Here is a 253,079-nt window from a genome sequence, read left to right as displayed (position 1 = left end):
AACTTTCACATCCACATATGACCACTGGAAAAACAATAGCTTTGACTAGATGGACCTTTATTGGCAAAGTAATGTCTCTGCTTTTTTTTTTTTTCATTTATTTTTATATGTCTCTGCTTTTTAATGTGCTCTCTAGGTTTGTCATAACTTTTCTTCCAAGGAGCAAGCATCTTTTAATTTCATGGCTGCAGTTACCATCTGGAGTGATTTTGGAGCCCCCCCAAAATAAAGTCTGTCACTGTTTCCATTGTTTCCCCATCTATTTGCCATGAAGTGATGGGACAAGATGCCATGTTCTTAGTTTTTTGAATGCTGAGTTTTAAGCCAGCTTTTTCTCTCTCCACTTTCACCTTCATCAAGAGGCTCTTTAGTTCTTCTTCACTTTCTACCATGAGGGTGGTGTCATCTGAACATCTGAGGTTATTGATATTTCTCCCGGCAATCTTGATTCCAGCTTGTGCTTCATCCAGCCCAGTGTTTCTCGTGATGTTATCTGCATATAAGTGAAATAAGCAGGGTGACAGTACACAGCCTTGATGTATTCCTTCCCAGTTTTTTATGTCTTTTTGTATAATTTTGAATAACTGTGTATTTTAAATGTGCCTAAAATAATTTTGAATGAGTTGGTGTAAGCTGTAACCTTCATGTCTACATTCGTTTCATGTCATATGATTTCCAATTAATTGTTGCTTAAATATTTTTGGAGAAATTATGGGATATAATCTCCATTTCAGTGAATGCCTAAAGTTAAATGGGTTCAGCAGTTCTGCCAGCAAGGGGTGCTTTTTCACTCTCCTCTTTCACCCTCATCAAGAGGCTCTTTAGTTCCTCTGTGCTTTCTCTCATAAGGGTGATGTCATCTGCATAGCCGAGGTTTCTCGTATTTCTCCCGGCAATCTTGATTCCAGCTTATGAGTCATCCAGCCCCGAGTTTCGCATGATGTACTCTGCATATAAGTTAAATAAGCAGGGTGACAGTACACAGCCTTGACGTACTCCTTTCCCAATTTTAAACCAGCCTGTTGTTAGAAGTCCAGTCCTAACTATTGCTTCTTGTCCTACATACAGGTTTCTCAGGAGGCAGGAAAGATGGTCTGGTATTCCCATCTCTTTAAGAATTTCCCACAGTTTGTTGTGATCCACACAGTCAGTGGCTTTAGTGTAGTCAATGAAACAGAAGTAGATTTTTTTAAATTCCCTTTCTTTCTCTATGATCCATCATTGAATGTTGGCCATTTGATCTCTGGTTCCTCTGCCTTTTCTCAATCCAGCTTCTACATCTGGAAGTTCTCAGTTCATGTACCGTTGAAGCCTAGCTTGGAAGGTTTTGAATATACCTTGCTAGCATGTGAAATGAATGCCATTGTGCGGTATTTTGAACATTCTTTGGCATTGTTCTTCTTTAAGGTTGAAATGAAAAACTGACCTTTTCCAGTCCTGTGGCCACTGCTGAGTTTTCCAAATTTCCTGACATAATGAGCACAGCACCTTAACAGAATCATCTTCTAGTATTTGAAATAGCTCAGCTGGAATTCTATCATCTCCACTATCTTTGTTCATAGTGATGCTTCCTAATGCCCACTTGACTTCACACTCCAGGATGTCTGGCTCTAGATGAGTGATCACACCATCATGGTTATCTAGGTCATTAAGACCTTTTTTGCATAGTTCTTCTGTGTATTCTTGCTATCTCTTTTTAATCTCTTCTGAGTCTGTTAGGTCCTTACCATTTCTGTCCTTTATCATGCCCATCCTGGCATGAAATGTTTCCTTGATAGCTCCGATTTTCTTGAAGTGGTCTCTAGTCTTTCTCATTCTATTGTTTTCCCCCTTTTCTTGGCATTCTTAACTAAGAATGCTTTTTTAAAAAAATCTTTCCTTGCTATTCTCTGGAACTCTGCATTCAGCTGGGTGTATCTTTCCTTCCTTTCTCCCTTGCCTTTCACTTCTCTTCTTGTCTCAGCTATTTGTGAAGCCTCCTGAGACAACCACTTCGCTGTCTTGCATTTCTTTTTCTTTCAGATGGTTTTGGTCACCACATCCTGTACTATGTTCTGAACCTCTCTGTTAATAGTTCTTCAGCACTCTGTCCACCAGATCTAATCCTTTGAATCTATCCATCACCTCCAGTGTATAATCATAAGGGATTTTATTTAGGTCCTACTTGAATGGCCTAGTGGTTTTCCCTGCTTTCTTCAATTTAAGCCTGAATTTTGCAATAAGGAGCTCACAATCTGAGCCACAATCAGATCCAGGTCTTGTTTTTGTTGACTCTATAGAGCTTCTCCATCTTCGGCTGCAAAGAATATACTCAATCTGATTTCGGTATTGACCATCTGGTGATGTTCATGTGTAGAGTCGTCTCTTGTGCTGTTGGAAGCTATGTCCAGTGTGTTCTCTTGGCAAAACTCTGTTAGCCTTTGCCCTGCTTCATTTTGTACTCCAAGGCCACACTTGCCTGTTACTTTAGATATTTCTTGACTTCCTACTTTTGCATTCCAGTCCCCAAGATGAAAAGGACATCAGTTTTTAGTGTTAGGTCCAGAAGATATTTTAGGTTTTTATAGAACCATTCAATTTCAGCTTCTTCAGCATTAGTGGTTGGGATATAGACTTGGATTGCTGTGATGTTGAATGGCCTGCCCTAGAAATGAACTGAAATCATTCTGTCATTTTTGAGATTGCACCTAAGTACTGCATTTCGGACTCTCTTGTTGACTATGAGGGCTACTGCATTTCTGCTCAGGGAATTCTGGCCCACACTAGGTGATATAATAGTCATCTGAATTAAATTAGCTCATTCCTATCCATTCTAGTTCCTAAGACGTTGATGTTCACTCTAGCCATCTCCTCCTTGATCACATCCGATTTATCTTGATTCATGAACCTAACTTTCCAGGTTCCTATGCAATATTGTTCCTTATAGCATCGGACTTTACTTTTGCCACAAGACATAGCCACAACTGAGTGGCATTTCCACCTTGACCCAGCCTCTTCATTCTTTCTGCAGCTGTTTCTCTGCTCTTTTCCAGTAGCATATTGGACATCTTCTGATCTGGTGGGTTCATCTTCTGGTGTCATAACTTTTTGTCTTCTCATACTGTTCATGGGTTTCTCGGGCAAGAATATTGGAGTGGTTTGCCATTCCCTCCACCAGTGGACCATGTTTTGTCAGAACTCTCCACTATGACCTATCTGTCTTGCGTGGCCTTGCATGGATTGGCTTGTAGCTTCATTGACTTATGCAAGGCCCTTCACCATGACAAGGCGGTGATCCATGGAGGAGAAGGACTATAGAGAGAAGAGCAAATTAAATTCAGAGTAAGTAAAACAAAGAAAATAACAAACATTTGAATGAAAAATAAATGAAATATAAACTAAAAAGAAAATGAAATTAAAAGTTACATTTTTGGAAAAGATAATAAAAATAGGGCAAAACTTTAGGTAGACTCATCAAGACAGAGGACTCAAAATAAATAAAATAGAAAATGGGAGACACTATACCTGATACCACACATATAAAAAAGATCATAAGAGACTACTATCAAAATAACTCACCAACAGAGTTGGCCTAAGCCAACTAAAATTGATTCATAATGAAATAAAAAGTCTGAAAAGAACAATAATGAGTGAGGACATTAAATCAGTGATCAAAAACCTTAAAACAAACTTTTATGACTAGATGACTCCATTAATGAATTCTACCCATTAGTTTAAAAAGAATTTATACCAGTCTTTCACCAACTCTAACAAAAACTAGGAGAGGGAATGATTTTCACTGGTTTTATGAGATCAGCATTATTCTGATACCAAAAACACAAGGACACTACTTGAGAAAAAAAAAGAGTACAGATCAATAAAGTGGATGAATATGGATGCTTGAATCCTCAGCAAACCAAATTCACCAAGGCATTGTGTTGCAGAAACCAGTACTCGAGAAAACAAACACCACACTCAGAGAGTTGGAGAACTCAGGTTTATTATGCAGGCCCAGAGGAGTGCCCTCCAAGCTCTGAGTCCCAAACAAAGGGGTTACAGAGTTTTTATAAACAGACTATAGTGGGCAATACTCGTTACTAACAGGCTGGTTTAAACTAAGAGGTTTCATGTGCGTGGGGGCATTGGTCAAGATGGGGAGGGGGATGCCTGACCTTTACACAGATAGGCATGATTAAGCAGATTTGCAGGGACTGGGCGCTTGCAAAAAGCAGGACAAGGGTGAGTGAGATAAGCTTCAGTTCCTAGTATTGTAAATCCCCACTTTCTGAGACTATGTGACCTATGTGATCCAGATTTTGCAAGGAGCAAACTGAATTACAGAGGCAGGAGGAGGAGGTAAAATATTAACTTTCCTCTTCATTCCTCCCTCTTGAGCTTCTATCACTCATTGTAGAAAGCATTATCTCATGTTTTGGTAGGACATTCAGAGTTCCCTACTGTTTAGGGGGCTATATTGAGCTCTTAACATTTGTAACTTTATGGATTCGATCTGAGAGGTTATGAACTGGGTAATTGCATTGAGAATACAAGGGCCTAACAAGAGTGCTACAAAGATCATGAAGAGAGGACCCGTTAAAGGGAGAAGCCATGATGCCCAACTCCAGATATTGTTCCAGTTACCCAGGGATTTGCTAGGTCCTCTCTCCTTTTTATGATTCATTCCTTTAGCTATTGGGCCATATTGCTGACTATTCCTGATTGGTTTACATAAAAGCAACATTCTTCTTTTAAGAAGAGGCAGAGTCCTCCCTTTTCAGCTGTCAATAGGTCTAACACTCTCCTATTCTGTAAAACCTCCCCAACCAGGGAGTCTAGTTGGTCCTGTAAGGCCACTAAAGATTTGGCCACTCTCTCAATGTTGTCTGTGAAGTCTTTGGATAGTGTATGGTAAAAGATGGCTGATGAAGCAATTCCTCCTATTCCCATACCTATCCCAGGCGTGGGATCCCTATTCTAGACCAACTAGTAAGGGTATAAACTGGATGGTTCTTTTTGACCACATATGTACTGCCAAAGGTATGGTAAGAGTCTGGTTGTTAGGGACAATATTCATCTGGGGAGTGAGGAAAGCTAAGGTGCAGATACCCATCCAATTGATTGGTAGACATAAGTAAGCATCTGTCCCACAAACAAAGAAAAGGCCTTGATGCGGGCAGCACCATATTGTATTTGTGGGAGGATGAGTGGGCCACTCACCTTTTAAAATTTGATTACATTGGTCCCTGGCTAAATTGCCAACAGGTTCAGTTCCTCCATCATTTGTAAAGCATTCTGGAGCCTTTTGCGTTAAGTCAATTGTCCTTAAGACTGGTCCTTGTAAGGGTGGGTCTATAGGAGTTCCCACGGCTGTTGCATTATTTAATGGTATTGGTGTAGCTAAATACCGTGGAGCTCCTAAGGATAAGCAAAGCTGGCAATCCCTGGCTAGCTGGTGGCTGGTGTCATTAAGTAGGCGATGAGTTGCATTGAGAACCTAGTACAGACGAGGGTCTAAGGGGGACTTAACTCTGTAACCTGGATTATACTGCCAACAGGCAGAGCCTGATTTTTTCAGGGCAAAGTTGGTCTATGATTTCGTTTGTCTGCATTATTGTCCCTGTCCAGTAGGTTTTTCCATTTATTTGACAGACAGACACCTGTTCTGAGTTGTAACATCTGCGTGACATTTGGGGGTAGATGGAGGCACAGGGGCATGACAGCAGTGCTATGGTGTTGAGATACCACCCGGGGTTTGGATCCTCTGGTGGGGGAAAGGTAGCGGCAGCTGGGGGCATAACTGGAAAACATTTTTGGCATCCAGTCCCCTGGATATATAGCGCATGGTTATGAAGGCAGTAGGTGATCGGCCTATAGGATTGACTATCTATACATTGCTCTAGCAGTGATTAAGTAAGTGATTTTCCAAGGGTTGACTGTAATGTTGACAGGTGCATGATGGATAAGGAACGGCACCATCTGTTACAGCAAGGGACACCAAAAGGCTGCTAAGCAGCCTGCACATAACGGATAACTGAGCACTAGCAAAAGGTTTTCTCCCGATCTTTGGGTTGTCACAGCTATTGCAACTGAGCCTAACATGAAGGGGGGTCAGATATACTGCGGAGCAATCTAATTAGTAAGGAGAATTGATCATAAGGGACATCTAATAAGAATGAGGCTTCCCACTACAGTGAGATAACAGCTAACTGCAGCTTCTGACCCAAATCCCAGTCCTGGGGTGTGACTGAAGCTAGTCCTGTAGCAAAGAGCATAGCAATAACACCAATCAGGCATAGAGTCCAGGACAATGAAAATCCACTGATGTTTTGATAGCTGGATTCTTAAGCTTCCGCTGTGAGTTGACCAGCCAGCTGCCGGAGTGTGGCTGGAGCAAGGCTGAAGAATCCTCAAGCTTCCGCCATGTGTTGACTAGTCAGCTCCGGGAGCGACTAGAGCAGGGCTCAGCGTCCTTCATGGGTGAGGGTCATTGATTTTGGAACCAGACCTCGAGGGGGTTTCTGGGGTCCCCCTCAAGGGGACCCTGGATCTGTTTTCCACGTGTCCTCATTACAGGAAGCCACTGCCTTCTTGATTCTGGTGTGGTAGATCCAAAGGATGATGCCTGTAACTTTAACAGCAGTAGGAGTTGCCAGGATGACTGTGTGAGGGCCTGTCCACAGTGAGGTTCCTTTTTCCAGTACTTAACCCATACCTCATCTCCTGGCTGATATGGATGAACCCAATTGCCCAAAGGAATGGGTGTCCTTTCTAAGGTTTCTCGAGCGATATGATGGAAGACTTTTCCCAGGGCCTGGAGGTGTCAGGATATCTCTAGGTCAGCTAGTTGTTGGGGATCTCCCTTGAGTTTTCCTGTCACTGGGGGTGTTCTCCCATATAAGATCTCAAAGGGAGAATAGCCTGAGGACATTGGGTTGTATTGGGCTCAGAGTAAAGCTAGGGGTAACATGTCAACCCAAGATAACTGAGTCTCCTGACAGAGATTAGCTAATGTGGTCTTGGGGGTCCGAGTCATGCGTTCAACTTTCCCTGAGTTCTGTGGCCTGTAAGCAGTGTGAAACTTCTGTTTGATTCCCAGTGACCTGGATACAGTTTGGATTATCTCAGACACAAAAGGTGGCTCGTTGCCAGACCCTATGGAGAGAGGCAGCCCATATCTCAGGATTATGTCTCTTAGCAAGGGTTTGGCTACTTCTCATAGACATGAGTGCGTGTGGGGTAGGTTTCAGCCCATTCCGAGTAGGCGCAGACCACAAGTAAATACTTACCGTTCCTATAGGGCTTGACTTCAGTAAAGTCCACTTCTAGACCTTCAAAGGGCAGTGTCCCAACTGTCTGCACCACTGGGTTGGGTCTTGGTCCTTGACTGGCGTTGTTTTGTGCACAAGTCACACATCTAGCACTGATCTGGGCACACAGGGTTGGGAGCTTAGGAATGAAACAGTAGTGGCTCAATAAACTCTCCAGCGCAGTTTTTCCTAAATGAGTTATCTCATTATGTTGTTTTACCAGCTGGATTGTTATATTGCTGGGGACAGAGTCTTTGGTCTGGGAGCTTCCACCAGCTCTCCTTTTATTTTATTCCTCCCTCATTTAGAGCCCATTGATCTTCTTCCTTGGTGTAACTTGGGGACAGAGGCAATTCTGGTGCTAAGAGGACCTTAAAGATTGACTCAGGTCCACTGTGAGGCTCGGTTGTATCACCGCCTCCTTGGCTGCCTGGTCAGCCAACCAATTTCCTTCACTGATTGGATAAGTTCCTCACTGATGGCCTTTACAATGGATGACTGCCACTTGGGGAGGCTTCCAGACTGCGTCTAACAGCTGAAAGATTCCTTTTTTGTTTTTAATCTCCTCCCCCACTCCCCCACCCGCTTCTGTCAATAGTCCCCTTTATAAATGGCTCCATGTACATGTAAAGTAGCAAAGGCATAGCTTGAATCAGTATAGATGTTGACTTGTTTCACTTTGGTGTGCCTTAGCTCCTGGGCGAGTGCCCATAGCTTAGCTTGTTGTGCTGACCACCCTGGCGGCAAGGCCTCTGCCTTCACTATCATGTCAGTTGTTGTTATGGCATAGCCTGCTCTGCACTGCCCGTCTTGGATGAAACTGCTTCTGTTAGTGAACAGTTCCAGTTCTGGGCTCTGGAGGGGAAGGTCTGTCAGCTCTGGCCTGCTCGAGTAAATTTCATCTATGACTTCCTCACAGTTAGGTCGGGGGTTTCCGCTTCCATAGGTCAAAATGTGGTGGGGTTCAGCGTCTGCACAGTCTCGAGTTGGACCTGTGGGTTTTCACAAAGCAGTCCTTAATAGTGAGTCATCCTGGAGTTGGTCAGCCACGTATGCCCCTGGCTACTCATCAGGGCAGTAATAGCATGGAGAACATTTACATTTATGTTTTGTCCTAGAGTAAGCTTATCTGCTTCTCTGACCAAAACCACAGTGGCAGCTAATGCCCGGAGGCGTGGCGGCCATCTCACGGCCACTAGATCCAGTCATTTGGGCAGGTATGTGCCCGGGAGCTGCCATGGCCCAACTGTTTGTGTGAGAGTGCAGTGTGATTTTCCTCATGTACAAAGAGGTTAAAGTTCCGTGTCACATCAGGCAGCCCTAATGCTGGAGAGCTGCTCAAGAGTCTCTTTATCTCCTCGAAGGCCTTTACCTGTTCAGGTCCCCACTCTAGGGAGTCCTTACCAGACCCTGCTATGGCTTTAAACAAAGGCTTGGCAATTTCAGAGAAACCTGGCATCCAGATCCGGCAGAATCCGGCCGCTCCAAGGAACTCACGGACTTCTTTCTTGGTGTTCAGCCAAGAAAGAGGTATTGAACAGATGGCTTGCTTCCTCTCATGTCCAAGCACTCGATGCCCTTTTGAGATGACAAACCCCAGGTACTTGACCTCCCGTCTGCAGATTTGAGCCGTTTTCTATGACACCCCCTACCCTGTGGTGGACAGTAGAGCCAACAGGGCTTTGGTGTCTTTCCAGCAGTCCCCTGGGATGGGACTGACTAGCAGCAAGTCATCCACGTACTGGAGTAGGGTGCAGTTGAAAGTTTCTCCGGGAAAGGCAGCAAGGTCTGCAGCCAGGGATTCACCAAACAGGGTAGGTGAGTTTTTGAAGCCTTGTGGCAGTCGAGTCCAAGTCAGCTTTGTCTTTCTCTCGGTGTGTGGGTCTTCCCATTCAAAGGCAGACAAGGGCTGGCTGGCTGGTGATAGCCAGAGACAGAACAATGCGTCCTTGAGATGGAGAGAGGGGAACTAGCTTGCCTGAGCCAGTAAGAGACTCAGGAGAGTGTAGGGATTTGGGACCACTGGATGGATCACTGCACTGTTGATGGCGCGGAGATCCTGGACAGGGCGGTAGTCATTCCCTCCAGACTTTTTGACTGGTAAGAGTGGAGCGCTTCAGGGAGACTGACGTTCGATTAGGATCTCGGCATCTCATAGGTGCTGGATATGGTCCCAAATTCTCAGGCATGCCTCCCATGGTACTGGATATTGTTTCTGTCTAACAGGAGTGGCTCCTGGCCTCAGGTCCACTACAATGGGGGCATGGTTTTTGGTCAAACCTGGGGGTCCCTTCTCTGCCCAGACACCAGGGAATTCTTTTAGCATACTGGGGGGATTTATTTGTTCCCTCCCTGAGGAATAGAGACACCATTCATCTTCCCTGGGCATGGTCATGGCCATCATCAGAATCAATTGGCTCCCCAAGGCGAGGCTCGCAGGCTTTCTGGGGACAAAGGTGATTTGTGCCCCCAGTTTTGTCGGTAAGTCTCTACCCAGCAGGGGAATGGGGCATTCTGGTAAGTACAGAAATTCATGAGTCACCAGATGGCCCCCTAGCTGACACGAATGGGCCTTGCAAAATGAGCAGTTGCCATGTCCCCTGTGGCCCCAACAATAGTTGCTGTTCAGCCTGTGAAGGGAGCCACAGTTTTGGTTAACAGAGTGTTCGGCTCCGGTATCCACCATAAAAGTCATTGATTGGCCCCCTACTTTTATCATGACCTTGGGCTCCCGGGGGCCCAGGATCAGGGAGCCCGGTCTTCCATAGTCTGATTCTGCTCCGGCCAGGCCAATAAGGTTTTGGACAGCTGGCTCAGGCTGGTACCTTTCTTTGTTGGGTTGACTGAACTTCTTCAACCCTTTAGATGTCCCTCTGCAATGGGGGCATTCATTACTCCAATGTCCAGTCCCTTTGCAATGGGCGCACTGGTCATAGCGTAGTGGGTGGTCTCTTCTTAGTTTCCCCTTTCCATGAGGGAACAGTCTGTTTCACTGGATCTGAGCTCCTCAATGCTGCTGCTAGCAGGGCTGCTTTCTGTTTCATTTTTTTATCTGCTTCTCGTTGGGCCTCACGGTCTCAGTTCACAAATATTTTATTTACTACCTCCAGGAGCTGTGTGGCATTCATCCCAGTGAAGCTTTCCAGCTTTTGGAGTTTTCATTGGATGTCTGCACGGGACTGAGCCACAAAGGCAGCGTTAATCATCTATTGATTCTCGACTGTCTCAGGGTTGAACAGGTTGTATATCCAAAATGCTTTCATAGAAATCGGTGGGGGTCTCCTCTGCTGTTTGGATTATCATTGTAATTTTGGACATATTGGTGGGCTTTTTGGCTCCCACTCTAGGTCCATGTAGAAGGGCATCATGGTGTCAACCCAGGGTTTCTTGTCCTTCTCTGGTATTGAAATCCCAATTAGGTCTCATCTCTGGCATTGCTTCTCGTTCCCATCCTTCTACATTTAAGACCTCTGTGGGGGCTTGTCCTCAGAGCCATTTTTGGGCTTCTGTTGAGATGCGTAGCTTTTCCTCAGTGGTGAAGAGAGACATAAGGAACTGGCGACAGCAGTTCCATGTAGGCTGATGGGTGTGGAAAATGGACTCTAGGAGGTCAATCATAGTCAGAGTACGCTGGGTTATGGTGTTTCCAGTTTAGGAGACCAGCAGTGCTGAAGGGCTGGTAATAGAGCATGGAGTGACCAGACTGGACTGAGCTGTCCTCCTTTACTTGTTGAGGACCTTGAGTTTTTTGCAGTAGCATCTGACGGGCTGTGGCCTGATGGTTAGATTGTTTGGCTGAGCAGAGCTGCTTCCCTACTGGCTTGGGGCTGGAGTCTTGCTCATGAGTTGGTTCAGGGAACATGGAGCGGGGTGGACTGTCTGGCAATGGGTTCAGAGCTGACTGTGCTGGGGCTTGTGGAGTCAGGGGAACAAATGGCAGGGGCAGTAGTGGGTCCTCCACTGGATCTCCCTGGAATGTATGTTTTTCCTCTTCTTTTTTCTTTTTTCTGAGTGGTTGGGCCACAAATACCCTACTCTGTTCCTGTGTGTTTGTGCAAAATCTTGCCCTTGGGGGCAGGGTCTGTACTATTAGAAGACAGGAGTCTATGTATGGAAACTGATCTGGATGTCCCAGAGTCCCAGTGACGACCTGGTGTACTGCTTGGACAGTGGGCAGGTCAGAGTGCCCTCTGGCAGCCATCCAACATCAAAGGATGGCCAATTGAGCTCGCAGTAGTTACGAAGCTTCCTGGGAGTCATCTTGACTCTGTAATCTCCTACGACGCCCTTCTTAAAGATTTTATCATGCAATCTAAAACTGTTGGCTTAGAGGAACTTCCCCCCATGTTGACAAATGTAATCTACCTGGCAGGGTTTTGAGGAAAACCTAATCTCTTAGATGTCGACTCAAGGAGTCAGTCGACAGAATAACCACGAACCAATAATTTCTCCCTCCCTGTGTATCCTGCCCTGAGTTGCTGGCACGAAGACAAACAAGGGTGTGTGCCCCCTCAAAAGAGACCATTCAGGTGCCTGCTTGGCCGCATCCCTGGGGGGAACTTAGGTGTCTCTTAGCATTGGCGATCAGTATAAACCCCTGATACGGATATGTCTTAAACAGAGGGACTGTGTTCCCCAGAGGCAGACACTGCCTTGAGCCGTATGAGGTCACCATGGAACCGCAAGTTAGGGCCCGCTAGGACTCCATAGCTGCAAAGGCCGTGAAGCCACACAGTCGAGTCTAAAGTGCAAGGGAATCAGACCATACACGTTCGCATTCATCTTTCGTCCCCATGGCCACTCTCCTGAGGGAGATTTAAGACACCTCTTAGCATTGGCAGGTCAGTATAAAATCCTGACCCGGATCAACCTCGCAGGGAGGGATCAAATCCCCCAGAGACTGGCGCTGCATTTTAGCCTTATGAGGTCGTCACAGAACCGCAGGTTTTGGACCCTCTCAGGCTCTGTAGTCCGAGGACTGTGGAGCTCATTTTCACTTCCTTCAGTTAGCAATCATGCATACACAATCAGTGGCTCAGAGGTTATCACAATACCTCCCTTCTTCCCGAGTCCCCAGGTCTCCCTGTCTGATGATCCCTTTCTGGGAGCCCAAGGAGTTATCAGTCTCCTCTTCTATCCACTGGGTTAGGTCCTGACTGGGGACTGGCCCCAGGGCCTTACCTTATCCTGGGGCCGTTCCTGGTGAGTTGGTCCATCCCTCCAATGAGTCTGGTCAGGGCTTGGTCGCCCAGAGGGTCAGAAAGCTGGTCCGAAAGGGAACCCGGGATACTGTCAGCTGGCATGCCTCGTCGTTCGTCTTGGGGCTCCTCCACTCCAACCCAACCAAATCACCAATATGGCGGCTCAAGAGGCTGGAGTGGTTGGAATCTTGCTGGGGCCTCCAGGAATGTTGCAGAAACCTGTATTTGAGAAACCAAACCAAGCACCACACTCAGAGAGTTGGAGAACTCAGGTTTATTACTGCCAGTGGGCCCAGAGGAGTTAACACTCCCAGCTCTGAGCCCCAAACAAAGGGGTTACAGAGTTTTTATAGACAGACTACAGTGGGCAACACTAGCTACTAATAGGCTAGTTTAAACTAAGGGATTTCACACGCGTGGGAGCATTGGTCAAGATGGGGAGGGGGATGCCTTACCTTTACACAGACAAGCATGATTAAGCAGGTTTGCAGGGACTGGGCGATTGCAAAGAGCAGGACAAGGGTGAGTGAGATAAGCTCCAGTTCCTAGTATTGTAAATCCCCACTTTCTGAGACTACGTGACCTACGTGATCCACACTTTGCAAGGAGCAAGCTGAGTTACAGAGGCAGAAGGAGAGGGAGGTAAAATTTTAACTTTTCCTTTTTAATTGCATGGACCATCTACCATGATCAAGTGATGGGGATTCCACCTGATCATCTCAACAGATTCAGCAACAGCGTTTGACAAAATTCCACATGCACTCAAGGTAAACTCTTTTCAAAATGAGTACAGAGAGGGAGTTTCCTGGTGGCCTAGTGGTTAGGATTCCTGGTTTTCACTGCTGGGCCCTAGGTTTAGGGAATTGAGATCCTACAAGCTGTGCAGCATCCCCCCTTCACCCCTGTCACACACACACGAAAAAGGTGGGGGGTGCACCGAGGGAATATTTCACATCATAATCAAGGCACATTTTATAAGCTGAAAGGTAATGTCATACTCCATAGTGAAAAGGTAAAAGCGTGTCTTCTAATATGAGGGGCAATGCAAGGATGTTATGCAATATGTCAACTGGTGTTTTAGCCAGAGCAATTAGGCAAGGAAAATAAACAAAATATATCCAAATCATAAAGGAAGAAGAAGGACTTCCTTGGTGGTCCAGGGGCTGAGACACCATGCTCCCAATGCAGGGGGCCTGGGTTCCAGTCCTGTCAGGGAACTAGATCCCACAAGCCACAGCTAAAGATCTCAGTGCTGCAGCTAAAGATTCCCAGTGCTGCAACTACTCAGGCACAGCCTGAGTAAATACAGACTTTTTTTTCAAAAAAGGAGGAAAAAAGACTGTCTCCATTAAAAAATTGTGAAAATTAATGAACAATTTCAAGGAACTTGCAGAATACAAATTTAAAATACAAATACCAATTGTACTTTCATACATTTACAACCAATTTTTACAACTAGAAATTAAGAAAGTCATGCTTTTGTATATGTGCTGCTAAAGTGAGCACAAGAAAACCATGCTTTTGGACTTCCTTGGTGGCCCAGTGGTAATACCTGCTAATGGAGGGGACATGGGCTCAGTCCCTGGTACGGGAAGATCCCACATGCTGCGGGGCAACAAAGCCCATGTGCCGCAACAACTGAGCCTTGCCCTAGAGCTCGCACTCCAAAACAAGAGAAGCCCCTGCAATGAGAAACTTCCACACTGCCATAAGGAGTAGCCCCTGCCTCGCGCAACTACAGAGAAAGCCTGCGCACAGCAACCAATAAATAAATAAATAGCATAGCCAATAAATAAATAAACATTTAAAGATAATTTTAAGAGCCATGGTCATGTTACAATGTATGTATGCATGCAATCACCCTTTTGTACACCAACACTTATATAATATATATTATATATATATATATATATTAATTTTATCTCGATAATATTTAGATTTAAATAAATTTTAAATAAAAGGAGGTTCCAGGGAAGAAAAAAACACCGTCCAAGCCTAGTGTTCTGTAATCTGCTTAGTGAAAGTCACTCAGTCGTGTCCGACTCTTTGTGACATTTTGTGACTCTTTGTGGCTGTGTAGTCCATGGATTTCTCCAGGCTAGAATATTGGAGTGGGTAGCCTTTCCCTTCTTCAGGGGATTGAATCCAGGTCTCCCTCATTGCAGGCAGGTTCTTTATCAACTGAGCTAATGAGAGGGTAACGGGCAGGAAGGCTAGGGATTTCCAAACATAGCAAACAGGCTGCAAGTGTCAGACATCTTTTATCTCTCTGTTAAGTGGCAGGAGGAAACAAGCAAGTGTTAGATTTTCCCCTTCTCTATATAAATTTAAAGGAGGTTTCTCTTAAAAATTTAACAACATAAAATTCTTAAAATGTCGTTGCCATGATGACACCTGGCTCCACCTGAACTTTTCTCAAACCTTGAGCTAACCAATGCGTTTTTCCTATGGAAATGTTTTCCTTAAGCTATGTAATGAACTATGTATTTACCCTAGACTGTCTTTCTTCAAGTCTGTTCGCTTAAAGTTCAGAACTGATAAGGTCTCAACAAACCTGTATGTTTTACTCATACATCCTTCTCCTAATCTATGATAATGAAACTATGTATTTACTTGGAAACCTGCTTTTCTTCAAGATTCATGTCAATCGTTTTATGGCCTGGGATGATTCATCTGGGGCCAATGTTATCTCAAAATGCATGTTGAGGATGAGGGGCCTGGTGCCACTCTGAGTTTTGAGACATCTCCTTTCTATAATTAACAGCCTGCTAGTGGCTATATAACATCCGGCTAAAGATTAGCAGGGGTGGGGGGCACGCTTTCTGCCCCCTTCTTGTGTCTATAGCTTTCTCTATCTCTTTCATATTTTGGTGGTCGTTTAGTCGCTAAGTCGTGTCTAACTCTTGCGATCCCGTGGACTGTAGCCTGTCAGGCTCCTCTGTCCATGGGATTCTCCTTGCAAGAATATTGGAGTGGGTTGCCATTTCCTTCTCCATTTTTATACTTTATAAAACTTTTATTGCACAAAAGCTCTGAGTGATTAAGCCTCGTCACTGGCCCGGGATTGAATTCTTCTCCTCTGGAGGCCAAGAATCTCAGGGTCCTCCGTGGTTCAGCAACAAATTTTCACTCTCAGGGAAGCCCAAGTCTACTTAAAGATTAGGTCAAACACTGAACTGTACTGGTTCCTGAGGAGCAACGGCCCAGATTCTCATTGCAATCCCTGGAAGACTGTCCTGTAAATCAGAGAAAACCACAAACAGAGCAGCCCTCACACACCTGGACCCCAACCTGAAGTATTAATAGCTCAGTCCCTAATTGGAACAAGGTGATCTATGTGTGTGCTGAGTTCTATGGGGGATGGGTTTGGGGGTGGTGGAGGTTCTTTTTGGGGGAAAGTCACATGACTCAGAAGCTCCATCAGTTTTCAGACACATCTCTGGACTTCAATCAGAATGCAGTAGCCAAATCATGAGACGTGATGTGAGGACCAACAGTCAGAAAGAGAAGAAAAGGAGACAATGGCAAGAGTTCAAAGGCAATCAGGACTTGGTGTCCTGAGTCCAACATTGAGCTTGAATGCAAGTGAGCCTCAGGGAGAGGGGAGGTGATGCCCGGTAGGGAGACCCCCCTGACAAGCCACGTAGGGGAGGTCTGCTCCTTGAGCTTCAGAAAGAAGAGGGGTAAAAGGCGGGCATAGGGTGGTCCAGCATCAACCACCCCATTAACATCTACGGTGTGGAAGCAAGTGAGTATTGAATTCATCTCACCTCTCAATTCTCCTTAATGTTCACCAGTAGAAGAATGGAATGCACTGAGAGGGGCACAGCATTGGAAGACTCCAGTGCAGACTGAATGTTGGAAATTGGAAGGAGATTCAAAGACAGGCCATCAAGATGCATTTGGAGATGAGAGGGTAGTGTGTGTAGAAGCAGGATAGCTGTAACTGTGTGCATTGAGGAAAACCCAACATGGACACGAGGTTTCGACTACAAGCAGTTTTTTGTGGTCTATGTGGGAAGTGTAACTCCCTAGGCTTGTGAGAGATTGTGTCTTTTTAATCCTATGCAGTGTACCTGTATTGCATGGGGAAAAGTTAATAATTTGAAGTGTTGATTTATAATAAAATGCTTCATTTCACTTACACATTATATTTTATTAATTTTACACCATATTTTAAATAATATATTTTATTAATTTTACATCATATTTTAAATAATATTTAGTTCCTTGAACACTGTTCACATATAGGAGACTGGTTCTCCTCTCCCACAGGGGTGTTCTATACACTCCTGTTATTCACCAGACATTAGTTGATTTACATCCCCTGAGTGCCCTGAAGTATAGATGCAAGAAAGAAAAGAAGGGCTTCCCTGGTGGCTCAGTGGTAAAGAATCCAGCGGCCAGTGTGGGAAACACTTGTTCTATCTGTGATTGGGAAGATCCCACATGTCACGGAACAACTAAACCCATGCACCACAGCTAGTGAGCCCGTCCTCCACCAAAAGGGAAACCACCTGCGCACTGCAGCTAGAGAGTAGTCGTGCTCACCGCAAATGCAAAAAGCCCTTGCCTAGCAACCAAGACCCAGCGCAGCCAAAAGTAAATAAATAAATTTCAAGTTGTTTTAAAAGGAAGGAAGGCAGGGATTCACACCCACGGGACTCCCTGTGATGGCCGAGGTCACTGATGGGCACTGCAGCCTCATGTTCAGATGGGATTTCCATAAATGCTACTACGTTCAGCCTCCTGTCTTGGTGTCCACTTGGGGAAATAACACTGTCCAGAGAGTCATAGTTTATGCTGGCTGAAAACTGAGCCTGCACTGCTCTCACCCCATAGACTGCAGCCACCCCAAAAGGACACACATCTCGCTGGTTGGGAGGAGCCCTCTGTTACCCTGAACCCACTTTGGATTTAGATAAGGAGAGATTAAAGAGATGGAGAGAAAAACCCCAGGGCTGGAGAAATGTCATGAATCTGCCCCTTGAAGAAGCCCATAAAAACTTTTGTTGGTACTGGGACCAGTGAACATAGGTCGAGACCCAGCTGCTGATTCAGGTCTCAATCCTGGCCAAACTGTCCAGCTGTTTGCTCTCTTAGAGTTTACAAATATTACAGGACACCAACAAGTGGTTTTTCAAGATTTATTTGCGAGTGCAGTTCCAAGAGACCTGATGTGAAAATGTCAATGCCTCCTGATGGCCCGAGATTTTGAAACTGCCCCGTCATTGCCTGCAGACTTCTAGAACATGAAATTCACCTTTGTTGTCTTATTGCTGTTCTCATCACGTGTGCTGATATGACTCCTATATTTCCATTGGTTGTACGGGGATTGGGAGGCTGGTTCATAATTTAAGCAACCTTTACTGTCACTTCCCTAACTGTGGAGGTCTGGATACTTTTAACATTGGTGGCTACACCAAAGAGGAGTGCAGCTATGAACGCATAAATGCAACCAAAGATTAGCTGCAAGTACTGGAGTGGTTTTTGACTTGTTTTTATGGAGCCAATTTGTCCAAAACCAGTTGAAGCAGGTCCATTCGGGATGCTCCCTCCAGGACCTCTGCTTCGGCACATTGGAGGTTTCCAGCCTATGTGGCAAAAGCACTCTCTGTAGTTGTTGCAAAGTCTTCTAAAATTGCATTTATTGGGGGGACAGTCATTTGAGACTAGTATTGCAGCAGGTGTTAATACAGATCTTCTCAGGAGCGCACTATTTCTCACCTGACCAACATCAACTATTACATCAAGTCTATAGTGATTGGATAGTCCCCAACACCAGACCCCTGAGATCTTTGGCTGATGGAATGAAACCTCTTCCTGCAATGGGGGAAGTTGAGTGATATTGCTACACTGGAGCCTTTCATACTTTACATCTTCCTTTTTACAACCATTAAATTTCAAGACCCTGTGCATAGTAGTACAGTGTCCAAATCGATTGGTTCCTCTATTTATTGCATAGCAGTCATCATGCCCCTGAAAAGAGTCTCTTCCAAAAATTTCTCTGCAGTGTACACTGCGGTCAGTGCAGGTCCCATTATAGCAATAACCCTCTTCAGAACAGGGTGTTCCATACTGCATATAAAGATCATCCAGAGGCATATAGAGACTGTTCCATGACTGTGTTCTGGAAGATCACATATATTCTGGATTGGTCTGCAGAGTGTTCCTCTCTTAGACCAGGTACAGTTTGTACAGCAGTCTCCTATATGACACTCAGCCTGTACCTTGAACTTACAATTAAATTTACAACATGGGTTGTTATAACACTGCTTGAAGGAGCCAGTCACAGTCCTCCAAATCCTCTACCTCAGAATTTCCACAATGTTCTTTTATCAAACTTTCATTAAAAAAGCATTTAGGTTTCGCAAATGTACAACTGCCCCCAAAATCCTGCTATGCTCTGCCAATGAAGAGTGGAACAGTTACTGAAGGAATCTGTCAAGGTTGGGAATGTTCCCATAATGCAGCTACTCCTCTTCAGGCAAAAGCAGGTATCCTCATCATAATACAGACCAATTTGTCTCCCACTGAATCGGGCTGTTAAAATGCCTGACGAGATTACATGTCTCCCTAGATGACCAACTAGATTAGACTAAAAGGACTGTTGCACAATACATAAAGTTCTGATTCAAACTGAGTTAAATTGGGTCCATTATGACTAAATATGAAGGATGTACTGGGATCTACATATGGTAGAAATGTTGCTGCATGGTAACAAGCATATGGACCATATGGTACATTATAATCATTCATTCTGGTAGGATCTTGTACGTCATATATTAGCACTGCAATGAGCCAGAAATTCAACACAAGACCCTTATAAAAGGAGTCCACCATATTACTGATCTGTAACAAGAATTTTACACACATAGTGACATTGTTGTATACATGATACATTGAATTAGAAAACTGACCCAATCCTGACATAACTGAAGGATAGGTTGCAAACATTCTGGAAGTAACTCTGGGGGCTACACTGACATCCACTTCAGGGTGCAATGGCTGTCTATCCTTCTTGTGATCCGGTCTAAATGCAGGTCCTGTTCCACTGGCATCTGCCACAATCTGAGAAACTATGTGTTCAAACCTTTCAGAATACATAAGGGGCTTGATTTCATAGGTAAGGTCATCCAGTTTCATGATACCTTCGAGACCCCCATAGCAAGTGTCAGGTGACCATGGACAGAGGAATCTCCTCCAGGTAACCGAGGTAGTAACAGTCTGAAGGGACGAAGGGGTAGTCTGTCTGGAGGGCTCCTTGGTCATCCTGAGTCATCAGCGGCAGGTGTCTGGGCGAAAATAATTTCTTGCACCGCATGTGGATAACATGCCTCTGCCCCTCAAAACGCAGGCTATAGGAGAGCCAGCCCAGCGTCTGGACGCTCTTGTCTCGGTGCAGCTCCTTCCTGGGAGTCACCACCTCCGAAGAGCTGCAGCACCATGAGGGACATCCTGGAGAACCCTGGACAGGAGCCAGCACTGCCCAGAGCCCGAGGAGCAAGAGGGCTGCCCGCAAGGTGACCGGGCCCTCTGTCAGCCTGGTGGCCCGGCTCAGGGACACCTGCCAACGAGAATAGTTCAAAGCAGGATCCCAGAGTACTCAAGTCTATGCCATCTTCTGTGGCCACTTCTTACCAAGGAGATACTGACAAACAAAATGGGGTCGCTGGGTGGGTCTCCTAATGGGATTAGGTGAGAGTCGCAGGGCTGGGCAGAGGGTGGGTCTGGCTGTGAACTCAGCCAGGGCTGAGGTGAGAGACTGGGAGGGCTGTGTCTGAGAGTGCTACCGGGGAACTGAGGGCTTACTGGGCCAGCATCTAGAGTAGGATCAGTATTTCCCTAGTGTGCCCTGAAACCCTTCAGAGTCCTCCATCTGATGTTCCCTTCCCCTGATTACCAGACTGTGTTCCTTTCCCCACGGGTGAGGAGAGAGGCTGCCCCTGACCCTGAAGAGCCCCTGAGGGCATTCCCTCTAGTCCTTGTTTGAGTTTCCCTCCTGGACGGTAGTGTGTTCCTCCCCCCTACCCCCACCCCCGCCTCAGGGGACTGTCTCTTGGTGCCCAATGTGAGACAACAAATATTTCACTCGTGAAAACTCTGTACTTGTTCTCAGGGGAGGAAAAAAATCTAGTAGCAGATCATGACCAGAAGAAAAAATGTCACGGTTCTCCAGACTACGAATATTTCCCTTTGAATTTTTGAACATACTTCCGCCATTTAAACTGTTGGGGGATGAACTTCCAAGGCGGGACATTTACTCCTGGCCTTGGTCTGGCAGGACTCCTTATCCCCATTCCCATCTTCCCCACCCCCACCCCCATTCTACCTGGGCCTGCTCTCCCCTGGTGGATCTAACCTGTTGACTTATTTTCCCCTTTGATAGCCCCAGACTTAGATGCTCTTTCACTTCCACATTAGGGTTTTCACAAAGCACAGAAGACAACTGAGCCATAGACATCTAATGATGTTTCCCTTTCCCCTTTGCTCTGTGCTCTTCCAGGCTTTAGTGTTTAAGTGCCCGCAGTTCTGCTCTCTCATGAGAATTTCCATTGACCTTTCAAATGTTAATTCTACACTTTTAATTTATGCCCTGTACAAGGCAATGTACTTTTGTCCTTCTGTTCAGCATTTAATCATGCCTACACACATGGCTTTTACTGGTTCGCTTCTTGTTTCCTTCTTCTCCATCTTCTCTCTGGGCCTGTTTTCTATTTACTCTAAACTTATGCCTCACAGTCTCCTTTGCTGCCTGTCAGCTGACAATAGACTCTGACTCATGTTCTCATACTCTCTTCCATTGAAGTATTTTCCTCAGCATGAAACACTTTTGAAGGCCCAGTGTCAAAGGTCCAGTACTGCAGACTTGCACTGCTTCCCTGCCCCCATCAGGGGGCCACACTCATTCTGTCCACCCACACATCATGATGTGGAGTCCGACTTCACTGAGGGTCTCCAAATCTATTATCATACACTGAGGGGTATGATATTACCTTTTAGCTTATCAAATGTGCCTCGGTTATGTTGTGAAATACTCCTTTTTTGGGGTGCCAGGGTAGGGGGCTGGGCCACACAGCTTGTGGGATCTAGTTCCCTAAACCCAGGCCCCAGCAGTGAAAGCCGGGAGTCCTACCCACTAGGCTACCAGGGAACTCCCTCTCTGTACCTATTTTGAAAAGAGAGTTTACCATGAGTGGACGTGGAATTTTGTCAAATGTTGTTGTTGCATCTGTTGAGATGATCATGTGGAATCCCCATCACTTGATTATCCAGAAGGAATATCCTTTTCCTTTTCCTTCATTCCTTCCCTTCTTTCTTCCTTCCATACTTCCACAGATATGCAGAAATCTGTATCTCTAGGAGATAATCCACAGTAATTATCTATCTTCCTTCTTCATATGTACAGAAAAGTTTACCTGAGATAGACAATTCACAAGGACCTGTGGCTCAGCAAACTGCTCATTCTTCTATGGCAAAATCCAAAAAACAATAGAGATATTCCACAGATAACGTAATACCTGAATCAGGTGACTGTATGCTGACAACAATTGCAAATTTGCATATTGAATATAATGCACTGTAGCATTGGCAAGATGTTAAAGAAAGGAAAGAAAAGCAGCTCCTACTCTAGTATGTCTGACCTCCCTGACATGGGATGCTATCCCATCCCTGGAGGCTGAGCAATCTTTGGTCCCATTGATGGAGTGGGAGTGTTTCAGGAAAGAGGACCCCTTCCAGGGTCTGAAAGTAGACTCTTGTCTAACACTGGGAAATGAATTGTCCGAGGAGACACGTGTGCTGACAAAGCAAGAGATTTTATTGGGAAAGGGCAGCTGGGTGGATAGCAGGAGGGTAAGGGAACCCGGGAGAACTGCTCTGCCCATGGCTCGCAGTCTCCGAGTTTTATGGTGATGGGATTAGTTTCCGGGTGGTCTTTAGCCAATCATTCTGACTCAGTCCTTCCTGGTGGCACAGGCATTACTCAGCCAAGATGGATGCCAGCGAGGATTCTGGGAGGTGGTCAGACATATGGTGTCTCCATTTGATTTTTTCCCAACTCTTCCCATTGGTGGTGGCTGATTAGTCTCATGTTCCTTACCAGGACCTCCTGTCATAAAACAACTCATGCAAATGGTTACTATGGTGCCTGGCCAGGGTGGGCGGTTTCAGTCAGTGTGCTTCCCCTAACAACTGCCCCCTGAGAGAATTCAAACTCAAGGTACTTCTGTGCATGGGTGTAGGCCTGCCTTGCAGAGCAGAAGTCTTTCTCTACCCGATCTAAGTTGAGGTACTCTTCATCTGCAACCAGCATTCACCCTTGTAATAACAGCAATTTAACTTGAAACTGTTGGCTCCTCTCAGAGATGAAATAGACAGGGGTCAAACAGGAGACCTAACAGGATGGTCTTCACTGGTCCCCAGAAACAGAAGGCAACATTTGGGGTGAGGGCTTGAGGGTGTATGACTTTTTCCTGATTGGTTGGTGGTGAGGCAGCCACCACCAGAGTGGTGCTCCAGGAATCTTGTGTTCAGCCTGAAGCTACCATCCTCCACCTGGTTGGTGGCTCCAGTTCTATAGAAGAACTCAAAAACATTGTTATACATATTTATTTGGGTAGGGACCAGGATCCTGTCTCAAGGCTGTACCACCATTTGATTGTTCCTCCTCTGTTTCTGTATCCCCCCTTCCCTGATTAGCAACTGTTTGAATCTACACTTTGGAACTCAGGGAAGGTCAAGGAGGCTGAATGAAGACTGGGCAACTATGACTGTGATAACTTCTTGTTTAAATGGGACATAGGACTGCCTCAGCTTGGACAATAGACACTGAATTGGAAGCATTCCTGAGTTCCAAGTCCTAGATCTGAGTCTTGTATGATTAAAATCTCAATCCCTTGGTCTGCCATTTTGGTGTAACATCTCAATTAGAAGTAGTTGGAGGAGTGACAACTGGAATTTTAATAGACAAAATAAATCTCATTTCTTTTTAGAAAAATAGCCCGAAACCCAGTCTAGACCTGGCACTTCGGGGAGACTTGTAGGCAGTTGCCTGGCTCTATAAAAAGTAAGGTTGCAGTTACTAGTTTCCAGCAGACATTGTTTTGAGAATGGTGGCATCCAAGCCTGACAAGGTCTAGTCTGAAATTACACCCGTAGAATTACATAGATATTTCCTTGGATGTCTGAAGCATAGCTACTCTATTTTGACTTTTAGTTATAAAATTCTCCTTACTTTTTGATAGGGCCCACATGGGGTCTCATTGATAAGCTGGCTCATTATGTCAACCTTGCTGATGAAGAATAAAATCACAGTGATCTGTGAGACTGACCAAATTGCCCAAATGGCATCCTGTTATCTCACTGGCACTTATCTTCTCAAAGCTGCAAGACCACCAGATTCCAGATGGCTACGTGGCCATCCCTTCAGAGAATTTTTCGTTGGTGGGGTATAAGAAGGACTCTGTCAGAAAGGGAAAATGCTGGTTCTCCTTAAGAGCCAGTTACCCTCTCCTTTCCCTCTAACAAATTTCCTTTTCTTGCCTGACTGCCCAGCTCGCTCTCTTTTTCTCTGCACTTGCCTTACACTTTTCTTTAAGCCAGTTAAATAGAGCTCATTTACAAATTAATCTCAAAAATATTATCCAGAGACAAAGACAGACATATAGAGGCATATTTAGACAGACACAAAGCAAGATCTAGCTTCATTTTCTGAGCTTAGTCATGAATTAGATACTACAATATAAAATTTGCTAGTTTATAAATACCTGTTGGAATAAATAAAATTTCTAAAGGCTTTTCCCCGTTTTTTCCTCAGTCTCAGGAGTTAGAGATGGTCCAGATAATTGTTTCTGAAAGCCTTGGTCTCAAGGCACAGGGAAAGAAAATCAAGTTCTGACAAAATGGTGGCAGACCATTTCCTTCCGCATGAGATCTTCCTGACCCAGGGATTGTACCCATGTTTCCTGTGTTGGCAGGCAGATTCTTTACCACTGAGCCACCAAGGAAGTCTCATATATATATGTATGTATTTGCCATCTGTGTAAGTATATATACATATATATACTAATATATATTTCTGTATGTGTATATTTACCATCTATATATATGCCTGGCGTGTTGTAGTCCATGGAGTCACAAAGAGATGGACACAACTGAGTGACTGAACTGAACTGATATGTATGCATGCTAGTATCTATCATCTATCTGCATGTATCTTCTCATTTTTTATCTACCTATGTATGTATGTGGGCTTCCCTGGTGACTCAGAGGTTAAAGCGTCTGCCTGGAATGCCGGACACCCAGGTTCAGTCCCTGAGTTGGGAAGATCCCCTGGAGAAGGAAATGGCAACCCACTCCAGTACTCTTGTCTGGAGAATCCCATGGAGGGAGGAGCCTGGTAGGCTACAGTCCATGGGGTCGCAAAGAGCTGGACACGACTGAGCGATTTCACTTTTTTTCTTTCATATGTATGTATGTATGTATGTATGTATGTAACATCTGTATATTTGTAGCTGTGTGTGCATATATGCATGTATTTAATTATCTAGCTACGTTGGTTCTAGTTCTCTGGAGACCCCTGAATAATGTATCAACAGTTGCACAAGCTTGTCCTTACTGGGCAGGCAGTATATCTGGGGGACTACAACTTTGCAGTACAGAAACTAAACAATTAGGTATAATTGGAAGTTTTTCAATGTTCTGATACTGATGTTGAACTTTTTTTCTGTTACCATAGAGATATTTAGGACCACCTGTTCTAAATTGTAATCTCTCAGACTTGGGAATAAATTTCTAAATCCTGGGGATATCTTGAAGTGGTGCTACAGAGGTTGGCATTTATGGAGTTGTCTTGTCTGAGACGTTCACATGACACCACATTTTGAGGAAGAAGCTCAAGTTTATAACTGGCTGGCATTCGAGGTGGGATACTGGAGGACAGAGGGAGCTCATTATCCAACCCCACATTGTCCTGACCATTGAGGTGGGAAGGCTTTACACTCCTTGTCTCCACATAAGGCTAAAATACCACTGTGTTCACAGACAAGATCAGAGTAAAAATGGAAATCCCCTAGGTCTGGGGCAATTCAGCCCTTTGTCACTGGTCATACTGACACCTGCACACCTCCACTCCCGTGTGCTCCTGCCAGCCTGGAAGGGCAGAACAGGCTGGGCATTTCTGAAATAGAAGGCCTGCAGGTTAGCTCTGGCATCTCTCTTTCTCTCTCACACACATTTTCTGTCTCTTTTCATCCTCTGTCTCTCTCTCTCAAAGAAAATGATGACTCTTTTTTTTTCCCCCCTTTACTATTGGGTCTGGAGTTCAGTCTTAATTTACTGTTATCTATATAATTGGTTTGGTAATACCTAAAAAATATTTATCCCCAAACTAGATTATGACATAAGTGGACATTAGCATTTATGTGCTTACCATGGGCGTTTGCATGTATTGGCTCATTCAGTCCATCCTCAAAACTGTAAGTTATATATCACTGTTTCCATTTTATAACAGAAGAAACTTAACATCACAGGGGTAATTAACTCACCAAAAGAAAAACAGTAAATATGGTGCTTAGAGTGCAAATAAAAATTAAAATCTGTGCTTCTGTGCCTCTAGAACTCATGTATTTTCTACCAAAATGTAAAAAAAATTTAAAAAGGGAGAGGGGAGGGAGGGTGGGGTGAAACAGAGAGAAGGAAAAAAAGGAGAGAGAAAGAGAAAAACAAAATGGGTGTGTTGCAGGAAAGCGGACCACTTCCAGGACTGGAAAGTGGTCTCTTGTCTAACACTCGGAAATAAATGTCTGAGGAGACATACATGCTGACAAAGCAAGAGCTTTTACTGGGAAGGGGCACCCAGGCAGAGAGCAGGAGGGTAAGGGAACCCAGGAGAACTGCTCTGCCACATGGCTATCAGTCTCGAGTTTTATGGTGATGGGATTAGTTTCCAGGTTGTCTTTGGCAGATCACTCTGATTCAGAGTCCTTCCTGGTGGTGCATGCGTTGCTCAGCCAAGATGGATGCCAGCGAGAAGGATTCTAGAAGGTGGTTGGACATGTGATGTCATCTTTTGACCTTTCCCGAACTCTTCCCCGTTGGTGGTGGCTTATTAGTTTCATGTGCCTTACCAGGACCTCCTGCTGCAAAACAACTCATGCAAATGGTGATGCAAAAACAACTATGGGGCCTGGCCGGGTGGATGGTTTCAGTCAGTGTGCTTCCCCTAACAACTTCCCACTGAGAGACTTCATACTCAAGATACTTCTTGGGAATTGGGACAGAGGTCTCTTTCTTCTGCAATTTCCTCCTGCTGTGCATGGGCATGGGCCTGCCTAGGAGAGCAGAAGTCTCTCTCTACCTGATCTTGTCAGTCAGTTTACTCACTCAGTCAAGTCCAACTCTTTGCCACCCCATGGACTGCAGCACTCCAGGCTTCCCTGTCCATCACCAACTCCCAGAGCATGTTCAAACTCATATCTATCGAGTCGGTGATACCATCCAACCAACTCATCCTCTGTCATCCCCTTCTCCTCCTGCCCTCAGTCTTTCCCAGCATCAGGGTCTTTTCCAATGTCAACTCTTCGCTTCAGGTGGCCAAAGTATTAGAACTTCAGCTTCAACATCAGTCCTTCCAATGAATATTCAGGGTTGATTTCCCTTAGGATAGACTGATTTGATCTCCTTGCAATCCAAGGGACTCTCAAGAGTCTTCTCCAACACCACAGTTCAAAAGCATCAATTCTTTGGCGCTCAGCCTTCTTTATGGTCCAATTCTCACATCCATACATGACTACTGGAAAAACCATAGCTTTGACTAGATGGACCTTTGTCAGCAAAGTAATGTCTCTGCTTTTTAATATGCTGTCTAGGTTGATCATAGCTTTCCTTCCAAGGAGCAAGCGTCTTTTAATTTCATGCAGCAGTCATCATCTGCAGTGATTTTGGAACTCAAGAAAATAAAGCCTGCCACTGTTTCCATTATTTTCCCATCTATTTGCCATGAAGTGATGGGATTGGATGCCATGATCTTAGTTTTTTGAATGTTGAGTTTTAAACCAGCTTTTTCACTTTCCTCTCTCATCTTCCTCAAGAGGCTCTTTCCTCAAGAGGTGCTTTCTGGCATAAGGGTGGTGTCATCATCATATCTCAGGTTATTGATATTTCTCCTGCCAATGTTGATTTCAGCTCATGCTTCATCCAACCCAGAATTTCACATGATGTACTCTGCATATAAGTTAAATAAGCAGGGTGACAATATACAGCCTTGACTTACTCCTTTCCCAATTTGGAACCAGTCTGTTGTTTCATGTCCCGGTCTGACTGTTGCTTTTTAACCTGCATACAGATTTCTCAGGATCTAAGCCAAGATATTTTGTGCCTGAAACCAGCATTTGCCCTTGTAAGAACACCAATTTAGCTTGAAATTGTTGGTCCCTGTCAGATATGAAAGAGACAGGGGCAAATAGGAGGCCCAATAGGATGGTCATCACTGGGCCCCAGAAACAGAAGGCAACATTTAGCGTGAGGGTTTGAGGGTGCGTGACTTTCTTCTGATTGGTTGGTGGTAAGGCAAGAGAGTGGTACTCCAGGAATCTTGTACTCAGCCTGAAGTTACCATCCTTCACCTGGGTGAGGGCCCCAGTTCTGCAGAAGAACTCAAGGACATTGTTATGCATGCTTCCTGAGTAGGAACCAGGACCCTGCCTCAAGGTTGTACCATCATTTGGTTGCTCCTTCTGTTTCTGTATCCCCACCCTTCTCTGATTAGCAACTGTTTGAATCTGCCCTTTGGGACTCAGGGAAGGTCAAGGAGGCTGAATGAAGTCCATATCCTACAGACAAGAAATGGAGAACACAGAACAGATCTGTACTCCAGAGCCCCACGGAGTCCTACTCAGTTTTAATTCAGGGAACTGGGCAATTATGACTGTGATAACTTCCTGTCTAAATGGGGCATAGAACTGGTTAGTTTGGAGAATAGACACTGAATTGGAAGCATTCCTGAGTTCCAAGTCCTAGATCTGAGTCTTGTATGATTAAAATCTCAATCCCTTGGCCTGCCAATTAGAAGTAGTTGGAGGACTGACAACTGGAATTTCAATAGACAAAATAAATCTCATTTCTTTTCAAAAGAATAGGCCTGAAACCCAGTCTGGACCTGGCACTTCTGGGAGACTGGTAGCCAGGTAGCCAGTTGCCTAGCTCTATAAAAAGTAAGTTTGCAGTTACTAGCTTCCAGCAGACATTGTTTTGAGAGTGTCTGGTGGCATCCAGGCATGATACAACTCAGAAAATTCAAGTGTATAGCAATACAGGTCTAGTCTGAAATTACACCCATAGTATCACCTAGGTATTACCTTGGATGTCTGAACCATAGCTGCTCTATTTTGACTTTTTTTTAAATTTAACATTTTATTTAGCCAAACTTAAATTATAACTACACAGTAGTTCCTAGGACAAAGAATAAGTTGTTCTTTGGTGACAATTTTCTGACAAAATGAATAGACACAAAGTGATGCGTCTTCCCATTTGACTTTCAAGGCACAACCATAAAAAGAGGATAATTGCTGACTCATCTTGACTTAGATCACAAGGCTCTTGGGCTCCATGGATGGGGCAGTGTGGTGCTCTCAGAGACAAGTCCATAGGCACAGCTGACAGTCCAGAGAGGAGCACCCACTCAGGAGGATGCCTAGGATCTTCCAGAGGGTAAGGCTCGGGCTCTGTTGGGCGCCAAGCTAGATGGGGGTCTGGGGAGGTCGCAGTCATGTGCTGTGAAGAGCTGATTTGAGAGGATGAAACTGACAAGTTAGAGGAAAACACCCGTCCTGACATGATAGCAGGCGAGTGTCTAAGTCCAAATGTTTGAGACACCCTCTTCAGTATAGCTACCTAGGCCTGTAAATTCCTCTTTTCCTACATCAGTTTAGGCTGTCCTTTGTAAACAACAGTCTGAAAGAGCATTGTTGAAATAAAAGGTGTAGAAGACTTGGGATAGTCATGAGAGGAGACAGTGGGCAGAGCTAGTCCCAAGGAAGAAGCCCAGCTCTAGTAGCAACTGTCTAGCCCCGAGAAGACTGAAGGTGGCCTCATTTGAGTGGCAAACAGTCATGTTTAAATTTCAAAAATTATTTATCCTGCTTCTTAATATTACTTAAACCACATAGTTCCATGAAGCAGGGTAAACTTGAAATCAATGAAATAATAATGATCTTTCAAAACTGAGCAGCTGAACTATGTATCAACAAGACAGGCTAGATTAAATCAAACTTAATAAAGAGCATTTTATGACACTAGTGTCCATACTCACCTTTAACATGAGTTGGCTTTTCAAAAGGGGGACGATGTAAGGGATGTCAAAAACCATGTGAGACCAGATTTGCTTTCATCTCATTCTGTTCATTTTCCATAATGGGAGGATGGATCCACTATCATTTCTTCACCAGTTTTCTTTGTTACTGGCATCGCGCACCTTCTGTCCTCCCTGCCGAGGAAGGAACACTTTGCTGGGTGGCACTGCTCTATCTGCTACCAGAGACACTAGGCTTGAGTTGTATATTGATAAAATCTGGCGAATATCTTCTGGAATTGTAGTAACCTCTGGAGGTGTAGGTGTTTTGAGCAGATTCTCTTAAGAAGAAATCATAGGAGAAGAGGGATCTGCAAAATTCTCAAAGCACTCATCTGAATTTGTACTTTCTTTCATTGCCAAATCATTCGATGAGCTGTTTGCTTTTGATAATGGATAATTTGTGGATACCAGAGCTGTGCTGCTCTTTGTAGAAAGAACTTTCAAACCAGGAGTGCAGAATGTAGATGCCAAGGGAAAATCTGTGTGCTCTGCACCATTTTTTCCCAACAGCTGGATTATGAGTCCAGGAATAGCAAAGACATTATCACTGGGCATTGGTTCTGTTTCCATGGCCTCACTGTTAGTCTTTACATTTTTAAGTCCAACTGTGTAATCATCATTTAAACACATAGTGTATTCAGAGATACCAACTCAAAATCATCCATCTTTAGTGCACATTTTGGAGTTTTTACTAGTGACTCTTTGGAAAATGGAGTTAAAATTTTTGGCTCTTCTTTCTCATCGTTTACTGCTTGCGGAGGGTTTGGCAGAACTTGGGATACGATGTACTGCTCAAGTCCAAAATCAGAAAGTCGTGGACTATGCGGTGACTTCACAGAAGTGCTTGGAGCAGCAGAATCCAATAAATCATCTTTCACGTCAGGCTTCTTAGGACATTCATTCACTGGACTCTGGTTTAGAGTCAATGACTTCTTGCTCATCCACTGAATTTTTCTTGGCACATGGAGTATATCCATACTTCTGGAAAAACTCTTTTATTTTCATGATATCCATTGAATTCTTTTCCATCAATATTTTTGTTGCCTTTATGAAATCAATGCTTTCTTGACTTTCCAAGCTTGCTTTATCAAGAAGAATATTGACATCATCCTTTAGAGTCCGTACTTCTGAGTGAAGGTCATGTAAAAAGGTCTCTAGACTGGGGGGCTAGAAAAAGAAAGGGTAGGAAAGGGAGGGTTAAGGAGAGGAAAGAGAGAAGGAAGGAGAGAGAGATCTCTTGTTCCTTACCCTGTCTGGGCACTCTGACCAGTTGTCCGCACCAGGAGGAGACCAGGGACCAAAGGGTCCCAGTTGCAGAAGCTGGGTTTGATCCATCTGTGGGCAAGCTGGTCCCTGAGTACCCCGAGTGGTCAGGATGTCAGGTGCAGCGAAGAGGAGTCCCCGCCAGAGTCACCATTTGTTGCAGGAAGAGAGACCCCTTCCAGGGCCTGAAAGAGGGCTCTTGTCTAACACTCAGAAATGAATGTCTTAGGAGACACATGTGCTGAGAAAGCAAGAGATTTTATTGGTAAGGGGCACCCAGGCAGAGAGCAGGAGGGTAAGGGAACCCAGGGGAACTGCTCTGCCACGTGGCTTGCAGTCTGAGGTTTTATGGTGATGGGATTAGTTTCCAGGTTGTCTTTGGCCAATCATTCTGATTCAGAGTCCTTCCTGGTGGCACACACGTTGCTCAGCCAAGATGGATGGCAGTGAGAAGGATTCTGGGAGGTAGTTGTGAGAATGATCAAAGCCCCCAATTAAAGTGACAGTCTTTTGCTTTCCCTTCCCTTATCTTGTTTTTAAACAGCTGCTGCTCATCAATCACCACTTTCGCTCCTGTGATCTTGCTTGCTCCTTACATCCATGGGAATTAGGGCTGCTAGGGAGGAGAGGGATCTGAGCTGTTTGAGCGGGACATCCCTTATACGGTGTATAAAAGATACCCAGAACAAAGCCAGGGCACCCAGCCTTTGGAGGTGACACCGCTGGGCCTGCACCAGTGCTGAATAAACCCTGCTGTTCTGTATCTCTGAGTGACACTTGTGTCTTTCAGACACCACGGTTTCTATAATATTTTCTGGTGCTTTGGCCAGGAAGCTGACAACTGAACTGGCCCCTTGCGCCACCGTTGTCAGGGAACCAGAGAAAGCTGTGGCCGCCGACCCGGTGACAGATGGATAGGCACCACCCAGCCATTTGCTGGATCCCGATTCTCACTCAAGTTGTGCTGGCCTTGGCCCATGCCGCATCCCCAACAGACTCAGGAGAGCAGAAGCAGATTTCAGTACAGGACTTCAGATGGGTGAGTGCCCTGGAGACATCTGCCTGAGTCAGGACCCACCATACGGCAGAAGGAGCGCCTGATCACCTCCCAATGACCAGAGAGTCACTCAGAATAGGGTATGTTCCCTCGGGTGGTCTGTCAATTCTGGTGTGTGTGAGAGAATGATTAAGCGAGTGAAAGCCAGCGTTCCACCGTCTTTGGACTATGGAGCCTGAGAGGGTCCTAACCCGTCCATGATGAGCTCATTCAATTCAGGGCAGTGCCAGCCTCTGGGGGATTTAATCTGTCCTTGTGAGGCTGGTCCGAGTTAGGGGTTTATATTGACCTGCCAATGCTAAGAGATGTCTAAATTTCCGTAAGGGGAGCGGCCAGATGGATGAGAGCGTCTCCCTTTGTTTTGTTGTGGGACACTGCCTCAGGGTGGGAACTTTCACATAATGGGCAACTTGACTTCTAAACTCACTATCTTAGAGTGTATGGTTAAGAATTTTAAGAAAGGATTTTTCTGGGGATCAGGCTTCCCTCATAGCTCAGTTGGAAAAGAATCTGCTTGCAATGCAGGAGACCCGGGTTCATATCCCTGGGTTGGGAAGAGCTCCTGGAGAAAGGAAAGCTACCCACTCCAGTAATCTGGCATAGAGAATTCCACGGACTGTATAGTCCATTGGGGGTCGCAAAGAATCAGACACGACTGAGCGACTTTCACTTTTTCTGGAGATTATGGTGTAAAATTGGGTCCTGAAAAACTACACAGTCTTTGTACCATGGAGTGGCCCTCCTTTGGGGTCGGTGGCCCCCAGAAGGGACCTTAGATATGCCCACTGTCCGAGTAGAGTCATAGCGAGAGACTCCAGCCACCTGGACCAATTCCTATATATCAATTAATGGTTTGAAATTGCCCAGTTAGGGCCCCCTTGGGTTCGATTCTGTGCCGCAGGTCAGGGGTAGTGTAAGGTCCTAGTAGTTCAATCAAAGAAAAGGATCTCGTGCCAAGAGAAGGAATGACCTGTCCTCCAGGGAGAGGCTGAAGAGCTGCCTCCAATGTCCCCACCTTACGTCCCCACGGCTCTTGCTCCCAGAGCAGCAGATCCCCATTTACCAGACAGCCCACCGCCTTCCCTTCCTCCTCCTCCTCCCGATGCTCCTGAAGCTGTTGTGCCCCCTTGGCCAGCCACCCCAGAACCAATGGGTAGGTGCCTCGGGTCAGCTCAGGGAGCAGCTGACTCAGCAGTACTAACGCCCTTACGAGAGACTCAAGGGCTGCAGCACTTTGCTGCTGATGGGATCCTGCATGAGAAGGGGCCCGTTTTTTTACTATCAGCCTTTTTCCATGACTGATTCCCTTAACTGGAAACATCATACCACCTCTACTCTGAAAAGCCCCAAGTCCTGGTCAGTCTCTCAGAATCTACCTTCCAAATCCACCACCCTACCTGGGGAAACTGCCAACAGCTTCTCCTCACCCTATTCAATACAGAGGAGCGCAGAAGAGTCATGACAGAGGCTTGGAAATGGCTCCAAGCCAAAGCCCCAGGGAGTCAATTAGGACTGGGCTCAGGAGAATTTCCAGGAGGAAGAGCCTCGCTGGGACCTCAATACCAAGTGGGGGAAGAAACCAGTTGGAGAGGTATCGACAGGCCCTCCTACAGGGGGTAAGAGCCAGGGTTAAGAAGCCTGCTAACATGGCTAAGACCACTGAGGTGCTACAAAATCCAGATGAAAGCCTGGCCGATTTCTATAAAAGGCTATGTGAAGCCTTTTGGGTCTTCACCCCTTTTGATCCTGAAGCCCCTGAAAATCAATGGTTGATAAATGCAGGCTTTGTGGAACAGGCCCAATCTGACATCCAGAAAAAATTTACAGAAGTTAGAAGGGTTTGCAGGTAAAAATGCCACAGAACTGCTAGAAATAGCTAATAAAGTCTTTGTCAATCGCAACCAAACAGCATGCCAAGAAGCAGAAAAGAGGATGAAGCAAAAAGCCACACTCTTGGCAGCTGCCCTGTCAAAGCCTTCCCCCACCCCAGTGGGACCACCCCATAAGGTAAGGGGCCCAGATCTGAAAGGGAGATTTCCCCTCAGCCGTGATCTGTGTGCCTATTGCCAGGAAGAGGGACACTGGAAAAATGAGTGCCCTAGCGCCCTGAGAAGAAAACCAAAGCCGCAGGCTCACTGAGCTGATATCAAACCGAGCCACCCAGCGCTAATCTGATTGGGCTAGCTGGAGCAGAGTCCGACTAGGGCGGGACCAGGCTCTCTCCAACCGTGCCACCGAGAGCCCATGGTCAGAATTCAAGTAGGGGGCCATCCAATGGACTTTATGGTGGACACAGGTGATGAGCATTCAGTGGTCACCCAGCAGACAGCCCCCTCTCTGGAAAAGAAACTACCATCATCGGGGCTACAGGTGCCCAGACCCGCAGGCTGTTTTGCAGTCACTGACAGAGCTGACTAGGAGACCATGTGGTAATGCACAATTCCTCTACCTGCTCGACTGCCCTGTTACCTCGATGGCAAGAGACCTGTTTGCTGAGATGAGGGCCCAGATTTCCTTTTCTGCTGATGGATCTGTTCGGCTAAAGCTAGCCTGACAGCCCTCCTCCTCGATTATGACTCTGGCTATAAGGAGAGGAGAATGGTACCTGTATTCCTCCCCTCCAGGAGAAGGGACCATTCCTCCTGAATTGGAGACTGAGTACCCACTAGTTTGGGCAGAGGAAAATCCTCCAGGTCTGGCAAAACACCATGTTCCCAGCCTGGTTGATCTGAAACTGGGAGCTCAGCCTGTAAAACTACAATAGTATCTGATTCCCCGGGAGGCCCGACTGGGAATCCAGGCTTATTCAGACAGACTACTTCAACACAGACTTCTGATGAAATGCCAGTCACCCTGGAACACCCCATGACTAACCGTAAAGAAGTCAGGGACTCACGACTACCATCTGGTTCACCACTTAAGAGCTCTGAACAAGGCAGCATTTACTCTGCATCCGGCAGTGCTTAATCTGTACACCCTACTAGGACTGATCCCTTCCACAGCCGAATGGTTTACTTGCTTGGACCTGAAAGATGCCTTCTTCTGCCTCTGGGTTGCACCTGTCAGCCAACTGCTATTTGCCTTTGAATGGGAAAACCCACACACAGGAGACGAGGAACAGCTCACTTAGATGAGGCTTCCTCAGGGGTTCAAGAACTCCTCTGTCTTCAGCAGAGCTTTGGCTGCCAACTTGGCTAACTTTTCTGGACAGGAGTTAGACTGTGTCCTGCTGCAATACGTCAATGACCTCCTGCTGGCCAGGACAACACAGACTTGCTGCCTAGAAGGAACAAAAGCCCTCTTCTCCTTGTTAATAGAAGTTGGGTACCAGGTATCAAAAGAAAAAGGCACTCCTGAAAGACATTGTCCCCAGAGGTGGAATGCCTCTGACCATAGGGTCAGACAATGGACAGGCACTTGTAGCCGAGACAGTATAATAGGTGGCAAGGGTTTTGAAGATTCAGTGGAAATTGCATACTGCCTACCTGCCCCAGAGCTCAGGGAAAGTGGAACACAAGACTCGAACCCTCAAACAAACCCTAGCAAAACTATGTCAGGGGAACAGCTTACCTTGGGTAGGCATGTTATCCATGGCCCTCTTGAAGGTGAGGTGTCCACCCTGGGCAGGGATAGGGTTTTCACCATTAGAAATCCTGTATGGATGGCCACCCCAGCTAGTCAACCTAAGGGGAGACACCAGAGAACTGGGGAACTTGAACTTACATAGGCAGCTGCAAGGGTTATGACACACAATCTCTCAAATACATACATGGACAGTTGATAGAATACCCATATCCTTAGGCATAACAGCACATCCCCACCAACCAGGGGACCAAGCATGGGTAAAGGATTGGAAAAAAGAGCCTTTAAAACCCATGTGGAATGGGGCCTATTCTGTAATCTTAACTACCCGCACTGCTCTCAGAGTGGCAGGAATAGACGCTTGGATCCATTACTCCAGAGTCAAGCCTACAAGTGTGACCAATAGCTGAGGGGAGTGGGAAGCATTCTCAGTCTGGAGGAGCTCCTGGGCTTGATCTTGTGAAGGAGGAAACAGCCACCCCGAAGCCCTACTCGGACCACACTGGAAGCTGGTCAGTCAACACATGGCTGAAGCTTGAGGAACCAACTGGACTGACAAAAGGCAGATATATTGGCTATTAATTGGACTGGGTCTCACCCTATTCATTATGCAGAATAAAGCTTTATTATTTCTCTCCCAAAAGAGAGAAAGCTCTCCCTCTGCTTTGTCTGCTTCTTCATAGTTCTTGATTTTTGGAGTTTTCTCCTACTGTGATCAGCTTAAATATGAAAATGACGTATTTTTGCCTTATAGTTCTGTTAAGTTGTAAAATCCCCTCCTCATCTGAGAGTCAGGATGATTGTTCTGAATGTATAGAATCTTTCTATTATGAGAAGGGGTGGGTCTGCCGTGCCTTTGCTTACTATTTGCACCAGTCAGTCGCATGTTATAGTTCAGTCTCTACACTCACTAGAGAAGGGAAACATTATTGGAAGGGAGAAATTAAAGCCCAAAATATAGATGGCAAAAGATGTTATGGGTTTCCAGGACAAGCAACTTGTTGAAAACTAGGTGAAGAGAAAACAAAAATTCAGATCGACCTAGGAAAATGGCCTATTGAGTATATCTGGCTGGATCCTGACCCCTTAGTAGCCACCCCTGGCCCACTGACATTAAGCCCTGGGCCAGGATTCAAGGGACTATACGATCAACTCCAAGGTTCCCTAAAAGATGAACTAAAAGTGCCTACTGTTGAAAATAATCTCTTTGTCCATTTAGCCGAGCAGGTTACCCGAGAATTGGGTATCGCTAACTGCTGGGTTTGCGGAGGAGCCCTGATGAGTGAAACATGGCCCTGGAAAGGCACCGGACTGGACGCCTTTCTGCTACTGCAATGGGATTGAACAATTAGTAGGCAGGCAGGAGGTCCTATTTGGAGTTGGCCCTGTCCTCAGAGACGATAGGCGAAAAATGTTTGAGCCGAGAAGAGATAAGTTATACCTGGGTCAGAAAAACAAAATGCAGAAGAACCTTGGGCTATAGTGACACCAGTAAGAGCCTTTTGTGGTGACCAGGGGCCCCAAGCTGGTATTGGGCTCCCCAAAAAGGAAGGAATAGAAATCACACTTGCATTCCCTTCAACTCCACCACCAGGATTCTAGTGCAAAACTGTACAGGAAACCAACCTGATATTAATCCCTTTCTTGCAGTTCCAGGCATTAGCCCATATTGGAAGCACCTTAAATCCACAAACCCAGACTTATGGCAGGCCCCAGAGGGTCTTTTTTGGATTTGTGGGAGAAGGGCCTATTCATGACTCCCATCCAGATGGGGAGGGGAGGAACCTGTACCATAGGAATGATTCAGTCAGATTTTTTCCTCCTACCTGGCTCACAAGGAGACACGCTTGGCATCCCAATCTATGATGACTTAAAATGTTGAGAAAGGCGGTCTCCAGAGACAGGAGGCCATCACCCCGAATTAATACTCAATATTATGGTCCAGGCACAAGGGCGTAAGATGGGAGTTGGGGATACAGGACACCCATTTACATGCTAAATCAAATAATCTGACTACAAGTGATGCTAGAAATCATAATCAATGAAACCGCCGCTGCCTTGGAACTGCTGGCACAGCAACAATCCCAGATGAGACTTGCCATCACTCAAAATTGTTTGGCACTAGACTACCTCCTGGCAGAGGAAGGAGTCATCCGTGGGAAATTCAGTCAAACTGACTGTTGCCTCCAAACAGATGATAATGGAAAAGATGTGATAGACATAGCTAAACATATCAGGAAAATTGCCCATGTTCCAGTTCAGACCTGGAAGGGATGGGATACAGATGGCCTCTTTGGAGGATGGTTCTCTTGGCTAGGGGGTTTAAAACAATGATTGGGATGGTCATGGTCAAACTTGCTTATTCCCTGCCTCATATCCCTCCTAATCAGAGTTGTAACAGGGTTCATAGAGGCAGTTGTCCCATGGAGGATTGCCACCCAGTTGCTGCTTTTAAAGGAATACCAGCAAGTGCCAGAGGATGATGTTATGTGACAGCTACAGACGCACTCTAAGTATCAAGGCGGGGGATGAGGTAGGAACGAGATCAAAGCTCCCAATTAAAGTAGCAGTCTTTTGCTTTCCCTTCCCTTATCTTGTTTTTAAACAGTTGCTGCTCATCAATCACCACTTTTGCTTCTGTGATCTTGCTTGCTCCTTACATCTGCGGGAACTAGGGCTACCTGGGGAGGGGAGGAATCTGAGTTCTTTGACTGGGAAGTTTATGGTGTATAAAAGATACCCCCCCAAAAAAAAAGATACCCAGAACAAAGCCAGGGTGCCCAGCCGTTGGAGGTGACTCCACTGGGCCTGCACCAGTGCTGAATTAACCCCGCTGTTCTTCATCTTCTTCATCTTTGAGTGCTGCTTTGAGTGCCGCCATGGTTTCTATAACAGTTGGACATGTGGTGTCACCTTTTGACCTTTCCTGAAGTCTTCTGGTTGGTGGTGACTTATTAGTTCCATGTCCCTTACCAGGACCTCCTGTCGTAAAACAACTCATGCACATGGTAACTATGGTGCCTGGCCAGGGTGGGCGGTTTCCATCAGCGTGCTTCCCCTAACAGGTCCCTGATAAGCTAATTGATCATGAAATTTTTAAATTCTTCTAGACTGCAGGATTAGCATATGCTTTCAGCATAATTAAAGACGAAGGCTGAAGTGTTTTTATTTAGCAGTAGAGACATTTAAGAATCGCAAAACTCACATTTTGAAATCCTACCTCCCCCTTTTTTTAACAGTATCCCCATTTGGACCTGACAAATAAAATAATAAATATGGTTTATATGACAATTTGTTTGGAACTGAGAGTGTTAACAGCCTCGGTAGGGAGACCAGAGGTCCCCAAGCGTCAGGAGGAAATAAACTGCAAGTGGCATACTTTTTTCCTTTCTCCGTTGGCACCTGGTTCCACCTGAACTTTTCTCAGACCTTGAGCTAACCAATGTGTTTTTCTTATGGAAGTGTTTTTCTTAAGCTAAGTTAAAGAAGCCATGTATTTGCTTTGGAATCTACCTTTCTTCAAATCACCTAAGACTAATTTTTTTTTTCTTTTCTCAAACCTTGAGCTGATTTTTGCTCAGCAAACCAGTATTCACGTCAATTGCTTTATGGGGTGAGGCGATGGCAGGGTTGGGGGTGGGGAGTTGATGACACACATTGGGCCATTTTATCTCAAAAATGCATATTGTGGGAGAAGGGCCTGATGAAATTCCCTCAGCCTTAGGTTGTTTCTCTTCATCTGATTAGCAGCTTGCTAACACAAAATGCCTTGCTGAAAACTAGCAAGCTGGCACTTTCTGTCCCCTTCTGATGTCTATGTCAGAAGCTTTCCCTATCTCTATTATACTTTAATAAAATTTTGCTACACAAAAAGCTCTGAGTTGTCAATCCTCGTCTCTGGCCCCCGATTGAAATCCTCTCCTCCAGAGGTCACAAATCCCAGCATAGCACATGGCTTGCAATGGCAGCCTTTCAGAACCATACTGAGAAACAGCTTATATGACAGAATTAAAAACAAGCCTCTCCAAAGTTGCCTGGTGGTCCAGTGTTTAAGACTCCAGGCTTCTACCATAGGTGGCTGGAATTTGATGTCTGGTTAGGGAACTAAGATTCCCCTGCCATGCAGCAGTGTGACCAAAAAAAAAAAAAAAGTCTTTCTCCTTTAAAAAAAAAATCTATTTGTTCATTCATTATTTTGCCTGCACTGGGTCTTAGTTGTAGCATGTGGGATTCTGGTTACAGCATGCAAACTCTTAGTTGTAGCATGTGGGATCTAGTTTTCTGACCAAGGACTAAACCCAGGCCTCCTGCCTTGGAAGCACAGTCTTAACCACTAGATCACCAGAGATGTCTTTTGCTCATTCCAGTTGCTCTGTGAGCCTGCTGACTGGATCCCTGGGCAGCCTCCTCCCTTCCACTCTCCTGCCAGGCATCTTTGTGAGTGTTTCATGTCTTTACGATTCTGGACCAAGTATTGCCGCAAACACCTCGGTGAACACATTCTGGTGCTCACCACATTCTTGGGTTTGTATTTAAGAGGGTTGACCAGTTTCTGTTAGTTTCCTGAAAAGTCCCACTGTTCTGCACTCTCATCAGCAAAAAGGAAATTTTCTTGTGGATCTAGAGCCCCACATATGGTATATTGTCCGTTGTTTCAGTCATGCTGTTTTTGAACAGTGCAGAGTATCTTCTTATGTCACCTTTTTTTTTTTTTTTTTTTGGCTGCACTGCACAGATTGTTAGATCTTAGCTCCCTGACCAGGGATCAAACCAGGGTCTGTGGCAGTCAAAGTACCAAGTCCTAACCACTGAACAGCCAGGGAAGTCACTGTTTCATTCATTTTGACTTGCAACCCCAGCCACCTCATCTCTGTCAATTGGCCTATGCAGTTTGCTCTTATGTGAAAGACTGTTCATGAATGCACCAGTTTTCTGCTGGCACCCTACTCCAGTACTCTGGCCTGGAAAATCCCATGGATGGAGGAGCCTGGTAGGCTGCAGTCCCTGGGGTCGCTAAGAGTCCGACACGACTGAACAACTTGACTTTCACTTTTCACTTTCATGCACTGCAGAAGGAAATGGCAACCCACTTCAGTGTTCTTGCCTTGAGAATCCCAGGGACGGGGGAGCCTGGGGGGCTGGCGTCTATGGGGCCGCACAGAGTTGGACACGACTGAAGCGACTTAGCAGCAGCAGTTATTGGGACATAGATGTTTATTGGGTTATTTTATATGTGTGTGTGTATGTAGATCAAGTTAATTTGAAGAAATGCACAATATCATATATCCACCATTACAGTATCATTCCGAGTATTTCACTGCCCTAAAAATCCCCTGTGATCTCTCTGTTCAACGTACCCAGCCCCTGGCAACACTGTCCTCTTACGGTCTACATAATCTGCCCTCCCCGACACATCTAGTTGGGCTCACACCAGACAGAGCATCTCAGACTAGATTTCTGATCTTTGTTTTCTGTTTGAAGCTGTCTTTTCACCCCATATCACTCAGAGAATGTTATTCCAATGTGATAGACTTTGTTGCATAAAAGCCTTGTTGATCACCCAACATTCCCATGCTTAGAAGTACCTAAGATATTTTTTTACTATGATCATAAAGTTCTAAGGGTTACATTTATTTCTGAATTATCAATACATTTATGAGTCATTCAAACTCATTAAATTAGTATATATATGGTTGCACATTTTAAAAATTATTAAAAATAAATCTGTTTGAAATACATTTTTAATAGAGTGAATACTTTTTCCTTTTTTTGTTTTTTTGCATGTATCCAAAGATGACCATGACTGGAAGAGAAATGATTTAATAAATAGATCTATTGCTAGTTTGTATTTCTTAGATATTAGCACAGATACTTTGCTCAGATGAGAATCACTTATTCATTCAATTCCTTCCCAATTACATAACCAAGTATCACAAGAAAGGTTGGGTAACCTATTAGCTGACAACTTGATTAGTGTTTCCTTCAATCCTGTTGAAAGTACACATTGGGAAGCTTTCAAGAAGGTTTTTGAGAATCCTTTTTCAGTGTCTGGGAAGCAGGACAAAAGCATCCCCAGGCTCAGTAACTGAGGTTTCTCTTTCACTGACCAGCTTCTGACCAACTTCTTACCTGACCAGTTTCTCTTTCACTGAGAAAGTCTTGCTTAACCTGATGTTCTTGACAGGCTCGGGAAATATGCAACACTGTCCATCTTATTCTGCCTTCGTGTATGTGATATTCTTTTTCAATAAAGAGTTCTTACTATAGGATGTTCTTGAAGTGCATTTTCTTTAAATCTGTATATTAGCTTATGGAATATAATTGCTTGTGGAATATAATTGGCATCTTCATCCCTCCCTGCCTGGCCCACCAGCCTGGTTGGATTCTCTGACAGTCGAGATTCATTTCAATGTTCACTGTAAGAAAAACAGGTGTTTGTGTTGAGAGGAGGCTCACCAAACTGCAGGTTGCATCCCATAAGTAGCCTCACCAAGATCAGAATAAGATGGAGCTGGGGTGAACGCAGTTGCTATATAAGTCCAAAAAAGGGGAAGGACTTCCCTGACTGTCCAGTGGTTTAAGACTCCGCAATTCCACTGCAGGGAGCATGGGTTTGATCCCTGGTCATGGAACTAAGATTTCACATGCCGGGGGGCACAGCCAAAAAAAAGGTGGGGGGAGATCAAAATGCAGCTTCTCATTGAGTCACTGAATGTGCAATGATGCATTATTATCTAGAACTCCAGGATATTTTAACAGCTTTATTGAGGTGTAATCAATGTATGGCAGATGCACAAGTTTAAAGTGTCCAATTTGATATGGTTGGAAACACGTGTGCCCCATCAAGATAATGAATGTATCGTCAATGAGAAATAACTCAATGGTCAATCTAAGTAGGGGGCTTCTGTGGTGGCTCAGATGGTTAAGAATCTGCCTGCAATGTGGGAGATCTGGGTTCAGTCCCTGGGTTGGGAAGATCCCTTGGAGAAGGAAATGGGAACCCACTCCGGTAATCCTGCCTGGAGAATTCCATGGACAGAGGAGACTGGCTGGCTACAGTCCATGGGATCACAAAGAACTGGACACAACTGAGTGATTAACACACACCCAATCTAAGCCGGAAGTGGAAAATCTGAGTCAACTTGAGGATTATAGCCCAAGAGACAGGTTCTCAAATCTCTGAGGACTGTTCTGAAGAGGTGAGGGAAGAGAATTGGTATGATTTTGATGAAGGGTTATTTGCTCACGGCTATTCAGGAGGAACAGATGCCTTAAAGGTTTTAGTGTTTTCCTAAGTGTGTGAAGAGGTGAGAGTCCAGGTTCACAAAACATTTCTCCTGAAAATATTTAACTGAGGGCCAGTTCTGCCAGATTTCCCAGAGCGCAAAAGTGCCTCATCCTGCTGGTTGTCTGAATTCCTTTCAGGGTGTCCTGTAGTTCAGTGACTGAAGTGTTAATATATCATTCCTGTAGAGCTGGGTGGCAGGAAATTTTCTTTATGTTACAATCCTTCCCTTTGGTCTTAATTTTGACCAAGGTTTGGGAGGCATTTGGTGAGCAATTTGTCCTAAGTTCCTAGGAATGCTCATTCCCACGTTGGGCGAGGATTTCATTGATGGGCCACTCACCAGACTAGCCCTGTTAACAGTAGCCCAAAGCCTTGGCCTGCGAGTCCTACTGGTCAGTGATGGTCCAGGAAATGGTTCCTTCCATGGCTTTTCCCCATACTTAGAATTACACTGTTACAATCACTGATCTTATAGACTTATGTATTTGATTAATTGTTTCGGGTCTCCTGTTCATTATTTTTATGGGAGGCTCAGTCACACATTCGGTAATGCAAGAAACAATAGTCTTGGAAAACAGGCGGAATACAAGTAATAGAGCTAGTGACATAATAAGGTCACAAGTAAGTACTTAAGCTGAGAACTTCCTTTCGGTGCAGCCCTGTGGTTGTCTGACCAGACTGTTCTGCACCACCCACTATCTTTTTTTTTTTAATATTTGCTTATGACTGCACTGGTTCTTTGTTGCTTTCCATTGGCTTTTCTCTAGTTGTGGGGAGCAGAGGCTACTCTTCTTTGTGGTGCCTGGACTTCTTACTGTGGTGGCTTCTCTTGTTGCAGAGCATGGACTCTAGGGCATGAGAGCTGCAATAGTTGTGGCACAGGGGCTTAGTTGTTCCTTGGCATGCGGGATCTTCCCAGACCAGGGATTGAACCCATATCCTCTGGATTGGCAGGTAGATTCCTACCCACTGCACCACCAGGAAAGTCTGCCATCACTGTCTTTGAGGGAAACGACATGGCCTTGTCCTTAACACTCACCAAAGACAGCTGCACGTGCAAGGTAAGTGGTGGTCATCATGACCCCTTACAGGGTTGAGAAATGAATGTTATTTTCCAAGGAGTTACCCTAACCCTAACCTCCATGACAGAGCATTTCATTCCCACTAAGGTGCTAGAATTGAAAAGACAGACAATGATAAGGGGGAAAGTTGGAATATTCAAACACGGCTAGTGGGAATGTGAAATGATGCCACCATTTTGGAAGTCAGTTTGGCAGTTTCTCAAAATGTCAAACATGGAGTCACCACATGACTCAGTACTTCCACTCCCACATGTAAACCCGAGAAAGGAAAACATGTCCATGGAAATACTTGTACTTGAATGTTCATAGCAGCACAATTCATAACAACTGAAAGATAGAAATCACCCAGATGACCATCCACAGGTGAATAGAGAACAGATACACATAATGTGGTCCATCCACACAATGGAATATTACTCAGCCATGAAAAGGAGTGGAGCAGTGACACTCACTGCAGCGTGGTCTCACTCAACCTTGAACACACTCATCTTGGCACTCACCTTGAACACACGATGCTCAGTGAGAGAAGCCAGGCACCGAAGGATGCCGTCTTGGAATGCTTGGGCTGCCATAGCAAAATAGCAGGATGGGGGCCTCAGCAACAAAATTGTATTTCCTACAGTTCTGGACACCAGAAATCTGAGATGAGGGTGTCAGGATGGTCAGGCTCTGGTGAAGCCCTGTTCTCGGTGGGGGACTGTGTCTTCATTGTGTCCTCACATGTAGGAAGGGCTGAGGGAGCTCTCTGGGAGTCTTTTTTAAATAAGAACACAATTGCATTCATGGGGGCTCCTCTTTCATTACCTCATCACCGCCTCAAGTCTCCACCTCCTCATACTATCACCTTGGGGGTTAGGATTTCAACATGTGAATTTCAGGGGGACACAAACACCCAGCCCAGAATAACCACAAATTGTATGATTCTATTTACAGGAAACATCCAGAATAGGCAAATCTAGAGACAGAAAGTGGGTTAGTGGTGTCAAATACCGGGGGAGGGGAAGGGTAACAGGAAGTAACTGCTCATGGAGATTCATCTGGGGTCTCCTTTGGGATGAGAATGTTCTGAAACAAGTTTGTGACTTGTCTTTTGTCTTTCACAGAGTAGAAATCTTTAATTTTATTAAGTCCAGGGAATCCTTTGCTTTTCTTTGTGAATTGCCTTTTTGTGCTGTGTGTTAATACTCCAAAGCTCACGATGTGCACGGCCAAACCCAAACTCATGTCACTTTTCTCCTATAAATTGAATAGTTTGTATCTAAAATTTTCCTGTGAATAACTGAGTGAATTTGGTGTGAGTTGTGAAGTTTACATCTACATTCATTTCATTCCTTATGGTTTCCAATTAATTGTTCCTTAACTATTTTTAAAAAGTAAAGACATCAATTTGCTATATGAACAAAGGTCCATATAGTCAAAACTATGGTCTTTCCAGTAGTCAAGTGTAGATGTGAGAGCTGGACCATAAAGAAGGCTGAATGCTGAAGAATTTATGCTTTTGAACTGTGATGCTATAGAGCCTCTTGATGCAGGTGGAAGAGGAGAGTGAAAAAGCTGGCTTCAGACTCAACATTCAAAAAAATAAGATCATGGCATCTTGTCCCATTACTGTATGGTGTATCGATGGGGAAACAATAGAAACAGTGAAAGACTTTGTTTTCTTTAGCTACAAAGTCACTGAGGACAGTGACTGCTGCCATGAAATTAAAAGATGCTTGCTCTTTGGAAGAAAAACTGTGACAAAACTAGACAGCATATTAAAAAGCAGAGACATTACTCTGCCAACAAAGTTCTGTATAGTCAGAGCTATGGTTTTTCCAGCAGTCGTGTATGGATGTGAGAGTTGGACCATGAAGAAGGCTGAGTGCTGAAGAATAAATGCTTTTGAACTGTGGTGTTGGAGAAGACTCTTGAGAGACCTTGGCCAGCAAGGAAATCAAACCAGTCAATCCTAAATCAGGAAATCAACCCTGAATATTCATTGGAAGGACTGATGCTGAAGCTGAAGCTCCAATCCTTTGGCCACCTGATTTGAAGAACCAACTCATTGGAAAAGACCCTGAGGCTGGGAAAGATTGAGGGCAGGAGAAGAAGGGGATGACAGAGGATGAGATGGTTGGATAGCACCACTGACACAAGGGATGTGAACTTAGGCAAACTCCGGGAGATGGTGAGGGACAATGAGGCCTGGCAGGCTGCAGTCCATGGAGTTGCAAAGCACTGGACGTGACTTAGGTGGGTCTCTGGGTCTCTGACTCTGCAGTTGGGGTTGGAAGTGGTAGGGGATCTTGGGGCCCTGGAATCTGAGGGGTCCTCTACTGGAGAGGGGTAGGAGATCCCAGGTGGTAGTTAGCTGAGTCCAAGGCTCTCCTGGGTATGAGGCGTCCTAGACCCCATTCATCACCAAGAGGCCAGCTCCCTCCTCCCCTCAGCTCCCAGACCTAGTGCCTGCTTCTGAGAAATTCCCTAGGGAGGGATCCTGGTGCTGGAGGTGCCTCCATGCTGTGGCTCCTGAGTTTCCAGGGAGGATAGAGGAGTGAGGGGAGGCTTGTCCACAGAAAGGGAGCTTCTTCAGAATAAAGCCTGGGGCTGCTGCACCCCCACACCATCTCTGGGCAGGACCGTGAAGGTGAGGCTCCTTCCCCTCCCAAAACACGTAGGACACATGGGGCACTGGTCACTGGACCCACACACAATACTGAAACCCCCCCCCACAGGCCCACCGGGTGAGAGACACCATTTAAAGACTATTAATGGAGGGGGGGAGAGGGGGAGGTGAACATGGGGTGGGAAGAGTTGGAAAATCATCCAAGGACCATCTCCCTGCGGTGACCCGCCCCCCCTGCCCCGCCCAGGGAGAGGTTTAAGTCAGAGCCCTCACAGCTCAGACACCCACATTCTGGGCCTTGGGAGGACAAATACTTGAGCACTCTCAGAACTTGCCTACACCTGCTGCATTAAGGCCTGCCCTATCTTCTTCACAGCCGAGTTCTCACCCCTCCCATCAGGGCTCGTGGGGGCTTAATGGGATGAGGGTGTCTATGGCAAGACTGGAGGCCATGTGGCAGGCAGGAGGGCTCCCACTGACCTTGCAGGTCCACACGTCATGGTTGTAGGCCTGCACACAGTGAACCAGGCTGTCTATGAAGAAGGTGCAGTGGTCCAGGGACCAATCCAGCCCCTGAAGGTGTCTGACCACAGAGCAGTCAGTGTAGACTATGCAGAGGGAGCCCAGGGATGCTTCCACACTCCTGGGGGGACACTTGAGCCTGGGCCCTGGAATGACCAGGAGATCAGATAGCAGGGCCCCTTACCTAACCTAAGTTCCTACAAGAAACCAAAGACCCCTCTGCAGAAAAACAGGATGTCACCAGCCTGACTGCTGTCCTGAGGAGCTTGGCTGGTGTTTGGGTGCTATCCTGAGGATTCTGGCTGGTATCTGACTGCTGTCCTGAGGAGCTTGGCTGGTGTCTGGGTGCTATCCTGAGGAATCTGGCTAGTGTCTGACTGCTGTCCTGAGGAGTTTGGCTGGAACTTGGCTGGTGTCAGGGTGCTGTCCTGAGGAGTTTGGCTGGTGTCTGATTGCTGTCCTGAGGAGCCTGGCTGGTGTCTGATTGCTGTCCTGAGGAGCCTGGCTGGTGTCTGACTGCTGTCCTGAGGAGCCTGGGTGGTGTCTGGGTGCTGTCCTGGATTGAATGTGGGCCCCCCTAAAATTAAGTCCCCATCATGACCCCAGAATCTGAGAATGGAACCTTATTTGTAAGTAGGTCTTTGCAGGTATAATTAGTTACGGATCTGGGGGTGAGGTCATCCTGGATCAGAGTGGACCTAAATCAATCTCAGTGTTCTTCAGAGAGACAAGAGGAGAGAGGCAGACACGGAGGAGACACCAGGTGAAGACAGAGGGAGAGATGGGAGGGAGGAGGCCATGAGCCCAGGGACACCTGGAGCCCCTAGAAGTCAGAAGAGGCAGGAAGCACCTTTTGCTGGAGCCTCTGGAGGGAGTGTGGTGCTGGGACACCTTGATTTCAGACATCTGGTCTCCAGGACTGAGATGGGCCCCGCTTCTGTTGTTTGGAACCTCCATGTGTGGTTAGTTGTCACCACTGCCCCAGCAATCTCAGCAGGTAGTGGGCAGCTCCTTGCCCTGTTCTAAACCCTCTCTCCCTTGCACAGGTGAGGTTGTCCTACAGACCCTGCCCTTTCCTTCACGTCCAGTAGAGCTGATCTGGGAGTGGTTCTGGGGTTTTGCAGGCTGAGCCCCTGTTGCTGTGCCCCCGCTTCCCCACAAGAGCATCCAGAATAAGCTGTCTGCCCTCTTGCCTGAATCCCCCTCTCCCACCCAGTATCCTCAGGAAAGGTCAGGGGTTCTATAGCAATGTCTGTAGGCAGTCTGCATATGGACCCATGTTCACATCTTCCCTGTAAGCAGTGAGAACCTCCCCTGACCTCACACTCCCTGCTGACTGCCTCCACATCTGGCCACAGGCCCAGTGTAGATGTCAGACTGACTGCCCTCTCAGCCTTCTTATCGTGTGGTCAGAGCTGCTCCAGGCCCTTGCTGAAAACCCGTGAACCCACCTTTAATAGGGGTGTCCTTGCTCACAACCCTCCAACCCCTACCTTTAGCAGGATTTAACAGAAGTCTTTAAGTCAAAGGATCCAGAGAGAAGAAAGCAAGCTACAAAGAAAGAAAACCAGATGGTGCCAGCTGAGACCAAGCTGGCAATAAATCTGACCTCCAATAGACCTTGAGTCTCATTGTATGTTGATTTTACTATATTATCATATTAAGTGACACGTCTACTGATGGCCATGACCAGACAGCAAGAACCAAAAAACGATAAAAAGGCAGTGGCACCCCTCTCCTTCGGGAAAAAGCCCTGTCTCTTCCCCCAGTGCACAGGCCTCCCCAGCATTAGCCTCACTACTCCTCCTTTGTCTTTACTCTGGAGAATTAAAGCCCTCTCTCCAGGTGGGCGAGAAGCTGATCTGTGAACTTAATTCCCGCTTCTCCATTCTTTGGCCTCTGAATAAAGCCTGTGCTGTGTTGGTCTCAGCTTTGGTTTCATAATCACCTACTTGAACCTGAATGGAGAAAGGAAACCTTTCCTGTTGGGGCAGAGAGCCTCGGCCAGGCTAGGGCCCAAGTAGGGTCCATACAACTTGGTAACAGTCTGTAAGGGGACAGTGGTCTCTGGCTGCAGCATGGGTGGAGGGCACACTTAAGCTACAGCCCTGGCTCTATGGACAGCACAGCCCCTCAAGGGCCTGGACTGTATGCTCTCATCCCCCCATAACCTCACAGTCCTGACTCGGTGACACTGGCTGCTGGGTGTCCAGTCAGGAGAGACCCAGAGGCAGTGCCTAGAGCCAGATCAGAAGTGCCTTTTTATGGACAGAGCACATAGTAGATATTACGACTCTGCTTTATACTTAGAAACAAACAGAGCTGCTCAAAGCTGATGTGCGCTGTGGACATGAAATCCACATGCAGGACAAGAGTTCCCACTGGACCCTGGCTCGGAAGCTTCTGCACAGGTAATGGCCACAGTTGCACTTCCTTGCCGAGTCCTCCAGGCCTCCTTGGTGGACACAGCTGGACCCACACCCCACGGGCTCCCCAACCCAGAGCCTGAAGGGCTAATGCTGGCAGGGCCTGGGGACGAGAGCAGTCATTCCACCAACCACCAAAATTGAGCCCATCCCAGGCCCTGCTACAAGTCTGCTTGCATTTGCTCTCCGGATTCTGAAGACAGACCTGCAGGAAACAGGGCCCATGAGTCCCATATTGATGGTGTTCTGTGGAATTTCCATGAGAACACTTTTTGCCATGTTCTGAGCAAATGACTAGTCAGTTGGTGCTTACCATCACCCCAGAAGCAGGCTGAGAGGCTTAAGCTCTGAGAAGCCAAGTAACCCATCCAGAGGGACAGATGTGCAGCCATGGAGTGGGGTCTGTGCCCGCCGCCTGCCCAGGGTGACTGCCCATTCACAGCAGGTTCACACCTGTTCCCTTTACCCCCTCCCAGGACCATCTCACAGAGCCTCCTCTTAGGGGGATTCACTCATCTTTTACCAGGATAAAGATTCACTTTATCTTTTACCATCATTCACTCATCTTGTCTCACAGTCCTGTCTCTGGGATCATCCAGAAGGCTTGTCACTCTGAAGCGGATTTTGTCTCACGTTACCAGGGCCACTTTCCTGGATCACACTCACCACCTGCTTGTCCACTCCCAGCTCAGAGAAGAAAGGCCCCCGAGGGTCCCGAGCCCCGTGGCTCTGCCTGGGCGCTCACTCCCCTCTGGCCCGGTCCTTCCCTCTCACATCCCCTGCAGGGTCACCAGGAGCTCTCACCACCCAGGGCGGGCTGTCTACTCTGTCCTGGGGAGGCCTCCGTAGTAACGGGTATAAGAAACAATAGGTTCCTGTGGGGCCTCCCACACACAGCACAGTGGCCTGCACCCACTTACTGACCTCTTCACTCTGGATGGGCCCAGGGTGGGTTAAGGGGCCCCACTGCATGTCCTGGTTCTCATCTCATCCCAGCGCTGCCCACGGGGGAGTCACTAAGCTACTCTGTGCCTGCCGCACAGGGAGGGCGCTCGTTCACATGATCCTCCCAGGAGCACAGGGTTCTGGTGGGTGGGCTCCTCCAAGGGTACGGGGCTCACCTGGGCAGGTACCCCGCAGGGCTCAGCACCAGGAACTGTGTACAGAGCCCTCGTTGCAGAGCGCCCCCAGCCCCTGTTGGTTGGTCTGACCCTGAGCCCCTCAGAGCAGGGCCTGAACTAACAATTGCTCCTGGACAGGTCAGTGACCCTGGGCTTCACATGCAGCCTCCCTTCACCAAGTCTTCCAGAGACTTCCACTGAACCTGGGCACTGGGCCCTTGTCTCCACATGCCACCCCTCCTCTCCCTGACTCCTGGCTTCCTCTCATTAGGAGAGGGTTTTCTTGAAATTACCTCCCACTTGTGGGCCAGATAAAATGATTAGAAAACAATCCAGAGCTCCAGCCCCATGTCCATCTTGACCCTCAGGAGCCACACCTGTTCGTAGCACGTGGAAGGCACAACAAGGCCCATTTTCTGCAACTGTGAGCCCCTAAGCAGGGAGGATTGGCTGACCTGACCCAGCCGGCCAGCCCTTCCCACGTGTGCCTGGCTTGAGGTCTGTAGAAATGGGTGTAAGAGCCCCTGCAGCTGCATTCTACACCATACTTTGTGGGGTGAGTGGGCTGGAGAGAGGACCTTGCGGGTTGCTGTTTGTCATCAGGTCTTTCTAGACCAGGTAAGGAAGAGGTGTGTCACCCATACCTGCTGTTGGCCATCTCCTCAGGCGGGGGTGAGGAAGTAAGGGAAAAGGCAGTGGGAGCAGGATAGGAGGGGTAACTCAGGTAGGGAAATGGAAAGCTTCCAGAAGAGCCTCCTGGGTCAGGGCCATCCTGCCTGGCCTGCACGAGCCAACTCGGCAAGCATGCTGTTGCTAGGGTGGCTCCAAGCCCTCTCCTCACGCCTGTGAGCTCTTTGCTCGTATTCGAGTGTTTTATCTGGGAAGGGTGGAGGAGGCTCAGGAGCAGCTAGCATGGGGCTCAGCCAAGGTTTACTTAGAGATGCCTCTGTGTGGTCCCCCAGTTTCCCACTGAGGATACTCCTGGGGGGTGGGGGGTGGAGGAGGTAGAACAGCTGTTGGCTGCATCTTAAGTCCCCACTCCTGACCATCTTCAGAACTGCTCATCAATGCAGCAAGTGTCCTAACTGGGCTTCCATCTGTGTAACTGGTGGGTTCTTAATGAAGTGGACAGTGACATTAAAGGTCCTCAGTCAGGACTGAGATACTTACCACACCACGTGCAAAGGCGTAAGAACCTGGGAAGCTATGTGCCGCTGGTACCCTAGTGATGGGCTTCAGGCTTGACCCCTCCACATTCTGGGATCCAGCCACTGCTTTAGCATTTCTGAGGACCCAGTGCTGACTCTAAGGGTTCCATAATCCAGCCTCCAACCGCCTTTAGTGAGACCCACACTTCTAGGATCCTACAAAGCAAGGCTTGTGTGGCTGTTCTATGGCTTCTTTAACAAATGACCACAAGCTGGGTGGTTTAAAACAACAGTTCATGTCATTTTTTGATCCTTTTTAATCAAGCTGGTTTTAGTAAAGGCAGAGGAACCAGAGATCAAATTGCCAACATCCTCTGGATCATCAAAAAAGCAAGAAAGTTCCAGAAAAACATCTATTTCTGCTTTATTGACTATGCCAAGCCTTTGACTGTGTGGATCACAATAAACTGTGGGAAATTCTGAAAGAGATGGGAATACCAGACCACCTGACCTGCCTCTTGAGAAACCTGTGTGCAGGTCAGGAAGCAATAGTTAGAACTGGACATGGAACAACAGACTGGTTCCAAATAGGAAAAGGAGTATGTCAAGGCTGTATATTGTCACCCTGCTTATTTAACTCATATTCAGAATACATCATGAGAAACACTGGGCTGGAAGAAGCACAAGCTGGAATCAAGATTGCCAGGAGAAATATCAATAACCTCAGATATGCAGATAACACCACCCTTATGGCAGAAAGTGAAGAAGAACTAAAGAGCCTCTTGATGAAAGTGAAAGAGAAGAGTGAAAAAGTTGGTTTAAAGCGCAACATTCAGAAAACTAAGATCATGGCATATGGTCCCATCACTTAGCGGCAAATAGATGGGGAAACAGTGGAAACAGTGGCTGATTTTATTTTGGGGGGCTCCAAAATCACTGCAGATGATGATTGCAGCCATGAAATTAAAGACGCTTACTCCTTGGAAGGAAAGTTATGACCAACCTAGATAGCATATTAAAAAGCAGAGACATTAAAAAAAAAAAAGCAGAGACATTACTTTGCCAATAAAGGTCCATCTAGTCAAGGTTATGGTTTTTCCAGTAGTCATGTATGGATGTGAGAGTTGGTCTATAAAGAAAGCTGAGTGCTGAAGAATTGATGCTTTTGAACTGTGGTGTTGGAGAAGACTCTTGAGAGTCACTTGGACTGCAAGGAGATCCAACCAGTCCATCCTAAAGGAGATTAGTCCTGTGTGTTCACTGGAAGGACTGATGTGAAGCTGAAACTCCAATATTTTGGCCACCTGATGCAAAGAGCTGACTCATTTGAAAAGACCCTGATGCTGGGAAAGATTGAGGGCAGGAGGAGAAGGGGATGACAGAGGATGAGCTGGTTGGATGATATCACCGACTAAATGGATGTGAGTTTGGGTAAACTCCAGGAGTTGGTGACAGGCAGGGAGGCCTGGCGTGTTGCATTTCATGGGGTCGCAAAGAGTCAGACACAACTGAGCAACTGAACTGAACTGAATGGCTGAATAATATTAAGTCTAGGTACCCCATCTTCTTTATCTATTCATCTGTGATCTCCCCTTAGATTGCCGCTGTGTCTGTCCTGTTTATGGTCCTAGTGCACCTGTGATCATAGGGCTGCAGGTGTCTTTTCAAATTTTGGTTTTCTCCGTATCTACACCCAGGTATGGGATTGCTGGATCCTATGGTACGTCTATGTTTAGTTTTTTAGAAGAACCTTCATACTCTTTGCCTAATGGGTGTACCAATTTACATTCCCATCAAGAGTGCCGGGGAGTTCCCTTCTCTCTGAATCCTTTGCAACATGTATTGTTGGAGCTTCTCTGAGATGGCCATTGTGATGGGGGTGAGGTGATAGTTCACTGGACTTTTGATTTGCCTTCCTCTAATCATTAGTCGGCAGCACAAGCATGCTGGCTGCGACAGACCTCGCAGAAGTGTGGCTGTGAGGAGCTACCCCTCACCCAAGGTCAGGGGCAGCGACCGAGAGTGTCAAGCTGTGACAGCGCAGGAGCGGCGGCTGAGAGGAGCTTCCCCATGTCTGAGGTCAAGGGCGGCGGCCAAGAGGAGCTACCCCATGCCCAAGGTCAGGGGCAGCAGCTGAGAGGAGCAACCCGACCTCCAAGAAGCGGCTGCTGCGCGGATGCAGGAGGGCTGAGAGGAGCTACTCCACGTTCAAGGTCAGGAGGGGCGGCCGTAAGAAGATAGGCCTTGTCCAAGGAAAGGAGCAGCGGCTGCGATTTGCTGGAGCAGCTGTGAAGAGATACCCCACGTCTAAGGTAAGACGGTAGGTGTTGCGAGAAGGCATCAGAGGGCAGACACACTAAAACCATAATCACAGAAAACTAGCCAATCTGATCACAGGACCACAGTCTTGTCTAACTCAATGAAACTAAGCCATGCCGTGTGGGGCCACCCAAGATGGGGGTCGGGTCATGGTGGAGAGGTCTGACAGAATGTAGTTCACTGGAGAAGGGAATGGCAAACCACTTCAGTATTCTTGCCTTGAGAACCCCATCAACAGTATGAGAAGGCAAAATGATAGGATACTGAAAGAGGAACTCCCCAGGTCGGTAGGTGCTCAATATGTTACTGGAGATCAGTGGAGAAATAACTCCAGAAAGAATGAAGGGATGGAGCCAAAGCAAAAACAGTACCCAGTTGTAGATGTGACTGGTGATAGAAGCAAGGTCTGATGCTGTAAAGAGCAATATTGCATAGGAACTTGGAATGTTAGGTCCATGAATCAAGGCAAATGGGAAGTGGTCAAACAGGAGATGGTAAGAGTAAATGTCGACATTCTAGGAATCAGCAAGCTAAAATGGACTGGAATGGGTGAATTTAACTCAAATGACCATTATATCTACTACTGTGGGCAAGAATCCCTTAGAAGAAATGGAGTAGCCATCATAGTCAACAAAAGAGTTCGAAATGCAGTATTTGGATGCAGTCGCAAAATGCATGAATGACAGAATGATCTGTTTTTTTCCAAGGCAACCCATTCAATATCACGGTAATCCAAGCCTATGCCCCAACCAGTAACGCTGAAGAAGTTGAAGTTGAACGGTTCTATGAAGACCTATAAGACCTTTTAGAACTAACACCCCAAAAAGATGTCCTTTTCATTACAGGGGACTGGAATACAAAAGTAGGAGGTCAAGAAACACCTGGAGTAACAGGCAAATTTGGCCTTGGAGTACAAAATGAAGCAGGGCAAAGGCTAATAGAGTTTTGCCAAGAGAACGCAATGGTCATAGCAAACACCCTCTTCCAACAACACAAGAGAAGACTCTACACATGGACATCATTAGATGGTCAACACCGAAATCAGATTGATTATATTCTTTGCAGCCAAAGATGGAGAAGCTCTATACAGTCAGCAAAAACAAGACCGGGAGCTGACCGTGGCTCAGATCATGAACTCCTTATTGCCAAATTCACACTTAAACTGAAGAAAGTAGGGAAAACCACTAGACCATTCAGATATGACCTAAATCAAATCCCTTATGACTATACAGTGGAAGTGAGAAATAGATTTCACGGACTAGATCTGATAGAGAGCCTGATGAACTATGAACGGAGGTTTGTGACATTGTACAGGAGACAGGGATCAAGACCATCCCCATGGAAAAGAAATGCAAAAAGGCAAAATGGTTGTCTGAGGAGGCCTTACAAATAGCTGTGAAAAGAAGAGAAGTAAAAAGCAAAGGAGAAAAGGAAAGATATTCCCATTTGAATGCAGAGTTCCAAAGAATAGCCAGGAGAGATTAGAAAGCCTTCCTCAGCGATCAATGCAAAGAAATAGAGGAAAACAACAGAATGGGAAAGATTAGAGATCTCCTCAAGAAAATTAGAGATATCAAGGGAACACTTCGTGTAAAGATGGGTTTGATAAAGGACAGAAATGGTATGGACCTAACAGAAGCAGAAGATATAAAGAAGAGGTGGCAAGAATACAGAAGAACTGTACAAAAAAGATCTTCATGACCCAGATAATCACAATGGTGTGATCACTCACCTAGAGCCAGACATCCTAGAATGTGAAGTCAAGTGGGCCTTAGAAAGCATCACTGAGAACAAAGCTAGTGGATGTGATGGAATTCCAGTTGAGCTATTTCCAATCCTGAAAGATGATGCTGTGAAAGTGCTGCACTCAATATGCCAGCAAATTTGGAAAACTCAGCAGTGGCCATAGGACTGGAAAAGGTCAGTTTTCATTCCAATTCCTAAGAAAGGCAATCCCAAAGAATGCTCAAACTACTGTACAATTGCACTCATCTCACACGCTAGTAAAGTAATACTCAAAATTTTCCAAGCCAGGTTTCAGGAATATGTGAACTGTGAACTTCCAGATGTTCAAGCTGGTTTTAGAAAAGGCAGAGGAACCAGAGATCAAATTGCCAACATCCTCTGGATCATCAAAAAAGCAAGAGAGTTCCAGAAAACCATCTATTTCTGCTTTATTGAGTATGCCAAAGCCTTTGACTGTGTGGATCACAATAAACTATGGAAGATTCTGAAAGAGATGGGAATACCAGAACACCTGACCTGCCTCTTGAGAAACCTATATGCAGGTCAGGAAGCAACAGTTAGAACTGGACATGGAACAACAGACTGGTTCCAAATAGGAAAAGGAGTATGTCAAGGCTGTATGTTGTCACCCTGCTTATTTAAGGATGTCATACTACTACTACTACTAAGTCGCTTCAGTCGTGTCCGACTTGTGGGACCACTTAAACGGCAGCCCACCAGGCTCTGCCGTCCCTGGGATTCTCCAGGCAAGAACACTGGAATGGGTTGCCATTTCCTTCTCCAATGCATGAAAGTGAAAAGTGAAAGTGAAGTCGCGCAATCGCATCCGACTCTTTGCGACCCCGTGGAATGCAGCCTACCACGCTCCTCTGCCCATGGGGTTTTCCAGGCAAGAGTACTGGAGTGGGTTGCCATTGCCTTCTCCGTAAGGATGTCATAGTCATCAGCAATTGCAGCCCTCCAGGGTGAGCTGGTGAGACCTCAGGGAACTCAGGAATGAGAAGAGTATCTGCTCTCTGGCAGTCATCAGACTACAGCCACTCCCTAAGGTGAGCCCTGAGGATAGGACACTCAGGATGCGAAAACAGGACACTGACCCCAGACAGGTGAGGTGCAATATGAAACGAATGATTTCAGTGAGCCCTGACTCATACATCTTCCCATGCACAGAAAAGCACTAAATTCCTTAACTCAGGATATCTCATTTTCTTAACAATAATCTTATGATATTCAGACTACCTGCCCTTTCTTACAAAATTCTGTGTAACCTGACTCCTACCCTCACCTCCTCAAAGCAGGTCTTATTTGAGACGGTGTCACCTGGGCTTGAAGTCCTGAAAATTCCTGCTGAATAAAACATAATTTTCATCTTTTAGGTTGTGAATATTTTTTAAGTCAACAGGAGTATTGTAATTTCATTCCCATTTTCAATGCTTAAGGAACCTCTACACTGTCTCCATGGGCTTCCCAGGTGGCGCAAATGGTAAAGAACATGCCTGCCAACACAGCAAACTTAAGAGACGGGGGCTTGACCCCTGGGTGTGGAAGATCGCCTGGAGGGCATGGCAACCCAACCAGTATTCTCGCCTGGAGAATCCCATGGACAGAGGAGCCTGGCAGGTTACAGTCCACAGGGTCGAACAGAGTCAGAAACGACTGAAGTGACTTCGCATGCAGGCACAGTTTCCTCAGTGGCTGTTCCTAATTGACATTCCAGCATCGATGGAGGAGGGTCCTCACTTCTCCACACCCTCTCCAGCCTTGGTTCTTTGTAGAGTGTTTGACAACGGCCATTCTGATCGATGTGAGGTGATGCCTCACTGTAGTTTTGATCTGGATTTCTCTAATAGTTAGCAAGGTTGGCATCATTTCCTGTGATTTTTTTCTAAAAGGGTATGAGTGAAGCATCTTGCAGTTGACTCTTGAATGTCTGCTCCATGCTTTGATGAACACTCACAATCCCGCGGGCCTTCTGAATATTAAGTGCCCATCAGCACAGTTTTTGATGTTGTGGAAAACAGCCACAAGGCAGCAGAGTTTCTTGATGACCCTTTCTGTTTTCTTTTCTTTCTGTGCAATTTCATTTTGATCTTACATTGAAATAGAGTTGGTTTCTAATGTCATGTTTGTATAAGGTGTACAGGAACTTAATTCAGTCATGCATAAATGTATACCTATTCTTTTTCAGGTTCTTTTAGTGGTTTACAGAAGATCCCAAAAAGTACCGATAAGCAAGAGTTGAAGAAGAGAATAAAAATGCAGCAAGAGGCGGTGGAGGTGTTGGAAAGTAATGCAAAATCCAAGAAATGCAACCCTGTATAAGCAGGGCTCTACAAACTGAAAGCATGGAGACTGAATTCCAGAATTCTTTATGGTGGGCCGATTTTGCCTGAGAAACCGCCAGAGAAGCCACTCACCATGCCTATTGGCTTTGAATTTGAAACAGAAAAGAATCAAACAGCAAAAAGCAAACAAGTTATTGGGGGATAAACACTTTATATTTACGTGATGCCTTGCCCTTATTGTATTTTGTTAGGTGTTGTGGGTGTTCCTGAAAAGAAGGAAACTCCATTCACTGTTCCCTAGACTCCTGCCTTTGTGTGGAAGAAGAGAACCCAAAACCCACCCAAGAGGATGAGGAGGAGCAGCAGCTGGGAGTGATGAGCTCAAAAACTGCCCCATGACGGGGTACCTTTTAAGCCCAAAATCCCGGTGAGGAGAACTGTGGAAATATGCCCTTTCTCTTTCGATTCAAAAAAGTCCCTTAGAGGAGAAGAAAATAAAACTGTTGCAGGAAGGGGGACCCTTTCCAGGGCCCGAGACTGGGCTCTTGTCTAACACTTGGAAATGAATTGTCCAAGGAGACACATGTGCTGACAAAGCAAGAGAGTTTTATTGGGAAAGGGCCCCCAGGTGGAGAGCAGGAGGGCAAGGGAACCCAGGAGAACAGCTCTGTCACATGGCTTGCAGTCTTGGGTTTTATGGTGATGGGGTTATTTTCCGGGTTGTCTTTAGCCAATCATTCTGACTCTGAGTCCTTCCTGGTGGTGCATGCCTTGTTCGGCCAAGATGGATGCCAGAGAGAAGGATTCTCGGATGTGGGCAGACATGTGGTGTCTCCTTTTGACCTTTCCTTAACTCTTCTGGTTGGTGGAGGCTTATTAGTTCTGTGTTCCTTAGCAGGACCTCTGGTCCTAAAACAACTCATGCAAATGGTTACTATGGTGCCTGGCCAGGGTGGGCAGTTCCAGTCAGTGTGCTTCCCCTAACAAAACCACCTCAGAAACGGGAGGGGCCCAAGTTCTAGGTGCTTCCTTCACCTCATTTTACTACCATTAACCTGCAGGGGAACATGAAGAACACAACTCAGGCTGAGCCTTCTGCTTGGAGCCTGGCAGAAGACGTGCCTGAAGGCAGACTTGGGTTCTCTCTGTGCCCCTGTGACAAAGAAGGCTCCTTCTGGTGTGATGGAAAGAGCAGCCCTGGTTCCCGGACGGTATCTGATGCCAAGTCTAGCGGTGGGGTCGGCTGGAGCTCTTGGGTGGTACCCACACACTCAACGGCTGCTCACTTACAGTAATTTGTTTACATCCTCCTCCTCTTTTAAGTCAGAATAGTTGATTAATTTGTAATTTATTTAAAGTATAATTTTTTTTTTTACTGCTTTTATCTTCTGCTTTTTAACATTTAAAAATAAAGATACATGATTTAGTTTATAGTTTATGTCTGATACTTTCTTCTTCTCTGTGCGAAATGAATTTAGAATGAAAGAGCCCTTCGCCATGAGGGGGCAGCCTTGTTAACCACCTGATGAGGAAGAGACTTGACTGACGGGCCCCTCACCAAGGCTGTCTGCTGGCTTCGGGAGGAGCTGCTGTTCAGGCACCTTCTTCCCTTGTTGGTGCTGACGATGAAGGAACACTGACCAGGACGTGTTTTAGGTCCTCCACAGACCTGGGCTGGAATCAATGTTGGTCTTACTTACAAAAGGCAACCTCTCAACCGTGAGTCTTAGCATTTACCTGTCATCAGTCCTGCCAGCGTTCCTTTCCTCCATGTCTTCTCTCCCATTTACCTTTGTAGACTGAGAATGGCCTTTCAAACAGGTGTAGAGTGTTCCCTCATTGTGGTTTTGATTTGCACGTCTCTAACAATTTGTGATGTATAGCACGTTGTCACAGGCATTGATTTTAACTAGTGTGTGTGGAATTGATTGTGGAAATTTTCTTCTTCACAGTCTGCTCAGTTTTTAATTATTTTCAATTAGTTACCCATGGAAATTTTTAAAGTGCCAGTATCATTTAGAGCCCAGCAATCTTTGTGAATATGAAGTGCTCCTAAGAGCTGCAGTGAAATAAAGTTTTCTTTCTCTTTTGCCTTTGAGTCCTAATCTATTTTAACTGTTTCTGATCTACTTTGCCAAGAAAGATTCGTCTAGTCAAAGCTATGGTTTTTCCAATAGTCATGTATGGATGTGAGAGTTGGACTATAAAGAAAGCTGAGTGCCAAAGAATTGATGCTTTTGAACTGTGGTGTTGGAGAAGAGTCTTGAGAGTCCCTTGGACTGCAAGGAGATCAAACCAGTCAATCCTAAAGGAAATCAGTCCTGATTATTCACTGGAAGGACTGATGAAACTGAAATTCCAATACTTTGGCCACCTGATGCGAAGAACTGACTCACTGGAAAAGACCCTGATGCTGGGAAAGACTAAAGGCAGGAGAACGGGACAAGGGGATGAAATGGTTGGATGCCATCACCAACTCAATGGACATGAGTTTGAGCAAGCTACAGGAGTTGGTAAAGGACAGGGAAACCTGGCATGCTGCAGTCCATGGGGTCGCAAAGAGTCGGACACGACCAAGTGACTGAACTGAACTGACTGAACCTGGGAAAGGGAGAAATACTAATCAGGGTTAACTGTGAAATATGAGACTATCTACCTATGTTATTTTTGGCTACAGACACGTGTGTTCAATGTCTCAGGTTCAGTCTTAAAAGAAATGCACCCAAATTTGTGTGTGTGTATGTGTGTGTGTAGGTAGGCAGAGAAGGAAGAAGCACACACACTTAGTTTCAAACAAAAGTTACTGTGAGTTTATTAAAACATTCCTAGTAACTTAAGAAAAGCACATCTGACTCAATATATCATTATCTATATATTATCACACATTCTGGAAAGTCTCTGAGATTTCAGGATGGGTTTTTCTTGTGGCTCAACTGGATCTGAGGAAAGAACAGAAGAAATTATATACTTGATTTATAGCCACTGGTCATCAACAAACAACACGCACTGGCAGTGTTATTTGAAGAGGCAAGATAACTGGACTGCTTTCTCCTCCTGGTTAGTGTTCTGCTCAAAATTCTGCTACCTTCAAAAATTCTTTCCCCTAATTAAGTCTATATGCACTTCCAGGGTGGCTCAGATGGTCTGTCTACAATGTGGGAGACCCGGGTTTGATCCCTGGGTCGGGAAGATCCCCTGGAAAAGGAAAGCTTCAGAGTTTCTCCTCAACATTTATGAATCTCAGAGAAGATCAAATTACTCAACTGTGATGAACAGGTCAACTTCGAAGTTCAACGTCAGAATGACCACCATATCTCAGGTGAAAATCAAGCCATGGGAAGAAAATAATGTTCTACTGTTTTAAATATCAAGCAGCAATTGGAGGAAGGCAAAAACCTTGTATCTTGAAGTCAAAAAGTACAAATTTGGAGGTATAAAATAAATATGTACTAGGGATGTGATATACAATATGATAAATACAATAAACACTGCCATACATCATATATGAAAGTTGTTAAGAGAGAAAACCCTAGGACTTCTTCACCAAAAAGAAAAGAGTTTTTATCTATTTCTTTCATTTTGTATCTATATGAGATGATGGATGCTCATTCAAGTTACTGTAGTAATCATTTCATGATATATGTATATCAAATCATTATGCAGTACATCTGAAACTTACAGTGCTATATGCCAATTATATCTCAATAAAAGTGGAAGAAAAAGAATATATACACCATATGTATATGTATTTCTTTTTCTTTATGCTGTATACTATATATATATGGTATATATGTATATATACATCCATGTGTCAAATACATATAGTACATACGGTAGCAAAACTAACGGCCAACCATTCACCAGCTATAAGGCAAGCCACTTATAAACTCTCAAGAAATATACAAAATAAAAGGGCTTGAGCTTATGGGAACTATAATTATATAGGAAGATACTTACCTCTCTCAGTTAAGTCTCTTTTGCTTTGCAGATTATATATTCAGTAATTATAATTTTGATGACTATTATGGACATAATATTAAAAATCTTCCCTCAGAAGAACAGAGCCAGATTGTTGTGATTTGGGAGAAGAAATTCCCAAGGAAAAGTTCAAGTCCAACTTCCTGATCTATATCCTTCCCACTCCCTTAACTGAAGATACAGCAACTCAGAGGCAAAGAAACAAATATCAGCTAATATGGTCCCTCTGCCAACTGACAGTAATGGGTACAACCTTAAAACTCTGTAGAATGAAAAAAAAAAAAAAAAAGCTTTTCTTACTTTGAATAATCTTTTTAAAAGTCTGAGTAATGATGCAACCTGAAAAAAGTAAAAGACAAATCATCAAAACAATTGTTGATTACCCTGGGTACTGTCAATCAGATCACAGCATGGCACTTAGGAAAACTTTAGGTGTGGAAATGCAATCACAATCACTCTCACTAGGCAGCTATGTTAAGACTCCTCAAGTTGATATTCTGAAGGATCCTAATGCTAATACCTCAGACTTTAGATAAAAGCCATCAGCTTGCTACAAAGCATTAAAGCAGAATCCGTGAAATACCTAATCAGCCACTTCCAGCAGAAATGCTGTCACTGCAAACCACATGCTAGAAGCACTCTCACTAGAGATCAATGCGCTGGTGAAAATTCTAATGGGCTTACGGGTTTAAGAAAAGAAAAATTCCTATATTATAATAAATTACAGCTTTGGAAGAGAATTTCAAAGCACAGTAAATATCTTGCACCCTTTTATAAAATCCAAACTGAAAGAATCACTCCAAAAATGACCTGTAATGAGAATGATGAATTTATCAATTTTCCTAGCACCATCCACCCAATTTTCTTCCAAAGTAAGTAAAACTATAAGCATATTATTGTTTGTTACATTCTCTTTTCACAACTATCTCCTCAAAACCAATCTGTACTCCTCCTCTTCTTCACCACAGATTTCAGTTTCTTTGAAAGCAGGCTTTCCCTGAAGCATACAAACATGAACACAGGGTTCTACACGACATTCATTGCCAGCACATGGGAGGAAGGAAAGGGGGCTACGACTTCAGTCAGTTTCTTCCCCCATGAGTCACCTTGTCACCAGCATCTTCTTCTAGAAACAATGTAGTTAGATTTTATTTGTTCTTGCTTTATAGCCAAGTAAATTGAGTGCAGAAAAGAACCTGGACAAAGCATAAACTTTTGATATTTTTGTAGTTAATATCCATATTTACAGCTTACAGCTGCCAGAAAAGAAATAAACACCTCTTTGAAAAATATCACTTAAATCCAGTGGAATAAACAGAGCCTTGTCAAGTCAACAAAGGCTAATCTAAAAACGTAAGGCACAGAGAAAGTAGCAGTATTATTAAAGGGGCAACTTTTCCTCAATTTGACACTTTCAAAACACAGCATCACCCCCCCTCCTCCAAAAACTCCCCCAAGTAAATTTTTTGCTAGTGACATTTCATGGTAGAAAAATGTATATTTTGTTAGATGTGAAGATAATAACACCTACCTATACATCAGGGCCTTCCCCTTTTCATTCCCCAAGGCAAAATACCCACTTCTGGGAGAAAAATCCATGGTATGAACAAGAGAAATATTCTTCTTTTTAACAACTGGGAAGTTTGAAAATACTGTAAAGGAAGGAAGATGGACCTGCAGGAAACAATAAAAAGCTTTTAAACTAAAACAACTGGGAGCTCATCTTAAATTTTAGTCTTCATTCTATCATTTTGCTAGAACAAAAGTTCATTTTGATTGTAACACACATCAAGTACAGTTCTCTTAATACAGCAAAGTGTTCCAAAATTAAAATTTGATTTTCAATATGCTATTAACTGAGAAGGGATGGAAAAGAAAAAAGTGCTTTCTTGATGCTTCATTATTAATAAACTGCAGCATCTAGCATGGTGCCTAGGAGGATCAAACAAATAAGTGAATGAACAAAGTGAAAAGTCAGCGGTGGTGGTTTACTCATTAAGTCATGTCTGACTCTTGCGACCCCATGGGTTGTAGCTTGCCAGGCTCCTCTGTCCATGGGGTTCTCCAGGCAAAATACTGAAGTGGGTTGCCATTTCCTTCTCCAGAGGATCTTTCAGACCCAGGAATTGAACCTGGGTCTCCTGCACTGCAGGCAGTTTCATTACTGACTGAGCTACCAGGGAAGCCTGAAAAGTCAGTAGTAGAACCCATTAATGTTCTAACATAACAACTACAATAAAGAATATTAAAATCTGATTACAAGGAACAGAATATTATGAAGAATCTGAAGTCAAGACAAAATCATACCAAATTTTCCAGTATCATACAACTGCCTACTTTCACTTTTATTTCTCAACAATGTGCTGTTGAGAATCTCTCCTCAAGGACAGGCTAAGCCATGAAAACCTGGTTCAAGTGAAACTGTTCTGATTGAGAAACAGTCCAAAGCTCACCTCAAGGCCAGGTCTCTCTCTCCAGAAAAGCTCTGCTCAGGGGGAAATGGGCCCAAATCCAAGCTAGGCAAGACAAGTCCTCATCTAATTTGTGGATAAATAAAATCCAAGCAAGGAAGCCATTATCTTAAGCAGACTAGGATTTTTAACAACTCTCGCACATTCTCTAGCTCTTCCAAGAAACATAGCACCTTCATCCTCACAGAATTCTCATTCAGCTATTACTCATGGCAGTCTATCATCCTTCACTTTTAGGTCAGACTTTAAACCACCCAATAAAGGGGACTTTCACAGACAAGTACCAGGTAAAACTGTTAGATACATCTGTCTATTACACAGGTTTCATTCAGTCACTAGGCCTTACTACCCTGGTAAATGCCTACTGACCATTAAGTCAAGAAAGTAAAGTTTACAGTGACTGTCCAGACCATTTTCAATTATTCTCCTCCGGGAAGCAGATTCTGCCTGCACAGCCTGTCATCAATGCAAAGGCTAATGAGAAGTGCTCTCTGACACATTAAAGCAAAGACAAATAATTATTGAAAAAAAAGTTCCCCAGAGATTACACTGAATTAGTACATCTTCCCTCAGACCAATGATCCCCACCTGGTTAGATCTCAGCTGTTCTCTAATATCTCTTTATGACCCTTGTATTAAAAGCTGTAATTGAACTAATAAGAAGTCCCATAAAAACCCAATGTCTTAAAAAAAAACAAAAAACACACAAACCCAATGTCTTTAATTCATAAAGTTACCTTTATCTCCAACATAATCTCATTTACATTTAAGGGTCCAGTTATCAAAATTCAACAAATAAAAGCTCTCTCATCCTTACTTTAATAACTTACTTTAATACTTACTACAGCTCCTACAACATCCAAGATTGAAGATGTAGTAACAATTTAACTTCTGAGTTTCATAATGGTGCTATGACTTAGATTTATATTCACTGCTGGAATAACAGAACTGTTTGGATCATTATAGGAGACTTCATCTAATAATACTGACACTGTTTCACAGAGGCATTCTAAAGCTGCTATACCTGGCTTTTTTCCATTAGACATTATGTTTGAAAGTGTTAGAAAGTGTTAGTCACTCAGTCATCTCCGACTCTGCAACTCTATGTATTGCAGCCCACCAGGCTCCTCTGTCCATGGAATTCTCTAGGCAAGAATACTGGAGTGTGTAGACATTCTCTTCTCCAGGGGATTTTCCTGACCCAGGGATTGAACCTGGGTCTCCTGCATTGCAGGCAGACTCTTTACTATCTGAGCCATCAGGGAAGCTGCTTGATATTATAGTTGACTACCATTTAAAAAATGGGAGGTGGCTGACACTAATGAATTCCTTATGTGATTTTACTACAATAAAAAAACATAAATGCTGCCATGATCACTGAAGCAAACTAGACAGCAAACTAGACTATAAGGCGTTTTGCAGAATATATTAAGAAAAATAGATCCTATGGTTTTTTAACACTAAATGATAAAACACTAAATGTTTTATCACTAAAAAAATGATAAATTTTTTAACACTAAAATGATAAAAAATTGATTTGTGCTAGTCTACCACTTCCATTACAGGAGTGGGGGTTTTAAAGCTGACTTGAATTAGAACCCTCTTATTTATCAAATGATTCATTCAACAGAGGCAATAAAACCCAATGATATGTTTTCCACACTTTTCCAGCAGAACTTTCTTCCCTTAAAGAAAATCTTAATGCAGAATGCTAATATATATATATCACAAGTAATACTAAAGCTGCTCTGTATACTACAGGGAGGAGCTTAGCCTCCTACTTGCCAACTGAAGTCCTGTACACATTCTAGGGCTCTGAAAAAATTTATTTAGAAAACTAAAAGCTAGAAAGAATACAGAATCTACCATCACAGCTCACTGGCCTTTTGTAGCTGCTGACTTTGGATAAGCTAATCCTCTGAGGACTATCACCTGGCTCAAAATTTTTTGTAAAATTCTTTATAAATCTTTGTAAACTATACACTCTTAAAGCTGATGAAGTACGCAAGGTTTGTTTGCTGAGTATTAAGTAAGATAAAAATAAGAATCTCTGTAAAGTGTTTACAATCTGATAGTATACATATAAAAGTAGCACAATGCAAAGCTGCTATTCAAGGTTCTACGTGTACCTGGGCATCTCTATACCTACTCACAGCAAGAAACTGCTTCTGCCTGAAGCGCAGGAAACTTCACGAGGTGGAACGACATTTAAGCTGAGCTCTGATGCTGGGCCAAAAAAAAAAAAAGAAGAGCCAACACTGGCCTGAGGCTGTTATCCTTAGAAAGGCCCGCTTACAAGTGGCCCTTAGATGCTGTCCGGGAACTTGACTGGCATACAGGTCCCTACATAGATGGGACACTTTTCCTAAATGATAAGGATGGCTCATAAGTCCAGTTCAATTGCCTCAGTTATGTCCAACGCTATGTGAATCCATGGACTGTGCCCACCAGGATCCTCTGTCCTTGTCCAGGCAAGAATACTGGAGTGGGTTGTCATTTCCTACTCCAGGGGATCTCCACTGTGGTTTATGTTGAACACTTGACTTGGCTTCTGGGAACCTTTATTTTAGGTACCTCCTAGGTAGAGGGTACCTACATGATCAACCCCCAATAAAAACCTTGGGCACTGAGTCTATGATGAGCTTCTCTGGTAGAAAACATTTAACACATGTTGCACAACTTGTTACTTGAGAAATTAAACATGTCCTATGTGATCTGCCTTAAGAGAGGACTTCTGGAAGCCTGTGCCTGGTTTCCTCCAGGCCTACCCCATACACCTTTTCCTTATCCTTTGTATCTTTTCTCTGTAATAATTCTTAGCTATGAGTCTGACCAAATTCTGAGTCCTGTGAGTCCTTGTATTTACTATTCTATTCCATGTGGTGCCATGGTAAAAGAATCCACCTTCCAGGGCAGGAGAAACAAGCAATGCAGGTTTGATCCCTGGGTTGGGAAGATCCCTGGAGTAGGAAATGGCAACCCACTCCAGTATGCCTGCCTGGAGAATTCAATGGACAGAGGAGTCTGGTGGGCTTCAGCCCATGGGATTGCAAAGAGTCGGACATAACTGAGTGACTGAATGCTCAGCATTCACCAAACCTATGAGAGTTCCTGGGAACCCCTGGCACAGAGCTATCTTCACAACGACTATCCAGCTATTTAAACTGCAATCTTTTTACATGATTAATGTCCAAGCTCAATTTATTTTCAAAATTTAAGAACTGCCTCCACTCTATTATGACACTAGGTCTTATAAAGGTAAATTAAGAAAACTAGAGAGGGATGAAATATTTGTTTACATATTCCTTCATATACATACTGAAAGAAACTTCTGAAAATGAAGCCAACCCTTTAAGAAATTTTAGGAAGGGACAGCACAGCTTTCCCAAAAGAACTGAAATAATACAAGTTTGGTGGCTACTGTATATCATTTCAATAATCACACCCAAAAGCTACAATACTAGCAATTTTTACAACAAAAGAGGCTACTCTTTTTACAATAATTCAACTCTTTCCTTATTATCTTTCCATGTTTTCAACTTAAAACTTTAAATTCATCAAAGCTAAAAGGAAAGGGTAAAGAAACATTACCAGTCTGACTGCTTCTTTCATGCTTTCTGAAGCAATTGCCAAGATTTCTGTAGTAGGATTGAAGGTCAGAGAAGTAACACCTGTAACCAAGTTCATTATCGCTTTTATTGGCTTTGGGTTTGTTTCTTGGAGACAAGAATCTTGATTGTATATGTTTACCACTCCACAATTAGAACTGCAAAGAGAAAAATGAATAAAGATTAAAAAGAAGCAAAAGGATTTTCACAATCCAAGTGAATTAAGATATAACACCCCACTCCCAAAAAGCTGATATTTATAGGAACTGTATCATGTTACACAGGGACTATGGGCTGGAGTCTTCATCCCAGGGCAAAAACCACAGTCTATCAGTTTTACTGTAGTCTTACTGAAATCCTGTTAACGCTGGGAGCTTTTAAATTACTAATGTAGCTAGAAAATCCAAGGAAGCCTAGAATCTTCATTATTCATTCCTTCAATAAATATTTACTGAATTTCAGCTTTATGACAGGCACTGTTTAAATGCCTGGGATGCAAAGACAAACAAAAGAGGCTAAGAGGGCCACTCTCGTGGCATTTTTGGACAACCCTAACATTCTAATATGCGAATGAGCACCATCTTTCCCCTGTTTAGATATCCTCCTTTCTTTTTTTATTCTATTCTATTTATGAGAACATCCAAAACAGTGCTGCACAACAGCGAATAGCAAGTACCTTAGATTTTTGGTCTATAATACCATAGTCAAGAGTTACAGAAGCGATCATCCACTCCAAGTTTACTGAAACACTTACGAACAATGAATCATATATACCCAATATTCATAAAATGTAAATCTTAATGACTAACAGAATCATTCACAGACAAGAAGTTTCAGTAAACATTTTTGACCTAAATCTTCAGACCACCTAATGTTACAGGCATCATTTACAAGGAGTAAGAATAAGGTAGTTGTCTTCACAGATACTTAATTAGCAAATGCAATATGAAGCTGAAAGTTGCAAGAAATTAATACTCAAACTAACAAGGGTGACACATTAAGTGTTCTCATTCCTACACTCAACATTCTCACTTGCTCACTTAGTACTTACTGTCTACAGTGAAACAGGCACAATGCATAAACAAGACAAATTTAGTTCACACACAAGATTCCACAGTTTGAAATTATAGCCAACACACAAATAGTATGTTAGATTTAGTGTTTTAAAGTCTTCAAACTGCTTATATTTAGTTTCTGATGTATATTTCATATACATTAATTAAAAAGTCCTTAATTTAAGTACAGCTAACTCTTAGGTAGTCCTTATTAACCACTCAGGAGAAACAATATATATCCTGGGTTTAGAAAATTTTGCTGTGAACTGAACATTTGTGTCCCACTAGAATGGTTTTTCCAGGAGTCATGTATGGATGTGAAAGTTGGACTATAAAGAAAGCTGAACACCAAAGAATTGATGCTTTTGAACTGTGGTGCTGGAGAAGACTCTTGAGAGTCCCCTGGACTGCAAGGAGATCTAACAAGTCCACCCTAAAGGAAATCAGTTCTGAATATTCATTGGACGGACTGATGCTGAAGTTGAAACTCCAATACTTTGGCCACCTGATGTGAAGAACTGACTCACTGGAAAAGACCCTGACGCTGGGAAAGAGTGAAGGTGGGAGGAGAAGGGGATGACAGAGGACGAGATGGTTGGATGGCATCACCAACACAATGGACATGAGTAAACTCCAGGGGTTGTTGATGGACAGGGAAGCCTGGAATGCTGCAGTCCAAGGGGTCGCAGAGTGGAACACGACTGAGCGATGAACTGAAAATTCCTATGTCGTAGTCTTAATCCAAAAGGTAACAGCATGAGGAGGTCACCCTTTAGGAGGTGACTAGGTCATAAGGATGGTGCCCTCACGAATGGGGCTAGGGACTTTATAAAAGTGAGCCCAGAGGTTCACTCATTCTGGAGGTCACAGCAAGAAGCCAGCCTTCTGGAACCTGGGAAGAAGGCCCTCACCAGGACCCAAGAATGCTGGCAATCTGATCTCAGACTTTCAGTCTCCAGAAATATGGGAAATAAGCTTTTACTGACTATAATCCACCTCATCTATGGCATTTTGTTACAACTATCCAAACTAAGACAAAAATGATCTTTTTCTTATATATTTTTATTTGGATCAAAATATCTATTCAATACTAAACCTCTTTTATTGCTGAAAGCTAATTTACGCCAAAATCCATCTTAATTAAAGACAAAGGACTTCCCTGGTGGTCCAGCAGCTAAGAATCCTTGCTCCCAATGTAGAGGGCCCAGGTTCAATCCCTGGTCAGGGAACTAAATCCCACAGGCTGTAACTAAGAGCTTACATGCCGCAACTAAAGATCCCACATGCCCCAAACTAAGACGCAAATAAATAAATAAAACAAATCTTAAAAGAAGACAGCAAGCTATAACCCATATAGCTCCCTTGTAAATATCAATTTTAGATCAAATCTAACCATCATGAACATTAGAGTACCCTTAAATATAGCCTACAAATTCTTTTTTTTAAATTAATTTTAATTGGAGGCTAATTACTTTACAATATTGTGGTGGTTTTTGCCACACATTGGCATGAATCAGCCACAGGTGTACATGTGTCCCCCATCCCTAAACCCCCTCCCATCTCCCTCCCCATCCCATCCCTCTGAGTTGTCCCACTGCACCAGCTTTGAGTGCCCTGTTTCATGCATCAAACTTGGACTGCTCATCTATTTCACATATGGTAATATACATCTTTCAATGCTATTCTCTCAAATCATCCCGTACTCACCTTCTCCCACAGAGTCCAAAACTCTGTTCTTTATATCTGTGTCTCTTTTGCTGTCTCATGTATAAGGTTGTCATTACCATCCTTCTAAATTCTATATATATGTGTTAATGTATTGGTTTTTCTTTCTGACTTACTTCACTCTGTATAATAGGCTCCAGTTTCACCCACCTCATCAGAACTGATTCAAGTGTGTTCTTTTTAATAGCTGAGTAATATTCCATTGTGTATATGTACCACAACTTTCTTATCCACTCATCTGCCAATGGACATCTAGGTTGCTTTCGCGTCCTAGCTATTATAGAAGTGCTGCGATGAACACAGGGGTACACGAGTCTCTTTCAGTTCTGGTTTCCTCAGTGTGTATGCCCAGCAGTGGGATTGCTGGGTCGCATGGCACACTGCTTGGAGGGAAAGTTATGACCACCCTGGACAGCACATTAGAAAGCAGAGACATTGCTTTGCCAAAAATGGTCCGTCTAGTCAAGGCCATAGTTTTTCCAGTAGTCATGTGTGGGTGTGAGAGTTGGACTATAAAGAAAGCTGAGTGCCGAAGAATTGATGCTTTTGAACTGTGGTGTTGGAGAAGACTCTTGAGAGTGCCTCGGACTGCAAGGAGATCCAACCAGTCCATCCTAAAAGAGATCGGTCCTGAGGGTTCATTGGAAGGAGTGATGTTGAAGCAGAAATTCCAATACTTTGACCACCCGATGCGAAGAGTTGACTCATTTGAAAAGACCCTGATGCCGGGAAAGATTGAAGGCAGAAGGAGAAGTGGACATCAGAGGATGAGATGGTTGGATGGCATCACTGACTCAGTGGACATGAGTTTGGGTAAACTCTGGGACTTGGTGATGGACAGGGGGGCCTGGCATGCTGCGGTCCATTGGGTTGCAGAGTCGGACACGACTGAGTGATTGAACTGAATGGCAGTTCTATTTTCAGTTTTTTAAGGAATCTCCATACTGTTCTCCATAGTGGTTGTACTAGTTTGCATTCCCACCAACAGTGTAACAGGGTTCCCTTTTCTCCACACTTTCCAGCATTTATTGTTTGTAGACTTTTTGATAGCAGCCATTCTGACCAGCATGAGATGGTACCTCATTGTGGTTTTGATTTGCATTTCTCTAATAAGTGAGGTTGAGCATTTTTTCATGTGTTTGTTAGCCATCTGTATGTCTTCTTCGGAGAAATGTCTGTTTAGTTCTTTGGTCCATTTCTTGATTAGGTCGTTTATTTTTGTGGTATTGAGCTGCACGAGCTGTTTGTATATTTTTGAGATTGTCAGTTGCTTCCTTTGTTACTTTTTCCTACTCTGAAAGCTGTCTTTTTACCTTGCTTATAGTTTCTTTTGTTGTGCAAAAGTTTTTAACTTTAATTAGGTTCCATTTGTTTATTTTTGTTTTTATTTCCTTTACTCTGGGAGGTGGGTCATAGAGGATCTTGCTGTGATTTATGTGTTTTGCCTATGTTTTCCTCTTGCAATTTTATAGTTTCTGGTCTTAAATTTAGATCTTTAATCCATTTTGAGTTTATTTTTGTGTATGGTTTTAGAAAGTGTTCTAGTTTCATTCTTTTAGAGGTGCTTGACCAGTTTTCCCAGCACCACCTGCTAAAGAGATTGTCTTTTCTCTATTGTATATTCTTGCCTCCTTTGTCAAAGATAAGGTGTCCATAAGTGTGTGGATTTATCCCTGGGCTTTCTATTTTGTTCCATTGATATATATTTCTGTCTTTGTGCCAGTACCATACTGTCTTGATGACTGAAGCTTCGTAGTATAGTCTGAAGTCAGACAGATTGATTCCTCCAGTTCCTTTCTTCTTTCTCAAGATTGCTTTGGCTATTTGAGGTTTTCTGTATTTCCTTACAAATTGTGAAATTATTTGTTCTAGTTCTGTGAAAAATACCATTGGTAGCTTGATAGGGATTGCACTGAATCTACAGATTGGTTTGGATAGTGTACTCATTTTCACTATATTGATTCTTCCGATCCAGGAACATGGTATATTTCTCCATTACGTGTGTCATCTTTGATTACACTCATCAGTGTTTTACAGTTTTCTATTTAGGTCTTTTGTTTCTTTAGGTAGATTTATTCCTAAATATTTTATTCTTTTCATCATAATGGTGAATGATTATTTCCTTAATTTCTGTTTTCCAATTGTTATAGGAATGCAAAGGATTTCTGTGTATTAATTTTATATCCTGCAACTTTACTATATTCACTGATTAGCTCTAGTAATTTTCTGGTAGAGTCTTTAGGGTTTTCTATGTAGAGGATGATGTCATCTGCAAACAGTGAGTGTTTTACTTCTTCTTTTCCAATATGGATTCCTTTTATTTCTTTTTCTTCTCTGACTGCTGTGGCTAAAACTTCCAAAACTATGTTGAATAGTAGTGGTGAGAGTGGTTTTGTTCCCGACTTTAGGGGAAATGCTTTCAATTATTTGCCACTGAGGATAATGTTTGCTGTGAGTTTATCATATATGGTTTTTATTATGTTGAGTTATGTTCCTTCAATGCCTGCTTTCTGGAGAGTTTTTTTTATCATAAATGGGTGTTGAATTCTGTCAAAGGCTTTCTCTGCATCTATTGAGATAATCATATGGTTTTTATCCTTCAATTTGCTAATGTGGTGTATCACATTGATTGATTTGCGAATACTGAAGGATCCTTGCATCCTTGGGATAAAGCCCACTTGGTCATGATGTATCTTTTTAATATGTTGTTGGATTCTGTTTGCTAGAATTTTGTTGAGGATTTTTGCAACTATGTTCATCAGTGATATTAGCCTGTCATTTTCTTTTTTTGTGGCATCTTTGTCTGGTTTTGATATTAGGGTGATGATGGTGGCTTCACAGAATGAGCTTGGGAGTTTACCTTCCTCTGCAATTTTCTGGTAGAGTTTGAGTAGTATAAGTGTTAGCTCTTCTCTAAATTTTTGGTTGAATTCACCTGTGAAGTCATCTGTTCCTGGGCTTTTGTTTGTTGGAAGATTTTTTATTACAGCTTCTATATCTGTGCTTGTGATGGGGTCTCTTAAGATTTTCTATTTCTTCCTGGTTCAGTTTTGGAAGGTTATAATTTTCTAAGAATTTGTTCATTTCTTCCAAGTTGTCCATTTTATTGGTATATAGTTGCTGAGAGTAGTCTCTTATGATCCTTTGTTGTCTGTTGTCGTGTGTTGTCTGTTGTGATTTCTCCATTTTCATTTCTAATTTTGTTGATTTGATTCTTCTCCCTTTTTTTTTTGATGAGTCTGGCTAACGGTCTGTTTGTTTTATTGATCTTCTCAGAGAACCAGCTTTTAGTTTTGCTGATTTTTGGTACAGTCTCCTTTGTTTCTTTTTCATTTACTTCTGCTCTTTTATGATTTCTTTCCTTCTACTAACCCTGGGGTTCTTCATTTCTTTTTTTTCTAGTTGCTTTAGCTGTAAAGTTAGGTTATTTGATTTTCCTCATTTCTTAAGGTAAGCTTATAACACTATGAACCTTACCCTTAGCACTGCTTTTACTGAATCCCATAGGTTTTGGGTTGTTGTGCTTTCATTTTCATTTGTTTCTATGCATGTTTTAATTTCCTTTTTGATTTCTTCCATGATTTGTTGGTTATAAAGAAGCATGTTATTTAGCCTCCATATGTCTGTGTTTTTAATAGCTTTTTTCCTGTAGTTGACATCTAATCTTACTGCATTGTGATCAGGAAAGATGCTTGAAATGATTTCAATTTTTTTGAATTTACTAAGGCTAGATTTACAGCCCAGGATGAGATCTATCCTGGAGAATGTCCCGTGGGCACTTGAGAAAAATGTGAAATTCACTGTTTTGGAGTGAAATGTCCTAGAGATATCAATTAGGTCTAACTGGTCCATTGTATCATTTAAAGTTTGTGTTTCCTTGCTAATTTGCTGTTTGGTTGATCTATCCATAGGTGTGAGTGGAGTATTAAAGTTTCCCACTATTATTCTATTACTGTTAATTTCCCCTTGCATACTTGTTAGCATTTGCCTTACGTCTTGATGCACATGTTATAATTGTTATATCTTCTTCTTGGGTTGATCCTTTGATCATTATGTGGTGTCCCTGTCTCTATTTATGGCCTTTATTTCAAAGTCTATTTTATCTGATATGAGTATTGCTACTCCTGTTTTCTTTCAGTCTCTATTTGCATGAAATATCTTTTGCCAGCCCTTCACTTTCAGTCTGCATGTGTCCCTTGGTTTGAGGTGGGTCACTTGTAGACAGCACATACAGAAGTCTTGTTTTTGTATTCATTCAGCCAGTCTTTGTCTTTTAGTTGGGGCATTCAACCTATTTACATTTAAGATAATTATTGATAAGTATGATCCTGCGGCCAATTACTTTGTTGTTTTGGATTCGAGTTTATAAACCTTTTTCTGTGTTTCCTGGGTAGAGAAGATCCTTTAGCATTTGTTGAAGAGCTGGTCTGGTGGTGCTGAATTCTCTCAGCTTTTGCTTGTCTGTAAAGCTTTTGATTTCTCCTTCGTATTTGAATGAGATCTGCACTGGGTATAGTAATCTGGGTTGTAGGGTTTTTCTCTTTCATCACTGTATGTCTTACCATTCCCTACTGGCCTGAAGAGTTTCTACTGAAAGATCAGCTGTTATCCTTATGGGGGTACCCTTTTGTGTTATTTGTTGCTTTTCCCTCGCTGCTTTTAATATTTGCTCTTTGTGTTTAACCTTCGTTAGTTTGATTGATATATGTTTTGGGGTGTTTCGCGTTGGGTTTATCCTGTTTGGGACTCTCTGGGTTTCTTGGACTTGGGTGGCTATTTCCTTCCCCATTTTAGGGAAGTTTTCAACTATTATCTCCTCAAGTGTTTTCTCATGCCCCTTCTTTTTGTCTTCTTCTTCTGGGACTGCTATTATTTGAATGTTGGGGTGTTTAACATTGTTCTAGGGGTCTCTGAGGTTGTCCTCATTTAATTCTTATTTCTTTTTTCCTCTCTGCTTCATTTATTTCCACCATTCTATCTTCCACCTCACTTATCCTATCTTCTGCTTCAGTTATTCTACTATTGTTTCCCTCCAGAGTGCTTTCAATCTCAGTTATTACATTATTCATTACTGATTGACTCTTTATTTCTTCTAGGTCCTTGTTAAACATTTCTTGCATCTTCTCAATCCTTGTCTCTAATCTATTTACTTGTAACCTCCATTTTGTTTTCAAGAGTTTGGATCATCTTTACTATCATTATTCTGATGAATTCTTTTTAAAAATACATATATATTTATTTTTGGCTGTGCTGGGTCTTCCCTCCTGCAAAGGCTTTTCTTTAGTTGTGGGGGGCAGGGGCTACCTGCCAACTGCTGTGTGCGAGTTTCTCATTGTGCTGGCTTTCTCCTGTTGCAGAGCATGGGCTCCAGGATGTGAGCTTCAGTAGTTGCAGCTTATAGTCGCAGGCTCAGCTTATAGTTGCAGGCTCACGATAGGCTGTTGCTATCATGAAACATGAGAAATGAAAGACACTGTGAGCCATGAAAGACACTGTGATTCTTGGCCTCTGGAGGAGAGGAATTCAATCTGGGGCCAGCGACAAGGCTTGATCACTCACAAACATTTTATGTAATAAAGTTTTACTAAAGTATAAAAGAGACAGAGAAAGCCTCTGACATAGACATCAGAAGTGGGTAGAAAGAGTGCCCCCCTGCTAGTCTTTAGCCAGATGTTATATACCTATCTTTAGGCAGATATTATATACCTATAATTTGCTGGTGGCTCAGATGGTAAAGCATCTGCCTACAATGCAGCAAACCTGGGTTTGATCCCTGGGTCGGGAAGATCCCCTGGAGAAGGAAATGGCAACCCACTCCAGTACTCTTGCCTGGAAAATCCCATGGACAGAGGAGCCTGGTAGGCTATAGTCCATTGGGGCGCAGAGTTGGACACAACTGAGCAACTTCACTTTCACTATATACATATCAGCAAGCTGTTAATTAGAGAAAGGAGATGTCTCAAAATTCAGAGTGGCAACAGGCCCCTCACCCCCAATATGCATTTTGAGATAACACTGGCACCAGGTGAGTCATCCCGAGCCATAAAATGATTGACATTTATCTTGAAGAAAAGCAGGTGTCCAAATAAATATATAGTTTCATTAACATAGATTAGGAGAACAATGCATGAGTAAAACATACAGGTTTGTTGAGCCTTGGTTCTGAGTCTCAAGCAGAACTGACTTGAGGAAAGACAAGAGTCTAGGATAAATACACAGTTCATTAACACAGCTTAAGAAAAACATTTCCATAAGAAAAACTCAATGGTTAGCTCAAGGTTTGAGAAAAGTTAAGTTCAGGTGGAGCCAGGTGTTGTCACGGCAACAAAGAATTTTAAGAGAAACCTCCTTTTAAATTTGTATAGAGAAGGGGAAAAAATCTAACACTTGTCTGCTTCCTCCTGCCGCTTGAGAGAGATATAAAAAATGTCTGACACTTGCAGCCTATTTCCTCTGTTTGGAGACCCCTGGCCTTCCTGTCTGTAAACCTCTCACTCAATAGTTGTAGCACACAGACTTGGTTGCCCCGTGGTATGTGGGGTCTTCCCAGAACAGGGATTGAACCCTAGTCTCGTCACAAGTGGATTCTTTAATGCTGAGCCACCAGGGAAGCCCCTACCCCAAGAATTCTTATGTGATTATTGCTTAGATGTGTGGAACAAAACTGGCACAAGTTAATCATCTTAATATATGGAAACTTACAGTGGTATTTGTGCTACAATATAACTGATTCTAATATGCTACTAAGAATACTGAATGATATCCATATAACCAGCAGTATGAAAACTGAACAGAGAACTTCCTGATGTCCAAGCTGGGTTTCGAAGAAGCAGAAGAACCAGAGATAAAATTTCCAACATTCATTGGATCATGAAGAAAGTAAGGGAGTTTCAGAAAAAATCTACTTTTGCTTGATTGACTACACTTAAGCCTCTGACTGTGTGGATCAAAACATGGGGACAATTCTTAAAGAGATGGGAATACCAAACCACATTACTTGTCTCCTGACAAGTATGTGGGTCAAGAAACAACAGTTAGAACTGGACATGGAACAAGGGACTGGTTCAAAACTGGGAAAGGAGTATGTCGAACCTATTCTCACTCTGCTTATTTAACTTATATGCATGCAAAATGCTGGGCAGAATGAATCACAAGTTGGAATCAAGATTGACAGGAAAAATATCAACAACCTCAGATATGCATATGATACTATTCTAAAGGCAGAAAGTAAAGAGGAACTAAAGAGTCTCTTGATGAAGGTAAAGGAGGAAAGTGAAAAGTGTGGCTTGAAATTCAACATTCAAAAAACTAAGATCATGGCATCCAATCCCCTTCAGTTCAGTCGCTCAGTTGTGTCCAACTCTTTGTGACCCCATGAATCGCAGCACGCCAGGCCTGCCTGTCCATCACCAACTCCTGGAGTTTACTCAAACCCATGTCCATCGAGTCGGTGAAGCCATCCAGCCATCTCATCCTCTGCCGTCCCCTTCTTCTCCTGCCCCTAGTCCCTCCCAGCAATAGGGTCTTTTCCAATGAGTTAACTCTTCGCATGACGTGGCCAAAGTATTGGAGTTTCAGCTTCAGCATCAGTCCTTCTAGTGAATACCCAGGACTGATCTCCTTTAGGATAGACTAGTTGGATCTCCTTGCAGTCCAAGGGACTCTCAAGAGTCTTATCCAACACCATAGTTCCCCTTACTTCATCGTAAATAGAAGGGGGAAAAGTGGAAGCAGTGACAGATTTTATTTCCTTGGGCTCCAAAATCACTGTGGGCAGTTACTGCAGCCATGAAATTAAAAGACGTTTGCTCCTTGGAAAGAAAGTTATGACAAACCTAGACAGTGTTATTAAAAAGCAGACATCACTGTGCCAACAAAGGTTCATATGGTCAAAGCTAAGGTTTTTCCAGTAGTCATGTATGGATATTGAGAGCTGGATCATAAGGAAGGCTGAGAACCGAAAAACTGAAACTTTTGAATTGTGATGCTGGAGAAGACTCTTGTGAGTCCCATGGATTGCAAAGAGATCAAATCAGTCAATCCTAAAAGAAATCAACCCTGAATATTCATTGGAAGGACTGATGCTGAAGCTGATGCTCCAATACTGTGTGGCCACCTGATGCAACGATTCACTGGAAAAGATTCTTGCAAAGATCCACTGGAAAAGACCTTGATGCTAGGAAAGACTGAAAGCAAAAGGAGAAGGGAGTGGCAGAGGATGAGATGGTTAGATAGCATCACACTGAATCAAGGGACATGAATTTGAGCAAACTCCAGGAAACAGTGGAGGACAGAGGAGACTGGCATGCTACAGGTCATGGTGTCACAAAGAGTTGGACATGACTTAGCAACAACAATGCAAACTGTCACAAGAATATACAACAGCAGAAAGAATTTAATCCCGGGGCAGGGTGGCAAAGACTGTTAAGAAATACTCAGAAATATAAGAGAACATAAGCTAAACTCTCTATATGTGATCTAGAACCTCAAAGAAAGGAAAAATCAGTATGAACTGAAGTTGCTCCAGTGATGCTTTGTGGAAAAGGTAAGTGAGACAAGAGCTGGGGAAGGGAGATAGTAGGTTAAAAACAAACAAACAATAGTAACAATGACAAGGAAAAAAAAGTAAAAACCAGGGCATCATAAGTGGAAAAACAAGAACAAAGAAAAGGGAGCTCTCATCCCTGATCTCCTAACTAAAAAAATAGACATGGCTGTCATCCTTCCACCCCTCAATCACAGCTGACTGGACTGGAAGTAGGTTCCTGAATCAAGAACAGCCTATCCATTAGCAGATCAGCAACCACAAATGTCCTAGTACAGAAAACTCTTCCCCAACAACAATGATGGCGATTAGCCAGATCAACCTAGCTCTAGTGTCTCTCTCATCTCATTTCCTCCCATGGACCATCAAACGATTGCCTTTAATCTAACTCCACTCACTGCTAACTGCCTATAAACACTGCCCTGTGAACCTATCTCTGACATGCCTCCCTCCCGCATCCACTCTCATTCTATGGACAACTCTACTCTTCTGTCTTGGCCTGGAGCCTTAGAATGTCACTCGTCTCTCATCCCAATTTTCTAATTTACCTATCTACCTATTCCCATTCCCATCCTTATTACTCAATGCCTGATCACTGCAATGACCTCAAGGCTCATTCACCTGCACCTCTATTCCCCTTCTAAAGTCTAAGAATTATCTATTTCAAACCCTAAATTTCAATTATCATCATGATTCTCTGCTTAAAAATCTTTAATGGTTTCTCTTTTCATTTAATATAATGTCCACATTATTCAGCACAGCATAAAAGACTTCTCTGCCTGCCGCTTCTCTACCTTTGTAGCTTACCCCCCCACCCCACTTAAGAGTGACCCCATCCATACTCCTCTCAGAACACAAACCTGAATTCTCTCCACCATCTGCAATACCTTTCTCTGAATTCCAACTGGACCTCAAAATGCCCAGCTCAAGTGCCAATATCCCACAAAACCCTTTTCAGACATTCCAAATAACAGCCTTCACCATTCCAAACACTTTTAAAATTGAAACACCGTATCTAAACTGCAGCCCTTGTGATGATTTGATGGCTCGCCTTGTGAATACAGACACATGTATTATGTCCCCACATAAGATCATCAACTATGAAAAGGTGAAAATATATTGTTCTATCTCACAATCCCCAGCTCAAGGCCCAATAAATGTTTTATGAATGAGGAAACTGAAGCAAAAGCATTATCACTGAATAAAACAGGCTTTTCTTGCATTATAAAGCACACATGTCTTAAAGAATCTCTAGATGAAGCAAAATGAAACCCATTTTATATGGGTTCATGAGAACACTGAAATAAAGAACTATTAATTCTAGGCCCTAAATCATAACAAATTTTGTAGTTTTCTACAGTCCTGAATTTTCAGTAGTCTTTTAAAATAAAATCAAAATACTTAGGGGGTGGCAGTGTGGAAAAAACACAGAACTGGAAACGAAACAACATGAGTTGTAGCAATCCTTACATTAACCAAATCCATTTAAAAAAAAGGCACTATAAAATAAAAGACCTCTATATATAATATTCTGAGTTTCCTATGTCCCCATCAGAGCAAAGCTGTAAATCAAAAGCATCCACTTTAAGCCAGGACACTGAGAAGAGTTAACAGACACTATCATACAAATTTTGAGATCAAGAGAGGAAGAGAGGGAGATGGGAGGAAGGGAAGGAGCAGACAGTCAACCAGCTAAGTGAGTTGTTTCTCCTACCTTCTGCTCTGACTGTACCACCAAAAACTCTTTCCCCTACATGAGAAACTCCTCTAAGAAGGGCTAAGGCCTTTTTTTACAGGTTTAACAATAAAAACCTAGGAATGTTCTTTGACCAAGCACATCAGAATTCAATTACATTGACAAGCAATTAAAATCAAATGAGTTTAAATGGCTAATATTAGATTCTTTCCTCTCTGGGCCTGTCAAAGAGGATTAATAAAAAGTAATACAAAAAGAAGGCAAAGACCAGAAAAAGATTAACTTCACAAAATCTGCGTGACAGTTATGTTTGTGCCGTTTACAAAGGTAAAGCAGGTCTGCTTAAAATTACTTATAATTTTACTACCAATCTACATTTTAAAGGGAACTTCAAAAGATTTGCTAGTCACACACTGCTATGCTCTAGCAAACGCTGGGCTCAGGCTGTCCCCCTGCCTGTCAGACTCACATGGTGTTAGCCTGGCCTCCGAGCACCACAGCCTGGTTCTACTCTCCCTTCTTCCCAGGCTACAAGGTAGCTGCTGACCAATATCCAAATGGTGGTGGAGATATTTATAGGCAGTTTCCCCAATTTTAGCCGTTGAAGGAGGTGGTGAAGAAAAAGTGGTGAGTAAGCTATGCTTCTGGACCCACTGGACAGCCCAACAAGGGAGAATCTGAATGAAAACTCTTTATGGATCAACTGTGCTTAATCTAATAGTCATAAAGATCGACTTCTGGAAGTTCTAAAATTACAGTTGCTGAGTAGTGATTTGGTGGTAAAATCATTTAGAATTACAGGTAAGTATCCCAACACCTCCTTCTCCTACCCTCCATCTTTAAAATCAAATAGGACAATAAAGCCATCTTTTCCCCAGTGTAATAACCATTTTTCTCAACAATGACACAATAACATGTTCTAGGTAATACTTTCAAGATCTCTATAATACTAACAACAGTATCCCCAAAAACATGTTACTGGTTTATACCACATAGCTAGATGAAGGAACATACACTTTTAAGTAACTACTCAAGGCACCATCTAGTATATTCAATTCTGTAATATTTTTTCATTAGCAAAAGGTGATTAAAGGTTACCAAAACCTCTGTTTACTTACCCACAAGCCACATACTGTCCATTCCTAGATGTGGCAATGCTTAATCCATATAAACTGCCTTCATCAACAAATCTGTTAAGGCACTTTCTAGAGTTCACATCCCAAACATAAACTTCCCCGTCCCCTGAAAGAACCAAAAAAAAAAAAGGGGGGGGGGGTGTTAGTTAACTTTGTTTTAAACCTGAAAGGCAACCGAATTCACTCTTAGTTCCTCTTTAATAGTACAAGTTATTAAAAAGACCTGTAAATGTCCTAGGTCTAGAAAACCGGCCTAAAAAAACATTTCTTGTATACATTTTCATATATATAAAACTACATCCTGTTAGTCACTAACAAATAGTATCTTTAGGTTTAGAGTGAAAAATCACAAACTCTTGGCTTGAGTTGAGCTTTTAGAAAAGTTCCTACGTTTCACTCAGATAAATAACTGGAGCAAAATTTGAAAAAAACAAAATATCCACCAGCACAGGTTTTCCAAAATTTATCAATAGGTATTAGATTACCTAATATGTAAGGCTAGGTGATTTAGATACCAAACTGATGATGATACTGATGATGTCAAGAGTAGGAGGAAGAAGTGAAGGAAGAATTGGTCTAGACTAAAAGGATATAATTCAGGAAGTATGTACAATTCTAAAGAGGTATGCTTTTGAACTGTGGTGTTGGAGAAGACTCTTGTGAGTCTCTTGGACTGCAAGGACATCAAACCAGTCAATCCTAAAGGAAATCAGTACTGAATGTTCCTAGGAAGGACTGATGTTGAAGCTCCAATACTTTGGCCACCTGAAGCGAAGAAATGGCTCCTTGGAAAAGACCCTGATGCTGGGAAAGAGGGAAGGCAGAAGAAGAAGGGGACGACCAGAAGGTGAGATGGTTGGATGGCATCACCAATTCGACGGACATGAGTTTAAGCAGGCTCCAGGAGTTGTCGATGGACAGGGAAGCCTGGAGTGCTGCAGTCCGTGGAGTCACAGAGTCAGACATGACTGAGCGACTGAACTGAACTGAACTTTTTACAATTCTGGGTAATAAGCACAAATAGTTTAGAGAAGGGAGAATGAGGGGATAATAAATCTGATGAGAACACATTTTCATGACAGAAACAGCCATCTAACAACCAAAATCTGTCCTTATTCTTTCTTCTCTCTCCTATATACTCCATATTGATGATCACCCTCTTCCTCAGACCCATTATAGATCTGTATCATCACCCTATGTGCGTCTCAAAAGTAGCCTCTCACTCATCTATGTTCTCTATTGTGATTATTGCTCTAATGTTCACTATTCTATACTACTATTCTTTGAAAAGATAAAAAGGTGAACTCTTCAACAATCCTATCAAAATATTCTTCATATATATAAAACAAGGTAATATGAACAACACGATGCTAATCACATAAATCACTTCTTATACAAGGAGGAAAGGAGAAAAAAGGGAAGGAGGAGAACACTAATCAAAATACAGGTAATGCCCTAACATACCAAGGCTCAACTTTTGATTACTCCTTCTCTAATTTAAGGGACTTTCCTATGGCAAATTAGACCATCATACTGTGTAAATATTTAATATCTATATCCAATTCATATAACCAAATCCTAGTACCTCTGCTGACCCTTCAACTCTTCTCCCAAACTCTGACTCTCCCAGGATACAAGGACAATTTTATTAGGAACATTACTACTCTGTACCAATATTTATTCCTTACTCATCAAAAAACCTAGCATATTAATTAATTAATAGGGAAAATAGATGCTGACTGGGCTTCCCTGGTGGCTGAGTGGTAAAGAATCTGCCTACAATGTGGGAGTGGCAACGTTCAATTCCTGGGTTGGGAAGATGATAGGGCCATAAATTCTGCACCAGAGGGAGTCTGTGTCCCTGCACACTTGGCACCGCCAGGGTCCCCACAAGCCAAGAAACTGCATCACCTGCATGCTCAACTCTCACTGGGGCAGAGCTGCCACAGACAAAAAAAGTATTTCATCCATGCACTCAGGGTCACTTCAATCATGTCTGACTCTGTGACCCTGTAGACTGCGGCCTGCCAGGCTTCTCTGTCAGGGGGATTCTCCAGGCAAGGATACTGAAGTGTATCAGCCAATACTGGCTGCCATACCCTTCTAGAGCACTGTATTTCCTGCTGCCCTAGCTGCCAACTCCCCTGAGTACCTGGTGCTGCCAGAACTCCTGCAACCCAAGCAGTTGCACAACCTTCACACCTGGCTCTCACAGAGGCAGACCTAAGTCCTCAAGGGAAGCCTCAGGAGCAAACACCAGTAGACGACCCACATGAGAGGTGGTAATAAAACCACAATTGAAACTCCTGGGCAGTACGGCAGGAAGAATGAAAACCTTCCCACCAGCTGTACAGGCTGCAGATTAAATCCACAATATCAACTAGGCAGACTCTATGTCTATGGAATACATAAAAGGACATTGAGAGCTCCTACAAAAGAAAACACACTAGTTCTGATAGCTGTGGATATTGGAGGCAAGAACACATAGGAGTAGGACCAGATTAGAATCTCAGCTGCCCCCACAGCAGGTCCAGTGCTGGAGGGCATCCTAGGGAGGTAAGGTGGACTGTGACTCCCAGCGAGAGAAAGGACTCTGACAGCAGTGGCTCACGAAAACCACTGATTATTTTTATGCTTGGACTTGTTCTACAGATTCTTTTTGGATTTTTTTTCTTTCCTTCCATTTCCACCCCTCACCTTGGTTGGAGTTGTCGATTTTATTGGCACTATAAAATCTAATTAAACTTTTGATTCTCTTTCTCAGTCACATTTGTTATTGCTGTTACAAACCTCTGCCTCTATGTTGGGCTTTTACATTTCTGTCGAGTTTTCCTTTTTTTTTGTTTTCTTTTCTCAATTTTAACTTTTAAAAATCTCTTATTATTATTTTTTCTACATTTATTCTTTTGCCTTTCCTACTGTTCTTTTCCCCTTGCAGTTAATCTTTAATATATATAAATCCTCTTTATCTACCTCTATTTAACTTTGCGTATCTCTTCTTTCTTTTCATTCTTATCTTTCCTCTAAACATAAATTTTATTTCCTTTTTTTATGCCCCACTTGGCACCATGCTTTAGTTTTGTTTTCCAGTTTGTGTTTTAGTTAGTCTTCTTAACTGGTAGATACCATTCTTGATATCCTTTGTCCACCAGGTCAATCTACTGTACTTTATTTTTGTTGACTGTTTTGACTGTGCTTATGGGTGTATATACTTATGGGTGTATATGCATATTTCATTATTTCAATGATTATTTGCCTGATTTTTTTAACTACCATCTGTCTGGGGTCCCTGCGGCTCAGCTGGTAAAGAATCCGCCTGCAATGCAAGAGACCCCAGTTCAATTTCTGGGTCGGGAAGATCTGCTGGAGAAGGGATAGGCTACCCACTCTAGTATTCTCGGGTTTCCCTTTTGGCTTGGCTGGTAAAAAAATCTGCCTGCAATGTGGGAGACCTGGGTTCGATCCTTGGGTTGGGAAGATCCCCTGGCGAAGGGAAAGGCTACGCATTCCAGTGTTCTGGCCTAAAAATTTCATAAAGTCCATGGGGTTGCAAAGAGTCAGACACAACTGAGCAACTTTTCCTTTCATCTTTGGTTCCTCGGTTTGGGATATATATTTTAATCTCACAATGCCATAACAAACCACTTGTGGAATCTTTGTTCCTGACCAGAGATAAAGCCTTGAGTCTTTTTTTTTTTTCCCCTTGGCTTTTAAATTAATTAATTATTTATTTATTTTTATTAGTTGGAGGCCAATTACTGTACAATATTGCAGTGGGTCTTGTCATACATTGACATGAATCAGCCATGGAGTTACATGTATTCCCCATCCCAATCCCCCATCCCACCTCCCTCTCCACCCAATTCCTCTGGGTCTTCCCAGTGCACCAGGCCCGAGCACTTGTCTCACGCATCCCACCTGGGCTGGTGATCTGTTTCACTATAGATAATATACATGTTTTGATGCTGTTCTCTCGAAACATCCCACCCTTGCCTTCTCCCACAGAGTCCAAATTTCTGTTCTGTACATCTGTGTCTCTTTTCCTGTTTTGCATATAGGGTTATCATTACCATCTTTCTAAATTCCATATATATGTGTTAGTATGCTGTAATGTTCTTTATCGTTCTGGCTTACTTCACTCTGTATAATGGGCTCCAGTTTCATCCATCTCATTAGAAAAATATGGAACACTTCACGAATTTGTGTATCATCCTTGCGCAGGGGCCATGCTAATCTCTGTATTGTTTCAATTTTAGTATATGTGCTGCCGAAGCGAGCACAGCCTTGAGCTTTTGGAGTGGAAGTACTGACTCCAACCTTAGACTATCAGAGAACTAACCCTCAGTTCAGTTCAGTTCTGTCACTCAGTCATGTCCGACTCGTTGCGACCCCATGAATTGCAGCACACCAGGCCTCCCTGTCCATCATCAACTGCCAGAGCTTACTCAAACTCATTTCCATTGAGTCAGTGATGCCATCCAGCCATCTCATCCTTTGTCGTCCCCTTTTCCTCCTGCCCCCAATCCGTCCCAGCATTAGGGTCTTTTCCAATGAGTTAACTCTTCGAATCAGGTGGCCAAAGTATGGAGTCTCAGCTTCAGCATCAGTCCTTCCAATGAACACCCAGGACTGATCTCCTTTAGGATGGACTGGTTGGATCTCCTTGCAGTCCAAGGGACTCTCAAGAGTCTTCTCCAACACCACAGTTCAAATGCATCAATTTTTCGGTGTTCAGCTTTCTTCACAGTCCAACTCTCACATCCATACATGACCACTGGAAAAACCATAGCCTTGACCAGACGAACCTTTGTTGGCAAAGTAATGTCTCTGCTTTTTAATATGCTATCTAGTTTGGTCATAACTTTCCTTCCAAGGAGTAAGCGTCTTTTAACTTCATGACTGCAGTCACCATCTGCAGTGATTTTGGAGCCCCAAAAATAAAGTCAGTCACTGTGTCCACTGTTTCCCCATCTATTTGCCATGAAGTGATGGGACCAGATGCCATGATCTTAGTTTTCTGAATGTTTAGCTTTAAGCCAACGTTTTCACTCTCCTCTTTCACTTTCATCAAGAGGCTCTTTAGTTCCTCTTCACTTTCTGCCATAAGGGTGGTGTCATCTGCATCTCTGAGGTTATTGGTATTTCTCCCAGCAATCTTGATTCCAGCTTGTGATTCTTCCAGCCCAACGTTTCTCATGACGTACTCTGCATATAAGTTAAATAAGCAGGGTGACAACATACAGCCTTGACGTACTCCTTTTCCTATTTGGAACCAGTCTGTTGTTCCATGTCCAGTTCTAACTGTTGCTTCCTGACCTGCATACAGGTTTCTCAAGAGGCAGGTCAGGTGGTCTGGTATTCCCATCTCTTTCAGAATTTTCCACAGTTTATTGTGATCCACACAGTCAAAGGCTTTGACATACTCAATAAAGCAGAAATAGATGGTTTTCTGGAAATCTCTTGCTTTTTTGATGATCCAGCGGATGTTGGTAATTTGATCTCTGGTTCCTCTGTCTTTTCTAAAACCAGCTTGAACATCTGAAAGTTTACATTTCATGTATTGCTGAAGCCTGGCTTGGAAAATTTTGAGCATTACTTTACTAGCGTGTGAGATGATTGCAATTGTGCGGTAGTTTGAGCATTCTTTGGGATTGGAATGAAAACTGACCTTTTCCAGTCCTATGGCCACTGCTGAGTTTTCCAAATTTGCTGGCATATTGAGTGAAGCACTTTCACAGCATCATCTTTTAGGATTTGAAATAGCTCAACTGGAATTCCATCACCTCTACTAGCTTTGTTCGCAGTGATGCTTTCTAAGGTCCACTTGACTTTGCATTCCAGAAATGTCTGGCTCTAGGTGAGTGATCACATCGTCATGATTATCTGTGTATTCTTGCCACCTCTTCTTAATATCTTCGGCTTCTGTTAGGTCCATACCATTTCTGTCCTTTATCGAACCATCTTTGCATGAAGTGTTCCCTTGGTATCTCTAATTTTCTTGAAGAGATGTCTAGTCTTTCCCATTCTGTTGCTTTCCTCTATTTCTTTGCACTGATCGCTGAGGAAGGCTTTCTAATCTCTCCTGGCTATTCTTTGGAACTCTACATTCAAATGGGAATATGTTTCCTTTTCTCCTTTGCTTTTCCCTTATCTTCTTTTCACAGCTATTTGTAAGGCCTCCTCAGACAGCCATTTTTCTTTTTTGCACTTCTTTTCCATGGGGATGGTCTTAATCCCTGTCTCCTGTACAATGTCATGAACCTTCGTCCATGGTTAATCAGGCACTCTGTCTATCAGATCTGGTCCCTTAAATCTATTTCTCACTTCCACTGTAAAATCATAAGGGATTTGATTTAGGTCATACCTGAATGGTCTGGTGGTTTTTCCTATTATTTTCACTTTAAGTGTGAATTTGGCAGTAAGGAGTTCATGATCTGAGCGACGGTCAGCTCCTGGTCTTGTTTTTGCTGACTATATAGAGCTTCTCCATCTTTGGCTGCAAAGAATATAATCAATCTGATTTCAGTGTTGACCATCTGGTGATGTCCATGTGTAGAGTCTTCTCTTGTGTTGTTGGAAGAGGGTGTTTGCTATGAGCAGTGCGTTCTCTTGGCAAAAAACTCTATTAGCCTTTGCCCTGCTTCATTTTGTACTCCAAGGCCAAATTTGCCTGTTACTCCAGGTGTTTCTTGACTTTCTACTTTTCCCTGGTGGCTCAGACAGTAAAGCGTCTGCTTACAATGTGGGAGACCCAGGTTCAATCCCTGAGTCAGGAAGATCTCCTGGAGAGAGGAACGGCAATCCACTCCAGTATTCTTGCCCAACCCCCCCCCCCCAAAAAGGGGGCTCAAAGAACTAACCCTAGGGAATATCAAATAGTGAGGACTCCCACAAAGGAAACTGCTTGAATACAAGACCTGTACAGGACAACTAATCTAAACAACAAACAAGACAAAAATATAAACACAATCATCAGCAGACAGGATTACCACCTCACTCAGTCTTGGCCATCAGAGGAAAAACAGAGAAACAAACAAAAACTCAGCACAAATTTCACCCTATAGGAAGCTTACACAAATGAGTGAACCAGCCCTAGAGGGCAGAAACCAAAAGGAAGAAAGAATTCAACCTTGAAGCTTGGGAAAAGGAGACCATAAACACAATAAATTAAAAAGTAATAATAATGAAAAGGCAGAGAAATACTACACAAATGAAGGAACAAACTAAAATACAAAAGTCCAAATAAATGAAGAGGAAATAGGCAAACTACCTGAAAAAGAATTCAGAATAATGATAGTAAAGATGATTGAAAAGCTTGAAAATGAAATGGAGAAAATGCAAGAATCAATTAACAAAGACCTAGAAGAATTAAAGAATAAGCATAAAGAGAAAAACAACACAATTACTGAAATTACAAATACTCTAGAAGAAATCAATAGCAGAAGATCTGAAGCAGAAGAACAAATCAGTGAGTTGGAAGATAAAATGGTGGAAATAACTACTGAAGAGCAGAACAGAGTAAAAAGAATGAAAAGAACAGAGACCTCTGGGACAATATCAAACGCAGCAACATCGAATTATAGGGGTCCCAGAAGAAGAGAAAAAGAAAAGGTATGCAAAAAATTTTGAAGAGATTATAGTTGAACATTTCCCCAACATCAAAAAGGAAATAGTCAATCAAGTCCAAAAGGCACAAAGAGTCCCATAAAGGATAAACTCAAGGAGAAACACGCGAAGACACATACTAATCAAATTAACAAAGACTAAACACAAAGAAATAATATTAAAGGCAGCAAGGGAGAAGCAACAAGTAACATACGGGGAAACCCCAAACAGCAGATCTTTCAGCAAAAACTGCAGGTCCAGAAGGGAAGGGCAGGATGCATTTAAAGTACTGAAAGGGAAAAATCTACAACCAAGATTACTGTACTTGGCAAGGATTTCATTCAGAATTGATAGGAGAAATAAAAAGCTTTTCTGAGAAGCAAAAGTTAAGAGAATTCAGTACCACCAAACCAGCTTTACAACAAATGTTAAAGGGACTTATAAGAAAAAAGATCTACAAAATCAACCCCAAACAATTGAGAAAATGACAATAGGGACATATATATCAATACTTATTTTAAATGTAAATGGATTAAATGCTACAACCAAAAGACAGAGACTGGCTGAATGGATATAAAAACAAGACCCATATATATGCTTTCTACAAGAAACCCAATTCAGACCTAAAGACACACAGAGACTGAAAGTGAGAGGATGGAAAAATATATTCCATGCAAAGGGGAAGCAAAAGAAGACTGGAGTAGCAATCTTCGTATCAGATAAAACAGACCTTAAAATAAAGAAGTTGACAAGAGATAAGGAAGGACACTATATAATGATCAAGGGATCAATTCAAGAGGAAGACATAAAAATTTTAAATATCTATGCACCTGAGAGGAGCACCTCAATACATAAACACTAACACACATAAAAGGAGAAACTGACAGTAACACAGTAATAGTAGCACACTAAAACACCCCACTCACACGAATGGACAGATCATCAAAACAGAAAATCAATAAGGAAACACAAATCTTAAATGATACATTAGATGAGATGGATCTCATTGATATCTTCAGGATATTCCATCCAAATGAAGAATACACCTTCTTCTCAAGTGCACATGAAACATTTTCCAGGATAGACCACATCTTGGGTCACAAATCAAACCTCAGTAAATTTAAGAAAATTGAAATACCAAGCATCTTCTCTGACTGCAATGCTATGAGACTAGATATCAAGTACAAGAAAAAAACTGTAAGAAACACAAACATATGGAGAGCAAACAATATGTTTTGAAATAACCAATAGGTTACAGAAGAAATCAAAAGGGAAATAAAAAAACTTCTAGAAATAAATGACAATGAAAGCATGACACCTCAAAACCTATGGTATGCAGCAAAAGCAGTTCTAAGAGGGAAGTTTACAGCAATACAATCCTACCTTAAGAAACAAGAAAAACATCAAATAGACAACCCAGCTTTACACCTAAAATAACTGGAAAAAGAACCAAAAATCCCCAAAGGAAAGAAATCATAAAGATCAGAGCAGAAATGAATGAAAAAGCAATCAAACAAATAATAGTAAAGATTAATAAAACTAAAAGCTGGTTCTTTGAGAAGATAAACAAAATTGACACACCTTTAACCAGACTCATAAGAAAAAAGAGAAGAATCAAATCAACAAAATTAGAAATTGAAAAGAAGAGGTTATAAAAGACAATGCGGAAATACAAAGGAAGGATTATAAGAGACTATTATGAACAACTGTATGGCAATAAAATGGATAACCTGGAAGAAAGGGATAGATTCTTAGAAAAGTTGAATCTTCCAAGACTGAACTAGGAAGAAATAGAAATTATGAACAACCCAATTACAAGCTGTGAAATTGAAGCTGTGATCAAAAATCTCCCAAAAAACAAAAGCCCAGGACCAGATGGCTTCACAGGAGAATTCTATCAAACATTTAGGGAAGAGCCAATGCCTATCTTTCTAAAACTCTTTCAAAAAATTGCAGTGGAAAAAACACTTCCAAACTCATTCTATGAGGCCACCATCACCCTGATATAAAAACCAGACAAAGACAACACAAAATAAGAAAACTACAAGCCAGTACCACTGATGAACATAGACGCAAAAATTCTCAACAAAATTTTAGCAAACAGAATTCAGTAACACATCAAAAAGCTCATACACCATGATCAAGTTGGGTTTATTCCAGGGAAGCAAGGATACTTCAATGTATGCAAATCAATCAATGTGATCCACCATATTAACGAATTGAAAGAAACCATATGATAATCTCAATAGATGCAGAAAAAGCCTTTGACAAAATTCAGCACCCATTTATGATTAAAACTTCAAAAGGTGGGCATAGAAGGAACCTACCTCAACATATGGTAAGTCTACAGCAAACATTATTCTCAATGGTGAAAAACTGAAAGCATTCCCCTTAATATCAGGAACAAGACAAGGGTGTCCACTTTCACCACTATTATTCAACATAGTTCTAGAAGTCTAGCTACAGCAATCAGAGAAGAAAAAGAAATAAAAGGAATCCAGATTGGAAAAGAAGTAAAGCTCTGTTTGTAGATGAGATGATACTATATATAGAACACCCTAAAGACAGTATCAGAAAATTACTAGAGCTAATTAGTGAATTTAGCAAAGTCGCAGGATACAAAATCAATACACAGAAATCACTTGCATTTCTACATACTAACAATGAAATATCAGAAAGAGAAATTAAGAAATCAATCCCATTCATCACTGCAACAAAAAAACAATTAAGTATCTAGGAATAAACTAAGGAGACAAAAGAACTGTACACAGTAAATTACTGGACAATGATTAATCAAAGATGACATAAACAGATGGAGAGATATTTCATGTTCCTGGGTAGGAAAAATCAATATTGTGAAAATGACTATACTACCAAATGCAATTTACAGATTCAGTGTGATCACTATCAAATTACCAATGACATTTTTCACAGAACTAGAATGAAAAATTTCACAATTCATATGGAAACACAAAAGACCCAGAACAGCTGAAGCAGTCTTGAGAAAGAAGAATGAAGCTGGAGGAATAAACCTTCCTGACTTCAGATTATACTACAAAGCTACAGTCATCAAGACAGTATGGCACTGGCACAAAAACAGAAATATAAACCAATCAAACAAGATAGAAAGCCCAGAAATAAACCCATGCACCTATGGGTACCTTATTTCTTACAAAGGAGGCAAAAATATACAATGGGGCAAAGAGAGCCTCTTCAATAAATGGTTCTGGGAAAACTGGACAGCTACACATAAAAGAATAAAATTAGAACACTTCCTAACACCATACACAAAGATAAACTCAAAGTGGATTAAAGACCTAAATGTAAGACCAGAAGCTATAAAACTCTTAGAGGAAAACAAAGGCAGAACACTTGAATAATAGCAAATGAAATGACAAAGGATCAATTTCCAAAATATACCTGCAGCTCATACAAATAATTCAATACCAGAAAAACAAATGACCCAATCAAAAACTGGAAAAAAGACTTAAAAAGACATTTCTCCAAAGAAGACATACAGATAGCTAACAAACACATGAAAAGATGCTCAACATCACTCATTATTAGAGAAATGTAAAGCAAAACTATAATGAGATTTCTTGCACACTGTGGGAATGTAAATTGATACAACCACTATGAAAGATGTTACAGGGATTCCTTTAAAAACTAGGAATAAAACCACCATATGACCCAGCAATCCAACTCCTAGGCATATACCCTGAGGAAACCAAACTTGAAAGAGACACATGTATCCCATTGTTCACTGCAGCACTATTTACAATAGTTAGAACATGGAAGCAACCTAGATGTCCACTGACAGATGAATGGATAAAGAAATTGCTACATACACACAATGGAACATTACTCAGACACTAAAAGGAACACATTTGAGTCAGCTCTAACAAGGTGGATGAACCTAGAAAAGAACCTATTATACAGAGTGAAGAAAGTCAGAAAAAGAAAGATAAATATTATATTCTAATGCACATATACGGAATCCAGAAAAATGGTACTGAAGAATTTATTTACAGGGCAGCAAAGCAGAAACAGACATAGAGAACAGACTTATGGATATGGTGAGAGGTGAGGAGAGGGTGAAATAGATGTATGGAAAGAATAACATGGAAACTTACATTACCAAATGTAAAATAGATAGCTAACAGGAATTTGTGGTATGGCTCAGGAAACTCAAATGGGCTCTATCAACCGAGAGGAGTGGGATGGGGCAGGAGATGGGAGGGAGGTTCAAAAGGGAAGGGATATATATATACCTATGGCTGATTTATGTTGAGGTTTGACAGAAAACAACAGAATTCTGTAAAGCAATTATCCTTCAATAAAAAAAAAATTTAAAAAAATAGCACTACAGCAATATCAAGATCAGAACTGTTTTCAGTCAGTAGTTAAGAAAATTCCAGACAGCATCCAAGTGAAAGCAGGCTAAAAGAAAACAAATAATGATTCTAAGCAACTTTTATAAAGAAAATAAGGAAGTTTCAGAATGGGGCGTCCCTGGTGGTTCCGTGGTTAACAGACTGCTTTGCAATACAGGGGACACCAGTTTGATCCCTACGCGGCAGGGCAACTAAACCTGTGCACATCCACTTAGCCCACACGCAGCAACAACTGCAGCCGGCTCACCACAGAGCCCACTCTCTGCAGTAAGAGAAGCCACTGCATTGAGAAGCCTGCACACCACAACCAGAGTGGCACCCAGGCACCACAACTAAAGAAAGCCAGCACACCGCAACAAAGACCCAGAAGAGTCAAAAATAACGAAATACTTATTTTAAAACTATTTTAAAAAGAGGGTGGACCCTAAATGCAATTCTTTAAAAAAAAAAGTCTCAGAATGAATTATCTTTCAAATGTCAATCTTCTTCCCATCTTTTCCCCAAATAGTACACATTAAGTGGTTAACCTTTCACCATTACTAGTTAGTTAGTAAATGAGAAGGCAACCAGCAATGAAAAATGAATTTTAAAAATAAAAATGATTTTCTTACTAACACAGAAGTCTAAAATCAAACTCAGTTTTGATTAAATTTTATATTTAAACACATCTTGTTAACTTACCTGAAGATGCATATACTTTCTTACTATCTGAAGAGAATGTGGATGCTGCAATCCTCCCATTAATTTTCATACTACCAATTAGCTCTTTCGTCTGAAAGAATAAGAAATATTACTTATCACATTGTTAGGAGCTGTAAAGAAGAATCACAATGTGTAGCATAAAAATGATCTGCCTCTCTTGTTTTGTAGCACCTACTTAAACTTTATTCTTCCCTATACTTAAAAAAAAAAAAAAATTCTTCCCCTATTGCCCACAACTTCTCTCCAAGCCCCACTGTGTTCTTCCACTTGGGATGCTGATTTAAGGACACCATGAGTTATGGTTCAAGGCTATTCCTATTTGGACTAATGTCTTATCCTAGAAAAAGCAACAGCTAATAATGGTTCACCTTCATAGACAGTAAATGAAAATATCCAGCAACACCATTTATAAGCAGGAAGGACCCATCTGGGGAAACTTCAAAGCTCCTCACTATCTTCTCTTTCAAACCTAAGAAAGGAAATGAATCAATAAGGATTAATAGCATGAAATTACTGACTGACAATTGAGAGTCTCTTACTTTTTAAGTGCCTTACTTAAATAAAATGTAGGCTCAGACACTGAATAAGTCTGACTCCATGAGAGTATAACCCAAATATAAAGTGAAAGTGAAACTGACGTCGCTCAGTCATGTCGGACTCTTTGTGACCCTATGGATTGTAGCCTACCAGGCTTCTCCATCCATGGTATTTTCCAGGCAAGAAGACTGCCATAAATGCTTAGCAAACTTCTGTTCTTTCTCTTGGTTAACATTCACCATTTTAATTGCAGGCCAGAGACTCAGCACTCCAAATAGTAAAGTTATTGATTAATTTTCTAAATGTAAACAGTAATACCCATAAATAAACTGAAAGAATAAATTATACTTCTTTGTCACAACATTCATCACCAAAGGGAAATACACTGCTATTAGAGATAGATAAAACTTAGTAACATGTAGAAACTAGTTGCTATCCACCTACTAAACATCCCATGATATATGGAAGTCTATTTCTTAACTTTGTGGATCCAAAAGAAAAAAGCAAAATCACATGTCAGTAATGTATTTAAGAGTTATTTAGCTTCTCAAGACTCATGTAACCAAATCACATGAGCTAAATATATAGACCAGAGAGTCAATTTACTTATTTATAATGGCACATGTTTCTTTTCCATGCCTTAAAGGCTGATACTATACAGCAGATTCTTTCTGATATTAAATTGCTTTAAGACCAAAAATACTCATTAAAGAGTTGCCTAACAGAAAGGATACATAATAAGTGTAACTGGCTATACTTTCAGTGAAGGGAAGCAAATGGTCAGGGTGACAAGAGTAGAAGAGAATTTTCACTAGCTATTCATTTGTACATTTTGGATTTTTGCACCACGTGAATGTATTACTTAGTCAAAAAAGTTATTTAAAAAAACTTAATGGGCTAACTTGTATTAACCAGGAAAAAGAAACTAGAAAAATCCAGTGAAGAGTTCCTGTTTTGCCACAGGAAAATGATGGTTAAAGGTCCCACAAACCATCTCTGGGCTATTAACATTCTTTGTCTAGCTGTTTTCTAATACTACAAAACTGGGCCTCCCACTCTAGACCTCCACCAAAAGACTACACCCTAACTTCCTTGACTGGAATCAATCCAGATACCTGTTTCCAATTACTAGGGTTACTTCGGCTAGGGATTACCAATCTTCTTCACAATGATTCTAGACTCTAGTCTTATAAGGGTAATATTCATCCCAAATTTTGGGCAAACATTATATACTGACTACAGAATCAAAAAAGACAGCTCCAAACACAGGGAAAATACCATTACATGAAGAATCAGGAAAGGGAGATGAAGTCTACCACAGTGTGAGGCTACAGCTGGAAACCCCTCCAGACACAATCCAAAGGGCACAGTATCAGGCAAGGGGAACACAAGAGACAACACAAAGTATTCACCATGGAGCCTACAGCTGGGCACCGCCACAGTCCTGTAGGATCGCAGACTGCACAGGTATCACAAGTAAACAGACTTCCCTCAAACTGTGCGGGACCAGGGTGAACACAAACCAAGGACGGCAACAGTAGAGACAAAGTGCCAGAAGACTCTGATACACAGTTTCTCTGCCCACAATGAAAGACCTTACTTTTTCGTTCTGAATAAGCCTGTTGTTTGGGGGTAATTAAGGAGCGGAGGTTGTCTTCAAGAAGGAAATATCAGACATCCAATAAATAAAATTGCCTTATCAATTAACTGGAAAAATAAGACAGAGAGTGATATTTTTATCCAAAGCTTATGATAGGGACAGAATGAAGAGACAAAATATGTCATTAAATAGTTAATCCCACTAGGAGATTTTAAGTAAAAAAAATATGGGAGCCCCCTGTGAGTTAATGATTACTCCAGAAAGCAGGTCTGCTTAACCACAAAACCAAACAGGCTTGCTTAGCAAAACTATGCAACATAAGCACAGCACACGCCCCAAAACAAAACAACGGTGGCAAGAGACCCATATCCTGCCAGTGAGTTCAGTTAATTTAATGATCCATAGGACATGCTCTTTGCACACATATAAAACAATCGCACACATATAAAACAATCGCACACATATAAAACAATCTGTGGACATAGCTTGACCACATAGGGACAAAAACACTCCCCTGCTCAACCTGGAGGAGAAGCTGATGATGAAAACACGATGTCTACTCAAAACACAAGCTCTTCTCTCCCTCCCTACTTTTCCTTTGATTTTATAAAACTGTAGCCCACTAAGTTCTGTTCTGTTCTGTTCAGTTGCTCAGTTGTGTCCGACTCTTTGCGACCCCATGACTGCAGCATGCCAAGCTTCCCTGTCCATCACCAACTCCCGGAGCTTGCTCAAACTCATAGCCATTGTGTTGGTGATGCCATCCAACCTTCTTATCCTCTGTCGTCCCCTTCTCCTCCTGCCTTCAATCTTTCCAACATCAGGGTCTTTTGCAATGAGTCAGTTCTTCGTAACAGGTGGTCCAAGTACTGAAGTTTCAGCTTCAGCATCAGTCCTTCCAGTGAATAAGTTCTTGGAGCATGGCATTTCTCACCCACTTGCTTACATGCCTCACAAGCGTCCTATTCTAATAAATCACTTAGCTACCACTTTGCTCTCACTGAATTGTTCTCTGCACTGAGACATGAAGGACTGTGGTACTGGAGCTCTTCAGAGCCCTCCTGAAATGACATCAATCAGTTTCAGCTGGTAACTGCGGCAGGCCCGTGGCAAGAAAAGAAGGTCTAGGGTCAGGTCCTAGCAGAGCCACGGGATGCCATGGGCCAAGAGTTCCAGGGAGGGCGCTCCTCTGATGACAGCCTGTTGCAGTCGGGCCGATCAACCCTGAATGCTTTGGAGCTCTGATCAGGTACCTAAGTATAGGCCAGGGGATTGATGATATAAATGTTTAAAGAGAAGGAACTGAAAGAACAATGGTAATCAGCATGGATTGCCACAGAAAGGTGGCAGGAGATGTGGAAGAGATCTTTTTGCTGGTGCAGAAGACAAGGGAAATGGTTTATGAAAAGGAAGAATTTCACTCTCTGGAGGCTTTGACAAGGTTCGAGTCGTGGCTGCACAGAAACATAAAAAGAATATAAAGGCTATGCTTGTGCACATTCAACAGCTAGCCTGGGATAAAGCCAGCCACTAAATGATGTTACAGGATTTAATAATCTCTTTCACTCTGAGGTTTTCCTTCTATGCTCTACATCTGTTTCCATTCTATTTCTTTCCTTTTTAACTCCAAAAGACTTTTTACTACATTCACTACAGCAATTCATTCTTCTCTTCTATCTCAGTTTATTTGGCAAGAAACCACCTTAATTCTGAGACTTTTCTTCTAACCCTGATTAAAACTCAAGACTGTTTCTCATAATGCCTCTTATTTACCTTTTGAGATGGCGCACAACTCTGAATTGTGCTTCTCTCTAAATAAATACCCATCACTTTGTCTCTCCTGAATTCTGTGATGAGACATCAAAAATCTGAACTTCATAAAGTCCTAAAACCAGGTGTGTAATCGCAACTAAAAGTGCTCGGGTTCAAGTTCCAATATGGGTTTTGGCTAGGCTGGAGTCCCAACTACGTGGATTCAAGTTCTAAACTGGTTTATAAGATTTCAGTCCTAAATTTTAAAAACTAAGCTGTAAATTAAATAATCAGGGCTATGGGAAATCCAAGACAGCTGCCTGACTCTTCCCAGCTCCCTGACAAACCCCATTTTTTATTTAGTGGGTTAAAGCTTTTCTTGGTTACAAAACTAATGCCCTCATCAAAAAAAGAAAAGGGGGAGGGGTGATAAAAATGTGTTTTTCACTTGGGGTATCCTTTTTCTTTATTGGACAAAACATACAAGCCTATATGATCAGTTAACCAGACTTCTTATTTTACAAACAAATCTATCTTAATTTGGCTATGTTTGGTAAAAGTAAGTGTAATTTTGGGGAAAATTGTATTTTTATAAATATTAAATTTTAGTTCTGCTACTTGAGGCTTAGTCAACTCAGTCGTGTCCAAACTCTTTTCGACCCCATGGACAGAGGAGCCTGGAGGGCTGCAGTCCATGGGATTTTCCAGGCAAGAATACTGGAGTGGGTTGCCATGCCCTCCACCAGATCTTCCCAACCCAGGGATCAAACCCAGGTCTCCTGAATTTACCATATGGGCCACCACGGAAGGGGACTCTGCCTCAGCAAACTCTGAAAATCATCAGGACAGGGAACATATCTACTGTTTAAAACTTACTTTTGAAATAGCCTTGGTTGTTATTTTATATTATTGTAAAACTTAACTGAGTTACTAAGAAGGTATTCTAAGCTTGTTTCTGAAGCTGATCACTGTAATTTATCTTTGAAAAAAGACCAAATGCTTATAATCTATAATCAGAGGATATATGGTTTTAAAAAAATAAACATTTAATGAACTGCGTCCCACTAGATAAAAAAACCTCTTATCAGGTATTCTTAAGTACACCATGCCCCCTCCCCTCACCCCCCAAAAACCTGAAGGGAATCAACTTTTTTGGTGAGTGGGGAGGGGGGCAGGATTTGAGGTACTTTCCCCCAATTACTAAAAGTGCCCAACAGAAGATGACTTCTTGAGCCTTAATGTCAGTCTTTCCCTCCCTCCGACCCTTAAAAACGCTGATCTTTTATTCCAGTTTGCAGTCAGACCAGTTCACTGGGGACTTTTTCTGTACTATTCCTTTGTGGCAAGTTCTTAGACATTAACACCTGGTTGGGGGACTACTGTAGAAGGGATAACATCTAAAGTTGTTAGGTACAAATCTTAATTAAATTATATGGTGGATTTTTTAACATGTGAAGGAAACTCTTATATAGCTAACTATTGCCTCGGTGAAAGCTACTTTATTCATGGAAATGACTGCTCCAACAAGGGCTGTCTCACAGGCGGGAGCCAAGACTCCAAGCCCATGCTAACCAGATGGCAACCCAGGAAAGCCGTACAGTACACCAGGCAGGGAACAACACTGTCCCCCGAGGCAGACTCACAATGGAATCATCAGGCAAATTTTATTGATAAGGCTAGATGGGACCATATGATTAACTGTTTAACAAGTGGTATAAAATAGTTTACAGAGAACCCTGTTATTTTAAAAAAAAAAAAAAACAGGGACAGGATGAAAATACTACAGTTTTTCAAGGGTGATTAATAAAAGCTTTTATAAAGTACACACACACAAAAGAAACAAAAATAAAAAAATAAAAAGTACACAAATATGGACTTTTCCTCCCCCAAAGAACAAGCCCAGTCCGCCCCAAACATCAGGCACAAAATTAAAAAAAAAAAACTGCTGGTCCTCAGACCATCTATGAGTGATTTACTTCAACTGGCTTATCTGGTTTTCAATAACTGGGATATGGACAAAAACACTTAAGGCCCCCAAAGAGAAAAAGAAAAGGCTCAGATGACTGCGATGGCTTTGTCTACTCAGGGACCGCCAAAGCAGAGGCCAGACTTTCTGGGCCAAACTGGACATGGGAGACACAAGGCCATGGGCACTGGGCACCTAGACAAAGTAAGTGTGCCCTGTGTGGACAGAAGGGACACTAGAACAAACAGTGTGACCCATGTGCCCTTGCAAACAGCCAGGGCACTGGCAGAGTCAAGGCCCCAGATGCCAACAAGTGACGGGCGCCTCTCAGAACCATAGATGGTGTCACGATCCAAAGGCTGACAGGGCCCAAGGCTAGAAGCAGCCCTGCCCAGAGATGGCACATATACAACTAACCCTGAGCCTCAGGTGGTCACTGGAATGGCAGGCCACTTGACAGAATTTCTCCTGAACACTGCTGCATCTTCTTGGTCTTAACCCAAAGGACTGAAAACCTTATCAACTATAAGAAATATGTAATGGGAATGTCAGGAAAGAGATAGGGGCCCACTTTCCTGGGACCCCTTTTCTGTAACATCAAAAACCGGCTGCTTCTACACCGCCTTCTCTTTATGCCTAATTACCCTATTTCTTTAATAAAAGGGACTTATTAACTAAATTAGGAACCATTCTATCTCTCGAGGGACAAAAAGTCACCCTCATCACCAAATGATAGTAACAGAAAAAAAGGAACAGATTAAATCTCTAACAGATAAAAGACAAACAGACCCTAAAATATAAAACACTGAGACTCCGGGCTTAATTAAAACAGACAGATTGAGGCCTCAAGTTGACCCCCTTCTGGATTTGGAAACCACTGGGGAAAAAATGGTTCAGATCTTTAAAATTATGGTGATAATCTCTTTTAATGACTTTTCTGATGCATACTGTTGTATTTTTTTTTAGATTCCTAAACTTTTTTTTAAATTCCTCAATGCTTAACATCTAAGAGAACTAAAAAGATAATGCTAACCAGAGTGACACTGACTTGCAGTTCTCCAAATAGAAAAGCGATAACATATATTTGTGTAGGATATAAGATTAATATACTATAAACAGAAATCTATTACATTTAAATTATTAATGACATCATTCAAGATGGTTCTGTTCTTATTTTTCCTGCACTTGATAAAATATTCTCAGAGAAATGTATGTGTCACTATGATTATTTTTTCTTTTCCCTTATATTTGTCCTGATTTTTGCTTTATGTATCCATGTTTCTTTGTTCCTAGGTGTCTGGTGGTTTATGATTTCTATCTTTGTGATTTATACCTTTTATCATTACAAATATTCACCTGTTTCATTTAAAAATAAATTTAAAAAAAGGGACAGTCAGTCAGGTGTTTATTCCTTCCCCTGACAGGCCTATGCCCATTCTCAGCTGAAAGTAGCTACTGACTGAAAGAACTTCACCCCTTACCCCCTTTTTAACAATAAAAGGGTAAACACCTGGAGGGGGGAATGATATAAGGACAGAATGAAGGGACACGATAGGTGATTAAACAGTTAATCCCATTAGGGATTAGAAATAGAAAATAGAAAAATACGGGAGACCTCTGTAAGTTAATTATTATTCAAGAAAGCAGGTTTGCTTAACCACAAAACCAAACAGGCTTGCTTAGCAACAAAGGCACAGGACAAGCTCCCAAACAATAAACCGATGGTGGCATGAGACACATATCTTGCCCAGTGAGCTAAGTAAGTTAATGATCCCTAGGATAAGTTCTCTACACACATGAAAAACAAATTTGTGGACCTAGCTTGATCACACAGGGACAAGAAAACTCCTGTGCCCAATCTGGAGGAGTTGATGACGAAAACATGACATCTATTCAAGAAAGACAAAGAAACCTTCTCCCCCTCCTCACTTTTCCTTTGATTATGAAACTGTAGCCCACTAAGTTCTCAGAGCACGGCATTTCTCACCCGGCCGCTTGGAGGCCTCACAGGTGTGCCATTCTAATAGATCACTTCTTATCTACCACTGTGCTCTTGGTGAATTCCTCTCTGCACTGAGCCATAAAGGACTATGGTACCAGCGATCTTCAGAGCCTCCATGAAATGACACTAATCGGTTTCATTTACACTGTGTAATGCCAGTTACGTGTACACAGCATTTTGCTTTTAACATCACACAAAATATAGTAATAATAAATACCAATATCAATATTACAACTGTTTTACAAAAGCTGGAGTTTTCAAAATAGAAGCCAGATAAAATTCATAATATGGCCTTGAGAAAAAAAGATACATAACTTAATAATGTCAGATTATAAATGTTGCTACTGCTTAGAGAATGAGTTTTCGGGTCAACTGCTGAGCAACTGATAAGAAAAAGAATGTCCAAGTTAATCAGAACAGAGCCAAATTCCACAGCATGGGAAGTGGTCTGATTGTGATTAGATTGATTATATGCTGTTCTTAACAGTGGCAGTAGTTATCAATGAGCATTCACAAAGTGGTAGGTGCTGAGTTCAGCTCATTTCAGTTCAGTCGCTCAGTCATGTCCAACTCTCTGCGACCCCATGGCCTGCAGCAGGCCAGGCTTCCCTGTCCATCACTAACTCCCAGAGCTTGCTCAAACTCATGTCCACCGAGTTGGTGATGCCATCCAACCAACCTCATCCTGTGTTGTCCGCTTCTCTTCCTGCCTTTAATCTTTCGCAGCATCAGTCTTTTCCAACGAGTTAGTTCTTCGCATCAGGTGGCCAAAGTATTGGAGTTTCAGCTTCAGCATCAGTCCTTCCAATGAATATTCAGGACTGATTTTCTTGAGCAATGACTGGCTTGATTTCCTTGCAGTCCAAGGGACTCTCAAGAGTCTTCTCCAACACGATTCAAAACCACAAATTCTTTGGCATTCATCTTTCTTTATAGTCCAACTCTCAAATCCATACATTGACGACTACGAAAACCATAGCTTTGACTAGATGGACCTTTGTTGGCAAAGTAATCCCTCTGCTTTTTAATATGCTATCTAATTTGGTCATAACTCTCCTCCCAAGGAGTAAGCGTCTTTTAATTTCATGGCTGTAGTCACCATCTGCAGCGATTTTGGAGTCCCCAAAAATAAAGCCTATCACTGTTTCCATTGTTTCCCCATCTACTCGCCATGAAGTGATGGGACCAGATGCCATGATCTTAGTTTTCTGAATGTTAAGTCTTAAACCAGCTTTCTCACTCTCCTCTTTCACTTTCATCAAGAGGCTCTTTTGGTCTTCACTTTCTGCCTTAAGGGTGGTGTCATCTGCATGTCTGAGGTTATTGATATTTCTCCTGGCAATCTGGATTTCAGCTTGTGCTTCTTCCAGCCCAGCATTTCACATCATGTACTCTGCATATAAGTTAAATAAACAGGGTGACAACATGTAGCTTTGATGTACTCCTTTTCCAATTTGGAACCAGTCAGTTGTTCCATGTCTGGTTCTAGCTGTTGCTTCTTGACCTGCATACAGACTTCTCAGGAGGCAGGTCAGGGGGTCTACTATTCTCATCTCTTTAAGAAATTTCCAGTTTGTTGTGATCCACATAGTCAAAGGCTTTGGCGTAGTCAATAAAGCAGATGTTTTTCTGGAATCCTCTTGCTTTTTCTATGATCCAACAGATGTGGGCAAGTTGATCTGATTCCTCTGCCTTTTCTAAATCCAGAGTGTACATCTGGAAGTTCTTGGTTCATGTACTGCTTAAGCCTCACTTGGACAATTTTGAGCATTACCTTGTTAGCGTGTGATATGAGTGTAATTGTGTGGTAGTGTGAACATTCTTTGGCATTGCCATTCTTTGGAACTGGAATGAAACTGACCTTTTCCAGTCCTGTGGCCACTGCTGAATTTTCCAAATTTGCTGGCATACTGAGTACAGCACTTTAACAGCATCATCTTTTAGGATTTGAAATAGCTCAACTGGAATTCCATCACCTCCACTAGCTTTGTTTGTTGTGTTGCTTCGTAAGGCCCACTTGACTTTGCATTCCAGGATATCTGGCTCTAGGGGAGTGATCATACCATTGTGGTTATCTGAGTCATTAAGATTTTTTTTGTATAGTTCTTCCGTGTATATTTGCCACCTCTTCTTAGTATCTTCTGCTTCTGTTAGGTCCATACTGTTTCAAGGTGCTCAGTTACAAGCTTCTAAAAAATTCTTTAATGTTTTAGAATTCTTGGGTTTACAGAAAGAAAACTGAGGCTCAGCAATGACCACATCAAAATGCCTATAAATTAAAATGGCTGCCTGACAAACTAATTCCCAAACAGTTAAAACCTTTACCGAGAATAAGATAGTTCTCTTAAGAACTGTCCATCTAAATAATGCAACAGAAATTGCACCTGGAGTTTGAACTAGTAATCTGTGGTTCTCAACCTTTGTATGTGCCAGTCTAGTGAAATGTATGATACTCTTCTAAAAATAATGATTGTTTAAAATTTTCATAACTAAAAGAAACGCTAAATTTCAGTTAGAGTTTAGTAAAAATAAAGATGCAATGCTTTCCTATCCAATTTCACAGACTACTGAATTTTTAGAGTCCATGGACCCCACTTTACAAGCTCTGACAGGTTAGTGGAAGGAACCATCAATGTGGAATTCTTGAGAATGCATCAATTCTGAATTCTTCATTTTTCAGACTTGCATTTACAACAATCAAGAGCTCACATACACAAAAGGCTCGCATATACTAACTTGTCAGTAATTTTCACCCTTTTTCTACTGTCTTTAATTAATTTCTTGACTTATTAAGTTTTATAATGATGAGATTAAGAGTTATATTCAATAATATAACACCACAAAAAGAAATACATTTGATTTACCATTACTGTTATTATCATTATTATGAAGTTATGCTTATTGAGGGAAGAGAAGAAAATATGTTAAAAGCCAAAGATAAATAACCATGTCTTAAAAGAAGCCAGTGATCAGATACATACTCTTGCATACCAGCAGATCCACAGTACACATCACCAGCTACTAGGTCTCAGTCACCACTGGTTTGCTTCTCCCAAGAGGATACAAGGCAAAGGGACGTGAGCACATTCCTTTCGATTAGTGGAATGATCATTTAAAAATAACAACTACTATATGTTGTTTCCTATTTCAATATACGGACACAGTTTAAGGTTTTCCAACTCAAAGGAAGTCCACAGACCAGCAGCATCTGAGAATTTGTTAGAAATGCAGAAATCAGAGCCTGCACTTTAATATAATCCCCAGGTGATTCACATGCATGTTAATATTTGGGAAGCACTGATTTAAGGCATAAATAGATAAATTAAGAACCCCCTTGGAAAGGATCATAGAAAGTGTCAGTAACACATAAAAGAGAAACTTGGAAACACTGAAAAAACATACATAAGTTTTTCTAAAGTTGGCATTACTTACTTTTAAACACTAGCAGAAAAAAGGTTCTACAGTGCAACCCATCCTTTATAGCCCCACATATGTGCAATTTAACAGAAAGAGAGCCAGAATCTGTAGCATACGCCAGGTGCACCTCCCTAGATTTATAATGTTAACCCAACCAATTTCATCACAAAGTCTTTGGTTCCCAAAGGATTCATGAAGGTGTCACTGTATTTTTGTGGTAACGGGGGTAGGAGAATGCCAAAGAATAGATAAGGCAGAGGAAAAACAAATTTTTATCTGATGATACATCTTCTAAGTGGTTCATTTTTCAAAGTACAACTTCCAAAAGCAGTGCTTTATTTCCTTTAAATGTAAATCAAAACTGTATTAAAACAAACACGAGAAGAACTGGAAGGTATCCAAATTTCAGAACAAAGAAGTGAAATAATTTGTCCAAAGAAGTAGAACCCAGGTGTTCTAGCTCCCAGGCTCATATTCTTTCTGCTGCAACAGTTTTATAGCCAAATATGTGCAACTGCCTTTCTAGTCTAAGGGAATACAGATTTACAAACTATGACTTTTTTCCCCACATGTGCTTTATTTCCCCCAATAAAGTCAGCTCACTTTTTTCATTCAAACACATTATCTCAACAACACATTCTCCACACACCAAAACCAAAGAAACTCCATTTTTAAGAATTTTATCGTAAGAAAAAGAAAAGTGGTTGTAAATACTGTTCAACAAGCTCAGCTGTGGGCTGCGCGTGTCAATATATTCAATAGAAACCTTACCTCTTACTTGATGCACAGGAATTAGCTTTCCAGCCAGCATATCATAGACATAAAGAACCTTGCTGTGAGTGCTCGTGGCTAAAACCTCTTCTCCATTAGCACTGAAACAAGCCTTAAAGATTGGAAACTTCTCCAAATAGATGCTCTGAATTTTAGGATTTGTTTTTCCATCGACCTATAAGGAATTATAAAATATTCCTCTTGATTATTTCAAAGACATGTATGCTGGTTATAAACACTTTTCACTACAAGTCTCCACATACCTGAAACAGGGATACAGCATTATCTAGTCCAGCGACCATCACGACCTGTGCACGAGGATGGAACTGCACAGATGAGATCCGAGCAGTAGTAGGACGTTCAGCATTAGCATGTTGGCAGTTCTTCATCTGTGGAAAAATAAAGTTGAAATTTTATCAATTCAAATGGGTTAACATTATTTTCTTTAAAGCATGAAGAAAAGACATTATAGTTTACAATGCAAAAGAAACTGCACCGGAAAGAAAACCAGAAGACCACAGCTCTGTGACCAACTAGTATGTTAGTAGAGTGTTTTACTATTCAAGAATCCATTTTTACAATCTTTCAAAGAAGGAGATAAAATCGTTAAGGCTTAGAACTCAAGTACACAATCATTTCCCTATGATAAATCCATTTGAGTTAAGAGATTTTTACTTCCATGGAAATTATACTTAAAACTCCTACTCTGGCATCGCTGTAGTCATGGTACAAAATAAGAGGCAATAAGTGGTCATTTCCAAGGTTCTATGGCTGGCATGTCCACTTGAGCAAACTCCAGGACAGTGACGGATAGGAAAACCCAGTGTGCTGCAGTTCGTGGGGTCACAAAGTCAGACATGACTTAGCAACTGAACAATAATGGTTGGTATGGATTGGTAACGTTTTTCTCTCAGGATATATAGTTGTTAGTTTAAAGTAATGATGATCTCATGTGTCATTTGGACTATTTTCACGCTTTTGTTTTGTTTTTACAGGCTTTTCCCTCTGCATTAAAAATGAAATTATATAAAACATCATAGTATCATGTGATGCTCTGTTTATGACTACATTTTCAATAGAGGTGAATTCACTCTATGAGGAGTGAATTTAGCTCACTCTATGAGTAGCTAAATGAATTACCTTCAGAGTAAGGATAGACAGAATCACTCTAATCATTTACCATGATAACATCCCCTTTTCTCATATAATTCACATGCTACCATTTTAAAATGGGGAAAATTATGTCAAAGAGAGAACAGTTCATTTGACAGATATCTGAAGTAAGTGCTGGGTAGGCACTTGGTTACAACAATGAACAAGTGGTAATGAACAGGCTGTACAGGAACAGGAGTAAATTAGAAGGTAACTAGAGTAAGCTACTTTTTAAAAAACAGATTTAAAAAATATTTATTTGGCTGTATTAAGTCTTAGTTGCAGCATATGGGGAATCTTTATTGCAACATGCAGTACTTTTTGTTGCAGCAGTCTCTCTAGTTGCAATGGATGGGTGTGGTTGCTCTGTGGTTCATGGGATCTTAGTTCCCTGATAAGGATCAAACCCAAGTCCTCCACACTGGAAGGCAGATTCTTAACCACTGGACCACTAGGGAAGTCTCGAGTAAGCCACTTTAGCAGGCAAAGTGGAAAGACATTTCTAGGGCATTATGTGAGCAGAAAGGTAAGAATGAGTTTGCCACTGGCTGTGCTTAAAAAACAGACAGAAGATTGAGCAAGAACAAAGGTTCAGAGGCAGGAAAGGACTTAGCATGTGCGAGAAACAGAAACAAGGTCTCCGCGGACTAAATAAGGAATAAGAGAAAAAGGGATGAGATGAAGTTGAAGACATAAGCATTAAGTCAGATCCCAGAAGAGGGTAGTATAGACTATGATAAGAAAGCTTACAAAGAGCAATGAAAAGTGACAGGACACGACGCTTTATTTTTAAAAGACCCTTCAGGCTACTGTAGGAAGAATGGATGAGGAAGAAGTGGAAGTGGAGAGTCTAGCAATGAAACTGTTGCCATGCAGCAGAAACCAGGCTGCTGTGAATAGAAAGGATGAGAAATGCAAAAGGAGGAATCAAGCAAGAATCACAGAAGATTCCTGGGAAGGTAATTTAATGTTACCATTTTTGCAAAAGGAAAAAAAAAAAACCTTACACAAATATTTATCAAGGTAAAAAGACAGGGAGCACATTTAATCCCAGAGATAACAGAAAGCCATAGGTCTGAAAGTAGAAGTACATTGGATTTGAGGTAATTAGCTGGTTTGGTCCAATTTTACTGATTCTCACCTTTAAGATTCCTTTAGGAAGAGATGTAGATGTGGATATGAAATTCCCAGTCCTTTGCAACAAATCATCTTCATCCTCTTCACTTTCATCTAAGTCAAACAAACCCGTAAGTTTATCTTTAGCATCAATGAGATAGCCATCACCTACCCCCAAACACCTGTATTTCAAACTTCAACTCCCCTCCCATTCTCCCAACCTCAATCATTTTATTTAAGCTACAACTGGTAAAAGTAAAACAGCAAAATAAATTTGAAAGAGAAAAAATGACAAATATATCAATGTATATGTTTAAAAGCCTGACTCTGGAATGAAAGGCACACATTCACTACAGTTGACTAAAACAACATGAAATAAAGATAAATTGAGTCAACATTTAAAAAGAGAAACTCATAATTGTGGCAAAACTGGCAACAGGATGAACAGCAGATCTAGCTTAATAATTCACAAAAAAAGAACTAGAACTTTTAGTTGACTGGAAGATCACTGGTAGCAAACCATGTGTCAGAACTTCCAAGAGAGGTAACAGGCCTGCTTTTCCTCTGGAGATGACTGATGATTCTAAGAAAGAAAGCTGAAAAGCTAAGCAGAGTGTTTAAGGTTAAGGGGGCAAAACCTAGCACCAGAAGCCCCCTAGGGTGCCTAAGGGATCCGGTAAACTACCAGGCTCTGAAATTGTTGCCACAAAAGGTAACACATAAAATTAAAGGTGAAATAAAAGAATCATAAGAAAATCTCCCAGGAACTGAAACCCAGCTTTAAAACCTCATACTGTCTCATTAGAATAAAATGTTTTAGGATTGCTAGTACCCCTTGCCCAGCCACTTACCCAAAATCAACTCTAAAAATTCTCTAGAGAAATATATCATTGTCCTAGACCTCTAGTTAATCAACACTACTTTTCTTTAATTGGAGTATAACTGCTTTACCATACTGTGGTAGTTTCTGCCATACAACATCAAGCAGCTATATATATTCCCACTTTGGGAGTCTCCCTCCCATCCCACCCCCATACCATCTCTCCAGGTCATTACAGAGTGCCAAACTGAGCTCCTTGTACTATACAGAAGGTTCCCACTAGTTATCTATTTTACACATGTGTTAGTCACTCAGCTGTGTCCGACTCTTTGTAACCCCATGGACTGTAGCACACGGCTTCTCTGTCCATGGAATTCTCCAGCCAAGAATACTGGAGTGAGTAGCTACGCCCTTCTCCAGGGGATCTTCCAGACCCAGGGATCGAACCTGTGTCTCCTCCATTGCAGGTAGATTCTTTACCACCTGAGCCACCAGGGCAGCCCCATTTCACACACAGTAATGTATACAAGTCAATGCTACTCTCTCAATTCATCCCATCTTCCCTTCCGCACATGTCCAAAAGTCTGTTCTCTACATCCGTGTCTTCTATTCCTGCCCTGCAAATAGGTGCAGTACCATTTTTCTATTTGATAACTATTTTTCATGTACAATGCCCACCACTCAATGAAACAGAACCAGGTCAGTAATGACAAGGTGAATATAATCTAACTGAAAACCTAAGGAAAAACAAACAATCCTCACAGGAGATCTAGATAATGGAGTTATCAGACAAAAAAAAATTAAATATTGTGTTTAAAACTTAAAGAAAGAGAGATCAGGTCTGTGGTTTCCAGAGACTGGTGAGAGGAACATGAGAGGAAATTGGATGAAGGCAGGCAAAAAGGTACAAGTTTTCAGTTAGAAGATCAGTAAGTACTAGGGATATAATATACAACATGATAAATATAACTCTGCTATATGCTATATATCAAAGTTGTTAAGATATAAATCCTAAGACATCTCATCACAAAGAAAAATATTTCTTTTCTATGTCTATAACTTTTTATCTATATGAGATGATGGATGTTCACATACACTAAACTTATTTTGGTGATCATTTCATGATGTATGTAAGTCAAATCATTACACTGTACACCTTAAACTTATGCAGTGTTGTATGTCAATTATCTCAATAAGACTGAAAGGAAAAGAAAAATTTTAAAAATTAAAACTTCATTTTTAACATTTAAAAGACATATTTTACACATTTGAAAAACAAGACTCAGAAGTAAGTCAGAAAACTAGATGACTAAAAAAAAGAACCAGGCACTTCTCTGGCAGTTAAGACTTTGCCTTCCAATGCAGGGGGTAAGAGTTTGATCCTTGGTTAGGGGGCAAAGATCCCACATGCCTCTAGGCCAAAAAACCAAAACACAAAACAGAAGCAATACTGTAACAAACTCAATACAGACTTAAAAAACAAAACAAAATCTCAGACTATCATAAAAAAAAAATGGAAATTCTAGAACTGAAAAATACAGTAATAAAAATTTAACACCCCAGTGGGTGGTTTTAACAGGTATCAAAATTACATGAAGAGAGAATTAGTGGTCTAGAAAAAGGATCAGAAAAAATTATCCAGACTAAAGCACAGAACGCAAAAAGAAAATACAGAAAAGAATAGTCTACAGCCATGCCACCCTCAATGCATCCAATCATCAGAAAAGAATACACAAAGAATGTTTGTTTTAAAAACATTTTAACATAAATGTAATTGATATCCCAGAAAGAAAGAAAGAATGGAACAAAAACAATTTGAAGAGATAACAGGCAAGAGAAAAGATATCCAGCCAGATTCAAGAGTACTTGTGAAGATCAAGAATACAAAGCAATCTAAAAAGACTGGGGGGAGGGGTAGATAAATTGACAAAACAGCAACAATAAAACAACCACAATATTAATGAATTATTACTGATTACTGCAAGCATATCAGTTTAGCTCAGTTGCGTCCGGCTCTTTGCGAACTGCTGTGGACTGCAGCACGCCAGGCTTCCCTGTCCATCACCAACTCCCAGAGCTTGCTCAAATTCATGTCCATCGAGTCAGTGATGTCATCCAACCATCTCATCCTCTGACGTCCCCTTCTCCTCCTGCCTTCAATCTTTCCCAGCATTAGGGTCTTTTCCAATGAGTCAGTTCTTCGAATCAGGTGGCCAAAGTATTGGAGCTTCAGCATCAGTCTTTCCAATGAATATTCAGGACTGATTTCCTTTAGGATGGACTGGTTGGATCTCCTGCAACCAGAGTTGGACTGGTTGCAGTTCAAGGAACTCTCAAGTGTCTTCTCCAACACCACAGATCAAAACCATCAATTACTTCAGCACTCAACTTTCTTTATCGTCCAACTCTCATATTCATACATGATGACTGGAAAAACCATAGCTTTGACTAGACAGACCTTTGTCAGCAAAGTAATGTCTCTGCTTTTTACCAGGCCATCTAGGTTCTTGCCTGGAGAATCCCAGGGACGGCGGAGCCTGGTGGGTGCCATCCATGTGGTCGAACAGAGTCGGACATGATTGAAGCGACTTAGCAGCAGCAGCAGGTTTGTCGTAGCTGTTCTTCCAAGGAGCAAGCATCTTTTAATTTTATGGCTGCAGTCACCATATGCAGTGATTTTGGAGCCCCCCAAAATAAAGCCTGTCACTGTTTCCATTGCTTCCCCATCTATTTGCCATGAAGTGATGGGACCAGATGCCATGATCTTAGTTTTCTGAATGCTGAGTTTTAAGACAGCTTTTTCACTCTCCTCTTTCACTTTCATCAAGAGGCTCTTTAGTTCCTCTTCACTTTCTGCCATAAGGATGGTATCCTCTGCACATCTGAGGTTATTGATATTTCTCCTAGCAATCTTGATTCCAGCTTGTGCTTCATTGAGTCCATGAAGTACTCTGCATATAAGTTAAATAAGCAAGATGACAATATACAGCCTTGATGTACTCCTTTCCCAATTTGGAACCAGTCTGTTGTTCCATATCTGGTTCTAACTGCAGCTTTTTGATCTGCATACAGATTTCACAGGAGGCAGGTAAGGTGGTCTGATATTTCCATCTGTTTAAGAATTTTCCACAGTTTGCTGTGACCCACATAGTCAAAGACTTTAGTGCAGTCGACAAAGCAGATGTTTTTCTGGAATTCTCTTGCTTTTTCTATGATCCAACGGATCCTAACAGCATTACAATTATGTTTAAGGGGGGGAGGGCAGTATTTCTCTTTTAATCTAGAAACTTCCCTGGCAGTCCAGGAGTTAAGATTCCACACGTTCACTGCAGGGTGCACAGGTCTAATCCCCGGTCAGGGAATTTACATAACAGTGAGCTAACCCACTCCAGTGTTCTTGCCTGGACAATCCCAGGGATGGAGGAGCCTGGTAGGCTGCCTCTATGGGGTCACACAGAGTTGGACACGACTGAAGCGACTTAGCAGCAGCAGCGCCAACAAAGTAATTCAGAAAAAACAAACAATAACCTTAAAAAAACAATAATCTAGTATTTATAGATAAAATCACAAATGGTGGGACTTCTCTGGTGGTCTAGTAGTTAAGAATCTGCCTTAAGGGGACATAGTTAAGTGGTTAAGAATCTCAAGGGACATGAGTTCTATCCTTGGTCTGGGAAGACCCCACATGCCAGGGAGCAACTAAACCCATGTGGTGAACTACTGAGCCCACACCGCAACTACTGAAGCCCACACACTCTAGGGTCTGCACACTGCAATGAAGACTAGCCCCCACTCACTGCAACTAGAGAAAAGCCCACATGCAGCAATGAAGACCTAGCGCAGCCAAAAATTAACTAATTAATTTTTTAAAATAACTGTGAGATTAAAACTGTAAAGCCAGGTTATTATAGTTACCACTCCGCCAATAAGTGTACTTTGGACAAATCACTTCTGTCTTTTTGAACCTTACTCCTGTCATCTGTACAATAAAGGTATTACATTTCAATAACCCAGGTAGTAACAGACTGGCTAACTGTTGACCTAATTCATTTCCCTTTTCTCCTTGGCACAAAGACAAACTCTATTTCCTGGTATTCCATGCAGTTAAGTGTGGCCTCGTGACTGAGTTCTGGCAAAAAAAAAATGTGGGTGAAAGTATCATGTACCACTTCCAGGACAGGTTTTATTAACCTCCCTTGGTGACCTTCTCTCACTTCTCCTATAAGTCAATTGGTAGTCATCAATAGCTTTGGCAACTTTGGAAGACCCAGAATGAAGATGGCAGAATCTCTAAGAATTTGGGCCCCTGAAGTAGAACATGACCTCACCACCCTAATTGTACACACAGAGAAAAAAATTCTACCTGATTAAGCCACTGGGATCTGGGAGAGTTTCTGCTTCAGTGCTATCGTAAAACCTTATCTATAATTACATGGATCTAAAATAGAGCATTCGATGAATGCAGTATTCTAAAATGGATAATAAAATTATATTTCATACAGGAAGATAAACTGGTGATCAAAGTTTGTAATTATGTCATGTAAAAAAAAGTGATGACAAGATGATTAACATACAAAAAAAAAAAAACACCTTGGAAAAATATTTCTCAAATAACAGAGTTTCATATGAAAGAGAGGTAAGATCATATCACTTCAAAATGTAGGACTAGAGAGTAGGAAGATTAAATTTCAAAATAGTTAAAAATTACAACAATTAGTTCTTAAAGAGGAAAAGAGTAAGAAACAGCCAAATAAAGAGCACAACATTATTTGAAATATTTAAGCAGAGGCTAAGTTATCATCTAGCAGCTGTTGTGGAAATGCTTCTTGCAGTGGATAAAGCCAGGTTACATCACTAAGAGTCCCTCAACCTCTAAACGTATCTAGTTGGAAACCAGAAGGTAAGTTTCTACTTATTAACTGATTGAGTTTTCTATAAGAACTGTATAAAACTGGTTCCTTGTAAGGGCTCCCTATACTTGAATACCAGGACTGACATGGGTTGGGGGAAGGGAGGGAGAGGTGATGACAATAATCAAATAGAAATTCATCAGCTATCAAAGATGCTAAAAAAGAAGCTTCTGTATTACAATGAAAGGATATACTGCAGAATCCCTCAAGGATTTCAAAGGTCAATTCCAAGTCTAAAATTTTTAACTCCAAAAACTCATATCAGGTCTTGGCCAAACCATAACATCTAAACTCAAAGATCTTAACAGTAGAAAACAGGTTTAGTACAAGTTAAACTTAAAATCCGGAGTTGAAAAATAGGTTTTTAGAAAGTATGTAATCATCTAGGCCTGACCTGACAGGTGCTCCTTAGCAAAACATTCCATCTCCTAGTGGGCAGTGAGATCAGTTGCTCATGTCTTTGGAAGGGGCTCTGAATCAAGAAATAACACTACTACTTATTTTTTTTTTTACTTAATCCTATGCCATAATGTAACATAGTTCTGTTGAGGAAAAACATAATAAAATTTATCCATTATTGCCTTTACAAGTAAAGAATATGCTACTGAGTCTTAGATTATTGTAAAAGAGTTTCCCTCAGAGAAATGGTAGACTTCAAAACCAGGTATTAAAAAAAAAAAAAAAGACATTTCAAACATTAATGAGTCTCATGAGAAACCTCAAATAAAAACAGAACAAGAATAGGAATCTATTTACCAATTTAAACAGAGGTGTCAACACTCACCATCTGAAGGTGTTTTCCACTTATTGGCCTCTGCCCAGGCAGGTACTCCCCCCATAGCATGCTGAAATCTAAGCAAAAACATAAAATTTTGCAGGGACCAATTTATACTTTGGTACATTCAAAGAATATAGGTCAGAACACAAACAGAATCTCTTCCAAAGTAGTTCTTATCTTGAAGGACAGAAGGGTTAGTCACACAGGATATTCCCAACCTACCTAAATTGATAACCATCTAAACTAGTCCTGGATACAGGACACCTGGATACATATTTGTTGTTACTAATTAAATTTGCTGTTGCCTTATTTGCACATATAAACATGCCAGATTTGGTGATTAAGTAAAGAAATGGAAGTTTCTTTGTGGTTATAAATCAATGCTATCGTACACAGAGTACACAATAGTAGAACACGTCTAAAAGAAAATGATCAGATTGGTAAAATAAACAAAACTTCATTGTATATCCTTTGACTAAAATGGGAGCACTTCGCCCTGGGAAAATAAGCTCCAGGAGAAGCATGCTAATTATATTCTGGTATGTAGAAGGCTGCAAAAATCATTCTAATTGTTTAAAACAGAATCATAGACAAGTCCACCAAACTAAGCCCACTGTACAAAATGTATGAAACTATTTTCAAAAGCTGGACAAAAGGCAACATAAGACTGTGATCCCTAAGGGAAGAGAAATAACAAGGGGAGCCACACCATTACTGGGATTTTCCCCTCAAGGCATTTTTATAAGACCCTGACACAGAGGCAAGGGGAAAAAGATCAGACTTGAAAGAAGCTGAGACAACAGGAATTGGAGGGGCAATCAACTATAGAAGAGGAAGAGAAAGAGCTCCAGAAATTTGCACAGGGGATCCACAGACACTTCTGAATACTAAGCTACACACTCATAGAATAAAATTCCATGAGGTCAAGCAAGGAACTATTAGAGGGATCTAAGTTGCACAGAACCAAAGTTCAGACATTTGAGTTCAACTGGTCAGAGGAAGGGTCCTTATGGAACACTCAGGGCATTCAGCAGAGATCCCAGGAAGGTCACATCACCAGCCTAGAATAAATGCTACTCTAATAGAAGAAATCGCTAAAAAAAAGTCTTGAAAGGATCAAAGTGATTTCCATGTCATTTAACTGCCTGCCAAGACAAAGTTAAACACACATTAAAAACAAAAAACACACACACACAAAAAATAAATATATAAAAACAAAAAACAAAATCCAGGCACTGAACAACATTCACACTGCCCAGAATACAATCAAAATTATTAGATTTACAAAGAAGCAGAAAAATATGAACCATAACCAGACAAAAAAGCAGTCAACAGAAACAGAAATGAAAGACCTGACAGAATTAGCACTCAAGGACTTGGAAGTAACTAATACACATAAAAAGAAATGAAACTGTGCCATTTGCAGAAATGTGGATGAGTCTAGAGACTGTCACAAAGTGAAGTGTGTCAGAAAGAGAAAAACAAACACCATGTCATATTGCTTATATGTGAAATCTAGAAAAATGATACAGATGAACTTATCAGCAAAGCAGACAGACACACAGATATAGAGAACAAGAGTATGGTATGGATGGGGGCGGAGGGGTGGGGAGGATGAACTGGGGGATTGGGATTGACATATATACACTATGCACAAAATAGATAACTAATGAGAACCTAATGCATAGCACAGGACAGTCTACTCAATGCTCTGTGGTACCTAAATGAGAAGGAAATCCAAAAAGAGAGGGGATAGAGGTATACATATAGCTGATTCACTTTGCTATACAGCAGAAACACAACATTGTAGAGCAACTATACTCCAATAAAAATTAATAAAAAATAAAACAGCTAATACAAATATATTCAAGTATTTAAAGGATGTATGAACACAATAAAAGGAAAAATATCAACTAATCATAACAAAACAAAAGGTCTAGTTGAAACGATCTTCTCAAGCTGGAAAATATCTGACATAACAAATTCACTAAATGGGTTTAACAGACTGAAAAAGCTACATACTGTATTATTGTATTTATATGACATTCTGGAAAAAGCAAATCTATAAAGACAAAAAATGGATCAACGCTTGTCAGGGGCCAACAGAGTTAGAAGATGAAAAGAGAATGCTGACTATCATGGGGTATAAAAGAACATTCTGAGTGAAAGCAATGTTCTCTTTCTTGATTCCATATATTAATTGTCATGGGTTTACCTGACTGTACCTGCTAAACAAAATTTACAGAATGATACTTTAAAAGGGTGAATTTCAATATATGTAAATTATACTGCAATAAATCTGTCAAAATATAGTGATAATGTAATAAATCTCTAGGAATATAAAAAAAATGTTCAGTACAAAAAAATAAAAATATCTTAAAATACTTTTAAAGGTACACAAGTTTGAATTAAAAAAATGTTTCAGTATAAAATCATTATTTTAAAATATGTATTTCCCAGTTCTGTTCAACTGAAAGAGCCAGAAGTTGTGGGAAAGAGATGACTTACCACATACCAACCAGCAAGTGAACGGCACCACTGAGCACACTGGACAGTGGGACGCCAAGGTTTTTGTACTTGTGTTCTCTCTACGCTCCCTCATAATAGAGTGTAATCATTTCCCAAGGACAATTCTTTTATGATTCAAAATGGAAATCTGACTACCCAAGAAGCTGTTACAGCCAAAGGTTGAACAAGTCAAAATAAAATACACTTACTCTTCTTTAAGTCTCTTTTGAAGCTCATCTTTCGAAAGTTGATTTTCATTGGCATTTTTCATCATATCTTTCCGAAAACGATTGTTCATCATGTCAACCCTACAAAAAAAGTAGAACAGTATGCTTTAGATAACTTAAAGAATTAACATTAACAGTTGTTGCCGTTAGTATTTGGAGCAAACACAGGCCAAAATTTTAAGATGTGGAACATCTCAAATAAACATTTTTCATTCTTCCTAAAAGGAGATCTCTAATATTTCATGTCACCTAATTCACCCTCTGGTGAGCTATTTCAAATTCATGACTTCTCTAGACACAGCTTACAGCCATTCACCAAAATTAATTCCAGGTAAATCAGAATTAAATACAAAAAACCCAAACCTTAAAATACTATGAAGGAAAAATATAGGTAAATATTTTTCTCTCTGATGCAGAACTTTTTACTATTAAAATCAGCAAAAAGAAAAAAAAAGATTTCACTACATATATACTTGAATATTCTGTGCCAAACAATATTAAAACAAACTTAAAAGCAAACAAAAAGCGAAAAGATGAGCTTCTCTGGTGGCTCACTGGTAAGCAATCTACCTGCAGGAGACTCAGGTTGGATCCCTGATCTGGGAAGATCCCACATACTGTGGGCACCACAACTACTGAGCCTGAGCTTTAGAGCCTGGGAACTACTTTAGAGCCTGCAACGACTGAGACCATGAGCCACAGCTACAGAAGCCCACATGCCCTAGAGAAGCCACCACAATGAGAAGTTCACACACTGCACTAGAGAATAGTCCTCACTCTCCACAACTAGAGAAAAGCCCAAGCAACATCAAAGACACGGCACAGTCAAAAATAAATAAATAAAATTATACAGTTTTTAAAGCTAGAAGATAATGTGTGATAAATTTGACATTAAAAGGTATGAAATTCTCAATTATGTAAGGAACTAATATACTAAAATCATTAATAAACAGTCTCATCCTGCCATATGCAACAAGATGGATGAACACTATGTGAAACAAAACAGACATGGAAGAAAAATACTGCATGATCTCACTTGTGTGTGGACTGTGAAGAGTAGAACAGACAGAAGCAAAGAGTGGAATGATGATTACCAGGGGTGAGCAGGTAGACGAAACAGGGAGATGTTGATCAAAGAGTACAAAGCTGCAGTTATGTAGGATAGAGAGCTAATGCAAAGCATGACTACAGTTAGTATCACACACTGGAATTTGCAAAGTGAGGAGACTTCAAATGCTCTCACTACAAATAAAAATGGTAACTCTTTGAAGAGGTGGAAATGCAATTAATTCACATGACTGCAGTAATAACTTCACTATGTATAGCCAATTATGTTGTCCACTTTAAACACATACTTTTACTTGAAAAGTACACAAAAAGAAAGTGTTTAGTAGACAAACAAGCAAAGACACGAGAGACTACTTTTAAGAAATACCAATGACTAACAAAAACTGAATTTCTCAACAAAAATTAAGTAGGTATTTCCCACCCATTAAACTGACAAGGTCTGAAAACAGAGAAATTACGGCTTTTAAAAAGGAGTAAAACAGATACTTTTCAATTGAAAAGTAAACTGGTAGAACTTCAGTCAGCCTGGTAGTAATTGTCAACAACCTTACAAATGTCTACTCTTTGATGATTCTACCTCTGAAAGACTGGAGCCACATCCTCTGCTTCCTTTTCACACCTACCCTCTTTCCTCACTGCATCCTCATCCTCACCCCCAACTCCATCATCACTGCACTCCTTCAAGGGGGCAGCAATGGAATATCTGGCATCCAGTTCTAATATGTGGTGGCAGGGTTCAATAAAGAAGCTCCTTGGCCCCAGTGATGCTGCACATTTATCTGTCTGTGGCTTCAACTTCTGGCCTTAGATTTCATAAATTCATTTTCTAATTTAAAAGAAAAAAGAATCTACCTTAAATAATTTTAAAAGAGAAAGGTTTATGCATAAACATGCCCATCTCAACATCAATTTATTTAAAAAAATAACTTACCCAACAACAGCTATGTAATTATAGTTAAATCATACAATAGATTATAATATATCCATTTTAAAGTGTTTATAAAGTTTTTTTTTTTTTAATTAGGGAGAAATGCTTGTAATACAGTACATTCTCCCTATGTGTGCGTGCTTGCTATGTTGTTTCAGTCGTGTCCAACTCTTTGCAACCCTATGGAGTTGGCGCCCGCCAGGCTCTTCTGCCCATGGAATTCTCTAAGCAAGAATACTGGAGTGGGTTGCCATGCCCTTCTCCAGGAGATCTTTCCAACCCAGGGAAAGATTCCAAATCCGTGTCTCTTACATCTCTTGCATTGGTAGGCGAGTTCTTTACCACTAGCACCACCAGGGAAGCCCATGTAAAGTATGGTTAAATCATATAATGGATAATGTATCCATTTTAAAGTGTTCATAAAGGTATTTTTAAACTGGGGAGACATGCTTGCAATACAATACATTCTCATCAATTAAAGTACATACTGTGCATGGTGGCTAATTGTTTTTAGTCTTTTCTCTATTTCAGGCATGTGTTAAGAGCTCTACACACATTATTTAATCTCAGGAGCCTTCTGATATAGTTACTATCTCCATTTTACAAAGCAGAAAAAATATGTTCCAAACTGGCCTGTAGTCAGTTAGGAACTGGCCAAATTGGGAAGCAAACTCAGGTCTGACCTCCAAACACTGTGCTCTCTTAGCTTTTCTATAGAGCACAGAAGAGAGGAGAGATGCATGCCAACATGTTAATGGTGGTTCTCCCTCAGTGATGGGATTATGAATGATCTTTGCCATATACTTTCCAGTACTTTTAAAATCTTCACATAATCACATATTCAGATAGAGAACTTTCTTAAAACCTTGAAAAACAACTTCTGAAGCATCCAGAGGGATTCCAGAAAAAAATTAGGCAACCTACATCTCCTCATCTTCATCTTCTTCATCCAGCCAAACTGGTTTCTTTTGAGGTAGAAAATTATCTTTTGCTTCCTTCTCCACTTCTGAGTCATCTGAGTCTTCCTGTACTTGAACCTAGAGAAGACAAAATACCCACAAGCACTGAATCTTCCATATCTCACGGTGGCAGCCTTTGTAGTTACATTGTTTGTAGAATGCTTTGTTTCTATGGCCCTCTGATCAAATTATGGGAGAGAACGCTACCACAGCAAATACTGGAGGCAGAACAGAAAACCAGATTAGAGAAATGCACCACCCACTGGACAGGTAAGGTAAGATAGATTAGTCTAGGAGAAAAAGTCAACTTGCTGAGAAAACCTCTGAGTAAAAGGTAAGTTAGATAAAAGAGCAGGGAAAATCACAGAACTACACAGATCACAGGTTCAGAGGCAGACTGACACCAAAGATAAAATAACATGATTGAACATCATGACTAAACCATATTTCATATTCTTAGACACAGTTCTCTATTTTTCTTAACTGTTCTTGATCCCCTACCTACTCAAAAAACTTTATACTACACAATCAAATCTAAATCTAGACCACAGAATTTCCCCTGAAGTGAGCTTGAACTTTCCCAAAACCACATGATAGGAATATTCAAATGATTTATACCTGCTCTATTACTAGCCTATGATCCTTCAAAGCCCAACAAATCCCACTTCACAGTTTCTTTTCCTGACTGGGAAACTATCACATAGTTCAGCATTTTCCCAGTAGTATTTCTCTATCTCCTAGCTAGATTCTGCAACTTCTCCTGTAAGCACCCAAAGGAGGTTCTGACAATCAACTGATACTTGCTAGGTCTGTGTTCCTTTATCAAACTGAATAATTCAGGAAGGCTTTGCTTCACTACCCTATGTATTATTTTATAGGCTCCCTCTACACAAATTTAATCTTCCTTTCTTGAATGTCTTTTCTTTTCTTCAGCATTTCACTGACATAGCTGAGTTTTATCTTCTGCCTCTGCCACTAGTATCTGACTCCAAAAGGGCAGGGATGTTTGCCAGTTTTTGTTCATTGCTGTTTCTCTTCCAGTGCCTAGAAATTGCCTAGGACTTCCTATCTTGGAAGATAAGCCAGATAAAGGATTTTTTTTTTAAAAGCGTGCAAAAAAAATATAATCAATCAATCCTGCTATTTTAACTTATATGCAGAGTACATCATGAGAAATGCTGGGCTAAAGGAAGCACAAGCTGGAATCAAGATTGCTGGGAGAAATATCAATAAACTCAGATATGCAGATGACACCACCCTTATGGCAGAAAGTGAAGAAGAACTAAAGAGCCTCTTGATGAAAGTTAAAGAGGAGAGTGAAAAAGTTGGCTAAAAGCTCAACATTCAGAAAACTAAGATCATGGCATCCGGTCCCATCACTTCAAGGCAAATAGATGGGGAAACAGTGGCAACAGTGGCTGACTTCATTTGGGGGGGCTCCAAAATCACTGCAGATGGTGACTGCAGCCATGAAATGAAAAGACGCTTACTCCTTGGAAGGAAAGTTATGACTAACCTATACAGCATATTTAAAAGCAGAGACATTACTTTGTCAACAAAGGTCCGTCTAGTCAAGGTTATGGTTTTTCCAGTAGTCATGTGTGGATGTCAGAGTTGGGACTATAAAGAAAGTTGAGGGCCAAAGAATCGATGCTTCTGAACTGTGGTGTTGGAGAAGACTCTTGAGAGTCCCTTGGACGGCAAGGAGATCCAACCAGTCCATCCTAAAGGATGGGTGTTCATTGGAAGGACTGATGTTGAAGGTGAAGCTCCAGTACTTTGGCCACCTGATGTGAAGAGCTGACTCATTGGAAAAAACCCTGATGTTGGGAAAGATTGAGGGCAGAAGGGGACGGCAGAGAATGAGATGGTTGGATGACATCACCGACTCAATGGACATGGGTTTGGGTACACTCCAGCAGTTGGTGGTGGACACGGAGGCCTGGCGTGCTGCGGTTCATGGGGTCGTAGAGTCGGACACGACTGAGCGACTGAACCGAACTAAATCATGCGGGGTTTTCACCACCAGGAAAAGAATCTGCCGCCAAATTGGCTCACAAATATTTAAAAGACGAATACAAAAGCTGGCCAGGCAATCACTTGGTATGATTGTTAAAACATCAGACAGAGCCCCAGGCCTGCGCGCAGGAATTCTAATTCCACAAACAGACTGGCAGTCCTGTGCCCAGGAATTCTGATTTCGCAAACGACGCGGAACTCCTGAATCACTGCATAGTATTGAGGCAGGTGATGCAACGACTAAGGGGGAGAAGATAGTGGGGATGAGCCACGAAAGATGCTCACGATTAAAACAGTCTAAACGAGTATGCGGGTTTCCCAGGTGGCTCTAGTAGTAAAGAACCCGCCTGCCAATGCAGGAGACTTAAAAGACGCGAGTTCGATCCCTGGATCCGGAAGATCCCCGGGAGAAGGCATGACAATCCACTCCAATAATCTTGCCTAGAGAATCCCATGGACAGAGGAGCCTGGTGGGCTACAATCCACAGTGCTGCAGAGTCGGACAGGACTGAAACGACTGTAAGCGCGCGCACGCAAACGAGTATGTATTGAGCGCCTACTGGATACCTGGCGCAACGGCCGGCGAAGAAAGGCGCGGTCTCCGCCCTCCCAGGGCTTTAAGGCTGGCACCCCAGGGCGCCCGTGTTCCCGGCTCCCTACCACCTGAGCGCTTCCATGCACCGCAGGCTCCGCTCCCCAGCGCCCAGGCTCCGCCCTCGGGGGCTCGCAGCCCACCCCGGGCCCAAGCCGCTCGAGGCGGCGTCCCTCACCCGCGGGCACCGCAGACGCCGCAGCAGCGCGTCCTCGTCGTCCTCCACGTCGCCGAAGACCAGCTCCTCCAGGCACCGCTCTACTGCCGGCTTGTCCTTCTCCAGCGTCAGACGGTTCCGCAGTCGGAGCCGTTTCTCCTCCTCCGAGGCAACTGAGATTGCAGCGGCCGCCGCGCGCGGCCAGGCCAGCGACTTTCGCTGGCATGAGGGGGCAGCTTTTCGGGGCGGCCCGCCCCATCGCGCTCCGGCTCTCCCGTCTGGCCTCGCTTGGGTCTTACGGTCCTGTCTCACTCGGCGCCTTCTTTCTGGCGGCATCTTTGGGTTTGAGAAGAAACGCAGGCGCTCACGTGGAACCTCACTGCGCATGAGCAGAGGCCGCAGGTGGCCGGAAGAAGGTTGCACCGCCTTTGAGCACGTGACCAACACTGTGCTCTTGTGTAACGCCCACTCCCCTCGCGAGCCCCTCCCCGTGTGGGAGTTCCTCCGGGAGGACCAATCTTCCGGGTGGAGGGGGAAGAGGCGTGACTGGAGTGGAAATTTTTTTCCAACATAACTTCGCAGCTGTAACTGATTGAAAGGATAGAAAGAAAGACAGAGATGACAGGCTGAAACTTTTACTCTTTCTCCTGCCTTTTTAACCACTCGACTTACACGAGCCCCATTCGCCTTTTCCACCCCTTCGTGTTGGTACGACCCTTGGAGTACGGAGCCTGCAGAGGGTCCCACGCTGGAAGACAGAGAGGAGGGTATGTAGGGAAGCGGGCCAATCGGGGCGCGGGTCACGGCGCAGGCGCGCTGGGGAGGGAGGGCTATGCTAATGTTGTTGATATCCTGGGGCCACCCGAGTTAAAGGGGGGAAATCCGGGGGTTGCCGTAGCCACCACCAGTCTGGGCCCAGCCGGGGCTCCCCTGTAGTCGCCGTAGTCCCGGGGAGAGGCGCCTGCCCCCAGCTCGGGAGGGGGCGCCGCGGGCCCGGGGAGCACGGACAACCCCTACCCATGAGGCCCTGATGGAAAACACAAAGGATCTGGTGAGAGCCGAGCGCGGCAGCTGCTTTGTGTGCCAGGTGGGGGGGACGCCCGCAGCTCCCTGACCCCAGGAACCCGTGCAGCCCCCTGACCCTGCTCCCAGGCCTGCTTCTCTTATCCCACGCCCCCTCCACCTCCGGAGCCCCCCTCCCCCTGCCGGCCGTTAAACGATTGGGGGGTGTCCCCTCCCCCCACTCCCTTCAGCCCTGGACTCTTCAGGGTTCTCCGTATCCCCTTCACTATCTGGAAAACAAATTTTAGAAGAAAGTTCTTCTCTTCATTCCACCCCACCCCACCCCCCTTAGCTCTGGCTGGGGGAGAAAGACTGGATTTGAGACTTCCTTTTTTGGCCGCCCAGGGTCGGGGAGAGGAGTCCTCACGTCTCCCGCGGGGCAGACTTTGGGTGCTTTGCGTGGGAAGGCGCCTCAAGGCTGTGGGGCAGGCGCCGCGAGGCGTTTCGCACGTGGAGGTGGAAAAATTGAAAAGGGGCGGAGTGGGCACGTGTGGGAGGGAGAGGTGGGAGTGGTGTTTGGGAAGTAGTCGCCTTTTAAAAGAGTTCTAAGTTAGTGGGCTTTTATGACCATTGTATTCTCTTTTGTGAAATAAGAATCCTAACATTTCAGAGTCGGAAGAGACATTAGAGGTCACCCAAAGCCGCCGTCCCCTGTGCAGCCTCCCTGACAAGTGGTAGGTAGCCTGGCCTCTGCCTAAACCCCTCCAAACCCTGAGCGCTCGCTGCTGCCCAGGAAAGCCCTTTCTGTTCAGTTGTTATGATTGTTGTTTGCTTATCCTTATTAGACTCTTCAGCCTCATTCATGCCTTTGTTAAGTGGATTCCCCTTTTACTTCTCAAATTTTCTCTCACATCCTCCTCACCCACCCCACTGCTCATTGGCCTATATTTTGTGTGTCAGGAAAGAACGGCCAGGAAGTGGGGGAAGGAGGGCTTACGAGATAGATAGGGCTGGCTGAAAACTTGGCTAGGTCAGTTCAGATGTGCTGGCTTACATGTCTGAGAATGGATGTTGTTTTTCTGCAGGAAGCTTGGAAAAATAGGATCTATGGATTTCATGGCTGTTTTCTCTCATTGGTGCTTTTTCTTTTTTTTTTTAAAGTTAGAAATTTCAGGATCCCAAAGCACATTTCTCTATGTCTAAGTGACGTTTCCTAAGGATGCCTAAAATCGCCTCTTGGAAATAGTACCAAAGCCTGTAGGAAGCAGCTCTTGGTAGAGGGATAATCAGAAGAACTGCACTCCTCCCCCCGCCTTTGGGACTATGTTTTTCTTTCAAGCTGGGCTTCCTTCTCAGGGCCCCTCCTTCACAATACTTTCTCTATTTTTTTTCCCCCAATTTTTAATGAGATTTGAAACTTTTGCAATATTTTATAATCTTTGCATAGTGTTTGCAATATTTTTCATGCTCCTTACATTGGTATGCACCAGTAATCACAGTGGTTGAGATAGTTCAGTTCTACTACAGTCACTTAGCATTTTTCTAATATTCTCCTTCATTTGATGAGCTCTGCTGCTTCCAAAAATTGTTTTATTGGCACAGGAATCTTGGGGGCACACGTTTTCCTCTTCCTAATGTGGTGAAGTGGTAGTCAAGACATAACAAATAAAATGTAAAAGTTATGAATCTGGTGGGCGTCTCTGGTGGCTCCATGGTAGAGAATCTGCCTGCCGGTGCAGGAGATGTAAGTTCAATCCCTGGGTGGGGAAGAGCCCTAAAAATGGAAATGGCAACCCATTGCAGTATTCTTGCTTGGGAAATACCATGGACAGAGGAGCCTGGCGGGCTACAGCCCATGGGGTCCCAAAAGAGTCACACACATGACTTAGCAACTGAACACCGCCACCAATGAATCTAGTATAAAAGTCAGAGAATAAATTTCGCTTTAAACTCCCAGCCACCTCTTTAAAATATTAGAGCACAGAAATTTTTTCTCTCCCTTTCTTACAATTTGGAGAATGTTGCTCTCCAAGTATTTTAATGTGCTTACACTGTATTTTTTTTGTTTACCTCAACACCGATGAGTGGTTAGAAAGAAAATAGCTGTCTTTTTTTGTACCACCTCTTTCTCTGAATAACAAGTAACTTCTATTTATATAGAACACCATATTCTGGGCTTCTGGGTGCTTTGCAAATTATGGCAAAAACTCTTGAGTAAAGATCTGTTCATAAGTATCTTATGTTTAGGACAGTTTTTTAACTGTCCAACTTTTTACTTTTATACACAATTTTTTATACACACTTTGACACATATTTTCACTAAATTTAGTGACTAAAAGTTAACAAGGGAGTGAATACTAGATAAGTGATAAAAGTTAATGGAGCTGTATAATTCTGTCTTGAAAATTTCCATTAATATGGAGTTCCCAAGTTCCTATTCCCTTTAAACGTGAATTGTCATGACTTACATTGACTGACTTTGGAGATATTTGCATGGTAAACATACTAGACAGGAACAACTGGTTTTATTTTTAAAGAAGATACTACTCTCTCTATTTATGACTGATTATATGTTAATTAGTGTATAAACCATAGGTGTTCAGAGACTTCAAACCCTGTTACATTGGAAATTAAAACAGTTTAAATTGTTTTAAATGTAACATAGTAGTCAAAGGAAGGTAAAACTATAGCTTAGAAGTGAAAACAGCATACTAGTTTTGTAAATAATAAACTACTAGATTACTAAAAGCCAAGCATTCTCAGTGGTTTGAGTGACCACATCCTAAAATTAGAGGTCACTGTTTTTTGGTTGCTCCTTTGTTTCTCAATTTTTCATCTTTAAAATGGAATGTTTGCTAAAGAAGATTTAACTTTTTCACATTTATAATGTTAAGCCAGTTAAAATATATGATTTAATTTCAGATTCAAAAGAGAGAAAAACATCAAGATGGTAGAAGAGGGAGGACTTAACAACAGTTAGACTAAGATATAACTCCTAACACTAGGATATTCTTACCTGTCCAAGGCTACTTTTAATTTTGTATAAAAATTACAAAATAGTTTGATTTAATCATGAATTTTAAATACTTGGTTTTTTTTTAGAAGTTTTCTTCCCACAAATTTAGAATTTCTCTTCTTTCTTTACTGCCACTCACAAGGGAGGGTAGAAAGAAAATAATTCCCATTTGAATAAACCCTGAATTTGGGGGGATGAAGTGATAGAGCATGAGGGGCACTGGCAAACTAGGTTAGCATTTCAGTTCTGCCTCTAAGTAACTTCATAGCCCTTGCCGGACAAGATTCTGTGCCTCAGTTTTCTCATCCTTAGAGTAGAAGGGTTGGTCTAGAATTAACATTATCCAATAGAACTTTCTGCAGTGATGAAACTGTCCTTTATCTGTGCCAGCTGTATGGTGGCCACTAGCCACAGATCTCTCTTGAGCTCTTAAAAAGGTAACTAGGGGGACCAAGGAACCCAGTTTCCAATCTGATTTAATCAAGTGTAAATGTAAGTAGCTACATGTCTGCTACATTGGACGTACAGATAGAGGACAGTGTTCTCCAAGCTCATCACCAGAATCACTTGTTGGAAATCTTGTGAAAAAATAAACCTCTCTCTCACAGGTTAACATTCAATAGGTCTGCAGTGGAGCCTAGAAATGCATGCTTCAGGAAAGTTTTTATCAGACCGGTTAGAGAAACACTGTACGAGAAAATTTCTGAGGCGCTTTCTAATTCAGACGTTAGGATTGATAACTTAAAATGTAGCATAGTGAAAATGAGCTGTGGATAACGTTGTCAGACTGGCCCGGCTCTTGCTCTGCCACCTCCTCACCTGTGATCTGTCAAGCTTCGTTTTCCTCATCTACATAAGGGCCAGACATCAGTCCTGCCTTCCTCCCAAGGTTTCTATAAGCCTGCCGTCAGATGTGATGACCACTATATAATAAAGTGTGAGGTGCTATAAGCTGTAAAATGTTAAGATATCTTTCCAGAATGTCTTTTCTTTTTTCCCTTTTCACTGTATTATCTAATTCATACTTAGAGAACTAGTTGTATACAATACTCATTAATTTAGTAATTTCTTGACCTCCTAACTATTTGGCCATAGTTTATAGTCTAATGTTAGGACATGCCTATGAAGTTTAACACTTCTTTGCATTTCTGGTACTCAGCATGATTTTTGTGTATAGTGTTCAGTACATATTAGATAATAGCATTTATTCACTTTACTATTAGACTTCAAAGCTTTAATTAGTTTCAGATTATTTTATGTATCAGAGAAATAACTCACTTGAGTGTGTTTCAACTGTTCCATTATCAATACCGTATGGTTATTATTGTTAGTGGTTGTACATATTTTGAGCAACCAGCTCCAAATATATTTTTGAAAGATAAACACCAAGAGAATGTCATCATTTTACATCAGTATTTTTAGGTATATCAAATTAACATGATAATGAATAACCTATTTAACCTATTTTTGTTACATTAAGATTAATAAAAGCTCTTGTTTGATTATTTAAAGTACATTTACACTTTAGCCTAGCCTTAGTATGAATTCTGTTATTTGGATGGAATTGATACCTAATAATGAATGATCTTAAAGACCATCTAGGTTAGTGCATTTCAGACTTAATTTTGATGAGGTTATTTTATTTTTAATTAGCTTTTCAAAAGGTTCATACTTAAGGATTAATAACTGTCTTCAGAAGAACTGAAGGCCCATTCATACAAATTTTCTTTTTTTCAGACATCTTCCTGTGTGGTAAGTGGTGTTTTCCTTATTTCGAAGAGAGGGAAATTGAGACCCAAATAATTGTTACATCCAAAGTCCTAAGTAATAAAGTACCAGAACTTGAACTCAAAGAGATAGAAATTTGTATTTTTATATATCAAAGATAACTTCCTTTTGCTCACTGTAGCTTTACATTTTAGAATATTGTTACGTAGAATATTGTCCTATCCTTCTCTGGGTACTTTTCAGTTTCTCTGGGTGGGGTAATTGCTTTCAGTTTTAATGATTATATCATTGGGATAGATATGTTCTCTCACATTGAACTTGTGGGAAACAAAACCCAACAATCCCAAATCTTTACCATTTATTTTTGTCCTAATAATAAGCTTAAGAAGCATGAAGGCACTTCTGTTTTAGCCCAGTAAATTGTATTTTGACAGGGGAATGAGGAAGAGAACAGCAAGAACTGAGTAGCTCCATAGCTTCTCTACGTCATTACAGGGTATATGTTAATTCTTATTTTGAACTTCATCGGTTTACACATACAACTTTCAAACTTATGATTCTGGAAAACTTACATTCAATGATTAAATATAAAACTGACAATTATATGGGCCACTGTACCCTATTCGTATGGATAATGGAGAATGGGTTTAACTTTTGATTAGTTTATTCATACTGAAATTATATTATTAATTTGTTGTTATTTAGTTGCTAAGTTGTGTCTGACTCTCTTGTGACCCCATGGAGTGTAGCCCATCAGGGTCCTCTGTCCATGGGATTTGCTAGGCAAGAATACTGGAGTTGGTTGCCATTTCCTTCTCCAGGGGATCTTCTCGACCCAGAGATCAAACCTGCACCTCCTGTATCGGCAGGTGGATTCTTTATCACTGAGCCACCGGGGAAGCCCTATACTATTATTTATATGTGCTTGCATTTAGAGTCTCAAATATTTTCTGTAAAATTTCTCCTGGAGAGGTTTACACTTTTATTGGAACCTGTGGGTGATTATATGAATAAGTTAATGGTTATACCTTTTAATTCCTTTGTAGATTGTATAAGGAGGAAGTTTCTTCAGGGAGACCATCACGGTAGGAAATGAAATTCTACTACAATTTGTGACTTCTTCCTGTATTTCATCACTATAAAAACCTCTTTTTTGTTTTATTTTTCATTATAGAAGTGTTACATGTTTGCTATTAAAAAAAAAAGAATGAAAAATATGGAAAAGTTAAAATTACCTTCCTATCCCATTCTCACCCTGTTAGTAGTTTAGCTATTCCTTCCAGAATCTTTCTAAATATATACATAAACATATATATATATCAGTCTCTGGTGTATACCAGCACACATTATTTCTTTTAATAAAGAAATGAGTCATATTAATCATATTTGGCAGTTTATTTTTTTTCAATCAGTATTTTACCTGTTGTTAATCATCTACCTACTAATGGTTAGATTGCCTTCATTTTTTTGCTATTTCATTATTACTATAAGAAATAGCCTTCTACATGGATTCTTAAGTCCTATGAGTGTTTCTGAAGGATGGGTTCCTTAAAGTGGAATTCCCTGGGTCAACAGACATACTCATAAGTAATACAAATTACTTTCCAAAAAGATGGCATACTTTTGCCTTTCTATGTGAATATATATGAGTACCTTTTCTCTCATACATAAATTTGCCAATGCCAGATATCATCAGTCTCTCTATTTTTACCAGTTTACTAAATTTTTTAGAGGTAGTTAATACAAATTTAGTTTTATAAAATAAAAGATCCCTTGCAGCAATCTTTTCCCAGTTCGGCTTTCATGAGACAGTTATTTTTAATTCTTTTATTTTTTTATTTAGTATCTATTGCCATAATTCTAAATAGTAAACTTCCATTACCTGGTGTATGAGTTTCAGATACCTTCTTTTGACATCCTCTGTGCTGGATGAGCAGTTACCATATATGCCCTGATATTAGGCAAGGTTTCCCCATCACCTTATAAGTCATCTCGCCATCTTATATTTCAAGTCTTGAGTGACTGTATGAGTACCTAATGTGATTTCTCAGTTTTATTTTGAAGAACAAAGTGTTCAAAATGTCATATTATCTGAAACAGTTTTATTTGGCCTTTGTTTTCTGTGCCTGTAGAAGTTAGAACCATAGTTAAGAAAGAGAAAAGAGGTTAAAATTGAACATAAATTTAAGATTATTCCCTTGATTCATTGCTAGCATTCATTTTGGCTGTATGACCTTGAGCAAATCACTTAATCTGTTTGAACCTCTGCTTCCTCATCTGTAGGAAGGAAGTAATAATATTTGTAAGGATTAAATGCTTACAATATAAATTGTAAATATAAATGCTTACAAAATAAATTACTTCATATTAACTGTTTAGAAAGTCCTTACCACATACTAAGCATCATATAAGTATTAGTTGTATTATTAATCATACACACTACCCTTGCCTTCAGCATTATGAAACAAATTAGCATAACCTTCAAATTACCTTAAAGTAGAGAAATCCAATTCCAAGAGATCCAGCCGTGTGAAGAGGGGGAAACGGAAGTATTAACAGGTTTATTGATAGAGTTTAGGGTCATGGAAGGCTTAAATGAAGTACAAAAATATCACTCCCAAAAGAGAAAGTCAGCACTTAAGTTCCAAAGTACTGAACACAGGCTTACCATGCTGCGTCCAGGCCTCAGTCCCTTTCATACCTTTATTCCTTTCTTTTTTTTAACCAAAAAGTTTTTCGTATAAATTTTGGGCAAACATCAAAAAAAAAAAAAAAATGAACACAGGTTTGAAATCTGATAGTTCACAGTTCTAACCACAGAGAAGAGCTAAAAAGCAAGCAGTACCAGTATTGGTAACCTGAAATGATCGGTACTTCATAGGGAAGAAATGAAGACATAGAACTTAAGAGTCATGGATAAAAAGAAGGAGGAAGAGGAAAAAAAGAATCTTTCAGAAAAAGAAAGAGGGTGTTCTTGAACTGGGAACTCTGACCATGAAGTGAATAGAAATAGAAAAGAGTAAGTCACATCCATTCAGAACTTCCGTAAGAAGAAACAAACAATGTGAATCAGAGTGTATGGAGCTGATGAATATCTCTCCTTATCCCCAGAAAAAGAAAAATGTGAGGCAGAAGAAAATTGACACAGTGATACTCAAGATGAAATAAAACATCTTAAAACCAGTATTTGGAGATAAAAAGTGAGGAAAAGCACCTTCACTCAAATAGAAAACAGAACAGAAAGGGACAGAAGACAGAAAAAAATAAAGTCAGATTAAACTGAGAAAAGAGAGGAAAAAATTGTAACAGAAATGAGGATTAAGTTACAAATTGCCAACACACAAGAAAGTAAAATGCAAATATGATAAAATGCAGACCAAGAGAATGACAATGACAATTTCAATGAAAGATGGGTCCAGAAAGTCTCATGTAATTGGTGTCTCTCAAGAAGGCAAAAGAATAAAAGCATAATATTTAAAGCCATAATCCAAGAAAACTTTCTGAATTTTGAATACATCAAAATTTCATGCCAGAAGATAAACTCCAAGATAGTAAACGTATGCAACTTTAAAGATTCTGAAAAATTCTCAGGGCCTCCAGGCAAAAAGATGAAGTGACTTACAGGGGCCAGAGAATTAGAATGGTTTTGGATTTTTCAAAAGCAGCATACACAGCAAGAAATAGTGGAGTGTCACCAACTAAAAATATTGTCAAATTGAATCAGAAAATTAAAACCCATGTTATAATAGACAAAAAGCCCTTGAAACAGCTAAAAACGGAAGAACAGACAAAGATATACTAGGCAAACAGAAATTAAGACAGCAGGATTAACAATGCTGATAACAGACATCAAACCAAAAAGCCTTGAACAAGACAAAGGAAGACAGTTTATAATGCTAAAACCACAATTCACAACAGAGATATGATAGTTATATATGAACCTAATGACACCAACAATCTGTGTAAATCAGAAACTATAAAAAAATGGTAGTAGTGAAAAGCACTAAAATTTCAAGACTTTAATACTTTAACACTAGATAGTTGTAGACAAAATATAAGAATATGAAAGATCCAACAACAAAATAAGGCAGAGATCTTCAGGTATGTCCACCACTACATCCTAATAGAGACTATATTTCAAACACTGAGTATTCACAAAAATCGTTGCTAAATGAGGAAAACATCACTAGGTTCCATTCAAGAACACAAATGCAAACCAAAAAACAAAAGGGCACTTCCATCTTTAACTTTAGTAACCTTCTATTATATGTTATAAAGTATTGGCAAGAATGTTCGTAGCAGTTTTATTCATAGTAGTCAAGTCTGGGTGGAGAATGGATAGACTAATATATTGAGAAAGTTGAGTATCACTCAGCTGTAAGAAGCAATGAACCATTGTACATGTAATAACATGGATAAATCTCAAAAATATTGTGCTGAGTGAAATAAATACCAAAAATGTCCATACAGTTTTATTCCATTTATATAAAATCTTAAATATATGCAAAATTAACCAATGGTGCTAAAACTGCAGGGAGGAGAAAAACAGACTGGAAAAGGACATGAGAGAGCTTTCTAAAGTAATATAGAAGTTTTGTATCTTGATAGGCGTTCAAAATTATGCCTCAGTTTAAAAATATTAACTCTTGGGTAAAAGGGGAATGCAAACAAAGTACAGAGTTTATAAAAATAACAATAATGAAAATACTACATATGTATCAGAATCTGTGGAATACACTTAAAGCTGTGAGCAGAGGAAAACGCATACTCCTAAATTATCAGTCAATTGTTAAAGGAAAACGCGAATATAACTTTAAAAGGTTTTTTGGGCTTTATCAGCAGTTGATACATTAGACAGCATCCAGTCTAGCAGTTAGAAAGGAGCTCTGAAAAGCTGCACAAGGCCTAGAGATTTTGATAGACCAAAGTGAGCAAGAGGAAGAAAGAAGTTTTACTAGACATTTACTGATTGGTTAAAATGGTGTTACTTGCCTTAATGGAGAAAAGGAGGTCTAAAGGAGTTCTTGGAGCCGCGTCAAGTCATTTGTGCTGATTTGTGCCTAGGTTGACCTAGGCCTGTCTCTTCTGGAAGAGCTGAGTGTAGAAACATAACCATTAAATTTTGGTTTTCTGACTTGGGGCTCAACATGAGAAGCTCCATCTTGGGCCTCATCTGGTTACTTTGTTGTTATTCAGTCACACAGTGGTCTCTGACTGCAACCTATGGTTGCAACTTTTAATTTCATGGACTGCAGCATGCCAGGTTTCCCTGTCCCTCACCATCTCCTGAGGTTTGCCCAAGTTCTTGTTCATTGCATCAGTGATCCCATCCAGCCATCTTATCTTCTGACACCCTCTTCTCCTTCTGCCCTCAATCTTTCCCAGCATCAGGCACTTTTCCAAAGAGTCATCTGTTTGTATCAGATGACCAAAATAACTGGCGCTTTAGCATCAGTCCTTCCAGTGAATATTCAGGGTTGATCTCCCTTAAGATTGACTGGTTTGATCTCCTTGCTATCCAAGGGACTTTCCGGAGTCATCTCCAGCACCACATTTCGAAGGCATCAATTCTTTGGCATTCTGCCTTCTTTATGGTCCAGCTCTGATAACCGTTTGTGACCATTGGGAAGACCATAGCCTTGATTATATGGATCTTTGTCGGCAGAATAATGTCTCTGCTTTTCAACACACTGTCTAGGTTTGTCATAGCTTTTCTTCCAAGGAGCAAGTGTCCTTTAATTTCATGGCTGCAGTCATCGTCCATAGTGATTTTGGAGCCCAAGGAGAGGAAATCTGTCACTAATTCTACCTTTTCCCTTTTTTTTGCCATGCAGTAATGAGGCCACATGCCATTATCTTAGTTTTTTTAATATTTAGTCTTAAACCAGCTCATTCACTCTCCTCCTTCACCCTCATCAAGAGGCTGTTAAGTTCCTCTTTGCTTTCTGCTGTTAGAGTGGTATCATGCACATAGCTGAGGTTGTTGATGTTTCTCCCACCTATCTGAATTCCAACTTGTAACTCATCCAGCCCAGCATTTCTCATGATGTGCTCAGCGTATAGGTTAAACAGGGTGACAGCAGATGGCCCTGTTGTATTCCTTTCGGTATCTTGAACCAATTAGTTGTTCCATACAGGGTTCTAACTGTTTCTTCTTGACCCACATATAGGTTTCTCAGGAGATAGGTAAGATGATCTGGTATTCCCATTTCTCTAAGAGCTTTCCACAGTTTGTAATGATCCACACAGTCAGAGGCTTTAGCCTAGTTGGTGAAACAGAGATAGTTGTTTTTTCTGAAATTCCCTTGCTTTCTTTATAATCTAGTAAAGGTTGGCAGTTTAATCTCCAGTTCCTCTTCCTATCTAGAAGTTCTTAGTTCGCATAATGCTGAAGCCTAGCATGCAGGATTTTAAGCATGACCTTACTAGCATGGGAGATGAGTGCAATTGTCCAATGGTTAGCACATTCTTTGGTACCACCCTTTTTTGGAATTAGGATGAGGATTGACCTTTTCCAGTTCTGTGGCCACTGCTGGGTCTTCCAGATTTGCTGACATAATGAATGCAAAACCCTGATGGCCTCATCCTTTAGGGATTTTGAATAGTCTTGCTGGAATTTCATCACATCCACCAGCTTTATTAACAGCAGTGCTGCTTAAGGCCTGCTTGACTTCACAATCCAGAATGTCTGGCTCTGGATGACTAACCACATCATTATAGTCATTTGATTCATCAAGATCTTTTTTATACAGTTCTTCTGTGTATTCTCTTTTCTTGATCTCTTCAACATCTACTAGGTCTCTACCATTTTTATCTTTTGTTGTGCCCATCTTTGGGTGGAATGGCCCCTTGACATTTCCAGTTTTCCTGAAGAGATCTCTAATCTTGCCTGTTTTGTTGTTTTCTTCTATTATTTAGCCCTGTTCATTGAAGAAGTCCTTCTTGTCTCTCCCAGCTATTCTTTGGAATTCTTTATTTAATTGGATGTACCTTTCCCCTCTCCCTTGCTTTTCGCTTCTCTTTGTTCTTCGGCTATTTATAAAGCCTCCTCAGATAACATCACTTTGCCTTCTTGGTTACTTGAGCATAGTAAAACTAAAAGATTGAAAATAAATAATTCCCAACTCAGAAATGAAAAAGAACAGCAGAGTAAGTCAAAGCAAAACACAGGAACCGAAAGAAGTAACAGGTAAATGCAGAAGTTAACTTGTTAAAAAGTTATACATAAAAACTATACGTAAAATTGATGGGTCAATCCTGGACCTTTGTATTGAAAGTCACAAAATAAGTAAACCATTAGCTAGTTTAATCAAGGGGGAGAGGAGGATGCACAGACATACAGAATGCATAACAAGAGGATAATAATTTTATGCAAAAGATATTGAGAAAATCATAAACAACTATTTTGCATACACTATGCAAATAAATTTGAAAGCCTAGATGAAATGGATTATTAGGAAAATACAGTTTCAGAAAACTGATCTCACCAGAGATTTTTTTTAAAAAATACTTGAACACTTTCCATAGAAGAGATGGAGAAATTTATCAAGTAGCTATCCTACAAACAGCTTGCCTGGTGGCTGAACCGGTAAAGAATCGGACTGCAGTGCAAGGGACCTGGGTTCTACCCCTGGGTCCAGAAGATCCCCTGGAGAAGGGAATGGCAACTCACTCCAGTATTTTTGCCTGGAGGAGCCCTACAGCTACAGTCCATGGGATCGCAGAGTAAGACATGACTGAGCAACTTAACACCTATTCCACAAAACAAAAGACCCAAATTATTTCACATAGGATTCTGTGAAACGTTTAGAGACCAATGCTACATGAATCATTTCAGACCATAGAAAGTGAAAGAAAACTATCTAATTATTTTTATGAAGCAAGACTAATCACCAATTTTTGGACCTGATAAAAATAATGCAAAGAAATGAAAATTAGACATTTGTGAATATCAATGCAAAATCCTCAATGTTGTGCAATCTCTAACACTATATGCAAATATATTGTGATAAAGTAAGGTTTGCAGTAGGAATACAAGAATGATTCAGTATTTGGAATTCTACTGATGTATAGTTTACCATATTAATACCTCTAAGGAAAACAGTCATATTTTCTTTTTAGCTGCTGGGTAAGTCTGTGACAGTAGGAAAGATCTATTCCTTATAGAAATTTTTAAGAAAACAGGAATGGATGGATTCTTCCTTAAAGTGATTTTCATAAATATACATGCACCATATACATACATACACACACCTTAATCCTAAAACTAGCATCTTAGTAGGGAAACACTAAGATCAGAAAGAAAGGGTGCCCCTTGTCTGCCCTGTTTAACATTGTACTAGAAGGATGAACCAATTCACTTGGGAAAAAGAAAACAATTATAAGCATAGTGGGAAAGAAAAGTTTCTTTGCAGGTGACATGATAGTTTATCTGGAAAGTCCTAGAAAATTAATGACAAAACTTTCAAAATAACTTAGCAAGATTGCAGGATATAAAATGAAACACCTTAGTGTACTCTAGATGAAGGTGAAAGAGCAGAGTAAAAAGCTGGCTTAAGACTCAACAATCAAAAGTTAATATCATGGCATCCAGTCACATCACTTCATGGCAAATAGATGGGGGGAAAACAGAAACAATGACAGACTTTATTTTCTTGGTCTCCAAAATCAATGTGAATGGTGATTGCACAAATTAAAAGATGCTTGCTCCTTTGAAGAAAATCTATGACAAACCTAAACACTATTAAAAAAAGGCAGAGACGTCACTTTGCCAACAAAGTTCCGTATAGTCAGAGCTATGGTTTTTCAAATAGTCATGTACGGATGTGAGAGTTGGACCCTAAAGAAGGCTGAGTGCTGAAGAAATTAACACTATTGAACTGTGGTGTTGGAGAAGACTCTTTGAGAGTCCCTTGGATAGCAAGGAAATCTAACCAATCAATCCTAAAGGAAATTATCCCTGAATATTCATTGGAAGGACTGATACTGAAGCTCCAGTATTTTTGCCGCCTATTGTAAAGGGCCTGCTCACTGGAAAAGACTGTGATGCTGGGAAGGATTGAGGGCATGAGGAGAAAGGAGCAGCAGAGGTTGAGATGGATGGATGGCGTCATTGACTCAATGGACATGAGTTTGAGCTTACTCCAGGAGATAGTGAAGGACAGGAAAGCCTGGTGTGCTGCAGTTGGTAGGGTCACAAAGAGTTGAACATGACTGAGCAACTGAACAATAATGTGCTATTCAACAATATACTTAAATTCCTAAGATGATGCAGACTATAAAAAGCATTTCATATTCTTACTTAAGACATCTAAATATTATGAAGATGTCACTTCTTCCTAAGTTAGTAAATCTAATGAGACACTAATAATACCCAGCAATTTTTTGATACAGGGCTAAACTAGTTAGTGCTGAAGTTCATTTGGAAAAATAAAACATGCAAGAGTTTTGAAACATTAAAGGGAAAATACATGAAATAATGTAAAGTTTAGATATGGAGGCAACTACATATAGAAACCTGATACATAAAGTGGTGTTTCAGAGCACTGTGACAAAATAGACATTTTAGTAAAACGTGTTACAACTAGATAGTTGGGGAAAGATAATGTTAGGTCTATTCTTCACCTTGTATTTTTGTGTGCTCAGTTGTGTTGGGCTCTGCGACCCCATGGACTTGTAGCCCACAAGGCTCCTCTACCCGTGGAATTTTCCAGGCAAGGATACTGGAGTGGGGTGGCATTTCCTACTCCAGGGGATCTTCTGATGCAGGAATCAAACCCACATCTCTTGTGTCTTCTGCATTGGCATGCAGATTCTTTACCACTGGCACCACCTAGAAAGCCCCTCTTCACACCATACATAAGAATAAGCTCTGGATCAGTGATACAAATATCAAAAACTACACAAATAATGTATATGGGTGAATTTGGAAATTTTTCTGTGACTCAATATCAAGGTACATTGAAAGAAAATACTGATAAATTTTACTACATTAAAAAATTTTAATTTCATGACAGAAAACTATAAGCAAAATCAAAATTTGCCATATATAACACACAAGGGGAAATTTAGGGTAAATTCCTAAATACAAAGTTTTATAAACATTTGAAAAATTAAAAACACTGAAGAAAAAAGGATAAAAGATAACACAAGTCCACACACATATACAAGAATAATAAAAAATGGCTTAATATAGAACTGTACTGGTTTTTAATACCAGTCCCCACTAAAAAGGATGAGAGCTCCTTGGAGAAATGGTTGATTTCAGAGCTGGAGCAGTGTAGGTTTAAAATAATACTCGATTATCTTGATATCCCAGAAAGTAAGGCATTGTCCAGAATGGATGTGGGCATGTCAGAATGACGTGGAGTTAGTTCAGGGTGATAACTAGTAGCCAAATCTGGGGTGATTTGAACCCCCAAATAATTAAGGACAATAGTGAATTATAAACCACTGGGGGAAAAAGAGTTAGTGAGCTCATACCGATAATGAGTACGTAGGTAGATACATAAAGGGGATGATGAGAGAGTTTCCTACTGACTGGTAAGAGAATACTAGAATTAGAAAATCATTTTGTGACATCATAATGTTTGCTTCTGCAGGAGCTTTTGGATGCCTAATTTAGGGAAGAGAAGGGTGGAATTTCAATGAGAGACAGTATTTGTTTTAAATGTGTCCCCAGGATTGCTTATTAATTTCAGGGAGAAGTATGTAAGGTAAGTATACTGGAAAATGTAGACAGCACCAGGAGGGGAGGAGGCCTATATTCTCCAAAAGCAATCTTCTAGATTAAAGAAAACTAAGGATACAAATATAACAGGTGATCCTGGACTGGAGGGAAGAAATTTTATAAAGGATGTTATTGGGTCCATTGAACTACAGATGGTAAGTTAGGGCAAAGTGTTTTATGTTAAATTTCCTGAAACTGAATAATTGTGCTGTAGTTATGAGAGAATGTTTATATTCTCAGGAAATGCACACTGAAGCAGTTTGGAATAAAAAGACATGTATGGGACTTCCTGGTGGTCCAGTGGTTAAGGTTCTGCAGTGGAAACTTCAGGGTGTGTGAGTTTGATCTCTGGCTGGGGAACTCTGATCCTTCATGCTGGTGGGGTGCAATAAAAAAAAAAAAAGATTAACGCAAATGGTTCAGAAAAATACTTATATATTTCAACAGAAGAATTAAACAAATGGAGCAATTTTTTATCAATTAGTGAATCTGGGTAGAATACACAGGATTTCATTGTACTATTTTTCCAACTTTTCTGAAAATTCGTAGTTATTTCCAAGTAAAAAGTTAAAACAGCAGAAGAGACTGCACTGACATACCGTTTTCAGCCAGCATGTGAATCAGCATATTGGCAAAAAAACACTCTTTACTTCACTATTGCCGGAGTAAATTCAAAATGGTGAAATCTCCATGCAGGAGAATTTGACAGTAGCTAACAAAATTACTACATTCACCATTCTAACCAGCAGTCACACTTCTGGGAATATATGCTCAAGGTTTACTGCAAATAATTCATATACATGTATATATTCATGGCAGCAACATTAGTCATTTGTCATATGACAAAAATTTGTCATATTTTTCATTGTAAAGCACTGAAAACTATTAAATGTCCAAGTGAGAATAGTTTGATAAACACACACACAATTAAGAACTGTTCAGCTTAAAAAGAAATGAGGAAAATATCTATGCTTTGAAACAAAGTGTTTTCCAAGGTAATTTTCTAAATAAAAGCAAAGGACAGAGGAATTTAGTATGTGGCCTTTTGTGTAAGAAAGAAGAGAAAATAAGGAAGCATAAATATACCTGTTTAACTTTTTAAAACATAGACACAATAAGAGATGAATCAGAAAGCAATAAAGTTGGTTACCCACCTTACAAGAGTCAGTGATAGGGTAAGGCAAGGAAATGATAGTTCTGCAATTTACACCTCCTTGTATAGCTCTTGTGATTTTTTTGATAGTCCCTGAAACTGAAACTAATTCACTAAGGATGTCAAGGGAGATGCAAACCAAAAACCAACTTATTTCAAGTTAGTAACGTAACCACAACTGAAGGAGAGAGAAATAACGAATCCAAGTAATTCTTGAACTTGATATTCTATTCCTTGGTTTGGAGAGAAGAGATTACAAAGAAATTCTGAATATAAAAGTTCATTTTTATAGCAGTATAGATGTTATGCTTCTGAAACTATTTAAATATAGAAAAGTATGAAGCATATAAATGTTAATTTTGTTGGAGGCCAGGGTTTTCAGTAGAAGAAGAGAGAGAGAAATATGACTGTGGGAAGGTAAGGAAAAGCCCTGTAGGGATGGGAGAGGTAAGTGTGAACTCATATGATTTTCTGAAATACACTGTATATATATAAGACAAATGTCATATTTTTGTGTGCATATTTATTCCAGCTCACTTGCACTGAAGGGCTCCAGAATCAAAGAGATACCCTTGTAGCAATGAGCACATGGACCACCTAGGTCTTTATTTCTAACATTCCCAATAAAAGAAACCAAGGCTCTTTGGAGAAATGGTTGATTCCAGATTTGAGACAGAAAGTGAGTATAAGATAAGCCTGGACTGTCTTATGATGCCAGAAAGTAAAGAAATGCTAAAAAATGATAGGGCCATGTCAGAATTACACAGGAGTCTTCCTGAATGGGTTCCAGCTGGCTGAATCTGTCATGGTTTGAACCCCCAAATAACAAAGGACAATAGGGAATTATAAACCACTGAAACATAGGAATCCAGAAGTTAAAAGCCATAAGAAAGAGGGCTCTTCTTTACAGAAGAAGGGTGGGTATGGGAGGGTTTCTGGGATTGGAAAATCACAGTAAAAGATTGGGCAAAAATCATCATTGAATGCTAAATCTGGAGTGAGATTTTGATGAACAGTTTATTCACATGGTCTTCAAGTGTCCTCTGTAGTAGTTGTTTAATTGCTCAGTCGTGTGTCCAACTGTTTGGAACACCATGAACTGTAGCCCACCAGGCTTCTCTGTCCATGAGATTTTCCAGGCCAGATTTCTGGAGTGGGTTGCCATTTTCTCCTCCAAGGGATCTTCCTGACCCAGGGATCGAACCCATGCCTCTGTGTCTCCTGCATCAAAGGCACATTCTTTACTGCTGAGCCACAGGGGAAGCCCCATCGTCCTATAGACTGCTTATTTAAATAAGAAAAATAGTAAGACTTTAGTGAAAGGACCAGACGACAATGAGACCAAGTCTTCAAATTTATCATCACCTGTAAGGGGCAGATAGACACCATGTAATCTGAATTTGCTTCCCTGAGAAAAGTATCATCAGTATCATATTTCAACTGAGAATATACAGTCTGAATCTAATGATAAGAAAACCTCAAATCCAAAAAGAAGGAATTTTTATCTTAGTAAAGTAGAGGAAATCTGTGTGAATTCCAAATAATTTCTGTTGATAGTCCACCCTTATGGAGGGGGTGCTTAATTCCTAACTCCTTAAGCATGGACTTCCAATAGGTCCTTCCAAAGAGTACAATATGGAGGAGGGGAGAGTAGTAATTTTAGAGTAGAGAAAACTGACATATTTCTCTGGCAAGTAATCAAGGTCAGCATCAACAGGGATAAACTATGTTGAAGGATATATCCTTCATGTAGCAAAGGACACTTGACATCTGTGATCTTCTTCCCAAAAGTAGAAACCCACTCTAATCATAAGGACATTGCACAGGAGGCAGTGATCAAGACCACCCCCAAGAAAAAGAAAGGCAAAATGGTTGCCTGAGGAAGCCTTACAAATAGCTGAGAAAAGAAGAGAGGCTAAAGGAAAAGGAAAGATGTACCCTTTGAATGCAGAGTTCCAAAGAAGAGCAAGGAGAGAGGAAGAAGGCTTCCTCAGTGGTCAGTGCAAAGAAATAGAGGAAAATAATAGAATGGGAAAGACTAAAGATCTCTTCTAGAAAATTAGAGATACCAAGAGAACATTTCATGCCAAGAAGGGCACAATAAAGGACAGGAGTAGTATGGGCCTAACAGAAGCAGAAGATATTAAGAAAAGGGGGCAAGAATACACAGAAGAACTATACAGAAAAAATCTTCATGTCCCAGATAACCACAATGGCGTGATCACCTAGAGCCAGGCATCTTGGAATGCGAAATTGAGTGAAGCATCACTACAAACAAAGCTGGTGGAGGCGATGAAATTCCAGTTGAGCTATTTCAAATCCTAAAAGGTGATGCTGTGAAAGTGCTGCACTCAATATGCCAGCAAGTTTAGAAGGCTCAGCAGTGGCCATGGGGCTGGAAAAGGTCAGTTTTCATTCCAATCCCAAAGGATGTTCACACTACCTCACAATTGCACTAATTTCACGTGCTAGCAAATTAATGCTCAAAATTCTCCAAGCCATCGTTCAACAGCACATGAACCGTGAACTTCCAGATGTTTAAGCTGAATTTAGAAAAAGCAGAGGAACGAGAGATCAAATTGCCAAAATCTGTTGGATCATGGAAAAAGCAGGAGAGTTCCAGAAAAACATCTGCTACTGCTTTATTGAGTACGCCAAAGCCTTTGTGTGGATCGCAACAAACTGGAAAATCCTTAAAGAGATGGGAATACCAGACCACTTGACCTGCCTCCAGATAAATCATATTGCAGGTCAAGAAGCAGCAGTTAGAACTGTACATGAAACTACAGATTGGTTCCAAATCTGGAAAGGAGTATGTCAAGGCCGTATATTGTCACCCTGTTTATTTAACTTATATGCAGAGTACATCATGCGAAAAGCACAAGCTGGAATCAAGATTGCTGGGAGAAATAGCAATAACCTCAGATATCCAGATGACACCACCCTTATGGCAGAAAGTGAAGAACTAAAGAGCCTCTTGATGAAAGTGGAAGAGAAGAATGAAAAAGTTTGCTTAAAACTCAGTATTCAGAAAACTAAGATCATGGCATCCAGTCCCATCACTTCATGACAAGTAGATGGGGAAACAATGGAAACAGTGAGAGACTTTATTTTCTTGGACTTCAAAATCACTGCAGATTGTGACTGCAGCCATGAAATTAAAAAGACACTTGATCCTTGGAAGAAAAGCTATGACCAACCTAGACAACATATTAAAAAGCAGAGACATTACTTTGCCAACAAAGTCCATCTAGTCAAGGCTATGGTTTTTCCAGTAGTCGTGTATGGATGTGAGTTGGACTATAAAGAAAGCTGAGCGCCGAAGAATTGATGCTTTTGAATTGCAGTGTTGGAGAAGACTCTTGAGAGTCCCTTGACTGCAAGGAGGTACACCAGTCCATCCTAAAGGAAATCAGTCGTGAATATTCACTGGAAGGACTGATGCTGAAGCTGAAACTCCAGTACTTTGGCCACCTAATATGAAGAACTGACTCATTTGAAAAGACCCTGATGCTGGGAAGGATTGAAGGCGGGAGGAAAAGGGGACGACAGAGGTTGAGATGGTTGGATGGCATCACCAACTCAATGGACATGAGTTTGAGTAAGCTCTGGGAGTTGGTGATGGACAGGGAAGCCTGGCGTGCTGCAGTCCATGGGGTCGCAAAGAGTCGGAAACGACTGAGCAACTGAACTGAATAAATACATTTTGATATGTCCACACAATAATTTGATCTTGCTACTTTGTGATAAAAATAAATGAATTACTGATACTCACAACAGGAACAAATTTCATAATAATATGCTGAGTGAAAACCATACCCCCTCCCCCCCAAAAAAGTTGTATGATTTCATTTATAGTTAAAACTTTGAAAAAACTAATGTACAGTGACAGAAAAGAGATCAGTAAGCTACTTGGGGAGAAGGCAATGGCAACCCACTCCAGTACTTTTGCCTGGGAAATCCCATGGACGGAGGAGCCTGGTGGGCTATAGTCCATGGGGTTGTGAAGAGTCAGACATGACTGAGCAACTTCACTTTCACTTTTCACTTTCATGCACTTGAGGAGGAAATGGCAGCCCACTCCAATATTCTTGCCTAGAAAATCCCAGGGACAGAGGAGTCTGGTGGGCTGCTGTCTATGGGGTCACACAGAGTTGGACACGACTGACGTGACTTAGCAGCAGCAGCAGAGGCAAACTACTTGGGGAACAGGTGGGGCCAAGGGAGGGAAAGAATCTACAAAGCAGCGTGAGGAAACTTAACGGTGATTCTGGACAGGTTCTTTATCTTGACTGTGGTGATAGTTTAATGAGTGCTGTGTTTGTCAAAACTTGCCAAGACAGTGGTTAAAGGGATATCCTTGGGTTGACAGCTGTACAGGAGGCCTAGAAAGCAGCCATGCTATATTGGAGGAGGACGGACGAAGGTGGCTCCAGGATAAAAGTGAACCTTTGACAGTTGAAGGATTTAGGAAAAGGCAATAGATACTTTGAATAGTGATTAAATGAAAAAGAATGAGACAATTGCTAACTCCAGGAAAAGTTACACCAAAATGGAATACAAAGAGTTTCCTGGTGGCCTAGTGGTTAGGATTCCAGACTTTCACTGCTGTGGCCCAGGTTCAATCCAGTGACTGGGCTGAGGAGCAGTAAATATAATCACATAAACACTGGTTATATTCCCCTTGTGTTACTTGGATGACATATTCTGTGTTTGCAGGGTGAATGGAAGAGATTAGAGTATATGTATAGAACAGTAGTCCTTAAGATGCTTTGGAAAGGGCTGCATACTGTATATTCCTCTTAAATTATTGTAATGTTCACAGTGTGTTAAGGGTTCGAAGAGGGCTTTGAAGTAAGGAAAATTTCCTAAATATGTTTGATCATAATCTTTTTTTGAAAAATGTTAACAGCCTATAGTTATTAAAACTAAAATGTTTGACTCTCTGAAATTTTAGGTTTATATTCTCTTAACAAGTTGAGTCAGGATAGGATACTCTCTATTGACTCTAAAAGGTCAGTAAATGTTAGCTGCTAACCAAGCTGACTATAAAGTGGACGACAAGTTTATATGAAAACTCTGGGTGTAAAAGATAATCTCTGCATGGAGTTAGGGTGTATGAATTTATTACAACTTAGAATTGTAGCCAGTTTTTACTAAATGTATATTCCAGGCATTGTGGAAAATGTTTCATAGTGTCTTTTATGTTGCCCTCAGGAAAAAAAGAAAAATATGTCAAACTTTTACTCTGGCCTTCAAGGGCTCTGGTAATCTGACTGTAGCATCCTCCTCTAACCCCATCTCCTACTAGGTACCAGCTACCCTGACCTTTCAATGTATCAATACATGCCAGTCCTAAAGCCTTTGTCTTGCCTTTTCCTTTGCCTAGAATATTCCGCACCAGACATTCGGTGCAGTTCAGTTTAGTTGCTCAATCGTGTCCAACTCTTTGCGACACCATGGACTGCAGCACACGAGGCCTCCCTATCCATCACCAACTCCCAGAGTCCACACAAACTCATGTCCACTGAGTTGGTGATGCCATCCAACCATCTCATCTTCTGTTGTCCCCTTCCCCACCTGCCCTCAATCTTTCCCAGCATCAGGGTCTTTTCAAATGAGTCAGCTCTTTGCATCAGGTGGCCAAAGTATTGGAGTTTCAGCTTCAACATCAGTTCTTCAAATGAACACCCAGGACTCATGTCCTTTAGGATGGACTGGTTGGATCTCCTCGCAGTCCAAAGGACTCTCAAGAGTCTTCTCCAACACCACAGTTCAAAAGCATCAATTCTTTGGTGCTCAGATTTCTTTATAGTTCAACTCTCACATCCATACATGACTACTGGAAAAACCACAGCCTTGACTAGACGGACCTTTGTTGGCAAAATAATATCTCTGCTTTTTAATATGCTGTCTAGGTTGGTCATAGCTTTCCTTCCAAGGAGTAAGTGTCTTTTAATTTCATGGCTGTAGTCACCATGTACAATGATTTTGGAGCCCCAAAAAGTAGTCTGCCACTGTTGCCACTGTTTCCTCATCTATTTGCCATGAAGTGATCTTAGTTTTCTGATTGTTGAGCTTTAAGCCAACTCTCCTCTTTCACTTTCATCAGGAGGCTCTTTAGTTTTTCTTCACTTTCTGCCATAAGGGTAGTGTCATCTGGATATCTGAGGTTTTTATTTCTCACTGCAGTCTGGATTCCAGCTTGTGCTTCATCCAGCCCAGCATTTCTCATGAGGTACTCTGCATATAAGTTAAATAAGCAGGGTGACAATATACAGCCTTGATGTACTCCTTTCCCTATCTGGAACCTATCTGGACATGTTCTTCCATGTCCAGTTCTAACTGTTGCTTCTTGACCTATATACAGATTTCTCAAGAGGCAGGTCAGGTGGTCTGGTATTCCCATCCAGAATTTTCCACAGTTTATTGTGATCCACACAGTCAAAGGCTTTGGCATAGTCAATAAAGCAGAAATAAATGTTTTTCTGGAACTCACTTGCTTTTTTGATGATCCAGCGGATGTTGGCAATTTGATCTCTGGTTCCTCTGCCTTTTCTAAAACCAGCTTGAACATCTGGAAGTTCACGGTTCACGTATTGCTGAAGTCTGGCTTGGAGAATTTTGAACATTTCTTTGCTAGCGTGTGAGATGAGTGTAATTGAGTGGTAGTTTGAGCATTCTTTGGCATTGCCTTTCTTTGGGATTGGAATGAAAACTGACCTTTACCAGTCCCATGGCCACTGCTGAGCTTTCTAAATTTGCTGGCATATTGAGTGCAGCACTTTCACAATATCATCTTTTAGGATTTGAAATAGCTCAACTGGAATTCCATCACCTCTACTAGCTTTGTTTATAGTGATGCTCCCTAAGGCCCACTTGACTTCGCATTGCAGAATGTCTGGCTCTAGGTGAGTGATCACACCATCTTGATTATCTGGGTCGTGAAGATCTTTTTTGTATAGTTCTTCTGTATTCTTGCCCCCTCTTCTTAATATCTTCTGCTTCCATACCATTTTTGTTCTTTATTGAGCCCATCTTTGCATGAAATATTCCCTTGATATCTCTGATTTTCTAGAAGAGATCTCTAGTCTTTCCCATTCTATTATTTTCCTTTATTTCTTGGCACTAATCACTGAGGAAGGCTTTCTTATCTCTTCTTGCTATTCCTTAGAACTCTGCATTCAGATGGGTATATCTTATCTCCTTTGCTTTTCACTTTTCTTCTTTTCACAGCTATTTGTAAGGCCTTCTCAGACAGCCATTTTGCTTTTTTACATTTCTTTTTCTTGAGAATGGTCTCGATCCCTGCCTCCTGAACAATGTCACTAACCTCTGTCCATAGTTCATCAAGCACTCTATCAGATCTAGTCCTTTAAATCTATTTCTCACTTCTACTGTATAATCATAAGGGATTTGATTTAGGTCATACCTGAATGAACTAGTGGTTTTCCCCACTTTCTTCAATTTAAGTCTGAATTTTGCAATAAAGAGTTCATGATCTGAGCCACGGTCAGCTCCCGGTCTTGTTTTTGCTGACTGTATAGAGCTTCTCCATCTTTGGCTGCAAAGAATGTAATCAGTCTGATTTCGGTGTTGGCCATCTGGTGATGTCCATGTCTAGAGTCTTGTCTTTTGTTGTTGGAAGAGGGTGTTTGCTATGAGCAGTGCGTTCTCTTGGCAAAACTCTATTAGCCTTTGCCCTGCTTCATTCCATACTCTAAGACCAAATTTGCCTGTTACTCCAGGTGTTTCTTGACTTCCTACTTTTGCATTCCAGTCCCCTGTAATGAAAAGGACATCTTTTTGGGGTGTTAGTTCTAAAAGGTCATGTAGGTCTTCATAGAACTGTGCAACTTCAGCTTCTTCAGTGTTACTGGTCGGGGTATAGACTTAGATTACCGTGATATTGAATGGTTTGCCTTGGAAACCAACAGAGATCATTCTGTCCGTTTTTCAGATTGCATCCAAGTACTGCATTTTGGACTCCCTTGTTGACAGTGATGGCTACTCCATTTCTTCTAAGGGATTCCTGTCCACAGTAGTAGATGTAATGGTCATCTGAGTTAAATTTTCAAGCAAGATATTCAAGTGGCTGCCTTTTTTGTGCTCAGGATCCTTCCTCAATCTCATTTGACTACTCTTGCCTTGTCCTTTTCACATGACTTGTATTGTTACATGGCCTTGCTTGAATCTTTCCCAACTGTGGATTCGTCTACTGTAAACTTTATGAGAACCATTGGTCTCTCTTTAGCCTCTCTGAGAAACAAATGCTTGCTGAATGCTGAACGAATAAGAGAAAGAAATTCATCACTTGCCCAGGTTCATAGTTCGTAGATGGCAAAGCTGAATCTCAAACCTGGGTCTGTCATAATTCTGTGTTGTTAGCCCCACACTTGATACAAACAAGGATTATCCTATTCCCTACCAGCTTATCAGTATTACCTATATTGTTAGACTTTTCCTTTTGAATTGCCTTCAGAGTCTTATTTTTTTTTTTTTTTTAATCTTCTGGTGGTAGCAGATTTTGATTCTTTGAAGATACATGTGATTTATAGAAATAACTAAAAACTTTTCAGAACCAAATCTGCTGAATAATCAGGCTAGGGAAAACAATAGTGGGAGATTAGGAGAATAATTTCTAAAGTGGCTACAAACAGTCAGCTTTTCTTTTTTAAATTGGGTCTAAAAGAGAGTTCTGAAAGATGAATAGTTTTTTTTTTTTTTAACGTGGCAGTATTTGTAGAACATTTGTAGAGCATCCCAAGGGGATGACTTCTTAAGATTGTATTCATTTCAGTGTATAATATTTCCATTTTATGGATTGAAAAACTACTTCTTTTGCTTTCATAGTTACACATAATACAAGTGGAAAATCAGTTCCCCTCCTCAGTGAAAATGTCTAATACTAGCATATCTGAAAATGATAGTTTGTTTAGTAAAACTAAGAGATGCATTTCCATGGTTTTATCTTGTCAAGCTTTGGAAATAAATTTCAGCTTTGTTACTGGTCACATTAAAGTTTTAAACTAGCCAGAAAAGAAATTGTGCATAAAGTGTAAGATGATACCAAGAAACTTATAACTGGGCAAAAGAATAAGATAGGTACCAGACTCTAAAGATTTTTTGGTTGACAATTTTCACTCTACTGTAACTCAATGTATGTTTATTGATGGTTTGGTTTTTTTTCTTTTTTTTTCTTTCAAATATTCCTTTTTTTTTTTCTCTTTGTTATTTCCTGCTTTGTTAACTTTCTTATCACTGAATTTGAAGTTTTGGAATTGATTTCAGGAACAATTGGGGTGGTGGTAGGTATTAGTTTGGGGATTTTTTGGTGGCTTGAGTAAGGGAATATCTTTTGGAGGAACATATGAGTAGCATTTGCCGAATGTGATACATAGTATCTTTGTGGTTGTGTTTTTAAAAAGGCATAGTGTTTAGATGGAGATAATTGGGTTATGTCTAACCATTTATGTTAAAGAAAAAATGAAATAGTGTTACATGTGGAAATGCTGTCTTCTATAGTTTTTGAAATAGCTAATATCTAAAAATTGTCTCCCCAAAATTTAAAAGTTCCAATCTCTGCAGAACTCCTAGTGGTTTTTAAAAGCATCTATTTCCTGGATGCTGTAAATTAAAATAAAAAATTTTAATTTTAGAGATAAAAGGCAAATTAAGAAGCCATCTATTTGTTATGAGTGTTTCACTAAAGTTTAAAAAAATCATCTGATCACATTTTTGTAGAGAAATAATTTATCTAGTTTATGGCAGAACTTAAGTTACATCTTCTGACTCCCATTCAGTGTTTGTTCCATCATTGTTATTCCTTTTAGCTAACATGATAGTTAATAGGTTTATGCCTCATGGAAATGAAGGGCTCCATTTTGACACAGACATTTAGATTTTCATTTTGCAAACCTCATTTATCACAATTTGAACTAAGGTCTTTTGGGTGGTGTACATGAGTGCTATATCACAGTTACTGATTTCTTCTGCTTTGAAGACTGAACCTTCTTCACGATCTGAAAGGAGCAGAAGAGACTCATTCGGGATGTTTGACGGTTATGACAGCTGCAGTGAGGACACAAGTAGCAGCTCCAGCTCTGAGGAGAGTGAAGAGGAAGTTGCTCCTTTACCTTCTAATCTCCCCATTATCAAAAACAATGGCCAAGTCTACACATACCCAGACGGTAAATCTGGCATGGGTGAGTATACAGCGTATACTTCAGCTCAGGTGAACTGCCTTCACCTTTATCATACCTTTATATTTGAGGGTATGTTTTGATTCCATTTCTCCTATCATTTCCCTTAGAATTTTTAAAGAACAGTAAAGAAACAGAATCTGAAACTTACAGTTCTAGATAAGATCACTGGATTTGTGTTAGATCTCTTTATTAACAAGTAGAATAAAATGAAAACAAAAAGCTGTTGAGAAACTTGATGAGACTTAAATTCTGTAATTAAATAATAAATCTCTATGTAATTCGAAGTGTGTGAGATAATAGACTTCCAGAATTGAGAGAAACTTTCAAGGTAAGTCTTCCTTCTCTGTAACAATTCCTTTTAAGTTTTCTGTTTTAACACTTCAGTGATAATGTATCTCTAATTACCAGAATATTCTTTATATTGAACCAAGATTACCCTTACTCTGACTTTTGTCCTTTTTCCCTTCACACAAAAACATTTATTTTTAGTGTCTCTCTTGGGCATACTGAGTAAACCTAGTTGCTTCAAGCATTTCTCACAGCATCACGGTGTTTTAATTCATTAGTATCCTGCTCACTTTCTTCTGGAGATGTTTCAGATTGTGTGGTAGTAGGGCGGCAACTTGTCCTGATTTGCCTGATACCCTCCTGGTTTTAGGATTATCCTGGAAAAGACCTCAGGCAAATAGTTGTGTGATTAGATCAGAGGTTGTTCAACTTTTATCTCTTTTCTTCAGGACACTGTGTTTCCATTTAAGCATATTCCTAATTTGGTCATCTAATGTTGAATGCAGTGTCTTCTGATTGTCATTTGCAGATTTGATGATTATGCCTTCTAGATTATATTCTAATATTTTGATTAAAAGTTAAGCATCGAAGGGCCTGGTACACAGTCATTCATACCATATCAAAGAACTTAACTTCATTTATCAGGACCCAGTAGGTGTGGTCATCCAACCAGTTAATAGCTACCTAGATCTTTTCTACTTTAGCTTGAATTTCTCAATCCTTAATTGACAGAGCTACATGAGAGATTTTATCAAATGTGTTAACTCCTATTAATATACATCTTGCCATGGTTTAGTTATAACATACTAATGTGGTAATCTGTCACAAGAGGGAGCTTTGTATGTGCCAGATTCTGTTTTAAAGATACAGATAGGAATAATATAGAATAAAGTCCCTGGTGGAGCTTACATCCTAGTCATGGGAGTTCTAGTTTGACATGTTCAATTCTTGGCAACGACATACTATCCCCTTGGGATTGCATTTTTTTTAACCTACGTGATCCCGCAAACCTTTTAATCTGTTCTAGAATTTTTACAACAGAAAATCCTTCAGGCTTTTTTCCCCATTAGACCCCCTTTATCTCTCATCCTCTGGTACCTTATATTTTCCCATGATTTCTTATAATTTATAAGTACTGGTTAAACTGTAAGTCCCTCCAGTTGTAGCTGTTTAGGTGGAGATTTAAACCCATTGAAGTAGTTGTTTGCTATGTTATCTTTTCCCCCCCAACTTTATTGAGGAATAATTGAGAAATACAGTTGTATATGTTTAAATGTATAAATGTGATTTGATATCCATGTACCTAGTGGAATGATTACCAAGATCAAGATAATTAACACATCCATCACCTCACAAAGTTAACTTTTTATTTATTCAACTGTGCTGTGTCTTAGTTGTGGCATGCGGACTCTTAATTCCCTGACCAGGGATCAAACCCAGGCTCCCTGCATTGTGAATGTGAAGTCTTAACCACTGGACTACCAGGGAAGTCCCCAAAAGTTAATTCTGTGTGTGTGTCATGTGAGCACAAGATCTACTCAGCAAGTTTCAAGTATATAACAGTAGTAGTATTAACTACAGTCACCATGCTATATATTAGATCATCACAACTTTTTCTTTTTATAACTGAAAATTATAACTGAAAATTTGTACCCTTTGGCCTTCATCTCGCCATTTCTCCCTCTTCTCAACCCTTGGCAACCACCATTCTATGAAATAGGCTTTTTTTTTTTTTAATTCCATGTAAGTAATACTATACACTATTTGTCTTTCTCATTTTGGCTTATTTCACTTAGCATAATCCCCTCCAGTTTTGTTCTTATCAGAAATGACAATATTTCCTTCTTTATATGGCTGAATAATACTCTATTATAATGGATAGTATCTACTTTACATACACATATGCATTTACATATACATTTATGTATAACTTGTTTTTTTATCCTCTCATTCATCAGAAGGCATCTAATACGTTTCTCTAACTTGGTTATTGTTAACAACGCTACAGTGAATATGGGAGGTCAGATACCTTTCTGATACACTGGGCTGCAGACTAATTTCTGATAAGGGCACCAAGAACACGTGACAGGGAAAGGACAGTTTTCAGTGAATGGTGTTGGGAAGTTAGATATCCACATGTAGAAGAAAAGCTGGACCTATCTTATACCACATAGAAAAATTAACTTGAAATGGTGTAACAATAAACACCTGAAACAATAAAATCCCTAGAAGAAAACATAGGGAAAAAGCTCCTTGACTTTCATCTTGACATTGATTTATTGGGTAAGACACTAGAAGCACAGCTAATAAAAGCTAAAATACACAGTGAGATTACAACAAATTAAAAAGGTTCTGCTCAGCAAAGGAAATAATATATTGAAAAGACAGCCTACAAGATGGGAGAAAATAAGTAAACTATCTGATAAGGCGTTAATATCCAAAATACACGAAGAACTTATACAACTCAATAGTGTAGAAAAAGCAAATAATGTAATTTAAAAATGGGCAAAGCACCTGAATAGATTTTTTTTTCCAAAGAAGACCTACAGATGGCCAATAAATACATGAAAAGGTGCTCAGCGTCACTAATCATCAGGGAAATGAAGATGAAAACCACATTGAGATATCACCTCATACCTGTTAGGATGGCTCGTGTCAAAAAGGCAAGAGATACCAAATGTTGAGGAGGATGTGGAGAAAGGAAAACTCATATACTCTTGGTGGTAATGTAAACTGGTACAGCCACTATTGAAGATAGTATGGTGATTCCTCACAAATTTGAGAATAGGACTACTGTATAATTCAGCAGTCCCACAACTTGTATATCTTTTGAGATTCACTTTTTGTTACCCTTATGTTTCAGTCTTCACAATATTTTAAAGACTTGTGCTGTGCTTTGTATTACTCTTCACTTGTACTGCAATTACTTTTCATCTTTTGTTTATAATCCTTTCAAACATTAGATCTTGTAATGTCTGGCACAAGGTGAGCACCAGTGAAATGTTGTGTCTTTTGATCCTTTTTAAAGCCTTTCCAGACTTTATTGTCAGTTCTTCTGGAGCCTATAGCCATGGCATCATTCTAATCTTTCCCCTACCTTTTATTTGGATTTTTCTAAAGTAACAGAAGAAATTTTCTGTCTGCCTGAAGGAATGTTTTAAAAATTAAGACTTTCAGGTAATTGGAGGAATTATTAAACTGTTAGATGAAAATCAGTTTTATGATCATAACACCAGTGTTTTTATTTGTTAATTAGCTACCTGTGAAATGTGTGGAATGGTTGGTGTGCGAGATGCTTTTTACTCTAAAACAAAGCGTTTCTGCAGTGTTTCATGTTCAAGAAGTTACTCGTCAAACTCCAAGAAGGCAAGCATTTTGGCCAGACTTCAGGTAACGGTACAGAAACCTTCATGTTCTTATATCTGTTATTTCTATGGCTTTCACTGTTTGTCTGTTATTTGATTGTGATTCACTACACTCCACCTTTATCTAATTAGCCTGTTAGTATTTTATACCCCACATTTTTAAGAAATATGTGAGCTTATCCATTCTATAAAATTTGAGCAGCTGTTATAAATAGAGAAGGCATACTATCCAAAATAAACTATGAATTATGTGTCTTTTTTCTAAATAAGTATGTATGTAATAAATATCTTTGTTTTATATATATGTATATATATATACATACACACACACATAAATAAATTGAAGCCATTTTCCCCCCTAGTTTTCTTTGTAATTAGTATCAAGGTAGAAACTTTCAGTGTTGGGGGCAGGGAATGATTTACCCTTCGGTGTTATTTTTCCATTATTTTTGGTTTGTACTTTTCATTGCAACCCCTTTGATACCTTGACCAAGGGTATTTGGTTAATCCAACTAACCTTTTTGGAAACAATCATAATACTAAAAGAAAATTGTCTTCCTATAAATGTATATCAGTGCCTACAAATGACTGGAATGCCTACAAAACGGCTGGAATGCCTACAGAATGACCGTTTAAGTTATTACTATTGTAGCATATAAACAACTTTATAAAGGCATCACATAGCTGATTTTTGTAATATATTTTATTTGAATGATCACATTTGTCTTCTTCTTCATCTTATTGTAATAAGGTAGCACATAGCACTGAAAGGATTATTTAAGTTCCCCAAATTAAGGAAATACATCACTTAGATGTATTTCTGTATTTCAGATAGACAGTCCCTAAAGATCCTGAGCAATGGTCTGTACCCAAATGGATGGCAGTTTGTCACACTGTGAATTTGGCCCATGATCATTTTGTCATTGATCTTTTGCATTAGCGCTAAAGGTATAAACCTCAGTCACTTGCTGTTTAAACATTGAATTATTTTTTTCTTATATAAATAGTAATGCTTAGCAACCTGCATGAGTGAATAACCACTGGATTTATCTAGTACAAGATGGAATCTGTTATCCACCACAGCCTATAGTTTAACATTTTATGGGATAAAGTTTTTTATTAATATATTAATTTGCATATTATTATTTAAGTCTGTGCCAGCTGTGCTACCCATTTTAGATATCTACATTGTAGCAGAATTCCAGAAAACATTTCTCATGTGAATTTTCTGTATGTTTCCTCTGCTTTAATAATTTTCTAAACCCTCAATGTTTCCTTAAAATGAGTAGTATGCAATCAAGTTAGTTTTCACATTTGGGGGTGGGGAATGATAAAGAATCCTATTTACTTAACTTTTCTTGTTTTAGGGTAAGCCTCCAACAAAGAAAGCAAAAGTTCTTCAGAAACAACCTTTAGTTGCTAAACTAGCTGCATATGCTCAGTATCAAGCTACCTTACAAAATCAAGCAAAGACTAAATCAGGTAATATGGGTGAATGCAAGAGGTAAAATATTTGATACTAATTCATCTAGTTTTAATTAATAACATTTTAATTTTGGATTCTATTAACTAAGCTATTTCTGTTCCCTGTTTGCACATAATGACACTAGGCTTCTTTCATTTCAGTAAATTATCCTAGAAAAGTATAGTGTTTACAAGTTATGGTGCTTGTGACAGTCTCCTTAATAATACTCTTTTTTATTTTGTTTATTATTTATTTTTTATGCATTGATTCTCTGGCTGTGGACAGTGGGAAACGTTGTGGTGATAAGGCAAAGAAATATGACATTTATTAGGCTTCAAAGGGATTGGGGAGAAGAGAGTAACAAGAGAAGGAGATTGAGGAAAGGATCTTTTCTAACAGAAAGATTCTTAACAGGAGTGCAAAAGCAAGGCAGTAAGTAGGGAGTCAGACAGTAAAGAATGATAGTGGAAGTATTAGGTGGTAGATACTGGATAGAAATTTCAGTGAAGTGTGCAGTTAGAGCTACATGGGAATAAAACACAGGAGCAATCAGAACAGTGTTTGTTATCCTGAACATATCTTCTTTCAGTTGTTCTTTGTTTCTTATAATTGGAGAGCTCTTGCCTCACTTCCCAAGGAGCATATCTTGTGTGTAGAAAAGTTAAACTGTTTGTTTGCAAATATGATATATGCCAAAGTTCATATTTATTTACAGAAGTTTTGTCTTTGTAGGAAAAAATTTAGAGTTGATAAATATGTGTCATTTCAATTATAAAGTAATAACCTTCTTACAAATAAAAGATCTGAGAACTCCAATATATCTAAACTTATTTTATTTCAGCAGCAGTCTCCACAGAAGGTTTCAGCTGGGGTAACTACATCAATAGCAATAGCTTTATAGCAGCTCCAGTTACCTGCTTTAAACATGTGAGTATGGAATTTTCTGTTTGTGTTGAAATGCTTAATCATCATTTAAATCTGAAGGCACAGTAACATTTTTTAAACATCTTATCCTTAGAAGGTCTTTATTTTATACATCATAATGGAAATGTTTCTTTTTTGTTAATTATTGTACTTACTAATAGTTACATAACCTTAAGTTTTATAAATAAAGGTTTCCTTTAAAGACATTGCAAGTTGAAATTATTTTAAATGAGAAGGTGTGAGTCTCATCCAATTTGCATATTAAGTTGAACCATACAAAATTACTTGTTTTGTGTATCAAAAATAGTTGGATATTAGCAAAATCATGTGGTTCAACCTCATAGAAAACCATCCATTGTATGTTACCTAAGTTTTTGTGATTTGACTTAATAATTGAGAAGACGAAAGATCTAGTTTTGTTTGGTCACGAGTATAAAATCACAAAAACAAAGAAGGAACTATTAGCAGTGTAGTATTGTGGACTGAAATTATTTTTTGCAAGATGTTCTTTTTAACAAGTAGATTGTCACAGACATTTGAAGTAATTGAGAGTTATGTTTAAAATGTATCTAATGATAAATTCTTTCCTTTTGATTTAATTCCTTTTGATTCAATTATTTGTGCTTAATTCTCTTCAATACTTTTTTAACCTATAAGTTTTAATTTATATTTAAAGGTTCTATCTGCTACTGACCATGTATAAGAAGAAAAGAATTTAGAAAGTTAATGAGTGAAGTTTTGTGTACACTTAACATATTGTTAACTTAGGACTTTCCTGTTAAATAATAGCATGTCAACAAAACTGAGCTTGAGTTCTTACTGTGGAAATCAAAATTTTAATTCATTTGTGGCCAATAAAGGATCTTGATCAAGGCCAAGCCTATTAATTCAGTGGTAGAAATATAAATTAAAGCTAAATTCATTCGTTTGCTAACTTTTCTTTCTTGAAAGTACAGGTGTTAAGCCCTTAGTCAGTGGCCTGCTATCTGAACCAGCCTAAGTGGAATCTTGGACACTTCAATATACTGTAGCTGATAAATTTTATTGAAATGTTGGTAGTAGTGTCATACTTGTGAGAGATGTTAAATATATGGCCCCAGTAGCTTTCATGAGAACTGCAAAACAGATCTTTAACTCTCCTCTCTTGAGATGGTTCTTTTCTGATACAAAGAATATCAGAATTAGATTAAGTCCTCATTTATAATAACTCTTCCATTGTAGCCTTCTGGAACATTTGTTTGTTGTTTCCTTCTGAGTAGCCTTTATCTCTTTTCCTATCTTTAGTATTTTGGTTTTCTAGGTTTAATACCATAACCCATGTCCAGCTATTTTATATAAGTAGTCAGAATATTTTAAAAATAGTATTTCAAAGTCCCAAGATATAATATTTTCTTTCATGTCAATATCTTTGAATAGTAATACTGTGCTAAAGCTCTTTGCAAGAAAATCTCTATTATAATGAAATTGGTTTTTTGTTTTATAAAAAACAAATTGAAATTTGTTTTTCACAATTGATAAAAGAGCAACTAGCTTTAGTTAGCTGTATAGTTAATAAGGATACTATGGGATCTCTTTTCTCATTTACAAGCAAAGTGTCTGTCACCCAGTGCCTTCCTGCTCCACTCATCTTCCTTTATTCTTTTCCTTATTAACTAGGAAACATTTTCTATTTTTAATGTCTTAGTGTTTTTCAGTGTAAAATGAGTTTGCTTTGCTGCCTTAACCAGCATTTTTATTTGAAGTCATTTGATTTAGAAGGTGAGACTATTGTACTTGATTTTGTCCTTTAGAGTTGATTCTTCATGGTTCTCCCCCTTGCACAGTTTTTGCATTCTCCAAGGAAAATTACTAGCTTTTAGATTTATTGTTGCTAGGAGGAGCTGCAAGCACAGGGTCCTGCCTTGACTCATCAGTTTTCCAGTCTTCTAACACTTGATGCCTGCTCTAACACTTGTTCATCAGTAAAGGCCCCTTCCTCCACACTCTACACCTGCATTGTCTCCAACTTGAGCATAGGTTAAGAGCCTTTCCCTACTCTTTAGAGGATTCTTTTTTCAAGCATAATTTTTAAAAATATTCAATCTGTGAGAATTCCCTGTTACTCCAGAGATTAGGACTCTGTGCTTTAACTGATGGGTCCCAGGCTCCATTCCTGATTAGGAAACTAAAATCCTGCAAGCCAGGCAGCACTGAAAAAAAAAAAAAGTCTAAAAACATGGAAACAGAACTGTTCTGGTTGAACCAGGACTTGAGTGTAGGGTGGTGTCACAACTTTGACTGCCTGCTTCTTTAGCATAACTCAACCTTTTATGCAGTAAGGACCCCAGGTAAATACTTTATATATTGCAATACTTAAAAATGATTATGATTAGTTCTAAAAGCATAGAATTTCAGTGGAATTCCTCTTTACCATGGTCTGTCTTTAAATTTCTGGAAAGTTTCTGCAAAATATGTCATAGGACAATACTCTCTGTGAATATTGCTGTAATTATGCTTAATGGTTTATATAGTCAATCACTCAATTACTTTTGACATTCTTTATAAGTATCAGTGTAAATGGAATCAAGTTTTTATTAAATATATCTACTTAGAAATCTGCGTATTATTGCTGTATATGTGATGCAACTTTTTATCTAGGTGATAGTTTTCAGACTTTTTTTTTAAGCACTACAATTCCTCTTTTTTCTAACAAACATAGCTAGGATAAAGGAAATTTATACCAGCTGGTCTGGAAAGAGTATAATGAATTGACTGAAGCCTTGGCACCTGACTCTTGGCTTTCCCTTGTTTGGCATTGTCTGTGGTTGGAAACCACTAAATTTAATAATATCATTTTTTTAAAAAAATTTTATTGGAGTATAGTTGTTTACAGTATTTTGTTGGTTTCACGTGTTAGGTAATATCATATCATTTTTAATTATTCCTGAATCATAGGGTCACAAAGCTGTAAATTATCTTAAAAATCATCTAGTTCATCTACTCCATCTCTTATTATAAACTAAGGAGCTCTTGCTACCTTTTTCAGTAGCTGGATTGAAAATTTCAACTTTGGGCTTTAACCTGCAGTTTTTTGTGTGTGTGTTTTGTTTTGTTTTTTTTAATTCTATTTATTTATTTATTTATTTATGGCTGTGCTGGGTCATCGTTGCTGTGCATGCTTTTCTCTAGTTGCAGAGAGAAACTCTAGTTTCAGTGCAGAGGCTTCTCAGTCGTGGCTTCTCCTGTTGCAGAGCATGGGCTCTAGGACTCATGGGCTTCAATAGTTGGAGCAAATGAACTCAGTAGTTGTGGCTCCCAGGCTTTAGAACGGGCTCTAGTAGTTGTAATGCATAGGCTTAGTTGCTCCACGGCATATGGGATCTTCCTAGACCAGAGATTGAACCCCGGTCTCTTGCATTGGCAGGTGGATTATTAACTACTGAGCCACCAGGGAAGCCCTTGTTTTTGTTTTGTTTTAATGGTTTTGAATTAAGCCACTATAGGAAAAACCTTTCTGTGTTTCATGTTAACACAACTACCAATACCATACTTCTGATACCAGATGAGTGGGTTTTCTGCCCCATCAAATATTTCTCTGACACCAGCTGAGTATCCTACAATTTAGTTTAATTCTGACACTGTCTATCTGGAATTATCATCAGATCCCACACTTACAGGCTCAGTCCCACAAGACTGCCGCCACTCCAAACACCAGTTGCAAGTCCCACATTGTCATCTCTGCTTTTGATTAGCTATAAATCAGGGTTCCCATGACCGCTTCTTTGGGTTTGATAATTTGCTAGAAAGGCTCACAGAATTCAGAGAAGTGGTTTACTATCTTATCATCAAGGATATAATAGAAGAGATGAACAACCAGATGAAGAGATGTGTAGCACAGGATATATGAGAAGGAGCACAGTTTCCATGCTCTCTCAAGTACACCACTCTCCTAGCACCTTTACTCATCCACCAGCCCAATCCTATGTATTGGGATTTTTATGTAGGCTTCATCACATAGGCATAATGGGTCATTAACTCAGTCTACAACTCCTTTCCCCTTCCTGGAAGATGGATGATGGGGCTGAAAATTCCGAGAAGCTTTTAATCAGAGTTTGATCTGTATGGTGACCAGCTCCTATCCTGAAGCTATCTAGGGGCCCATAAAGAGATGCCTCATTAGAACAAAAGACACTGCTGTCATCCAAGAAATTGCAAAGGATTTAGGAGCTCTGTGTCTGGAATCAAGGTCAAAGATGAAATATTAGAACAAAAGATATGTCTAGTGCTCTTATCCCTTAGGAAATTACGACAGCTGTGAAACGTCTATACCAGGAACAGGGCCAGAAATTAATCTATTTTTTTATTTCACAGCTTCTAAAAGCAGTAACCTTATCTTTACTAACTGTGGAAAAATCTTCAAAATACTTCTGTGGTACTGCATTCCAGTTAGGTACCCTGTGTTAATGAAATTCACAAACTGTTTTCTCCTACTGGCATTTATGTTTGAACCCAAGAGAGTTGTTCTGTATGTATGAAGAATATGTAGCCTTAAAGCATTCTTGACTTTTCTAATATCATAGTCTTTTAAGTAGATACACTCTTCCCCATTATTTCCTTATAAAATCAAGTACAGAAAGTTCCCTGGTACCTAGTGATTAGAGTTTCATGCTTTGACCACCATGGCCCAGATTCAGTCCTTGGTAGGGGCACTAAGATCCTCCAAGCCATGCAGCATGGCCAAAATAAAAAAAAAATCAAGTAGAATATTTCTTTCAAGATTGCAGGGAGAAATAACATCCTCAGATATGCAGATGACACCACCCTTATGGCAGAAAGTGAAGAGGAACTAAAGAGCCTCTTGATGAAAGTGAAAGAGAGTGAAAAAGCTGACTACATTCAGAAAACTAAGATCATGGCATCTAGTCCCATCACTTCATGGCAAATAGATGGGGAAACAGTGAAAGACGTAATTTTGGGGGACTCCAAAATCACTGCAGATGGTGACTGCAGCCATGAAATTAAAAGACATTTGTTCCTTGGAAGAAAAGCTATGACCAGCCTACACAGCATATTAAAAAGTAGAAACATCACTTTCCTGACAAAAGCTATGGTTTTTCCAGTAGTCGTGTATGGATGTGAGATTTGGACGATAAAGAAAGCTGAGCACCGAAAAGTTGATGCTTTTGAACTGTGGTGTTGGAGAAGACTCTTGATAGTCCTTTGGACTGCAAGTAGATCAAACCAGTCAATCCTCAAGAAAATCAGTCCTGAATATTCATTGAAGGGACTGATACTAAAGCTTCAGTACTTTGACCACCTGATGTGAAGAGCTGACTAATTGGAGAAGACCCTGATACTGGGAAAGATTGAAGGCAGGAGAAGGGGATGTCAGAGGGTGAGATGGTTGGATGGCATCACTGACTCGATGGACATGAGCAAGCTCCAGGAGTTGGTGATGGACGGGGAAGCCTGATACAGGGTCACAAAGAGTCGGACATGACTGAGCAACTGAACTGAAGCATTACAGCACAGGCCAAAATGTTTCAATACCAAATGTATATGAATCTTAAAAAGCTAAAATCATATGCCTTTAATTACGAATTTACAGACTTCAAATTTCTTTTGTTTGGTACCTGAACTATATATTCTGATGTCAGTTTATTGATACGGTCCTTGCTAAAAGCAGAAATGTAATCATCCTACTTTTTTTTCTCCCTTGAAAATAGTTGTATTTATGTAATTTTTAAAAAGGTCCTAAAAAAAAAGGTCCTTTGCCTCCACAAATAGCACATTGTATTGCTTACATGATGTTTTCTAATCCTCTCTTTTGGTCCAGCTATTTTGAAAGGGATAAAGTTATAAATATTTCTTTGCAACAGGCATTAAAAATGTTTTTTGAATATATAAATTGAATATGTATATTAAGGAGAAAAACGGCTTTTTGTTTGTTTATGTGTGGTAACAATGATTTATTAGTAAAACTTGGGTCTGTGTTTATTAGTAAAATAGTCTCTTTCAAATAAAACTTTTCTTTGTTTTTTTCCCCTAGCTTTAACCATGCATACATAACTCCACTGAAAATAAATATGACTTCACATCCTTTTTAACTGAAGGCAGTTTTCAGTATATCATCCTAGATTGCAGAGTTTCTTTCTAATGGAAGTAGAACTTTTTAGTTTCTGGTACTTGTTAGTACTCTAATTTAGCTATTGTGTTGCCACAAAATAAATTCTCTGCAGGAAAGGAGTGGCTTCTGGTAGTATATAATATATAATAAAATATGATAAAAATCATCTGTTTCAAGGAAGGCCTAAGTAACCTAGATTATTTTCATTTAATATTTTTTAAAAATTATGAACTACTTTATGCTTTTCAAATTAGTAACCACTGCTTCCTTTCTCTTTTTACGTACACTAGCATTCCATCGGTTTTTTTTAGCTCTATTTATTTATTTATTTATTTTTGGCTATGCTGGGTCTTCATTGCTACATGCCGCCTTCTCTAGTCTCAGCTAACAGGGCCTTCTCTCCAGTTGCAGCCTGCAGGCTTCTCATTACAGTGACTTCTCTTGTTGAAGAGCAACTAGGCTCAAGAGTGCACTAGCTTCAGTAGTTATGGCATGTGCCTGCTTAGTTATCCCACAGCTAGGGTTCCCAGACCAAGGTTTGAACCCACGTCCCCTGAACTGGCAGGTGGATTTTTAACCATTGGACCATGAGGGAAGTCCAACATTCCCTCATTCTTAATCTGATTTTCACCCCAAGCATCCCATTTTCTCTTTGTACTTTCCTTGTACTCCCACCCCCCTTCTATTGTGCGTGCGTGCTAAGTCGCCTCAGTTGTGTCCAACTCTGTGACCCCATGGACGGTAGCCCTCCAGGCTCCTCTGTCCATGGGATTCTCCAGGCAAGAGTACTGGAGTGGGTTGCCATGCCCTTCTCCAGGGGATCTTCCCCACTCAGGGATTGAACCCCCGTCTCCTATGTCTCCTGCATTAGCAGGTCAATTCTTTACCACTAGCACCACTTGGGAAGCCCTGCTGCTATGACCCAACCCCAAAAGTAGGTCTTATTATCAAATCAAAAGGTGAGTGGACTTTCTGGACAAAGAGGGAACTGTTTTATTCTTCTGTTCCTACTTTCTGTCAATTCCAGCAAATGACATTTAGGACTTCTAATTCTTTTCTAGTCAATTTCCTATATTGTTTTTTCCCCTTTTGGCCATATAATGCTTATCTTTCTCTCCTAGTTGAACTTTAGTCACCATATGCCTCTTAGTCAAAGTATTTTAATGGTGGCTTTTTGTATATTTGGCATATCATTATTAGGATCAATAATAGCTACCAGTGTACAACTTCAGGGCTGACTTCTGCCCGGTTGAATTCTATTACTACTGAAGATTCTGATTATCAAAAGTTACAAGTTTTCAGCTCTGTGGAGGGAAATCTGTATTTCTCCCACAAAGCATCATGTATAATGTGTCAGCCTTCTGAGAGTCTAAATACTAGCCATCTGGGCTATTGGACTATCTGGAAATGTTCTTAAAGTACAGAAAAAGTAAGAATCCCATCCAGTTACTTTCTTATGGACAGTCAGGTGGAGGTTATCATACATCTGTGTTGGGGAGCCCTCAGCATTTGGATTTGGCCATGACCTGCAGGACCTGATGACAGCTTACCTTGCAGGGAAGGAGAGTCGCTCCCAGATAGCCCTCACGAGTGGCCCTGGAGCAGGAAGTGATGAAGCAGATCTTCCTGGTTTGGGAGGAACCTGAGGTGGACCTCTCGTCCTGAGTCTGGAAGGTAAATTTGTTGTTACCTGTAAATGATGGTTCTGCTAGTCCATGCTATGCCAATCCAGACTTTCAGAGGTATCCCTCCTGCCAGCAAGAGAAGACAGATGACTTGGCTGAAGATGGCTCTCGAGCCCTGGGTCATTTAGTCTTCCACACTTAAGATTATCCATTTTAAACAAAAGGGCAGCTGTATCTTTAAAATTCCTTTATTATTTCAACACATTGAGCACATACTACGCAGTGATGATTGTGCTCTTTTTTGTTATTATTTTTGTTCGTTTTTTTTCTTAGAGTGAACCATATGGATTGGTTTAAGAGGGCCTAGCAGAACCACAACCTTACAGGCAAGAACAAATGTCACTTTCTGCTACTTTCTCCTATACCAATCCAGACTGTAGGGACGAAAACATAACATCCCCCAACTATAGTGAGCATTAACTTTATTTTCTAAGTGAGCAAGCATATTAACCCTCATTTTTTTAATAAAATGTGAGTAAAAGTTATTTTCTCCAAACAATTGTTAAAAGACTTTAAAAAAAAGTCAGTATGACATTGCCACATCTAACTCAAAAGGGAGTCCTATATACCAAATTCTTTTAGCAGTGTGCTCATCTTTACACACAGCTTGTCAGCATAAACATGCGTCTTCCTTCTTAATGAAAGATAAAGCCCATTTCATAAGATTTGGCAGCCAAACAAAGAGGAATGGATATCCTACCTTAATTTAATGCATACATTCCACTACATCTGTCTGGTGTAATTGGTTTATCCTCACAGAAATTAATACATGGTCTTTGTGTTAATATATGGTAGCTTAATCTGTTACCTGTCTTCCTTCCAGCCTCTCCTTTTCTGATCGTATCTGCTGGCAATAGGGATGGCCCTACAGTCTAGAATGATATAGGGGGAGATAGCAGAACCTGAAGAGTCCATTCTTTCGATTTAAAAATAGCAGAAAGAGGTAGTCATAATGGATGTATAATTTTTTGTACAGCTCAGGAAGATAGATATGTGTATCCTTCCAGAATTAGAAATAGTTGAGATACGCCACTTGTATCCAAGTGCTTGAAGTATATTCTTTGCTTGCTACTTAAAGAAATAGCCATAAGTTGATTCTGTGTTTGATTTCTTGACTTATCTTAGTTCAGTATTATTTGACATTTTCTTCCTGTCCTTCAGAAATTCCTTCAGCTATTGAGAGCATACAGGTTGAGTACTGTTTTAAGCTAACCCCGTTTTGGTTTAGCGACCACCCAAGATGAGCAGCCTTGCATGGAAGACATTTGCCCAGTGTTCAGATGGACTAGTTTGCGTGACTCTTGGCTATCTTTGTGTTTAGCCATCTTTCAGCTTTGAAGCTATTTTGTCTTTTCCTGATTTGTTCATGTTATCAAGTCTTTTACATCTTTACCTAATACTTCTTGTGATCAGGGTTCTGAATTGTATTTAATGAGGAGCTGATTATCAAGGGCCACAGAGACTGTTTGGTATTATCAGCATTTAAACTCCTAAATTCACTTTGGTTTAATTAGCCATTGCTAAATTCCAAATAATGGTAAACTGCCTCAAATTTAAGGATTAAAATATAATGGAAATCGTAATTTGGAAACACCTTAAATGTTGGCAAATCCCTTCATGATATTCATTTAGTTTTCTGAGTCCCCATCTTAACCATTTGTGTGGAGGCTGATTACTACCAGATCTAACATTGAAAGTTTTCTTTGTTTATTGTAATTCCTGTGTGAGAAATTTTGAAATAATAAATCATTTAACAATTTACCATGTACGATTCTCCAAAATCTCTTTAACTTCACCGTTTTAACAACTTATCTGGTCCTTTTGCCACAAGTCTGTTGTAACAGACTATATTTATATTCTGCGAACTTAACTGAAGTTGAAAATACAGATAACTAAGTTTTGTTTCTCTGTGTTATTGGAAACCACATTGCTGATTGGAATTCTTTCTTTCTACTCTTTAGCCAGATCTTTTAAAATTAGAGGTTAAGGTAAAGTACATTCATTCAGTTCATGATAAAATAATGAATTTTTAAGTCAACTTTTTCCTGTGAAACCTAATATCAAGTTTGTAATTTGGCATTTATAAAAATTGCTCTCAAGTCTTATATTTGGGCACTATTGAGTTTTGAACTGGATATGGATCAGTTGTAGTATATGTGAATTCTCTTCGTCTTGAACTTGTCCCTGACACTGGCTTTTTCTAGATAGAATTCTGTGATGCAAGGAATAACAATTATATTTTTAGAAAAAAAGAATCAATTAAATGGTATTTTTAGTTTAATGTTACCATGATTGAATAGTAGTGCTTAATTTTGAACCATGTGTTTTAGACTTGATTTCATAAGATGATAATTTAATGATTTTTATATGACAGGCACCTATGGGGACCTGCTGGGGTGATATCTCAGAAAATGTGAGAGTAGAAGTTCCCAACACAGACTGCAGCCTACCTACCAAAGTCTTCTGGATCGCTGGAGTAGTAAAATTAGCAGGTGAAAACCGTGCATAATAATTCACTTTAAAAACCACTTCTTTGTAATTTGTAAGAAAGCATATTTGTAAATTTTCAAGTATTGCCAAATAAGTATGATAAAGGGCAGAGGTTAGCAAATTTTTTTTCTGTAAGAAGAAAAAAAGACAGTAAATATTTTCAGCTTTATGAGCAAAGCAATCTCTGTCACAACCATTTAACTCTACTATCATAGCATAGGAGCAGCCAAAGCGATGCATAAATGAATAGGCATGGCTGTGTTCTACTAAAACTTTTTTTATGGGCACTAAAATTTGAATTTCATATAATTGTTACATATCATATTACTTTACCTCGAATTGTTTTTCAACCATTTAAAAATGTAAAAATTATTCTGGATGACAGTAGGCCAAATCTGTGGGCCCTATAGTTTCCTCAGCCTCTACAGGGAAATACTTTGGAAGGTAACGAAAAGTACTAAAAAAAGCAATATGGTCCATAATATCAGAAGTAAACTAATGATGAAAATTTCATCTATTTTAGGTACTACATTTTCTTCAGTCCCACTTCTTCCATGTGTCCCAGCCCTTTTTACATTGTTGCCCATGAAGTAAATGTGTTCGATATCTACTGTGTTAGACCCTGTGGGCAGGTGATATGCAGACTTAAAAGATTTCTTTTTTTGGTGAACTTACATCTGCTAAATATTGAATACATTTTATGACAAGGTGCTTAGTAAGTGGTATGGTAGGATACTGTGATACTTCAGAGGAGGAGCAGCCACTCAGATAATAAAAGGTATCCTGAGATTACTGGAAGAGGTATCTTACTCATCCTACTCTTTCTAGTCTTATCTCCAGCCATCTTCCCAAAAATGCCCTTCCAGTTCCACCCTGTGTACTGCTGATAGACTTAATTTACCTAAAAATGATCTCAATTCCATTTTTCTGTCTTTAGTGGCTTCTTTGTCCTTAAAGAATCAGGATGGTCAGCATTTACAGCTATTGTTAAGTTTCACTGTCTACCACTGAACAGATTTTTTATTGTTCCCCTGCATAAATGATCCGTTCTGCTGAGATTAGTTTTCCTTCTCATACAGCATGTTCTGTGTCACCTTCATTCCTTTACTCACTCTCACTCTCTCACTTACTGTATTGAACCCAGTACAGTTCCTGCCTTTTCCATGAAATATTTCCCCAGCTTATGTAAGTGAAAAAGTGAAAGTGTTAGTTGCTCAGTCAGGTCTGACTCTTTGGAACTCCGTGGACTGTAGCCTGCCAGGCTCCTCTGTCTGTGGAATTCTCCAGGCAAGAATAGTGGAGTGGGTAGCCATTCCCTTCTCCAGGGGATCTTACCGACCCAGGGATCAAATCTTGCATTGCGGTCAGATTCTTTACCATCTACACCACCAGGGAAGCCCCCAGCTGTACAGACGTTCTCTTAATCCCTGTATTATTCCCTGTACCTTGTTTAAAACAGCAATATGTGTTTTTTGCTTGATGTTTAAATTTTTGCATATAAATGGCTCTGAAGATCAATGCATTTAATACTCAAGACTTATTCCTATCTTCTATCTCTGGTTTTATATTCCTGTTATTTATTTCTAATTGCAATATATATTTCATTTTAAGCCACTTTAATGACGTTTTAGAAGTGAACCTGTTGTTGATCATGAACCCAGAAATTACAAACAGTTAGCAAGTCATGAATTGTTCTGTGAATTACTGAATTTTAAAACTAAAAGTTTAATGCTATAAATTTTCAAAACCTAAGTATTAACACATGAAAATGCTAACTAAACTTAGCTTCCAACCTGAAATACAAGTTTATTGGGCATTTTTATTCCACTAAAGACCTTAATGTTTTAATCTGTTATCAAGATAAGGTTTATTAAAAGGAATAAACAATAAAAATACTTTCTCATGTAACTTATTTCACTGAGAGAAAAATATTTTAAATAAGCAAAGAAACAAACACTGTTTGTCAAAGACAAGCTTAAAGAGATGACAAAGCTGGTTATGGGTGACTGTTACATACATCAGAGGGTTTCTTTGAGGAAGTGATATTTTATACTCTTATTTTCTTTACTGTTGTATGTATTTAATAAAAGTTTGTTTAAATATTTAAAAGATAAGGTTTATTAAATTATAAACAGTATATATCATATACTATTTGTTCTTTCCAGGAAATAAGTCTTCCCATTTGTTTAGTGCATGCGTGCTTAGTCACTCAGCCATGTCTAACTCTTTGTGGCCCCATGGACTGTAACCTACCCAAGCTTCTCTGTCCATGGAATTTTCCAGGAGAGAGTAGTGGAGAGGATTACCATTTCCTACTCCAGGGGATCTTCTTGACCCAGGATCAAGTCTCCTACATCTCCTGCCTTGGCAGGCAGATTCTTTACTGCTGCACCACTTGGGAAGACCCTGTTTGTTTAGTACATGTAGATTTTAAGTGATTTCACATATCTTTATTTGTGTTCATTGAACTTTTTTGCCTGGTGTTTTTAAATCTTATTTCCAAATCAACAAGACAGGAAAATTTAAACTCTTAAAGTAGCCACATGCAAATTATCTGAAAATAATTTGGTCACCTGATCACTTGGATAAAGCAGTGTCTTTGAAATGTACTTTAACTGGATTTCTGTGACTTAACAAGGTTTTATTAACTTACCACAATATTCTTTATTTCCAAAACTATGCATCCTAGTAGAACTTTCTCACTTTTTTAGAATTTAAGAAACTATGGGTAAAATTGAAATATATTCAGAGAAATAGTCTGTGCACTGAAAACAGTTAAACTAATTCCAATGTTCAAATCGTTCTCAAAGTTTCATCCATATAGCACTAGTGTCATCACTTCTGGGAACTTCTTAGAAATACAGTTTCTAAGACTCACCCAAGATCTGCTAAATGATTTCTGGGATGTGGGGCCCAGCCTTCTGTCTATTCACAAGCTCTGCACCTGTTGCAGATGCTCAATGACATTTGATATTCACTACCAGCAGCTATATTCTGTTTTATTTCATTTGATTTTCTTTTTATGTGGTGACTGCTTTGTTGGTTTCAGGTTACAATGCCCTTTTAAGATATGAAGGATTTGAAAATGACTCTGGTCTGGACTTCTGGTGTAGTATATGTGGTTCTGATATCCATCCAGTTGGTTGGTGTGCTGCAAGTGGAAAACCTCTTGTCCCTCCTAGAAGTGAGTAGTTTCATTACCCAAACTGTAATTGAAGTATCTGAACTTTAATGCAGTTTTGCAATTAATAACATTACAGTGACAAGTGACATAAAAATTAAAATAATATTTTTTTCTTTCAGGTAACTTATTTGCTAGCAAGACATACTTCTTTTCCCTATTTTTGATACTCTTCTTCAGAATTTTAACTGCAGGGAAATTTGTTAGTTGTTTTTTTTTAAAGCAAATAACTTTTGAAGCAGTTCTATTGTTTGCTGAAGTATAACTGGTTATTTCTTTTTTTTAGCTATTCAGCATAAGTATACAAACTGGAAAGCTTTTCTAGTGAAACGACTTACTGGTGCCAAAACTCTTCCTCCCGATTTCTCACAAAAGGTAATGACAAGATCTTAGAAAGGACTCAAGTGGCAAATGAGAGCTCTAAAAAATGGAGTAACTTCAAAACTTTTTAAGGAATTGTTTAAATCAATGAATCAAATGACCTATGTTATCTATTGAGTGCACTAGATATTTTTATAGTAGAATACTAAAATTATTTGTAGACCTTTGTCATGAATTCTCAAAAGTTCTGCTTTTCTTTCAAGGTTTCAGAGAGCATGCAGTATCCTTTCAAACCTTGCATGAGAGTAGAGGTGGTTGACAAGAGGCATTTGTGTCGAACACGAGTGGCAGTGGTGGAAAGTGTAATTGGAGGAAGATTAAGACTAGTATATGAAGAGAGTGAAGATAGAACAGATGACTTCTGGTGCCATATGCACAGCCCATTAATCCATCATATTGGTTGGTCTCGAAGCATAGGCCATCGATTCAAAAGATCTGGTAAGCACCTGTCACAAGGATTCCTGTTGAAAATAACATTGAGGCTAAATTGTACTACTTCGGTATTTTTCTCCACAGAATAGCAAATATCAAAATCAGTTGCCTTGGGCTGCTTATTCTACCTTAATTAGGGAAGGTTCACACCAGAAAATTAAATGTCCTAACCAATTCCTTTATATTCCTTCCACTTATGCTCAAGTAAAAAATAAAGCCCTTTCAAGTGAAAAATAAACTACATTTGTTTTCTTACACGTTTTTAATCCAGCCCATTTGAAAGAAAATAGCCTTTCCCTTTCCATTCAGTGTTAGTAGAAATACTAAAATTAAATGTGGTAAGACTTAAAATACTAAACACTTTAAAACATACTTCTAAAACTGTCATTCCCTAACTAGGGAATTCCCAGCATTCTGATTGGCTGAATGTATTTAATAGCACATGTACTCTAAAGAGATAGAGACTTTTAAAGAATATTATTCACCGTAAATGTAGAAGGCACGTATTTTTGCCATGTTTTAGAGTATACATACCTTGTGAGTTTGAAACCTTCAAAAAAACGTGGTTTTTGGTCTTCTCACAAATGCTGACAGATTAGTATGTAACTTTTCCTTGTAGATATTACAAAGAAACAGGATGGACATTTTGATACACCACCACATTTATTTGCTAAGGTAAGAAGTTTTTATAAGAACCCTCATTTGTAAATTATGTTTGAAAGAGGGTTGTGGGTTTTTTCCTAATATTATGGAAATCACAATTACATATATTCACCTAAAAGGATTAAGACCTTGTAATCCATATGTGTCACAACTATTGATTATAATTATTCTTAAATTCTATTTGCCTGAATTCTCTCTATTCCGTAATGGAAGTTTGAGTTATAATATTAGGTAGGTAGGAGAAGGTACTTGGTATTTTCATCTTGTAAACTTTTTCAAATCGGTATTATTTTAATTATTAAACTGGTAACACCTGTAACAATAGATGTGCTTTCGTGTAATTCTTTAGGTAAAAGAAGTAGACCAGAGTGGGGAATGGTTCAAGGAAGGAATGAAATTGGAAGCTATAGACCCATTAAATCTTTCCACAATATGTGTTGCGACCATTAGAAAGGTAAGAGAATAGGTTTTAAAATATAGAAATGAAGTTATAGGAACTAGTTTTAAAGTAATGGACTTCCCTGGTGGCTAACTGGTAAAGAATCCACCTGCCAGTGCAGGAGACATGGATTCTATCCCTAGGTTGGGAAGATCCCCTGGAGAGGGAAATGGCAACCCACTCCAGTTTTCTTGCCTGGGAAATCCCATGGACAGAGGACGCTGGTGGGCTACAATACATGGGGTTGCAAAAGAGTAAGACAGGGCTTAGCAACTAAACAACAGCAAATAGGAGGAGGCCCCTAACATTCATTTTGACCTAAAATGTGTGTATCTGTGTCTTCACTGAAGAGAATGTCAGTAGTAATTGCAAGATAAATTTGAATTATCATACCAGAAGTTTTCCTTGTATATATCTTATTATCAAGATTGTTATCTTGAGTTTGCTACTTTTATTTTATGGAAGTATATCCTAAGTTAAAGGAAGAATATTTATTTAAGTTATTTCCTAGTCAAAACTTGTCCAATACAAAATTGTAACAATGCTAGTTTATCCTCAGTTTCCTGTGTTTCCTTTTTGTGCTTTTTTCCCTCCATTGGTAGTACTTTATTGCTTCTTTTCTCTTTTTCCTCTCTTCTGAAACTGTTTATACAAAAAGATGTAGAAGAGTGGTTCTCAGTTGTCAGTAGGCATTGAAATCTCCTGGAGAACTTTAAAATATATATATATATATATATAAAATTGACTAAGCCTCTTCTCCAACCCCGCACTCCCATTCTCATTTAGTCAATCTTGCACTGGCATTTTTTTTAAGGTCCCCAGGTGATTCTGAAGTACAATCAGGGTTAAGAACCACTGATACAGAATACACTTACATAAAGGTGTAATTAAGTTGTGACTTGCATTTCAACACAGTTTTAGCCTTAAAGTGAAAGTGAAAGTCGCTCATCATATCTTTGCAACCCCACGGACTACAGAGTCCATGGAATTCTCCAGGCCAGAATACTGGAGTGGGTAGCCTTTCCGTTCTCCAGGAGTTCTTCCCAACTGAGGGACTGAACCCAGGTCTCCTGGATTGCAGGCAGATTTTCTAACAGCTGAACCACAAGGGAAGTCCTTTAAGCCTTAAGCCAAAAGAATTAAAAAGTTATGATGGCTGCCATGTCCTGTACACTTGTGTTCAAGGTCACACAGCTAAACCAGACTGACTCTAAACCCTTATTCCTCCTTTTCACCTGACTAGCGATCCAGACTCCCTGGTGCTATTTAAACCATAGATTTCCATGACCTACTATAGACCTGCTCAATCAGAATCATAAGAAGGACTACCCAGATATTTGTATTTGTTTAAAAAAATAATAATTAAAAAGTTCTCAAGGTGTAACTCTTGACAGTCAGCCAGCTTTGGGAATCAGCACCATTCTGTCATGCTCTGTGTGAAAGAAAAATAAGCGTCCAATGAGTAGAATATTAAGCTTCACTCAGAAAATACTTAAAATGAATTCTTGCAGTGCTAGGTTGGTTTGGACTCTGAAAGGCTTACAGTCTTGTAGAACAAAATAAGATGTAGGAAAATGTGTTTAGCATACAAGATCAACTATGATTCAAAAATGGTACAAGTACTGTTGGAATTCAGATAAAGAAGAGCATCTTCTCAGAGGAATCGGGAAAAGCTTTGTGGAAGAGAGGACATTTGAAAACTTCATTTTGAAGGATGGGAAAAACTGGGCCAAGAAGAGATTCAGAAGGAAACTGTGCCAGGGAATGAGAATATGCACAAAAGCATCAAGAGTGAAAGGTACAGACCACATTTAGGAAATGGTGAAAGGTTCACACACAGTACGCATCAGACAAGTTGCTTTGAATATTCTGGGCCAGGCTTTTTGTTTATAAGGAACAGAAACCCCCTCGACTGGGCTTTAGAAAAGTCATTCTGAGGATTCAGTGGGCACGTTCACAGACATAGAAGGACCCAGGGATGAAACCTGGAAAGGCATGAACTTGGTGCTGTCCTCCACCTCTTAGGGGCCTCTTTGTTCCACCTCTGCTCTGTGTCTGTGCCGCTCTTCACTCTCTCTCCGTGCTGGTGTCCTGCTTACTCAAGTCTCCATATGGTAGCCTCTCATCCTTCTGTTGGGCTTCCCCAGTACCTCAAACGGTAAAGAATCTCCTTGCAATTGTGGGATACCTAGGTTCGGTCCTTAGTCTGGGAAGATCCCCTGGAGAAGGGCATGGTAACCCACTCCAGTATTCTTGCCTGGAGAATCCCATGGATGGAGGAGCTTGGAGGGCTACAGTCTATAGTGTCACAAAGAGTCGGACACGACTGAGCAACTTTCACTTCATTCACCCTTCTGTATCACAGCCTTTCAGTGCCAGCTCCAACCCATGGCTTGACTGCTCTCTCTCTGTAAGTTAATTCTAATTACGGAGAAAGAAGCTGAACAACCGAGCCCAGCTTTTTGCGTGGTCCTCTGAAAGTGGGATACGAGCCCCTGATCCACTAAGCTGTGTTCAGAAAGGGAAAAAAGAATCCCATATGAGTGGAGGTAGTCCTTTCTAGAGGTCTTAGAGCTGTTAAGATTAAAGAGAAAATCAGCATATGTATATATCCAATATAGTAGAAATAACTAGGAGAATGGTACATGCAAGTAGACAGAAAGATGATGTGAAATTAATCTGTGCAGTCTTTAATGCTTGATCAGGTTGAGTTTTCATTAGTGATAAGTTGGTAAAGCTTTCTGGCATGAACAGTTCAGTTCAGTTCAGTTCAGTTGCTCAGTTGTGTCTGACTCTTTGTGACCCCATGAATCGCAGCACGCCAGGCCTCCCTGTCCATCACTAACTCCCGGAGTTTACTCAAACTCAAGTCCATCGAGTCGGTGATGCCATCCAGCCATCTCATCCTCTGTCGTCCCCTTCTCCTCCTGCCCCAAATCTCTCCCAGCATCAGGGTCTTTTCCAGTGAGTCAACTCTTCACGTGAGGTGGGTAAAGTATTGAGAGTTTTAGCTTCAGCATCAGTCCTTCCAATGAACACCCAGGACTGATCTCCTTTAGGATGGACTGGTTGGATCTCCTTGCAGTCCAAGGGATTCTCAAGAGTCTTCTCCAACACATTTCAAAAGCATTAATTTTTCAGTGCTCAGCTTTCTTCACGGTCCAACTCTCAGATCCATACATGACCACTGGAAAAACCATAGCCTTGACTAGATGGACCTTTGTTGGCAAAGTAATGTCTCTGCTTTTTAATATGCTGTCTAGGTTGGTCACAACTCTCCTTCCAAGTAGTAAGCATCTTTTAATTTCATGACTGTGATCACCATCTGCAGTGATTTTGGAGCCCAAAAAAATAAAGTCTGACACTGTTTCCACTCTTTCCCCATTTATTTGCCATGAAGTGACGGGACCGGATGCCATGATCTTAGTTTTCTGAATGAATGTTGAGCTTTAAGCCAACTTTTTCACTCTCTCCTTTCACTTTCATCAAGAGGCTCTTTAGTTCCTCTTCACTTTCTGCCATAAGGGTGGTGTCATCTGCATATCTGAGGTTATTGATATTTCTCCCGGCAATCTTGATTCCAGCTTGTGCTTCTTCCAGCCCAGCGTTTCTCATGATGTACTCTGCATATAAGTTAAATAAGCAGGGTGACAATATACAGCCTTGACATACTCCTTTTCCTGTTTGGAACCAGTCTGTTGTTCCATGTCCAGTTCTAACTGTCACTTCCTGACCTGCATATAGGTTTCTCAAGAGGCAGGTCCGGTGGTCTGGTATTCCCATCTCTTTCAGAATTTTCCACTGTTTGTTGTGATCCACACAGTCAAAGCCTTTGGCATAGTCAGTAAAGCAGAAACAGATGTTTTTCTGGAACAGAGTATATAGCAAAGGAAAGTTTTAACTGTAAGAGAGGAAATGTACATAGGGAAGGCTGAAAACAATGATATTAAGCAACATAGTGGAGATAGAGTTAATGACTAGGATAAAGGACTGAATGTTTAGGGGGAGTTGTGGGGACCCAGCAATTGATTGCCTTTGCAAGGAGCTGGAGAAAGAGTTGTTGGTTTGATGCCCTGTACTAACTCTCAGAGAATATGTTCAGCATGCAGGTAAAATGCAGGCCTGAGATACTGGGAGGGTGAAAAACTCATGATAAAACTTGAGAAATTTTGGCATAAAAGTCAACCATTGAAGAGTGAATGCCATCATGAAAACAAAAGAAAAGGGCTAAAGTCAAAAACAAGAGTTGAAGGGGAAAGGATGGTTGCCAAAAAAATGTGAAGCAATGAACACAGAGGTGAGAAGATGGATCAGCAGACCATAATGTAATGAGAATCTGGGAATAAATGTTTCCAAAAATTGAGTAGTCAGCTGGTATGGGGTATTGTAAAGGAGGCTGAAGTGTTGGGGAAAAGGCACTGGATTTGACAAACTAGAAGATCATTGCTTCCCGGATAGCTCAGCTGGTAAAGAATTCGCCTACAATGTAGGAAACCCTGGTTCGATTCCTGGGCAGGAAGTTCCCCTGGAGAAGCGATAAGCTACCCACTCTAATATTCTTGGGCTTCCCTGGTGGCTCAGATGGTAAAGAATCCTCCTGCAGTGTGGGAGACATGGGTTCAATCCCTGGGTTGGGAAGATCCCCTGGAGGGGGGCATGGCAACCAACTCCAGTATTCTTGTCTGGATGATTCCCATGGACAGAGGAGCTTAGCAGGCTACAGTCCATGGGGTCGCAAAAAGTCAGACACGACTGAGTGATATAACTTGAATTGGGTCTCTGGGTGAAGAGTATTTAGGAATTTGTACTCTATATACCTTTTTTTAAGTGTGAACTGTTTCAAATAAAATACTTTTGGTGTAACGGGAATTGGGAGACATGGAGAGGTTTGTCTTGAGAGGCAAAGGAAGGACTACTACTTAGATCAGTCTGACATGCAAAGGATGGACTGTGAGGTCCCTCACATAGTTTCTATCATGGAGGAGCACAGTTACCCAGAGCATGAACGAGGTAAAGTTGGAGCTTGAGGAAGATGGAAAAAGTTTAGAAAAACTCCACTATGTGATAAATCAGAAGGATATAAGTGAGAGCTCCTACTGAATAAGATTTAAAGCTTAGCCGAGACTAGATAGTTAAATTGTAAAAGAGCACTCAGCCCTGTTTCATGCCACAGAAGAAACAGCCTTGGCCATTGTCAGGAGCATCTTTCCCTAGACCTCTAAAATTACCTCTGTATAACCATGCTTTTATTTCTGGCACACACTGGAATTTATACAGATTTTTTTTTCATTATGATTTCAGTTATTTAAGAGAATTCAATAAACATTTCTCCCTTTTACGAGGTTTTTATGTAATAGATTTTGCTTTCTTTTTAGAATGTCACTTAAAGGATCATTTTTATAATAGTGGTACCTAATTTTAAATACTTGGAATTCTCTTAATTTAAAAGGTGCTGGCTGATGGATTCCTGATGATTGGGATCGATGGCTCAGAAGCAGCAGATGGATCTGACTGGTTCTGTTATCATGCAACCTCCCCTTCTATTTTCCCTGTTGGTTTCTGTGAAATTAATATGATTGAACTCACTCCACCCAGAGGTACTTTTTTCTAATATCTACACTGGGTATTCGTCCTTGTTTTCTTTTTACATGGTACCTGTCTACACCATTTACCACAGCCCTAGATTTCTTTTTATTTTTAGCCCTAGATTACTTGCTATATGAAAATATAATATGTATATATAAACATGTGTGTTACATATGTATATGTTTATATGAAGAGCTGTGGGGTAAAAAAAAAAAAAGCTGTGGGGTGTCTGAAAACATAAAGACCTGTAACCTAGCTAACTTTAATAAATTAAATTGGTATAGAATTTTTCCTGAGCATTTGTACATTTTATAATAAGAATTGGTATTCTCAAGCCCTGTTGAGATGATGATGTAGGCTCACAGGGCTATCACATACATAAACTTTTTTTAAAAAATAGACTTTAACCTTTGAGAGAAAGCAAGTTTTCATCTTTAGATTACTGTATGAGGAAGCTCCCTGGCATTCCAGTTGTTAGGACTTGGAACTTTCACTGTCAGGGCCCTGGGTTCAGTCCCTGGTTAGGAAATTAAGATCTCACAAGGCAGGTGGTATTACCAAAAAAAAAAAAATTACCAAATGACTTTTTAAAAAATGACACCTTTAAATAGTTCATATGGCTTAACCAGTGGTTTTCCTAATTTCAATATCTGAGCCTTGGATTTTTCTCTTAAGAAGAGAAAAGCCAAAACAGAAGACTATAAAAACAGTATTGCCCAGTCACTGTTCTTTCTTACAAAGAAAGAAAAATATTACTGAAAAATATTAAATATTAGACTATTCTAAGCCTAGTATTGAAAAGCAAAAGTCTAGTTCTTGTAGGATACATGGGTGCACCTGTTTCTATCTAGAAAAACAGGAAGAGCCATATAACAGGGAGTAATTATTGTACTCTACAGCATTAGCTCATGAGATTGTAATGTGTACTGAATTATTTTATATCTGCATTTTTATATTACACTAATTTTAAATGAACTTCTAGTTAAACTAGTTGTGTTTTCCAGGTTACACAAAGCTTCCTTTTAAATGGTTTGACTACCTCAGGGAAACTGGCTCCATTGCAGCACCAGTAAAACTGTTTAATAAGGTAAATTTAAATAAACACATACATATTAGTTAAACAGTGTAGGTATTTCCTTTACATAGGAGCTGAAATTTGTTTCCAAACTTTGTTTCATTATTAGGAATGAATGCATTTCCTAACTAGTTCTTACATGCTTCACCTTCCTGTTTCAGTAAGGGGTTTTTTTGGTCTAAATTGTTAATTGGTTATGTTACTTCTCTTTTTTTCACTTTCTTAGTGATGATGGAGTCACACATTCTTCTTTTCACCAGTGTTAATGTTTTGCTTCTCCATGTTAGGATGTTCCAAATCATGGATTTCGTGTTGGAATGAAATTAGAAGCAGTAGATCTAATGGAGCCACGATTAATATGTGTAGCCACAGTAACTCGAATTATTCATCGTCTCTTGAGGATACATTTTGATGGATGGGAAGAAGAATATGATCAGTGGGTAGACTGTGAGTCCCCTGACCTCTATCCTGTAGGGTGGTGTCAGTTAACTGGATATCAACTGCAGCCTCCAGCATCACAGTGTAAGTTGGTATACAGAAAAGGTGTCCTTTTGTAAAAATCAGCAATTCTCCAAGGACTGTCTCACTTAAATCATCTTGTGAGCTCACGCAACAAGAATATACCTGTCTGATTGGTTGCCAGGTAAGATCTTACCTGATAAGACTCAACCATGATATCACAGAATCAGACCATGTGTGCCATGGCAGTGTGAACTCAATAGTTGCTTAATGACTATAGAAACACAACATTAAAAACACCCACTGAATTAAACTAGACTTCCTTTAGTGAGTTTAAAGTTACAGGCTAAAATTTGTTAATATGTAAGAGGTGATTATTGAATAAATAATGGAATCTGTCTGGTATTGAGGTTCATGGTTTTGCAGAAACAAGTACCCTTATTTTCGAAGCATTGTGTACTTTTATAAACATCATGGTCTTGGTAAAGTTAGTTCATCTGAGTTGTATCTAGAGTTGTAAGACATCATCTGATATCAGTTTTCTTTATTTTTCAGCATCAAGAGAAAGCCAGTCAGGTTCATCAAAACAGAAGAAAAAGACTAAGTCCCAGCAATACAAAGGACATAAGAAAAGTGGGTCACCACATGGTGTTTATATACATTTCCTAACTTGTTAACCAACTGGGGTCTTGGTATCCTTGCATAGAAATGGTATCCCTTGTGAGACCTGATAACTGTGCATTCTGTATTATGCTTAAAGGTGCAGTATGCCATAAAAGGCAGACTTTTTCAAAATGAGAAGCACTTGTCTTTGATTGGCAGGAGAAATTATTACCATAATAATTAATAGATGGTAAAGAGTAGAGTCTATGAATGATTTTTGAAGTAATATGTAAACTTGAAAATTAGTCCTTTTAAAAATTCTTTTTTTAAAAAATAAAAACAGTTGCTTGGTGCTTACAATAGACTTGGAGACTAAAAACCTATCCTTCTAAACCAAAAAAATCTTTCTAAAATGATACTTAAAAGAAATTCAAGTTAAAAAAAATAAAAGAAAAATGAAATTCAAATTGATAGTTAATGAAATCAAGCTTAAGAAAATATTACTATGCTTTCTGACAGCACTTTATCTTACAATGAATGATAACTGGCATTAATAGCCAAAATAATATAAAATATATTGATAGCTCTGATTCTTTTAAAATCTTTCCCCTCCCATCATAGAAAGCTATATATAGGTTTTTTCTCTTGGTGAAACTTGTCGTGGACTGTTTGATCTTAAGATAAAGTGACTTGGTTGTTGTTTTGGTTGGGGGCTTAGAGCATCCGCTGCAGTGGCGCTTGGTTTCTGCCCTGCATGAAACCCAGAGCAGTCTCAACAGTGATAACCGTCAAGACCTATCTCTTACCCTCTTTTATTTTGTAGACGTAAGCCTCCCATAGACCCAGAATTATTGCTTACTGGCTGCTTACCATGGTTGATATTTACCTAAAAGAACTCCAGAGAACATTGCCAGACCAGGCAGATTAAAATGATTTCCAGTTTATCAGGAACTGATTAGCAAGGAGTCATGTGGTAACTTCATGTCAGTGGACTAACCACAGCAGGTGTGATCACTGAGCTTTCTCTCAGACTGAATGAGTACAGGCTGCTTTGGCCTGTCTTTACATTTAATTGGACAAGAATTTGAGATTTCAGAATTTTCTTTGCAATGTGTTGAATTTAAGGATGTTTTTTACTACTCAGTGACTTTATGACATCTTTTAGAAGAGATTTCTGAGCATTGTATACACAGTTCACATACCTCTCTCAGTGTGACTCTTCCTGGGTTTGTTACGGTTTATGGGGTTTAATCATTTTGAATTAATAGCCTAGGGACATGGGAAGAAATATGAAATTAATGAAGTGATAATATCAGTGTCCCAGTTTTTAGTGACATTTAATAATGTGTGTCACTAAATGTCCCATTTAGTGACATTATCAGATTTCTAGATTAGCTGAAAAAATGAATTTAAAATTAGAACATATTATTTAATATTTCAATAGCTCTTAATATTGTGACATCATCTCTAATACCTTTAAATTGTCTTTTGGACATAGAAAAGATAAAACTATGGACTCACAGTCCCTTATTAGAAATCCTAGAGATCAAATGCACTTTGGACTTTAGAATTCTGGGTTTTTTTGTAAAAGAAGTACAGTGTGTGTAGCATATATTATGTAACACCCCTTGCAGACTCTGCCGCACTTTGAAGCAGAATATATATAAATAGTAACATTTAATGGGTCAAATAAAGATTATTATAAATAGTATCACCAAGTGAGGTCTGATTTTGTTGCCCAAAAAAACTTTGAATTTCAGAATTCAGGATAAGGACTTGCAGTCATGTGTGAATGAAAAGCATTCTTCATTTTAAGATACTATCTATTCCTTTTATTTTTTCACATTACTCAGCAAATAGTTTATTAGAAATTTCAAAATAAGAACCTGGAATCCAGGAACCTTGAGTCATCCATTGCATGAAGATTTTTGTCAGTCAGATAGACCACAAAACCTTTTTTTTTTTTAAGTTTGTCTGCAGATTATTATATCCTGGCTCTGTTGTTTCATCTTATGACTCTGGTCTTTCTACAACCTAAAGTCATCTAGTGGTATGTTCTTTGGTAGGGCTTATTTTTTACAAAAATAATTGATTGACTTCATTGTTCTAGCCTGATTTTTAATTAGCTGTGTTCATGCTGTAAAGGGATAACTATTAACTAGTGCTTTTGAACAATAAGAGTCTTCTGTCAAGAGGATCATATCGACTGTTGTATAGACACGATCTGTCCAATCTGAAAAGTTTTTTTTCTCAAAGTTTAATAATTCTAGAGCAGGAAACCAGCACTCAATTCTGTACCATCTCCAAGGACTGTTGCAAATAGTAGAGAATTGAAGATTCTCCTTGCATTTTTACCTCCCAAGTGTGTAGTACATTAGACTTTTTCATCTAAATGAATGCTACAGGTGATTTTGATTTGAGAATTGAATGTGTACTCATAGGAACTTGGTTTCCAGATGATTTTACATATTAATACTGTCTGACTTAGATTTGTCTTTTAGTTCTGATTTTGCAAAGCAAATTTCTGATTGCTCTTTCCTGAGTTATTTGTTAACTCTGGAATAAAACAGATATAACTTATAGTCACAAAGATCTGTAAGTATCCTTCAATTTTTAACCAGATAAATGGGGTATGCTTGATTGTTCAGTCTTTGCAAAGCTTAGAGTATTTTTTTGTTGGTGGTGAAAGTATTGTAAAAGTCTTTGAAGTGTATGTGTGCCAATGAAACTATAACCAAAGGCTGTTTCAAAAGAAATTAGATTGCTTAAGATCTTGCAGGCCCCAAGTCTTTAAATTTCAGAACTGCTTTTCAGAGTAAGAATTTTTTTCTAAAAGAGTGAGTTATAAACCAAAAGTTAGGGAAACATATTTCATACCAGTGAAATTCTGCCTCTTGTATAATTCATTAATAAGCTGTTTGATTTCTCCCTGAAGGACAGTGTTTGGGCTTATATGGGCACAGTGAAATACCTACAAGCAGGGCTTTAAAATTCTCTCTACCCTTGGATTTTAAGTCCCCCTCAAACTAAAATTTTACTTCAAGGTAGTTAGCCAGCTAGCTGTTCTCCACACTCAATGCTCTCTGTCATTCATTTTCCTTTGTTTTGTTTTAAACTGATTACAGAGTCAAGAACCAGAATTACTAGACTCAGAGAGACTAGAAATAATCTCCCTATCATCCACTCCCCAACAGGCAGACACATACACACACACATCCTTGTTTCACACACACACACATCCTTGTTTCACACACACACACATCCTTGTTTTCAGAAATACGAACCTTGCATAGTTGATTCTCTTTTCACAGTATCCTCTGCAATATGACCTTTCCTAGTTATGATACACTTTTCTTCCCACGCATGTAAGTAGAAGCTTACTTTAGTTTAACTTGATATTTAGAGAGGAAGATGCCAGTTGGGAAGAAGCCTGTCAGTTTGTCAAGCCTGCCCATGACAGGTGGGGTGCGGAGGAGCTTCTCTGGTGACGAAGAGTTGACTCCTCCTCCATATCGAACCCTTCCAGCACAGACAGCCCCGGAGGCCTTCCCACCTCCCCGCACTAGCCAAGAGTTCAGTCCCAGCCTCAAAACAGGTAATGAGTCACATCAACACTTCAGGTACTGCAGAGGGTCAAAGTCTGGGTGAGGGCGGTGGGAGACAAAGCGTGGTCTCGCATGACAGATGCTGACTCATCAAATTTTTCTTTTTCTTTCAACTAAAAAATTCATTTTCACTAGTCCTTGGTAGTTACTTCACTAAAATGAATAATCAGGAAAGGATTTTTATTTTGTTATAAGCCACTTTGCGCTTCAAATTCAGGTAAAGCTGTAATTTCAGCTTACGGAATTTGTGAGATAACTTGTACTATTTCATGGTTTTGTTAAAATGGTTGAACATTTTGCATTGCAGAATTCTGTGTGACTTGACTTCAGGGAGAAATATGCTATAAGGGATCAATATGATTAATCAGATCCAAAAATGAGGCTTTCTTCATAGCATTCCATTAGCATCTCATTCAATAAACAGATGTGTTTTGTATTCCTGTGTAATTTTGGTTCTGGTAGTAACATTTACCACAGTCTTAGTTGAATAACATGAATTTGGAAATAAAATACCTGTATAATTTTGGTATTGAATTTGAGTGAAATTTATTTCTGTATGAACATGAAATATGTACAGTGATTAATGTTTAATTCAAGTTGAATTGGTTAGGATAAGCTGGTAGAGTAAGGAAGGCTGCCCTTTGTCATTGCTAAGAATAAACATGTTACTGTAGAATGTCAGAGAATCTTCACTTGCATATGATGAATCTTAGACTCAGTACAGATCAAATAGCATCAAGGTTGTATCTAATTTGGCATATATTCTGCCATGTGTCCTACCTATTGCTTGTAAACTAAATTTTTTCATCTAATTTTCGTTCTTTAAAAAGCCTTGCGTTCTTTCAAATCCCTGTTGAAAACCCTGATGAGACTTAGTGTCTAGCTCTGTTTTCTTCTCATTGCTCTATTTGCACCTGAAGTTGTCATCAGCCTTTTTTTTTTCTTTTCTTTTTTTTCTTTTAAGGATGTGTTCTTTAGCTTTTGCCTTCTTAAACAGTATATTAGGTGATCTTTATCCTTCCCAGTCTGTTTCTCTGAAGATCACTCTCATATCTTTATATCTAGAAAAAATTGCAGTACCTCTTTTGTGTAAGAAATGGACTAGGACTACAAATCCAAGTTTATCTGCTGTTTAATACTTTCAAATATCAAAAGAGCATTTCAGCTCCTTATTTGTCTTTTTAGCTTTTTTTTCCTTTTGTATTTGTTATTATGAAGTCTTCTATAACTTAATTAACTGTGAACTCTGGATATATTTGATTTTTACTGCATTTTAGATGTTTTGTTTTATTTTATGCATTAGACTGATTTTGAAGGTGTGTATCACATTTTGTGAGAGAACTTGACTTTAGGATTGGTAAAACTGAGAAACTTGGAGTAGACATACAGGATAGAGCCCACAAGGCCTCCTGATGACTTCCCTTTCCACTAGACTTTATCATGTGTGTCTTCTGAGCTGGGGGCACATTTATGGGACTTGGTGTGATTTTACTCTGGTGACACTGTGTAGGGACTGTGTTGCTGGCCTAACTATAGTTTGTTTTGCTTTTGGAAGAGTTTACTATTTATGGACTTCTAACTAGAAAAGTGTGATTTCTGTTTAACTCCTGAAATGTTAGTGATTAGAGTCAGCAAAGTAACTTCCTTTTATAAACATAGCCAAGAAAATGCATTTGTGTAGAAAGTGACATCAGCCACAGGGTCTATTTTATTTCATCCATCATTCATTGACAATAAGGCCTGTAAAGAAGAAGTGACGAGTGTGAAGATACCAGACAGGCTTTATTTTAGGTTCCATGAAAACTCTGAAACTTTAGATAAAACATGCCACATCTCAGTAAATGTTTCATGTTTATCTTGAGTTACGTTTTTTAGAATATTGTTTCCATATATTAACATGAGTAGAAGCATAATCCATAACTTTGTTGTTAATAATAAATGCAGATAGTTTCAGGATGTGCTTTATAATCTCAACTTAATTTTCTTACATTTAAAAAAAAAAGGAAAAAAATCCATTTGAATGGAACATATTTGGTCTTGAAGCACAGTAATTATTTTCTCATTCATTTAGCCATCTGATCATCATATAACAAGATATTGTTTTATCAACCTTTTATTGTGGGTACTGCACCTTTAATGAAATTTGTTTTTTTTTCCTTTTCCATGTGTTTATTTTCATTTCCAAATGTCTTTAATGATTAATGCATGTTGGTTTGATTTGAAGGATACTGTTATGTGTTTGATATCCTCCATAAAAGCATTTTTTTCATATTAAATAATTTTTAAAGGATTTTTTAAAGAAAGCAAGCAGTCAGTCGTGTTTGCTTTACCTTTTGAACAGTCTGATTGGTGTGTGTTTTGCTATTATTATAGAAATAGTGTATTCACTTTTCTGTCTCTGGACTTGAATTTTTTCACACCATTACCAAAGCAAAATAAAATGAATTAGCATGTCTCAGAAGATTATGCTTGTTTTTACTCTCTTCCTTATTTTTTAAGGACTATTTATTTATTCTTGGCTGTGCGGTATCTTCACTGCTGTGCAGGCTTTTCTCTAGCTGTGGCGGACAGGGGCTACTCTCTTGCGGTGCACAGACTTACTGTGGCGGCTTCTCTTGTTGCAGAGCACAAGCTTCAGGGAGCACTAACTTCAGGAATTGCAGCACATGGGCTCAGTAGCTGTGTCTCCTGGGCTCTAGAGCACGTGCTCAGTAGTTTCGGCACACAGGCTTAGTTGCCCACAGCATATGGAATTTTCCCAGACCAGGGATCAAACCTGTGTCTTCTGCATTGGCAGGTGGATTTTTACCACTGTGCCACGAGGGAAATGCAGAAGATTATTCTTTAAATTACCAAATAAGATGTCAAAGACCCTTGTTTTTGAAACTAATCTTTTATAACCGAAATCAAGACACAAAGTGTTTTTCTATCATTATTTTGACTTTAAAAGTAGCCCTTTTAGGGAATTCCCTGGTGTACAGTGGATAAGAACCCCTTGCGAAAGTAGGGAATGTGGATTTGATCCCTGATCCTGGAAGATTCCACATGCCACAGAGCAACTAAGCCCATGTACCACAGCTACTGAAGCCTGCACATGTTCCATGCTCTGCAACAGAAGCCACCACAATGAGAAGCCCATGCACTGCAACAAAGACTAGCCCCCGCAAGCCAAAACCGGAGGAAGCCCACGTGCAGCAATGAAGACCCAGTGCAATCCAAACAAATTAATTTTTTTTAAAGTAAGAAAGTAATTTTTTCTTCACAGAGTTCTAATAGGAAGTAAAGGGTGGCCTTTAGGGCAATCTGAAGTTACTGGCAATCTGAAGTCAAATTGTGTTGAGGTAACTTAAGAGATGTTTATAAAAGAAGATACGAAAATCTGAGAATTAAACTGCCTAAACTTTTGCCTAAGACCAGTGCTGGGACCAGCAAGAAAAAAGTTTCTCTTTCTCTTCTTGCTTGTCCATGCGTTAGAGGGAGCCCTTCTGTCACTAAAAATGCTGACTAGCATGACTTCAGTGGCTACCAAGAAACCTAAACCCCACTGAAAATACTGGAAACTGGAAAACATTTGTCTATAAAAATAAAGACCTATTGGAACATGACCTGTTCATAAATTGAAGACTGGCTATACTGTTGTTTCTTTTCATTTAAAAAAAAAAAAAAAAAGGTCTTCAGATAAAAATTTGGACAGGCAGTAAGTACTACTATTAAGTGATCCCATTGGTAATGTTAGCCGTTTTGTTTCTGGTTTCTTTTTTAGCTGCACTGGAAGGCTTGCAGGATCTTAGTTACCCAACAAGGGATTGAACCCATGCCTTCAGCATTGAAAGCAGAATCCTAACCCCTGGACGCCAGGGAATTCCAAGTGTTAGCTGTTTTATACCAGTGACTTTCACACTGCTGATGTCAATCAATTTCTATTTTACCTGAAATGATTACTTAAGTTTTTCTTGATTTTAGTTTTAATACAGATGTCTTTACTATTGGGTTTATTTATTTGTATAAATACAGAAATTATATGTAGATCATATATTTTATGTTATTTTTAATACTATTTTAAAATTAGATTTTATCTTTTTTTATGAAGAGTCTTTAACAAAGGTACTCCTTGGAGATCACATATTAAAGTCATATTTATTGTGTTACTTACTATAGTTCAGAACTATCCAAAAAATACATCATTTATATAGGCATTGACATAAAAGTGAATACTTAATCATGAGAAAAATTCTAATCAAATTAGTGATCACTATCACCTTCAACATTTCATTGACAGTGTTCATTTGTGCAGTGTCCAGTTTGTAGTGTTCTTTTTTGAAGCTTTTCTCAACTACAAATACACTTTGAAAATTAAAAGTAATTAAATGCTCCTCCTTCAGGGGTAGTTAGTTTTAAAATTATTGAAGACATGAGGAAGCCTCTTACTAACTATAAAGCTGGTGGAACATGAAGATTAAAAGCAATCTGAATATTCCAGAAGGACTTAATAACATCTTGTATGTTTATCTCTTTCTTACAGTGACTACATTGCAGCTGAAAGAGGAGTTGATAGATGGAGAGGATTATAGTTTCCTCCAAGGAGCATCTGATCAGGAAAGCAATGGCTCTGCCAACTTTTACATCAAACAAGAGCCTTGAGGTTGCTCAGAAACTGAGGGTGGGAGGGAAAGAATTTTACACAGGACTGATTTTATAATCAATCCAGCTGTACAGCGGGGCTATTCTACTGGGACATTTTGCTAAACATAGAAAATTTCAGTTCCAGATTTTTCAAGTGGGTAGGGAAACTATTTTAGCCTTGGGGGGAAATTTTTCAATTTATAAAGATGGACAATTTTTGTGTTGTATTTGAAGCTTTTGAAAGAATTTTGTAATATTTTCCAAGTTTGGATTTATGTGCATTGTTAACAAGAATTGAAATTCTAACTTTTTTGGTAAGATTAAAGTTTAGGTAGCAGGATTGAAGGAAATGACTTAAGAAAGATACTGTTGTAAATGCAAACGAACTGTCATTACTAATGAACCTTCTTGGTACCTGTTGGGAGATTTTGGGATTTTAAAAGTTAGGCCAGTCACATCTCCAGCTTCCTCTGCTGCAGAATATGCAACTGAATCCCCCCTGTGGAGAGCTCATCACCACATAAATCATGGAAGGGTAGTTAATTCTGCTTGTTGGCATTTTATTGCAGTCCATTTTAAATATTTGTACAGAAGTGTTTCATTCTGTGAAAATTTATTTGGAGTTCTGTATGAAACTGGAAGAACTCTGGATACTTTTATATGTTCTCTTTTAATTAAAAATGAGTAAAATTATCCTAACACTAAAGTGTTAAACTGGAATAGTTGACAAGATATACAAGATCTCGGTCTACATGTTGAGGGATTGGGGAAAATGCAATATTGTCCTAAGTCCCACAAAAGGAATTCTCATTAGTTCTCTGCCATTTCTCTCCATCTGTGAGAGAATACTTGTATAACTACACCCCAAAACTTATGTGTTCTGTACTACCAGGAGAATCAAAATTATTTTAACAGTTGTTTAAAGCCAAGATAAGTCTAGATTTCAAAATCATTCCTGCTCTGCTTTTGACTATCCTGGATTTGTTAGAAAACTAATTTGAAAGAGAATTTAATTTTCTTAAAATTCCATATATATATATATATGTATGAATTGTCTTTAACTGTATTCAGATTTAATTTTAACAGTAATACCTGATTTGGACCATTTCAAACATTCCCTATTTTTAAATTCACATGGCTTCGTTTAAAAAAGGATATAAGGGTAAATTGGTGAAAGGTTTGCTCTCTGCATTTTTCTGACTGAGTTGTGACTGAATGAGAGAGCTTTAGCATTTACCAGTGAGGTTCATAAACTAAACTCTCAGGAATTAATTGCATCTGTTGTAGAAGTGCTTCTGGGTATTAGCCTGGCCTCTTCAGAGTGGTAATATTAACCATCTCCTCTGGAATATAGGTAGGGCTAATTAGAAATTAATCAAAATGATTAACCTCTACAGTCCTTCAGCCTATGGAATGCTTTAAAAAATGTTAATGGAAAGCCCCAGGAGACCATATTAGGTAAGATTTTTTTTTGTTTGAATTTTAAAATGCATAGAACATTAAAAACCAGCAATTTATTTTCTAAAATATTGCTCTACTTTTGGGAATAATAGCATTGGTAATATGCACAGGTTTACCTCATTCTATGCAAGAGGGGTTAATATCATAAGGTTTTGTAGTTGCTACTGGAAGTAAAATTTGTTACTTTATAGTGTAAGAATGTATGGAATTGCATGTCAACATTTCTTAATACTGTCTCTTTAGGGGCATAAATGCAAGTCATATCAATGCCAGGTTGATTCTTATGTGTCAAATATATGTGAATTCAGCTGTTAAATTACTGGATATTTATCTTAAACATTACTGAGAGGGACCTACTGTAAATGTGACATAAACTTCCCAGATCTTCAACTTTTAAGAATCTTCCCATGAACTTACAGCCTGGAAGACTTCTAAAGCAAAGGTTACAACAGTCTTTATTCTCAGGCTCAGTGAATTTAAACCCAGGACTCCGATTGCATGTTATGGGCACAAGAAGCCAGTTGTAGTGTGTGCTTTAACAGTACCCTGAGCTTAATATCTCTATGGGGAACCGAATAAACCAGGAGGGATTTAATTTGGAGCCTGGTAATTAGTTCTGTGAAATGCTCATTTGTAGCCAGATTTTATAAGCTTCTAATTTTACAGCAAAGCCAGGCTGTTCTCAAATTTGCCACGTGTTAATATTTATGAAGTGTTTTCTTGTCTTAATCCCATGACCAACATGGTCATGGTAAGGACTCTGTACCAGATATACTCAATCTGAAGCCCTCTTCACTGTTCAGGCTCTTAACTCCTACTGCCGAAAGAACAGAAAATGACTTGGTGGCAGAGGAAGTTTGTCTTAGCCACAACTCCAAGTGTACAACTCAGTAGCCCCGTTCTCTTACGGTTCAAATATACTGCTGACCTTGGGTTTGTTGTTTTTTTTTTTTTTCCCTGTTAGGATTATTTGAGGATTTTTGGTAGTTTAAACTCTTTAACTTTTTCCTTGCTGTGTATGAGGAAAGCTAAAGCTGTTATCAACTTCTTATTCTATGGATACTAACACGGGTTTTCAGTGTTTGTTTGTTTTTATTATTATTCATTTTGTGTGATGTGAATACCCTCTCCCATCACTATTTGTATTATGGTGCTATATATTTGGTAATGATCCTTTACTATTGGGAAGGGATTTTAAAAATACTGTGATTAAACTGGGTTTCTTCCTTTGATTTTCATATTTTAAATAAAGCCACAGTCATTTATACAAAAGAAAAGCATCTGTCCCGGGCAAATCTTTTGAGGACAGAGGTCAAAGTAAACTGCATAAGGTTTTTACATCATTTCTGTATGTATTTGATATATAGATCAATATCTGTACAAATTTAATCTTTTATTTTCTTGGTAACTTGTGATCATTGAGAAAGTGTTTGAAACTTTCTCATGAAGTGTATATAATGGCGTGAAAAATTCCTTTGGAAAAATTTATGTTCCTTTCATTTTTACCAAATTGAAAATTTTCAGCATGGATGTGTTAAAAGCATTAAAATTATAACTTTGTGTACAAGATGAAAATAATTCACTAAATTTGCCCTTTTTTACACAAAATAAAACGTTAAAGTTAAGTTGCACATGAGCAGTTCTTTAATATGCTTGGTATTTGAGGGATTTCCTTTTTCATTCAAAATACTGAATGCCTTTAATTTTTCTTTGTAATTGTTTTTTTGGCCGCACCTGGCGGCAGGAGGGAATCCTAGTTTCTGGACCGGGGTTTGAACCTGCGCTCCCTGCAGTGGAACTGCAGTCTTAACCACTGGACAGCCAGGGAAGTCCCTTGAGTGCCTTCTGTAAGCAGTCAAAGGCCCCAGGGAAAGTTGGATCAGTTCCTCCCTCACAGAACCTGTATTCTCATAAGGTAAGACAGCAGAAGTGAGGAAGAGTTCTGAACATGTAACAAAAAAATTCCTAGAACAACCCTGGCACAAAATAAGCCTGTGCGTAGCTGCTGCTGCTAATTACAAGTAGCTCAGCCAGGGTGCATGGGGATCAGGGATGGGTACCTCCACATTAAAATGCAGATCCCAGGTCTGCCACAGGATCTACTAACTGTAGTGAAATTGCTACTAAATGTAGTGAAAGCATGCAGCATATATAAACATGAGATTCATTTGAAACTAAAAAATGACTTAGAAAATGTTACATTTCTTGTCAGTTCTTAATTTGAAATTAGAATCCTGACATTTTTTATACCGCGCTATTGATGCATTTTAAAGAATACAAAGAATAGCAAAGAGAGATAAAAAAGCCTTCCTCAGTGATCAGTGCAAAGAAATAGAGGAAAACAATAGAATGGGAAAGACTAGAGATCTCTTCAAGAAAATTAGAGATGCCAAGGGAACATTTCATACAGAGATGGGCACAATAAAGGACAGAAATGGTATGGACCAAACAGAAGCAGAAGATATTAAGAAGAGGGGGCAAGAATACACAGAAGAAGTATATAAAAAAGATCTTCATGACCGAGATAATCACGATGGTATGATCACTCACCTAGAGCCAGACATTTCTGGAATGCAAAGTCAAGTGGGCCTTAGGAAGCATCACTACGAACAAAGCTAGTGGAGGTGATGGAATTCCAGTTGAGCTATTTCAAATCCTAAAAGATAATGCTGTGAAAGTGCTGCACTCAATATGCCAGCAAATTTGGAAAACTCAACAGTGGCCACAGGACTGGAAAAGGTCAGTTTTCATTCCAGTCCCAAAGAAAGGCAATGCTAAAGAGTGCTCAAACTGCTGCACAATTGCACTCATCTCACATGCTAGTAAAGTAATTAATGCTCAAAATTCTCCAAGCCAGGCTTTCAACAGTACATGAACCATGAACTTCCAGATATTCAAGCTGGTTTTAGAAAAGGCAGAGGGGGAAAAAAAAGGCAGAGGAACCAGAAATCAAATTGCCAATATCTGGTGGATTATCAAAAAAGCCAGAGTTCCAGAAAAACATCTATTTCTGCTTTATTGACTACACCAAAGTCTTAACTGGAAGATTTTGAAGAGATGGGGATACCAGACCACCTGACCTGCCTCTTGAGAAATCTGTATGCAGGTCAGGAAGCAACAATTAGAACTGGACATGGAACAGACTGATTCAATAGGGAAAGGAGTACGTCAAGGCTGTATATTGTCACCCTGCTTATTTAACTTATATGCAGAGTACATCATGAGAAATGCTGGGCTGGATGAAGCACAAGCTGGAATAAAGATTGTCGGGAGAAATATCAATAACCTCAGATATGCAGAGGACACCACACTTATGGAACTAAAGAGCCTCTTGATGAAAGTGAAAGAGGAGAGTGAAAAAGTTGGCTTAAAGCTCCACATTCAGAAAACTAAGATCATGGCATCAGGTCCCATTTCATGGCAAATAGATGGAGAAACAGTGGAAACAGTGAAACTTTTAATTTTTTGAGCTCCAGAATCACTGCAGATGGTGATTGCAGCCATGAAATTAAAAGATGCTTACTCCTTGGAAGAAAAGTTATGACCAACCTAGACAGCATATTAAAAAGCAGACATTACTTTGCCAGTCTTGAATATTCATTGACTGATGTTGAAGCTGAAACTCCAATACTTTGGCCACCTGATGCAAAGAGCTGACTCATTTGAAAAGACCCTGATGTTGGGAAAGATTGAAGGCAGGAGGAGAAGGGGACAACAGAGGATTTCTAGATGGTTGGATGGCATCACTGACTCAACGGACATGAGTTTAAGTAAACTCCAGAAGTTGGTAAAGGTCAGGGAGGCCTGGCATGCTGTGGTCCATAGGGTCGCAAAGAGTCAGACACAACTGAGCAACTGAACTGAACTGATTGATGTATTTGTCATTGTCTTATACTATAGCATTGTGTGCAAAAAACAATGTTGAGAGAATTCCTTGGTGGCATAGTGGTTAACATTCTGGGCTTTCATTGTAGTGGCCTGGGTTCAATACCTGATTGGGGAACTGAGAATCCCGTGGCAAAAGAAACAAACCACATAATGTTAAGTCTTTTATGTGGAAGTGACATATAAGCTGTCCCTGGTTTCCAAAAACAGCTATTCATAAACCCACATATTTCTATAATCTCATTTTTAAGGCAAAATCCAGATGATAATGATAGGTACTGTTTGGTATCATTTTACAACTGTGCCAGTCCAGTAAAACTAACCTTAAAAACAGACAATATGGATTTTGTAACCACTTAACTACTTTAGCCCAGGGAATAACCTTAAATATCCCATTCTAGGGTAGAGAGTAAGAAGGGAGGTAGGATTGCAAGGAATATTTCTGTACCAGCCATGGGCCAGGCACTAGGTCAAACAGCTTTACATACATTATTTCATTTAACCCTGCATTGCTATGGTATCATCCTCATCTTACTGATATCCTTAGGTTTCCATTTTCCACTTCTTCAACTTGCCCAATTTGCAGTCAACAAGAGTGTAAATCTGGACAACTTGACTAGTCTGTTTATCCTACAAAGTTGCAACAGAATTTTTGTACAGAAATGTGCAGTTCTACATCCGCTGGATGGTTGAAATCTTAGTGTTCATTATTTCTTCAGATACGCAACCAGTGCCGCACTTGTCCTCTTCAGCCTCACTGCTTTCCTTTTAGTCTGGGAGTATACTAGATGCTGAGAAGGATCAGATGAGTTTTCCATAACAAGCAGAATTAATTCATTCTGGATAACACTACAACAGCCAGGGGACCAAGTCACTTCTTCCAGCTTAATAACGAGTAATCACGGGAAGCTGTATGCAGTTTTTAAAGGTTTTATTGGTAAATATGCTTTAGGAAAGAAACATCCATCCTGCTGCTTCCATATCAGTGGAATGAAGAGCTGTGCCCAGGAACACAGGAAGTGGTGCCTGAAGGGACTGATGCTCTGACCATCTCTTATTCATATATCCAGTCAACAGCACAAGACTTGTATTCAATCAGTTCTTCAGGCTTAAACCACAAGCTGATTTCTTTCTCAGCACTTTTTACTGAATCACTGCCATGAATGATGTTCCTAAGAAGAAAAATTACTAGTTACCACATTTTAAAGTACAAGAAAGTCTGTTTAATGGATGAAACAAAGGAGAGTCACTAAAGACTTTTTCAGCCAGATGCCCCTTGAAGCAGCTGATGACCCCAAATTATTTCCTCTTAAAAGCAACTGTAAAACTATAAAGATACTGAACTCAAAGGCATTCCTTGGTTCAACTTTATTATGTTTCTAAGTTTTCGAAACAGTCCTTATACCCAGAATTGCCATGCCACAAAACATTCCTTCTCAAATTTTGAAAAATATAGGACTATCTAGGCCAAACCCCAAACGAGATATAACACTATTAACAGCCATTTCTGCTGTATTTGTTACAACATTAATTTGCAAAGCCCAACCCAAACATTCACACCTACTGAGACTCCCTTTATTTCATTTGAATCTCCTAACTTTGTAAAATTTTTGTAACATTTTGTGTAAGTGAGGGAAGCAAAAAGGCTAAAAGTGACACACCCTTGGACACAGCACCCCAAGGCAGAACCAACACTAAAAACATTTCTTGCCCCACTCTTTTCACTTTCTGTTGTCACAAAGGACCTAATGGCACTGCAATTGTGCAGTGTCTTGGGTTAAAATTTAAGTAGCCTAGAAAAGTATCTATTTAAGAAAGCATTCCTCCAGTGATAATTATCATCTAATTTAAACATTCAAGTTTTTCTAAAATTGTAACATGCTGAAAATATGTTTTAAACCCAAAGTAAGTGGCTTTAAGGAAAAGTGATTAACGCCCCTTAGAACTTACCTGCCAACTTGAATGCAGAAGTCACCACGAATGGTGCCTGGCTTAGAATCTGCTGGGTTGGTCTCCCCAAGCATCACTCGTCCTGTCTTCACTACATTCAGGCCCTCCCAGACCTTGACAGTAGGAAAAAAGAAGTACATCAGTTCTGCCATCAGGACCACTGAAAACATTTACCTCTACCTAATAGCACACACTGATCATCTCAAACACCCTTTTCCAACAACGCAAGATACAATTCTATCTGTGGACATCACCAGATGGTCAATACCACAATCAGATTCTTTGCAGCCGAAGATGGAGCAGCTCTATATAGTTAGCAAAAACAAGACCTGGAGCTGACTGTGGCTCAGACCATGAGCTCCTTATGGCAAAATTCAAGCTTAAATTGAAGAAAGTAGGGAAAACCACTAGGCCATTCAGATACTACCTAAATCAAATGCCTTACGATTATATAGTGGAGATGACAAATAGAATCAAGAGGTTAGATCTGGTAGGGAAAGTGCCTGAAGAACTATGATCAGAGGTTTGTAACACTGTACAGGAGGCAGTGGCCAAAACCATCCCAATGAAAAAGAAATACAAGATGGCAAACAACCAGCCTGAGGAAGCCTTACAAATAGCTGAGAAAAGAAGCAAAAGGAAAGATACACCCAACTGAAAGTAGAGTTCTACAGAATAGCAAGGAGAGATAAGAAGGTCTTCTTAGGGGAAAAATATAATGGGAAAGACAAGACATTTCTTCAAGGAAATTGGAGATACCAATTTTTCATGCAAGGACAAGCATGATAAAGGACAGAAATGGTAAGGACCTAATGGAAGACGAAAGTAAGAAGTGGCGAGAATACACAGAAGAACTACACAAAAAAGGTCTTAATGACCCAGATATCCACCATGGTGTCATCACTCACCTACAGCCAGACTTCCTGAAGTGTGAAGTCTTAGTGGGCCTTAGTGCTAGTGCTAAGTCACTTCAGTCGTGTCTGACTCTTTGCGACCCCTCGGACTGTAGCCCACCAGGCTCCTCTATTCATGGGATTCTCCAGGCAAAAATACTGGAGTGGGTTGCCATTTCCTTCTCCAGGGGATCTTCCCAAACCAGGGATTGAACCCGTGTCTCTTTTGTCTCCCGCATTGGCAGGCAGGTTCTTTACCACTAGCGCCACCTGGGAAGCCCTTAGTGGGCCTTAGGAAGCATTATTATGAGCAAAGCTAGTGGAGGTGATGGAATTCCAGCTGAGCTATTTAAAATCTTAAAAGATGGGGCTTCCCTTGTGACTAGTGGTAAAGAATCCACCTGCCAATGCAGAAGACACAGGTTCAATCCCTGATCTGGGAAGATTCCACATGCCACAGGCAGCTAAGCCTGTATGCCAAAACCACTGAGCCTGTGCTCTAGAGTGTAGGAGCAGCAGCTATTGAGCTCATGGGACCCAACTGCTGCAGCCCAAGCACTGTAGAGCCCATGGTCTGCAACAAGAGACACCACCTCAGTGAGAAGCCTGAGCACCACAACTAGAGTAGCCCCTGCTTGCTGCAACTATAGAAAAGCCCTCGCAGCAACAGAGACCTAGCACAACCAAAAATAAACTATTATTAAAAAAAATCCTAAAAGTTGATGCTGTTATAAGTGCTACACTCTATATGCCAGCAAATTTGGAAAACTCAGCAATGGCCACAGGACTGGAAAAGGTCAGTTTTCATTCCTATCCCAAAGAAGGGCAATGCCAAAGAATGTTCAAACCTACTATACAGTTAAGCTCACTTCACATACTAGCAAGGTAATGCTCAAAAATTCTTCAAGTTACGCTTCAACTGTACGTGAACTGAGAACTTCCAATTGCACAAGCTAGATTTAGAAAAGGCAGAGGAACCAGAGATCAAATTGCCAACATTTGCTGGATCATAGAGAAAGCAAGGGAATTCCAGAAAACATCTACTTCTGCTTCATTGACTACACTAAAGCCTTTGACTGTGTGGATCACAACAAAGTGTGGGAAATTCTTAGAGACAGGAGGGAATACCAGACCACTTTACCTGCCTCCTGAGAAACCTGTATGCAAGTCAAGAAGCAATAGTTAGAACCAGACATGGAACAACTGACTGGTTCCAAATTGGGTAAGGTAAACCACAAGGAGGCCATATATTATCACCCTGCTTATTTAACTTATATGTACAGTCTATCATGTGAAATGCCAGGCTGGATGAATCACAAGCTGCAATCAAAATTGCCAGAAGGGGAAAAAAAGAAAAAGACTGACAGGAGATCAACCTCAGATATGCAGATGATATCACTCTGATGGCAGAAAGTGAAGAGGAAACAGAGTCTCTTGATGAGGGTGAAAGAGAGTGGATTGAAACTCAACATTAAAAAAACTTAACATCATGGCATCCAGTCCCATCACTTCATGGCAAATAGAAGGGGGAAAAGTGGAAGCAGTGACAGATTTTATTTTCTTGAGCTCCAAAATCACTGCGAATGGTGACTGCAGCCATGAAATTAAAAGACACTTGCTCCTTGGAAGGAAAGCTATGACAAACCTAGTTCAGTTCAGTCACTCAGTGTCGTGTGTGACAGCCTATTAAGAAGCAGAGACATCACTTTGCCAGTGAAGGTCCATCTAGTCAAAGCTATGGTTTTTCCAGTAGTCATGTACAAATTGTGTGCTGGACCATGAAGAAGACTGAGTGCCAAAGAATTGATGCTTCGAATTGTGATGCCAGAGAAGGCTCTTGAGAGTCCCTTGGACAGCAAAGAAATCAAACCAGTCAATCCTAATGGAAATCAACCCTGAATATTCACTGGAAGGACATGCTAAAGCTCCAATACTTCTACCAATACTTGGTGCAAAGAGCCAATTCATTGAAAAAGACCCTGATTCTGGGAAAGACTGAGAGCAGGAGAAGGGGCTGACAGAGGATGAGATAGTTGGATGGCATCCCCGACTCACTGGACATTTTGCACAAACCCCATGAGACAGTGAAGGACAGGGAAGCCTGGTGTGCTTCGTTCCACGGGGTTGCAGAGAGTTGAATGCAACTTCAACGGAACAACAGCACACATCAATCAGACCAATCAGTGACCTGATTATCAATCAACCCCAGAAGTAATAGGGGCTGATATAAAATACTCCATACTCCATCCCAAGTGTATTGCTAGGATACAGAGAAAAGGTCTGCCCAACTTGACTTCCTAGTCTGACTGAAAGAGATTAACAAGACTGAAGAATTCTTGTGCGGTCACAAACTCTAAAAAAGTAATGATGAAAGGGTAAAGAAAAGTGACCAGACTAGAATGGGATCAGTGGGAAGGGCATCACAGAAGACTGGTAGAGCAAGACATGGCAAAAACTGACATGAAAGGGGAAAGTGTATTCCAGGGAAAAGCAGAAAGAAGAAAAGGTTACTGTCAGGGAACAGGAAGTAGGTCTTCTTTCTCAACAATTTTATACCCCCTGCTTCTATTCACTTCATTTCCAGTTGGACGTTAATGCCACAGGAAGAAACAGACCACTTCATTTCTAGCACAGGATTAAAAGAACTTTTTGTTATGTCTGATTCTCGCTTCCTTTTTCCTCCCAAGCTCCCAGTTGCTTTGTAAATTAACCAAAAGCAGGCTGCATTTCTAAAACAAAGAATTTGGGGTATCTGGAGATGATGTCTAAAAAAGACATGAAGACATTGAGCAAACCCAGTTACCTATCAGCTGTTATTCTTACACTTGGTTCCACCTCCTCCACCACAAGAAACTTACCATGGCCACAACTGGCCCTGAGTTCATGTACTTCACCAGCCCTGGAAAGAATGGGCGGTCTTTCAGGTCAATGTAATGCTGCTTCAGGAGTTCCTCAGAGGCCTTGGCATTGAAGAGAAAGTACTAATTAGGAATTAAACTCCTCAGATCTCCTCCCTGCCCCAGTAACTTGGTAGGTTCTCTAAAAGTCTGGTTATGTTTAAGTTCACATTCATAAGATGTGTTTTTTTAAAAATCCCATTCAAACCATGAAACTGACGGTTTATTAACAGAAAGATTCTTCTGATCGTGAACATACACTATCATGTCAATGACCTTGTAATACAGATGTTATAATCCTTAAAAGAAGGTGGTTATGGAGTTAAGTGTTGGCTGCAATCAAAGGAACTATTCCAAACAGAGGTCATATCAAATCCACTGGCCCTTTCATAATGCCCTTTTAAACATTTCTGATGTTAACTGAAAGATCTCTTCACTGAGGAGCTTGGTTTAAAATTCAGTTCTTACATATGTATCCCCTGAGGTCCAGATTTGTGCCCCAAATTTAATGTGGAAAATAAAAAGTTGTCCTATGCCAAAGGGAGCCTGCAGGGAAAGGGCAGAGGAACGGAGCCCCATCTAAAACCTCAATCATCTCAGAGTTGCAAAACTGAAGCACAAAAGGATTGCAGCCTCCATCCTGTGCCTGGGTGGACCCGCGTGGGCCCAGGACACAGGCCTTCTCCACTCCCTGCTGCCCTCCTGCGGCCCACAGCCCCATCGCAACCTGAGTCACTTTACCTCCGTTTAACCTTCCAAGGGTGCCCGCCCACAGCCCGCCCCCGGGGCCTGGGGAAGGGTCAGCGGGCCCCAGGCGCCCTGGGGAGGGAGGGGAAAGGAAGTTCTCGCGGGCCCTAGATCAGCCAGATTTTCCCACTCGGAAAAGGACGCGGATCGGCGCTGCGGGGAAGGAAAACCACCCGTGACTACGCCGCAGCCGGGGGAAAGGGAGCGGGGCGCATCACCTGAAGGAACTTCATGGCCACAAGGCGGAATCCCTTCTGCTCGAAGCGCTTGATGATCTCGCCCACCAGGCCGCGCTGCACGCCGTCGGGCTTGATAGCAATAAAGGTGCGCTCCGCGTGGGCCATGGTCCTGTGGGCGGCAGGTGTAATCAAGACCCGGTGTCCGCGCCCACACAGCCCTCGAGGGGGCTTAGACGCTGGCCGGGAGGCCACGTGGCGCCAGCGCCTGCCCGCCCCAGCCCGCAGCCTCCCGCCGCCGCCCGCCGCTACGTGACCTTTTGGAAGCCAAGCCCTACCCGCACCCAGCCGCCGCCCCTCGGCCGTCCAGAGCTGCCGCGGAGGACACGCGGCCAAATCCTGGGATAAAGCCAGGCCTGCGGGACCCAGGGGACGCCTGCGGGACCCAGGGGACGCCTGCGGCCCGGGACCCGCTTGACGCGGCACGAGCGGGGAGGGGCCCCAGAGCGAGAAAGGGAGCGGAGCCGCAACCTTACCGGTAAGGGGGTGAGCGCGGGTGCGGGTAGCGATGAGGGCCAGAGCCTAGACCTGAGCCGAGAGCTGAGCAACTGACTTGGCTGCGAGCCCGCGGAGGAGGGGCCGGCGGTAGCCACACCCCGGACGACCCGCCGCCCAACCCGCGAGGCCGGACGCGTTCGGAAGACTCTGACCAGCCCCGAGCTTAAGGAAGAAGCTGGCTAGGGCTTCAGGGGCAGGAAGGGATTTTTTTCCCCTACCTGGATGATCCCCTAGTAGAACTGCACGCGTCCAATCCAACTCCTGTCTTCAGTATCTCCTAGCACGCAAATATCTCCAGGTCTTGCTGCTGCTGCTGCTGCAAAGTCGCTTCAGTCGTGTCCGACTCTGTGCGAGTCAGTACCATCTTTTCCGCCCATCCGCCGAGTACCCAGAGCTGCTTTCTCTCCTCCCCGTCTAGCACAAGCCCTTATCCTACGTGTGAAGTCGTTTCCCCTTCCCTCCTTTCAACAAGTTGAGCCCTGCTTCAAGCCCTCCACTTCCCTCATCTTAACCAGCAGCCTCCCAACGCGCCTCAACCTCACTACTCCCCGCAAGGAGCCTCCGTCAGCATCCTCTTCAAACACCATCTGACCCTCCGCCTTGCTTTGATTATTGCCTCTGCCTGGAGGATGGCATCCAAGGCTAATTTAACAAAATGCCCTATACCCTGCTCCTTCCTGCCTGTCTCTCCACCAACCTTCCCAGCCCAGTGTAGCTGCCCTTTCCTGTTATGGAGTCCAAGCCTGCTCTGCTCGCCACACAACAGGCCGAGAGAGGAGGTGTTGAGGCAGGAAAAACAGCTTTATTCGAAAGCAGCTGACAGAGACGATGGCAGATTAGCGCTTCAAAATAACCATCTTATGGACGCCAGGTTCTTTTACAGATCAGAGAGAAAAAAGCAGTGAGGAACTAAAATCAAAAAACAGACTAGAGAGGGAGAGGCGGTGGGGAAGTAAAGTGAAAGGGTCTTCAGTCTTGCAAAACATCTCCAAGGGAATGGTCAGCCTTTGGATGGGGTGTGTTAATCCCTATTCACAGGTGGGCAGGAACAAACTGTCTCTCCAAGAGCTAAACAAAGGCACTTTCCTGTCAAGCAGAGGGGCAGGGTCCTCCAGGGAGGCCATTAAGTATGATTACAATAATAAAGCAATGAAAAGTCAAAGAAACAATTTCCAACATGGAGTCCGAATTGGCTTCCTCCCTGCAACATTCCCACCGTGAGATGACGGTCTCTTCTGCCCCGGCATTATTATGTGGCCAGGTTATACAGTTCAGTCTGAGACACACCCTTGATAAGATTCTAGATCCTCTCACAGAAATCAGGCCCGACATATATTTGCAGACAATCTCTATCTCCTCTCTTGTCTGGCAAACTACTAGCTTTGGTGGTGACCAGCTTCCCCCACCTCCATCTCTCCAGCAGTGCTTACAGCCTGAGATGGGCAAACATACTCTCTGCTCAGGGCAGTGAGCTCACCACAGGAATTGCGTGTTACCACCCTGGTAGTCCTGGCACTGCACTGATAACCTGTGTTAGATGACTTGACACTCCAGGCCTCTATTACACTTTGCTGACTTTCCAAACCTCTAGCTGCAGAGCATTAAACCACAGTACACTAGCAGTCTTCATTCTGGAGCAGGAACACCTAGTGTTCCCTCGGGCCCCAATCTGCAGCACACTTTTATTTGGGTTTTCTTTCCAGAGTTATCAAATGTCAATTGTGGGAAAGAGTGGGAATTTCATGAATATTTCTCTGCAAAGCTGTTTGCCTCTTGGTCTGGTCACTAATAGCACCTTGTGGTTATAGTCAATAGCAGCCCTCTGCCTTTCACCTCTCCTTTTCTTGCTGAGAAGACTGGAAAAGGTATAAACAAAAAGAGAAGGGGGCAGGGCACAATCCTTAAAAGATAACACAGCCTTGAAAAAAACTGGATACAACAAAAACTAGTTAGAACTGACTAGGCCCAAAATGGTGGAAGATTCAGCTCCAGTAGACCTCGAGCCTCATTATACTCATTGTAATGCACTAGCATGCTATATGACACAAACACAGGTATCATGACAGTTCCAAGGCCAAGACTGAAAGGCCAAAAAGTGGGCAGTGGCCCAAATCATGGAAATCCCCACCCCTTCTCCAAGGTGATTAGAATATTCCTTCTACTCTTTAGCCTATGGAAATACCCAGCCCATAAAAACTAATCACCCCACATCTCAGGGCTGCTTTGCCTCCTGAGACAGACTACTTATGGAATTGTAACCAACTAGTCCAACCAGTCCATCCTAAAGATCAGTCCTGGGTGTTCATTGGAAGGACTGATGCTGAAGCTGAAACCCCAATACTTTGGCCACCTCATGTGAAGAGCTGACTCGTTGGAAAAGACCCTGATGCTGGGAGGGATTGGGGGCAGGAGGAGAAGGGGACGACAGAGAATAAGATGGTTGGATGGCATCACCGACTCGATGGACATGAGTTTGAGTAAACTCTGGGAGTTGGTGATGGACAGGGAGGCCTGGCGTGCTGTGATTCATGGGGTCGCAAAGAGTCAGACACGACTGAGCGACTGAACTGAACTGAGGCCCCCATGGGGCCTTCTGACACAGCCACTTCCCCCAGTATCCTCTGCTTTAGCTCCTCTCTGAAGTACTGAGATAATAGTACCTGATGCACATTTCCTGAGTAGTTCTACACATGTGAAAGCCCCCACTAAATGGAAGATATTTAACTATTTGATGACCAAGGACACCTAGCCCCCAGGTCTCCTAGAGCCTAAGGATTATGTTAACCCCAGTGACATCACCCTATTACCTCACAGTCAACCAATTAGAGAATTGTACACAAGCTGATCACACACCCTACAACCCCACTCCCTCACCTGACCTTTTAAAAATGCTTTGCTGAAACCTTTTGGGAAATGTGGCCGGGGGTGGGGAAGGGGAAGGGGTTCAGGGGCATGAGCCACCCATCTCCTTGCATGGCTCTGCAGTTAAGTCTTTCTCTGCTCCAAACTCTAATGTTTAGGTATTGTTTGGCCTAATTGTGCATCAGGCACATGAACACAAGTTCAGTAACAGAATGTGTATCTCCCAGTAAAACTGCTTTCACTTTACTATGGCTTGCTCTTAAATTCTTTCCTGAATTTAAGGACCTTCACTTGGTGGCCCATCCCAAGACCTAGAACAAGACCATCCTCTTGTGCCCCATTTTCCTGCAACATATTTGAAAGAAGAGGAAGAAAGTGGTCTTCTTGTAGCCACGCATTCCGGGAAACAAACTCACCCAGAATGACAATGCAGATAGTGGAGTTTATTACACTGGCGGGCCTAAGGCAGAGTCTCTTCTTAGCCAAGGACCCTGACCAGTTTTTGTGAAAACCTTATATACCCTAAGTATACGTGCCCAAATCCAACTCCCCAAATTTCCTGAAACTAGTCTGAACAAAGGAAAAGAAAGATACAATCAAAGTTAACCCGTGATTCATATGCCTTAAGCCTAGGTAGTTAACATTGGACAATTATCAATAGGCCTGTGGTCATACCCCAATAAGCATAATAGAATTTATGATTCTATTTGGTTACACAGATAATTAGGGTATTTTAGGCGAGGGAGAGTCTAGGTAGGAGTCCTGGGGCTCTTCTATCCAGGGGTTCTGGTTTTCCAGTTGGTATGTCATTTCCATAGATACTGGGCATAAAGCTCCAAGTCCACAGTCCGGCCCAAGATGGAGTCCTGCTTTCGAGATGGAGCCTGTCCTATTTCCTCCTTCATTCTCTACCTCCCCACTTTTCCTTTGATATAAAAAAAAACCCACTTAGTTATCAGGGAAGAGCCCTCTTGCCTGCCCACTGGTACCCTTCACAAGCATCCCATATTAATAAATCTATTGCTTACCTTTGTCTCTTGCTGAATTCCTTCTGTGCTGAGATATAAAGAACCTGAGCTTCATTAAGTCCTGAGATGAGGCATGCAATTTCACAACCCTCCTGTCTCACTACACACATATCATCCCCCCAAAGTCCTGGTACACTATCTCTCGTCCCCCACCCCACCATTCTTTGTATGAAGTAGAAATACATCTAGTCCTCAGTTGCTCCAAAAGAAGGTGGCCCCCAATGGAATAAATCCTTTCACAATGTATACTGTTTGTATAGTTATATCAAATCATGTTGTACACTTTAAATATCTTACAGTTTTGTCAATTACACCTCAGTAAAACTGATGGGGCGGGGGGCGGGGTGGGGGGAGTATTGGAATCCAGGCAGGTATGGTACATAGAAGTGAGGCTCTAATGGTACATAGCGTAAGGCTCTAATCCTTGAGGTGGTCCAGGGATTCAGTTCCCTCCATCTAATCAAAGATAGATGTTACCACCCCTATATCCAGCTTCCAGCAAGTTGGGAAGTAGGATTACCTCTTCTTTTTCAAGGTACAACCTTAAATTTACCATCTTCACTTTTTCACATCTCTTTGGCCAGAACTTGGTCCTGTGGCTCTATCTACCTGCAAGCTAAAAATAAAATCAAGCTAATTAATATAACCATAGCTTCCCATAGTTACCATTTTCTTCCTCCCTCCCTCCCTCTCTCTTTCCTGTGGTGAGAACACAGATCTACCCAATCTAGCAAATTTGAAGCATACAGTACAGTACTGTTAACTGCAATCACAGTGATCAACATTAGATTTCCAGTTTGAACTTATAAATAGATAAATACATTTCCATCTTTTCTCTGTTAAAGCAACCAAATCAATATCCTAACAAATCAAAACTCTTTACAAGAGAACGCCTGCATCTTTTAAGGTTATCTCAGAACTCCAGGCCCACTATCCACATAGCTTTTCTGTTTTGGAGTAGTTACAACTTCTCACACTCACTCAAACACTGAATCCCTGAGAGCTTCTCAAGAGCAAGAAAGATATTAATATCTTTTATTTCCAGTGAATCCTTGATGTATATAGTACAGTTTGGGCAACCTAGCAGATCCCTGGCAAATAGCTGTTGACTGGCTTAGTGCCAAGAATGGACAGAATGCAGGGGCAAAGAGGGACAGGCAAAAAATGTGCATGTATGTATGATCTCTCAGGTTAATATAAATAATTTATATTGTATTTACACTCTGTTAGATTAGCCAAGTACCTAAAATAAAAAAGAAAGAATACAAAGCAATACAACAAAAGTAACTCAATGACTCTTTCCTTGAGATGAAACATTTTAATCTGATGATAGCATGTAACACTGTACATGGAGCACCCACAACTCCAAGAGTTTCCCTCCAAGTGAAAAGCAAGTTCTCAGAAATAACCAGGTTTGCAATGGCCTGGTCCTTGCCTGTGGGAGGGAGGGTAACTAGCATGGGATGAGCATTGTGGTCTGCTTCCAAGTCACTCGTAGATCCAGTTCTGAGCACAGCTCTTGTAATTTACCAGTTCCTCAGGGTGAAACCACAAGGCAATCTCCTTCTCTGCACTCTCCACGGAATCACTGCCATGAATAATGTTCCTGGATGGGGAAAGAGGTGGTCAAAACCAGGATTAAACTGCCCAGAAGCTCCCCACATTTCCATTGCCAGAAAGCCTACAGCCATAAGAGCAGGATAAAAAAACAAAGCTCTGTGTACATTATTCCTTGTCAAAAGAAGAAACCTATAATTGCCATCAAAGTAAGGACAAAGAATTCCCTCCACACATCCAGCCCTCTGATGTTCAGCCCATCTGAACATTAATGCAAGCAGTGGGAGCCTTCAGGAAGACTCTGGCCAGGTTCTACTCTCACAGCAGAGGCACAACCAGAGTGATGATGATGACCAAAGGCAGAGGGCCTGCAAAGCCAAACTAAGAAAAGCCAAATTAAGAAAGAGGGAAACAATAAACTCTGACTATAAATTGATCTGTATATGGCATCATATCTACCCTCAGCTGCAGAAAACCAAATTCTTACTGCACCTAACGTGGATTTTAGAAAATAGTAAAATGCAACAACCCCTACCTGCCAACTTGGATGCAAAAGTCCCCACGGATGGTCCCAGGCTTGGAGTCTGCAGGGTTGGTCTCCCCAAGCATCACTCGACCTGTCTTCACAACGTTCAGTCCCTCCCAGACCTCCAAGGACAAAAGAAGATATGGTTAAGGAAAAAAATCAATCTCGGCAGAAAATCTGAAAACTATTAATTCAAAAAGAAAATAAGAGGCTCCCATAAAATGACATTCATTCATTGAACAAGTATTTATGCGGCATCTAAGTGTTCCAGCACGGGGAATACTGGTCTTCCTGCACTCCTCTTGCTTTTCTACTATTCATGACACAGCAGCCAGAGTGACCTTTTTAAAACACCAAGTGTAAAAAACTCCTACAGCCTCCCAGCAGTCATGAAGTACAGGGCCAAGACAGCCCCACATAATCTGGCCTCTGCCTCTGCCACTGAATTAATCTCACCCAACCTTCCCTTTCACCCACCAGGTTTCATCTATTCCAAACGTCCTTCGTACTTCAAAAAGTTCCCCACCTCAGGTCCTTTGCACATGCTATTTTCTTGGTTGAGAATGCTCTTTGCTGTAAATTTGTGCATAGCCGGCTCCTTCTCATGCAGATCTCAGTTTGAAAATCATGTTTCTTGACCACTCAATCTAATGTGGTCACTTCCTATTATGTCATCTTATTTCATTTCTGTGCATCACTAATCATTAGCTGATATGTATGATTTTTGGTTTCTTTATTATCTGCCCATCCTCCCTTTTCAGGATATGTAGGCAAGGAAAGCTTTGAAAACAGTTACCTATTTTTGTCTCATTCATGATTATATCCCCAGTGTCTAAAAAACAGCCTGGCACAAAGATGACAACCAATACCTACTCAGAGAAGAATTACTACAATAAATAAGACACAGTCTCTGTACCCTCCAGGAGCTTTCAATCAGGCATATCTCTCCTGATGTCTCCCAGATGTGAGTCTTCAGCTCACCAAGCAAATATATTTTGCCTTTGGTGAGTCAGAAAACTCATACCCTAATTGTCCAATGCCCCAGGCTCAGCATCCTTGCATCAGTGAAGACCTGGCATTAGGAGCAGGAATCACAATATTCACTCTTTGCTCCCAACTGAGCCATTTGTGTCAACATCCCAAACATGTACACTCACCATGGCAACCACTGGCCCTGAGTGCATGTATTTCACCAGGCCGGCAAAGAATGGACGGTCCTTCAGGTCAATATAGTGCTCCTTGAGAAGGTCTTCAGAAGCCTAGCTCATGAGACAGGGAAAGAAGTTTCATTCCCAAACTATTTAAGAACCAGCAATTTAGTTATTTCCCACTCACCCATCCTGCTATTTAAAACATGAGCTCTCAGCTCACTTGTTCTATTATAATCTAATACACTCAACTTACCAAAGGGAAGAAGAGACAGGGACTATAAGTGCTTCCGCTTAGTACCAATTTTCCCCTATTGTCCTTGTTTGATCGGCATGAAATTACAGAACATTAGAGCTGAATCCAGCCATGGTATTTTAGACAGGAAAACTAACAATACAATGAATTTCCATTCCCAAACAATCTTCAACTAAAATCTTAGAGGCAGGTGCTCTCAGCATTGGATGAAAAGCAAATTGAACCAGGCCATTTCTCATCACATTTAAAAAATAACAAAGGCCCACTGCAGTGACCATGCAATTTCCACAGGTATTGCAAACCACCCAAAAGCGCATGCCATCTAACAATAAGTCATTTTACTAAAGAATAAATCTTTCACGTTGCAAGGCTGGTATCTGGGAACAAATCAGACTAGTTATAGAGAGCAAACCATCTGCTTAGCAATGCCAACTCGACTCACCTGTGTTTCCTCTTTGCTACCACTTACATGCTCGTTAAGGGTCTAATGACAGCCCTTGGCTTTCCCAGTTCTGCGGTACTGCTTCGCACAGAATGCTGCACACTTCAGTGATACACACAAATGTGGGGACTTGCTGCCAAAAAGCACATCCTGAACATGCTATCGTTCAGCCCCGTTGATCGTCTCTTGCCAAAGTAAAATTACACAGCCACATCATCACCCTGTTAGTATTCATCCTGACCTATCCCTTCAATCCAAATGGGAAACTTGCAGTGATTGTCTCCTGATGACTTTCCCTTACCAACATTCTTTTAATTCTATTAATTGGTGCTGGCTTTTTTGGGGGGTGGGGGGGGCAGGTGGGAGGGAACTCAAGTTTTCCTTCACTTTCCTCCACATCAGATTTAAATAACCCTGTAGGCTCACAGCAGCTATCCCTCCTCCCATTCTTCACCAAGTCCAAGCCCTTGATAGGAAACACTGTAAAGGACAAAATGTATGCACTTACGGGTCAGAGAGCCCTGAGTTAACATCCTAGCTGCATCACCGACTGGGTAACCACACATTACTTAAACTCTCCAAGCCTCAGTTAGCTTCCTTATTGTTAACAACCATGGGAATAGAAATAAGTACCTCTCTGGGTTGTCATGAGAGCTAGTGAGAAAACACATGTGCCCAACACATGGTAAATATCTGATCAATAATACTTTGATTTCACTTTACCTTCAAAACCTAATTCAGTATACAAACTCTCTGGAAAGCACTGCTAGTCCAATACCTGGCTCTAATCATTCTATCATGCTGTCCCCTCAGCATTAAACATCAGTCTGCTCCCTTTTATATTAAAACACTCTTCCTAAAACATCAGAGAGGAACTATAGTGCAAATCAAACTAAATTTAAAATGCACTAGACAGGGAATTCCCTGGCAGCCCAGTGGCTAGAATTCGATGCTTTTACTGCCAGGGCCGAGGTTTGTTCCCTGGTCAGGAAACTAAGATCCCACAAGCCGTGCAGCACAGCTAAAAAATAAAATGCACTGGGAAAGTCCAAAGTTGACTCTTTCTCTGATTGAGTCATGAAAGTTGACCCTTAATAGGGAAAAAAATGATGATCCCCTAATGTATTTGCTTTGAGAATTTAAGTTCTTATTTCCCAGGTCTGTTTGAAGAAGAGTTCTTGGCCAATCAATCCTTTGGAGTTGTTGAAATATTGCTTTGCAGGTATCTTACAAATGTGTCTGCTCTCTGTTGTTTCAGGTGGGCCTACCCTACAACCACAACTTTCCCCTATACACACCCACAGCACCTAATACATGCTAGACACTAGGCAGGTGGTAAGCAATGATAAAAAGATTTCCTTGCTGAAAAACAATTTGCCTCAAATGGTGGGGGGTGGGGGCAAAGGTGAGGGTGGGGGAGTCTCTAAATGATCTGCTCAGGAACTCAAGATCAGCAGCTCAAACAGGCCCAGGGCTTTGAGTCAGAAATCACTGTGCTACAGTAATATGTGGAACTCTGCATTGCCAAGAGAAAAGGAAGGCTACTTCTGAAAGTCCTGAACAACTTGCTTTGTTCCAAGACTCAGTGGAGAAGCCACCATTTCAGGACATTTGTTCACTCTAAATGGAGAAGCCTAAAATGATCTGAAGGGAGAAACAAAGAGGCTGACCTACGGTGTTCCCCTATTTCTATGAAGTAATAGAAACAGCAAGAATGAAGTCCACTTACCCGCATGAATTTCATGGCAACAAGACGGAATCCCTTTTGCTCAAAACGTTTGATTATTTCTCCCATGAGGCCTCGCTGGACTCCATCGGGCTTGATAGCAATGAAGGTACGCTCACTGTTGGCCATGGTCCTGGGGATAGACAGGTGGAGGGATGAAACAACAATGAATATCCTGCCTACATCATTATCCTTCTCAAGCAGATTATCCCATAAAGCTGATTTAAATCTGTGACATCAATTCCAAGACTCTAGTAAAAACCTAATTCCACCTCAGTCCCCTCATCCATGAATTAATATCCCAGAGTGGGGAAGGGTCCAAAAGCCGGGGTTATAATTGCTATTTCATTTGATTTAATAAGCTTCTGTTAAGTCATATCAAGGGGATGTGACTGCCAGTTCACCCTCAATCTGGACCCAGGTGATCAGAGGCTCCTCACTCCGTCCCCTGTCCTTGGAATATACACTTTGTACACTGTTCCCATAGCAGGAGTCATTTCAAGGATGCAGCTTTGAGAGAGGTAAGGTGTTATTGAGACCATCTGCAAAGAACATGTGACTGAACCCAGTTAAGGCCTCTATATAAATTTTAAGCTTCTGGGTGGGTACAATGCAATCAGCCAAGATGAGCCTCATGTGTCCCTGTCCTATTAAAACTGCCACCTTCCAACCTAGAGTGTTCTGTCTCTGGTCTCTCCTTGCCCTCTATGTACAGGGCCTGTTTGTGAACTACCAATTGGTGAGCCAGCCAAGAGACTGAAGAAATGGGCCTTGAGAAAGAAGCATCCCTAGAGGAACTCCAAGCTGAACATCTACCTCTATGTGGGGAAGGTGGCCTGTATGTTTGATGCTTGTGGACCACTACAGGAGAACAGGGATGCCCCCAAAAACCCTGGCTACTTTAACATGTTTGTTAGAGAAACTACACAGGCGACAAAGAAGAGAAATGAACGGCCGCCACAGTGGGCAGGCCACTGACCACAGAGGCACTAGAGGCTGAAGCTTGAGTTAGTTGGAAGAAGAGCTGAAGTTAGAGAAGAACATGCAGGTATCCACTGCTCTGCCAGCTCTGGGGCTGGGAGACAAGGTAAAAGAGCAGGCTGATAAGTTGGAGACCTTAGCTTTTATGTAGCAAAGCCAGGGGAGCACAAGCTGCTGCAGATTAACGTCCAAGTGCTGTGACAAAGCCTGATTAGGACACTAAGAGACAGAATCCCTGGGAAAGTGAGAAGCGCAAAGGGGAGAATGTCGTGGTGATTGACAATGAAAGAGATGAAGCACTCCACGCTGTCCAACCCCTAATACAAAGAAAAGTTTTAATCAGTAATTACCCTAGACTTATGATAATAGAGAAATATACCCCCGAACTTCTAAGAGAAACCTTGCATTCTTTCTCTGTCTCTTGAAATTGTAAATCTTACCATGTGTTTGAAATATAAATATCACAGGAGATAATTAAAACATTGCCCACAGACTGAAGAAAAAGGGTGGGGAGGGGTGTGAAAACAGTTTGCTATAGGACCGCCCTCCCACAAAATCTAGTCTTCAGCGTCCATCAAAGGCAAGTACAAAAATAACTTTTTTGGCCATGCTGCGAGGCTTGAGTGATCTTAGTTCTCCAACCAGAGATTGAACTCATGCCCCTTGCAGTGGAAGCATGGAGTCCTAACCACTGTACCGCCAGGAAATCCCCAAATTTTTAGTCTTCTCTACAAATATTAGTAAAAGGCTTTAGCCATGTGCATGGATACCTGATTCATGGCTAAAGTTTTGGAGAGACAGCTATGGATTCTTTGTGTCTATCTGTATTTCATATGTCTATGGATGTATGTTATAAATATAGGTGGTATTTTTCTATCTCCAGAGTATTGTCAAAATTAATTTGTAAAAAAGCTCTATTTAGTTGGCCTAAAGAAAAATAAGCTTTGATAGCAATAGTGTACTTATGTAAAACTGAAACAATTTTCTTTCAAAGGACAAAGGACAAAGTTTTGCTGGACTACTGGTCTCTTCCTTATGGGATTGTGAGAGGTTTTTCTTTACCTTTTGAGTAACTTGCCTAGAAAAAAATAATTTCTTGTGCTTCATGTTATCTTTTCAGGTCTTTGATTACTTAAGAAAAGTACAAAACATTTTTTTGTACTTGCTTCTGATGGACACGGAGGGCTAGATATTGTGGGAGGGGGGTCCTATAGCAGACTGTGTGTTCACATCCCTCCCCATCCTCTTTCTTCAATCTGTGGGCAATGTTTTAGTTATCTCCCGTGATATTTACATTTCAAATACATGATAAGATTTACAATTTCAAGAGACAGAGAAAGAATGAAAGTTTTCTCTTAGGAGTTTTGGGGTGTACTTCTCTCTGAGTCTTCTCTATTAAAAGGGCAAAGTTTTGGGGGATTTTTTTTAAACAATTATGTAACTTTCTGTAGTTGCCTTTGGAGTCTTTGTAACTTAAATAGATAACTATTAATTCACAGTGACCTAAGATCCTATTTAATTGTGTTTTAAAACCTTTTTACATTTTTTTATAAGCTCTCAAAAAATCTATTCCTAAATAATTTTGTTGACCTAGAACTAACTCTGGGATTTTCCAGAGAGCCTCTAAAACAATTCAAAAGACATAATCTCTTTCCTTATAAAAAAGAGATATTAAAATAATTAGCCTACTTGATATATTAAATTATATGGGAAGCACTGTCAAATAAGTGATGTTAAACTTTCTTTGGGGTATATTTGTAAGAAATTTTTAAAAATCTGCTATGTCTTGGTATAATGTTATCAACTGTAATTTTAAAATGTGTGTCAAAAAAAATTACATTTCCTTGTCAATTGAATTATAATAAACTCTCACAAGATCTTTAGCCATAGCCATTTAAAAGTTTTTTTGTCATTTACAGTCATTGTTTTACTCTGATGTTTTTGCAAAACTGTTCCTGCAAAAGTGTTTCATCTTGGACTTCCCTGGTGGTCCAATGGTGAGGAATCCACCTGCCAGTGTAGGGCACACAGGTTCGATCCCTGGTCCAGGATTCCACATGCCGCAGGGAACTGAGCCTGCACACCACAACTACTGAGCCTGTGCTTAGATCCTCGGAGTCAAGCTACTGAGCCCAAGTGCCGCAACTACAGAGCCTACATACCCTAAAGAAGTCACTGCAATGCAAAGCTCAAGCACCACAACTAGAACAGCCTCCGCTCATTGCAACTAGAGAGAGCCTGCACACAGAAATGAAGACCTGGTACAGTGAAAAAAATATATATATTTTTAAATGTGCTTCATCTTCAAGGAGATTTATGGAAAACTTTTTACAAGCATAAGTTCCTGATAACTAAGATCAATTTGCCTTCATGTGAGAGGGGCAGTAATGGACGTTTCAAGGACTTCTCCATGGCTACCTGCACAACCCCACATGCTTGGGTGATAGCCCAAGACTTGTCCCTGTTTCCTTTCCCCACTCTGATAAAACAGGTCCAGTATATCAATGATATGATAACGTTAACACGTGATGACTTGCCCCTGCTATAGGACACTCTGCAGGCTTTGTCGGAACATCCATGAGGGAGAAGGTGGGCAGTACATTCACAGAAAATTCAACGCCCAGACACCTTGGTAAAGTTTTTGGCAGTCCTTTGGTCAGATAAACTGTCCCAGAAGTTGTCACTGATAAGGTACAAGCTTATCCAACCCCTAAGAATGTGAAACAGGTACAAGCCTTTGTAGGAATTTGGTGGTTTTGGAGGACTTTTATTCCCCACCTGGCACAGTGCCTCCATCCCTTACATCACATGGTAAAAAGAAGGCATACGTGGGACTGGGGATTACAGCAGCAGTCTTATTAGAGCAGCAGACTATTTGCCTTTGAGATGGCAATAAATACTAGTGAAGCAAATTAAAGCTCTGGGAATCTCCCAAGCTGGGCTACCATTTCAGTTAGATGTACCTATAACTCCGGAAGGTCTGAGTTGGGCACTATGGCAGAGAAGGAGAGTACCCCTAGGATTTTGGTTCCGGCTCTGGAAGAGGGCAGAAACCCAATACACCCCACAGAGCAACAGCTTCTAGCACTGTACACAATGCTCCTCTGGGCAGAGCTTCTCATAAAGGAACAGCATATCATGGAAAGAACTTCCCTTCCTTTGAAGGGGTTGTTAAGAGTAAGTTCCATCTACCCACCTCTGCCATGACTCAAACCCTCACAATGACTAAATGACCTGTCCATTTGTAGCAGATGAGCACCCTACCACCAGTTCACTGTCTCTAGAAATGTGGGTGCTCCTAGGCCCTGTCCCTGGAGGAGGAAATGGAAACCCACTTCAGTATTTTTGCCGGGAGAATCCCATGGACAGAGCCATCATCTTGGTCCCCTCCACTGACCTGGAGGACATTAAAACATACAGAGAGGCCCTTACTCAGTTCATCCAGCAAGTCTTAAATGACAGTGTGCAAAGCCTGTCTTAACCGAACGCTAAAATAATCTTTATTGAGAAAAGCTGTCCTCTAAAACAGAATAGCCTTGGACATTATTACTGCCTCATAGGGGGACTTAGTAAATCAATGGTTCAAATTATGGGGCTCTTGATGGAGAAAACTGTTATTTATTTTGAGAATCATTTTAATCTGTCTTTTCGCTTGCATGTGCCTTTATATTGTTGCTGTGGCATCTGCCTCCACTGCAGTGAGACAGCTGCCAAACAAGCCACCTCTATGTGGCAAAACCACTTGCTGACTTCTCAGGGCACACTTTTGACCCTGCAGGAGAGGGGGTGAGATTGTAAGGGCTGGTCACAAGGGACTGAGTATTGGAGGAGGTTTTAACCATCAGTTGACACTCAGCTGATTTCAGCAATTGCAAGCACCTCACCCCTGCCCCTGTCCTTGGGATTTACACTCTGCCTACTGTCCTCACATTAGGGGCTGTTCCAAGGACAGCGGCCTTGAGAGAGGAAGGGGTTGTTGAGACCATCTGAACTGAACCACATGACTGTAACCTAGTTAAGGCCTCTATATATAATTTTTAAATTCTGGTGGACAAGAGCAGAGATCTACTCACCTTACAACCACCAAGACAGGCCTCAAACTCTTGCTTATTACACTTGCCACAGACCAATCTGAGTGGTTGGCCTTTCTTTTGTCTTCCTTTCCTTCTGTGTACAAGAGCCAGTTTTCAAACTAACACAGTATTGTGTACCCAATACTGTGGCAGAACTAAGGCAGGAGATTTTTAAAAAGACACTATCTTTCTCAACTATTCAGATGAGGGAAACCACAGTGATAATGTAAAGGGCAGTCTGATATGTGGTTTGACCTACTGCCACAGTCATGGTTTTAGACCTAGAAGGGGTATGAGAGATTCTTTCATTACGATCTCCTTTTACAAATGAGGAAACAGATTCAGAGCACCAGGATGAGGACCAAAATCCAGATCACCCAACCCTATGCAACTTATGCTATGTCATGAGACATAAAACATATTCTGACTAATGATCGTGGGAGCACTAAAACCATGAGTAATATCTGACATGGGACATCACGCTGGAAGGAAGCCTAGAGAGAGCCAATTCTAGACTTTTCCTTTTACACAGAAGACTGGGCTCAGAAACAGATCCTTCTCCACAAGATGAGAAAGGAGTCCTCTTATCTTGAAAGACAATCCCTCTAGCTAGCAGGACCACTTTCTGGCTCTCTCTTCCTGTACCTCTCTCCTGTTACCTCTTATTACAACACTGTAACAATATATTTGAGTTTTCTGTTTATCTATCTTTCCACTGGCCTGCTGCATCTATACAGGGATGGTTTACTTCTGTGTCTGTCCTGCTACCTAGCCACAGGGACTAGCACTCAATAAGAGAAAAGAAAATCTCTTAAACTATAATCACCCTGCACCTCCAAAAAATGACAAAGCCCCGAAACTGGTGGAGAACTCCTAATGGAAGCTTAAGATAAGCACCGATTCCCCAGGAGAAAATGGGACTAAAGAGCCACAAACAGTCCCTATGGACATACACCACACACATAGTTATCATGCATTCTGTGTGTACGTGTAGGTACATGCTCAGTCGTGTCCCACTCTTTGCGACCCTGTGGATTTTAATCCGCCAGGTTCCTCTGTCCACGGGATTTTTCACACAAGAGTACTAGAGTGAGTCATTTATTGCTGCCCAGAAACAAGACACAACCCCTACAGTCGCGGAAAGGCAGCCACGGACAAAGGTAAGTCCACGTGGCGTTGGACGTGAGCTGACAGGTCTGGACCAGTAGTCAGGCGCTTCCCTCCCATCCGATCCCCCAGGCCACCTCTCTGGGCAGAACAGGTCCCACCTCTTCACCTCCTCCTTCCCAGACTCCACTCATTCCCCTTTCCTCGCAGGAGCCCGAACTCCTCTTACCAGCCCTCCTGCTACCTGGGCTTCAGCACCGTCTGCAGCCGCCAGCGCCGGAAACGCGCCCCGGTTCCTCCAGGTTCCCGCGCGGAACGCTTCTGCCTAGATCGGCTGCAGGAGGGCCCGTTTTGCTGAACACCGCTCGCCTACGCTTCCTCCTGACAGTCCGGCGTCACTCTAGGGAGCAGCTGCTAGTCTTGTTTTTCCCTGATCTTCCGGCAAGCTACGTTCCGCCATTTTACAAGTTTTATTTTTTTCGTTAAGATTCTATGACTCACTTTCTTTTTTCTCGACCAAACTGGCTCCCGAGAGGTGGCGCTCACGCGAAGTCTGAAGAGCTTCTGACCTAGAAGTAGACCGTAGCCCTCCTTTTACATTTACTCGTTCTTTCCAGCCTGCCAAGCAAATTTACTTATCCAAGTACTACCGTCTGTGTACCAGGCGCTGTTTCAGGGTCTGGGCTATGGCAATAAGTTTTCTTGAAGCTGGCGATGGGATTGAGAATGGGGATAAACAATAAACAAATGAGCAAATTCGTATGCAATATATTATGTAAATGCTGTTTTAAAAAGAAGGATTATAAATAAATAAATAAATAAAAAGCAGGATTGAGGGGAAGGTTGAGAAGTAAACTAAAGGCTCAAGGAGGGACTTCCCTGGTGGCACAGTGGATAAGAATCCGCCTGCCAATGCAGGGGACACAGGTTCGATTCCTGGTTCAGGAAAATTTCCCCATGCCAGGAGCAACTAAGACCGGTTGAGCCACAACTGTTGAGCCCACCCACTGCAACTACTGAAGCCCATCCACACAGCTAGAGGCCAATGTTCCATAATAAGAGAAGCCACCATAATGAGAAGCCAGGGCACCACAGCTAGACAGTAGTTCCCGCTGGATACAATTATAGAAAACCCAGGCAAAGCAACAACGACCCAGAACAGCCAAAAATTAATTTTTGTTTTTTAAAGTAGCATGGAAGAGGTCAGATTTCTAAAACACATACATACAAGCACACACATACACAGAACATCCTAGGAAGATCTGGTAGAACATTTAAATCCAAAAGACACAGAAAAATAAAAGTTTCCCAGTAGAAGACCTTTATTTAAAAACAGAATTCTGAAGATGTTTTTATCAAGCCAGCTTTTTAATTTAATTTAATTTTTTTTTAATTTAACTTGATGTAGGACAAGAACCCCAGGGACTGGGGAGCCTGGTGGGCTGCTGTCTATGGGGTCGCACAGAGTTGAACATGACTGAAGGGACTTAGCAGCAGCAGCAGGATAAAAGAGTTTCCTCATTTTTAGGGCATGGTTTTCTTTAATTTCCAATTAAGTAAATGCTCATAAATTTTGTATGTATATTAACCTGACTGGAGTATTCGATGAGGTTTGGCAATTTATTGTTTTGTTTTTTTAATCTTTATTTCTCATTCTGACATCAGTTTGTCAAACTAAAATTGCTAGTGATGATCATGTATTGAGCCAAGCTTGAGAGCTTGACTCCTCTAGGTTTGGCCCCAGAGTTGTTTGAATCTCGTCTTATGTGTCTTGGGTTCTCCCAGTGGCACATAAGACTACCATGGGTGATCATATTGTAGAATTGCCAGTTGTGTTGGTTTTGTTTTGTTTTTTAATTTAAAGTTTTTATTTTGTATTGGAGTATAGCTGATTAACAATGTGATAGTTTCAGGTGAACAGCAAAGAGACTCATCCATACATATACATGTATCGATTCTCTCCAAATCCCCCTAATATCCAGGTTGGCACATAAAATCGAGTAGAGTTCCATGTGCTATACAATAGTCCTTGTTGGTTATCCGTTTTCAATAGTGTGTACATGACCTTCAGAAGTCTTTAACTTTCCCGTCCCCCTGGCATCCGTAAATTTGTTTTCTAAGTCTGTGCATCTCTTTCTGTTTGTAAGTACAATTGTATCGTTTCTTTTTAGATTCCAAATATAAGGGATGTCATACAATATTTCTCCTCTGACTTACTTCACTCAATATGAGAGTCTCTAGGTACATCTGCTGCTGCTGCTGCTGCTGTGTCGCTTCAGTTATGTCCGGCTCTGTGCGACCCCATAGACGGCAGCCCACCAGGCACCACCGACTCTGGGATTCTCCAGGCAAGAACACTGGAGTGGGTTGCCATTTCCTTCTCCAATGCATGAAAGTGAAAAGTGAGAGTGAAGTCGCTCAGTCGTGTCCGACTCTTAGCGACCCCATGGACTGCAGCCTACCAGGCTCCTCTGTCCATGGGATTTTCCAGGCAAGAGTCCTGGAGTGGGGTGCCATTGCTGTCTCCCTAGGTACATCTGTGTTGCTGCAAATGGCATTATTTCATTCTTTTTAATGGCTGAGTCATATTCCATTGCATATACATACCACATCTTCTTGGGGCTTCCTGGGTGACGTGAGTGGTAAAGAACCCACCTACCAATGCAGGAGATGTAAGAGATGTAGGTTCTATCCCTGGGTCAGGAAGATTCCATGGAGAAGGAAATGGCAACACACTCCAGTATTCTCACCTGGAGAATCTCATGGACAGAGGAACCTATGGGCTACAGTCCATGGGGTCACAAAGAGTCAGACACGACAGAAGCAACTTAGCATGGACTCATGCACAAAATCCATTTTCTATCGACAGACATTTAGGTTGCTTCCATGTTTCAGCTACTGTAAGCTGTGTTGCAATGGACATTGGGGTGCATGTATCCTTTCAGATCATCTTTTTCTCCGGATATATGGGATTGCAGGGTCACATGGTAGCTCTACTTTTAGTTTTTTAAGGAACCTCTATACAGTTCTCCATAGTGGCTGTACCAATTTACATCCCCATCAACAGTGTAGGAGGGTTTCCTTCTCTTCACACCCTCTCCAGCATTTGTTGTTTGTGGATTTTTTTTGTAACAGTCATTCTGACCGGTGTGAGGTGATAGCTCATTGTAGTTTTGACTTGCATTTAATAACTAGTGAGGTTGAACATCTTAGTGATGTTTAACACTTTTTCGAACATCTATTGTTTGAAATGAACATCTATTGGCCATCTGTATTTCCTCTTTGGAGAAATGTCTATTCAGGTCCTCTGCCCCTTTTTCGAGTGGGTTTTTTGGTTTGATGCTGTTAAGCATCATTAGCTGTTTGTAAGTTTTGGAGACTAATTTCTTACTGGTCACATCATTTGCAGATAGTTTCTCCCAATCTATGGGTTGTCCTTTCATTTTGTTTCCTTCGCTGTGCAAAAGTTTTTGGATTTAAGTAGATTCCATTTGTTTATTTTTGTTTTTATTTCCATTATTCTGGGAGATGGATTGAAAAAGATGCTGCTGTGATTTATGTAGAGAGTGTTCTGCCTATGTTTTTCTCTAGGAGTTTTATAGTTTCTAGTCTCACATATAGATCTTTAATCCATTTTGAGTTTGTTTTTATGTATGGAGTTAAAGAATGATCTAATTTCATTTTTTTATGTGTGGCTTCCAGTTTTCCCAGCACCATTTGTTGAAGAGATTGTCTTTCCAACATTGTGTAGTCTTGCCCCATTTGTCATAGATTAGTTGACCGTAGGTGCATGGCCTTTTTTATAGGTTTTCTCTCCAAAATGAAGAAATGGATCATAGATTTATAAGTGTAAAAATATGTGAACAAAAAAAGGGGGGGTAGGAAATGTTGCCTGCCATTTCAGTAAACAAAGACTATTGGCTGTCATCAAACTATTAACCCCTGTAGCCTCTCTAGTGGTGCACCATGAAGGGAAATCAAGAGAAAAACAGGATACTGGCCCTAGATAGTTAAAATGCATATCAAAGGAATAATTTTAGTGAATCTGCTTTTTTTTCCCCAATGAATCTCTTTTTTGTGATTATGAGTAATTTTTTTAAATGTTAATTTATTTTAATTAACAAGGACTGTGTTAATTTCTGCTGTACAGCAAAGTGACTCAGTTATACATGTATATATATTCTTTTTCATCCTCTTTTCCATTATGTTTTATCATAAGATATTGAATACAGTCATCTGTGCTATACAGTAGGACCTTGTTAGTTATCCATCCTATAAATAATAATTTGCATCTGCTAATCCCAAACTCCCAATCCTTCCCTCCTCCAATCTCCTCCCCCTTGGCAACCATAAGCCTGGTTTCTAAAATTGATTAGCAGTAATCTTTTGATGCTTTTGAACTGTGGTGTTGGAGAAGACTCTTGAGAGTCCCTTGGACGGCAAGGAGATCCAACCAGTCCATTCTAAAGGAAATCAGTCCTGAATATTCATTGAAAGGACTGATGTTGAAGCTGAAACTCCAATACTTTGGCCACCTGATGCGAAGAACTGACTCATTTGAAAAGACCCTGATGCTGGGAAATATAGAAGGCGGGAGAAGGGGACGACAGAGAATGAGATGGCTGGATGGTATCACTGACTCAATAGACTTGAGTTTGAGTAAACTCTGGGAGTTGGTCATGGACAGGGAGGCCTGGTGTGCTACAGTCCATGGGGTTGCAAAGAGTCAGACACAAATGAGCGGCTGAACTGAACTCAACTGAATCTTTTGATGTTCTACGAACATTTTTTGGAGGTGGGGGAAACTATATATTCTGACCTTTCCCTTACCTCTTTGGATCAGTTCCTCAGAGCTATCTGAGGGACCGTTTCCCAAGCTATAGTCTCAGTAAGTTCATTAAATAAAACTTAATTCACAACTTTTAGGCTGTGTGCTTTTTTTCAGTCAACACTATAAAAAGCTTAGAGAAACAACATGGTAAAACATCTTTACCATGGCCAGGCAGAGTTTTCAGAATTGCCACCAAAAGCATCATCCATATAAGGAAAACATTGATAAATTGGATCTTATTGTTGCAGGTAGAGGGACCCCTTCCTGTGCCCAAGAGTGGGCCTTTGTCTAACATTCAGAAATGAATTGTCCAAGGAGACACATATGCTAACAAAGTAAGAGACGATTGGGAACGTTTGCCCAGGTGGAGAGCAGCAGGTAAGGGAACCTGAGAGAACTGCCCTGCCATGTGGCTCACAGTCTCAGTTTTATGGTGATGGGATTAGTTTCTGGGTTGTCTCTGGTCAGTCATGTTGACTCAGGGTCCTTCCTGATAGCACGCACATCATCCAGCCAAGATGGATTCCAGTGAGAAGGATTCTGGGAGGACATATGAACTGGTTTCTCCTGTCTCTTTTTGACCTTTCCTGAATTTTTCCAGTTGGTGGTGGCTTGTTAGTTCTGTGTTCCTTACCAGGATCTTCCTGTTGTAAAATTACTCATGCAAATGGTTACTGTGGTGCCTGGCCAGGGTGGGCAATTTCAGTCAGTGTTTCCCCTAACATTATCAAAATTAAAATCTTTGGCTCTTCAAAAGACCCTGAGGAGAGGGTAAAAAAAAAAAAAAGCTGAAGGGTGGTGCTGTGTTTAGTTGCTCAGTCATGTCTGACTTTTTGCGAGCCCATGGACTGCAGCCCGCCAGGCTCCTCTGTGCATGAGAATTCTCCAGGCAAGAATACTGGAGTGGGTTGCCATGCCCTCCTCCAAGGGATCTTCCCAGCCCAGGGACTGAACCCAGGTCTCCCACATTGCAGGTGGATTCTTTACCAGCTGACCCACCAGGGAAACCCAAAAATACTGGAGTGGGTAGCCTATCCCTTCTCCAGGGGATCTTCCTGACCCAGAATCAAAGTGGGGTCTCCTGCATTGCAGGTGGATTCTTTACCAGCTGAGATACCAGGGAAGCTAAAGGGTGGGATAAAATATTTGCAAGCCACATACCCAACACAGCCCTTATATCTAGATTATACAGAGAATTCTCACAACTTAATTGTTAAAAAAAAAAATCAATTAGAGAATGAGCAAAAACAAGAAATAGACATTTCACTGAAAGGATATATAGACAGCAAATAAGCAAAGGAAAAGATATTCATCATTAGCCATTAGGAAAATGTAAAAATCACAATAATGACTTCCCTGGTAGCCCAGTGATTAAGAATCTTCCTGCCAATACAGGGGACACAGATTCCATCCATGATCTGGGAAGATTCCACATGCCATGGGGCAACTAAGCCCATGGACCACAACTACTGAACCCTGCACACCTAGGCCCACAACAAGAGAAGCCACCTCTATGAGAGGCCCGTGCTCTCCACAACTAGATAAGTACTCAACAAGGAAGACCCAATGCAGCCAAAAACAAACAAATAAATAAAATTAGTTAAAAATTACAATGAGATATCACTATACACCTATGATGGCTCAAATTTTTGAAAAATAGTGAAAACACCAAATACTCTCAAGGAGGTGGAGGAACTGTATCCACTCATATACATTGCTGGCGGGAGTATAAAATGGTACAGCTACTTTGGAAAAATTTGGCAGTTTCTTATAAAACTAAGCATATGCTTACTGTGTGATCCAGCAATTGCACTCTTGGGTGTTTATCCTAGAGAAAGTGATTTATGTTCTGTTCACACAAAACCTTGTACACAAATTATAGTGTAAGCAGATAAGGTAGGGGGTCCCCAGAGAAAGAGACCTAGCCTTGGTGTTTTTGACTTTAAGAGAAGCCATTTGTTGCTTAAGTCACTTTATGATCAAAGTCTGGCCACAAGGCTTGCCCTTGAAGAGGGCTCAGTAATTACGGATTCTGAAGGAACTGAAGAATACAGGAACAAAGAGAAAGCAATCAAGAAGCAATAGTTTATTAATAAAAGAATCCTAGATCCTTAAGGGACATGCATGACAATCTAATGCATATCTTTGAGTTCATCAGGAATTAAGGCCCCCACCCTTGTGGAGAATGGCTATAGGCTGAGATCGCAGACTGGTCAGAACCTAAGGAATAATAATATTGACATATTCTGAACCTCATGACTTCAGTTAACAAAAGCTTGAACTCTGTCAACCTTTGTCCCAAATCTAAGCTAAATTCTCCCTACAAACCCCTTCATGAAGATACATGTACCCATAGCTTAAAGCTTTCCCAACTTTGCTGTTGGGGAGACACTGTTTTGGGAAATATCCCTGGTGTTCTCCTTACTAGCTGTAAGTGATAAATTCTTCTTTCTCCCACATGTTGGCTTGGATGTGTCTTTTTGCTTGACACCCACAAAGAGGTGAATCCAGTTTTTGAGTAACAATAGAAACTTTTTTTATAATAGCCCCAAACTGGAATCAACCCAAGTGTCCATGATTCACTTTACTGTGCATCTAAAACTAACATAATATTGTGAATCAACTACACTCCAATAAAAATTAAGAAAAAAGCAACAACAACTCCCCCCAGGTATGGAACACTACTCAACAATAAAAAAAGAGACCACTGATACGTGCCATAACTTGGGCAGATCTCAAGAGAATTATGCTGATTGAAAAAAGCCAGTCACAAAAGAATTACTTTCTATATTATTGCATTTACATAAGATTCTTGGGTTTTTTTTAATTTTTTTGGCAACATCACACGGCATGCAGGACTTTAGTCCCCCGACCAGGGATCAAATCCATGTTTCCTGCGTTGGAAGCATGGCGTCTTAACCATTGGACTGCTGGGGAAGTATCTCTTGTTTTTATTTTTTAATATTCTTTTTAAATTTTTTATTTATTTTTTTTAGTTTTGGTGTGCTGAGTCTTTGTTGCTTTACACAGGCTTTCTGTAGTTGCAGTGAGCAGGGACTACTCTTCATCGCTGTGTGTGGGCTTCTCATTGCAGTGGCTTCTCTTGTGGAGCACAGGTTGTAAGCACATGGGCTTCAGTAGTTGCAACACACAGGCTCAGTAGTTGGGGTACATGGGCTTAGTTGCTCCTTGGCTTGTGAAATCTTGCCAGACCAGTGATTAAACCCGTGTCCCCTGCATCGGCAGGCGAATTCTTATCCACTGCACAACATTCTTGAAATAATAAAATTATAGAGATAAAGAATAGATTAGTGGTTGCCAGGAATTTGTGACTAGGGAGAGGGTAGGGTACATTCTAAAGGGGTAGCAGAAGGGAATCCTGTGGTAATAGAATTGTTCTCTATATTTTTGTTGTTGTTGTTCTGTATATTGATTGTGGAGTGGAAATAATTACATGAATCTACACATGTAACAAAGTTGCAAAGAAGTATACACATACCAAAAAAATTAGTGCATGTAAAATGATGAGATTCTAATAAAATCTGTGGATTATACTGATGTCAATTTCAATATTGTAGTATAGTTATACAAGATGTTACCATTAGAGGCACTGGATGAAGGATACATGGACTTCTTCATATCTTTTTTTTTTTTTTTTTGCAACTTTCCATTAATCTAAAATTGCAAAATTTTAAAAATTTCTAAACAGAATCAGAAAAACTGATTGAGGGCTTCCCTGGTGGTCCAGTGGTTAAGAATCCACCTTGCAATGCAAGGGACATTGGTTAGATCCCTGGTGTGGGAGTATCCCACATGTAGCAGAGCAACTAAGCCCATGTGTCACAACTACTGAAGCTCACACAAATCAACAAAGAGTAGCCTCCACTCACCACAACTAGAGAAAAGCCTGTGTGCAGCAATAAAGACCCACCATAGCCAAAAAATAAAGCATAAATAAATAAATCTTTTTAGAAAAGAAAATAAAAAAAGAAAAACTAATTGAGACTCTAGTAGTAGTCTAAGTGGGAGAAGATGGTAGTTTGCGATAGCTGGTGATGAAAAAAAAGTAGTCGGTTACAGGGTATATATATATATATATATATATATATATATATTTTTTTTTTTTTTTTTTAAGGGTATATTTTTAAGGTTAAACCTGAAATAGGAGGGAAGGGGGCAAGGCACAACCCCTAAAGAATGACAGAGCTATTAAGGATACAATATAAACTGGTTTGAACCAACTAGGCCCAAGATGGAGGAAGACTCAATTCCAGTAGACCTTGAGCCTCGTTATATGCTCATTGAAATGCATTTGTATGCTAACAGACTCATCCAAGGCACCATGACAGTTGAAGGTCAACTATTAAAGACCAAGAGTGAGCAGTGGCTCAATTCCTAGACATCCTGCCTCTTCCCCAAAATAGTTGGAATAATCCTCCCAGCCAGCCCATTAAAAACTTGGCAATCACCCTATATTTCCAAGCTGTGCCCATCTTTTGAGATAGACTGCATTTTGTCTATTAAATGTGTATCTCTCAGGGTGTCTCACCTTCTGAGGGGGCCCACACTCTGTCTATGGAGTGTTCAGTTCAGTCACTCAGTCGTGTCTGACTCTGCGACCCCATGAACTGCAGCACGCCAGGCCTCCCTGTCCATCACCAACTTCCGGAGTTTACCCAAACCCACGTCCATCAAGCCGGTGATGCCATTCAACCATCTCATCCTCTGTTGTCCCCTTCTCCTCCTGCCCTCAATCTTTCCTAGCATCAGAATCTTTTCCAATGAGTCAGCTCTTCGCATCAGGTGGCCAAAGTATTGGAGTTTCAGCTTCAGCATCAGTCCTTCCAATGAACACCCAGGACTGATATTCTTTAGGATTGACTGGTTGGATCTCCTTGCAGTCCAAGGGACTCTCAAGAGTCTTCTCCAACACCACAGTTCAAAAGCATCAATTCTTTGGTGCTCAGCTTTCTTCACAGTCCAACTCTCACATCCATACATGCCCACTGGAAAAACCATAGCCTTGACTAGATGGACCTTTGTTGGCAAAGTAATGTCTCTGCTTTTTAATATGCTGTCTAGGTTGGTCATAACTTTTCTTCCAAGGAGTAAGCGTCTTTTAATTTCATGGCTATGGAGTGTGCATCTCCCTAAATAAACCTGCCTTCTCACTTGATTCTCAAGGCAGAGGGTACTTGCCTGTGTGCTTATATCTCTCACAAACATCCTATATTAATAAATCTACTTATTGCTTATCACTTTGCCTCACTGAATTCCTTCTGTGTTAAGACAAAGAGAATCTGAGCTTCAGTAAGTCCTGACACCAGGTGAGTGATTTTAATTAAAAGACAGTGGGTTCAAGGGACTTCCTTGTGGATCAGTGATTAAGAATTCGTGCTTCCACTGCAGAGAGTACAGATTCTATCCCTGGTCAGGGAACTAAGATTCTGCATGATGTGTGGTGCAGCCAAAAAATAGAAAAAGACTGTGAGTCTGACTCTGAGTTCAAGTCCCAATCTGAGTTTTGGCTGAGTTCAAGTCCCATATGAACTGGGTGGTTTCAATCCTATACCTAAATCTTACTGATAGATAGGATGTGGGGCATGAGAGAAGAAAAAAAAGTTGTTGACTGACTACTAGTTTTCTTTTTTTCTTCTTTTTTTGTAGAAAGTGAAAGTTGCTCAGTAGGGTCCCGCTCTTTGCAACCCCAAGGACTATACAGTCCACGGAATTCTCCAGGCCAGAATACTGGAGTGGGTAGCCTTTCTCTTCTCTAGAGGATCTTCCCAACCCAGGAGTTGAACCCGGGTCTCCTGCATTGCAGGCAGATTCTTTAACAATTGAGGTATTATTATCAACTCAATAGAGTTCTCTATAAAGCACCTTTTTAATGTTTAGAGTCCACTCTACTGGTACTTCTAAAATATCTGTGTACAAATTAATCACTGGGAATTTGTTAAAATGCAAATTCTGACTCAGTAAATTCTGGGATGGATCCTGAGAATCTGAGGATTCCAATGCTATTGATTGGTAGACTGCAAGACCATGTCTTAGAGTTAAGTTCTTTTAACTTGATGATTTAAACTTTATTAGGTGGGGAGGGTCTTACCTAGGCAAATGCTGGAGAAGGGAGATGGGCAATGGAAAAACAGGATGGTCTCATCTCTTCCTCGAAGCCATTCTAGTTACATGATTCACCTTAATCTTCCTTTCCCAACCTCACACAAAACCCTCCATGCTTCCATACATAAATGTTTCTGCAAACCAAATCAGAAAAAATTATGAATTTAAAGATGAAAGTAATCTTAACTGGCAAATGCACCAATACTCTCTCCAGAAACCCTATCTACAGGTTTCAGCATCTGCTTGAAACCTCCAAGAATGGGAATTCACCATCTCAGACATTAGATCACTGGCTTTTCACCCACTCCTTGAAAAAAATAAAATCTGCCAATCAAATATATTCATCTCCCAAAATAATAATAGCAGTAATGTTTAGTGAATTGTACTAACGATATCAACTACTGTGAAGGGAGAAAGAGGGGTCACTAGACTGCTTTGATAGAGTAAAGATTTTATAGAAGAAGTAGGATTTGTGTACACCAAAAGAAGATGGTAACTAGATAAGTTTGTAGGTACTGTGAGACTAGGAAAGCAGCAAAGAGTAAAGGTATAAGAGAAAAGTAGAAAACGTTTGAGAAACTGATTAGCCATTCTTCATAATTTGCTACAGAACAGTCGAATAGAACCACCAAGATTAGAGACAAATTTTAAATGCTAGGTTAAGTCCTTCGGCTATAATTAATGGAAACCCACTGAAACTTGGGGATAGGACAGTAACATGAGAAATATCTTAATATCCTATAACTAAAAAAAAAAAAACAAACTATCAAGGGTGATAGGGATAGAATGGGATAGTTACACAGGTAGTTGTAGAAGTCCCAGTAGAAGATTATAGATAGAGAGGGAAACCTAGGGAAATTTGGGAGACCACTGTAAGTTAATGATTGCTCAAGAAAGCTATGGGAATTTTGTGGAATGAAGCAGGCTTACTTAACTATAAAGCACAAGATATACCTCAGATCATTAAGTGAAAGAAAAATATTACCACCCTTCTGCTGATTTGAATAGGTGCTGTGACAGTCCTAGTTTGACCCCGTAGGGTCAGAAACTCCGTCAGATACAAAAGGAGGAGCTAGTGATATAAGCCTGATATCTACTCAAAGAATGAGGAAGAAGGTGCCTTTCCCCCTTCCTCACTTTCCTTTGATTATAAAAATGTAGCCCACTTAATCTAGAGGGCAGAGCCCCCTCACCTGCCTGCTTACATCTCTCCCGAGTGTCCTATATTAATAAATCTACCTCTTGCCTATCACTTAGCCTCTTGCTGAATTCCTTTTGTGCTGAGACGCAAAGAACCTGAGCCTCAGTAAGTCCAGACATCAGGTGAGTGATTCTAATTAAAAGACTGTGGTTTCAAGTCCCAATCTGAGATGGATGGTTTCAGTGTCATTCATTCACTTTACAGGGATACAAGTAGATCAGAAAAGATGATTCAAAATTACCCTGGTATGTAGGAAGGGCTATCTTTTAGACAGTAAAGAATCTAGCTAAAATTTGGCAGAGCAAGAAGCTGGAAGAAAAGAAACTCATTATTAGAATGCTGACATCATCAATAATCAAGGTATAAGGATTAAAGTGGTAAAAGGAATGTTTATAACAGAATTTCTAGGATAAACTGACAGGAATTGATCAGATATAACTGAAAAAGAGAGAGAGGACCTGTTTAACACTGATGATAGTGCTAAAGAGCATGGCTCTGTTTTTAAAAGATGTGAGATTTTTTTTTTTATTTTGGCTGGGCGGGGATATCGTTGTGGCATGAACTTCTCTAATTATGGTAGGCAGACTTAGTTGCTCTGTAGCATGTGGGATCTTAGTTCCTCAACCAAAGATTGAACCCTGCATTGGAAGGCAGATTCTTAACTATTAGACCACCAGGGAAGTCCTGTCGGAGTGATTCTTGACTCAGTCACTTATTAATTATATAAACTTGCAGAAGTTATCCAGTATCACTAACCCTCAATTTCTATATTTGATAAATCATCATAAGACTGTTCTGAGGATTATATAAAGTAATTCAATAAAAATTTAACACACTGTCTGGCACATAATAAATAATAAATGTCAGCTGTTGGTTTTTTTTTTATAGTTATGGGTGACAAAATTATTACACCTAAGAAACTGTGACAATAATGATATTAACAGAAATAGGGAAGACCAGAGGGAGTCAGCTAGAGGAAGATGAGTTTAATGTAATGACGAATCTGATGGAGAGCAATGCAAGAGAGAAAATATGTAGTGATCAACTGAGGACATTTATCTGGGGTTCAGGAGAGATGCTAGGTCTAGGGAGAAACATGTAGAGACTATTTGCATAAAAATGATCTGTAGGTCTATAAAATATTTACAAAGGGGCAATATTTACCATTCATTTATTACACAGAAGTGAATAATAACCAATGTTTATCAAAAGTTTGCCAAGTACAAAGTGCTTTACTTACAGTAACTTTTTAAATCCAAATAACTCCTTCATGATATACATACTACTATTATCCCCATTCTTTTTGTTTTAATCTCCTTTAAAAAAAAATTTAAAGAATCCTGGGACTTCCCTGGTGGTTCAGTGGTTAAGAATCCGCCTTGCAATGCAGGAGATGCAGGTTTGATCCCTGGTTGGGGAAATAAGATCCCACATGCCTCAGAGCAAGGAAGCCTGCATCTTGTAAATACCGAGCCCCCGTACTTCAGAGCCCTCACAGCACAACTAGGAAGTCTGTGCACTGTAAAAAAAAAAAAAAAAAAATCCCTTGTATTGCAACTAAGACCCAATGCAGCCAAATAAATAAATATTAAAAAAAAAAAAGAATCCTAATGACTTGAGGTAGATGATGCTTTTGTCAGATAATGAAGCAATTAGGTGTATAGTATATAAATAACAAGGGCTTCCCTGAGAGCTCAGACGGTAAAACGTCTGCCTGCAATGCGGGAGACCTGGGTTTGATCCCTGGGTCGGGAAGATCCCCTGGAGAAGGGAATGGCAACCCACTTCAGTACTCTTGCCTGGAAAATTCCATGGATGGAGGAACCTGGTAGGCTACAGTCCATGGGATCACAAAGAGTCAGACACGACTGAGCAACTTCACTTTCACTTTCATATAAATAACAAAACTGAAGGAAAGAAAGATAGCACTGATTTGAAATTATCTTCTTTTATGTTCAGATGGAAAATTAAGAAAACGTCCAACTCAAAGTTCTAGGCACAAAATTCAGGTATGTGGTGGACTTGCTTTTTCAACTGGAGATGAATTCAGCAGCCAGTTTTAAGAAACCACACTTTAACAAACAGCAAGCTACAGAATGACTGTTGGGAATTTCCTGATGGTCCAGTGATTATGTTAGGGGAAGCCCACTGACTGAAACTCCTCACCCTGGCCAGGCACCATAGTCACCATTTATGTGAGTTATTTTACGATAGGAGGTCCTGGTAAGGAACACTGAACTAACAAGCCATCACTAACCCTAAGAGTTCAGGAGAGGTCAAAAGGAGACACCACGTGTCCCACCACCTCCCAGAATCCTCCTCGCTGGCAGCCATCTTGACTGAGCAAAGCATGCGCCACCAGGAAGGACTCTGAGTCAGAATGACTGGTGAAAGACAACCTGAAAACTAACCCCATTAACATAAAACCCGAGACTGTGAGCCCCGAGGCAGAGCAGTTCTCCTGGGTTCCTTTACCCTCCTGCTCTCCACCTGGATGGCCCTTCCCAATAAAGTATCTTGATTTGTCAGCACCTGTGTCTCCTCAGACAATTCATTTCTGAGTGTTAGACAAAAGACCCCCTTTTAGGCCCTGGAAGGGGTCCCCGTTCCCGCAACAGTTAGGACTCTTGTGCTTCCATTGCAGGGGGCATGGATTTGATCCCTGGTTGGGGAACTAAGATCCTGAAAGCCACATGGTGCAGCAAATTAAAAAAAAAAAAATTATCCCCAGGAAGAAGACAGTGATTGAATTAGATTTTTCCAGCTTGGCTCATTCCCCAATGTTCAGGCTTTGGAGTCCTGAAGTCTTCTTTAGCATTTAACTAGCTCATTATTGGTGGAAGAGGCTGGGACTGTCTCTCTACAAGTAAACTGACCTTTGTCAAAAATCACTTTTATAATGAGAGAGAAGCTAGATCATGTTGCCATGCTTCCCCATTTGCCAAATCTTCCTGGGTGATGCAGAATTTATTCCCGCATGGGCAGGGGTAGAAGTACATCTCTGAGTTCTTTACATATTGGAAGTCCTGGATCTCCACCTCATCATGAAACACTGCCATCGTCACCGGGGCCACAGAGGTCTGTCACCTCTGCCATCCTACCCAGGCCAAGGCCAGTCCAACTTCCAGGTCCCCAGCCAGCCAGGCCTGTTCGTATTCTTCAGGTGAGGAAACTGAGGTTCATGGGGCTTGGGTAACTTGCTCAAGTTTAGATAGCTAAAAGAGGTACAACCAGGATTTAAACCAATTCATGCAGTGTCAGAGCCTGGGCCGTAAACCACATATGTGCTGCTTCACTCTGCAATAAGTTATATTTCCAGTTTCACGTCCATGGAGGGAATCACTGTGGATGCAGAGAAATCATTATTCTAAACGAATACTCTAATACTGTGGAAAGAATAGAATTGACTCAGGTCATGATTGTCTTGTTATTAATGATTTAAGGAATCAGAGCAACTAGCATTATGCCTGTGTATGAGAAACAGAAAGACATCTGGGAACGCAGGGCAAAAAGAGAACATTCATAACAATACGTAGAAATGGGCCCCCAGGGCATCTTCACTGTCTGTAAGCAAGAATGAAGTATGAACCCTCCCACCTTTGACTCCAGAGTCAAACTACAAATCAAACAACAGGATCATTTGGTGAGGGTAATTGCCTCTGTTTCACAAAAACTATACACAGATCATCTGTCTGCCTCTAGCTATAGAGTGTGGAAGGAAAAACTACCTCCTCGGTCTTCTGAGTGATACCCTGATCACTGAGGGAGGGGGAGGGAGGGTTTTTTGGGACACCTGCATTATTTGCTGACTGGGGAAGGAATCATGAGAGACTCCTTACATAGTCTGGTTCAACAACCATATGAAAAGGGCGCTATTCTAATTCCTATTTTACAGGTGGGGAAACAGAGACACAGGAATGTTAAATAACTTAGCCAAGAATGCAAAACTAGTAAGTAGTAGAGCTGGCTGTGAATCCATCTTACTCTTACTCCAGAGTTCACATGCTTAACTACCATGCTATACCACATGGAATATGATGTTCTCAGAAAACACAGACTTCTCTGGTCCAATGAGACCTTAAGGATCACAACCCAATGCAAATTACATCAGTCATCTTTGTTCTATTTAATTATATTGCCTGCTTTTGTTATTCCTGGATTTTCTGCTCTTGCCTCTGAACAATAACACTAATACCACTGATCTTGTCTCCATAAACTCCTCAACCCCATTTATTTTTACATTCTCTTACAACTCTCCTCTTGTCTCCACTTTGTTTCTTTCTTTTCTTCTTGTCTTCAAGTTTTAAGCTTGGTATAATAAAGGTAATAGGTATATTAAAGCCTTTAGCAAAAATAAGGACTTTGCCTATAATAGTCCGTCCACTTGCCTTAACCCTGATAGTCCTTCAGGATAAAACTCTCTGGGGAAAGGATTATGTAGCTGAAGAGGTTCTACATTCAGAGCAGGGATTTAGTTTTAATCTGTTTCTTGTTTTCATGTCCTTTGATTCTTCAGAATGCCTACTGGGAGCCTATGACTTGCACATGGTATTTTTGGTCTGTACTGTTGAAGATGATAGTAGACTGATTCAGCAATATCTCTCCTTCCTCCCTTCAACCTCTTCAAATTGGGGGTGAATGTAAATGTCATATAATCTGTGATTTCTATAATACTATGACTGTAGTGCCTTTTGTATTAGTCAGGATAGGCTGGGTTGTACGTAAGAAAAAAATGTCTTGGTACATGCACTTAAACTGATTGTGAAATAGGAGGGAAGGAGGCAGGACACAACTTGGAAAGAATGACATCCAAGGACAAAATATAAACTGATTAGAATCAAATGGGTAAGATGGCAAACAAGTCAACTTCAATTAGAACTTGATCCTCAGTATATGCTCATTGTAACTTATCAGTAAGCTAAATGACACACCCAGAGGCACCATGACAGTTCCAAGGCTGACCATCAAAGACCAAAAAGTGGGCAGTAGCCCAATTCCTAGAAAGCTTTGCCCCTTCCCCCAAATAGTTGAAATAATCCTTCCATTCATTACCCATGAAATAACCCAGCTCGTAAAAGCTAACTAAACCACATTTCAAGGCCACACTCACCCTCTGCAATGGCTCACACTCTTGTCTATGAAGTGTGGTTGTTGTTGAGTTGCTAAATCACGTCCAACTCTTTATGATCCCATGGACTACAACACATGGTCCTCTGTCCTCCACTATCTCCTGGAGTATGCTCAAGTTCATGCCAACTGAGCTGGTGATACTATCTAGCTACCTCTCTGACCCTTTTCTCCTTTTGCCTTCTTTGGACTATGTTTTCTCGCTAAATAAATCCACTTCTTACCTATCACTTTCTCACTGATTTCTATCTGTGATGAGATATCAAGAGTCTCAGCTTCATTAGGTTTTGAAACCAGGTGTGTGATCTCAGTTGGAAGACCGTGGGTTTTGGCCAGGTTTGAGTCCCAGCACATGGGTTCAAGTCCTAATCTGAGGTGAAAGGTTTCATTTCCACAGCTTAATATCTTAGTTATTTCAGATGCTATAACAAAAATACTGAGACTTCCCTGGCGGTCCAGTTATTAAGACTCCATGCTCCAAATGCAGGGGGCACGTTCAATTCTTGGTTAGGGAACTAAGATCCCACAGGCTGCACAGTGAGGACAAAAACCAAACAAACAAAAAACCCCAAAATACTATAGGTAGTTTATAAACAACAAACATTGGGGAATTCCCTGACATCTAGTAGTTAGGTCCCTGCATTTTCACAGCCAAGGGCCTGGGTTCTCCAGGAACTAAGATCCCACAAGCCACTTTGTGGCCAAATAAAGAAATAAACAGCAAACATTTAGTTCTCATAGTTCTAGAGACAGGGAAGTCCAAGATCATGGTGCCAATAGATTTGGTGTCTAGTGAGAATCCCCTTCTTCACGGATTTCAGTCTTCTCACTGTAACCTCACACAGTGGAAGCAAGCATGGGATCTTCCAAGATCTTTCTATAAGGACATTAATCCTATTCATGAGGGTGGCTGTGCTGTACTTAATCGCTCAGTCATTTCCAACTATTTGTGACCGAATGGACTCTAGCCCACCAGGCTCCTCTGTCCATGGGGATTCTCCAGGCAAGAACACTGGAGTGGGTTGCCATGCTCTCCTTCAGGGGATCTTCCCAACCCAGGGACTGAACCCAGGTCTCCCTTGTTGCAGGCAGATCCTTTACTGTCTGAGCCACCATGAGGGTGGAGCCCTTCCCAAAGGTCCCACCCCCTGATACCATTATCTAGGGTCTAAGGATTTCAACATACAAATTTGGTTGTCCCAAGATGGGTATGGGACTTAAACATATAGTTTATTGCACTGATCAAAACCAGACTTTATCACTCACCTAAAATCTGTGCAGGGCCATCATCTCTGTGGTTAGTTCTTCCCCTTCAATGACTTGGGAGCCTGATTCTTTCTAACATGTGACTCTGCCATCTTAATACAAGGTCTATGTGCAGCACAACAGAGTGAGACAGGTGCAGATTCATGCAGTAACTCTTAAATGGCTGAATTGGCCTGCAAGTGACACCTGTCACTGTTCCTTCCAGTCCATTGACCAGAATTAGTCAAATGACCCTGCCTAACTCTAAGAGAACACCATGAACAGTATGAAAAGGCAAAAAGATAGGACACTAAAGGTTGAACTCCCCAGGTTGGTGAGTGCCCAATATGCTACAGGAGATCAGTGTAGAAATAATTCCAGAAAGAATGAAGAGACGGAGCCAAAGCAAAAACAACACCCAGTTGTGGATGTGACTGGTGATAGAAGCAAGGTCCGATGCTGTAAAGAGCAATATTGAATAGAAACCTGGAATGTTAGGTCCATGAATCAGGGCAAATTGGAAGTGGTCAAACAGGAGATGGCAAGAGTGAACGTTGGCATTTTAGGAATCAGCAAACTAAAATGGACTGGAATGGGTGAATTTAACTCAGATGATCATTATATCTACTACTGTGGGCAAGAATCCCTAAGAAGAAATGGAGTAGCCATCATAGTAAACAAAAGAGTACAGAATACAGCACTTGGAGAAATCTCAAAAATGACAGAATGATCTCTGTTCTTTTCCAAGGCAAACCATTTGATATCATGGTAATCCAAGTCTATGCTCTGACCAGTAATGGTAAAGAAGTTGAAGTTGAATGGTTCTATGAAGACCTACAAGACCTTCTAGAACTAACACCAAAAAAATATGTCCTTTTCATTATAGGGGACTGGAATGCAAAAGTAGGAAGTCAAGAAACACCTGGAGTAACAGGCAAATTTGGTCTTGGAGTATGGAATGAAGCAGGGCAAAGGCTAATAGAGTTTTGCCAAGAGAATGCACTGGTCATAGCAAACACCCTTTTCCAACAACACAACAGAAGACTCTACACATGGACATCACCAGATGGTCAACACTGAAATCAGATTGATTATATTCTTTGCAGCCAAAGATGGAGAAGCTCTATACAGTCAGCAAAAACAAGATGTGGAGCTGGTAGTGGCTCAAATCATGAATTTCTTATTGCCAAATTCAGACTTAAATTGAAGAAAGTAGGGAAAACCACTAGACCATTCAAGTATGACCTAAATCAAATCCCTTACAATTATACAGTGGAAGTGAGAAATAGATTTAAGGGACTAGATCTGATAGACAGAGTGCCTGATGAACTATAGACAGAGGTTCATGACATTGTATAGGAGACAGGGACAAGACCATCCCCAAGAAAAAGAAATGCAAAAAAGCAAAATGGTTATCTGAGGAGGCCTTACAAATAGCTGTGAAGAGAAGTGAAAAGCAAAGGAGAAAAGGAAAGATATACCTATTTGAATGCAGAGTTCCAAAGAATAGCAAGGAGAGATGAGAAAGCCTTCTTTGGTGATCAATGCAAAGAAATAGAGGAAAGCAATAGAATGGGAAACACTAGAGATCTCTTCAAGAAAATTAGAGATACCAAAGGAATATTTCATGCAAGGATGGGCACAATAAAGGACAGAAATGATATGAACCTAACAAAAGCATAAGATATTAAGAAGGGGTGGCAAGAATACACAGAAGAACTATTTAGAAAACATCTTCTCGACCCAGATAACCAAATGGTGTGATCACTCACCTAGAGTCAGACATCCTGGAATGCGAAGTCAAGTGGGCCTTAGGAAACATCACCACAAGCAAAGCTAGTGGAGGTGATGGAATTCCAGTTGAGCTATTTCAAATCCTAAAAGATGATGCTGTGAAACTGCTGCACTCAACATGCCAGTGAATTTGGAAAATGCAGCAGTGGCCATGGGACTGGAAAAGGTGAGTTTTCATTCCAATCCCAAAGAAAGGCAATGCCAAAGAATGTTCAAACTACTGCACAATTGCACTCATCTCACAGGCTAGCAGAGTAATGCTCAAAATTCTCCAAGCCAGGCTTCAACAATATGTGAACCATGAAATTCCAGATGTTCAAGCTGGTTTTAGAAAAGGCAGAGGAACAAGAGTTCAAATTGCCAACATCCTCTGGATCATCGAAAAAGCAAAAGAGTTCCAGAAAAACATCTGCTTTATTGACTATGCCAAAGCTTTTGACTTTGTGGATCACCACAAACAGTGTAAAATTCTGAAAGAGATGGGAATACCAGATCACCTGAGCTGCCTCTTGAGAAATCTGTATGCGGTTCAGAAAGCAACAGTTAGAACTAGACATGGAACAACAGACTGGTTCCAAATAGTAAAAAGAGTACATCAAGGCTATATATTGGCACCCTGCTTATTTAACTTATATGCAGAATACATCATTAGAAATGCTGGGCTGGATGAAACACAAGCTGGAATCAAGATTGCCAAGAGAAATATCAATAACCTCAGATATGCAGAGGACATCACCCTTATGGCAGAAAGAGAAGAAGAACTAAAGAGCCTCTTGATGAAAGTGAAGGAGGAGAGTGAAAAAGTTGGCTTAAAGCTCAACATTCAGAAAACTAAGATCATGGCATCCAGTCCCATTATTTCATGGCAAATAGATGGGGAAACAGTGGAGACAGTGGCTGACTTTATTTTTTTGAGCTCCAAAATCACTACTAATGGTGACTGTAGCCATGAAATTATAAGATGCTTACTCCTTGGAAGAAAAGTTATGACCAACCTAGTGTGAGTGAGTGAAGTCACTCAGTTGTATCTGACTTTTTGCGACCCCGTGGACTGTAGCCCATGAGGCTCTCCTCTGTCCATTGGATTCTCCAGGCAAGAAAAGTGGAGTGGGTTGCCATTCCCTTCTCTAGACCAACCTAGACAGCATATTAAAAAGCAGAGACATTACTTTGCCAACAAAGGTCTGTCTAGTCAGGGCTATGATTTTTCCAGTAGTCTTGTATGGATGGGAGAGTTGGACTATAAAGAAAGCTGAGCACCGAAGAATTGATCCTTTTGAACTGTGGTGTTGGAGAAGACTCTTTAGAGTCCCTTGGACTGCAAGGAGATCCAACCAGTCCATCCTAAAGGAAATCAGTCCTGAATATTCATTGGAAGGACTGATGTTGAAGCTGAAACTCCAATACTTTTGGCCATCTGATGTGAAGAACTGACATATTTGAAAAGACCCTGATGCTGGGAAAGATTGAAGCAGGAGGAGAAGGGGATGACAGAGGATGAGATGGTTGGATGGCATCACTGACTCAATGGACATGAATTTGAGTAAACTCTGGGAGTTGGTGATGGACAGGGAGCCCTGGCATTCTATAGTCCATGGGGTCACAGAATAGGACACAGCTGAGTGACTGAACTGAACTGAACTCTAAGGGATATAGGAAATAAGGAGGATCACAGGGCAGTCTGTGAGCCGGAAATATCTTTGCCTTATTATTGTATCATAATGCAATCTTGTCTCTTTTCCAGTCTAGTCACAGCCCATTCACTTGTACCTTCTGCCTCTAAATCCACTAATTATAGTTTAATCCAATTCTGTCCTTTGGAGTGTTTTATCTTCTGCCAGATGACCCTGTCTTTGCTCTTTTACTAGTATATCTCACAGATGCAGTTTCCCCCCGCTCATTCTCATCCCTGCTTTTGCATCTAGCCTTTTCCAGGATCTTACCCAGCTGAGAGTAATATGGAAAGACCCCTCTATTTTTTGCGATTAAAATCGAAGATACTAAGAACAAGGAACACTCTCTGAAGTGGAGAGAATAAATGGAGAGGGGGAAAAACTGAAGGGGAAAAAACAGGTTGAATAAATCTTCTGGAGGGCAAGGTTCAGGAACAACTCTGTTTCACTCTTTCCCTAGGACAGTTTAAAACAGGTCAAACAAAAAGACCTCTGGCAAAGAACCATAATGGTCTCTGCTCTCTGGGTTTTCCTCTTCCACAGTTTAATCATGTTCTGATCAGAATGAACATTACTGTCATGCTTTTGTTTTCAATATCATTCCTCAAGAGCAATTTTTAAGGAAATTTTAAAAATCTAATCCTACCAACCTAATAATTATTGTTGTGTGCATACTTCTTTCCAATTGTTATTTTTGTTCAGTCGCTCAGTTGTGTCCGACTCTTTGCAACCCCATGGACTGCAGCACACCAGGCTTCTCTGTCCTTCACTCTCTCCCAGAGTTTTCTCAGACTCATGTCCATTGAGTCAGTGGTACCATCCGACCATCTTTCCTCTGTTGTCCTACCCTCAATCTTTCCCAGTATCAGAGTCTTTTCCAATGAGTTGGCTCTTCACATCAGGTGGCCAAAGTATTGGAGCTTCAGCTTCAACATCAGTCCTTCCAATGAATATTCAGAGTTGATTTCCTTTAGGATTGACTGGTTTGATCGCCTTGCTGTCCAAGGGACTCTCAAGAGTCTTCTCCAGCAAAACAGTTCAAAAGCATCAATTGTTTGAGCATTAGTGTCATGCTTTTCTAATCAGTTCTTACATCTGTATAAGACTACTGGAAAAACCATAGCTTTGACTATATGGACCTTGTCAGCAAAGTGATGTCTCTGCTTTTTAATGCGCTATTTAGCTTTGTCACAGCTGTTCTTGCAAGGAGGTTTCAAACGTCTTTTAATTTCATGGCTGCAGTCGCTGTCTGCAGTGTAGGGACATCACTGTCCAATTGAAGAGCTGGAAAAAAATGTCTTTTCCTCCACCCATCCTAGAATCTCCAAATGGAACCCACCAATAAGTTAGGCTGGTCAAACACAGATTAACAAAAGAAAACCAGATGTGTGGCACATGCATCTAGGGAGTACCCAGTGATGATGAGCTATGCAAAGGGGTAAATAAAGGAGAAGAAATTTGGGGCTTCTGGGCAGAGAAGGCAAGTTATGGGAAGGCATAGGAATACCACAATAAACAAGGGTTGTTTAGTAAGATTTGTTAAGCAAATTTAAGTGGATACCTTCTCTTTTATAACAATTGTTAAGGGAATGGTCCAGTGGTTAGGACTCTGCCCTGAGGACTTGGGAACTAAGAAAATCCACCGAGGTTTATAGCACGGCCCCCCCCAAAAATAAAGCCTGGTTAGGAAGAGGGAGATACACAGTTGGAAATTTCCTTTACTAAAGGAAAACTTATGCTCTGTTTCAAGCCTTTCCTGAGACTGTTGGTAATCCATATGCCAAAGGGGAATATTTTGGAGTGGCATATTCTGGTCTTTGTTTATTTTATATGTTTGTGATTATGCCAAACATAACTAGCAAACGAGTATTTCTGTTTAAAAGAAGGATGTATTCTTGAGAAGAGAACACATAGTCATTTATATTTTAGTAAGAATTAGCTTGAACAGCCTTTGTTTTTTCTTTATGAACTGGTTGGGATTAGGATACTGAAAGTTCTTGATAGAAGGAGCAGCAGGGGAGCTGGTGAGTGTGTGTAAAAGACTTTGGGTAGCCCGTGGCAGGAAGCAGTCACTGGATCTTGGGGAATGGAGGGCCAACAAGTAGATTATTAGAATTAAAAAAGAAGCAGAAAAGGGGAGTGGCTGGCTCCAAAAGAAACTTTGCCAGCCTAATGGTTTTAAGATCCCAAATCTAGCGGATAGATTCTTGAAACTCATCTATTACAACTACCATTTTGTGCTTCCCTTCACCATATCCCTGCCATTTGCTGCCAAAAGTGGACTTGAAAAACTCCAGTTCTGGGCACTCCACTATTTCCAAAGATCTCCCTAACTATTTTGGACAACTCTCTATCATTAAAAAAGAAAAAATCTTTTAATTTTAGCTTTATTAAGTTTTTAAAATTAAGATCTTTGTTTTTTAAATATTTAAAGATTTATTTGGCTGCATCAGGTTTTAGTTGCCGCACATAGGATCTTTGTTGCATCATGCAGGACCTTTCGTTGTGGGGCAGGGACTCATTAGTTGTGGTGCAGAGGCCCACTAGTTTCCTGAGGGCTCCTGAGCTTGCAGGCTTCAGTAGTTGCAGGATTAGTTGCTTGGCATTTTCAGGGATCGAATCCGCATCCCCTGCACTGAACGGCAGATTCTCAAACACTGGACCACCAGGTAAGTCCTCTAAAATAAGGATCTTCTCTTGAGAAAAAAATGGAGCTCCTGTAGCTTTGGTTATAATCTGCCCTCTAGTTGTCACCCTACATGACCTGCTATTTCAAGACAGCTCAAAAATCTCCTCAGAGGCCCTCTTAAATAGGGTAATCATGTCAACACTTCAAGTCTCATTTTCAACCAGGCCACTTCCCCAGAACATATCCTTTGTAGTTTTCAAGTGATAACTATCACTTGAATAGGATAATATGAATAACTATCATATCAGAATAGGATGATATTCTCAAGTGATAATATCATCCTGCAGAAACCTTAAAAAGAAAATGCAAAATCCTTCTGAGAGAATGACATGTTAGGTGTGATTTTGAAACAGTGACTTGTAGGAAGAAGAGATTCCCCAAAGGAAAGGGAAGTGGGCTTGACTTCTTGCTAATAATTCTACATCGATTAATAATGTTAGCTTACAATTATTAAACATTTATGTGCCAAGCACTATTCTAAGCATTTTATGTGTATTGTCTCATCAAATCCTCACAATAACCTTATGAGATGGGTCCTCTTATTCTTAACCTCATTTTACAGATGAGGAAAGCGAGGTACAAAGAGTAACTTGCCCCAGATGTCACAGCTAGTAAGTGACAGAAACACAATTCAGACCGGGCAGCTAATTCCAGACCCCTTGTACTCTCTCAGTCAGTGCTGCCTATTGCTTCATGCTTGGCTAGGGTTTTGAAATTTAATATTTTTACAAAGCAGCAAAGAATACGTTTCTCTGGGTCTTGATTTCTGCTAATTTGATAGTGAACAACCGAATGTTATTCCCTTATATGCAACATATACATCAGAATAGGATATCAGCCCAGGATATTTCCTCCTTTCAGACCATAGGTCTTGTATCTAACATATGATATTATTTGGCTTTTGATCTAGGAATTTGAAAAATGGGAGGTTGAACAGGTCACTGAGCTAACAGTCCAGAGCTTTAGATACTAATTCCAACATAGCCATAACTTTGCCTAATTGTAAAATGAGGGAATTGGACTCCATTCCACTCCAAGGGACATCCAGTGTTGAAATCTTATGTCCAAAGGAATGACTTTCTCACCAGGAATTTCCAGCACTGTGGCAGAAGGAAAGACTCTCTGGTGCCCCTTGAGTCATACATATTAAATTGAGATGAACAAATGAGCATCTGTTGACTGTTTCTGACGTGTAAAGCTGTCAATTGGCAATAGTTACTATGCTTAGGTTTTCAAATGGCTCTGTTGCCTCTACTAAAAATAAGCCACTGGTATTAGGGCTGAGTCATCTTCATACATGAATATGTGGAAGAAAAAAGTGACAAAGGTCATAAAGGAACTGTGGGTTATTTCCCTTCCAACCAGACACCACACCTTATTCCCAACCAGCCCCACTTTTTCTGTTTTATTTCAGATAAGCTGTATACTTTAAATAGAGAACATATTCAACAGTATGTTGTATTTTAGTTTGTTCATATCCTGTTCACTGCTTGTAGATTAGGCTTTTCCTTTAGAGTTGGGTTATGTAATTTTCTGAGGAATAGAGGTTGATGTTAACAACATTTGCAACTATGCTTTACAGTATACAAAGTGATTACATATACAGAGTTTCTCTTGAACAGTCAGCCACCCGCTGGTGATGTGGCAACTTGAGGATAGGTATCAAGCATCCTCTCCAGGTAGTAAAATCTTATAGGGGCAGGACATAGTCTGGGCAAAATGGTAAAGTAATTTTGTCTTGTTTTAAGGTGGTCTTTCTCTTTAGGCTTTAGGGATTATTTCTCACCTTCTAGGATCTCCATTCCCTCCATTCCTGTGGCTGGGGCCCTTACTCTGCTTTCTACTCAAAACTTCACTCTGTCAGCTTTATTCTCCTGGCTGTAAAATGGGAGGAAAGTTGGGAGAGGAAAACACTAAAGTTCTTTCTTAATCTAACTTCTTTTTCCAAGTATGCCTTTCTAACAAGCAGTAAAAAAAAAAAAAAAAAAAAAAAAAAACAACCAAAACAAACTCCAAAATTATATCAGGCTTCTTTCTCTTACCCAATAAAATTCCCATTCCCTCAGAGTTGCTGATTTCAACTAGCTATTTTGTAGAAAACTGTTGACTAAGCAAAATATAAAGGGTGAATATTGAATCATGAGTTTCCTAGGAGTATTGTCCACAAACAAGACTTAACTACATTCATAAATTAGTGACTTAGAATGGTTTGTCCAGCTACTGATGCCCAGCAGTGCCCTGTGGAACTCCTGGGCATGGAGGTCTTTTGCCCTCCCCCACCCCCACCCCATTTCTTGTAGGTGAGACTCCAGACTCCACAACCTGAGTTCCAAAGGGCAGAACAGTTACTAATCAAAGGAGGAGCAGTTAGGAAACCACCTGAAGCAAGATTAAAGGTGCCAGAGAGGCTCATCAAGATTAGGAGACTGGACCACCTAAGACCCTGCACACGTCCTAATCTTGTCAACAACACTACCCTTTTGAAATTTGGCAGAAGAAAAAAGAATACAAGACTGTTGGGTGGCTGAAGAAAAAAGAATACAAGACTGTTGTTACTGCCTTGATTCTTATCAGGTAGTCCTGACTGACTGTATAACCTCTTGCTACTCAGCAGGGACAGGGGCACAGTTCTTGAGGTGCTAACCTACTATTTTTCCCCTTTGCTTGGCAAAGTAATAAAGCCACTATTTCCTTCTCCCCGAAAACTCTTATCTCTGTGTTTCTGTTTGGCATTGGTGCACAGACAGCCAATTTTGGAAACACTACCATCTTTGTTTGAGATCTAGTCCAGAAGCACCTAAAACTAAAAATATTCAAAATGAACTTACTATTTTATTTTAAAATGCTACTTTCTTGGTAGTTACTCACCTGAGTCTGCCTGCTCTCCCCTTGACAGTGTGCTATTGAAACAGGAGGGAAGGGATCAGGGTACAACGTTTGAAAGTCTGAGGACACAACATAAACTGGTTACAACCAAATAAGTCCAAGATGGCAGATGAGTCAACTTTCACTAGACCTTGATTCTCAGTATATACTCACTGTAACATATCAGCAAAATAAATAACACACCCACAGGTGCTGTGACAGTTCTGAGATCGACCATAACGACCAAGAAATGTGTAGTGGCCCAATTCCTGGAAAGCTCTACCCCTTCTCCAAAATAGTTGGAATAATCCTCCCAGTCATTAACCTATCAAATTACCCACCCAATAAAAACTAACCATGCTATATTTCGGGGCCACTCTTGCCTTCTCCAATGGCCCACACTTTGTGGAGTGTTTTTCTCTCAACAAATCCACTTCTTACTTATTATTTTGTCTCTCACTGAATTCCTTCTGTGCTGAGACATAAAGACTCTAAGTCTCAGTAAGTCCAGACAGCAGGTGTGTGACTTCAGTTAAAGACAGTGGCTCTTGGCTGGGTTTCAGTCCTGGCCTCATAGGTTCAGGTCCTAGTCTGAGGTACACGGTTTCACTATGTCTTAATAAATCCTTTCCTTGCTTTCTTTAGGGGGGAAAAAAAGCTATTTTCCTTCCTGAATTACTCTTTTTTTGGCTGCATAAGGTGGCTTGTGGGATATTGATTCCTGTCCAGAGACTGAGCCAGGGCCCCTGGCAGTAAAGGCTCCATGCCCTAACCACTGGACCACCAGGGAATTCCCCTGAATTAACTCTCTTGATTCATGGTGCTATCATTTACCCATGTGTCCAAACCAGAAACCTGTGGGTCTCTTTCTGTTATCCTCTAAAACTACCAAGTCCTGTCCATTGGATTTCTCAAATATTTTTCACATCCATAACATTGTCATTACCTTAACATAAAGGATGGGGAGGTAGGTAGGGAGACTAGGCAGATACAAATGGAATGCAAAGAGCAAGATCTAAGTAAGACTGAAACCATTCACCTCAGTTTGGGACTTGAACCCATGTGGCCGGGACTTGAACTTGGCCAAAACCCTGCTTGGGATTTGAACTCACAAGGCTGGGACTTGAAACTAGCCAAAATTAACAGTCTTCCAACTGAGATCACACTCTTGTTTTCAGGACTTAAAGCAGCTCAGGTTCTTGATGTCTCATCATAGAAAGAATTCAGTGAGAGACAAAGTGACAGGTAAGAAGTGGATTTATTTAGAGAGAAACACACTCCACAGACAAAGTGTGGGCCATCTCATAAGCCAAGAGTGACGTTGGGAGAAACATATTCCACAGACAAGAGTATGAGCCATCACAAAGGGTGAGTGCAGCCTCAAGATGTGGTGTGGTTAGCTTTTATGGGCTGGGTAATTTCATAATCTAATGAGTGGGAGGATTATTCCAACTATTTGGGGGAATGGGCAGAGATTTCCATGAATTGGGCTGCTGCCCACTTTTTGGTCTTTGATGGTCAGCCTTGGAACTGTCATGGTGCCTCTGGGTATGTCATTCAGCTTGCTGATGAGTTACAATGAGCATATACTGAGGATTAAGGTCTAGTTGAAATTGATTTGTCTGCCATCTTGGACCTATTTGATTCTAATCAGTTTACGTTTTGTCCTCAGGCTATGTCATTCTTTCCAAGTTGTGCCCTGCTCCTTTCCCTCCTGTTTCATGCACCAAGTACATGCACCAAGACATTAGTCTGGCAAGCCAGACAAAGTTCTTGACTCCTACCCATAGCACTTTACCTCCACCACCATTTTTTAACATATCAGTAGCCTAACCTGCATGGCTCCTAAAATGTAGAGAGAGCACCTCTGCTCACTATTAACATTTAACTTGAAGTTAAAATGGAGAAAGAATATATGGGAAAAGTCCTGACTTCTCATACTGGAAAATTGATAGGATGCAGGCAATGAACATAGGAATAAAGAGAATAAAACTATTAGATATGCATCTACATTTTTGGAAGTCCAGGCTTTGTCCCAGGGAGTAGAAGTGTAGAATAAATGAAAATAACATTCAGGGCTCTACTCTTCTCTTATCTAGGGCTCAGGATGATGCCACCTTGAAGACCACACCATATCAACCTAGCAACATGTACATCAAGTTGTCTGTGTTGTGGATTTGGGTAGTGGGAAGCTCAGCGGTTTAGCTTTCTTAGCCTGGGAACTTGGGGTGGGGGTGGGTAGTAGAGCAGGTAACTCTGAGGTAAGGACCACAGGGAAGGCTACCATCACTGCCAGACCTCAGTAACATCAGAGTCAAAGAAGTTCAAGTTACATAGGGAGTGATATCAAAAGAATGGTCTCTGAGTTCTAGTAGCTCAAAACTCAACTTTTCTGGCTGTATCATACTGCATCAGTATACTGGGATCTTAGGGCATCAGCCAGAGATGGAACCTACACTGCCTGCGGTGGAAGGGCAGAGTCTTAACCACTGGACTACCAGGGAAGTCCCTCAAAACTTCAACTTTGAAGGTCAGCTGGATATCTAGAGACCAGGCAAGCGAGTAACACTGCTTAGAGACTAGAAGACAACGAGTGATGTTCACTTCATGGATCCAAAGACCCCATTCACCTTTATCCACCTTTATCAAGTGGCTAAAGAAAGATTTCTCTCCTATAATCTAAATACTCTAAAGGGGAAGACCAAGAAGGGGAGAGGTTAGTTGAAAAGACTCATCATTTTTATCCAAGAGAGACTGCACATGACCTAAAGGAACTGTTCCAATAATCCATTTAGATTGAGCTTGAAGATCCCCTGGAGAAGGAAATGGCAACCCACTCCAATACACTTGCCTGGAAAATCCCATGGACAGAGGAGCCTGGTAGGCTACAGTCTGTGTGGTCGCAAAGAGTCGGACACGACTGAGCGACTTTATTTTACATTTTTTTCTTTGAACTTGGTCTGTTCTACCAGTGAGATTTTAGGAAGTAGGCCAGATCAGGTTTAGACAAAACAAATAAATCATTTTTCTCTGCTTATCTGAACATGTGAGTTAACCCCCAAGTCAAACCTCTGCTGAGATTACCTTCCCCTTGGCAAAATCCTCCAGGAGGCCTTTACCTAAATAACCTCCAAACAGAGTTAACATTCTTTTCTCTTTATCATTGCACTTTATACATATTTAGATTGTTGCACTTGCACAGGACTTAACACTTCTAACGTTTCTGAGGTCTTCCTCCTTCACTAGTTGCTTGTCTTGGGGGAAATACTGTGCCTGATTCATCTTGATCTTGGCCTAGCACCTTCAACTAGGGCTTCATACAGGACTAGTATCTAACAGGCAATAAATCTGGTTAAGTTACATTGAGTTCTTAAAGATGGTGGATTTTAGGTATGATGTTTTGGGTCATTGAGACCTTCCCCCAAAATATATACATGAACTAACTGGTATTCAGAAAAATTAGACGGTTTTCTTCTCCTCTCCATTCCTTTCCCAGCATGACTGTTAAGTTAAAAAATGTGTCAAAATTCATTTCTAATCTCGAATGGACTAACAGTGTTATCCCAGTGAAATCTCTTTAAACTTGTTTGGAAATGGGCTCTGAGTTTCTCTGATGTTTCCTAAAATTCTAATGTATACCTTTCTTATCTGTTTACTTAGGAGACTCAAGTGAGGGAGTGGGGGAACAAAATTCAAGTTTCTGGCTAGTGAGTCTCACTGGTTGCTTACTTGCTCCAGATAAAGCAAGTTCCCTTGCACTCGACTCTTCTCCTACAAGGACAATGATTTCCTGGATTACCTTACAGATTGTTGAATGTTAACCATTTTGAAAGTGGGATTTGTTAGGTGGTTTTACATTTCTTTGTGCTTTTCTGTATTTAGCAAATTTTCTATAGTGAGTATATATTTTGTCCATAATTGGGGGAAAAAACCCAACTAACCCAGTTTTGAAAACATGTCTTTTATTCCTAGAGTGAACTTCAGCTATAAAAAGTATACTGAGAGGTGGGCAATGGGCCTCTTCTTCCACCAACCCAAGTCAGAAGGAGGTGGAGAGAAAATAGACCTAAATACAAATATGACTAACATAACTTAGTCCCATTTAAAACAGTCTCATATAATGGGATTCTTGCTTCAGCTATATGTTCAGCCTTCTCATTTTAGAGGGAATTTCTGGCAGTCCAATGTTCTGGGTGGGGACAACGGAATAGGCCTTCTTGCAGCTTCAACCTGGATAGATTTAGCCATCTAATCCTGACATCTTAAAAGGCTATCAGGGGATTTCCCTGGTGGTCCAGAGGATAAGACTGTACTCCCAAAGCAGTACTCTGATCAGCAGTACTCTGATCAGGGAGCTAGATCCTAGTGAAGCCAAATTAAAAAATAAATAAATAAATAAAAGGAAACGTTTTTCAAAGGAAAAACTGAGGGCTCAGAAAAATTCTCTGGCTCTTTTCAACAGCCTGAATTCCATAGTTGGACTGCCTCACTGAGCACGTTCTAGTTTATAAGGGGTGATAAATCACGTATCATTTCACACTACCATAGTAGAAGGTCTTGTGCACTAGGAGCCCTCTTCTCTTTTCCTTTTTCAGGGACCCACTCTCCCCATGTGGGAAAATGTAGTTTGTGAAACTAGAGAAACTGATTCACAGAGCTAAATTTAAGTCACTTAGTCGTGTCCGACTCTTTAAGACCCCGTGGACTGTAGCCCACCAGGCTCCTCTGTCCATGGGATTCTCCAGGCAAGAATACTGGAGTGGGATTCACATAGACATAACTGTAAAAGTTCCTGAAGGCCAGACAAACAACAAGACTAGCAATTTCGGTCTTCCAGTGATTACAGTAATTAAGCTTCGGAAGAAACTCCTCCCTTCCTTCCCCAGTCAACCCCACCCCTCTGCTGCTCCCATTACTGTCCTCACTTTTTGTGCAAGGCCAAAGAATTCCAAAAATGGAATTTCCTTCCTTTTTAGGAACCAAAAGTAAACATTTGCTCTAAATCCATAACATAACCCATTTTCCTGAATGACTATTAGTCTTTAACAATAATCTCAGTCTGTGGGGTTAGAGGTGGAAACTGGGAATTTTTCCAGGTGATTGAGTATAGAAAATAGTATTATCACCTACAAAATTAGGAGTTGACTAAAGGGACTCAATCTCAAGGCTCTCTCTCCTGTCTTTCATTCCCACCTATAAACCAGAATCATAGGACTTAACTGCAAGAAATCTTTTTAGTTTCTGTAATACAAGTCTTCATCATACAGTCCTTATCATAGCCCCTGGCACCCAGTAGGTACTCAGTGACTATTAGCTCTGTGTGTGTGTGTGTGTGTGTGTGTGTGTGTGTGTGTGTGTGTAAGTGTTTATTCATATGACTGCATCAGGGATCTTTCATTGTGGTGCACTGACTCTGTAGTTGTGGCAAGTGGGCTCAGTAGCTGCAGCAGGCGGTCTTAGTTTCTCCACAGTATGTGGAATCTTAGTTCCCTCACCAGGGATTGAACTCTGCATCCCCTGCATTTCCAGGTGGATTCTTAACTACTAACTTTTTTTGTTTCTGGCCTAAATTCTTCAAAATGACTAGTCCATACAAGAGTATAAGATTCCCAATTTAAAAACTGTCTTCTTTCCACTTCGTCACACTAAATTTTGTAATTCTATTGGGTTAGAATAAAGATATTATAGCCATAAATTTAATTTAGTTTTAACAGCTTTATTGAAATACAATTCACATATTATGTAATTAAACTGGTCTTCCCTGGTGGTTCATCAGTAAAGAATATGCCTGCAATGCAGGAGCCGCAGGACACGCTGGTTTGATTGGGTCTGGAAGATCCCCTGGAGGAGAGCTTGGCAGCCCACTCCAATATTGTTGCCTGGAGAATCCCATGGACAGAGGAGCCTGATGGGCTACAGTCCATGGGGTTGCAAAGAGTCAGACACAACTGAAGCGAATTAGTATCCATGCACATAAATAATTAAACTATTTACAGTGTACAATTCAATGACTTTTAGTATATTCAGAGTATTAGTATACTATCTGTATTATATTAGTATAGAAAGTGAAAAAAAAAGTGAAAGTTGCTCAGTCATGTCCGACTCTGAGACCCCCATACAGTCAACGGAATTCTCCAGGCCAGAATACTGGAGTGGGTAGCCTTTCCCTTCTCCAGTGGATCTTCCCAATCCAGGGATCAAACCCAGGTCTCCTGTATTGCAGGCGGATTCTTTACCAGCTGAGCCAATAATATATATAATTAATATCATAATATAGTATATTATCTATCACCATAATCAATATTAGAACATTTTCATTAGGCCCAAAAGAACCCCATGCCCTTTAGCATTCACTCTTATTTTCCCTTGTTCCACCAGTCAGCTTGAGGCAACCACTGATGTTTCATGTGGTCCTTTGTGACTGACTTCTTTTACTTAGAATATTTTCAAGGTTCATCCATGCTGTAATATGTACTTCATTTTTTAAATTGTCAAATAATAAATATTTCATTATATGCATATATAATATTTTAATTCAAGAATTGATGGATATTTGGCAGGATGTTGTTTTAAACAAATGTGATCACTGAGCTAGCAGAAGCTTAAAATTAGTACATATACACGTGTGTGCGTGCTAAATCACTTCAGTCGTGTCCAACTCTCCACAACATTATAGGCTGTAGTCCACCAGGCTCCTCTGTCCATGGGATTCTCCAGGCAAGAATACTTGAGTGGGTTGCCATTTCCTTCTCCAGGGGATCTTCCTGACCCAGGGATTGAACCTGTGTCTCTTATGTCTCCTGCATTGGCAGATGGGTTCTTTACTACTATCGCCATCTGGGAAGCAATATATAAATATGTATCTCATATATTTCTATGTTGAATTTATACTTAAAGAAGCACACTTACTATTAAGACTTTGTTATAATCTCAGACCTGAAAATCAATTTTTTTCCTGCTAAATTTTCTGATGTGTATGATAGTAGTGTGGAAAGACAAAGTAAAGTCTTGCCCTAAGTTTTTCTGGTCCTCGGACCTCCAGGAAAACTGAGGCATATATATAGGTGTATATATATATATATATATATATATATAGAGAGAGAGAGAGAGAGAGAGAGAGAGGCATAAATATAGGTGCCCAAGTAAGAGTCCTTAGGAGAGAAAAAAGAAAAGAAAAAAAAAGATCCAGAGGAAGATTCTTTCCTGGTTTTAAAATGCGAGCTTTAGAAAAGAAAGGGCATGTGGGGCACATATCCAACTCGCTGATCGGCAAATCTAAGACCTACCCATATACACAAACAATAAGAGGTGACTGCTTGGTGAGGATGCGAAAGGGGGACAGTACAGGCCACAAATTCAGTCACGTGTGTCCTTGTCAGGCTTAGTTTTTCACCCCCTTACTGCTTTTGTGAGTCTCTGGTTGGGTACAGACTGGGAGACTTTGGAGAACTAGTTCATACTTAGAGAACTTGAACTTGTAAATACCAAATTGAAGGGTTTTTATGATCCTGGGAGGTAGCTGAGTCCCCACTGAACCATTCTTTACTCAAATCTTGCCTTCCCTGGCCCTATTC

The 253,079-nt window shown here is 40.8% G+C and overlaps 5 protein-coding genes, 1 non-coding gene and 1 pseudogene across 15 annotated transcripts; 1 reads left to right on the top strand and 6 right to left on the bottom strand.

Annotated features, from left to right (window-relative positions):
- Nucleotides 1-29,927: 29,927 nt before the first annotated feature.
- Nucleotides 29,928-47,220, bottom strand: LOC136150145 (spindle and kinetochore-associated protein 3-like; annotated as a pseudogene).
- A 13,854-nt stretch (nucleotides 47,221-61,074) lies between these two features.
- On the bottom strand, nucleotides 61,075-124,873 carry UTP18 (UTP18 small subunit processome component). The gene is made up of 14 exons (XM_065908567.1): nucleotides 124,503-124,873; nucleotides 121,679-121,791; nucleotides 118,741-118,839; nucleotides 116,030-116,097; nucleotides 109,541-109,629; nucleotides 107,511-107,636; nucleotides 107,248-107,422; nucleotides 95,571-95,671; nucleotides 95,182-95,272; nucleotides 82,484-82,607; nucleotides 68,328-68,502; nucleotides 63,797-63,939; nucleotides 62,566-62,604; nucleotides 61,075-61,226 (listed from the first exon to the last, which is right to left on the bottom strand). The coding sequence occupies exons 1-13, from the start codon at nucleotides 124,866-124,868 to the stop codon at nucleotides 62,580-62,582; spliced, it is 1,695 nt and encodes a 564-aa protein (XP_065764639.1). The 5' UTR covers nucleotides 124,869-124,873; the 3' UTR covers nucleotides 61,075-61,226; nucleotides 62,566-62,579.
- On the bottom strand, nucleotides 86,678-86,781 carry LOC136150370 (U6 spliceosomal RNA). Its single transcript, XR_010659804.1, has one exon. It is a non-coding gene; the product is annotated as a U6 spliceosomal RNA (small nuclear RNA).
- Nucleotides 124,874-125,082: 209 nt separating the features above from the next.
- Nucleotides 125,083-192,396, top strand: MBTD1 (mbt domain containing 1). Of its 6 annotated transcripts, none has more exons than XM_065908564.1 (18): nucleotides 125,083-125,248; nucleotides 126,154-126,217; nucleotides 131,274-131,312; nucleotides 152,113-152,314; nucleotides 155,859-155,998; nucleotides 157,335-157,449; nucleotides 158,274-158,359; nucleotides 168,522-168,639; nucleotides 171,687-171,821; nucleotides 172,105-172,193; nucleotides 172,403-172,637; nucleotides 173,251-173,306; nucleotides 173,644-173,748; nucleotides 179,183-179,330; nucleotides 180,324-180,406; nucleotides 180,682-180,916; nucleotides 181,409-181,486; nucleotides 189,584-192,396. In XM_065908564.1, exons 4-18 carry the CDS (start codon nucleotides 152,161-152,163, stop codon nucleotides 189,700-189,702), a joined length of 1,896 nt encoding a protein of 631 aa, XP_065764636.1. In that variant the 5' UTR covers nucleotides 125,083-125,248; nucleotides 126,154-126,217; nucleotides 131,274-131,312; nucleotides 152,113-152,160; the 3' UTR covers nucleotides 189,703-192,396. The 6 variants fall into 6 exon arrangements, with proteins under 6 accessions (XP_065764636.1, XP_065764634.1, XP_065764635.1 ...); XM_065908562.1 differs by lacking the exon at nucleotides 125,083-125,248 and adding an exon at nucleotides 125,307-125,532; XM_065908563.1 differs by lacking the exon at nucleotides 125,083-125,248 and adding an exon at nucleotides 125,307-125,532 and having other exon boundaries at nucleotides 126,138-126,217.
- Nucleotides 192,397-195,944: 3,548 nt separating this feature from the next.
- Nucleotides 195,945-202,371, bottom strand: LOC136150292 (nucleoside diphosphate kinase B). 2 transcript variants are annotated; one of them, XM_065911089.1, is made up of 5 exons: nucleotides 202,230-202,371; nucleotides 201,736-201,865; nucleotides 200,732-200,833; nucleotides 196,981-197,093; nucleotides 195,945-196,202 (listed from the first exon to the last, which is right to left on the bottom strand). In XM_065911089.1, exons 2-5 carry the CDS (start codon nucleotides 201,859-201,861, stop codon nucleotides 196,085-196,087), a joined length of 459 nt encoding a protein of 152 aa, XP_065767161.1. In that variant the 5' UTR covers nucleotides 201,862-201,865; nucleotides 202,230-202,371; the 3' UTR covers nucleotides 195,945-196,084. The 2 variants fall into 2 exon arrangements, with proteins under 2 accessions (XP_065767161.1, XP_065767163.1); XM_065911091.1 differs by lacking the exon at nucleotides 202,230-202,371 and adding an exon at nucleotides 202,032-202,164.
- A 5,068-nt stretch (nucleotides 202,372-207,439) lies between these two features.
- On the bottom strand, nucleotides 207,440-218,381 carry NME1 (NME/NM23 nucleoside diphosphate kinase 1). 4 transcript variants are annotated; one of them, XM_065911093.1, is made up of 5 exons: nucleotides 218,119-218,381; nucleotides 211,800-211,929; nucleotides 209,382-209,483; nucleotides 208,234-208,346; nucleotides 207,440-207,747 (listed from the first exon to the last, which is right to left on the bottom strand). In XM_065911093.1, exons 2-5 carry the CDS (start codon nucleotides 211,923-211,925, stop codon nucleotides 207,630-207,632), a joined length of 459 nt encoding a protein of 152 aa, XP_065767165.1. In that variant the 5' UTR covers nucleotides 211,926-211,929; nucleotides 218,119-218,381; the 3' UTR covers nucleotides 207,440-207,629. The 4 variants fall into 4 exon arrangements, with proteins under 4 accessions (XP_065767165.1, XP_065767166.1, XP_065767164.1 ...); XM_065911094.1 differs by having other exon boundaries at nucleotides 218,202-218,380; XM_065911092.1 differs by having other exon boundaries at nucleotides 218,187-218,378.
- A 14,542-nt stretch (nucleotides 218,382-232,923) lies between these two features.
- On the bottom strand, nucleotides 232,924-233,171 carry LOC136148950 (diphthamide biosynthesis protein 3-like). The gene is made up of 2 exons (XM_065908664.1): nucleotides 233,062-233,171; nucleotides 232,924-232,987 (listed from the first exon to the last, which is right to left on the bottom strand). The coding sequence occupies exons 1-2, from the start codon at nucleotides 233,169-233,171 to the stop codon at nucleotides 232,924-232,926; spliced, it is 174 nt and encodes a 57-aa protein (XP_065764736.1).
- Nucleotides 233,172-253,079: the final 19,908 nt, after the last annotated feature.

The sequence above is a fragment of the Muntiacus reevesi genome, chromosome 18 (assembly GCF_963930625.1).
Source record: "Muntiacus reevesi chromosome 18, mMunRee1.1, whole genome shotgun sequence".
NCBI classification, from domain to species: Eukaryota; Metazoa; Chordata; class Mammalia; order Artiodactyla; family Cervidae; genus Muntiacus; species Muntiacus reevesi.
Note: the sequence above shows the minus strand (reverse complement) of the source record. Positions and strands in the feature narration are given on the sequence as shown.

Excerpts from the sequence above, each read along its gene's own strand:
- UTP18 (XM_065908567.1), bottom strand. The coding sequence starts at position 124,868 with ATGCGCAGTGAGGTTCCACGTGAGCGCCTGCGTTTCTTCTCAAACCCA. Across the intron at positions 63,940-68,327 it reads TGAAAGAAGCAGTCAGACTG|GTCCATCTTCCTTCCTTTAC; the intron begins GTAATGTTTCTT and ends TGTTTCCTGCAG. Across the intron at positions 62,605-63,796 it reads GGGAAGGCCCTGATGTATAG|GTTGCATCATTACTCAGACT; the intron begins GTAGGTGTTATT and ends TACTTTTTTCAG.
- MBTD1 (XM_065908560.1), top strand. The coding sequence starts at position 125,512 with ATGGAAAACACAAAGGATCTG. Across the intron at positions 172,194-172,402 it reads CTCCCGATTTCTCACAAAAG|GTTTCAGAGAGCATGCAGTA; the intron begins GTAATGACAAGA and ends TTTTCTTTCAAG. Across the intron at positions 173,307-173,643 it reads CACCACATTTATTTGCTAAG|GTAAAAGAAGTAGACCAGAG; the intron begins GTAAGAAGTTTT and ends GTAATTCTTTAG.
- LOC136150292 (XM_065911089.1), bottom strand. The coding sequence starts at position 201,861 with ATGGCCCACGCGGAGCGCACCTTTATTGCTATCAAGCCCGACGGCGTG. Across the intron at positions 200,834-201,735 it reads TGGCCATGAAGTTCCTTCAG|GCCTCTGAGGAACTCCTGAA; the intron begins GTGATGCGCCCC and ends TTCAATGCCAAG. Across the intron at positions 196,203-196,980 it reads TTCTGCATTCAAGTTGGCAG|GAACATCATTCATGGCAGTG; the intron begins GTAAGTTCTAAG and ends TTTTCTTCTTAG.
- NME1 (XM_065911093.1), bottom strand. The coding sequence starts at position 211,925 with ATGGCCAACAGTGAGCGTACCTTCATTGCTATCAAGCCCGATGGAGTC. Across the intron at positions 208,347-209,381 it reads CAGGGCCAGTGGTTGCCATG|GTCTGGGAGGGACTGAACGT; the intron begins GTGAGTGTACAT and ends TTGTCCTTGGAG. Across the intron at positions 207,748-208,233 it reads TTTTGCATCCAAGTTGGCAG|GAACATTATTCATGGCAGTG; the intron begins GTAGGGGTTGTT and ends TTCCCCATCCAG.
- LOC136148950 (XM_065908664.1), bottom strand. The coding sequence starts at position 233,171 with ATGGCAGTGTTTCATGATGAGGTGGAGATCCAGGACTTCCAATATGTA. Across the intron at positions 232,988-233,061 it reads AAATTCTGCATCACCCAGGA|TCAGTTTACTTGTAGAGAGA; the intron begins AGATTTGGCAAA and ends TTTTGACAAAGG.